The sequence below is a fragment of the Alligator mississippiensis genome, chromosome 8 (genome assembly GCF_030867095.1).
Source record: "Alligator mississippiensis isolate rAllMis1 chromosome 8, rAllMis1, whole genome shotgun sequence".
Classification (NCBI taxonomy): domain Eukaryota; kingdom Metazoa; phylum Chordata; order Crocodylia; family Alligatoridae; genus Alligator; species Alligator mississippiensis.
The window spans coordinates 42363887-42645649 of NC_081831.1; the positions used below are offsets into that span (position 1 = coordinate 42363887).

The window sequence follows — 281763 nt, forward strand, 5'->3', positions numbered from 1 at the left end:
AGGTGCTTGTAAGCTTTCAACTTGTGGAATCTAAAGGACCTAGTAGAATTTCAATAGATGAGAATTTTTCCTTCTGATTTGCCTGCTCCTGTGTTTGACATTTTCATTATGGTGGAGATATTTTCAGAGCTGTTTTGCCCTTTACACCATAGGCAGACTGAGATTTTCCAGGTACATGCTCACAATGTTCCAATGAGAAGTACAGGAATGCATGACTTTTGTGGTGAAGATATTGGACTGAGGGAGGAGATGGTCAAGAGAACTTCCTTCAATTCCTGTTTGTCTCCAGCATTCTGTATGGCCACAAGCAAGTCACTTTAATCCCCATGCCTCAGTTTGCCATCTGGAAGATGTAGAAGGTTGCACATTTTCCTCTATTCTCCCTGCTCTCTGACATGTCTATTTAGAGCCTGGACTTTCTGGGTCAGGAACTTCCCCTTGCTCTGTGTTTGTCCAATGCTAAGCACAGGGAGGCTCCAAATCCCCACTTGGAACTTGTAGCAGTACAGCCATGTAAACAATAGCAGTTACAAGAGACTCACCCGTATAAAGAGTGTGGGTCAACCAGGATAAGAAGCTAAGCATCCTGCCTCTCAGTCAAGTGCTCCTTCCCAAAGACCCATGCTATACACTGTGGGTAGCAGATCACTGGTGAGTCACAAAGAGATGGCACATGATCCACAAAGCACACTGGCCCCAAGGCACCTTGGTAGTGCTTTCGGTTGAGAGTTTGGTGACAAGTGTGCAGGGGGGGGTCTGTGGAGAATTTTGAGAGTTGACACTGATCCATTGGCCTAAAATGTTTGAGAGCCACCAAGCTATGTGTTCACCATTAAAAAAACCCTCACAGGGGGCTGCACACTAAGCTCTCTTCCTCACTTTCATCATCATTCCATAGCCCATGGAATGGGGTGGGCCATGATCATTAAATGATCATTAATGGGGTATTAATTTAGCTAGCTATGCAGTTAAAAAAATAGTTATACAGTTTTAACTGGAATGACAATTGAGCATTTGTAGGTTATATAAATTAACACACTAAAAGTTGGCCAGGCCATGGCCTGGGTGGCCCACCCCTTTCCACGGCCTATGTATCATCTCTTTTCCTCATTAAAATAGACTTTGTGCAGAGTTTTCAAAATCCCTGGTTTGGCTTTTTTCATCTTTTTTAAGGAGAAGTCAATATGGACACAGCAAAGTGCTTCTGAAATCATTGATTATCTCTACTCCTGGGAAACTGCCATTCTCCAGGGAAGGTGCTCAGCAAGCGCTACAGGTGTGTCCTGAGGCCCAGTCAGGGCAAGGGAAATACTTCCTTCCATCAACTTCAAAGACTTTGCCCCAGGCCCTGTGTGATCTTGGCATTCACTTCTCTAGGACCAGAGCAGATTTGCACAATTACTTTTTAATCTGAAGGTCTGTTGTATTCCCCACCAAACTGCTATTAGATAGCAAACAACAGGAACTAGATAGATATGGCAGGTGAACTACAGAGTGGAGCAAAAATATCTATCAGTTGTTTCTTCTGCAAATCTACCTTTCAGATCAGTCAAATGATCTAGGAACAGGCTCAGTCTACTCGCTCATATTCTTTGCAGCCTAGTGCAGAGGTGGGGGTAGTGGGGGGCAAATAAGTGTGGGTCTCTGTCACGGATCCACTGGATCACTTCAGGCAAGTCACTTCATCTCACCTGCCTGTTGCTCCTTCCACTTGCAGGCTGCTCTGTGCATCCCAAGCTGCATAGGGCAGCGAGGGCCTCTCAGCATGTGGAGACAGAGGGGCAGGGATTCAAAGGATGACATCCCCACTCAGACCCGGGGTTTCCAAGGAACCTGCCCCCAAGTTGCTGGCCGGGCACTTGGCTGCCATGAAGAAGGCCTTGGCTCTGCAGGCGAGCCCGGGGCTGAGCCCGCGCACAAAACGCACAGCCTGCGGGACTCCGCTCGGGCTGGCGGCTCAGGATGAAGCAGGCCGAGCTGTTTTATTGCCGATGCTTGCAGCTCCTCCAGCGGATCGAGGAATACCTGGGACTGCAGGAGGAGCGCGGCCGCCTCCCGGCGACCTCCTCGGCCCGGCCCGGCCCGGCTCCGCGAGCAAAGCAAATGGGAGCGGGACGAGCCCCCTGGAGCCCCACAAGGCGTGCGGGACACCCCCCGCCCCTCACCGCCCTCCAGCCTGCCGCTCTCTCCCAGCGCTCCGCGGGCGCGGACACAACCTGGCGCCTCTCAGCGGTCCCGGCGGGCGGAGCTCGGAGGCTGCGAGGGGGAAACTCAAGTGCGGCGCAGCGAGGTCCCCCCCGGCCCGAGGGCCACGCGCTGCCCAGCCCCGAGGTGCGGCGCTGGAGGACAGGGGCTGCGGAGCGGCGCGGGGAGGCTGCCCCGCCCCTCCAAGCCCCGCGCGGCGGCTGGAGCCCGGCAGCCGCTTGAAGCCCCGCAGCCGGCCGGGCCGGGGAGCGCGGCGCGCAGGACATGCGGGCGCGGCCCGGGCGGGGCGGGGCGGGGCGGGGCGCGGCGGCGGCGGCTCCTCGGGGCGGGCTCGGGCTCGGGCTCGGGCTCGGGCAGGGGCTGGGGTTGGGGCTCGGCGGCGGTCGCGGGATGCGCGCGCTCGGCCCCGGCGCCCTGTCGCTGCTCGTGCTGTGGGTGCTGCAGGGGCGCGGGCCCCCCAGGTGAGCGGCGCGGCCGGGTGCGGCTCTGCCACGTGCGGCTGCCGCCGGCTGCTCTGGGCGCGGGGGCTGGGCGCAGGCTCCGCCGGGCGGGGGGCGCAGCCGCTGGGGGCAGAGGAGCCCGGGCCGCTCCTGCTGCTCCCGCGCCCCCGCCGCCCGCGGCCAGGGCTGGGGAGCAGGAGGGACCGGCAGGGGGGAAGGGCCGGGCGGGCCCCAGCGCGGGGCTCGGCTGCCCCGGGACAGCCCCGCCCCGCCCCGGAGCCGGGGGCCGGCCACGACCCTGGGGCTGGAGGCGGCTCCGCAGCTCCCCCTCGCCGGGGCCTCGGGGAAGGTGCCGAGTCCGGTGTCGCCCGGTGTCCTGCTGCTCCCGCTGCCCCTGCGCTGGTCCGGGGGCGCAGGGGCCGCTCCCGGCGGTGCCGGAGGGCGACGCGTCCCTCCCTCGGGAGCCCGGGGCTGTTCCGGTCTCGGAGCCGCGCGGGGCGTCCTCGGGGGAAGTCCTTCCCCGCGCGACAGCGCGGCGGGCTCCTGCTCCTGCCGCTGCCGTGTCGGGCATCTTCCACCCGGCCCTGAAGTGAAGCCGTGGTTCACTGGCTTGTCAGGCCTGACTTGGCTCCCTCAGCCTGCTCCCGGGACATGGTGATGGGTTTCCTAAGGCCGAGCTGTCTACTCCCATCTTTTGAGAAGCAGATTTCTGCCATCAGCCCTTTGGTCTGCCCCAGCTTGTTCCTGCCATCCAGCAGGCAAGGGAGGCTGTCATGTGCATGTCTTAATTAAGCAGTAAAACTAGATTCTCAAAGTCCTCCCTGATGACTGTAATTCTGGCTGGTCTTTTCAGGTAACTTTAATGATCTTTTGTGGATGACAAGAGAACAGTCAAAGGCCCTTTGAAAGGGTTTACACTTGCCTCAGGTGATGCTATGAAGTAATTGCCTGACTTACAATTCTCCCTCAGACCCAGGAGGGCCTGAATCCCCTCCAAAACACACAGCATAGAGTTGACTGCTCTAATTAGGTGGCATCAGCAGATACAAGTAGGGACAGCAGTGCCACATATGCACAGACCTGGCATGATCACAAGCCAGGATACAGCATCAGTAAAGCCTGACTTGAAAGCTCCCTCTGTGCCTAGAGTTCTAATGTTATTTCCTAGGTATGTCAACATGCCCTGGAATGTGATTAGTCAATGTCTTTTCCATTGTTTCTTCAAATGATCATTATAGCCTGACAGAGAAAGAGCTGTCAGGCAAATATATATACACTGGAGCATGCCCTCTGAGATCAGATTAAATAAGTCTCCATCATCTCTAAAATCAGTCCAGGGTATAATTCATGTCAGATTCCCTTAAACTCTCAGTTCTGAGGAACATTCCTCTGCTGTTGCACTTCTTCAACCCTGTGAAGCCTTGCCACTGTATTTCTTTCCTGTACAACTGTCCTAGGTACCCCAGGAACCACCATGCCAGTCTGCAAATCCTCCTCACTCTTGTCCCACAGAATATTTAAATCCCAAATCTGTACACAGGCAGTCTATTCCTGCCATCCAGAATCCCTGAGGTACTCCAGCAATGAGACATCACCCAGCTGCATCCTACCATAAACCCCCATCATCCCAGAATGCTGGTCCTTAAACTCACAGAGCAGTGCAGCTCTTTCCAAGCCTGCACCAGCCCTCCTGTGCCAAAACTGAGGCATTCTTCAGCTCAGTAGGCAGTGCCCTGTAGGGGGATGAGATATGTAGAGGGCAGGAGCATGAATTTGTCTTCCACCAGGCAGCAGGCACTTAGAAAACTGGACTGGAAACCTGAGAGGTCAGAATGGAATTGTCTTCTCTTTGTCAAAGCTGAGACAAGCCCTATCTGATCACCCTCAAAACTGAGGGGTGCTTGGATCTGTGATTTGGGTTTTGACTACCTTTCATTTTCCTGGAAACTGGAATTAGTATTAGTGGCTTACGGGGAAGAGACCCTCTCACCCCCAACAAAAGCTCCCAAGAGTGACACATTGTCTCCATAGGACCTACTGCCACAAACTCAGCTTAACTCTAGCTGAGCAGGCACCAACTTTAGCCTCCCTCAGGACACTACCCCACGCCTACAGCAATGGTGAGAAGGATTCTGAGACACTTCCCGCCATCCTGCTATAGGTTTGTGGCTGGGAAGGGCATCCTCCTGGATCTATAGGTACATACTTCACCATTGGGCTGGTACGTGGACAACCTAGGAGAGAGATATGGGATATGCTTGTGTGTTGATGCAGCCTTGCAAAACAATCAGAACAACCATTCTGTTGGTGCAGCCTTGCGAAACAATCAGAACAACCACCAAGGTCAGACACATGATCCTTTCTCTTATTATTATTATTATTATTATTAATAATAATAATAATAATAATAATGTGATGATGATGATGATGGTGATGGTGACTATGGGAAAAGTTTGCTTTACTGGCTCATCATGAAAAAAGGCTAACCTGAGGCAGGAAGCAAAGAGCTGCTGAGGCTGTCTGAGTGCCTGGGCAGATCAAAAACTACCAGCTAAGAGTTAACCACCTGAACTCTGCCTTGCTCCTAGACATGGGGGCAGCACTCTTCCTTCTCAGGGAAAAGCAATGCTGATTAAGAAAAGGGAAAAGGGGGACAGGCAGCAAGCTCGCCATCTGCCCCACCCCAACTGCACAGGGCAGTGCCTTCTGCTCTGTGCCTACCCCATCACGTGAATGAGTGTGCTTTGTCATTCTTGCCTTACCAAGCCCCTTGCCCACAGCCTGTTGCTGGGGCAGCTCCCCCAACAATCAGGGAGGCAGGAGGCAGAAGACTAGTCTGAGCTGGCCTGTAACTCTCTCTCCTTTGGTGAAAGAACACCCTAGCAGCAGCAGCAGCAAAGCCCATCCTGCTAATAAGTATGTTTACAAGCTGGTGTCTGATTGACCGGGGGATAAATTGGAGATGACATCTCTATTCATCACCCTCCTATCCTCCTGTATTCCTCAGCCCCTAATCACTTGAAATGGCCCTGATGGGCAGTCTTCAAAACCAGCCCCTCACCCTTCCCCATAACAAACCTGAAAGGGGAGCTTCCTGACCAAAATCAGTGCGGTGTCACTGAGCAGGACCACTCAGCTATTAGGAGGGTTAATAAGACTTTGGGGACAATGGGCATTCTCCAGTACTACATGCGTGAGGACACTCTGCACAAGACCCCAGGGAAGTTAAAATTAGAGGGTCCAGCTGCTATCAGTTTGCATGGACATCAGGGGAAATGCTCACATATTCCAGGGGACATTAATGCCTATTGGGGAGGGAAGAAAATGGCTTCAATTACAGGTGGTAATTGGAGGAGCCTTTGTGCTTTCAGTGCTCGGGGAAAACACTGAGTGGTTAGTGCTCATGTCCCTCATGAGGCAGGTAAATATGGTACAGAGTGGAATTGCTGAGTATAGGTGACTAGGAGAAATGAGACACAGGGTGAAATTCTGGTCCTGCTGAAGTCAGTGAGAGTTTTGCTGTTGAGCCTTGTGGAGGCAGGATTCCACTCAGTGAGGCTCAGGGATTTGTTTGGTATCTTGAGGTGAGTGTCAGCAGGAAGAAGCTCTTGGCTGGGACCAGCTCTCAGGCTGCTGCTTGCACCATTGTGAGTATTATTGCAATGGCACCTGCCACTGGGCAGGTAGTGCTCAGATATACAATCGCAAGGCAGCTCTGCTCTTGAGATCTGACACCGGGGGTCAACATCAGATACGGTGGTAGCCTCAGGTCCCCGCTCCATCCCAAACCCACAAGCCTGTTAGCATGATCAAGCCACAGGACTGAGGCATATGTTGAAAAGCATCTGTTCTGGATGAGGCCAGGCAGTGTGGTGCCCCTGGTTCATTCCATACCTGCTGCAAAACTTCTGCTTCACCATCCAGCATCTGCTCTACCCCCAGGGCAGATGCTTCTTGCAAAATGATTAGTGGGAAGAGGAGAAATAAGTGCCAGCCCCCTGGTCTGAACACCTCCATGCTGCAGCACTGGGTACTTCAGCAGCTGCCTGTTACTGTCCAACACTCTCCAAGTCATTAGCAAGACATAGCAGATTAGAGATATGGGGATACATCTACCTGTCCAATTCCTCGGTATTTGTAGTCCTGACACTGACAGGGACTATGCTGGTAGGCTGTGAGCTTCCACCAAGCAGTGCCCTGGCATTGACAGGCTGAGACAACAGCAGTGGAAGGTTCTTCAAATCAGTGCCTTTGTCCATTCTAGAGATGTCTAGCTCTGAGAACACCAGCCCTTCAATGCCCCAGAAAGCCTTACTCTCTGCCCCACCTTGTGCAACCCAAAGGCACATGCTATGGCAGTCCTGGGTGTCAGGGAAACAGTTATAGCCTGCTAACCTCCCTCCTCTCCCCAGGTTGGTTTCAGGGAAGGAGGAGATCAAGTCAGCCTCCAGGGGTGTTGCCCAGCCCATGTCCCCCTCGGATTTTCTGGACAAGCTTATGGGCCGAACATCGGGGTATGATGCCCGGATTCGACCTAACTTCAAAGGTAACAAGAGCCTCCAAGCTTGAAAACCTCAGAGGGACCCAAACCCAGGGCTCTCAGAGGTGCTGTCTGCAAGAAGGGTAGAAGGGCAAGTGAAGACAATGCTCCTCTCCCTGCCCCACAGGCCCCACTGCTCCAGCCTGGGGATCCTCTATACGCAATACTGCCAGGGCCCTCCCACTCCAGGCTTGCAGCCTTCAGCTACTCCAGCCTGGGCATGCCCTATGTCCCTGGTCCTATTAATGTAGTTAATATCACACTAGTGTCTAGTGGCCTCCACTAAGATCAAGACTTGATCGCGATACAGGCTGGGCAGACACAGGGTCAAACCATCCTTCCCCATAATGCCCATGAGCTAAGACGACAGAACAGACAAAAGAACATGGGAAGGCAGAGGCACAAGAGAAAGGAAGTGACTTGTAACTTGAGTGCTGATTTTGTGGCCAGTTCCATGTTCCATGCAGAAACACAGAGCTCAAGTACCTGCAATTTTAAATGGACCAATGGGTGGGACAGAAACCCACATTCCCATAGGTATATCTGTTAATGCAAGGGGGGAGGATCCAGCACATGTACAAGCATATGCATGTATGTATCCATCTATACAAGTGAATGTATGTGTGTGTATGAAAGTATAACAGGGTGTCTGAACATGCATTTACCCCTGTGAGTAGATATGGTCTTGGCATGTCTACATGTGTAATTGGTTACTTTGTGCACGAATGACTGTGTGTGCCTGGGTGCAGATGGGACAGCAGTAGCCTAGCTTTCATCTTGTCACCAGCTGCTGTAGGGAGGTTTTGTGTTGTCTGGTTGTTTCCCAGGCCCACCCGTCAATGTGACATGCAACATCTTCATCAACAGTTTTGGCTCCGTCACAGAAACCACAATGGTAAGAGCTGCACCGTTGGTGCCTCCTTCCTTTCCCAGCCCCTTCCCGTCCCCCTGGAGCTTCAGAGGAGGTTGGCAGGCTGAGCACTGTGCACTGAGCATTGTTCTTCCTTGCTCTTGGGATGTGAAAACTCCAGCGGCCTCATCAGCGGTCCTGGGTGGCAGACCCATCCTAGTTTGAACCAGAGGGTTCCCTCAAACCCACCTCTAGTGTTAATCCTGTGGTTGTTGTGGAGACCCAATGCCTGCGGCACTGAAAGACTCATAGGGAAGATGTGGGGTGCTTGTGGGGCAAGAGGCCTGAGCAATGCAGGGTGGTTGGGGGTGGGGTGGAGGAATGGCAGGAGCCTCATAGGGTCAGGAGAGTTGAATGGACAAGGAATCTTGTAAGGAAGGAAACAAGTGACAAGTGAAGGAGGCACTGAATGATGGCAAAAAGTGAAAGCAGGAGCCCCCTTGAAAGGGGAAGCCCTTGTGGAAGATGGGCAGGAGAAGGGCAGAACAAAAATCAGTGTCAGCCCCTTCCACAGACAGGTCTTGCTGCTCTGACTTGGCTCCTATAGAAATGTCTTATCCCTTATGTGGCAGAGCAACCCAGCTGACTCCATGGGCACTACACATCCATCCTGATATGCGGTATGGAGGCCAGCCACCTGCACTTGCTGGCTCCCACCCCAGGGCTCACCCCAAGGACCTCAGCTCCCTGAGATATGCCAACCAGCAGGAGCCCAAGAGCCTTGTCATTTGGTTAGATCTGCTGGCTGGCTTTCAAATTAGACCTGAATGTGAGACCTGGCTGACTCCTGGTCACTGAAGGTCCTGTGGTCCTTTGTAAGTGCAGGAGGATTCTCCTTTTTGCAGTGAGGCCAACTCCAGAGTGTTCAGCCTCATAGAACAGGCACCAGAAAAATCACAAAACCAATCCTCAAATCTTTGGTCTGTCTTTAAATGTTTTGCTATATTTTTGGCCTGGTTTTTGATTGCTGAAGCCCTCTGCTAGGCCCATGTGACACTGGAAGGAGCATGAGGCATAGCAGCTGCTTTGGGAGGATGCTACATGCTGTGTCCCAGGGAGGGTAACCTGCCACAAGTCTGAATGCTGGCATGTGTCCCACCCACAGAATGAGTGATGTAGTGATGACATGGAATGCAGAAGGAAGAGGGCAGGTTGCAGGAGGCAGGGAAGTGGGGCAGGCAGCCAGTCAGAAGGGCAGGGCTGGAAACTGTGTGAGGGCTAATGTCATTGCTAGACCGATGCCGGTATGGGCCAAAGTCCCCTAATGGTGAAACCCAGAAACACTGCCCATGTCCCAGCCAGAGGCCCCTGTGCAGTCCCTAGTACTTGGTTTCCCAGTCACATAATACTCCATGTTTTGCTAGCCAAATGGGACATGGCAGCAGTCAGGGCTGCAGGACAGAGATCTGCGCTGAGCAAGTCAAGACCAGCATTACATTCCTAGACACCCGTGTTTGTCCAACAGCAGCCACCAGCCCAAGGGGTCACACCACCCCCCATCTCTTTGGCTGCCTCTTCCCCAGCCCCACTCATCCTGCTGCCCCTCAGGTCTCCAGTCATGGAGGGCACCTGCAGCAGGAAACATCCCCACTCCCTCACTAGCTATGATGGGTGCCCCTCTTTCCCTAGGATTACCGAGTGAATGTCTTCCTGCGCCAGCAGTGGAACGACCCCCGCCTGGCCTACAGGGAGTACCCAGATGACTCGCTGGACCTGGATCCCTCCATGCTGGACTCAATCTGGAAGCCAGATTTATTTTTTGCCAATGAGAAGGGAGCCAACTTCCATGAGGTCACCACCGACAACAAGTTGCTGCGCATCTTCAAGAATGGCAACGTGCTCTACAGCATCCGGTACCAGCTGGGGGTCCCCAAGGGTGGTGGGTAATGCAAGTGCCCTTCAGGGAAAAGTGGGAGGGGGTTGAGAACAACTCCAGCTATTCCTGACACAAAATGTGTAACCTGCAGGCTCCATGCATGTCTTCCCAGTGGCTAGTATCCTACTAATGCTACCACCAATAGAATTGCTTCTGTAGCACAAGTGATGCAGACCTGTGTTTGGATTGGTGAAGGTCCCCATAGACTGCTCATGGTGAGGGAGTCACCACACCTAGATTTAGTAAGGAAGTCTGTGCCTGCTGTTAGCCCTGGGCTACCAGCCCAGCCCTTCTTTCCCCTCACATCATGGTGCTGCTCTTGAAGACAGCAGGGAGACTCCCCAGAATATCAGGCTCCAACAAACCTACTCCTTTCTGTCTGCTTCTCCCAGGCTGACATTGATCCTCTCCTGCCCCATGGATCTCAAGAACTTCCCCATGGACATCCAGACGTGCACAATGCAGCTAGAGAGCTGTGAGTACCTGAAAGTACAGGGCCACAGTTGACAGGGCATCACTTATGTGAGGCAGGTGTAAGGGCATGTCCCTTCAGCCCTCCAAGAGCCCCCTCCTCCCCCCTCCCATTTGCTTATCTGTTCCCAGCAGCAGAAGGGGAAGCCAGCAACATGGGTGTCTCGTGCCTCTTGAGTCAATGGAGGAGGGGTCCCCCAGCAGTTGATCCCACCGGCCATGGGGGAGCCGATCTCACTCACCGTAAAAGTGGTCGTGCCGCTTCCGGAGCTCCACAGCCACTTCCGGAAGCAGCGCAGCTGCTTTTGCTGGCAGCCCTGCTCCCTAGCCAGCACTTGCAGGGGGGGCACTGGTGCTCCTGCCTGCCCCACTGTCCGCTGGCTAAATGGGGAGTGTGGCCTGACAGGGCGTGCACCAGTGCTCTCAGGGGGTGCACGTGCACCCCCGTGCACCCTCTATATGTCACCCCTGCCAGCAGATCTGGCTTTCCCACAGCCTTGCTTAATGTGGGGCTGAGGAGCTCAGGCAGCAGGAGTGAGGGGTACTTTCTCAGTGCCCTGGGGTTGTCATAAGGGCACAGCAGGCCCACTTTGCCCATGCACACTGCCACCCATCCCATTCCCCTCCCTTGTGCCTGTGGAGGCTGCCAGGTGCCCGGGAGAGAAGGAAGCAGGGGTGACAATGGAGGGAGGAGGGAAAAGAGATGAATGGGGACAGCAGAAAGAGAAGTGGAAAGAAGGGATGAATGGTGGTAACAATGGAAGGGGAGGGGGCATGTGGAGATGCAGCAAGGGGAACAGCAAGTAAGGAAAGGGAAAGGGGAAACTGATCAGTGATCACCCATGGGGTACTGGGAGCTTGACCCTGTAGTCAAAGCATCCCACACTTGGGGAGGGGGCCTTTCACATAACAGCCATGGGAGGCTGAGAGGACAGGGAGGGGATGTGATAGATAGGCCCTGCACTGTGTACAAGCCCCTGGTAAGAGACCACAGCTGGTAGAAAAACCTGTGTGTGTGAATCCAGTGCTGTGCATGCCAGAGCAACTGTGAGCACCAGTGTGTGTCACTGGTGCAGTATCTAGAGGCTCTGTGAGCACATAACTCCCAATGTGCACAGTGCATGGGGGCAGGTTTGCTTGCCAGCACATCTGCCACTGTAGGAATCCCTGTGGCTGTCGCCTCTCTGGGCACAGTGTGCACTCAGCTATGACTGCTGCTGCATGTGTGTGCAGGAGCCTGCTGGTGCCTAGGGCAGGGTGGGCTCGTGGACACACATTTTTATTTCCTCACCAGACCTTCACCTGGAGCTTCTGAGACATGAATGCCTGGACATCACAGACTAGCTTGCAGACAGCATTCCAGCACCCCTGGCTAGGCAGGGCAGATCCCACCTCCATGCAGGTAGCCTGCAGGAGAGATCAGAAGTTGCCCACTGTGCCAAGTCCTTTGCTGCTACATGGGCTAAATATCAGTGGGGAAGTCCTGTGACAGCACCCTGTAGTGTAGAGACTCAGAGACAGCAGTACAGAGCAGCCTCAGACCTGCTTCTCCAGCACCCTCCCTTTTTAGAGCCACCCAGAGGTTTCCTTTCATTCCCTCACTGCAGCCATCCTGTCTCATCTCTTGCTTGTACCCCAGTTGGCTACACCATGAATGACCTGATATTTGAGTGGCTAGAGGACCAAGAAGCTGTCCAAGTGGCAGAAGGCTTGACACTCCCCCAGTTCATTCTGAGGGATGAAAAGGATCTGGGATACTGCACCAAATACTACAACACAGGTGAGCGCCCAGCAGGGCCATGCCCCTGCAGCATCGGAGCACAGATGAATTGCACCTCACCGCTGGCAACAGAGGGGACTTAGAGGAAGTTCCAGCTGGGAGCAAGAGAATAATTCTGAGTTGTAAAACAGCTTCAATAGGGAGAATGTGAGGGGGGAAAGAGCAGGGGGCACATCCCTGAGTTATAACTTGTCCAGGACAGCAGGGCTCACACACTGGGCCCTTTAAGGATCACGCCCAGTCCAGGCCTTGGGGTAACATCTTTCCAGAGTGTCAGAATGTGTGCCAGGTTCTCAAGAGTCTTGAAAGCTTCTTGATGATGGTCAGGTCATCATAAGCTTTCTAAGGTGTTGCCCAGCCCTTGGGATTGTTTTTGCTGATGTGCTCTAGGCCTTTCCTCACAGGCAAGTTCACCTGCATCGAGGTGAAGTTCCACCTAGAGAGGCAGATGGGCTACTACCTGATCCAGATGTACATTCCCAGCCTGTTGATCGTCATCCTCTCCTGGGTCTCTTTCTGGATCAATATGGATGCCGCGCCTGCCCGGGTAGGGCTGGGGATCACAACTGTGCTGACTATGACCACTCAGAGTGCAGGCTCCCGGGCCTCCCTCCCAAAGGTCAGTGGCTGGGGGGTTGTTTTCTTTTCTGTGATGTGGCAAACTGCAAAATTGCTGACAGCTGCAGACAGAGAAACTGCCACTGGAATGGGGGTGAACTGCAAGTCACGATAGAGGGGAACCAGCAGACTGCATGTGGAGCCCAATCCTGAGGCTGCAGGTTAGCTGGGAGGGGCACTTGTACAAAACTGTACAAAACTGAGGTACTTCAGCCCTAAAAGAACAGGTTGGTTTGCAGCTAAGGATCAAGGAACCTGGACAGGGCTGAGCATGAGATGGTCCCTCTCCCCCAACAGTACAATGCCCTGTGCAGCCTGTGGTCATGTGCTCCTTGCTGTATTGTGCAGTTGAAGGTGCTTCAATTTTTGCCTTCCTCCTGCCATGAAACCTCCCTTTTGACCAGGCCTGCAGCTGCCAACACACACAGCCCATCTGCTCATAGGAACTATTTATAGTTTCCTAATTCAGGAGAAGGATTCTTCATCCTGCATCCAGTGTGTCTGGAAAATGACACTATGGCTTCTCCATGGTCTTGTTAGCCACATAACCACATGCACAGAGAAAAAACAAATGCCAGTAAATTGAGGATTTCTCTGAAACTGCCTAAGTGAAGGAACTGAAAGTTGCCTCACCCAGGTACAGAGAGGGGCAATAAGCAGTAGGAGCTGGCAGGTCACAATTGTCCAAAGAACCTAAGGTATAAGTAGAACATGTGGATTCCTGGGCCTGTGTGTTCTAACCCCTTAGAAATTGTTGCCTTTAAAGCAAATAAGCAGCCTCATGGTTGCACTTGTAACCCTGGCACTGAACCACTGAGAGTGAAATTGGTAATAAACTTCTGAGACTCGCTTCCTTGATCACAAGCATCCAAGTGGAAAGACATGCAAAGAGGGCACAGACAGGCAGAAAAACAGACAGGCTGGGAAGGAGGTTCCTACTCCTTCCTATTTGAGTAATTAAAGGGCAGTTAGCAACTTAAGAAAGGAAAAAACTTTGCTTAAACTCCAGGCAGGATTTATAATGAACTCAGCCTTGTGGGTGCTGGTTTGCTGGGATGTTCAAAATCTGGCTCCCTGTTATTTTAAAGCTGATGGCATGGAGGTTTTGTAAGGGATTAAAATGGGTGTCTGTCTTTCAGTTGGGGACAGGGTTATTCTGAAGGCTCTTCTTCTCCCTGCTCTTATGTGACGATGAGAACCAGCTGTGGTTTATTTAACACTGGAGGGGCTGTGTTGCCCTCACTGAGATTGGAGCTCTGTTGGCTTGATGCTGCACAGGCACACAACAAGGGGGGCACTGCCCCACAGAGCAGGAATAGGCTTCGGAGGACACCACTAGCTAATCAGTCCTGCCAGATGGAGGCTTCTGCCTTGAGTAGAAGTTAAATGTGCTAGAAGTCCTAGCTATCGCAAAGACCTACAAGACTAGTGGTCTCTGCTCAGTGGTGTTCAAGAGTGGAATAGCAGCAGGTGCTGTGGGTCAGGATGAAGGGGTGTTGGCAGAACTCTTTGGGAAGCCCAGGACTTCAGATCTCCAGAAGCTGGACAGAGGTGCAAAGGCAAAGTTCACTTGGCCCCTGCCTGGGTATAAAGGGGATGAACAGCCCTTCTTCTTAACCAGCCCTAGAACTCACTCTTCAGCCTTAAGCAAAGGAATGAACCAGAGTACTTACACCCCAGGAGTGAGCGGGGTCTTGGTGCAGTTAATGCAAGGGAGACTGCTCATCCAGCAGCACAGGGCAGCAGGGAGCTAGAACTGGCCAAGCCTTGCAGCAATCAGCACTGATGGGGAGCGAGACCTTCCTTATCCCTGGCAGCTCAGTGGCTCAGAACAAGCATCACACGGTGGAGGGCTGAGAGAACAGAGCCCTGCTGCCCTTCTCCTTCTTGGCAGGGCTTCAGGGGGCTCAGGGAAGCGGGGAGAGCAAGGACAGGAGTTGAAAGCTGCTCTATATTAATAAAAGCAGGAGCTAGGAGAAGGCAGAGGGGTGGAAAATGTGTAAAGTGCTGCCTAATTGATTTTCTCTTTCCCTCTTGTCATGACCCATTGCTGGTAAAGAAGCTCCTGAGCAAGACATGGCTGGCACAAATCAGTGACAGGTGCCCTTCCCCATCTCTCACAGGGCCACCACACTAGGGCAGCTCCTAAAAAGGGCAGGACAGCACTGCCTTCCCTTCCTGAGTATAGTCCTCCCTGTGGGGCAGAAGAGAGAAGTTAGCATGAGGGGAGGGAATGGAGTGAGAACAGGGGCTGAAAAAGCAGAAGGGAGAGGCTCTGGATGAGTAATCACTTTGGGAGGTCTGGCATCAGGGGCTGCCCTCATCCCTGCCAGCTGGGCATTGCTGCCATGTGTTGCCTGATGCCTCGCAACCCCCCTAACCCCTGGATTCTGCAGGTCTCATATGTGAAGGCCATAGATATCTGGATGGCTGTGTGCCTGGTCTTTGTCTTTGCTGCCCTGCTGGAGTATGCGGCTGTCAACTTTGTCTCACGCCAGCACAAGGAGTTCATGCGACTGCGCAGGAGGCAGCGGCGCCAGAGGATGGTGAGTCCCCTGCTCCGGCACAGGCTTCAGGGAGGCGTGCCGTCTGGCCCCACTACAGAGCTGACCATAGGGTAGGGACACACACAAGCTGGGGTCTCCATTCCCAAGTGCATGTCATTAACCAGGCAGACAAGGTTCCTTGAGTGAATTTGATATCTTTTATTAGACCAACCCAAACAGTTGGAGAAAAGTTATTAAGCAAGCTTTCGGGTTCAAAAACCCTTCATCAGGCTAAGGAAGTTTCAGCAGTTGGTGTATGCTCTGTCATTAACCAGGGCCTTCCTGGGTTCTAAGCAGAGCCACCCAGAGCTTCTGCTCCAGGGAGCTGTGAGCCCAGGACAGCTCAGTGAACTGTGTCCTGTCTCTGGTGACCTAACAGGATGAAGCTTGGGAGGCTCAGCAATCCTGTAGCCCAGTGCCAGGCCCAGCCATAGCCCTGCTTGGAGCAGATGCCTGCCTTCAAAAGAAGACTCTGGTGTGGCATCAGACTGGACCTTGGAGCAGGCCTAAGCCCCAGTAACTGGGTCCATTTGAAGCCTTTCCTTTGACATGAAATCATGGGAGATGGTGGGATGCCTGGGACCTGATAGAATCTCATTCCTGCCAACAGTGGCCCACGTGCTCCCAGGTCTGGAAAGAGGGCTCCGTGTGCTCATGCACTGACCAAGTCGAGCCAGGGCCGGGAACCAGCAGCTCAGTCATGCACGTAGCATCCCTCAGCCCTGAATGCCTCACTGCTCTTCACAAGGGCTCTGTGGGGTCTAATCCAGCTTGCACAAAGGCCAAGGAAAGATTTACCTTTGGCTGAGGTAGGGCCAGGTTCATGTGGAGAGGAAGCCCAAAGTAGCAGTAGCCCTGGCCTAGGTGCTAGACATGATGCCTACCCTGCCCCTAGACACTGGTACAAATGGGAGGATAACACCTCTGCCAGGGCTTTGAATGGGCTGGGTGTATAGTCCTCTGAGCTCTCCTGTGGGGACCCCAGGCCAGGGCCAGCGGACACCAGGCAGCCTCCCTCCTCCAGCAGGAAACCCCATTGTTCTCGCTGCTGGAAGGGGGCTGGAAAATGTCCCTTCTCACTGCTGCATGCAGTCCCAAGCCCACAATTACTGGTCCATTGTCATGGCAACAGAGGGTACACTGCTGATCAAAAGTCAGGGCAGCAAGTGTGCTCTCAGAAAGTGCAGCAGCATCTGCACTTTGGTTGCCTAGTGACAGGGCCCAGACAGGGTCTGCTTGTTTGTATTGGGAGTTGTAATCTGAAGTGAAGGGTCCCCCGGCTGTGCACACCTGAGGCTGGGGAACATCCATATATTAGACCCATATACTGCCTCTCACAACAGAGGCTAGGAACCCCAGCCAGACCAGAGCACCAGCCTCACCACGTCTGTGCCAAATGGAGCTGTGCCAGCTCTGACACCAGCCCTCACCTCTGCTGCTGATTCCACAGAGCCAGCTCTGACCTTGCTCTGCCTACCCAGGCAGGGGCTGAGCCCATGCCCCTTCCTAGCAGTGAGAGCAGCCCCTGCCTGTAGTCTGCCAGGTCAAGCTCTGAATCTGGGCAGGGAGCATAAACAGGTAGAAGGAAGGGACACAACATCATGTCAGAGGAAGCTGCATCCAGCAAGCAAGGTGGGGAGCCTGGAGGGCAGGGCTCCAGGGCAGGTGCTTTGCAGTCCTTCTGTTCAGTTTATCACTGAGGTCCTTCCCCCTGCAGCTCTAATTCCAGCTCAGTCACTGTCATTGTCTGCCCATGGGCAAAACACCACTCGTTAGGGGCTCAGCTCTGCTTTCTGAAAAGGGAGAGTAATGATACCCTCCTCACAAAGCAGCATTACTTAGAAGATGTGTCAATGATTCAAAGAGTGAGATGGCCCGTCTGCAACACTGGCGTTACGTTTATTGGCTGTCATTTATTGCAGCGCTCTGTTGGGGGTCTCCAAGCATTTCATCAGGGGAACTCAGGCTGTGTTTCTGCCGCAATGAAGGGTGTTCTTGATTCAGATCAGAACACCAGGAGGCCAGCCATGGGCACTTGAACCTAGATGGGAGCCTGGAGTTGTGCTCAAGCTTTCTCTCTGGGTTTACAACCCATGCTGCCTTGTCTTAGCTGCTCTTTAAACAAAAGTTAATTAATGTGGGTTGGCCATGTTAGATGTGGCAGACATAGCCCAAGAAGTCAAGGTTCTTACACAAAACCATGCAGTGAGACGGTGACAGAGCCAGTTATAGTCAGGAGGGAAACTCCTTGTGTTGACTGCCTGCCACTGAGTGCTTTGGGGTCAGAGGAGGATTTGAGGTAACAAGATGAAGGTAGCTTCTCAGTGCCCAGAAGAGCTGGGAGACTCCCTGCAGCAATGCATTCATTCCCTGTTGTCAAAGGGACACAGCTCAGCACAGTAATGATACGTGCGTTGTGTGGAGAACTCCCAGCAGGTGAAGCCAGGTAGGACAGGTGGATGCAGGTAAATAGTGCTCTAGCCCAACTGTTGGACCCAGTACAAAAGCAACAAACCTGCTGCGTGGGACAGCAGGGCAGCACAGGTGGTATCTCTGGGGCTGGCATCAAGGTTATACTCTGGCAGGTCAGAGCAGAAGGGGGCTTTTCTGGGTGGGGTCAGGACTGTTGCCTATGCATTTGTAAGAGCTGCTCTAGGGCTCACGGGGGCTCTCAGAGGCACTGTTCCAGGAGTTTTACTGTCAGGTAGAGTCGAGCAGCTTTCTTTGCTGCTGATGACAAGCATTTTAGCCCAGGACACTGCTCTGTTGCTTCCCCTTGGGGAGCTATTCCAAGTCCTCTCTGCAGGGCTCTTGGCATCTGCAGCCATGGAAAGCCACACTCTTTCAGCTCACCCCTGGCTGCCTGCCAGCTGCCTCGCTGTGCTCAGCTTCCCCAGCCCTCCCTGGACCTGAGCCTTCCAACCACTTACTGAGCTCAGAATCCAGGGCTCCATAATTCAAAAGAGGTCATGACAGCAGTCGCGTGCTGGACACTTATGGCTTCCGTTCTGCATAATCCTTCATCAGCATAATTTTTGCAGCCTCCAAGTAGGTGCAGTCCTTTAAGTGAAAGGCAAGCTAGGAATTCTGTGGTCTCTGTTGATGTTACTGAAGATTCAAGCCAGTGTTGCTGAGGGCAGAATTAGGTCCAGATGGCCACTCCTAATGGCCTGTCTGCGCTGTTGGAAGGGCTCATTATAGCGTTGTTCCTAGGTCGCCTGAGAGGATTAAGTTAGGTGCCAGCTCCTAACTGAAGCCAAAGCGCAGCTCCACTCTGAGAAGTATCTGTGCAAAGCTGGCACCTCCTTACTCAGCAGATCTCTACTCCTCAGCTGCTGGAAAGGCAGAGGTGCTGATGGAGCAACTGAAGTCTGCATACTGCTTTTTGCTTCTGTTGGCCCTGCTGAGTCAGCAGAGCAAAGTCCTAATGCCCTGGGGCTGGCTCCTGGGTTCAGGCATTGTGGGCCAGGATAAAGCACCAGGACCTGCCATTTCCAGGGGCGGGGGCATCACAGCCCGGTTTCCAACTCCACTGCCTTTGCCTGTCAAAATTTGCAGTGATGCAGATGGGCTGGTGACCAGACATCAGTAGCCAGAAGTAGGGCAAAGGATTGAGTTGGAGTCTGTTACTCCTCGTGCCTCCCCCCCCCCCCTTCTAATATATAACATCAAAGGAGGAATTCTCCCCCTGCCACAGTTCCTATGTGTCACTGAAACGGCAACCCACAGCCATAAAAGCCCCTTGGCTGGTCAGGGGTAAGGAGGAGAATGACCTCATTTCACCACTGAAGAGGAAGAGGACACTGCCTAGGTAGGCCCTCTTTGTCTTGCTTCCCCCTTTGCCTTCTTGATGATGCAACACACAGGTCTCACCCTGGGCTTCTAGCCCTTATGACTAAAAAACGTATCCAGCTGTAAGGCAACTGTAACCAACACAGCATGGTCTGTCTGAATCTGCAGGCAGCCTGAAAGAACACTGCTGAGAGGGGTTAACTGCTGAGAGGGGTTAACTGCTGTGGCCATCCCAAGAGGACTAGACAGTTGAAGTCTGGTGGACGGTGCACATGTGACGAACAGCAGTTTCCCTGATGAGTGTTCCCCTGGCAGCTCCAAATGCCTCTTCAATGCAAAAGTCACCACCACACTTAAGAGTCCTAATGTGAGGTCAGCCAAAAGCAAAGAGTAAATAGCAAACACAGGAGTGAACAGGAAAAAGGACTCTGGCTGCTGTGTTATTTGTGGTGTCTAAGGGCTCATCCACACATGCATTTTACACCAATGGAAGCCCAGTTGTGTTGACGTAACAAGTCAGTGCCAGTGTGCTACAGCTCCTTTCTTTGCTGTAACTGGTTTATCACTGTGGAGAGTTTTACCCCTGTTGGGATCAGGAATACTTTTGCACTGGAGTGACTTACAGGGTAGTGATGCTCCTGAGTTCCAGTGGAGATCCTCCAGCTGCCTTCCCACACTGCTTTGGGCCACAACCCACCCACCTCTGCTGCTCTGGAGTCACAGTGAATCCAGACCTCACTCTATTAACCTGCAGCTGCCACCAGCTTTCCAATACCCTGAACCAGAAAGTCATGGATGGCAGGGACCTGGCTGCAGAATTTTAGTTCATTCTTGCTGACACAGCGGAGCCACAGCCCGGAAGAAAGAACTTTCTTTCTAGCTACAAAGCCTAAAGTCTCTTGGTTGCAGCAGCCCTTCCCAGTAACAAGCCAAGCCTCTGTAGATGACACTCTCATTCAGGGACTAAGGCCACATCCAAACTAAGCCCCAATCCTAGTGGTATAGACCTCAGCATACACAGGCAAAACTCCTATCATCCATGCCTTTTACTGGTTCAACTTACCCTGTTTTCCAGCAGCTCCACAGGTGCTTAAAGCAGCTCTGCACATCTGCATTAGCCCCCTGCACAGCTGCCAATCAATAGCTGTAACTGGGATACAGCCTTAATGTACATGAGGCCTAAATAGAAATGCAAGTTCCAGGTTTGGCCTCAGGGTTTGCTGATCCTCTTCCTGAAAGTGCAGGCTCTGTCAGTGAAGAAGGGAGTCAAACTTCATTCACCTCTGGAGCTCTAGGGAAAGCTGAGACTATGGTTTTAAAGGGCACAGGCTCTGTGTCTGGCTGTATAGTGGCCCTGCAACATATAATATTGTTCCCAGTCACCCCCCTCCCCTGGGACTTGCAGCCTACACTAAACCTAAAGAATGGCATAAATAAATCTCTGTAACAAAGGGGAGCTAATATCACTAATGTAACAGCTGTCTCCTTTTCCCACTGGGAGGAACTTATCTAGCAGACAGGTTAACCCTGTTAAATAAAGATCCCAGGCAGTAGGCCTGTGCGAATAGGGAAGTATTTGATTCGGGTTTGGAGTCCACTGATTCGGAGGACAGTGATTCAGTTCAGAGATTTGGATCACTGTCCCAAATCAATTCGGCTGAATTGGCTTCGGAAAATTTAGCACTGATTCAGAGAGATTCAGTGATTCAGCCATAGACTATAATGGGGAATCACTGAAATACCCATAACTGTGTCAATTTTTGGCGGATTTGGATGAAAACAGCAGGGATGGTAGGCCCTTCTAAGGGCACAAGGCCTGCCAAGTTTCAAGAAAATAGGTGCAGAGGTTTCTGGAAAACTGCACCTGGAACTGCTGAAAGCAAAACTCGTGACATGTGACTTTGTGTGTGTGTTAAGGCACAGTGGGATGAAAATTTGCAGGGATGGTAGTTGTTTCTATGTTCCTCCCCCAGAGCACTGTGATTGGAAGAGGACCCCAGGAGACCCCAGTCCTTCCCTCCACGGCAGGGGCATGGATGACCCCATTCGCCTCCTTTCCCTTCCCTTCTTCTCCCCATCGCCAGCCTTGCCGCCATGGTGGTTGCTTCCTAGCAATAGCTCCAAGCCCCACTTCCTGTGGGCAGCAGCACCAAGATGAGGTTGGGGGGTGGTTCTCGACTGGCCCAGGGCCGATGAGTTTGTTTGCATAGGGCCCACTAAAGGGTTAATCCAGCCTTGTCTACTATCTCAGGACACAGACGAGTCCTTAAAGCACTGATGCCAAGGGCCTGTGCAGCACCCATGTAACACTGGCCTTCCAGTCCTCTCCCCAGATGGATATAGACCCAGCAGTTGTTGGTGGGGTAAGGCAAAGAAGGTAGAAGTCACAGCTCCAAGTTGCCAGGGTGGGGCAAGCACTTGTATCATTCGTTTTCCTGGTGGTGTTGAGGTTGCGGTCTTATGCATTTGAGCAGTATACCTGTGCTTTAATCTAGTTTTGTAGGGAAATAGAATACATAGGGAAAGTGAGCTTGGATGCACACACGCATATGTGTACACACAGTGTAGGCTGCAAGTCCCAGGGGAGGGGGGTGGCTGGGAACAATATTATATGTTGCAGGGCCACTATACAACTAGACAGAGAGCCTGTGCCCTTTAAAACCATAGTCTTAGCTTTCCCTAGAGCACCACAGGCGACGACTTGGTACAGGGTCTGCGGGTGCTTGACCACCTAGGCGATAGCAATCGTCTGCTGGAATTCACCATCGAGCGCAAGGTGGCAAAAGCCTCTAGCAAGGCAGCAGCCCTTGACTTCAGGAGGGCGGACTTTAATGAGGTAAGAAAACTAGTGGGGGACGCACTGAGGTCCCAGAGCTGGAGGGAGTTGAGTGTCCAGGAGGGACTAGCGACCCAGATCAAGGACAACAAGAAGTCCTTTTTCAAATACATAGTGGGGCAAAAGAAGGTGCCAAGCAATGTGGGGCCTCTGCAGGACACACTAGGAAATCTGGTCATCTCACCTGATGGTAAAGCTGACATATTCAACAATTTCTTTGCCTCCGTATTTCTGAGGAGGGACCCGGATATCTCCCCCACTGCCCCCCTCCCCCGAGGGCCCTGTGGGTGGCACACCCAGGCCTAGGGTTAATGAGGACCTTGTCAGGGAACTTCTGGAGGGACTAGATGTATTTAAATCCACAGGTCCTGATGATCTCCACCCCAGAGTGCTGAAGGAACTAGCAGGGGTCATTGCGGGACCTCTGGCACAGCTCTACGAGCACTCATGGCACTCGGGCGATGTGCTGGAGGACTGGAAAAGGGCCAATGTGGTCCCCATCTTCAAAAAAGAGAGGAAGGAGGATCCAGGAAACTATAGGCCCGTGAGTCTTACCTCGGTCCTGGGGAAGCTTTTCGAAAGAATTATCCTGCCACATGTCCAGGAACGGCCAGCAGGGGAGGTTATGCTCAGGGGCAACCAGCATGGGTTCATTAGAGGCAGGTCCTGTCAGACCAAACTGGTGGCCTTCTATGACCAGGTCACCAAGTCCTTGGATGCAGGTGTCACAGTGGATATAGTCTTTCTGGACTTCAGGAAGGCCTTCAACACTGTCTCTCACCCCATTCTCAGTAAGAAACTAGGAGACAGTGGTGTTGGTGCCTACACAGTCAAATGGGTCACTAACTGGCTGGAGGGCCGCACCCAGGGGGTGGTGGTGGACGGGTCTTATTCGACCTGGAGGGATGTGGGCAGTGGGGTTCCCCAGGGCTCGGTCCTTGGGCCCGCACTATTCAACATCTTCATCAGTGACTTGGGCGAGGGGGTAGAAAGCACCCTGTTCAAGTTCGCAGATGACACTAACATGTGGGGTGAAGTGGGTACACTAGTAGGAAGGATCAGGCTGCAAGCAGATCTAGACAGGTTACAGGGGTGGGCCGAAGAGAACAGGATGGGTTTCAACACTGACAAGTGCAGGGTAATGCACCTGGGGAGGAAGAACCAGCAGCATACCTACAGGCTCTCTTCTCGCCAGTGTTGAGACAGAAAAGGATCTTGGAGTCATCATTGATGCCACAATGAACATGGGCCGACAAAGTGGGGATGCGGTCAGGAAGGCCAACCATACCTTGTCGTGCATCCACAGATGCATCTCAAGCAGGGCCAAGGAGGTGAGCCTCCCCCTCTATGCAACACTGGTCAGGCCGCAGATGGAGTACTGCATCCAGTTCTGGGCGCCGCACTTCAGGAGGGATGTGGCCAATATGGAGAGGGTCCAAAGGAGAGTCACCTGCATGATCAGGGGTCAGCAGGGCAGGCCCTATGAGGAGAGGCTGAGGGACCTGAACCTGTTCAGCCTCCAAAAGAGAAGGCTGAGAGGGGATCTAGTGGCAGTCTACAAACTAGCCAAGGGGGACCAGCAGGCATTGGGAGAGTCCCTGTTCCCCCGAGCAATCCCGGGAGTTACAAGAAACAACGGACACAAGCTAGCGGAGGGAAGTTTCAGGCTAGACATTAGGAAGCGCTATTTCACTGTCAGGGCAGCTAGGATCTGGAACCAACTTCCAAAAGAAGTGGTGCTGGCTCCTACCCTGGGGGTCTTTAAAAGGAGGCTGGACGAACATCTGGCCGGGGTCATTTGACCCCAGTACTCTTTCCTGCCACGGCAGGGGGTCGGACTAAGTGATCTCCTCAGGTCCCTTCCAACCCTACCAACTATGAAACGATGAAACTATAAAACCTGTCCATCTCTGCCTGTGGGATGCACATATAGAAGCCACAGCTCTGAATCTTCAAAAGGATCTATCAGCTCTGATCCTTCAGTGGGATCCATAGGCCCAGAAACAATGCTGGTGGCTAAAAAAGGGCTCCCTGCAGCCAGATTTGTTAGCTTGACCCTTGTATTGTGCAAACCAGGCTTATCAACATGTATGATTATATTTGGTAGTTATATGTTACGTGCCTGCACTAGTACCTGGAACATACAGACACAGAAATATACACACACCTGTCTCCCTATGGTGTTTAGATGGAGCGTGAGTCATTGGTCACCTGATGTACCATGCTCATGCCTCACTCTTTGATGCCTCTCTCTGGGCAGTGACTGAACTCAAGCGCTGTTTCCCTTTTTCTCTTGCCTTCATCTCTCCAGGAGGAGGAGATTGTCCGCGAGAGCCGTTTTTACTTCCGTGGCTATGGCCTCGGCCACTGTCTACAAGTGAAGGATGGAGGTGCCATGGAGGGTCCCAGCATCTACAGCCCTCCTCCCCCAACCCCACTCCTGAGGGAGGGAGAGACAATCCATAGGCGCTACATTGACAGGGCCAAGCGGATCGATACTATCTCCCGGGCTGTCTTCCCCTTTGCCTTCCTGGTGTTTAACATCTTCTACTGGATCATCTACAAAGTGCTGCGGTCTGAGGACATCCACCAGGCACCCTGATGATGGAGGAGGAAAGACACTAGACATGGAAGCTGCTCCCTCTTTTTTGTCTTGCGCTCACATTGCTGTGTGGGCTGACCCCTTTCCCCCAGCGCCTGTCAGGACTCAAATAGCTTTGCCTGCACCTTGGTTTTCTCTGACCCAGAACTCCCAGGACCAGCTGAGAAACTTGGTCTGCCCTTCCAGCCTGGACATACCACATCTACCACCACCCCAGCATGGTGTTAGGAGTCACTGCACTGCTAGAAGCAATGGCCTGTATAATCTAGACATGCTGTATCCCCACCAGCCAGCATGGAATTGTGTGGGCTCTACGCTGCAGTCATTCATAACCGGGACATGCTTCATCCTTCTCTGCAGTGCAGTGTCATGGGGGCCATGCTACTGCCTTCCATCGCCGAGACATGTTCAATCAACCAACACTTATTCAGCATGGTGCAATAATGGGGGATGCTTCACTGCAGGCAGCACTGTCATTCTTACATCCAACATCTTCCATCTATCCAGTGCCTCGGCATGGCATGGGAGCTGCTTTGCTTCTGTGCTGCACAACCTGAAAGTGTGCCATCTCATGATACCACCCAAGTGAAGAGACAGAGCCACTGTCCTCCGTAACCCAAACGTGTCCCAGCCTCTAAAGCTCCACCTGGGTGAAGGGGAGATACTGTGATGCCAGACGTGCCATACCATGCACATGGCACTTCTGCCAGGGGCCTAGCATGGTGCAAGTGGGCCCTGTGTTGCTGGAAGCATTGTGCCCTATATGCCTTCCACCTTCTCCACCTGGCAGCAACCTAGCATGGCAGTTGGGGGTACTGTATTGCTACGAGTATTAAAGAGATCTTGAGCACTTCTTACCCAACTGGCAAATACCATCATCCATTTGCGCTTGTAAATCAGAGCAAACAGCAGTGTAGCAATGAACACAAAGGGGTCAGACAACCTTTCCTCAAGTATTTTTTACCCAGAACTGTCTATCATTTAAAGAACTTTCTCCTATTAATATAATAATCTCTTCTAAAGTCCTTGGCAATCTTGTCTCCTTGCTGTTTCCCTTGGTTCTGCATGGCCATGGGACAGAGGCATTCACTGGGTTGAACCCCTTGATAGCATTTCCAGCTTGAGGGCAAAACACATGGCCTTCCCCAGAAGGGTTGAGGAGATGAAGTCAGAAGGTAGAATGGCTGCTAGGCTGAGAACACTGAATCTCAGCCTGCTCTGGAGAAGGTTCATTGTAAAGAAGAAGGCATCACTGGCCTTTCCCAGGGGCCATTTTTTTATTCTTTCCTTATTCCATGAGGTCTCCTCATTCTCTAGCCAATTCATTCCTCTCCTTCCCCAGACACTCTCTCCCAATGATAAAGCAAGCATCAAGGCTTGTACCTTATATTGAGCCCATACATTGACCAGGTGCAAAGTGGAGAAGGTTAAAAGAGTAGGAATAGATAATGGCCCAGTCCTGTAACTGGGGAACACTCACTGGCTGCAGTGAGAATTAGTGGTGCTCACTGCCATAAGGGATGTGCGATAAGTGTCTGCTACTAGCTCTGAAGGGGTAATGGGGCTTCTTGTCAAATTCCAGAGGGAAATGGGTCTCTGGACAGTGGCACCTATGGTCTCTTTTGAGGAGCTGCCATGAATCGTGGTGAGTTTAGGACAGATCCTTCTGGGGTTGGAATAGGTGAAGGCATTTTTCCACCCTAAAGGGAGCAGGAAGGATAGGAGAAGGAAGGATTGGCATTGCCCATCACCTCTCATTCCCCATCTGCTTTTCCCTCTTCAACCCCACTCAAATACCTGGATGATTTTTCATAGAGCCAAATTCAGCCCTGGGATTTCCCTACTCCACTCTAAGAAGTAACATTAGGGGTGAATTTGAGCTGCTTTACCAAGTAAATTGGGTTTTAAACCTTAACCTTTAGGATTCTAATCACTTGGTGGAGAACAGGCCCAAAGTAGCTTGGAAAAATCCACTCCTCGCCCTGAGAAATAAAAGCAACAGGTAACATTCAGTATAGCTGGGTCCTATAAAAAGTGAAAAGCTGTGTTTCTGCTCTCACTCTCCCTCTGGTGTTTTGGGTTGTCTTGCTCCCTCTAGCCCAGACAGAGCACAGCACCTGCAGAGTGCAGGAGAGGGAACAGGGAATTGCCCAATGGATAAAGGAAAACTGGCAGATGAAGAAATGGTCCCAGAAGCCTGTTACAAAAAAGTGAAAGTCACAGCTCAGCAAGGGGCTGATGTCCCTTTAAATCTTGGCATGCCAGGGACAGACCACCTGGCCCTGCAAAGGGGGCAGGGCCTTGGCACACTGCACAGTGCCTTTCTTGTTGTTGATCTGGTCCAGATGGGCAAGCAGCACAAACCCGCCCTGTTGAGGGACTTCAAGAACAATGCCCCAGGGACAGTAACAGAGCCGAACAAGGGAGTCTGTCTGACTGGAGCAAGGCTGGTGCCAGCACACTACCCTGGCCACCACTGATACAGAATCAGAACGACCCACCAGGAACACAGGAGGGCAGCATTGCTGGTCAGGAAGACAAGGGGCATAAAGCAGGTCTCTTTGCTATAGTCAGAAGCTCCAGCTCCCTACTGAAGTCTGATGCTGACCATTAGGTACTCAAGCTTTCATGGTGATGAGCAGCATCATAAAAACCACAGTAAAGAGAGAGAGAGAGACACAGAGAGAGAGTTCTCTCATATCTTACCCACTAAGTTTAGTTGCCTAAATAATAACAAAATAAAGACCTTAGGGTTTAACCTGGGGAATCTGCTCAGCACTTCACAGGATTGGGCTGAAAACAGAGTACAGTACTTTGTTTTAACATCCCATACAAATACCTGGTAGTGAATTCAACCTCATACCCATCCTTTGGCTTCAGTTGGTAGACAAAAATTACTGTCCCCATGTTATAGACAGAGAAACCAAGGCAGAAATTATTTGTTCAAGGGAGTTGTGGCTGGATCTAAGGTTCCTTGATGACGGACCAATCTGTGTCAGAACTTCATTTGGCTACAAGATGAGTCAAACTCTGTCCTGTCCTTTTCCACATGCCACTTAGGTTTACTGTATATTTTCTCCTCCCATCTTGTCTTGCTGTCCATCCTGAATCCTAGTAGATACGCTTGGCTTGACCACATTCTCACATTTCTTTCTTGCCCAACGGAAAAGGGCAAAACTGGAAGAGAAAGAAATGGGGTGTTTGCTGTCCTGAAAACCTGTTACAAAACAGGCTTTGAGGTCATAGGAGGTGATAAACCAGCTGGTGTGGCATCACTTTCTCTGTACTACAAAACTGCTAACTTTTTTTCATGGTACCGATGACGTTAGAGGCACCAGTGGTAAATAAATGGTATGGCCGCTATAGATACTTCAAGTTTTAAAATGACGGATTTTTAAACAGCCTTGATCTTCCTATACAAATAAAATATTTCTGGGTTTTTGTTAATATTTATAGTGTTATTTTTAGTGAACAGGCTTTATTTTAACATCTACTCAACCTTGCCCATGTACCTGCTCCTCTTTTCAAAATGAGACAATGACAGAAAAAAAGTCTTCTTCAGCATCTCTGGTCCCCAGTGCAGATCTGAGAGCCACAAAAGCATCTCCTAGAACATATCCTTTCTATCCTACCAAAGGACTCCAGGACCTGCCATAGAGAAACCAACCTTTCTTGTGGTCAGAGAATTTGCTGTCCTTCTTTCAAACCTTGATGCCCTCATTCACTCTTCCATCCAAACTCCAGCAGTGCCGTGATGGGAACTCTCTCCTTTGACATGGGAGAAAAGTCAACCAAAATGATCCTTCAGTTTTCCACTGTCTGCTGCATAGCCTTGTCCCTTTACTGCTCACAGATAATGACATCCTCCCTTTAGCTCAGATAGTAGAGGAGTTGGCTTTTGGAAGCTCTTCATTCCGCTGGGACCGTGATGCCCCTGTTCAGCACAACAAGAACCTAGGGGCTCTAAGTGGTAACAAAACAGTTACAAGATGCATCATATTCTTAGTCTGAAGGTATCAGACAGACTCTCCTCCAAGACCATTAGGAAACAGAGGGTTCACTAAGAGCTGTCCAGAATCAGACCCTCAGGAATGCAGCATGGTCTTGGATTTTAGGTAGGATCTCACTCTGATGAGGTTCCTCCTATACTGGCCAACACAGGCAAACATGCTATTCATAGCCTGGCAAGGAGGTCTGCTGTAATTGTCTAAACTAAATGAACAGAGCTCAGCCATTTCTAAAAGGGAAACTTCTTTACGCAGGCTCTTCCTGTTCTGAAGACAGAATGCTGTCTGAGAAATGCATCACACATTACTGCCATTTTAGCATTGTGCAGTGTTGCATTACAGAGGCTGTTCTGAAGGGTTCATTTTCAGTAGCCTTTGTTTAGATGAAAGTGTAGCAAATCTCCATAGAATCAGGGAGAGGTAGGCCTGGAAGGGACCTCTAGAGGTCATCTAATCCAAACCCCTGCCCTCATGAGGTAGGATCATCCCAATCCAAACCAACCCAAGAGAACGCTTACCTAACCTATTTCTAAAATTACACAGGCACCCCTGCCACACAATCACAAAGCACAGCATGCTAACCTGTCACAGGAGGACAATGACAGCCAATGTCCTGCTGCTGCAAGGATTGTTAAAATACATGGCACACCCCCTGCTACAGAGGCAATTGTGATGCCATCAGCAGTGATGACAAGACAGCCCAATACCAGTACTGCAGGACAGAGGAAGAGGACCTTGCAATGTGGGACCTTATAAGTTAAACCTTCTGAATGCCGTGCCAAATAGATCTAAGCCCTGCCAGACCTCTGAACTGTACATTAGGTAGTGCTGCCCCCTGCTGGTGTTTTACTGGTTTCTGAAAGAACCGTCTTTCCCTTGAGGGCTGGACGGCTCTGAGGATGGGTAAGGGAGATTTCTCAGAGCCCCCCTCCATTGTTCTAGCATTGTTGTGGCCCCGCAATAGAAGCAGGAGAGAAGATAGGCTTCTGCTGTGTCACCCACTCCTGCCTGGATCAGTGGTGCAGCTCTCAGCCCTGCACTCCTGCAACTCCCACCACTGATAGAGGCATATCTGCATTGGATCTGCAAGGGGAGGGAGGTCACCTGGAAAAGCTCAGTGTAGACCAGGAGCTGGCCAGCAGCCTCATGTTCAGACCCTGCTCAAGTGACATCAGTGACAAAGCCCTTGCCCTCTTCATGTTTGCTCTGTGTCTTGTGTGAACGGACTTAGGAAGATGGGACTGGAAAGAATTTCTTGTCACAGAGCCACAGGAATCACAGGCAACCACATCATGAACCAATCAAGCCCTATAGTTTGTGACTTCATGGCTATATGTCTCCATTGCTATGCAGCCCCTTGTCAGCAATCAGCAGAGGGGCCTGCACTGAGTTCCCCTCACACACTAAAGGTGGCCTCTCCAGATCAGAGCTGAGACCCAGTGGAAGACCTGACACTTTGTCCTCTGCCATCACCTCCCATCAGTGCTAAATTCCCCCTTAGTCATGCAGTTCGGACACACTCCAACTCTGCCTTCTCCATTCTCACCTCCTGAACAACTTCAAAGGGGACAGGGCAGGTCAGGAGACCGGATGTTGCTCCTGTCAACCTGGGCAGATAACACAGGCTGAGTGCACCCCAGCTCTGCTACACTCTCTGTGGATACTTGCTCCATCCCACTCATGTCTTTCTCTCTCTTGCCAAGGGTGATCCTAACCTGAAGTGCCTTGAGCAATAAAGTGCCTGTAGAATGTGTAAAAGTCTGGGTCTCTGCAAAAATGCAGGCTACTGCTGCCTAATATAAAAGGAGAACCTCGATAAAGCACTGCAGGGTCTATGGCACAGCTGAAGGAGGTCTGATTGTACCTGTGAGATCAAGTCAAATGCATTCAGCTCTCCCAGGGACCACTGAACTGTCAGTGCAATAGATGACTGGGTGGGCAAGGAAGGCACATAGAAACAGTATATGCATAGCCTTACTAGATGGTAACAAATGCTTTTTGTGTGTTTCAGTCCATTTCAGCCTAAGCTCATGGGTGCATAGCAAAGCCTGCGCTCAGGACTATGTTGTTTCCATACAGGGATGTCATCCCCAGTCAACTGGAAACAGTGCTTCTGGCTTCCCCTGCTCCAAGGTTGTTAAAGCAGTGCGAGCAGCAGCCTGGACTGAGCTAGGAGCAGCCGGAGGGAGGAGGAGGGCTGGCAGGGAACTGCATTTAGATGTCGTTATCTCCATTGGTGATTTTTCTGACATAATTGGCAGCAATTGTCACGTTGCATTAGAAATTCTATGGCACAGGCAATGAGTACTGCTGCCCAGCGCACAGGGCCCTAGAAGGGAAGCCTCCTGCATTTGCTGACAGTGGGGCTGCATTTATCATTCCCTTTGGGTTTAAGACCCCCCCAGCCAGTCTCTATCCCCTGTCCTCAGGCTCCTCTGTGAAGCTCCAGTCACCCTGTTTGTAAGCAGAATCTCCAGGCTGGGCCTAAAGCCTTTTTGAAAGGTTAGGCTGGTGTTTTCTCTTTACCTACCTCTCCTGCCTGACAATCTTACTTCTGCCCTCTCCCCATGTCTCTCAGGCAGGCTATAACCTTACCATGGACCTTCAGCGGAGGGTTTGACTTCATTACAAGGTAGCCTGTGCTATTACTCAGGTGTTACCCCTCCCACCTCTGCCATTTATATACAAAACCCTCTCACCTGAGGTTAGTCATGTTTCCAACCTGGGCCAGCTGGCTTGGCTGAGAGTTGTGATGATACTTTGCCCCATTTACAGTGGGTAAGTACTATAAGTGCAGAAAGTCCTGCAATGCCTTCCCAATTTCCCGCCATGGTCCCCTGAAGGACAGACAAGTTCTCCCATAGCATACTGGGAGAGAATCCTGGAGCAGTTCAGCTTACTGCAGTGCAAAGGGTAATTGCATATGCCCACATGATAGAGTGCAGCATTAAGGGGGACACAGTATTTTAGGTGTGACTTTGCAGTGTATCTGCTCACCCATGTTAGGCTAACCAGAGTGTCAAACACCTGAGTTAACTCTGCAGTGGAAACATTCCTGAAGAGGCAGTGAGGCACAGCCCCTCTGAATGGCCACTGACCTCAGTCCCATAAATGGTCACCTCAGTAACATCCTTTCCAAGTCTCCTTCAGGTACCTACGACTGCAGGAGTTCCAACATCCCTGTGCAGATGCCACTGGTGATCGTTTTACTAATGAGTTGTTAGGGCAAGTAAGAAACCCCCTATGACTGAATCCCCATGGAGTTTTCCCACATCTCCTTTGCTGACCCCAGTAACTTCTAAGAGTGGAGTCACAACAGATTATGGCTGTCTCAGTAAAAGCTTGTAGACATCCTGTCTGCCACCAAGTCTCTTGTGCGTCTTCTCTGTGGTCAGCCCCTGCCATCTCACAGCCATACTTGTTGGCTTGTTTCAAACTAATTTCAACTGTGCAACAAAGATTTTTACAGCTTTCACACTGAAAACCTCCCTACTGCAGGCCTGACAGATGCTTGTATACAGATCACTAAAAGAATCTAGTCTGATGAGCCTCAGCCTCTGGTCCATCAGTGGGTGGAGGGAACAACCCTCTACCAGCAGCAGACAAAACCTTCCCAGCAGCAGGCAACATCTAGAGGATTTTCAAAAGCTCCAACTATTCTAAGAAATGAGCAGTCTAAAATCTGTGGCCCTTAACTGAATTGCCAGCCAGGCCTTCCCCTTCCCACAGTATGCTCCAGAGGAGACAAGAGGAGAGACTTTATAACAAAAGAGAGCACCACACGTTGCAGTGTCCTGGCAGCAGCAGCAGGCAGTTATGGCCTAGCCTCCCAGATAGGCTTATTCATAAGTAAGTGACATGTACTATATGGACTCAGTTCCCTCAGTCACATCAGAGTAAATCTGGAGGAACTACATAGAAGTCAGTGGGATTTCACTTGTGCAAGATACCAGAATCAGGACTTTTGCACTGATGAGTGTTCATCAGTGCAGGCCTACACTTTTCCCTATGAGCCAGCAAGGCCAGAGGTGTACACACATCCTCTCTCTCTCCTTATAACCCCTCAGGGTGGTAAGATACCTTTCCTCTTCTCTCCAGTAAACCTAGGAAAACCTATTATACTTCTTTCTCCTCCTTTTCTCCTCCCTCCCCCCCACCCATTCTTCTGCAGGCTTGGCCACACACACATATGGACCTATAGGGACCTAATGGAGTTGACCCCTGGGATGAAATTAACAGCTTCATTAATGTCTCCCCAGGCTCCCACTTAGCCCTTTAGTGAGATTGCAGAACCATGGCTGCTAAACTGAAGTCACAGTTAAGTACATCAACCTGGATCTACCCCCTCCTTTCTGATCCCTGCTGCAGTGCTTGTTTTCTCTGGCTGTCTAGGCAGCATGCCCACCATTCTCCAGCTTAGAGTCTCCTAAGCATATGTATACTGAAAGTGTGCTCACATATTTCTAAGCCTGACTGCTCACACCTGCTGCAGAGAACTGCCCCCCTTAGTGGCTCTCAGGGAATTGATGAGAATGACCAAGTCTCTAGAGAGTCGTAGAAAGAGGTTGATTCTCAGGTAATGTCTCCAGGATATGGGACATGGGGCATACAGGCCATTTTATCTCAGAGATCCTACATTAGTTTGGAAGGGCCATAACAAACTGGAAAAAACAGAACCCGTGTTCCAGGCTCAGAGCATCCACATGGGGCTTTACCCTGATGTAGCCATAGTGGTATACATTTAGGGGTGCAAGAATCCAGGTTGGTGTCCCCATGTAGAAAAGCCATTACTGTCTGCACTGAATTCTTCTCTCACTCACATGGACCTCATGCTCTTCTGGAGTCAGTGGAGTTGCTCTGGGCACGTGCTGGTGTAACTGAGAATAGAATCAGGCTCTGTCTTTCTCCAGTGGCATACGGCAGTATGACAGCATGTGGGATCTCAGAGGGTGAAAGGACCTGACATGTAGGGTCTTGGATAGGGGAGAGTGTGTGATCTCAAAGGTGTGTGGGCCTGGACTTTGGGGTCTCTTGGGTCATGAGGACTGCAGTGGTTGGAGGGGGGAGGGCTGTCCTTAGGGTTGTCCTTAGGACCTGACCTCAGGTCATACCAACTGGACTAATTTCTGCCAAATCTCCCATCTGGGAGACAAAGGGTGAGATTTACTTGGTCATCTCTGCCACAGCAACCCTAGGACCCAGGAACTGAGAGTAACAGCTCCTCCCCTTCTGTGACCCTTTCTCCTCCCACACTTTTACCCCAGTCTTTGCCCTCGCCTCCCCTCCCTGGTCAGAAGCCAGTATTAGAGAATCGCCAGCTGTCCTCAGTGACTTACGCCAGCCTGGACAGTTCTGCAGTGCCATGAAGGGCCAGCGCTTTTGTTGACAGCTGGCATTAGGGTTGATGCAGAGATCACAGCTGATAGCTCCACTCTGGAGCAAACATCAATTTCCTTCTGTCCTCATAGCCAAGTTTCACAGATAAGCTCTATTTAGTGCCAGCCCAACCCCAGTCTCTTGCTAATGACCTGCAGGGCAAAGCGCTGGCTCGTACCTTTTAGAGCCTCAGCTGTCCTAACCTCACCGTGCCCTTTTTTTTTTAGCACTGAGAGACCCTTTCCTTTGTCTTTGCTCTCAATGAGATTCCATGCACTAAGTGGGCTTAGAAGTCAATTTGCTTCATAATCTGAGGGCCAAACAAATTAAACAAGCTAGCAAACAGCCTTTATCACTCCAACTGCTCTTATGCAGACCCACCCAAGCAACAGAAACACAAACTGTCAAGTGAAGTCAATCAAGTGAGTTACTGTCAGTGAACTCAACCATTATGTGGCTGGCCTTTCTGGATCAGTCTAGCCCTCCAAGGTGCCAGCCAGGTCCATTCACACCTGCTCCTACTGAAGCTGTCCTTTACCCACTTCCACTTGGCTCTTCTGTCTACTTGGGTCCAGTCTGGACCATCCACCATGCTTCATCCTGGCCTCCAACCCCACCTCTCTGCCTCATCCCATCCTGCCCAGACCTATCTGATCTGCCATGATTTACCCAGCCATTCCAGTTGCTGACAACGATTCTCTCTACAAGCCCCCCCACCTCCCCCTGCTTTGTCTAATTAACCCTTTCTAACATCATCCAATAGAATTCAGTTGCAAATTCAGTGGCTGTCTCTTACAAAGCACCTTCCCTTCAAATCAAGGTGCTGCTGGAACATGTGACCAGACTATTAAACAGAAAGGGGCTAAAGCAAAGCTTTCAAATGAGTTTACACAGGAGAAATCACTCATACAGTCCTTTCATGGAGGAGACTTTTATCAGCTTGCTGCTGCAGAGACCCAGCCTCACAGACTGCCAGTAGATGCCAGGGTATGTAGATTTTCTCTTTAGATCTAGTTTGGAAGGCTGGGGACAGGTTCACAGCAAGGGGAGAGAGCAGCTTTGGGATAAGAGTGTGCTTTTCCCTGTTTTTTGCATCTTCTAAGGGGGGCAGTATAACTGATCCCAGCTGAAGTCTGAGGCAAAGGTTAGAAACCCCTCTGTCTGGCTACACTAGCACAATGTAGCTAACCCTAAACTCTCAAATATCATGAGTTAAGCCATAAAATAAATCAAAACACAATTGCATCAGGTTCCATTTCTTTGCCTTTTGATTTCTGTGCTTTTAGGTTGCACTCATTTCAGGTTTCATGAGCTTCTCTTTACAATCACCAGAGTCTGAAGCATGGTTATTATGAAAGTGAAAGCTTTCCAGAGCCATCTACCTCCACAAGCTGAGACTTTAAGAAAAACCCCAGGTATCCCAAGCCTCAGAATAAAAGGACAAGAACTGGCACCCCTGCCACCATTGCTCCCACTGCTGGAAATGGGTGGGGAGCAGAAAAGATGGAAAATGTTAGGAAACTAAGCTGCATGTGAGCAAGTGTCAGAGACACTAAAGATTAAATGGGTTGTGGAAACCAAATGCCCTCTTCCCCCTTAGACAACCTTGCTCATGTGCACAACAGTGACTGAACTGAATCATGAGATACAGTATGTGGCTGCCCCGGCCCCCTATTCTCATTCATGCCTCTTTTAGATAATTTTGGGGCCTTTATGAGGGTGTCTTCAGCTTCAGACATTTTGGCGGAACCAAGGGCAAAATTTTGTAGCCCTTTTTCACCCCTCTGCCTGGAGCCAATTTTTTTAAATTAAAATTAATTTTCTGTCTCAGGCCAAATTAACCAAATCAGTTTCAAATTCTATCGACTGAGCAGCGCTCAATCATTCAAAGTCTGTGTGGTATTACCACTGCCCAGACTCTATACCCTGGGCTTCAGAAAACTCCCAAATCCATGGAAGGCATCCTGTGTGCAAACCCTAAAGCCCAGAGGCCCTGGGGTTCAGAAGTCCCCTAGTTTCACTTGCCCCCAGCCAAAAGGCCATAGGAGCAAGCTAGAGGGAGAGCCTGAGAGCATTCCCCCAACACCACCAATTGGGTAACTGAGTTCCTCTCATTGGGAGGCTATAGTAGACTCACACAGGGGTGCCCACCTGCAGTGCAATGGACAGGTCTCCACCCTCAACTACACTAAGTCATTCAAGGCCAGGAAGAATGGGATCTCCCCTGGCATGTACATAAAACCACCTGGGCTGAAACCACCATCATGGTATAGCCCACAAAAGGCCAAGAGCTCTGCCTGAGTAATGATGACTGGACTGAGTTCAAGTGCTCCATCATCTCTGTGGTCTGCAGTACAGTTCCTGAGTCAGGAAAGTCAAGAGATTCATGGTCTCACTCCCTAGACTAGAACATCTCACAAAGCAAGCATGGGCTTTCCCACAGGGAATAAAGGAGAAGCCAGGGCACTCCCTCTCTCATGCATGCCCCTGCCAGGCTTCCCAAGGACCATTTCCCTCCCTCCGGAGCCAGTGGCTTCCTTCCTGAGTTATTATTTTAAACTCCCCTGTTTCTGACTGATGTGGTAACCATGGTAACCTGCATGCTGCCTGCAAGAGAGGCAGCAATGAAAGAAGGCACTTGGGCTTCTGCCCTTTGGGCACACAGATGGGGATCTCTTCTCAGCACAGCTGTGTCAGAGGGTGAATGGCGATGGGTGCTCTTAATTCTCCTACAGTGACCTCCACAGGCTTCAAAGGCCTTGGCATATGGTCCTGCCCCTCTGTTTCCTGGCTGCTCTGTTTGAGCTTAAACAGAAATCCTGGTGGTTATCAGCCTCTCCCAGAGGCACTGAACCAACACCCAGGGCCAAATTAGTTGCTGGTATAAACTGAAGTTAATGGTATTACATCAGGGGCTAATCTGGCTCCCAGACAATGAGATGAGTTTAATCAGCATTAACATTTTCTAGACTGAAGGCAGGGGAGATTTGCACCTTATGGAATAAATAAATCAGAGATATGGTACATAAGCTTTTGTAAGAGTGGGCTTACTTCACCAAATACTGTGAAGGGACTATAGGAAGCAGAGTTTCTAAACAGAAAGAAGTGATGGATGGTTAGGGACATATAGATACCAGTAGACAAAGTGCTATCACAGGAAGGCTGGCAATACTGCTTATTTAATATTAAAGCTGCTGCTTAGCTCCCATTTTAGGACTTATTTTCAGTTGCCTTTAACTCCACCAAAGTTGGGCAGAAACCTACATGCTGGGCAGCTGCCTGAATTTTGGAAAGAAAGCTTCAGCCAAAATGGTTCTGACTTTTCGGAAAACAAGATGGGGAAAATACAGAGTTCTGACCATGTTAGAAAACTCCAGGGACTTTTCCATGGAGCATGCTGCCTTGTCTCTCTGTTCCTCTTCTTGCACAAAATATCTGTGAAACCTTCTGGCCAAGTATCCCATCCCCCCACTACTGCTGGCCAGCCGAGAAGATAACAACTGTGGTGTATTATCAGTTACTTAATTAGCAGCAGAGCTCCGCGAGACAAACTTAAAGTTTCCCACCCTACAGATGACCCATATGACTGCCATTTAAAGGGTGAGAGTTGGTCTGCATTTCTTTTTTTTCCCAAGATAGGAATTTGGAAAGCCCATCCAAAGCACATGAGGGTTTTTGAAGTCAAGCACTCATTTAGGAAGTGCCAGCACTGCTGCTGCCCCTACAACCATGGGTCAGCTCCCTTGTGCAGTTATTATATAATCGCACACTCATTTTCCACAGGAGTCCTGCCTAACTCAGCACACAGGGCTGACCTGCACTAGGGATAAGCTGGGGCTACAGTCAGGAAGCTGTTGTCTGCAGGCTGTTTGCTGCAGACATTGCAAGGTGTATATTTAGTGAAGTAAGGCAAGAAGGCAAGGACTGGTATCATGATAAGGCAACTGAAAAGGTATTTGGGGAACTGGACTCTGTGCCTGCCTTTGCCACAGAGTTGCCTTGTGATGCTGGGCCAGTCATTTAAACCAGCCTCGTCACAGATGGTTATCAGATGTATGTGCGTGATGCTCATTTTCTGGATGCCTGACTTGAGATCGTGGGGCTGTTCTGTAGAAGTGCTGAACCCTTCAGCTGCAACTGAAACCAGTGAGAGCTGCACTCTGAATACATTAACTGCTACATAATGCAACATGCTCCCAAAACACTCAAAATAGGCTCTGCTCCATCACCATGTACCCTGCAGTGCCTGGCCAGGTCACAAGAGGCACTTTCTGGCTCCATGCTCCCACCGCACTGTAAATCAGTCCCCTCAAGCCTTTATGTATTAAACATCACCCCAGGAGGATTCTGATTGCTAACTGAAGGCTCAGCAAAAAGGCAGGGCTCACCCAGCCATCTCTTCCCTCTCCTCCTTCTCCTATATTTTTCTTTAAGTGTCTTCCAGGGTGGGAATATTCAGGAAACGATGTTCCCCCTGAGGTTTTTCAACCCCACATGCAGGTCCTATATCCACAATATTCCCTAGAGACCAGAACTTTAGCCTCTACAGAACCTCCTACCCACTGCAGCCCTGCCCCAGACAGCACACAGCTTCCCAAGCTGAGCATCCTACAGTCAGGTAGGAGATTCCTTCCCAAGTACCTTTCCCTGTAAATGAGCTGCTCTGTTCACAGAGTGCCCTTCTCCCTAACAGTCTGTTCTCTTTCTAACATCAAACCAGAATTAGTAAGCTGGGAGCCTTTTATCAGGACCAGGTTCTGGTTAGCTCAGTAGCAGCTTGAATGATTGGTGGGATGCTAATTAACAGCAGGTGAGCTAAGATGGGCTCATTCTTCTTAAAGAAGACCATGGTGTTAGTCATGAGTCACTTTAAAGGAGCCAACTCTTCTGGGACAACACCCAAAATCAGTGGCCTCCTTTGGCAATAATTTCTCAGTGCTTAGGTTCCTTGTGTTTGAAATGGCATAATACCCTTCTTCAGAGATGTTGTGAAAGTGCCTGTGGAGCATTTAGTTACAACAGTGAGGAGCTCAGTAAGAAAAGCTCATGTGGAGCTGAACAACTCTTTCTGCAGTACCAGTGGGAAATAAATGAGGCCTGGGAATACATACTGGACAAAAGAGAAGAAGCAAAGTATTGAACATCTCCTCACTAAAGGAGCTTGCTCTGTTCTGTGCCTTGGAGGGGGCAGCATCCTGTTGAGAAAATAGCATGTGGTCCTGTAATTAAAAATTGCCTTGTGATACACATGCACAAGGAGCCAAATTCACCTGCAAACAAAACCCAAATTCTGGTATTACCCAACTTCAGACTGCCTGACTTTGAACCTGAATAATCTGCTTTTAACAAAGTTTTCTGCGAATCATATAGCCCCCTGGTGCAGTGTCTGCTCTGTAGATATCTATAGCAGCGACCCACAGTCTCAGTTCTGAAGGGTTAATACAGCGTTGGGAATACACAGGTAGAGTGCTTGTACATGTGACAGGAGTTTAGTCCTCAGGGTTTCATTCTATGCCCCCTAAACTGAAACAGTAGGTTTTCATTTTTCCATCACTCTGTACACATGACCAGTCAAAAATTTCATAAAATCCTCAATGTGCTATTCACGGTAAATTACTGCAAAAGGGCACCGCATAATAACCCATCCCCTGATCTCTGTACTAAATTACAGCAGGGAGTGTCTATAGCTCACAGCATGCTGATATGTACAGATCACCAAAAGTTGTGATGTTTCATTAACTTAGATAACTTAATTGTCACTTCATTACTTTAATTAATTTAATTAATTTTGTACACATTTTTACACTGATTTTTTTCTTTTTTTACAAATATTTTTAAAATGTATTCTTATTTTATTTTTATTCTTTTCATTCTGATTTTTATCTTTATTCTCACCTTATTTTTCAGTTTACCATGTCATTAAGTAAACTTTATTTTGTGTGTAAATCCACCCTTTTGTTTTTTATTTCACTCAAACAGTGCACAACATTAATTAACAGTGCATTAACAGTGGACACAGAAATCTAGCACCCCGTTCATTATATATATTTTTCCGCACATATTGGTTTGAACTTCACACATATTGGGAAGGCTTCCCACGGATATTGGAGTGTTGTGGTGTGCTCCCTGCATTATCTTACAGGGGATCCCAATCTCTGCACAGGGGACCAGGGGTCTGAGCCAAAAAAGCCCCTGTATGTGATGGCCACACAGCAGTGCTAGTATACGGGGAGGAAGAAAAAATTATTTGGGGGGGCTGAGTATGCGCGTGCATGCATGCTCACATGCACACCTCAGCAGGTAAGTCTCCAGGGGAAGAGGTGAGGGGAGGGGAAAGGGCTGGGGTTGGGGGGTGGAAATCAAGGCCGCAGAGGTGAGGGAGGGAGCAGGGCACAGACAGGAGCATGGGCTGGGGTGAGTAGGGACACTCAGCCCGGCTGGGGCCCCACTCACCCGAGCCCCTGCCCTGCCCTGCCCCTGCCCCTGCCCCTGCTGGTGCCCTACTCCCTCCCTCACTGCTGGGGCCTCAATCTGCCCCTCCCATGGCAGTGAGGAAGGGAGTGGGGCTGGGGCTGGGGCTGGGGCAGGGCCAGGGCATGGGACAGAGCTGTGAGCGGCTTGTCTGGGGGGGGCACCTGGCACAGGGAGGGGGTGGCAGCTCCCACCCTGTATGCATCCCAGGAGGCATGGGGGGCATGTGCCCTGGAGCTGCGCGGGGCACAGTGGGCTGCCACTGCGGGCTGGGGCTGGGGCTGTGCTGGGCTCTTCCCAGTAGGGGTGCTGGGCCAAGCTGCTCTCTGCAGGCGGCAGCAGTACTGGGAGGAGGGGTTGGGGGAGCTATGGTGAATTTTGGGGCGGGCTGCAGCCTCCACTCCCCATAAGCCTCCCTCCCAGTGCCGCCGCCTGCCCCGAGTGCAGCCTGGCCCAACCCCCACCGGGAAGAGCCCAGCACAGCCCCGGCCCCAGCCCGCAGCTGCAGCCCGCCCCTCCCCACACAGATCCAGGGGCACACACCCCCATGTCTCCCGGGGTGCATGTGGCAGCAGGAGCCATGCCCCTCAGATGAGCTGCTCACGGCACAGTCCTACGTCCTGACCTGCCTGTGCAGTGCCTGCCTCAGCCCCACTCCCTCCCTCACCGCTGTACACATGCACCTCCCCACCCTTGCTACAGCTGCTGGAAGCCCACAGCTGGTCTGCCTTTTGACCCTACTGCTGCCCCACGTTTCAGGGAGCTCAGCTCTGTTAGCCCCCTCACCCTTCCGCTGCCTGCGAGTGCTGGGCTGTGCTTGGGACAGCCAGTGGGAGGGAGGGGAAGTGAACGGGGGTCCAAGCTGAGACAGCCCCTGTATGCGGCTCTTCTGCTCTCCTGCCCCACAGCATGGGGCTGGTTGGCAGCATCTGGGCTCCTGGCAGCCTGCAGGAAAGAGACAGAGGGCCATCCGGGACTGCAACCCACCGCCAAGGATGTGTAGCCCCTTGGCCAAACCCGACCTTCCCCGCACCTGGGGGCCACGCAAGGCTTGTGGCCTGCCCTGAGACAGGGCACAGGGAGGGGAATGGGTCCCAGAGCACCCCATGTGGTGCCAGCTCCCAGGGTCCCTCACTTGCAGCCCACATGACTGTGTCCCCCCTAGCCTTGCCAGGGACCCTCACACCTTACCTGCAGCCCCCAGCACCCCCTAGCCCTGCCGTGGCCTCTCACTCCCAACCTTCTGCCCCTTGCTCCCCCCACATCCCTGCCAGTGCCCCAACCCCCACCCACAACCCACTGCCCCCCCTGCCCTGCCAATGCCCCTCACTTCCAACCTCCAACCACCTGTCCCCAAAGCCCTGTTGGTGTCCCTCGTTCCTGACCCACATCCCCCTGTGCTTCCCAGCCCTGCCAGTGCTCCTCACTCTCAACCCACAGCCCCCTGCCCCCCACCAGCTCTGCCAGTGCCCCTCATTTCCAACCTTCAGCCCCTTACTCCCAAACCCTGCCAGTGCCCCTCACTCCCAACCCGCAGACCCCTGGCTTCCCCAGCCCTGCCAGTACTCATCACTCCTGACCTGCAGCACTCTGCCCCCCCTACTGTCAGTGCCCCTCACTCCCAACCTGTAGCCCCCTGGCTCTACAGCAAGCAAATGTTCAGCCCCTTAACATGGGGTGGGACAGGTCCTCCAGCAGGAGGGGAGCCATCAAGCCTAGGTCTTGCATGCACAGCAAAAATACCCAAACTTTTCCTGCCAAGAACTGTGAGAAAACCCTTTGCCCCCCACCCCACCAGCAAAGTTCTGTGAACCCAATCATGAGCCTAAAGGAGCGGAGCCATGCAAACAGTGCCCTGAGGTGTGCCCCCCCACCACCACCACAAAGCAAAGGAAAACCTTTTCAGCGATCTCTGGCTTCCCACCCTGCCATTGCAGACCTGAGGGCTGGCTCCTCCCTGTCCCCCCCACCACCATAAAGCAAAGGAAAACCTTTAGAATTCAGCCGTCTCTGGCTTCCCACCCCCATCCCTACTGTTACAGCAGACCAACCCCCGCACTAAAGACAAAGTACTTATGAGACATACAGAGGTATTACAATGATTTTTAAAATTTTATTTATAGAAACACTCAATGGTAACTGTTAACTGCTGAACATTTTTTTAGCATTCAGTGCTGACCAATTAGTGGCTTACAGAGCACCTGCTCCCTCTGCAGCAGTCAGAATGTGTATGGCCAGGCAATTCTACACAATAGCTCCCTGACCACCATGTGCTTGCTGATCTAAGGGGGCACTGTGCCCTGCCTGCCCAGTTCTGTGTCTGGCCACTGCCTCCCTCACTTCCTACACTTTCTCAAACCTTGAGTCACTGAAAACCTCCCTCTGATCTCACAAATACTGTGGAGCACGCAGGCTGCCACAATGAAAGTGGTAATGTTTTCTGGCTGCACCTCGAATCTGTAGTTCAGTGATCTCCACTGTGCTTTCAGATAGCAAAAGGCGCATTCAACAGTCATACGGCATTCGCTGAGGTGGTAGTTGAATAAGGACTTTTGCCAATCAGTAACTTGTCCTCCATATGGCTTCATAAACCAGGGCAGAAGCAGGTAATCCGCATCTGATATGATAAGCAGGGGCATGACAACATTCCCAACAACTCATACAGAAAGTGTCGAACCACTGCTGATCATCCCAAGATGAGAGTGCGATGTGTTCCCACCTGTCATTGCTGCTCCCATGTGCCCAGACCTTGCAATCGTTGCTCTGCAGGTTGATCCACAGAACCCTGTCAGTCTTGAGCTCCACAGCTACCTCTCAGTTCTCCGACTCCAGCTGGTATGTAAAGCTGCTACCCTGCATTGGTGCCTCTGTACAAGGGCCATCATAGTATGCATTGCATTCAGTAGCTGCATGCCTGCATTATCGAGTGCCTCCATTCTCCAATTGGACATCTCCAGGACATCCAAAAGCATCTGGTTCTCATCGCTGATTCCATCAGGAGTCAGAGAAGCCATTTTGTTATGAAGAGAACAACTGCTTCCTCAGAGCACCACTTGCTTGAGCTAAGGGGGTTGACTAGGTAGGGCTTTTGAATAGGGTCATTAGCATTATAACAGTCATGCTCTTTAAATTTCAATCCCTAGCCTACACAGTTCCAGTTCCTGTAAATAACCCTCCTGTAAAAACTTGGGGTATATGATGACCCCAGAAACTCATCATCCTTCCAGGGGTGCAGAACATAATGCCTAGCAGAACAATGACCGTACCTGCCATGAATTTTCACCTCAGCAAACCCCACAAACCCAGAAGCCAGGGGAAGGAAGGTTGCTGTGAGATACCCCTGCCCTTTTTTTGAACAGGTCCCATTTGCACATCAAAAGCTATGCCTTGAGGCACCAGGAACAGGAAACCAAATTACAGTCCCAATTGTCCGAAGTCTGCAAACACCCTGTTTTTCCATGACGCGTTCAGTAGGGAAAAAAGGGGTGCTGAGCAGAATGCTGTAATGGCTGATCCCTGGATTAAGGGCTAGGGTGGCAAGTAGCAGGTGATTGTCCTTAATGGCATTACCATCCCTGCTCTTTGCATTTCAATTCCTACTCATCCCTGTCTTCGCTCCTCCTGTAAAAACTTGGGGAATCTAGTGACCCCAGAAACCCGTCATCAATCTAGGGGCACAGAACATAGCACATAGCGGAACACTTACCATACCTGCCATGAATTTTCACCGGGGAGGGGGAAAGAAAGGTGGCTGTGAGGTCCCTATGCCCTTTCTTTGAATAGGTCCTATTAGCACATTGAGAGCTATGCCAGCCCTCGAGGCACCAGAAGCAGCAAGTCCCTGCTCTTTGCATTTCAATTCCTAAGCATCCCTATCACCTCCCCTCCTGTAAAAATTTGGGGAGTCTGATGACCCCAGAAACCCATCATCTGCAGAAATCCAACAAGCGCTCAAGCACCCAGTGGTAAAAAGGTGGGCACAGAGGAGAAGACAAACTGGAAGAACCCTGATTCCCACCCCCGGGCATGACCTAGTATACCCCCAGGAACACAGTTCAGAGACTGATAGGCCGGACATTGTAGAAGAGGGGAGGGGGAGCATGCTTGAAGGCAGCAAGCCATTAAGAACAATCATTCTGGACAATGGTTGCATCTAGGGGACAATTTGGGGCAGACTACAGATTTCAATGATATTCTGTTAGGAAAGGTCACTTGAGCAGATTGGCAGAACTGCCAATACTAAGGCAAAGTTCACACCTGTATAGGTATGCATATACTGTAAGTCAGACCTACACGAAAAGGTTCCATACAAATGTCTATATAACTGCTCTCAGCCATGAGCAGAAAGCATCTGGTGATTCTGATCAAAGCATAGCAAGCCCCCTCTCAGTGACTCACTTTGGTCCCAAAAATATATTTGATGGAGGCACAAAATAAGAAGCAATCTCTGCCGGTCTTGGAGGAGCAGCCAGATACATCTCAAATCCATGGCCCCAGCTGGGCCCACAATGAACTGGAGGCTTCGATTGATATTTGCGAGGAATGAAAGGTTCTGGTGCAGCTGGAAAATCAACAAAATAAGCTAGTCTGTGCATCCGTTGCCAAGCAAATGAAGGAGCGTGGCCACAACCATGACCGGGTCCAGCGCCGCAGCAAAATGAAGGCCCTGAAATGTGCTTTCTATCAGGCCAAGGACCAGAATTCTCATTCAGAGCCGGACTCACAATAGCCCCATTCTATGATAAGCTGTCCTGCATTCTCACGAAGGACGCAGGAGACATTTGCCTCCAATCCTTCGGCACAACAGGGGTGCAGAAGGTCACAGCCTCACCGAGCCCGCAAGAGTCCACAGACTGTCCTGCCACTGGAGCGGGCAGTGCGATAGGCATCATGCAGCCTTCAGGCCACCAGCTGGAGCCAGGGGACAAGTGCTCATGACAGCTTCAGGACACAGAGAAGCAAGATGGAGCTGTCTTGACAGTGACCCCACTCTCACCGGGGTCTTTCCTTAATATCCCAGGGGAGGAGGAGGACACATTGGACTCCATGATCATACTGACCCTGGAATTGTTCTGCACACCAGAAATTCTTGAGACACAAAGATCAGTGTCAGTGCTGGAGATGCCCGAGGTTCTGTGCACGGGGACTTGTAAGTTACAGGGAAGGGGCATTAGATCAGCTTGGGTGACTAGGGCTTCATGGACCTAGTCCCACTTTTGGGCTAGGGCCAAGCATGGTGTGGCGGGAGGGAGGACTTCCATGTTGGAAGCAGCAAATCTGTCCACAATGTTTCACATTCATGGGGGTGAACATGCTGGGCCCTCTCTTTAAGTTGCTTGGAAGAGGGGGAGCATTAATTCATTTACTGGTAGAAATTTTTGCTGCTGAAAAATGTACAATGATCTCCTTAGCAGACTGTGGAGACATCTGGGTTCCTGCATAATCATCCTTTGCAGGTGGCTGTCTTAATTTGCCAAGTGGCAGGGATAATGCCTCACAATCGCCAACAGTCAGCTTGGTACAAGGAGTGGGGATGAGATCTTTGACCATCAACACTTTTTTTCCCAATTCCTGTTACAAGCTACTGCATCTGCTGGAATTTTGGGATGTGCGCCTGAAGCGCAGACACCAGCACGAACTGGAGCTGAGCGAATGCGTGAGCACTGCCACAGGCAGCAATGGTCAAGAGAAGGCATGATGGGGGCTTTGGTGGTGGCCTCTGAATCATGAGTATGGGCCATGGATGATTGGCGGGACAAAATCCGCGAGGCGTTCCGAAAGATTGACAAGCAAGAGACAGCAGTTCACAGAGACATCACGGCCAGCACAATAAAATTCCTTGAGCTGGCTGATAAGTTCTGTCAGACTGCCAAGCAGAGCTGGCGACAGGCAGGAGGGAAAATTTAGACAGGAGCTCCTTAAACTAATGACCCCAGCCCCCATTCATGAGCAGCTCCCTCCCCCCCAAGAGCTCCAGAGTCCCCTGTCCGTGTTCAGCCCCAAACCACAGGGACAAGCACTGTGCCTGTGAGCAAGGGGCTCCCTTCCTCTAGCCGAATGAGGAGAGCACCAGCCTGCTTTAGGGGCCAAGAGGAGGGTGAGACAGAGGGGGCACTGGGAGTGAAAAAGAGCCAATGACGAGTGATGGGTTCTTAGCTGTTCATAGATTTATAGACGTTAGGGTTGGAAGGGACCTCAATAGATCATCAAGTCCGACTCCCTGCATAAGCAGGAAAGAGTGCTGGGTCTAGATGACCCCAGCTAGATACTCATCTAACCTCCTCTTGAAGACCCCCAGGGTAGGGGAGAGCACCACCTCCCTTGGGAGCCTGTTCCAGACCTTGGCCACTCGAACTGTGAAGAAGTTCTTCCTAATGTCCAGTCTAAATCTGCTCTCTGCTAGCTTGTGGCCATTGTTTCTTGTAACCCCCGGGGGCGCCTTGGTGAATAAATACTCACCAATTCCCTTCTGTGCCCCCGTGATGAACTTAAAGGCAGCCACAAGGTCACCTCTCAACCTTCTCTTGCGGAGGCTGAAAAGGTCCAGTTTCTCTAGTCTCTCCTCGTAGGGCTTGGTCTGCAGGCCCTTGACCATACGAGTTGCCCTTCGCTGTACCCTCTCCAGGTTATCCGCATCCTTCTTGAAGTGTGGCGCCCAGAATTGCACGCAGTACTCCAACTGCGGTCTGACCAACGCCCTATAGAGGGGAAGTATCACCTCCCTGGACCTATTCGTCATGCATCTGCTGATGCACGATAAAGTGCCATTGGCTTTTCTGATGGCTTTGTCACACTGCCGGCTCATGTTCATCTTGGAGTCCACTAGGACTCCAAGATCCCTTTCCACCTCTGTGCCACCCAGCAGGTCATTCCCTAGGCTGTAGGTGTGCTGGACATTTTTCCTCCCTAGGTGCAGCACTTTGCATTTCTCCTTGTTGAACTGCATCCTGTTGTTTTCTACCCACTTGTGCAACCTATCCAGGTCTGCCTGCAGCTGTTCCCTGCCCTCCGGCGTGTCCACTTCTCCCCATAGCTTCGTGTCATCTGCAAACTTGGACAGAGTACATTTGACTCCCTCGTCCAAGTCGCTGATGAAGACATTAAAGAGTATCGGTCCAAGGACCGAGCCCTGCGGGACCCCACTGCCCACATCCTTCCAGGTCGAGACCGACCCATCCACCATGACTCTTTGGGTGCGACCCTCTAGCCAATTCGCCACCCACCGGACTGTGCAGTCATCCACATCACAGCCTCTTAGCTTGTTCACCAGTATGGGGTGGGATACCATATCGAAGGCCTTCCTGAAGTCTAAGTATATGACATCCACCCCTCCTCCTGTGTCCAGGCGTTTCGTAACCTGGTCATAGAAAGAGACTAGATTGGTCAGGCACTATCTGCCCGCCACAAACCCGTGCTGGTTTCCCCTCAGCATAATTTGCCCTGCCGGGCTCTCACAAATGTGAGCCTTGATAATTTTTTCAAAGACTTTACCAAGGATGGAGGTGAGACTGACTGGCCTATACTTGCCCGGGTCCTCCTTCCTCCCCTTTTTGAAAATGGGGACCATGTTAGCCCTTTTCCAGTCCTCCGGGACTTGGCCCGTGCGCCACGAGCGTTCGAATATTCCAGCCAGTGGCTCTGCAATGATGTCGGCCAGTGCCTTCAGCACCCTCAGATGGAGCCCATCCTGTTAGTAAGCACTGCTATGCTTTAGGAACAAGGGGGGTGGGGCAGAGACACCAGGTGAACCCCAAGAGTGGGCAGTCATCCCTTCTGGCCAAAAGCACCCCATCACACCTAAACCACACCAGCACCCCATCCAGGGAGCCATCCACCACCTCCACAGCAACCTCCACCCACAAGACTGATGCCCCACAGATCTCTAAAGCACTAAGTGTACCCAGATTGAAAAAACAAAAACATCCAAAAGTAAAACTTGAATTCAAATACAAATTAATATAAATGGAAGAAAATTGAGAGCATGTAACAACTGCAAAGAAATAAATAAAAACAAAGTTTAGTAAAGCCCCCCCAAAAGTCTTTTTCCTCTTAAAGAGTGGTTTCCTTGTATTCCTGCTGCACCCTGAGTCCCAGCAGAGCAGTGGTATCCCTCTTCCAATAGATGGGAGTGATTACTGCTTGATTCAGCTAGCAAACAATGGCTGTGCTATAGGGGAAGAAAGAAGATGGGGGGAGTTGCCCCATACTCCCAAACTCACTTTCTTCGCCTCCCCTTACAAGCTATGAAATCTCCTGTGGGAGATTTCTCAAAGCCTTCTCTGGGCATACATATGCACTCAGTGCAGCTGAATGTTTAGGGGTCTGGGTGGATATGTCCACAGTCCTCCAGCGACGAACAGTTGGAGGACAATTGGAAGAGAGATGACAGTTAGCCTGACATGTTCCAACATAGCTCACCTTACCTACCCTATACTTTTATGCTCTCCCCTATTACCATATGCCCAAGCCCCTTCTTCCCCACTCTGCCTCGCAATGGCAAACTTACCACCGGCTGCACTTCTGCCTCTGGCTCTGGTTCCTGACATTGAAGCAGCTGGGTGGAGGGCTGGGGTGGAAAACTGGGGTGGGAGGGGTGGATGGAAGTGGCAGAGGGTGGTGAAAAGAGGTTAGGAAGGAGCTGCAGGGCTGGAGCAGGGGGAGCATTTGTGGTTGGTCATGGGATCAACACCACTGTCACAATCCAAACAAGAGTGGGGAAGGGCACAAAGACAAGTGGGAGGACAGTGTGGGGGGAGAAGTGGAGAGGAAGGGGGAATGGGAAGAATCTTGCATCTCTTTGCTGGAGCTGAACTCCTTCTGGATCCCCTGGAATCCATCTCTGGGGTGGGTGGCTGGATGTCCACAGTGTGCTGTCTGCATCGGAGAACTCCTGCTCTGAGAGAGGCTTTCAAAGTAGAACATTAAAGTAACCCAGTGAACTTTGGGAAACTATTAAACTCCTATTAGGTGTTAATTGCACAGAACAGAGCACACCCAATGGGGCCAGAGCTCACCTCCCCTGTTATTGAAAAAGACTGACTACAAAAAATACCTATCCATGCATGACACAACAGCAGGCTAAACAGTGATGCTAAACAGTGACCCATGCGTGAAGACACTGCTCCTGATGGCCTCTGGCCAACACATTGACAGGCTGCCCAGAAGCCCGTCTGCCCCCTCCCCAGCGTGGGGCTGCCACAAGCCTTGAGTCACTAGGATGAACCAGGAAAAGTGCCCACCCTCCTGGAATTGCCAGTCAGCTTCGGGGGAGGGGAGAAGGACACAGGGGCTGCCTGCACACCTGAGCCATTTGGGGTCCAGGCAGGGTCAAGCCAGGGAAGGAAGCTTGGGCTGTACCTGTAGCAAGTCTGTATATCTTATAGGTAAACTTACCCCACTCCAACCTTGTAGTGTCTGTGCAAAGTTTGGACAGCAGACATGCTCCACAAGTGTTGCAACTTTTGGCACCAGACAGAGGGGTTCATAGTTTCATAGTTTCATAGTAGGTAGGGTAGGAAGGGACCTGGCAGATCATCAAGTCTGACCCCCTGCCACCTGGGATGTTTGGGGACCAGGCAGAGTCAAGCCAGGGAGTGGGGCTTGGGGCACCCATAGCAAATCTGTATTTGAGAAATAGCAGGGGAGGTAATGAATGGTGACAGACGTCACTCGCTATTCATAAAGCGGCCATGCTGTAGGTTAGTGACGGGGTTCCCGGAACACTGCTTCTCAGGTTCACATAAAAGCAGTGAGAGAATTAATGGCATTATGGGGGACAATCATGCTGCAGACAGCTGAAAAGGCATGTTTTAGAGGTGCAGGATGGTGGGCCACAGAGGTCCCACTCCCAGCAGTATGTATTTCCTGTAACCACCCCTCCTCTGGCTGGAGCAGAACACACCCAACAGGGCCAGAGATGAATTGTTGTTGCAAAGACTGACAGCTGCCCGGACTTCAAGGGAACTTTGTGGCCCCATAAACCTCCTATTAGATGTTAAATGCTCAGAGCAGAAGTCTTCAATAGCATGTTTCACTGTGCAGGACTTTTATAATAGCGTTGAAGGGATCAGGGGACACCATGTACCGCATTATCCCCAATAACAGAGAAGAGAGCACATACACAGCAGACACTGATCAATCTCTAAAAGAGGGTGGGATCACCCCAATCTTCCACCACCCAACACACCCTAGGACACCCACTCACCCACCACACCAAGCAAAATAGGAGATGACAAAAAATAAAATGTTTGTTTGACGTATTTATTTAACGAAGTAAGAAAAAGAGGTGAATCATGGAATCAAAAGACTGGAAGGGACCTACCAGATCATCAAGTCCAGTCCCCTGCCATGGGCAGGAAGTTATTGAGCTCAGACGAGCTCAACAAGGGGCTTGTCCAGCCTCATCTTGAACACCTCCAAGGATGGTGACTGTACCACCTCTGCTGGGAGTGTGTTTCAGATTCTGTAACCCTTACAGAGAAAAAGTTATTTCTTATGTCCAGCCTGAATTTACTCTATTAGCTTATGCCCACTGGTCCTTGTCCTCCCTTGAGGTGCCTTTCTGAAGAGTTGCTCCCCTAGATCTTGATGCTCACCCCTGGCGTACTTGTAGGTGGCTATTAAGTCACCTGTCAGTCTTCTCTTACTCAGATTGAACAGGCCCAGTTCCCAGAGTCTCTCCTCATAGGGCCTATCCTCCATTCCCCTAATCATATGGGTGACCCTTCTTTGTACCCTCTCAAGCTTATCCAGATCCTTCTTGAAGTGCAGTGCCCAGAGCTGGACACAGTACTCCAGCTGCGGCCTCACCAACGCCGAATAGAGAGGGAGGAGCACCTCCCTGGATCTACTAGCAACACATCAGCTGATGCACACCAGAGTTCTATTTGCCCTGCTGGCAACCTAATTGCACTGTTTGTTTGGTTTTACTTTTTTTTGAAAAAAAAAATTATATATATTAAGAAACCCGTGCACCCGTTACAAAGAGCACACCCACTCCCCTGTACCTCTGTGCACCCACCCATTGCCCTTCCCTAACCCAATCACAGTTCCTTAGTCCAGGCCCTAGTTGGGGTTTACAGTCTCAGTTCATTCAGTCCTTGTCGCTGTCAATGTCGCTGTCACTTTTGCTGCTGTTGATCCTGTTTTTTGTCCTTCTCACTGTCTCCAGGTCCAGTTGCATCGCTGTCCTCTCCATTTTCCTTTTCCACTTCCCCTCCCCAGGAGTCTTTGAACAGCATGTGCCACGTGTGCCTTTTCCAGGTACAGTTGGTTACATTTTCTCCATCCTCTCCCATCGATTTCCAGTAGTAGGAGTGGAGTTCATTTTAACACAGTCTGTTTCCTTGAGCTCAGTGTGTCTGTACAACAGAAGGCTTCTGCATTGCCACAGGGCACTCCTGACGCAGGACACAAACTGGTGGAAACAGGTTGTCTGGGACCCCTGATGTTTAGTCAGGTGTCTGTACAGTGCCGCCTCCCTTGTCATCAGTCTGACTCCTGTCACTTCCTCCAGGAGCCGGCTTACTTTTTCCCATGCTCTTTTGGCATAAGGATAGAGCCACAGGAGGTGGTCAATGGTCTCATTCTCACCTCAGCAGCTTGCCTTGGGGCAGCTGGGTCTAGCCTCTCACCTCACTCTGTGCCTCCACACCTTCACTGGGAGTGTACAGTGAGCTATGAGCCAGTTCAGGTCACTGTGGTCTTTATGGAGGTCCTTGTGGAAGATCCAATCCCAGATGACCTGGCAGTTGTCATCTACAATTTTGTTCTACAGCTGTTACTCTATGGGATAAGAAGGTGTCAGAAATTATTATAAAAGGTTACTGTCTAAACTTGGACTCACTCAATAAGCAAATCACACTACATCACTTTGGGATTTGCTGGGAGGGGCGTTACACAAATCATGTCGGGGGGATTATTGGGCCACCCCCTCCATAAAGTTTTCAAGCCTATTAAAATACTATTCACAGGGTACACTGGGGATTGAGCTAAATACTTGGGGCCTTCTGGGTTTACAATTTTTCAAATGGGATGATGTAAGTCTCAGTCTCACATACATCCACCCCCCAGTCTTGTTGTTAAGAGATGGGCAGTGGACCATGTGTCGTTTGCTACCCCATGCACAACAAAAAAGCATTTTGTATTGTTACACCCCTCCCATCATGTGTTTATTGTGTCTCAGTAAACTAACCGTTGGGCTAAAGATGGGTTGGTAGCTCATGGGGCTCTAAGTTGATAGGCTATTCTTTGTGTTTGAGATCACTCATTACCTGGGAGAAATGAAGGTTAAGTGAAAGCTGTACTTGGGCGCAAGCAGTGCTCCAGGTTTGATTGGTGTTGGCCTGGAAGGCTGCATGCATTAGAAGGTGATTTATTTTTGCTACTTTTCAGCTAATGGTTGCCACTAACTCATCAGTGTATTCTAGGGCCATGTTACCAATTATACCCCCTTTAGTGAGAAAACTTATGGCTTACTGTATATTTATGATTTCTTGAGTGTTTTTTTAGATTTATTTATGTTTCAAATTCTCATGGCTGAATTGAGCTCATTTTACACATGGTCTAGGGCATCTCTTTTTTCCCGGGCAATTGGAGGTTGGACTGCAGGTTGGAAAACAGCTGGCTAGGCTCACCGTAGCATGTTTTCTGCCAACTGAGCACTCGTAGAGCAGTTGGGAAATGCTGCTTTGACAAATTATTGCTCAGGGTTAAATGTGATGCAAGCATTAAGCAAGAAGGCATTAAGGAGGACTGGAGCTTTGGTTTGGGACTTCTACCATGGGGTGATATTAGACAAATGGGGTAGTGGATACATCTGTGGTGGCTCCTTCTGAATTAACAACATGCATCTCTGGTTAACAGAAAAAACAGCTAGGGGTTTTCTCTGTCGCGTGCTTACTCATCTCCCTTTTCCCCTGGATTGGTAAACTTCTCAGTCAGGTTAATCTATTGGTTTGGGTGAGTCCCCGTTTGTGTACTTAACTTTACATTGCCCAGGCATGACTATGGCTTTGGTATCTTGCAAAAATGATTCTGGCATGGTGCCCCCTAACGGCTCAGCCAGGTGTTCTGGGCTGACCAGGGCTGTGCCCTGCAGATTTTCCCAAACTGCTTGGTGATGTGCGGCTACTGTGTATTCAAGTCTGTGATCATGCCCCCCTTCATTTATACAGCGGGACTACAAAAGGCTCAAAATGTAGGATGTGTTGGCTTCTCATTTCATGGACTACTACTTGACAGCACAGGTGTTATTTTTAAACTACTACAGTACTTTACTGTATCTGGAGGATTGGTGTATTTGGTGAGCCGCACACCATTGTGCCAAAGTATTATTGGGCAGGGGAACTAATGGAGCTATTGTTTTTCATGGAAACAGGGTTGAAGGGTTCAGCTGTTTTCTTGGGCTTTGGGAGGGTGCAGAAATTTGAGCTACAGGCGTGGTAGTGGTAGCAGTTACATCAGGACCCAGAGTGGGCAGGGTATTTGCAGGCAGAAAGTAACAGCACCAGGGTTATTGTTAGAAACTATAACAATTCCTTCCTGTTTTACACTTGTTTTTCCCGAGCTTGGCATAGGGGAGAAAACTAAGTAACTACTTTGTTCTACAATAACATTTACAGGTTTCTCCTTGCTAGTCTACAATTTACTGTCCGTGACTTTCAGGCCAGTTCCGCACTTCTGCAATTGTAGCAGGGCTCTCCCAGTATCCCAGCTTGACTGAGGCTTTGGCAGTGGGTGCAACCCATGGCGTGGGAGCATGTGAATGTCTCACATTAGTCAAACAGTGACAGACAAGCAGCAGTTTTGTTATGATGGTACTTTACTTTTTCATTGTTAGATGAGGGTGGCGGCATCGCTCTGGAGTAGGGTTGTGACTCCAGGCTGCCTCCGACACTGCTACGGCTATGCCCGCGGGTGGACCCAATCTGCAGGAACAAGGAAAAACAGAGTCTGGCTTCCATTAGATGGATTAGACTTCGACACTCACTATGAATTGTGTGTGTCTCGTGCCATTAACACCCCTTTTCACTTGTCCCCCTGCCAGTGCTTAACTACTACTTGGTGTCCCTTTCTTCAGCCACTCCTTGGTTGTTCTACTTACTGCAGGCTCATAGCCCCCCCCCCTTGCTAAATGCTTGCTGCATGGGGCTTCCTCTGGGGTGGGGCCGATTGTTGGCTTAGTTAATTGAGCGACTCAGGTGTAAGTCTCAGTCTTTGAGGGCCAGGCCAGCAGCCATTTGCAGGTTGCACTTTAAGATACTGTTGGCCCGTTCTACTAGTCTATTAGATTGAGTGTGATAGGGAATGTGATAGGTTCACAGCACATGATGTCTCACCGTCTATTCATAGACAAGGTGGTTGCGAAAATGTGAACTGTTGTTACTTTGCAGTTCTATGGGAGGCGGGTAGATAGCTAACAGGTTTTCCAGTGCTTTGGCATAGGCCCGGGCGAACATTATTCTGGTGACCACTTCCACTGCTATAAACACATACTGTCGCTTTTTGGGGGTGCGGGGGAGTGGGCTTATAAAGTCACATTGCTAAACCTGCCATATTACTTTTTCATCGCATAACGACAAAGGGGTAGTCAAGGCAGGGGTCAGTTGAGCTTTGACTTCCTGAGAGGTAATGCAGGAGTTGACCAATTCCTGAGCTTTCCTTTTAGTTAGGTGAATGCCCCAGGTGGCTGCTAGGCGAGCAGTGCCATCGCAGCCAGGGTGCCTATGCTGCCGACGCAGCCATTCTGCGGCTAGCACTCCAGGGGTCTGCTGGAGGGAGGGGCTGGGCGGCTTCTCTGGGGGTGACTGAACTTTTACTTTAGCAGCAAGGGCTTCTGTGCTGCTTTTGGCTAGCTTATTTACTTGCCTGTTCTACTTTGCCTCAAGCTCTTCAGCTTTTCTGTTTTCATGTGCTGCACTAACATGTCGTATATGTAAGGGGAGGCTTCTCTGTGCCATTTTCCACAAGGCTTCCCACTTTTCATGGCTTTAGATGTCTCTTCTCTGCTTTTTGAAGTTTTCTTTTTTCCACAGGGGTAGCCACTTGGTGCAACCCTCCACTACTATTCACGAATCACAGTAGATATAAATGGGCTTTGTAGGGCGGCTTGGTCCCTCTACAAGTTTATACTCAGCTACTCCAACTACAGTGGCTAGCTCAGCATATTGTGCACTTTGACTATTTCTCTCTAGTGTGAGTTGTTTACTATCTCGAATTTGTATGGCAGCCTCCCTCCAGGTGCAACTTTTGTCTGAGCTGTCAGTAAACTAGACTTCTATGTCTTCTGGCGTTTCTATGTCGGGTGAAAAGGGAGGTGCTTCTTTAATGGGAGACGGCTCATCAGAGCTGGCTGTGTCTGGGTATATGTTAATTGTGCTTTCTGTAACTTTTTTTACTAGCGCCGGACACTTCTTTGGGGTAATGCGCTGAGCTTGACTTAAAATATAATAGATTCATTTTTGCACTGTTGTTTCTTGGGCTCGCCCTCCTGGCGGGAGGTGTTGGTCAAACAATGCCGTTCTCAGGATGGGCACTGGGGTGGTTGTGACGGGGTAACTCCCTTCTCAGGGCTTCTGTGGTTTTTAAAGCTGCGGCTGCCGCACACAGCATTTGTTCTAGCAGGGTGTATCGGGCTTTAGCCCCTTTTCAGCCTCGGCTCCAAAACCCAAGGGGTTTTCTCTCTGCCTCAGGTGTATCCCTTTGCACAAGCTTCAATGGGGCCTCCCGTCGGACACATTTACATGGAGCCAGAGCTCCCCTTCTGGGTGCCGTGCTGCTAGGGAGGCGTGGGTAGTTACTGCTTCCTTGAGGGCTCGAATGTCATGTTGGTGCTCAGGGCTCTATTTCTACTGTGTCTTCTTCTTATACAAATTATACAGAGGCCAAGCCAACACGCTAAACTCGGGGACATGCAGGCACCAGAAGTTAAGCGCTCCCAGCTGGGCTTGCAGTTTATTTATGTTGTTCGCGCAGGGGTATCTACCAGACTCTGCAGCTCTCTAGCCAGTATGGTGGGTTTACCTTGCTGCCATTGGATTCTCAGGAATTCATATTGGGGCTCAACTTCTTGGATTTTTTTGTTGGACAGCATGAACCCAAACACCTGCACCTCCTCCTTTAGGGACTCAAAAGCACAAGCAGTTTAATTCCTGGTCTTGGCTTCTCACTGTGACGTCGTCGACATACTGCCAGACATGTACTTCCGGATGATTTAATTAGACTTCATGGACTACCGCAGCTAGCACTTCGTGGGCTAAGGTGGGGCTGTGCACCCAACCCTGGGGCAGGACTGTGTAGGTGTACTGCTGTCTTAGCCATGTGAAGGCAAACAAAGGCCAGTGATCTTCATGGGTGGGGACAGCAAAGAACATGTCTTTAATGTCTATGGATCCCATCCACTGGGGTCCATAACACTTAACGCTTTCTGTTAGTGCAGGCATGGATGGGACCGCAGCTGTCAGATGGTCGGTGTTGGCATTCAAAGCCTTAAAATCAACAGTTAATCACCAATTCTTATTTGGTTTACGTACTGGCCACACCGGGTTGTTGTATGGAGAATGAGTTCGAATGATGGTTCCATCCTCCAGCTGCTGGTTGATAATGTCCTGGATGGGTTGCATTGCTTCGCGGGGTGTGCGGTATTGAGGTCGGTGTACCCCCTTCATGGCCGGCAGGGTGAGCGGGATCATGGAACATCAGGCTACTGCCATCATTACGTCCTCCTGCTCACCTTCCTGAACTATGGCACAGCTAAACTGCCAGGTTTCCTGCTTAAGGATAAACCGCTGCCCCTGCAACATGTTTAGTCTCAGTAGGTTTCGCCCTCCCCAGAGCATTACAGAGGCTGCTGTTACTATGGAGCCATTAGGCAAGGTGAACGTAGGCCGGACCAGATGTCCCGGTTGTTTGGCGCCTCCAACTCCTGCTACCTGGTAGGGGGTTTCCAGTGCCCCTTTTTATTTTGCACAGTCCAAAACACACAGCTGGTGCCAGTGTCTAGTAGCATGTTGATTGACCTTTTTCTTCTATTTAAACAAATTTTTATAGGCACTGGGATTAAAGGGGCCAATATTATTCCATGTTACTGGTCCCCGATCTTCTACTGCCCCCACAATGGCCCCTTGCCTGGGGGGCTGAGTCGGCCGGGCTTCCTACCGCTGGGGGCCAGGGGGTGCTGAGGGTTCTGTCTTCTCCTCTTTCCCGTCTTTGCAGTGTTTGGCTCACAACCCTTGCATGACTGTGGTGGGCAGCCCGTCAAGTTGCTCTTTACTAAACTTTGCCACCAGTAAATCCTTCCACATCCAGGCATGCAGGGTCTCAGATTTTTCACCCCCAACTTTCCCGGATTTAGGGGGCCCCGCTGGCTCGCCCCCTCTTTCAGCTGCAACCATGGCCTTGGCCTGGTGCAAGGGTTTAGTTACCCCATGCTTCGATAGGAGGGGAAAGAGTTCCACTAATTCCTGAATCACTTCTCTTACCGGGTTTCTTATCATTGCCTGCTCCTTGGCCAGCATAGCGGAGGTGAAATCAGTGGGCACTCGTCGACAGAACTTTTTCCACATTGCTTCTGTTATTAGTGTGGCATCAAGGTGAATTGCCCACTGTTGGTGGTCTATGTTTCTTTCCAGTGCCAGCTGATATAAACGAAATACAGCCTCTTCCACATTAGACCACCCCCGACTGCTAGGGCAGAGCTCTCCTTCCGTGTTGCCATAGCAGCCAGTGGCTGCCTGCACCGCAGCACAAAACAACGTCATGCTCTCTGTTGTTGCTACGAACTGCGTTAAGGGAAAGCTGGGTCTCAGTACAAGCTGGGATGCTTCAGCGCAGTTAAGCCTTACTCCCGCTGCCCCTTCTATATACATTTGTACTAAACAATCCATTACTGGTTCCCCAGGCTTGGACTGGTACTGTTCCTGCAGGCCTTGGATTTCCATCCTTGTGAAGGAGTGCTGCTCTATCTGGGTGGGTTGTCCCTGACGAGCACAGGTCACTTGCACTGGGAAGGTTTGGGCCAGCTCTCTCTCTAAATTCTCTTGGGCTGGTGAGGCATAGGGAGGTGGGACCATGTGGGCCTCTTCTGCAAGTTTCACATACTCGCCTTCTGGGTCATCTCACAGCTCAGTCTCTAGTATCTCACCATACAGACACTGCTGCACCCTTTCTTGGGTTGGGAGGGCTCGACTGACTGCACCACTTGTACCTTTCTCTCGAGGGAGGTGATTGCCTGTGCATCTAGTATTTTCCTCTCTCGATGCTCTAGTATCTCCAGGTGGTTTTCCACTGCTCTGGCCGCTGCGCAAGCCACACTACTAGAATCCTTTTCTTCTCTCAATTCCCTCTCAAGCTGGGTTATTCACTCTTTTTAGGGATTGGTTCTCCTGATGAAACTGAGTGGCCTCCTCCGCCCCCAGTCTTAAGCAAGTTGCCAGCAGCCAAGACAAGCGTCTTTTCTTGGGTCTGCCCTTCTGCACGGCAATGAACACGGCCCACTGACAGGGTACCGTGGAAGGATCACTCCAGGAGGGTCTCAACCTCTCTTTATCCCACCCCGGATTCCTAGTACCCGTAACTTCTTCTATCAAAGCAATCAGCGGGGCCCACCCCTCTGTACCATTCTTCCCCTCCGAACTCTCCATCCTTGATCCTGTTCATGATGCCAATTTTGTTACAGGCCAGCTAGGCACTGTGAGTGTATCAGCCGTTAGGCTGCTAGGTTTGAGATCAAGAAGGCAAGTAGGGAGTGAAGCAAAGGCAAATTTACTGATAGCTCACGCATACAACAGTTAACAGAAAAATTACTAGGACAAACAGATAGTATAATAATAAAAAGCTAATAGTAAATAATAACAACAGATAGACAAAATGACAAAGAGATCCCACATGGGGTTGGCAACTTATCAGCAGTCCCTCTATGCCAGGTGCACGCCAAGTTGTTCCAGCGAAGTCAGGCGTCCCCAATCAATGCTGTCCAAGAGGTCAATGGGAAGGTCCCTAGCTCAGGATCCAGTCCTCGCTCACACTGGGAGTCCAGGGTCCAGGCTTGGTACAGCAATGATCCTTCTGTTCCATCCTTAACGCTGGTCACTTGACATACATGCTACTTTATACTTTTTTTTATGCTAATCTGTTAGTTTAGAGCTACTCACAATCTTGCCCTACAGCTGTTACCCTATGGGATTAGAAGGTGTCAGAAATTATCATAAAAGGTTACTGCCTAAACTTGGACTCACCCAATAAACAAATCACACCATATCACTTTGGGGTTTGAGATTAGCATTTACTGCGCCTAAATTCAACCCTTTGGTTTCTTCCTCTTTTTTCAGCTCTTCCTCAGATTTTCGAAAGATGTTAATTATATTTTGTGGTCAGGGTTTGTCGTTATGGCCGAACCTTAAGTAAGAACCGTGAGACTAGTTGATGTTTGCAGTTTTATTTTTGGGGCCCAGTTAATCCCATGATCAGTGCAGATAGTTAGTTTCAACACTCTGGTTAAACTTAGGACAGACAAGTTACATTTGCGGGTTACAAACTTGCAAGTTTTGCATTAGCTAATATTAACTGCCAGACAATTACCAGATGTCTCCAAGAGCATATTTATTGATTTAACCCCTATGATTCTGGCTGTCGGGGGGGGGGGGGGGGGGATTTCAGGTACCTCCTTTCTTGTCTCAATTTCAAGTTTGGCTTTCTTTTCCTCACTCTCTGGGACTTGCTGTTTTACCTGACTGGGCCTTCCCTTGTATTCCCTTGTAGAGCTCATCTTGTTGGCCTCTGTTTGCTTTTTCTTCCTACTCTTGTGCTTTTTGCTCTTTTGCTGAGTCCACTCGTACCCCTCTAGGGGTTCAAAACAATGGGAAGAGGTTTCTTGGGTTTCTTCTTTCTTCCCTTCCAGCTCCTTCCTTTTCTGGGGTTGCTTTATACTGGGGCATAGGTCTTCCTCTCTTTTCTCTTTTGATTTTTTCTTCTCCCTCTTTCCCTCATTCTCTTGTTCCATGGCTGAGCCTGTTGCATTCCTATTCAGTTCCATTAACATCTCAATGCTCCTTATGACTGACTCAGAGACAGGAGTCTCCTCTAGCCCTGGGGACAGGGTTCCTCCTTCTTTTTCCACAGAGTTCCCATCCTGCTCCATCTCCTTCTCACTCTCCTCTTCTGAACTATCCTGCATTTCTGACTTGGAGGTGAAGGACTTTAAATCCTCCTCCTCTTGTTTCCCTGTGTACTCACTTGCCCGCAGGTATTTCCTGAAGAGGAGGCCCTTCTCCTCACAGAGGTTGCACTGTTTCTCTTTGTTGCACTCTTTGGATTTGTGCAGTCTGATTGCAGATAGCAAAGAGCTCTATTTTGCACTCTCCTCTCAGATGCCCCTCCTGTCCACATTTGTGGCACAGTTTGGGTTGGCCTCTATAGTAAATCAGGCTTTTGTGGTGCCCCAGGTACAAACCACCTCCCCCTCTCCCCCATGCATGCATGGGAGAAAGAATAGGGGGCCCCCCGGAAAATCTTTAGTAAAAGGCAAAAGATTTGTATGGTTTGAAGAGAAAACCCAAGCAACCCTGGCAACCTAATCGCACTGTGTAGGAAGAACCCTCACCATAACTACATGAAGAGTGGTGGTCCACTGGCTGGCACAGCATCTGAATGAGACCTGGGGGTCACAATCAACTGGAAGACTGTCCTGACTTGACGAGGCAATACACAAGTTGCCCTTGCCAGGCCAGAGAGAGTGGGCACCAAGGTGGCACAAAGCTGATGGAAGCATCCTTTATTTAAATTTCTTTTGTTTCTCAAAGCCAATCTATTCATCCTTGTGAGTGGAGTCATCTCTCTATCAAACATTGCTCTCATTTCCCTCACGTGTTGCTGGCTTAGCTGAGTTTCTGCACAATCTGGCAAAGAGTCCTGGCAAAACCTGCAGGTTCTGAGCACTGAAGTATGGGCAGTGCTCCTCCAACATCCCCCCTCCAAACCATGGGAGGGAGCCCTTTCCCCCTGAAGGACAGTTAGGTCCAGGATGAATCAAATTAGTCACTGCAAACAATAAGAAAATCCTCCTTGGCACACCTCCCACTCCTTAGTGCCCTTTGCACATTGCTGAGGCACATGCTGGGAATTACACCCCCTCTCCTCTGTGATTTTATTACATATTTTTAAAGAGAATGTAATACTCAAAGGAAAGTCACCTGAAACAAGCCTGGATGCTGAAAAACAAATACAACCAGATAGGCACCAATATCGTCATTTGTTATTATATGATGGACTCACCATGGGCCCATAAAATGAAATTCAGGCTCTCACACCGCAAGGGTGAAGGCAGTTTGAATGTAGGCATATTGCTCCAATCCAGTACAAAATAGGATTCACAGGCAAAATTTGGGTCTAGATCCAAATTTGGATTTAGATTTGGATTTCACACATTATTTCTCAGGAGCTTGGAGCTGAGTTTTGGATCCACCCATCTCTGTTACTATATATTTATATCCTGCCAGATGGAAACCTCTGCCACACTCTTACTCATAGCACAACTAATTATTTATCTAAGCATCAGGCACAGCTGAGCATAGAAGTTAAGGTCATTGCTTATAACTAGAGGTGCACCGATACATCAGTCCCATATCGGGTCAGCACTGATATAAGGAAAATTGACAGTACTGGCAATCAGTTTTTTTTTTGGCTGATAATGTCACCGATAAATGCCCCTGTACATGCATGCAGCTGCAGCACAGCATGCAGGTGGCCAAGAGCACAGCCTGGTAGCATCCAGCTGGTAAGTCTGTTGTGGGGGAAAGGGCAGGGGTAGAGAAGGGCAGATCGAGGCCCCCATGGTGAGGGAGGGAGTGGGGCTGGGGCTGGGGCAGGGACAGGCACTGTCCAGCCAGGGTGGGGTGGGGCATGGGACGAAGTTGCGAATGGCTTGTCCAGGGGGCACAGGAGGGGAGGGGCTGGTTCCCGCCATTGCACACATTTCGCAAGGGCATGGAGGGCATGTGGCCCCAGATCTGCACATGGGGTGAGGGTGGGTTGTCGCTGTGGACTGGGACCTGGGCTGCACTGGGCTCTGGGCTCTTCCCGGCAAGGGGACCAGGCCAGGCTGCACTCAGGGTGGGTGATGGTGGGAACCCAGGGTGGGCCCTGGCAGCTCCAGGGGTGTGTACAGCAGTGGGAGCCACTCCCTGAGCCCCCTGGACAAGCTGCTCATGGCTCCTTCCCATGCCCTGTCCCTGCTGGGCAATGCCAGCCCCTGCCCCAGCCCCACTCCCTCCCTCACCATGGGGGTCTCAATCTACCCCCTTCTTACCCCTTTCCTCTCCTCACACTCCTTCCCCCACAACAGACTTACCAGCTGGATGCTGCTCTCCAAGCTGCCGGGCCGCATATTGGCAATCGGATTGGTATCGGCCGATATGGCTCCTTAAAAATCAGCCATCTGTATCAGCCCAAAAAATTCTGTCAGTGCACCCCTACTTATAACTATTCATCACTCACTATGCAAGTGCATAGGAGCAGCCCAAAGGGGTGAGGAGCAGGAGCAGGTAACCTCACAGACTTCTCATTCTCTGGCCTCTCTGACCTCCAGCCAACACAAAGTAACATAGATGGCTGCCTCTCCCTGGTTACCTGCTTCATTGCTTTGAATTCCCACAGCAATGAAGGCAATTGCACTAAAGCCACGGGTGGCTCAGCCCTGCCAGAAACAGAAAACAAGCAGCTTTTCATTTCACCTCAGCTGACTGGGCTGCTCTCTGCCACTCAGAGAGGGATCCCATTAAACACATCAATACAATCCCATTGAACAACTATGAATAGCCAAAGAGCTCCTGAGCTGTGTCCTTCTTGCCCTACCTGCCCCTCTCCTTTCCTCCAACACACATGCACAGTCTCCTTCTGCAGTATTCATTGTAGTTAACACCTCTCTAGTTAATAGGGCCACACTCCAGCTGCAGAGACAGGGTGTGTTAACAGCTGACTGGTTGTGCTAGCTCATGCTGAAGTCTGTACCTATCTCAAGCCAAAAGAACCACCACACCCAGTTAGAGGTTTTGTGTATGGACAAGACTTTAATAAAAGCAGCATTTCAATTATAACTCAAGTTAGCATTGCAGTGAGGATAAGCCCTCCGTCCTGGGAATTTGGAGGCCTTACTGCTAAAGCCCTGGGAAACCCCAAGCCTCTGGCCAAATTTCTCAGGCTTGGGAGTTGATCACTCACAACTGCCCAGCACAGTGGACGAAGGGTCAAAAGAGTCCAGAGGCAGCTTAAAGGACTTGAATGGAAGAGGGCTAGAAGACTTCAACATGTAGAAGTGGATCCTTTCCCCAGTACCTTTGACTTTGGGGCCCAAGATAAATGGGACACATTTGCCAGACATCAGTCCTTGGATCTGTACAAGAAGAAAAAAAAACCTGGTGAAGGTTTCCAAGTGCCATACTAACTTGTTTTGCCCAACTCTAAGAAGCTGCTGGTCTTCAGACCCTGTGGAGGATGGGGGAGGGGGCATAGCTCCTTAAACAAGAAGCAATTATTGAACTTGCAGCTCAAAGAAGCTTTTGTTCCCTTCCAGTGCCACTGCTGCTTCCCTCTAGCCCCAGGAGCTGGGATAGGAGGACACCTAGTGGGGATCAGATGCTCCAGTACTCCAGCAGGCTTCTTGCCACAGAAACTGAAAGGCTGCAATGGCCAGAACCTAGAGCTGCTTTCAAAGGGCAGATCCAGAAGGATCTACTGGCATTAGCACAGCTAATGCAAGCTGCAAACCTCAGTCTTATTCCAGGAATCAGTGCTCTAAGGGGATGTCGGTGCTGTACTGGGGACCCAGGGATTGGTGCTACTATGTGGAAATTGTCCCCTGGTGAGAGGTCAGGACCCAGGGTGATGGTTTTGTTCAGTATGGAGCGCTCAGTTGCCAAAAGGGAGCTGGGCTCCGCTGTAAAAGGAAGTCAGATCCTCTGCCAGGGGCCTGTGCTGTGAATGGGGCCCAATCCCCCTGGGAAATCCAGGAGGAGGGGTTCAGTCTAGAATGTCCAGAGTAAAGTGTGAATTACTGTGATGCAGGGGCTTAGGTTATAGCTGTGTTGGTCTAAGGACATAGGCAGACAAGATTCCTTGGGTGAATTTGATATCTTTTATTAGACCAACTGAAATAGTTGGAGAAAACTTATTAAGCAAGCTTTCGGGTTCAAAAACCCTTCGTCAAGCTAAGGGATTACTGTGATGAGAATTTCAGTTCCATCCTCCAGTACACAGGGAGAAGTTCCTGGACATACAGGAGGGTATGACAATGATAACGCTTTTATTTCCTTTCCTTAATTTTTAGAAGACATGATCTGCCTGGTTTGGTTGGGGAGAGGAACAGAGGGCTGTATTAGCTTATGGAACAGCTTGGGCTTACACATAGGCAGATAGATATTGCTTTTACAAGCTCTAGAATTTGCTTAGCACACAAGCTAGCCGTTACACAAGAGGTCTCTGGCCTAGAGCAGACCCCCCCAGTGAGCATGGAGCTGAAAGTCAGATGCAGCCAAATGTCACGGACAGGTGCCTCCTGAGTCACACAATTTGTGGGCAGGCCCCAGGGCAGGCCCAAAGTCCTATATCCACTTTCATACTTCTGTGCTGCAACATGCTGCCAGCCTGCATGGCAAAAAACCTGCCCTGTCTTGAGCGGTGCTGAGTCATGGGCCAAGCTCAGGTGGGGCATGTACACCCCCGCCCCCCGTGTCCTCCCTACCAGTTGTCTGTGGTCATGGACACTGGGACCTACTGGCAGAAGAGCTGCCTGAAAGGTCTTGTGGTACCACACATACTTCTGCATCCTTCTTCCTCAAAGCATCTAAGCGCTAGCACATCCAGCTGCAGTGTCACAGCTCCCCAGCAGCTAAGGAGGTGCAGGCTTCAGGAGAAGTTCATTTCCCTATCAAGAAGGTATGTTATATCCTGTGCAGTCACCCTTAGCTGGGGGGTAAATACCCAAAGCAAAGTGCTGTTCATCATGCACTAGGCCAATGGTTTACAACCCCTCAGAAAATGCCAGCTCATAGTTTTCAGTCATTTTTGGCTACAGAAAAACTCTAAAGCAATTCTTCTGCTGCAAAGAACTCAAAAAGACAACAACAGGTCCAGATGTTTCTAACAGTATATATTCCTATTCTTAAATCTCTGGGTTTATCCTGCAAATCATGTTTGCATATCAAACAGTACTAACTTTGTGTGGCACCCTCTGGCACAACTGAAAGGATCTCAAGATACCCAAAAGTGCCATGCCACGCTGCTGAAGAATCACTGCACTAGATTCTCAAGAGCAGCTGTCTTCTACATTCTAGCCAGACTTATTCTCCCCTCCTGAGATATCTATCAAAACAGGCTTCTAATTTCTCAGGGGCTCCCATTCCTAAAACCCTTGGCTGTTTTGTAACAGGAGAAACTGCCTAGAACCAAAGATAACATGCCTTCTTCACAAAAGGCACAGTGTCAGCTCAGCAACTCTAGAAATCAGAGCTGGGTATCTCTCCCTGGGCCCCCAGAAACAGAGATCCCTTCCCAAACTATTTAGCTGTAGGAGACTTTATTGTCTGTGATATATCATCTCTGCCCAGACAACAGACACATCATCACAAATCTGCTAAGCCACTGCTGCCCCCTACACCAAACGGTGCTCCTCCAGCAATTCTGTCCAAAAGCCCTTGCCCTGCACAGGATACAGCTTCCCTTGCTCAGCTGCTCACCTGTGTTAAACAGCAGCCCCCACCCCCCTCTGCCCTGGTTAACAACCCTCTGTGGGACAAATGCTTGCCCCATTGACATTTTGTCAATGACTTCCATAAGAAGAAAATTCCATAAAAAGAAAAGCCACCGGGGGCTCTGCTTGTCCACACTCACCCTAGCCCATGCGTAAACGGCCCTAGGAGCAGCCATCACCAACTGCCTGCACCAGGGCAAGGTGCAGCCCAGCGGCTGCAAGCAACTGGCACTGGCTGCTCCCAGGGCTGCTGCACCAGGAGCTGGGGTGAATGGGAACAGGCAGAGCCCCGGGGGGTTTGGGACACGGTGCAGCCCAGTGGCTACAGGCAGCTGGTGTCAGCCACTCCCCAGGCCGCTGCAGCCGGGGCTGGGGTGAGTGCTCCACCCCACACCACCTGGGGCTCCACTTGTCCGCACTCACCCCAGCCCGTGCTGGAGAGGCCCTAGGAGCAGCCAACATCAGCTGCCTACACCAAGGAATTGCACAGCCCAGAAGCAGAGGTGAGTACAGAGAAGCAGAGCCCAGACGTGGAGGGACAGGCGGCTCATGGTGCAGCCCAGCAGCTGCAGGCAGCTGGCACGCAGCCGTGGCTGGGGTGAGTGCCTCTCTGTTCCCTCTGCTTTACTGCTTTGTGCAGCCCTGGAAACAACATCCCTCCCCCTGCCCCTTCCCTAGTCCCAGCTCACTCTCTCCCTCACCACCATGGGAACCTATCCCTATTTGTTACATTGTAAAGTGGGTTCACTTTATGTGAATTCGATTTATGCGCCATTCTCCCGGAACACATGTACTGCATAAATTGAGGGAAACCTGTACTTGAAAAGACCTCTTCTTTTGCCACCAATATTTCCCTGTCTCCATTTCCATGACAGCAATTTGTGGGGCTAATTCTAAACTGAGCTCAACTGTTTCAGCACTAGAGAGGGCTCTGTTCCCTGTTGCATCAAGCATTCCCCATAGCTAATGTGTGTACACTTATGCCTTGGTATATGTCCCAAGGGTAGGTACCTCAAAGGCAGAGAGGCAGGAGAAGTCAGCATTATGCCCACATGCCACCCTCTACAGCAGTGTTCAACCCAACTTTACCTTCATCCATAAGGCTGGTTCTTATTCTCAAACCTCTACAAGAGGTAGTACCAGGCTATGGCAGAGATACTTCAGATCCCATGGCCCACTATCGCATGGTGGAATAGAGATAGACAAAATCAGGATCAAACCTTGGAGTTGGTAGCAGGGTGTTCTCTGCAGAGAGTACTTGATTATTTGAAATATAATCAAGCATTACTACATATAGGGCTCACTCCTGGACTCATCTCTTTCAGTACACTGTCTCCTTGGAAGTGAGCTGGGAAATACTGCAGCTAGGGCTTTAGGTCATAAACAAACTAGGTACAATTATTTTTAAATAAGCAGCTTTTATCTGTTACAGATAAGATGGATTCTTCGCTCTTCTTCCTGAAGAGAAGGAATGTTTTCTGTCTAGTTCTAAACATAAGTAAGTCTCATCAGCTCTGGGATTTGAAACAACTAACATGGCCACATTAAAATATACACAAAAGTAAAATACTGCTAAATGAACAACCAGGCCCCTCATCCTTCTCAGCTGCGGTTTCTGCCTATTTACCTTGGTTTTCAAGGTGCCAGATTGTAGGCCAGCAAGGACTGGTTTTAGCCTAGGACCTGCATAGCATTGCTAAAGAAAGCAATGCTATGCAGCTGAGCTTGCAAAAGAATTACTGTACTTCTTAATATTTCAGATATGTGTAGTTCCTGTTATTTTAACAAGAGTAATGGCTTTTGTGGTGATGCATAGCAACAACTGAGTTCTTGTATGTGTAAAAGAGTTATCATTTGGAAATGCAGGCTGGGCAGGGTTTGGATTTATTTTAACTTCTGAGAAAAAGGAGAAGCTATAATACCCAGAAGACGGAACCGCCAGCTGACTGATAGGGTTGGGGATTGATCAGGGTAATCAGCTAGATAACGTGATTTTAGTTATCTGAATCCTGTTCTTGCTCTGTCAATACATTTTCTGCTTTAATAGGCTGTGGTTTTGTTTCTCTATAACCAAAGGGTTAAGCTGGGGTTACAAGATGTTATCAACTCTGATGCACCTCTGACCTGAAACACTGCAGAAAGCTAAAGCAGGATAGCTGCAGTAGAGGTGGAAGAAGGGCTATAAAAGACAGACATGAAAGAGAAAGCAAATGATGAGAAGGTAAAGTTATTTGGGGGGGAAGAGGTGGGGAAGAAGAAAGAAAGGTTACTTGGGAGAGTTGGAAGGAAAATCCAGTAGGAAAACACATAGACATGCCATCATTTTTCACTAACTGCATGTGACCACTCCTGAAAGCAAAGCATTAACTTCTAGGAAATAATAGAATTCTGTGAACAAGGTTTGTTACTTCACTTCTTCAGAGCCAGCACAAAGCATTGTGCTTGGACAGATCCTACACAAATAAATGGTAGAGCTTAAAACAAAATCACTATCATTTAAAGAATTTTTTGTCCCTAAGCTCAGAAAGATTTTATGATATAGGTTAAAATTTGAACGTAGAATCACCCTGTTCCTAAATGCAGCTATACAGAGGGAGCTCACCAGCAGGGTTCACTGCCATCCTGCTGGAGCCAGTTCCTGCAATACTCCCTGCAGTGCTAAGGGTTCTGCTAGCTGAGCCCAAATATAGCAGCAAGGTTTCAAATACGCAATAGAAAAGCATACCGTGAGTGCAACTGGGCAGGAGCTGCAGACCCTAGAAGGTGAAAGGTGGGGTGGGGAGGGGAGGACGAACTTGTAAAGTTTTCTGATAGAAATTCCTGGAACTGAAATCTTGTGCATGAAACCCACAATAAAGCTGAGCCACTCCTCAGATCACCTTGGGTCCTGACAGTCAGGACTTGATGCCTCTGTAATGGCTCCCTCCTCTCTACTTTATCAATTCCACATATCCCTTGCTGCGTTTCTCTTCCATAAAACAACCATGGCCAGGGCTGGCTCTGAGTAACTGCTGACTGTGAGGCTGAGAACCCAAGCAGCTCTGCAGACCCTTGTGTTGCATATGCAGCGCCCACAGAGGCAGCAGAAAGATAGATATTATATAGATGCAAGTGAATATGGTTTGCTCCCTTCAACCATTCTGTCCAGCCAAGGGGTTGGACCAAGGTGGTCAAGGGCCCCAAGGCCCGCCGCACCAAGGTCCCCTGGAGCTTTGCAACTGGTACAAACCTCTTGCAGCCCCAGCAGAGCCTGCCAAGCTGCCAGCTCCTGCAGGCAACACAGGCTCAACTGTAGCTACTGTCCTGACTCTCCCTAAAACAAAACGGAAGTGTTTGTCGTGGGAGACTCCATCCTGAGGGGGACTGAGGGGGCAATCTGCCACCCTGACCCCTTAGCCCGGGAAGTCTACTGCTTCCTGGAAGCCAGAATCTGAGACATTGAGGAGAAGATCCCTAAACTCATCCAGCCCACTGACCACTACCCTATGCTCCTTATCCATGTGGGCACAAATTACATGGCTCAGAGCACTCCCAACCGGGTCATGAAGCGCTACAGGGATTTGGGAGCAGGGCTAAAGGGGTTGGGGGCGCAGGTGATGTTTTAATCAATCCTCCCAGTCTCGGGCTATGGGCTGAGGAGGGAGAGGAGGATAGATGTAGCGAACCAAAGACTGTGGCGCTGGTGTCATCAGGAAGGCTTTGGCTTCCATGACCACAGTCTGCTTTTTGGTGAGAGAGGCAGTGAGCTGCTGGGAAGGGACAGCCTCCACCTCTCTCTACTGGGGAGGAGGCTCTTCTCAGCTAGACTGGCTGACCTGCTTCACCAGGCTTTAAACTAAGTCGGCCGGGGGATGAGGGGACTACCGCCACTGCTGGCCCACTGAGCAACCCTTGCAAAGCCAGCAGACCAAGGCACTTAAGGGAGCTCACCCCTGCCCCAGCCCTGGAGCAAGCTGTAGGCAAGGCAAAGGCCCCCAAAAGGACACTTGCCTGCCTGTACACAGATGCCAGGAGCTTGGGAAATAAACAGGAGGAACTTGTTCTCCTACTTAACACAAATAACTATGATGTCACTGGGATAACGGAGACCTGGTGGGATTCCACCCATGACTGGGCCACAGGTATAGACGGATATACCCTGTACAGGAGAGATCAAGTGGACAAAAGGGGCAGGCAGGGGTGTAGCTCTCTCTGTCAAGGAAAACTATGCGTCCCTGCAAGCCAACATTGACACCCAGGGTGGACAGCTGGAGACATTCTGGGTTAAAATCTGTGGGGAACACGGCACAGGGGACACTATGGTGGGAGTCTACTACAGATCTCCTGCCCAGGATCAAGAGCTTGACCAGGAGTTCACCAGGGAACTGGCTGAGGCTGTACGTTCCCAGTGCATGGTTGTCATGGCAGACTTCAACTACCTAGACATCTCATGGGAAGAGCGCTCAGCCAAATCTGAGCGGTCGCAAAGCTTTCTCTCGTGCGTGGATGAGCTCTATCTGATGCAAGAAGTCTACGGGCCGAGAGATAAATCGCTGCTTGACCTGGTTCTGGCAATGAGGAACAACCTAATCAGTGACCTAACAATAGAAGGGAAGCTGGGAGACAGTGACCACGAGCTGATCACCTTCACCATCCGCTGTAAAGCTGGCAAGTCAGTCAGTAATACAGAAGTCCTCGACTTCAGGAAAGCTGACTTTGACAAACTCAGGAGGCTTGTCAGGGAGGCCCTAAAGGGCCACAACCCAAAGAGGAGGGGAGTTCAGGATGAGTGGTTGCTCCTCAAAGGAGCAATCCTGGATACACAAGCAAAGTCTATCCCATCTCAGAGGAAAGGCAGCAAAAGGGCACAGCAGCCCCCTTGGTTCTCCAGGGGACTAGTGGACCTCCTACGTCTAAAAAGAAAGACCTACAAAGGATGGAGGACTGGAACCACCACCAAGGAGGAATATTCTGCACTGGTCCGGTCCTGCAGGGAGCGAACCAGGAAAGCCAAAGCTGCAACGGAACTCCAGCTAGCTACAAGTATCAAGGACAATAAAAAGTCCTTTTTTAGATATGTGGGGAGCAAGAGGAAAAGCAAGGGCAATACTGGACCCCTCCTAAACCAGATGGAACAACTGACAACCGATGCCCAGAAAAAAGCCAACTTGCTAAATGGATGCTTTGTGTCAGTCTTTCACCAGTCCCATAGGACACCCCTGCCCATTATGGGACAGGGAGGCCCAGATGAGGGAGATTCCTTACCCTCCATCAATGCTGACCTTGTGAAGCAACACCTTGAGAAGCTGGATAACTTAAAGTCAGCCAGCTCTGACAGTACCCCAGGGTACTGAAGGAGCTGACTAGCATCATAGCTCAGCCCCTGGCATGGATCTTCAAGAACTCTTGGTGCTCTGGTGTAGTGCCGAAGATTGGAAGAAGGCCAGTGTGGTGCTTATCTTCAAGAAAGGGAGGCAAGTGGATCCGGCAAACTATAGGCCCATCAGCCTGACCTCTATCCTGGGGAAGATCTTAGAAAAGATTATCAAAGAGGCCATTCTTAACAGACTGGCTGATGGCAACATCCTGAGGAATAGCCCACGTGGGTTTGTTGCAGGTAGGTCTTGGTTGACCAATCTTATTTCCTTCTACGACCAGGTGACCTATCACCTGGACAAGGGAGAAGAGATGGATGTTGTATATCTTGACTTTAAAAAAGCCTTTGATCTGGTATCCCATGATCACCTCTTAGCAAAACTGGCTAACTGCGGCCTCGGCCTCACCGCAATCCATTGGCTGGGGAACTGGCTCCATGGTAGGACCCAGAGGGTGGTGGTTGATGGAAGTCAATTGTCCTGGTGCACTATGACCAGTGGGGTCTCTCCAGGCTCTATCCTTGGGCCTATATTATTCAACATCTTCATTAATGATGTGGACATTGGCATCAGAAGTGGATTGGCCAAGTTCACCGACGACACCAAACTCTGGGGTAAAGTGTCCACACCTGAGGACAGGAGGGTGCCCTTGACAGGCTCAGGAACTGGGCGGACGAGAACCTGATGGTGTTTAACACTGAAAAATGCGAGGTTCTCCACCTTGGGAAGAAAAACCTGCAGCATCCTTATAGGCTTGGCAGCGCTATGCTGGCTAGCACTATGGATGAAAGGGACTTGGGGGTCATGATTGACCACAAGATGAACATGAGCCTTCAATGTGATACTGCTGCTAGTAAAGCAAGCAAAACACTGGTTTGCATCCATAAATGCTTCTCAAGCAAATTCCAAGATGTCATTCTCCCATTGTACTCAGCCTTAGTGAGACCGCAGCTGGAGTACTGAGTCCAGTTTTGGGCTCCACAATTCAAAAAGGATGTGGAGAAGCTTGGGAGAGTCACGCACATGATCAAGTCAGGAAAACAGACCTTATGAAGAGCGGCTGAGAGCCATGGGGCTCTTCAGCATGGAAAAGCGTAGGCTCAGGGGTGATCTGGTGGCCACCAATAAGTATATCAGGGTGCTCACCAGGATCTGGGGGAACGTCTGTTCACCAGAGCACCCCAAGGGATGACAAGGTCGAACGGTCACAAACTCCTCCATGACTGTTTCAGGCTGGACATAAGGAAGAACTTCTTTACTGTCCGAGCCCCCAAGATTTGGAATAGACTGCCGCTGGAGGGGGTTCAAGCCACCTACTTTGAACGCCTTCAAGAGACATCTGGATGTCTGTCTTGCTGGGATCCTATGATCCCTGCTGACTTCCTGCCTCTGGGGCAGGGGGCTGGACTCGATGATCTTCTGAGGTCCCTTCCAGCTATCTATGAAATCTATGAAAAACCAATCCCTTTGGAAACAGCTAATATCCAGTGTTACTGGTATGTGCAGGGAGAATGAGGGAAAGTGAGAGTACTCAGCTTCATCCCAGTCCTGCTGCACTAGAGAAATGCCTCCCCAGTGGGCCACAAGGAAAGAGTAATCTCTAAACTTCTTAGATGCTTACACCTGCAGAAGGACTTTATATCAAAGAGGGAAGAAGTGGCTTCAGGGACTGGCAACATCCTAGGTCAGTGGTTTTCAAACTGTGTTCCACAGAACCGTGGGGTTCCACAATACGTCATCAGGGGTTCTCCAATGAGACTGGGAGTAATGGTAGCATAGGCTGGCGGGTGGTGCATCACCATTGCCAGGCATCAGCTCACATGGCTTGTGGAGCCAGACACAGGGGTTCAACAGCAGAAAAAGTTATATGAAAGGGTTCTGTGACTTTAGTAAGTCTGACAACCACTGTCCTAGGCAACTTCCTATGGCTAGCTTACCAGTTTGAATCAGCTCAGGCTGATAGGATGTATAGCTTTTCCCAGAACTGATCAAATAGTGGTTGTCAAGTCATAGTATTTCCATAACTGAATTAGCCTATTTTTATGGTATTACTACTAGTTCTACAGTTCTGATTATTAGCATCACCCTCTTGAGAAGCAGTCTTGTCCCAGTCCTCATTGCAACAGCCACAACCACAAGCAGCCCTAATTAAGTGTATTTTCTCTGATGGCATGCATAGGTCTGACAATGATTCCCCCCACTAAAAGGATGTTATATGATTATTATTGTTACTTTCCATCTAAGGAAATTGCAGAGTAGAGGTTGTTGACATGTCCCAAAGCAGGATGCTAATAGAGGCCGTGGTAGAACCTAAGCTTTTTTATTGCAAAGCTGGTGATTTCATTCTAACTAGTTCTGAAAGTCTTGTGATATTTGTTATTTAATTTTAAAGAACCACTTTCCCAAGGAGATATATAGTTTCTAAATAGTTTCTAACCCTCAGGCTTATGAAGAAATATTTGAAAAATTGAAGCAGGGGAACCCTAAAGTCTCAGAAATGAGAAGGGGAGGAGAAAGAACCAACCTTCTTTTGAAGGAGGCAAGAAATAAATTACAGACTGTGCCATTTGGAACAGTATCCCATGCAGGAAGCTACAGATATTCAAAAAGCACAAGCCTGGTAGAAATCATGAGAGTCATTAAAAAATAATTGAGGGCAGGCTCCTTTTGTTTTCTGGGCCCTTGGGTTATGGTTACAGCTTGTTTCATGCTTGTTTCAGGCACTTGGAGCGTTATAAATTTTTGGTTTTGGTAATCAAAGGCCAAGATTCTGGTGCTAAAACTTAATTCCAGGAGCAGCCAGGCTTGAAGGACAACTCCAACTGCTGTGCAACCTGCAATGTAATCCCAAGAGTGGGAGATACTGCAGGCATGCTGTTGACCCCTAGAGTAGATTAGGGTGTCTAAGGGTTTCTTTAGATAGCCCCTGTTCTCATGCAAAATGAATCCTTCAGTGGAATGACTGCAGAAATAAATTTTATCAAAATCTCCAATTATGAATATGCTAGCAAATAAAGAACACAATGCATATCTAGATATACTTTTATGATCCAAGCAGAAATATGCAATCTAAAAATGAAGGCTCTTTACATCTCTAAATCTTGCAGACAGGTGGCCAGCCCTCTAGGGGGATCTTATCCAAATTCAGGGACTAAGCCCTAAGATGCGCTGAATGTTTGTTATGTCAGCAGTCGGGAACCTCAGCAAAGGAGGCCAGAGAACTCATCTCAGAGCATCGAGCCCCTTCTGATCCCCTTCCTCAGACAAAGGCTGACATTACTTGATAGAAGCTTTGACAAGTACAGTAACAAGATGTCACCAGCCGCTGGCCGAGGTGGGGAGGGGGCTCTTGAGCAGCTCTGCAGTGTGTGAGCAGATTCCAGAGCTGCTGGGTCAGCACCACATTGGTTTCCATAAGGGGGCAACTGCATGGGAGGTACCAGCTATGAGAAGAGGCTGAAGGAGCTGGGTCTGAGCCTGGAGCAGAGAAACCCGAGAGGAGATTTGATAAAGGTCCTCACATGCCTGCGAGGCCATTACAGAGGGGAGCCTTTTCTCTGTGGCTGTAGGGACAGGACCAAGCTGTAGCAGGGCAAACTGAGGCCGGGGGTGAAGAGCTCTCTGGCGGGGCCAGGCACTGGCACAGACGTTGTGCGATCTCCGCTCTGGGAAGCTCTCCAGGCAGGCAGGACACGCACGCACGCGCACTCCCGCTCCGAGTAGGAGGTTGCACTAGAGAGGCCCCGGCGGTGCCGGCACGGACAGCCCTGGCCGGGGCCACGAGAAGACGCTAACGCTAGCGCCACCGCCCCGCCTCACGTCCGGCCTCCCCGTCACGTGACGCGCGAAGTTTGATCAGGTGACCCGCCCCCAACCACGTGACAGGCCTCCGCGCTTCCTTGTTTAGGTCGCAGCTTGCTGGCTGGGTGGACGGGACCCTGACAATACCGCGCACCTATTGGCTGAGACGAGAGAGCGGCAGGCAGGGATTGGTCCGCGGGTCGCTGCGAGCCGTGGCGATGGCGGCGGCGTTGGTCTGGGCCATGGCGGTGCTGGCGCTAGCGCTGGCCGAGGGGGCGGGCGCGCTAGACAACGGGCTGGCCCAAACGCCCCCCATGGGCTGGCTGCACTGGGAGCGGTTCTTGTGCACCACGGACTGCGCCAGCGCCCCGCACGCATGCGTCAGGTATGGGGGTTGGGGGGAGAGAGGGGACCCGGAAGGGGCGTGTGCGACCCCCTCCGACCCTGCCCGGCGGCCGGACCCCGCACCACGCATGCGCCAGGCCGCCCCCATCGCCCCTCGAGCCCCGCCCCCTGCGCGGCCTAGGCCTGCTGCCGCACGACAACAACCGTATTTGTCCTACAAGTTCAGCCTCGGCATGGGGCAGTCAATAGTAAGTGTTCAAAACGCACGGTGGGGCGCACTCGGGCAGGCTCTTCCCGAGCCCGTCACTGCCAGCAGGGGCAGGCTCGGCCCTGCCACAGTACCCAGCCGCAGCAGCCAGTGCCCCAGAAACCATGTCAGCAGCTGCTACCTCAGCTTGCCACATCCCTGGGGTACCTCAGGCTCACATGACCCACTTCTTTTCCCCGCGCCCCAGCGAGCAGCTGTTCATGCAGATGGCGGACTTGCTGGCAGCAGAGGGCTGGAGGGACGCAGGGTACGAATACGTCTGCATCGACGACTGCTGGATGGCACCGAGCCGGGATGGTGGGGACAGGCTCCAGCCCGACCCGCAGCGCTTCCCCCACGGCATCCGCCAGCTGGCAGACTACGTGAGTGCAGGGAAGTTAAGACGTGGTCCCTCCCCCAGGCCTTCATCTTTCCTCTGGACCCCGACTAGTGCACAGAGAGCTGCGTGAGGATGCAGGGAACTTACCCTGACCTCTTACAACTGACTGGTTTGCTTGATGTATTGTAATCGCCTTTGTGGTGGTTCCCCCTCAGTGCAGCTGCTGACACGTTCTGTATCAGGCCTGCGGGGACCTCCCAACCACCCTCTGGCTTCTGTGGTGGGAGGGACGTGCTGGTCCCTATTCACACACTTTCCCCTACAATTGCAAACTGTGATGGGGATCCCAGAGGTATCCTGGGAGAAATTCGCTTGAATTGGACTGCTCTTGGGCTGCCAGAAATATTCACCAGTTAATTCACTTCACAGGGCAGGCCCAGCCTACTTTAAGGGTCTTCATTTCTCCTGTTTCTCTCAGGTCCATTCTAAAGGGCTGAAACTGGGGATTTATGGGGATGTTGGAAACAAAACCTGTGCTGGCTACCCTGGCAGTTATGGCCACTATGACCTTGATGCCCAAACCTTTGCTGACTGGGGTGTAGACCTGCTGAAGTTTGATGGCTGTTACCATGGCACACTGGACCTACTGGCAGAAGGTACACGCCAACTTGAGAAGGTTCCACGTGGGAATGCTTCCCCCATTAGTTCTAGCCTGGAACTGAGGCACAAGTTGCAAAGAGCTGCTCTTTGCTAAATGCATTTGCCCTACTTGTTTACCTAGAAAAGGGACAGAAGATTTTTATGCATAGTGAAAAGTGTAGGAGAGGTAGGAACTTACTGAAACTCAGAGGACGCACATGGCTGAGGGGCCAGGAATGCACGTTGCCAATTACCCCTTTAACTTGCCAATGATAAAGCAGGGGGACAAGGGCATTGTCAGTACCCTGCCACAAAGGTGGTTTGTTAAAGTATGCTTAAGAGATTCAAAGAAGAGGTCCCCCCAAACAATGTGTGGTAATCTAATACAAGAGTAAAATTCCTGATCCCCAAGTACAACCGTTTTGGCCCTCATCAAAAGAGCAAATGTACCTCTGGGTCAGGAACCTCTGGGGTTTTATGCCCATGAACACTGCATGCCCCTGGAGGCTGAGGGGGCACAGTGACCACCTGCAGGCAACAGCAGGGGTGTGGTGGCAGCAAGCAGGGAGCTCCTGCAGGCAGCCACGCGGTGTCAGTGGCTGTGGGGGTGGGGTGGCAAGCACCAACAGACGCCAGCAGCGTTGGCCAGTGGCAATCGAGGATTGCCCGCAGATGCTGTCCAGGGGAGGGGCTGAGCGGCGACTGCCCACAGGTGCCACCAGCAGCATCAGTGATGCTTTTTGCAGGGGGTGCACTGCCAAGCTCAGGGGGTGCATATGCACCCGTGTGCACCCCCTACATGTTGCCAATGTTTATGCCCCAACCAAAGCCTCAGCACATCCCAGTTAAAATCCCCAGCCTTGGCTAAGGCCAACACTCAGTACTTTTGAGGAAGGCAAAAACCAGATACCAGTAACAGGAAGAGAAAAAGGCTTCACTCTTCTAGAGAACCTTTCAGCCAAGAGTCTCAAAGCATGTTACACAATTTCAGCCCCATCACCCCCATAAGGGAGTGCCATAATGGGGCTATTTATACCTAGCATAAAAGTGCAACTACTGTGGCTTTTAGGAGCAAGAAGATTTGAGAGCTCTGGGAAGGAAAGCAATGAAGTAGTTCTGTTTAAAGCACATGACTTCAGGGCTCAAAAGCAGGCTGACAAACCAAACTACCAATCCACAGTGATCAAGTGTGTCAGTCTGGCAGGGCTGGAGTCTGGTGCATTTCAGCACACACAGGTCATGCACTTCTTCACCACTGAGACAGAGTAGCAGATACCTTTCAGAGGGAACAGTGCACCCAAGATAACTTGATCTGCATTTGTTCATTATCAGAAGGGTGACTAGTGTTGCTGTGCTGTTTGGCAACAGACAAGCTGGAAAGGGGACTATTCTCCACTGCTGATTGGTCTAATACATACAGTCTACAGTTCCTGTTGGGGGAAAAGGCACAGCTCAGAAAGTACCTGAGGCAGCAGAGGGTAAAGCTAAAAGATTTTGGCAGCTTATAGCTCTGACCCCAGCAGGCAGAGAAGCAAAGAATCATGTTCTCTCTCTCTCTACCAATGTTCTCTCATGTCAAAGAAGACACATAGGACAGGACTCTTCTGGATACAAAACTAATAGAATCTCTCCAATGAGTTATCTTCTACATTCCCTCACAATCCAAGTGGCTTTTTCCCTAGGAAAGGAAAGGGGGTGCGCTGAGACGTTAGCCGCAGGCAGCTATACTCAAAACAGCCCTCTGTACAGAGAAAGGCTTCTGACACTAAAATACCAGCTCTCTGTAAAACAAATGGGTCTGCTCAATACAAACTCTAAAGTCCTACAGTAAGGCAGAGAAAGCTGCTTTACACAGCAGTATGTACATACCAAGGGATGAGTCTCAGCACAAAGGTCATGCTCAGAATCACATAGCAACATGGTGGCTTTGACAGGGATTACAGATGAGTACATCTTCCCAGTCCTCTTCTGTAACCAGCAGCCCGTATTTTCTCCATAACTTGTGAATTTGCCCTATTGCTCCAGTGTCCTAAAGCAGGTGATTGTCCTATGCAGATTTTGGCCTGTGCAGACTTCAGCTGGGACTAGGGCAACCCCTCCCTTCTTCCCTGGCCTTCCTGTAATCTCACTACCTGTAATCCGTCCTGTTTTTCAGGAGTTTATAGTTTGATCCACTGGTGGTAATAAGTTACCCCAACCTTCTGCCTTCCTTTAGGTTATAAAAACATGTCTCTGGCCCTGAATAAGACTGGCAGAAGCATTGTATACTCCTGTGAATGGCCTTTCTACATGTTGCCTGTGCAAAAGGTGAGGAGACCTTCAACCAGACATTGTCTTTAGATGTGTCCAGTGGGAAGATACTGGGGATATTCACTGTACTAAGAATCAAATTAACTTGTAGAGCTAACTCCAGGGCCTGCAAGTTAAATGCACACTGAATGTTCAAATAGTGGCTGAAGGGAAATGCTGAATGAAGGAGCACTGAGAAGTGGGAGAAAGTGAGTGTAAGCCAAGAATGGTATCTAGACTCTTATGGCAGAGAACTTATGCATCCGAAGAGCCTTTGACTGCTGCCCAGATCTCCTGGGTCATCCTCTTTATTACGGGATTAGAAGGGCCAGTTTTGTCTTGCTGCTCAACTGGAGCATTCCTGCATTGGGCTTCAGCAATTCTGCTACAGCGTGAAGAAGGGGATCTAAGCCACTGCTGAACTGCATATTGTCATGTCCCCTTATTTACTTTATCTAATTCCCCTTTGAGGAGTCTTAACTATAGGAACTAAATACTCAAGGCACCAACTTGCTGGTGCTGCAGTGCTTTCTCACAGAATTGCCGTTCCCAGTGTTGCTAAGTCACTTCATTAAATTTATCTACCTCTAGGACAGGAAGGCATTTTGAAGTGCCTGGGTGCAATACGTCAATGGAAATAATGGGGTATGTCACAGACAGGGCATTACATTAACCAGTACTCAAGGAGTTTACAACACAAAAAGTGGGAGTAATTATTTAGGATGGTACTAAGTGTAATGGAGTGTGATGGGGAAAACCATCAGGCTGATTAGTAAGGAGAAAAATGTTTTGACAGAGTTGAGTGGCCAAGGAATGTTTTCCTAGGGGAAGGAATGGTTGAAATGTCATTGCCTGGTGCATCTGAAACTAAACTAGCAATCACTAACCAAAGACCACCCTCTCTGAATAGCCGTGTACAGGCCCTTACAGAGTGACAAAACCTGTCGGGCTGTCCACTGCCTCCAGCTATTAAATTCTTCCTGGTGAACGCATGACAACCCACCTCACTGTGTGCCTCCTTACCCTCAAGCCAGCCCATGCTCACTAAGAGGCACCCTCTTTTTCTGACAGCCCAATTATACAGAGGTCAAGCAGTACTGCAATCATTGGAGGAACTTTGCTGATGTCTTCGATGCCTGGATTAGCATCAAAAGTATCTTAGATTGGACAGCTTCTCACCAAGACATTATTGTGGATGTTGCTGGACCAGGAGGCTGGAATGACCCTGACATGGTGAGAACAAAGTTCACATAGCAATGCAACCTGAGTTGGCTATAGGATTAGACCTAGCTACAGGATTAGACAGGGAGAGATATCCCTAAGAAGCTGATGTTGGAGATGTGTTGGGGTAGTTGCCAGTAATGTTTCTTTCATCAGCAGGGAACCTGGTTTTCTCTGATCACAAATCAGATCACAAATCACAAATTCTCTGACAAAAACCCCAAAATCCATTATTAAAATTAAAAGCCCCCTGCAGCCTCCCCCAGCCCTGCTGGTGCCCCTCACTCACCTCTACAACAGCCCCCCCATCCTACTCATGCTTCTTGCACCCTACCCACAGCCCCTGCCCCCCAGCTGCCAGGACTACGGGGCCAGGGACCCAAGTCTGCAGCTCCCTGCCCCTAACAGCAGGCAGCTGTAGCAGAAGCAGCATGGAGTCAGCTCCCCCACTGCTGCTGCCTGTTTGAGCAGGGGCAGGACCAGCACCAGCTCCCTCCACAGCCCTGCCGGTGCCCCCAGCCATGACCTGCATCCCCCAGCCCTGCCAGAGGGGCCCCTACCCCCTGCAAGCCCCACTTACCTCACAGGCTCCAGGAGCAAAGATTGAGGTTGAGCTGAGCAGCCATGTTTGACTGAGAACCTCAGGCCCTGCCCTTCCCCCTCCCCCTCTAGGTAGGGCTGAAAGTTTGCCACCCTGTTTGCTAACAGCTCTTGCAGGCTGGAGCTCAACCAACCTGCAGAGCTATTTGCAAAAGCAGGGAATCCGCAGGTTTCTCTGCTAAAAGGAGAAATCCACATTTTCTCCCCAAAAGTCCCCAAATTACTGCCTGAACTAGGATCTTGCCCCCACCTCTCTGCCAGCTGTTGCTGCCTAGTCCAGAGTTGTTACCAGAATTAGGATGTCTTAGCATGACATATTCTGCGCACTAGAGATGGTGCATCCATCCTGTCACTTAACCAGTGCTGTTATTTGTCTTCCCAATTTCAACCCAAAGAAGCACTGAGCAAGAAACCCCACCTCTAGATACTAACATTCTTGTTCTCCATTTATCCAAGCTGGTGATTGGGAACTTTGGACTGAGCTGGGACCAGCAGGTGACTCAGATGGCACTGTGGGCTATCATGGCAGCTCCACTGTTCATGTCCAATGACCTGCGTCAGATTAGTCCACAAGCCAAGAGGCTGCTTCAGAACAAGGAGGTTATTGCCATCAATCAGGACCCACTAGGCAAGCAAGGATACCGCATCACCAAGGTATGCTGGAAATGGAGATAGTGGCATGGGGGAGAGGGTCTTCCCCAATACAGGCAAGTGGGTTGCTGAAGGTTCAGTGGCAGAGCCTTCAGAGTTCATTGGCAGAGCAAAGTTTTGGAAGACAAACCCACAGAGAACTCATTTCTTGCTGATGCTGCTGCCTGCTAAGGGAGAAAGCAGCTATTACCCACTCTGCCCAATCATAAACCTGTTTGTTTTCCTCTTGGCAGGATAACAACTTTGAGCTGTGGGAGCGGCCTTTGACAGGTAGAGCTTATGCTGTGGCTGTGGTGAACCGGCAAGAGATTGGAGGGCCACAGCTCTTCGCTTTTGCTACCTCATTCCTTGGCAATGGACTGGCATGCAACCCCGCATGCTCCATTCAGCAGATCCTCCCTACCAGTGAGGACTATGGACTGCACAACTGGGTCTCCTTCTTGAAAGTTAAGGTGAACCCAACGGGCACTGTACTGCTGAAAGCAGCAGTGATAGAGGAGTTCCCTGAAGAGAAGCTGGCCCCAAATAGCAAGAAACCCTCTCTAGATACCTTGTAATATGACAGCCTCCTCCCTGGTCCTCAGAGGCTTTGTTCTCTCCTCAACCCACCTGGAGAAGGTCAAGGGAGTGTGCAAGATCCTGATACTGACAAATCTTAAATCTACTTCAGTACCCTTGGTGGATTTAACATAAGTGCACCCACTCAACTTTGGTATGCCAATTACAAAGAAAGGGCCCATCTTTTCCAGAGCTATTCAGTCCACTTTACAGCATATGATTTAATTTAGCTATGAAAAGGGAGGTCAAGAGACTGAGCAGGACTGGAGCAAGACTCATAAGATACAGCAGCCCTGGTTGCATAGAAAATGCAAAGCAAGCACACAGCACTTTACTGAGGCTCTTAAATCTTGCAAGGACTCTGAGAAATGCTCCACCCATGCACTGTCACAACTTCCTTCAGGCCAGCATGATTCTTGATTACACCAGATGCATGAAAAACAAGCTCCATCCAGCCTCATCAAAGAACGTTCCCCTCTGTATGATCTCCCACTCCTAGAGTCACCTTAGAGCCAACACACTTCAAAGGCTATAGCTTTCTTCCTGGCCGTCTTCCCTTTGCTCTAGATATGGGTGAAAGCTACCACGCTCCTGTGAAATTACGTCTCCTACTCTCCCAGAAGTAAACTGCCTTGCCCACATGCTGACTTTGCTGTAGCCCAAACATTAAGTGGGACTACGCTGTTTTAGGATTCATCTGCTTTTCTTAATGGAAGAGGAGTAGGAGCAGTCCCCAGCTACTTTCAAGCAGGTCTATCTGATGCTATTACCTCCATGCCCTCTGCTGCAGGCACTGGAGTCAGTCTTAAACGATTTTATTCTTGGTGCTAACCCTGTGAACTATGATGTGCAAGTTGCAGTTGTGTGTTGGTGGAACTGAGACTGCCTTCAGCTTCCTGGATCGCTGGGAAACTCAAGTTTCCTAGCTCTTGTGAAACTAATACAATCACATATCAACCACTTGTATATACATTGTTGGTATATATTGGTGGTACCTCCTTCCAGGACTTGTAGTCATTTGTCTTCAGACTTTCAAGAAAAAAACAATGCATGTACTCTTCCCACCTGTCTAAATGAGGTAAGAAGTATTTTACCAATAGACGGTGCTGTTGAATCCTACTAAACACACTGTAAGATGCATCCAGCACCCTAAGCTGCTAAGTACTCCAAGAGGCCTCAAGTTGGTAGCTAGCATAGGTACAATAAAAGGTATCATTTTGGAACCAGGAGTTCTAGATTTTTGCATTTCTTTTCATCTCAGACCAACGCAGCTACCACATACATCCCTGAAGCATAGGTACGTTACTTCAAATACTTTTAATTTAACTAGTTTCAATATAAAACTCAGTCAACCTAAAAGATCATAGATATGGTTACCTATATATCTGTGGGAATGGGCTAGTTACGATGTCCCTTCCAGTCCATGTTTATCATCTGCAAGTTTAAGTGAGATGCTATTATGCATATCCACAGCTCAGAACAGCTTATCTGTAAAACTCCGCCTTTTGAACATTAAGCTGGCTAGAACAGGGGTGACCAACCTGTAGTGCAAGTGACACAGGCAGCCTACATGGCACATGACAGGCTGGGGAGGAGATGGATAACACAGTGGCAGACTGGGCAGGAGAAGAAAATTGGAGTGGCACTCAGGAAATGTGCAGGGCTAGTTTGTGGCATGCCTGCCAAAAAGATTGGCCGCCACCAGGCTAGACGTACCCACTAAACAAAAACTATCCTACTTACAGTTCAACAGTTGTCACTTTTTAATGGACTTTGACGGATGGAGAAATGTCTTTTGACAACACCCAAAAAGGCAATTTTTCTCATTCTATCCCCTTTCACTGACAGAATAACCTTCTTGCTCAGAAAATACCTGTAGCCTTAGGGTAGTAAATTTATTCTCCCCAACTTTAGGTTTAATGCCAAGCAGAGCTTCACAGAGATGCTATAAAATGCTCTTATAGCACATCTCTTCCCCTCCAGTGCTTAAGGATTTTTGTTTCATTTTGCTTTGATTGTTGGCAACTGCTTCTCGGACATCAGCAGCACAGGAACGTGTGCTATGCTTAACAGGTTTTTTTGTGTGTTTTTTTTTAAAGATATGGATATTTTCTAATGTCAGTGTGGAACCACAAGCCAGGTATAGGCTTGCTACCAGGACAGTCCAGGCTCTGCCCCACAACAATTGGTTAAACATACATTTTAAGCCTCTGGACAAATCATATTCCCTTTCCCCAAAAGGAGAATAAAAATCACAGCCAGCTACAGGAAACATGACCACATGCTCTGCTCCTCCAAGCCCCACACACACTATTCACATTTACCAGCTGCACTAAATGACAGTTGCTGACTAACCAGGAATCCAGGTTTTCTATTCACCACAGAAAATGTGGTAAAACACGGATTTTCTCCTTTAAAGAAAAATGTTGGAAACAGTGGGTTTCCAATGTGGGTAAGGTGTGGGGAGAGGAAGGAGGGCGATCAGCAGGGATCCAGGTTTTCTGTTTGCCACAGAAAAAACACAGTAAAACACAGATTCTCTCCTTTAAAGGAGAAAATGTGAGAAAGTGGGTTTCCCCTTGCAAGGTGGCAGAGTTCCAGCCTGCAAGAGGTTGGGGAGAGTGGGAGGAGGGCAATCAAGCACAGGGTGCCACACATGCACCTGGCAGCCAAGCATGGAGAGCAGCTCCCTCCCTGCAAATAAGTCCGGGGGGGGGGGGGGGGGAGGATGGTAGGGGGAAAGAGTACTGAGGCCCCCCATAGCAAGGGTGGGGGGAATTAGGCAGTGCTGGGGACAGTGCATGGGGCCCAGGGCAGGAATGCGTGGGGGAGTGAGCTAGAGCCACGGACAAGGGCAGAGCACCAGCACATTCAGGCTGTTCAGTGCCACAAACCAATGGGCAGCCAAAGCTGGACCTGTGTCCTGGTGAGCAAAGAGGGCAGGGGGAGCTCTGATTTTCCATGATAAAATAACCAAAATCAAATGTCAAAATATATAGGTATTTAGAATTTATTTCATTACTAGCCAATTCCCTGTCAAGAATGACAAGGGGGGGGGAGGGGAACCCCATGTCCCACCCCCAGGCCCACTCCCCACTTCCCTCCTGCCACTTCGGGTCTAGGCCCGCTCCCCCCTTCCCCGTTGCCGCACAGAAGAGGAGTGGATCCAGAACTGATGCAAGGGGTCGAGGGGGAGGACCAGGCCTGAGGGTGGCCCGCCGTGGTGGTGCAGGGGGGAACAGCAGGCCCAGGCTGACGCGGTGAGAGGGGGACAGGAGAAGCGGGCTCAGGGCCAACATGGAGGCGGCGGCCTGCTCCTCCCTCCCCACACTGCTTCCACATTGGGCCTGGCCGCTCGCTCGCTCGCTCTCTCTCTCTGTGTGTGTGTGGTCGTCCTCCTCCTCCCCCACCATAGCGGGCCAACTTCCCCCCTGCCCCCCACCATCAGGCCCAGGCCTGCTCTTCCGCTCCCCCCACCACCACGTTGGCCCTACAAGCAGTGATGACAGAGTTGGGGAGGGGCACCCCCCCTTCCTGTGGCATCCCAATGCTCCCCCCCCCCCAGGAGCAAGGGGAGGGGGCAAGGCTAGGTCTGGTGGCCTCGCCCCCATTCTCCACTCAATTGTCGATGCAGGGAACATAGCGGGGGGGGTGAGGCCAACTGTGCTGGCCTCACCCCCCTTCCCCCTGACCCCTCATGTCCCTGTCATCATGGCGGCATTCTGCCACGCCACCACCTCCTGTCCCAATGCTGTATTCACACTCAGATTAGTTCTTTTCAGTCAGCCACAGTGCAAATAAAGCATTACGGACAAAAAGACAGACAGACTAAGGCTTTTATATTAGTGATTGAAGCACTGGTAGATTTCCAAATTTCTTTAAAATTATAAATATATCAATGAAACATTGTGTTCAACTGATACCTATCTATCTATTTAGTGGCATTTCATTTTAATCAGGGAAAAACATGGAGTCTGCGTTTTTTTTAAATCAGAGAATATGTGATTTTTAAACAGAGAAAACCAGGACCCCTGCTAATAATGGTACTGAAAACAGGAGACATATATGATGAAAGTTCTTGTATTATCATCATAGCTAGTCCCTGCCTCTGGAGCCTTTGCACATTCACTCCCTGTGTTTTCAGGGCAGCAGGGTTGCTTCCTGTGCTTCTCACAGGAACCTAAAACACATCCATCTATTTAGTAGGGCTAGCAAGCAAAGTTTCCAGCATGCAACAGGACCACCACTGAAGGATACAGCCTGTGAAAGAACTCCATTCCAGCCTCCTCTTTTTTCAGGGTTTTTTTTTTTCCCTTTGTCCTCTCACCTGTCAACTTGGTTGCCCCGGGTTACCATGTGCATGACTGACTACAAGTACAAGGGAGGGAACTTGACCCCCCAACCACCATGGCTTGAGCTCTGACCCCATGACTGGGGACAGTGGCTTAACAGTGATGCTTCTTGGTCAAGATGTGATGCTGTTCAGATTGGTTGATCAACATTAAAACAACACCTGGCCTTGATTGGATCAAGCAGGTGAGGTCAGAGAGGGCTATTTTAAGTGAGGGGCTCTCCAGGAGGAGGGGAGAGCCATGTTGCAACTTATATACAGCAACTCAAACCTCTACAATCCTCACCCACTTCTGGGATGCTGTGAGTAAATTAATAGAAACTTGACTAGAAAGGTAGCTTATCATAATTTAGAAACCTTTTAAACGGCTATCCGGCCGGTTCTGTTTGCTCTGGGTATTCTTTTGATACTTCTGACTCGTACCCCTCCCCAAGCCTACCCTCTTCTCTACCCAATAAAACTATCTGCTATAACCAGTTTGGTGATGCATGTTTGAGGGGGAACGGGCATGCCTTTGCATTCCCTTGGCTCAGTTGATTAAGGGACAGTGTTCCCTCTAAGGTGCGCACAATTAAAAATCTTGCCGTGCACAAACGTTTTCATGCTGCGCACCCGCCCGGAGAGGAGCTGGGCATGGAATGCGGCAGAGGCACTGGGGCCAGCGTGGGACACTTAAGTAAGCTCCTCACTTTAGGGCAGGCAGCAGCTCCTCCCCAAGACGGGGATGGGCGTGGGCTCCGATGGCTCCAGGGAACTGCTCTGCACCCCTGCATCGCCTCAGAGAGCAAGGAGGCACATGCCACCAGGGCTGGAGAGCACAGCAGTTCCCTGGAGCCAGCAAAGCCTGCAGAGCACTGCTCACTAGCTACTAATGGAAAAATTTTGAGCTCTGCAGCAAGCTGGTAGGGAAACAGAAGCCCTTAATCTAAAAGTTCTACACTAGGTCCTAGAATTGCTTTTTATATTTAAAAAAAAAAAAAATCTGTAGTTAAATTCTGAACTGAAATGAGTCCAAGTAGAATATTGAAAACAACACTTAGTATTTTTTCCTCTTATAAACAGAACAAAAATAGTTCTCTTATCATTTGCACTGCAGAGCACTGTAAATCAGCAAGTATGTTGGACAGCGATTAAAAATAAATCAGACAGCTAAATGGAACAGGTAAAATTTGGCTGTTCGTTATATTTTTAGTCTTGACAGAATACTTCTCTTCAAAATCATTGTCTGTTCCTCCAATCAGATTCTCTTCGGCACTTTACCCCATTATAGGGGGAGGAAGGGAGAGGGAAGACACTGTGCCGTATCAAGGTGGGGCAAGCAGGACAACTGCCCTGGGTGCTGAAGCGAAGGGGCGCTAACAGGTGCTGCCCAGCCAGTGTGGGGCATGGGATGGAGCCATGAGCATCTCATTTTGGGGGCACAGGGATGCAGGGAGGGCGGCTCCCGCCACTGCATGCACTGGCAAGCATGGGGGGGAAACTGCTCCGCGGGCTCCACTGGCTGTGAAGCAGCGCGCTTATGGACCGAAGCAACATGCTCACAGACCACTACTCCTTAGAGCGAACATTGCTAAGGGAAGCTACTTTCTGTGCTTTAAGCTAAAGATTCTCACAGTGGATCAAGCACACTCAAGGTCTACAAGGCCTGTGTACCCCAGGGGGCACAGGGCCCAAATACAGACCAGACCCCTGGGTGGAAGCCTGGGGTAACTACTGCTAGTGGGTGTGCTCCAGGAAGGGGGTCGGCAAGGCATGAGGTGCCCCAGGGGAGGCACTGAGAGCCTGGTAGGTAGGGGCACAGTGAGGTGGGTGGCTCAGCGCAGGAGTGCCTCCTACTGGTCTGCCACACAGCCCACCTTACACGTTTTCTCTAAAGGTCCTTAGTCCGAGATGAGGCCTGGTCACCATGCTGCACCAACAAAATCCTACTGTCATTATACCCAACCCTTAGCATTTAAACAGCTGCAACTGTACATAGACAGCAGCTTGCATCTGCTCTAGTGTGGTTTAGCTCCTGTAAAACAAAACCACAGTCGGCCGGCTTAAACCAAAAAAATCTGCATACAAAGCTGCACTGGTTGTAAATGAAACAATTTCTATGGGGATCTTATTCACGTAGCTAAAGGATCTGTAAGGTCCCTTCCAGCCCCTAGCTATGAAACTGGGAGGAGAGCAGCAGCACAGCACTCCCACATAGGAGTCTCTGGGACAACAGGCTGACAGGACTGCAGGAGCCTCCAGAGTGCAAGCACTATACTCCTCACCCAAACCCTTGTATATAAGCGCATCTCTCTCTAGCTGTAGACAAATTTATTTTACAGCTTCTGTGAGCAACAGCCTCACCCCACACGGTAATTTTCAGCCACTTGTCAGATCTCCAGGAACAGCTCCCACTGGATTTGCTATAGCCAAGTCCCCACCTCTAGCAGTAAGGATGAAGTACGAGAGGAGCAGACTGTTTCAACGTATTTTAATGTTCCATAGCAGGTGGAGCTTAGAACTGGATAACCTGGCCCTGTTAGAAAAAGAAAGAACAGACTAAGCATGTACAGCACTGAACATCCCAACCTCTAGCCAGCCTCCTCAGTGTCACTTCTGCAGCAGTGTTCGATAGCACCTTACGCAGCCATTCCTCGACAAAATCCACTGATACACATTACTGTATCCTCCCTCCCAAAAACTCCATTTGCAGCCTCATTATTTCATCCAGGGGACAGTAGATTCATTACTTCACCAGCTCTTACCAACTAGAAAACAGCAGGGTATTTCCAGTAATGGAAGAGTGGCCAAGATCTAGTCAGCTCTAGAAATGTAGCTCTGACCACTGTGAAGAAGCTCAAGTGGACATACAAGTCACAGTTTAACTTTCACCAGCAACCAACAACCCTTCTCAATGCATAACACCAACCTTTCTCTTCTTGTCTCCTCCCAGTTCAAAGTGTTTGCATCTCTTAATGGCCAGCATCCTCTTAGACCTGCAGTTGGGCTCCACACACTCAAGCCTCAGCACAATCTTCTTTGTGGTCTTGGCCTGGGGGGTGAAGGGAAGGGCAGAAATGGGGAACAAGAAAATGAAGGTGAATATACCATTTCCAGCAGTAGGCGGAATTAGCAATTATTTAGCCATGAAAAGGAGCAGCACCTCATAAGGTGGAAACCTCATAAGCAAGCACAAAAAAAACCCAACTAGAAGCCTGGGAAAAAAAATGCCATCCTGTGTGAGACACCTTTCTGGGGCAGAAAGTTTAGTGTTCCTAAAAGAGAGGACTAGGAACCCTGAACAGACCTGGAGAGGCCCATTTCCTACCTCATGCCAATCCCAGCTTGCAGCACACTCATCTTAGGTCCTGCACATTCCTGGTCAGGATGCTGCTGGTTCCGATTGTCACAAACTACTCAGGTAACAGTCTCCAAAACTCAAAAACACCTACTTCTTTCATACTTCACAGTTTTGAGAGAGAACCATGCTGAGTACATTTGTGCCCCATCTGTAACCCAAGATCTTCAAAGAAAATCTGTTCCATCACCAAGTGTGCTACAAGCAAACAAGTTAAAGTGGTGACTAGTTGCATCTGAAGGAACCCAAACACCACTGGGAAGTATTTTTTTCAAAAGGCAAAAAGCAATAAGCCCCATAGATATCTAGGATAGCATAAGGAGAAAAATACATTCAATCCTCTCTCCACAAACACTACACTGCCTCTCTAGACATCTTTTTTTCATGAACCACTAGAAGGTGCTTCATTTCCCTCCCCCAGGATACCCTTAATGGACCATCTTTGACCTAATCTACACAGCTTTCAGGACTCAGAAAAATCACTTCTTTAAGCAAAATAGTGACAGAATGGAAACTCCTAGAGTGGGAGGTTTTACAACCTAAATGTGTTTCAGTCATGATACTGTAATATAAGAAGTCATCAATATGGATAAGGAAACAGGTAATACTTTGCCCAGATTGCACTGATTCTCTCACCACAGATCATGAGAACGTTGCTTTTGTTTGAGACATTTTTAAATAGGTGCCTTGCTTGCCTACAGCATGTCCTGCTCAAAGACATACATGTCAACCCACCATAAAGGAAAGGATTTATCTATGTATTTATTATAGATTTGGACAAGAAACAGAAAAAAAACACCACACACTTCAAAATAAGCTGTCACGGTTCAGGAACTCAAGTTACACTCAAAATGCAAGATGCAGCTTCAGGCCACCACACACCAAGATCCCCAACACAAAGCCACTTGCAGTCAGCCCCAGGGAGATGTCCCATATTATGTGCAAGAGCCCTTTCAAATTTCCTCACTTCATCCTGCACACTGTATAACCAGTGTTTCAGAGACCACTCGCCAGTAGTCAGTGCTCACCTTCTTACGGAAGATTGGCTTGGTCTGACCGCCATAGCCACTTTGCTTCCGATCGTAGCGCCTCTTTCCTATGAGGGAAGAGACAGGTCCATTTGAATTAGCAGTTAAAAGGCAACCTGAAGCAGAAGGTGGAGGCTCCAAGCACTGCTGGTGAACAAGCCTGGTCCACACAAGGTTACGAAAACTAAAAAGCTCCCTCCTCTCCTCTTCTGCAGAGCCTTGTCCAGCGCCCCCATCGTGCACAAAATATGCTACATGAAACTAGGCACTGAAGACCCTGGACTCCCGCTGCCCACGCTCCCCCTACAGCTCATACCGAGCCAGGCCCGTCAGACCTCAGCCCCGCACCCCCACCTTACCCTGGGCGTACAGGGAGTCCTTGCCCTTCTTATACTGGGTCACCTTGTGGGGCTGGTGCTTGCCGCACTTCTTGCAGTAGGTCCGGCGGGTCTTGGGGACGTTCACCTGGCGGAAACAGGCGCGGCGCTTGGAGCCTGCGGCCACTGCCCGGGGTAGCCCCCCTATCCTCCCCCACGCCACCGCCCGCAGTAACCACGCCACCGCGGAGCCCAAGGAGAGGACACGCCCGCCCCGCGCCCCAAGGACTCCCGCTCCCCCCGGCCTCCTTCCCCCACAGCGGCCCCCAACCCGCGCGGGCCCAGGGCTGATAGCCGCGTGGGGCAGATGCCGGCGGATGCCGCGGGCCACCCCGCTCACCATCTTCCCGGCAGGAGCGGCGACCGCCAAGAGGAGCGCACGCCCCGGAAGCGGAAACAAAGAGACTGCAGCAAAAGCCAGAACCACAGAGAAACGAAGAGCGGGCTAGAGCGCCGCCTGTTGCCGGAGCCGCCTGGCAAGAAAGACCTCGGCGCTCCGCTGCCAGATACGTCATCATGTGCGTCACGCGGGACGACACTGCCCCCCCGCCGGCCAGGCTACGTGTTCCAGCGCGTGGGCACAGCGGCTGCGCGACGTGCCTGAAGTGGCTGTCCGCTGCCCGCCCCCGCCCCGACTCGACCCGCGGGTCTCCGTGCCACTGCTCCGGCGGGGCGGTTCCTTGAGCTGCTTTGATGGGCTCCGCTCGGGGGGCCACGCCGCCTAGAAGCACGTGGGGGCGCCCGGGTGTGGCTGGGCCAAGAAAAGATACCACCACCAATCCCCGCCGCTGCTCTGCTCCACCTCGTGTCTCTTCTGGTGCCTGCCCTGTGCGGCGCTGCCCCGGAGTCGTGGCCACAGGCCTGTGCTGGCGCATTCACGGACACCTGCTCTTTCTGCCAGCAGAGTGGGGCCCTGGTGCACTCCACTGAGTGCACCGAGCTGCAGCCACTGCCTCAGGAGCCTCTGGCTGCCTTTGCCCTGTGTGGTTTGGTTTATGCATCCCCCATCTGTGGTCCCACCAAGACCCAGGACCTCCTAGTCAACCTCCTCTTGGCTCTAGCTAAGCTGTCCACTAACCTGCCCAGGATAGGGGCTCTGGCCAGGGGACCACTGGTGACCATGGGGCCATCTTCCTGTCCCTCATCAGCTCGTCTCCAGGCAGAGTTTCACTGGGTGATGTCCAGTGGATTGTTGGACTCATTCAAGGGCCAGAGGTCTGGTGCACACTTGGAGCAGTGCCCCCGTTGGAGCACTTAGACCCCTGCTCTTGTCTGTTTCCACATTAGTTGTCCCCAGAACTCTGGCCACACGTGTAGCAGGCCTAACAATTTCCATGTGGGCCCAGGCCCATGTTCCCTATGTGCACCAAATAGGTCTGTCTGTCCCATGTCTCTCCAGCCCCCACCGCTCCTCTATCCTGACTCTGCAGACACATGGCCTGGTACTGTGACCCTGTCTGCACAGGACTCATGGTGGCACTGTGAGGACTGCCTGTAGGATCAGGAAGAAACGGTCACTGGTTTATGTAAGAAACTAAAAAGGGGAACTGAAAGGGTGGGGTTAGCTCTCTGTGCTCTTCCTGCCTCCGAGCTCTCTGAGAGAATGTGTCTCCTGCTGCCATTCCTGCTGCGAGCTGATTACATCTTTGTTTAAAACAAGCCGCCCACGGGGCGTTCCTTTGTCCTGATACTGCTGGGAAAGCATCCTCAGTGAGCAGAGTTAGCTCCAAGGCATGTGCATGGAGGAGGAGTGACAGAAGTTCATCAGTAAGTGTTTTTCCTTTTGGACATTTGGAGACCCCTGGGGCCAACATAACTGGTGTGTGTGGAAGGGGAAGCAATGGGAATGAACAGAATGAACACCTTGCCACTGCCGTGGCATCCAGTGTGTCTGTGACGTACCTCAGGATTCACAATGGGCTTTGTTGCAAAGTCTACCATGGGCATAGGAGCTGGAAAGGAATAGCTGAGAGGAGGAATGGAGAGAAAAAAGCAGCCATCGATTCATAACTAGTGTGCTAGATGAGTGATGAGGCTGTGAATGGCGTCTGGATGGTTTGCTGCATCCAGCAGCATGGGGTTCAGAATTGGAAGGTGTCTGGAGGCCCCATTGACCAGGCAGAGGGATGTCACAAGGAAAGCATGACAGGACAGGAAGCACCTGCAGGGCACTGCAGTGAAGTAGTACCTGTCCAGGGGCTCGCAGTGTCAGGATACAGGAGTTCTGGAAACAGCCCTTTGAGAGGACGGCAGGATGTGTGTCTGGGTGGTAGGACGCCCAAAAGCAAAGTTTCTCCCCAGACAGCGCTGGTGCAAGAGGGAGGATGCCCCTTCTTTATGGTTGGCAGATAGTCTGGTTATTCCTACCTACATCTCAGCCTTTTTTGGATCCTCCTCAGTTTGTGGCCTCAGGAATCACTTGTAGCAGTAAGTCCCTCGGGTATGAACCTCATCTGGTCAGGAGTGGTGTGGAGTTCACACCAGCTGAGAAGCCCCATGAGTTTCACACCCCTGAGGTTCTTGCATGTTACTGACGTGGCCACTGCTGTGCACAAATGGCTACAGGGAGAGTTTGTGAGTAGAACAGTAGACTCTGTGTAAAAGCTCCTGAGTTCTTCTCCCATCTCTGCCACTGATTTCCTGTGTAACCTGTGCTGGTCGTTTCTTGCCATGCCTGCATCACGGTGTTCATGATGTGTAAAGCATTTTGAGTTGCATGTGTTGGCAAAGCATGATCAAATCTCACTGGTCTGCCTGCCTGGATAACAATGCACTGGAGCCGAGACAAGCAGTGCCACCTGGAAGAAACAGAAATGCTGCCAGGAGTCCAGGCTGGAGATGGTGCCAAGGGTGGCTGAGCTGGACTGTGCCTGGCAATACACAGCATCTGCATGGCTAGCAGGAAGGAGAGGGGCACAGGAGTCTGTGTGGGGCCTGGGGGCAAGAGGTCTTTCCTGGAAAGACTTACACCCCCTGTGTCACCCCTAGAGTTTTCTGTAACACCTCCTTTCGCTGGTCCTCTTTCTCTTCCTCAGTCATTGCCCCTTTACTTCCCCACCAGTCCGTCCCCTCTCCCAACTCATACCCTCCCCCTGCCCCCCAATCCCTTGGCTGTCTCTAGCCACCAAAAGATCATGGCTTCTAGACTTCAGTCCCCCGCAGGTCATCTTCTCTCCTTGACTGACAAGGGATGCCGCCTTGTACCTGCCTTAGCTCCTACAGCAGGTAAGACGGGGATCTGCCACAGCTGACTAATGGGTAGAAAGGGCAGCTGCTTCTGCTGAATGATTGTGCCGGTTGGTCAGAGCTTGTGGCCTCCAGCCAGGAATGATGCACTGCTTCTCTAGTGCCAGGACATGTTTCTGGACTGCAGGCTGAGCACTGAGGTAGTTTGAACATTATTGTGCCGGGACACAGTGGGATTCCCAGTGCTCTGTTCACTAGTCATGATGCAGTTGAATCATACCAGTTAAGGGTCCACAGAACAGCAGAGAGGATGGAGTCACAGCTCAGTGCTGGGGGTCTCGGTCAGGACTGCGATACAGCAGAGGAGAAGCAATTGCATCTCAGTTGTGGAAGCCCTTGGATGCTGTAGCAGAACTGATACTGTCTTTGCCTTCCCCTTATTTCTTGGTCACTTTGACACAGATCAGACCCCTGAATGTAAAAACTGCTTGTTCATCTGCAAGCCTGTCTTGTGTGACTGGGCTGAATTAGCTGGGGCATAGCGCCCAGCATGTGTCTCTCTCCATAGAGACAAAGCTAGGGGAACAGGCAGGAGTACCCTTAGGACTGACCAGTGGGCAGGTACCATGTGAAGAAAAACCCTGCTAAAAGAAACTGCAGGAGGTCCAGGCATGTGCCTTCCAAGACAGTCTGCCTGACACCCCTTCCAGAGCTCTTCATTCAGCAGTTCTCAGTGTTACATCGCTGAGTGTCTCTCTGTCTTAAGCCCCCTTGGCATCTCCACACTGGAATTGCTTCCCACATGCCTTGTCCTTGTCTTATTCCATTGTTAGTCACTGACCAAGCTATCTGTAGTGCTGTGGCTCTGCCTGGGGCTCAGGGGTAGCAAACTGCCCCTGGGGAATAGCCTCTGTGCAAGGCTGAGCTGGCAGCTAGGTAAGGAAAGGGTTGCATTTCAGCTCTTGCCTGCTTCTCACGGTCTCTAGGGGCTGTGAACAGCCCTGCCGTAAGTTGAAGCAGCTCCAAAGTTGCTCTAAACTACACGGGGCAGAGAAGCCCCAGCTGAGGCAAGACTATGGGAAGCTCGCAAAAGTGGTTTTGTCTCCTGCCCCTTCCCTGGTCCCATGTTGAGTGCAAAATATGGAGCAACTGAGACCTGGGGCAGACCTGTTCCACTCCACTCCTTCCTGGGCACTGCCTGCTGCAGCCCCTTTCCTGGAGTGTGAACCCAGCCAGGCTGGGTCTCTGGCCCCACACCCCCCATGGTTGATGTGTGCTGAATTTCATGACTGCTCAGAGCTCTACGATTAGATCTTGCATTCGTTCTTGCAGACAACCTCCAAACAGAGCAGGGATTTGCACGTGGGTCCAGTTAACATCTTTGTGCATGCTGCAATCACTTTCCATGAGTCAGCGCTCATTGAGAGCAAGCCCAGCTCAGAGCAGAGCGGCAGGCTGGACTACATGGCCTGGCTTGCTGGGCTATGCAAATCTACCCACTGGCATGGATGAGTGAGCTCTGCAGGTTTTCTGGGGGAGGGGAGTGAGGCTGGAGCCCAGCTTGGCCACATGAGCCTTACCCAAGCTTGCCCGATATCAGAGGGAGACAAAAATAGATTTGCAGGAACAAAGGATCCAAAATGCAGCCTCAGTAGTTTAGTAACTGCCACATTTCCCTACTGTCAGCCACTTTGAAACCTCTGTCCTGCACAGCTGGGACTGCATACTAATTACTTGTAGCCAGATGCAAGCTAGAGCATTGACTGGAATTATGTTTGAGGGCAGATGCTGCTCTGCAGCTCCCTCTGCTTCCACAGAATGTGTTGCTTGGGTCCTCCTAGGCAAGGGGAAGGCAGGTATCCACCCAGACTCCACTTTGGCAAAGCCTATGAAGATGCTCCCTTTTAGCTGCTGGGTTGTGGAGTTCACATGAACTGGGCACCTGCTGTCACATACTCTGAGAGCCACCATGGCCCATTCAGTTGGAAGACAGCCTTGCTGAGATACACATTTACACCCCTGTCTTTGCCCATTAATCCACCCATGAGAGCATCTGCTGAGGATAGTAGAAGGCAGTGACAGAGAAAGGATTGATCTCTGAACCTGTGTCCTGGCTGGCCAGGGCTCAGGGCACAACAAAGGCCCCAGATCCATCTGCTTGGAATAATGGGCACTCTCAGGCGAAGGAGCAGGTGAATCGCTGTGAGGGTGGGTGGAGGCTGACCCCAATGCCTGCCCCAAGATGAATGTGGAGGCAGCCTCTCAGCACTGTACAGCAGTGCTGCATGCATCCTGTAGGGTGTGCACATGATAGATCAGGCAATAAGGCAGCTGCATCCCTCCAAGAAATGCACCCCAATACTGACAGAGCCACTTTCACCCCCTCTTGCCATAGGATCAACTAATCCCAAGTCCTTGGGGCTTTTGATGGACAGAGGTCCCCAGAGTCATCACTGCCCAGACCACCCTCAGATGTCCTCCTCCACCATACCCCTTCCCCCCAGCCTGATGCTAGTGGTTTATCTCAGCAGCACTATGCAGGCTCTCCTACCCAGGTTTTGACACTTTGTGCTCGCAAATGCAGCTGTCCCATATTTATCAGAGTACAGTTGACCAAAGTGAGATACTAGCAGGAAGTAACATGAGCCAGAGAGGGGGAACTACCGTGTCACCCCAACCCCCACACTCTCAGTCTGATACAGATGGACAACTTCTGCAGAGGTACGTGGCAGACACCCTGAAGGATTCACTGAGTATAGATGGGATCAGTGCTGCTGGAAAAAGAGTAGGGAGCTAAGCCTAGTCAGTGGTCAGTGGAAAGAGTCTCCAGCATGGCAACCTGGAGCCTGGGCTCCATGGCCAGCTGATAGCAAGAAGAATAGGAGCCAGGGGTCTGGCTTACTATGACAATGATTCATTAGACACATTACAGAAGGGCTCAGAGAGCCTGCTCAGGATTGGGCCCCTTTTTGCTGGGCGCTGCCCAAACCCATCCTAAACAATGCCTGCCTATTGGAGAAGCTAGGTATCTATGCCAGGCTAAACAAGGCTGCATTGTGTGTAAGGAGTCATAGCAATGGGACATAAGGGCCTGGTCCTCCCTCGGTATTTATCTTCCTTTCGTCTCTCATCGGGCTGTTCCTGGAAGACACAACAGTGAGATGTCCTGCCCCTCCTATGATTCTGGCCATTACTCAGTGGCTGCACCTCAAGGTAAAGACTTTATCATGCTTGTCAATAGAACTGGGTAAGTAGTTTGGGAGACAAGAGGTGAACTCAGCCTGGTGCATTCCTGGGGTCAGAGCACTGGCCATTTGTGAAAGTTTGGATTGCTATCACACCTCTGAGAAAACGGCCACTCTTCCATGGGTTGGAGCACAAATAGAACTTCCTATGATAGGCCAGGCTGGAGCTGCAGTGTTCAGCAGTCGTGACTTTTTGTATTTTTTTTCAGCAGTCACAATTTTTTATTTGCTCCTTAGTTTAGTATATTTTTTAAATCAACACTGTACATCGAAAGAATTGTTCAGCTAAGACATTTTCAGGTTGCTGCTGAGGAAATATGTCATGTTAAGGCATATGTAAAATGTTAAATGTACATACATATAAAGGATGTATACAGGGATGGATGGATCATGTACGGAGATAAACAGTCAGTCAGTCAGTCAATAAGTACAATATCTGGGCTCATTTACTCCTCCCCATTGGTTTGCTAACAATACCTTGTATAAAACTGGTTGGCTGTAAGTTCAGATACTTTAGTAATAGAGTATTTGACAGAGAAACAGACATTTTGAAGTGAGGATCAGGATCATTTATCAGAACTAAGAGGCATCTTAGCATGTGCCTGACCACAGGAAAAAAAATATCAATTACTTTGACTTTCAGTCTGAAAATGATTCATCCACACATTTATTTCATGAATCCTTATGAATAATGAAATCCAGATAACTTTGAAAATGATTCTTTAGCCAAGAAAAGGGGAGGGTTATGGTGATAAAATGTGACCAGCTGTAACTTTTAATAACAGAAATTATAAAAACTGCCTGAGCAGATCAGTTGATTTAGTCTGGATCTGAGTCTTGCGTCTGGCAGCGTACCCCATCCACTATGTTTCAGGTGAAGGTGACCCAGCCTCCTTGAATGTATTTCTGTAGAAGTTGTGCTGCATGTAGAGTTAAAATTCCTTCCAACTAACATCTGATCATGTGGTTCACTGGGACTCAATTCTATACCACTGCATGGGAGTCCTGCCATTAACTTCACTGGAGGAAGGAGCGATGACCATTCAGTCTCTTCTAACTGCAAATGCTGCTCTTGTGCATCACCAGTCAGCTAACTCAGTCTTACTAAACTCACTGCATACTACCTGGCAGCATATGTTCACTCTACTTTTTGCAGAGGAACCTGCTTCTTTATCCATATGGAATACATATGTTTTCCTGTTCCATACAGGTGGGGAAAGCAAGTTCTCCACTGCCCTTCACACCATTCATTCTTATCTAGTTCCCCAGCAGATCCTCTCTCATTCCCCTTCTGAATTAGACCAAGTCTATAATAGGGGTGCTTGTGACACTCACATTTTCTTTCTGTTGCCCTTAGCATCTCTCATTTCCCTTTCTCCTTTCAGTCCTAGTTCTGTAAATTGCATTGTCCAGCCTTGCAGAGCTCTGGGATACAGTGAGTTCTGTGTGCAAGGCATTACACCAAATACAGTTGTAGTCTTGATACATGTGGGATTATTTAGACCCCCTATTAGGACTGTCAGTTTGGAGCTTTCTGCACGAGGGAAACAAGTGCTTTTAACAAAGTGAAAGTGATGCTGCATGTGGTTCTCAGGCATCCAGTGCTAACAATGCTCAAAGGGCTACAGCTTGTGTAGGGAAGTGGGTGTATCCAAGCAGCTGCACAGAGTAACCAAATGAAATTTCTATATGTAACTGTCTGGGTCCTCAGCTTGACTTAGCCTGATTTGTGGAACAATACAGCCTTATACACTCAGGCTGAAGTCTGTCTAATGTCAGAGTGTCTAGGCTGCAGACTGCTGTACCTGTGGGAAGTGCATACACTAAACATTTTTATTTTACTATCTACTAATATGCACAATATAGGTGACAAGCCTGGAGAACAAGAGTAATAGATGTCACCTAGAGATGCCACCAAGCTGCAGAATTCAGGTCCATGTTTGGATTTCTAGTTCTTATGGCTCTGTAGTGGGGAATGGATCCAGCTCTATCTAGATTGCTTATGAACACATTAAAGAGGACTGATCTGCCCCCAGCAGGGATGAACTTGATGAAGTAAAATAAATCTGAGCACTTCTCTGAATTGAAGCCCTGTGCTCAGAGCAGGACCTGGGCTGGGCCAACAGTAGAGAAGACTTTACAAGGGAGAGAGAGGCTGCGAATAGATTTAGACAGACTACAAAAGTGGGCAGATGAGAACAGGATGGGGTTCAACATAGACAAATGCAGGTTGCTGCACCTTGGGAGAAGGAATCCACAGCATACATACAGGCTGGGGAGTTCCCTTCTTGAAAGCACAGAGGCGGAAAGGGATCTCAGAGTCATTATTGACTCCAAGATAAACATGAGCCGCCAATGCCAGACCGCAGCCAGCAAGGCCAGCCATACCTTGTCATGTACGCAAAGGTGCATCTCAAGCCTGTCCAGAGAAGTGATACTCCCCCTCTATGCGACTTTGGTCAGGCTGCAGTTGGAGTACTGCGTCCAGTACTGGGCGCCGCACTTCAAAAGGGATGTGGCCAGCCTGGAGAGGGTTCAGAGGACGGCCACCCGCTTGGTGAGAGGGCAGGACAGGCCCTACGAGGAGAGACTGAAGGACCTGAATCTGTTCAGCCTCAGCAAGAGGAGGCTGAAGGGAGATGTAGTGGCTGCCTACAAGCTCATCAGGGGAGATCAACAGCAAATAGGCAGAGCCCTTTTCTCCCCAGCACCACCTGGGGTGACAAGGAACAATGGTAATAAGCTGATGGAGAACAGGTTTAGGTTAGAGATCAGAAGGCAATATTTTACAGTTAGGGTGGCCAAAATCTGGAACCAACTTCCCAGGGAAGTGGTCCTCGCCCCTACCTTGGGCAAACTCAAGAGGAGGTGGGATGATCACCTGTCTGGGGTCTTGTGAACCCAGCATTCATTCCTGCCTGTGGCAGGAGGTCAGGCTAGATGATCTGTTCAGGTCCCTCCTGACCCTAGCTACTATGAAACTATGAACCAACACATGTACAATGCCACAGTTCTCAGGGGGGAGTGCTTCTGTTGTAAACTGCAGTAGTCCCAGACCCGCTACAACATATGCCTGATTGCTGATAAAGCCACTGGGAATCCCCACAGCACTTATGCCATGTCCACCACCCATGCCCTACACTGAGGCTACTGGGAGCATTTAGAGTAGAGGAATACAGAACAGCTGTATCAGAGCCAGGATCTACCCACAAGCCTCAAGAATCTTACTGTTACCAGCTACTGCTTCCACAGTGCAGAGTCATCACTTAACTCTGCATAAATGGTGCAAGCATTTGCAGGTTAGTACCACTGGATTCCACCTCCCCCACAACACACACACGCATACTGGGGATTCTTCGACATCATTGATAAGAATCAGCTATAGTCCTATAGTTGCATGTCTCTTTCTTTCCCTCCTCTGCCACCCCTCCTGGAGGCTCCTTCCAGAGTCATAGCTGTGTTGGCCTGAAGAAGTCACTAGGGTTTGCATTATGCATCTGACTGGAACTGCAGTCTGCTTAGATATTGTCATCTCCCTCTTGGGGACTGTTGGGACTTGGCAAAAAACACAACCCACAACTTGTAAAAAAAAAAAAAAAAGGAACTGAAAGCTGAAGGTTGAGTTTGTAAATGGCTCCCCTTCCCCTTGCATGTCTGTGAACATTTTTCTACCCAGCAGGCCCCAGTCAGGTGGGCTCACAATGCCTGTCAGTCTGGGTTCTCCCTCTGCCTGTCCTAGGAGAACGGGGTGAGTACAGAGAAAGTTTGATCTAGCTCCCCTAGAAGTCTCGTGGCAGCTGTTGTGAGATTTGTGGGCAACAGTGTCAAACAGCACATGGTTTTCTACTAGGGTGCCTATACACGTGTTTGTGGGGGAGGGGTGTTCCCAAAGAGCCACTCTAATTAAAATGCCTCAGCATCATTTGTATTAAGCCCCCTCACATTTAAAAATGGCCGTGGGACACTTTAACTAAAGCTTATTTGACGAGCTTCAGTTGAAGCACCCCAGTGGCCTATTTTAAACCCACAAGGTTTATATACATGATGCTGCAGCAATACTAGAGTGTTCTACTTAGAACATGGAGCAGACTCAATTAATCTAATTAGAACGTGTTGGAGCATGTGTATAGGTTAGCAGCCGTTTAAGCACTGTAGGGTCTGTTAGGCTGCTTGTTGGCTGACTGCTCTCTCCATTGCCTGGTCAGCGGCAGGCCAGCAAGTGCAGCACAGAGGACGAGGCAGAGGGCAACATGGCAGCTATTCTGGAGAGTATCTTCCTGAAACGTTCACAACAGAAGAAGAAAACGTCTCCTCTCAACTTCAAGAAGCGCCTCTTCCTCCTGACAGAAAGCAAGCTCTCCTACTACGAGTACGACTTCGAGCGTGGAGTGAGTTGGTGGCTCAGCAAATAGCTGGGGGCTTGACAAATGGGGCTGGGGGGAGGCACTGCTTAAGGGTAAGCTCCTTTTGGGGATCTGCTGCTTAGCTAGAGGACACTGAAACACAGCTGGTTACAGTAACACAGTATGACTGACAATGGGCAAATAGCAGAGGGCCTTGTCAGCAGAGCTGAGCAGGGTGGAAGGGAAGCATATGGATGGAGGCCTGACCTCCATGCTTTCTGACCTACAGGCTGCACAAGCTCAGCTGTGTCAGTCTGTCGTGGTCAAGCAGAAATGGACCTGGAAGTTGACAACCCAGGCAGAGATGACCTTGGCACCAAAATCTGGAGAAGCTTGGGCCTAGATCAGGATCCAAACTCAGTGGCCAGCCCAATTCTCTGGCCACCTCCCCAGGCCCAGCAACCCCAGAATTTGGGGAAAGCTTGGCTCTAGATTCTGATCCACTCCAGACAACACAGCTCATATCTTTGTGTGGCATCAATGGGTTGCGACAGAAATCAAGCAGCTGACATCTGTGCTCTGCAGGGCTTGGAACTTCCCAAGCCTTCATTTGTGTTCTTATGGCAGTTCCTTAGGAGACTGCCATTACAGCACAGAGCCCAGTATCCGTGGGCCTCCAGGGGAAGCTGCAGGTACCTTACCACCATAAGCGCCTCTTGGCCCCAGAGGCTGGGGGGGCACAGCAACCACCTGCAGGTGGCAGTGTCCGCAGCAAGCAGGGAGCTCCTGCAGGCAGCTGCAGCAGTGTCATCAGCCGGGGGGGGGAGTGTGTGCGCGTGCGGTGGCGGCAAGTGCCAACCAGCGGTCAGCGACCACCCGCAGACCCTGCCAGTAGTGTCAGCAGTGGCCAGCGGCAATCAGGGACTGGCCACAGACGCTGCTGGCAGTGTCGGGGGGGAGGGGCCAGCCTGGCGCTGGCAGCATTGGCAGTGCTTTTTGCAGGGGGTGCACCGCCAAGCTCAGGGGGTACACGTGCACCCGCATGCACCCCCTACACGTTGCCAATGCTCACCACAGTTCCAAGTGCAGGGAAGATGGGTCTCTGTCACCCTGCTATCAAACACCCTCTGTGCCCTAATGTCAGCAGGAGCTGGGCATCAGTGTTTAGAAGCAGTGTCTGTGCTAAACTGTGCCCATGAAGACTAATGTCCCTCTGTTTCCCTCCCTCCCGTTCTCCCCCTTTCTCCCCGTTTCCTGCCCTGTTCCCTTCTGTAGCGGCGAGGCAGTAAGAAGGGGTCAGTGGACATTGAGAAAATCACCTGTGTGGAGACGGTGGTTCCAGAGAACAACCCACCCCCGGAGCGGCAGATCCCGGTGAGGAAGGGGCTGGCAGTGCCCCCCATCACATCCCCAAAGCATCCTTCCAGCCCCAGTGTCCTTCTCAGGGGTACAGGAAGACAGCCCCATTCCCCATTCACTGCTGACTTTGGCAGGCCCAAGGGAATTAAAGGAGACTTTGGCCCATTTCTTCAGGGAGAGTGGATGGATTCCTACTGCAGTGGCCCATAACTTAAGAAACTTCCTTCAGGAGAAGTACTCCAAATGCTGTTGGGGATTCTGGCCACACGCATAACGCTCCTGAGGGAATCCTAGGGTTACATTTGCCTGTGGTTTAATCCTCTAAAGACTGAAGGACTCAATCTGGGAGTGTAACACAGGTCCCCAAGGAATTAGGAAGTGTCTCCGCCCCAGACCCTGCAGGCACTGGCAGCGGCTTTCTGATCCAATTTCAGAGAGCATAAGATTTCAGAGAGCATGAGAGATCCGTTTCCCCTTGGCCATGGGCACTTGGGAGTTGTCACTGGCATCCAAGCCCATCCCCAAGGCCATCACTCCCTGTCATGAACCTCAGTGTGGTAGAAGCTGGGAAATTTGCTGTCTGGTGCTAGCTTCCCACCTGATATGCCAGAGGTGGGGGAAGGTCCCACCTCCCCAGAAGAGGAGGCATCTGTATTAGAAAGCACCAATATATAGAACCCCAGAGGCCTGCACCCAGTTCATTATCCAGAGCCCCTGTGTAGCTCCAACAAAGCACCTTGAACTGCTGACTCCTGGGCTACTGCTAGTGCTAGGGAGAGTTGCAGTAGCCAAGTTCCAGGATAGAAACCCACATTCCTGCTTTATTTTACAGAGAAAGGGAGAAGATTCCAATGAGATGGAGCAGATCTCGATCATAGAGAGGTTCCCATATCCCTTCCAGGTAAGTCTCCTTTGCCCCCAGCTCCTGCTGTACCTGACTCACTTTGCAGGAAAGGAGGCAATGAGGATAGTCAGTTTGCTATCCTGGGATCACACCACCAAAGGTTGTCATGTTTGGGTCCACTGATTGGACATGCATGGTGGTGTGATGTTCCTCCTTTCCCAGTGCTTGGGTAGGACAGGGGATGACACAGGCCAGATGCCTGAGGCTCCATCCAGACGAGATGGGGATGATGCCCAGAGAGTACAGAGTACTGTTGAAAGGCTCACAGTCTGGAGTACTGTTGGTTCCATTGTGACTGTTTCCTACATGGATCAACACTGAACCAGGTTTTAGCGGTGTCCAGTGCAACTCACTGTCACTATTGTGCACAGAACTGTCCTGCAAGAACCATTAGAAACAATCACCAGGGCAGAACATAGCTGCCTGAGTGGTAGCAGTAGCTGCTGGGAGTCTGTGACACTGATGCCAGTGGTAGCACTGGCTTCCTGCTTGCTTCTAGGTGCAGGTCACACCTGGACACTGACCTGTGAAGTCTTTTAAGGCTCATCCAAGCAAGACCATCTCACTTCCTGCAGGCAGCTGGTCTGTTCTCACTCCCACCCCTGAGGCTGGAAGAGTAGATGGGTGATGGAAGCACATCCAACAGGGGCTGGCACTAGACTCATCTCGTCACAGGCTGTTGCCTAGCATGAGCCCCAGTGAGGAGCAATGGGAAGCTGTTTTTGCTCCCACCAGGCAGGATCCTGTCATGTTTATGGGGAGGAGGTAGAAATATTTCTATGTTAAATATTTTCTGATTACAATATGCAAAAGAAAACCTACCCTTATGGTGCTGTCAGCATGAACCCCATAGTTAAAGCACCAGTCAGGGATCTGGCTTCAGGTCTGGGCTTGGCTTCTTGCTCCAACACTGACTGGCTCTGCGACCTTTGGGTAAGTCACACAGCAGCTCCCTCCACCACCTATAAGAAAGCAAGCAACCAAGAAAGAAAGAAAAGATAAGCAGCTCTTGCTCTGACACACTGGTTAAGGCTGCCTATGTGTTTCCATTCTGCAGGGTTGCAGACACAGTTTCTCAAAGCTTTTGGGCTCTGTCTGCAATCTCTGAGCCAGAGCCCAAGCAACACCATGTAAGTCCAGATCTGAGCTCCCCTCAGGTTCAAAGTCAAAGTTCTGGTTCTGCCCTTATGGGCTGAGGGGACAGCAACAATGTCTGAATCTCGAACCTCCTCCAAAGCATGGGATGCTCAGATCTGGGGGTGAGCTGCAGGCCCACCTTTGCTATTTGGCTATCTGGCCACCTACCTGCATACAGTGTTATCCTGTTGCTAGTTCTAGACACCTGAAGACATTTTGATCTTCATAAGCCTGATCTCTGTCTGAACTTCCCCATCCACTGCCACCTTAGCCCACCTCTGATCCAGTCATAAACTGGAACTGAGCACTTTGGGCTCCCTACCTACTCTGCTTGCCTGGGCCCCATATGGTGAACAAATCAGCCCCCAAACTATTGAAAGTCAGAGAAGGAAGTGGAAAGTCTCAGGGGAGGGGGCTTATTTATAACCTTTTAGTCACAGTCTCATAAGCACAGTAAAGGGGCTGGAACAAAATTAAAAGAGTTATGCTCTGCAATCAGAAGTTAAAGGTGTCCAGCAGTCCCCACCTATCTCCCATACAGAAATCCCAGGCCCTACTGTAGAGAGGTTCAGTCTGTCTGTCCCTCAGGTGGTGTATGATGAAGGACCCCTCTATATCTTCTCACCAACAGAGGAGTTACGCAAGCGCTGGATCCACCAGCTGAAGAGTGGTGAGTCTCTGATTTTTGAAGTTAACCCTTTTTAAAGCTCAACTAGAACAAGGCAGGAGCTGTAATTCAAGCCAAATCCTCTTTGCAACAGCTGGAGCAATGACATCAACTTCAGGCTATAATAATTTGATTAGAGCTGGAAACATATTGCCATGACTCAGTGTAGAAGGACTGCAGCTCTTACGGCTTATTTAAATCTGATGGATCTGTTGGGGTGTGTGTCTCAGTGTGCTTGTGTGTATATATATCTGTGGCTTCATATGCATGTGGAGAGATTAGCTAGTTGAATTGACACAGGGAAGTCTCCTTATGCAGGCAGGAAGGATGGCAACCTGATAACGGGGAAGTCAGTTGTTGCATGACAACCCCTATCTTCTTAAACAAGACATTCAAGCAACTTTGTCTTTGTCTTCACTGCTAGAAGAGCTGTCTATACAGCAGATTTACTGACCTCACTAGCTGCCTCCCTTTGAAATACTTAAAGGAGGCAAAGCACAGTGTTTTTACCCTGAGTAAATGAGAAAAAGTCAACCACAGGAAATGGTGTGGTGCTGACCTGGTCTACCCACTTCATGGCGGGCACCTCTGGTGTTTTCCCATCTTAAATCCCCTGAGATTTTATGGCAAGAGAAATATTTCCTCAGTGTAAAATAGTCTCACCTTCTTGACAGTGAAGACCAAGCCAAGGCTTGTGGCTCAGGTGATGCTATTCTGTGTTCACACTGCGCTTGTCCTTTATCCTAAGCCTGTTCCCTCATGGAGCCAGCATGAAATGCTGCAGTGACTGTAACTTCAGTTCACCGCCATATTTAATCCCTTCCTCAGCAGCCTCCACCTGAGTTTAGTCCAAAATAAGGCAACTCTGGTTGCTTATCAAGTGCCACACACTGTTCTGTTGTTCAGCAACATGTGTATCCTGATTCCATCCAGCTGAGGAAATGTCTCCTGTTAGGGGAGATTCCCTGCACATTATTGGGAGCTCCATGTGATATTTTGCTGTGCCACTAACACATCTGTGGTGACAGCAGTACACCTTAAATCTAGTAATAAGAATAGAAAGTGGCTTGGTATCTCTCCAGGGTTCCTGGCTGGACAGATCAAGAGAGAAATGTGGTTGGTAAGCAAGACACTCAGGGGCCCCAGGGATGAGTACAAGATACTCTCATGTTACTGAGAGTCAAGACAGGAGTGTAGATTGAAGAACTCAGGTGAACTACTGAGAATCCCTTCTTAGTGCTCCCAAAGCACAAGTGATAAGTATGGGGTGGGGGGAGCTCTTGCCCCTTGGATTGGTGGCAGTTCCCATGGGACAAATAGTCTCTCTCTTTCCTGCTGCAGTGATCCGCTACAACAGCGACCTGGTACAAAAGTACCACCCCTGCTTCTGGATTGATGGACAATACCTGTGCTGCTCTCAGACGGCCAAGAATGCCATGGGCTGCCAGGTCCTGGAGAGCAGGAATGGAAGTAAGAAACCAAGTGATACCTTGTCTTGGTTCCATTTCTCTGCATGTTGACTCCCCCTTCCATCTCTGGAATGAAGGCTCCAGCTCATCTTCCCAGCATCTCATCACTCATCAGTGTCTCATGCCAATAACATTTTTGTTTCATACTTTAAAGGTTTAAAAACTGGACGGTCTCATCGCAAGACAAAGAAGCCTCTTCCTCCAACGCCCGAGGAGGATCAGGTATGCAGAGAGCAGCTGGGACTTGCCTTTGGGCCAGGATGGCCTTTCCTCTTTAATGGCTGTGAGGCACTCAGGGCCAACTTACCCTATTCCAAAGCATTTAAGAACAGGTAATCCAGGGAAGGAGCAACAGATTTGCCCACCTACTGAGCATTAGTGAGGGTTGCTCTTATCTCAGACCCAGGAGAGACCTGCAGGGACACTGTCCTTTCACAGGACCCTGAAGCTCATTGGCCAAAGGGAAGTTGTGGAGAGCCTATCCCAAGGAGAGAATGAGTTTGAACCAAGGGACTTCCTTCGCTTCCTGTCACCTCAGCAATAACAATGGGCAGAGTGAAGTCCTACCTCTCATTCCATTTCTATAGTCTAGAGAATTTATCAAGTGTCCTACCACAGCTAGCCTTGGATCTACAACATCTGAGATCCCAAGGGAACTCCCATTCAAGGACTAGCCAGGCCCAGTCCCAGGCCCATATCTGGAAGAAGGTCTCGCCAGGAAATTCAGAGGCCAGAGTGGGGCTGACAGACCTTCTCTGTTCAGTGGGAGCTAGGATTTGGGACAAAGCTGAAGCCTGAAGTCCTGAGATAAGGGTAAATGGAAAGAGAAAGAAGGGGCTGTGCCTAGAAGAGCCACAGGGGATTGGTATTTATTCCGTGAGAAGTCTGAGGGAGGAAAGATCTCTTAAAAGCTTCTGGGAGCATGTAAGTGCAATGAAGAAACAGGGAGGTAGGAACTGAAGCAAGAGGGATACTGTACCATATCATGAATTGGCCTGGCTTGAGAATGCACCTGGCCACAGAACTCTGTAACCTACTCAGCTTCAGAGGGTGATGCTCAGGGTCTTACTGTTTGATGCTTTTCCCCCTGGAAGATGATGATGAAGCCACTACCCCCTGAGCCAGCTCCCAGCATGCCAGGTGAAATGAAGAAGGTTGTGGCACTTTATGACTATGTGCCAATGAATGCACAGGACTTGCAGCTGCAGAAGGGGGAAGAGTACTTCATTCTGGAAGAAAGCGATATACCTTGGTGGAGAGCCCGGGATAGGAATGGGTAAGAACTCTGGCCTGGATTGTGACTGAGCCCCAGGCCAGCCAGGGTGTGCATACATGAGCAGAGTCCCAGAGCACAAATACTCAAGCATACCCTTGGACACAACTATATTTCCCACACATGGATGCACTCCTCTTCTGTGTGAATGTACCTCTCTCAGTTGCCACAGAACCAATGGGGAACTGTGTCCTCTCCCAACATCCCACTTACTGGGAACTTAACTGAAGCAGCTTTTAAACCCAGCTGACCAGGGCCAGTGCTGGAGTTGGGGCTTTCAGGCCACAATGGCTCTGTGCTAGTTCTGGGAAGGATCAGCAGATTTGACAGCCTACTGAGCATTAGCGAGAGGAGCAGGGAAGGGAAGGGCTGATAATGTACTTATCATGGTGTGAGAAGGAAGAGGCCCTCACTGGGATATCTGTGTAGGCCTTTATGCAGGCATTCTTCAAAGCCCATCACCATTACTGCAGAGAGGCTCACTAGTGTCTGCTGGATTTGAGCAAGTTCCCTAGTGCACATCTTCCACCTGGCACAGGACTCCTCTTTCTTTCCTGAGCTCCTGCTCCTCCTGGACTGTTTAATAGGGTCTCTCTTCTCCTGCAGGAAAGAAGGTTACATCCCTAGCAATTATGTCACAGAGACCAGGGACTCTCTGGAAATGTTTGAGTGAGTATGAGAAGCTGTGGGATTAGCTGCTGGGGCTTGTTTAAACCTAGATTATTTTTTTTAACTTCTGAGCTCCTATGCCCCACACTGGGACAGGCTGGATCTGCCCATTTCTCCCTCACAGCCATTCATACATGAAGAAAGAGAGCCCAGACACTATGTAGAGGTGAAGATGACAGTCTTCCCCACACAGGCTCTCTCCACTCCCAGTGACTGTCATGCCTGCCCCACAATGGCCCCTACTCTGAGATCTCTCCCTGATTGCTACCATATTCTCACCTTCCAGGTGGTACTCGAAAAACATAACCCGGAGCCAAGCAGAGCAACTGCTGAAGCAAGAGGTGAGCTTGGGACATTAAGTGACTTAGTTCTGCAGGCCAGTCTGGGCTGTTATTGTATCCCTCTTGGCAGTACTGGGCTCCTGGAAGGGAACCAATGAGAGTATCTGCATAGTGACCTCCCTCTGCTTCTCCTCCTCCAACCTTGTCAGGTCCAGGCAAAGCTGTCATATGCTCATAAATGCAGTGAAGGGCCTTTACAGCTGGAAAGGCTCTAAGAGAAGGCCTGGGGTTGTCCTTAGTGACTGGTACAAATTCTGTAGTCATTAAAAGCATCCTGAGGCTTAACAGACCAGATCCTCATCTGGTGTAGATTGATGTTGCTCCATGGAAGTCACTGGAGTTACATCAGTTTTCACCAGTAGAAGATCTGGTCTAAGTTTTTTAAACAGCTGTATATAGCGGCAGCAGCTTTCCTTTGCAGCTGGCAGGAATATGGTTGAGTGCAAGAGAGTAGAAGCAGATGGATACTGAAAGGAAATGGTGGGAAAAGAGGGATGAACCCAGAAATTTGCATGAAAGGGATACTGAAGGAAATGGTGGGAAAAGAGGGATCAACCCAGAAATTTGCATGAAAGGGTCTTATGACTGTGAAAGGCTCAGAGCACTGTGACCACGACCAAGCATTCAATCCAAAGGCAAAGCAAAACTAACTCTCAAAATTCATCCCAACTTGACTGACATGGGATTGCCAGCACCTGGAAGAGCTGCCGTGCCCTGCCCACTAGCATTCTGATCAGCCATAGAGACACTTCCAGGAAATGCCTCAATGGCAAGGACTTTGCTCCCTGTGGGATAGTGGTGATTCTGCTATCTCATCACACCTCATACTGGCAACCTATCCCCTTAATTCCACTCTGCAGGTCCCCACTTACTTTAACCCTTGCTCATGTCTCCACTGGCTATGCACAGGGGAGATGATCCCTACTGGATGCGCATTATTGGATTCTTTGAGTCCATCCCTGTGCTCCTCACAGACATCCAGCCTCATGCTCTGTTCTGCATCTCACTGTTGTATATTTCAGGGGAAAGAAGGAGGTTTCATAGTGCGAGATTCCACCAGCAAGACAGGAAAATACACAGTTTCAGTATATACCAAGTCCTCTGGGTAAGTCATGTCTGAAGCTGCTTTCTTTTTGTTAGGCATAAAATAGCAGTCATGGTTTCTGTCTTGTTGCTATCCCCTCACTCCAGTGGCATTTCCAGACCGGTCTTACTCACTGGCTGTCACACTCTCTAGGCCCCTCCTAGAACCACTGACAGTACATATTGATTCTGCAGGGACCTGCAGGGAACAATCCGCCATTACGTGGTATGCTCCACACCCCAGAACCAGTATTACCTGGCAGAAAAGCACCTCTTCAACACCATTCCGGAGCTCATCACATACCATCAGCACAACTCTGCCGGTGAGTGACAGAGCCAGATCAAAGACAACCAACAGCTAAATACTAGTGCAAGTAGGCAACAAGAAAATACACAAGCAAAGCACACTTCAGTCAGGATCCCATACCTGACACACACCCTCCAATACACACACTGCTTCTATCTTCTCCTATAGAAGGAATCAAAGGGGGAGGAACTCTCTTCTGTCAAGGTGACTTCTGCCAACAGAACGAGATGGAAAGTTGTCATGGTCTACTGGTTTATGGGGGGCCCTTCTGATGCCTTTCTCCAATCACTTCAGCCCAGCCCTTTCAAGATTTCTGAGTTACTCCCCCCACCCTGCATTATTGGTCAAGTCACCAAGCAGGACCACTGGCTCCACACCAGCAGAATGACACCTGCATGTTGTCCTACCCATGCTTGGCATCCCTCACTAGACCTGGTACCCTTCACTCTCCCTCAGCACCATAAGCCTTGCATGTTGTGGACCTCAACATCTGTCAGTCTACATTTCTATGTCATCCTCATAACATTTCCCCCTCCCTCTCCAGAGCGCAGACCTTTGGGAGACCACTGTCTTTTGATCTCCAGATTCTCTCCTTAGGCAAAAAGCCCAAACCCCAGCATTAGGACTCACTGCTATAGTGCTGCAGGGAACTCCTTACCTAGGCCATGATTTCCTTTACTGCCTTGTTTAAACCCCCAGCCCCAGTGGCTGCATCCAGATGAGCACAGCCGTGCAATATGTGGCACTGCAGACATCTCTATGGCACCACATACCACATGTTCAGTTGTTTTCTACACTGTGGGGGAGCAGCACAGAGGGGGTTTTGACCCCTGGATAAGGGGTAAAAAAAACATGGAGAAAAAAGGTGGAGTGGTGCACATACAGGCAGCACACATCGCTCAAAAGCGGAGCTGGGCTGCCTGGAGCCGCACTGCAGCAGAATCACCACTGCTGCAGCCCCAGGAGGCTCCCAGAACCCCAGGTAAGGGTGCTGGGGCCAGCATTATCACTAATTGTCCCCAGGAAACCAAATGTCCACAACACATGTGAAGAACTTTGAATTCAAGCAGGCAGCAATTCAAAACTGAACAACAAACTCAAGTGATATGTGACAGTCATGAAAGATAAGTACAGGCACTTCCTCTGTTTGACATAGAAGCAGCTTATGGTATGTTTCCCCTCTCCTTGCAAATTAGGTCCCTACTTCTCAAGAACCCCGCAGGCACAAGATACTCCCTTTCAAATAGACCACAGCAATTCAGAGGAGGTAGAACAAGCCAGATAAACTCAGGATGAAATTCTGCATCTACAGTACATGGAACAAATGTTGGGTCAAAAGCCCAAGCCTTTTGGAGGCTATGACAGGCCAGATGCCAGGAGACATGAGAGGACAGACAGAGCTGGGACACAAAGCAAGGACTGTAGCATTTTGCTGATGCAGGAATATTTGTGTCTTGTTCTGTTGATGTTCTTTTCCAAAGTGTTGGGGGCAGCTGTGGTATGATGCAGCTGACCATGTTACCTTCTCTTCTGTTTCAGGGCTTATATCCAGACTGAAATACCCAGTGTCTCAATACCGAAAAAATGCTCCTTCCACAGCTGGACTGGGCTATGGTAATGATTGCTCTTCCCCATTAACAGTGTGGGCTGATACTGTGTCTCCCTGTATCACTCCTGCACCTTTCCCTGAAGTGTTTTACTGGGACTGGGATACAAGGACTGTTCTGCTGCCACAGCTTAACATCCCCTGAGGCAAGCCCTTGTGAACAGTAGGACTGGCCTCAGCAGGCACCTGCCTGCAGTCTTCCTTCAGCCTTTCTTCTGATGCATGAGCCTGTCTCTTTGTTGTAGGGTCATGGGAGGTTGATCCAAAGGATCTGACTTTTCTGAAAGAGCTGGGGACTGGGCAATTTGGAGTGGTAAAGTATGGGAAATGGAGAGGCCAATACGATGTGGCCATCAAGATGATCCGAGAAGGATCCATGTCAGAGGATGAGTTTATTGATGAAGCCAAAGTTATGATGTAAGTGGCAACAAATCATCTTTCTTTCCTGTCTTTTCTATAAACATACTTCATTTGGAATAGTTGTATCTGCAGAATTTCCTGGAGGGGGGTGGAATGGTGGGATTTAATCCTCTAAGTTCATTCACTTCTAGACATTCCCAGTACTGCCACCTCTATTAATACCTCTCCTGCCCTGGAGGGATCACTTGTCTTGAGGGGAAAGGGCATTGCCATTACTATCACTGAATTCCCACCCAACTTTGCCAGCATGGAATATCTGTCCTTGTCAGGTGTCCATCTCCATGTTGCAAGCTTTTCTGTACCCATTTGCTTTTTCTGCAGTATACATTTCCTCTGATTTCCCCATGCAGGGACTTGTCTCACGAGAAGCTGGTGCAGCTGTATGGGGTCTGTACCAAGCAACGACCCATCTTTATCATCACAGAATACATGGCCAACGGCTGCCTCTTGACCTACTTGCGGGAAAGCAGACAGAGGTTCCAGCCCTCTGAGTTGCTGGAGATGTGCAAGGACATCTGTGAGGCCATGGAGTATCTGGAGTCCAAGCAGTTCCTGCACCGAGATCTGGTAGGTCCTTAAAGAATATGAATGAGTGGCCTACATGTAATTTCATGAATGTCATAATGTCCTGGCCTCATCCCTTAGATCCAGTGCTAAAAAGATACGTTCTCACTGAGAAATTAATGGTCAGTCTTTGAGAACAACAGGAAATGTTTGCTCCTGTTATCTGGGTATAGCAAGGTTTTGCACTGCTCTGATGTGGGAAGTCAGTTTCTGTGGCTGGGTTAGTTGATGTATGATCATATTTATAGTTACACAGATTAAAGATGGGGAAATCAGCTTTAAATCTCATGTGATGGAATTAGTTTATTGCTACAGTGGCCAGCAAGGAAATTCCTCTTAGTTATAGGTAAGTGTATGACTATGGTGTCTTCACCTGAAGAGCTCAGGGGATTGCAAACTAACAGACTGAATCAATATATCAAGTCCTATATATTACTTAAAATTGATTTGGTTCTTATGATTTGGGTCCAGGTTATCATGGGCTTTTGAAAAGGGAATCACGTAGTCTTCGCTGCAAACTCTCTCCATAACCTCCCTTTCCCTCCCAGAATATGTGAAACAAGTACCAAGCACCATACACAGAGACACTGAAGAAAGTACAAGATTTTGCAACCCGATTTTGCCCAGTTAGGTGTCCAGCATGAAGGCAGGCTCTGATTTCAGCCAAACAGTGAACACTGTCATTTCAACAAAATGGTGGAACGTGGGCTGTATTATCTCTGTGTCAACGCAGTAGAAAATGGAAGGGATTCAAGACCTCATTTCTAAAGATGAATATCCTGCTTTGTTTGCAGTTTGTAGACACAATTCTTATGTAGCACATCTGCAGACAGACCCTTTTTAAGTCTTAGCTTGGAAGTAATGCCGTCCAAGGTGCTTGATCTGTTCTTGTTATAGTATTGCTGTTCAGTCCATTGAACAGACTGAACTATGCCAGTGCTTTGAGATTGTTAGTGGCTTGGTAGCTCTTGTTAAAGACCGTGCTCTAGAAAATAGTTCCTCCAGGAACAGAGGACAACAGAGGGGCAAGTAGGTAGCATAGCCAGTGCTGATCCTGTCTCCATCTCTCTGCCCACAGGCTGCTCGCAACTGTTTGGTGAATGACCAGGGGATTGTGAAAGTCTCTGATTTTGGCCTTTCCAGGTCAGTTTGCATACAAATGCCTGTCTCCTTCCCCTTCAAACTTCCTTTCCAACTTTTACCTTCCCATCTCTTCTCTACCCATCTCTCTTCCTCCTTTTTCTCAGTCTTCTCCCTGGTTCTCTATCTCCTACTTTGGTCTCTCCAACCCATTCATCTGTCATATGTATTTTGCTCTTCCTTTACCTTGGCTCCTCAATCCCCTTTTCTGCTCTTATTTCCTAGATGGTCATATTTCTCCCTCTCATCCCCCCTTCTGTTTTGCCCTCTCCAATCCAAATCTCCCTATACTCCCTCCCATGTCTCCAGTCTGTCCCTTCTTCCCTTCTTTCCCTCCTTGGCCTACCCCATTGCTTTTCAGACAGGATTGGGAAAGGCTGATATGGCAGAGTAAGTGAATGAGAAAATAACAAGGCAACATCCCATAAGGTTTATCTATTGTAGGTATGTCCTAGATGATGAGTATACAAGCTCAGTGGGGTCCAAGTTTCCAGTGCGGTGGTCCCCCCCTGAAGTCCTGATGTACAGCAAGTTCAGCAGCAAGTCCGATGTCTGGTCTTTTGGTGAGTTCAGAGGAAGACTGTGGTAATTCCAAGAGCTGTTGTTGAGGGGAGTGTTGAATGGGGCTGGGATGAGAGCTAAGACTGCCAGCAACAGTTCCAGCTGTGATCCTTTCTGCCCTGTGAACCAGCCAAACCCACTTCTGTTTGACAGGCGTTCTGATGTGGGAGGTTTACTCCCTGGGGAAGATGCCGTATGAGAGGTTCAACAACACTGAGACAACGGAACACGTCATCCAGGGGCTGCGCCTCTATCGGCCTCAGCAGGCCTCGGAAAGGGTCTATGCCATCATGTACAGCTGCTGGCATGAGGTAGGCTTCCTCCCAGCACTGTGCGTCCCAGGGACTGGTGCCTATTGCAGGACGCCTCCCTCACGCTCTGCCCAACCTCTAGCACCACTGCTGCTTGGGCTCGGTCTGCCTTTAGGTCCCACCTCAACTGCCACAACAGCGAGGGCTGGGGACAGGCATCTGCCACCGCAGCGAGCACTGCTAGAGACTCCGTGTAGGGACGCTCACTCATGCGTGCCTGATGTGGTGGCTCCTCCTTTCGTTGCAGAAAGCAGAGGAGCGCCCAACCTTCCGTGTCCTCTTGGGAAACATCCTGGACCTCAGGGACGAGGAGCCCTGAGACACTGCCCTCGCACCTCTGCCACCGCCCGACAGACGCTGGAGCTTCTCGAAGGGGCCAAGAAGGAGCCGCGGCGCTCGCTGGGACGCCTTTGCCAGGAGCTTCCTTAGGGGTGGCGGGCCGCTCCGCGCGGTCGGACAGGGCGGTGCTGCCCCGCGGGTGCACGGGGCCTGGCACGACGGGGCAGCCGGGGCCCCGCGGGGCGGGGAAGGGCGGGGCTCGAGAGCTTTGTAATAAAACAATCTGCAAGGAGAGGAACCGCTGCTGCCTGCACCGCGCCTGCCCCTGCCCCCGCCCCCGCGGCCCGGACGCAGCAGCCTCCCAGCCCAGCTGCGGGGACACCAGCCGCTGCAGTTCTCGCCGCGCCGCAGGCACCCATACGCACGCGCACTCACACCCAGCCCGCGGCCGGCTTCAAACCACAGGCCGCCACTCTCCTCCCCTCCCCCCCCCCGCAGCCCCGCCCCGCCCCGCCCCTACCTGACACTTCCCCGGCGCGAGGCAGAGGCAGAGTGGCTATTGGCTGCCCGTTGGCTACGCCCTAGGGGCGGAGCCTGGAAGACCGGGGGCAATTCGGCAAAGGCGAATTGAAAGCCGGATGGGCGGGGCCAAGAGCTTCGTGTGGCGTCAGAGGTGGGATGGCTCGGCGCGTGCGCAATTCCGCAGCGTGATAGCTGCTGCGCATGCGCCCTTCTTGGCGGGGCTGCTTCGGCCAGACACGTGAAGGTCGCTCGCGGCCGGAGCTGGGATGGAGGCGTCGTCTCCCACGGATTTGAGTGTCAGCGACCCACAGCTGCAGCACTTCATCGAGGTAGAGACGCAGAAGCAGCGCTTCCAGCAGCTGGTGCATCAGATGACCGAGTTGTGCTGGGTGAGCGCCGCGCTGGGCCCGAGGGGAGTTCCGGGGCAAGGGGAGGGAAGCCGGGCAAGAGCGCTCTGGGTCCCCTGGCGCCGGTGTAGCGCAGACCCATCCGGGGACGTCTGACCTTTGCCCTGGCGCACCGGGGGAACGAGGTACCTGGAGCCGCTGCTCCTTCGCGGGAAGGCCCAGAGCCAGACGCCGGGTCTGGCCCAGGCTCGCGGGCGTTGCCTCGGTGGATTTAGTACCGCCTTAAATGGTGCCGGTCCCTAGACAGGGAGGCAGTGGAAGGGTTGGTGGGAGAGAACCAGATATTTCTCCCTCTTCCCCAGGCCTCCCCACAGCACCCCCAAGAGCAAGTTTGTTCCTCTGGGAAGTGCATGCTTTGGGCTCTTGTAATCTCCCCTGACTGGCTCTTTGTGTCTCGAGCAGGAGAAATGCATGGACAAGCCGGGGCCCAAGCTGGACAGCCGGGCAGAGACCTGCTTTGTTAACTGTGTTGAACGTTTCATAGACACCAGTCAGTTCATTCTGAACCGGCTAGAGCAGACGCAGAAATCCAAGTCGGCCTTCTCCGAGAGCCTGACTGATTGACTCGGCACCGGCTCCTCCAGCCCCTCAACGAGGAGAACTGCACGTCAGTGGGGAGAGCAGCTGATGGGACACCTGTAGAACACAAGCTCTGGGGAGGCTGACCCCCTCCTTTGCATCAGACTAGAGCATTGTCACCTGCCTCAGCTCTGACCAGCTACTCAGTTTTACTTAAATGCAAGTTGTGACAATTACAGCCAGATGAGGCTGTAACAGATGCACGTTTACTACTCCCGGTGGCACTGTACTGTTCCCATTCCCACCTGTTGCCTTCCATGTACAGGCTTTGTGCTGAGGCTAGTATGTTGAGCACAATAGCTCCAAAATGTCCAACTCTGCAAACCGTTTTGTGCATCTCGGAGGGAGTGCTCCTGTATTGATACAAAGTGGAGGTAATGGGAATACTAATGTGAATCCCAAGTCCAGGGTTGGGACCATTCCTTTTAATGGTACTAAGTTCACATTCAGCTTCCTAATTAACCCTCTCCTTGCACCACTCTTCAGACTGCGCAGCCATACTGACATTTGCTCTCCAGACCCATGGGGAATGGCGTTGAGCAGAAGACAGCCTGGGTCACAGGTCTGCACCAGTATAGCTGTGTCAACAACCCTGAAAAGAGCTTGCTTGGCAGTGAGAACTTTCCCAGTAATTTAAGATTATGGGAAATAATTTTAAAGCTTGTGAAGGTGAAGTCAGTCATGTGGCTCAGTAACAACTGTTTTAAAGCAGAACTGCAACATTTACTATTGGCTTGCTCCACTAAGTGCATTCTCCCAAACATTAGAATAAATATGAATTGGATCAGTTTTTAAAATAAGCATGTCTTGTGTCTAGGGGTGGGCTGGCAGGACTCTCTGACCCACCCTTTACCTTGTGTCACTACTGTTCAGTTTATTATCAAATAACTGAAGTAGAAATAGACTTGCTAATTTCTAATGTTAAATACAAATCCTCTGGTTCCTACTAGGCAGTCTGATTACGGATTCTGATTTTTCTGCTCGCTGTAAAGTGGTTTAATGCATTGGTTTCCTGGACTAGATTTGTTTATCTAGTTACTAAAACAAATAGTCTATGCCCAGATAATTAAAACAGTAAATTTTTAACAGAATGGGTTCAGGCATCCTAAGTAGTGCAAACTCTTCTGGAAAAAAATTAACAGGTAACTTGTTCTGTGACCCTTTCATCCCTCTGAGCTACTAACCACAGGTCTGTTTGCATCTGTGCCTTTCAATCATTTTCCCATAGGAACTGGACTGGAAGTTCTGCCTCATTCCACAAACCACTCAAACACTCATTGAATAGCCTGATCCTACTATTAATTTAGTCTTTTTGGAAACCCCAAATAAATGCTGTTGAAATTTGTGTGGTTCAGCCTCTTTCCATGAAGTATGGTGTGACATGGCAGTAAACTACACTTCAGTAGAAGGAAACAGTGCTGCTAGTTGACCATACCAAGTCATGTGACAGTCTAAACACAAGTACAAGTGTGCACCTTTCATCAGAAGGAAGAAATGGATTTACAACTGTAACACTATCCTCTACTTGTCTGAAAGAGGATAGTGACCAACTGATGTCTTCCACCTTGGATGATTTTTTTCCAAGTCCTTATTCAACTATATTAGCTTGCCTAAGTCTCACTCTGGTTTCCAAAATTACAAATTACACTCAGGTCTCTCTTCATGCAAGAGTTGCGTGCCAAAAAACCCTTGCATAAAGCAAATCCATTATTACAGGTAATTAATAGGGATATGTACCAAGTTCCCTGCCATCCTGCTTCCTTCCCCTGCAACCCAGTGCATCAGGGAGCAGAGGAGCCATGTGGAGAACTTCCCACCTGCAGCTGCTTGTCCTGTACTGCCCTGGCAACGTGCCTCTTGCACGCAGAGCTCACAGCTTCTCCACAGGGCCCCAATAATCCCAACCAAGCTGGGTCACCCACCAGGCTGCAGACGTCCGGGGGAGGGAAGCAGCAGCATGGTTTCCTGCCACCCTGCTTCCCTCCCCCGGGCTCTGTAGCCCACCAGGCGCAACCCGGTGTGGCTGGGATCAGGAGGGCCGCACAGAAGCTGTGAGCTGGGGCCCTGCAGCTGCAGTGTGGCCCAGGCCCCAAGCACTGCCCAGCTGGGCGGCAGCAGCCCCAGCCCAGCCCCCTCCCTACAGGGGCCTCAATCCCCCTCTTGCCCACCACTTACCTGCTGGAGCTGCTCTCAAGGCTACTTGGGGGACCATGTGCATATACAGCAATGTATGTGGCCCCATCTCACTGTCTTCCTTCTGCTTTCTCCCAGCCCCCTGCAGGCTGGAACTCTGCCAGCTTCCCACAAAGCAATTTCTTCTTGCATACAATGAATTTCTGGTGTAAATAATGTCTCACATATAAGCAAATTCACACAAAACAAATTTGCATAAAGAGAGACCCAAGTGTAGTAGTATAATGACAATGGATGTAGGAGACAAATCTACCTTCTCTTTCTTAGAGGAAATCCCCTACTTGATACTACACAGCTGTTATATTCTACAAGTTGACTTTTGAACACATCCAGACATCCTTTTAGAATAACGGCACACTATCCCCAGTCAGTAGAGGTGCACCGATATAAAGAAAATTCATGTTCTTCATACCACTTTGTGTCATTTCAGTGGCTATTGGCATGAATATGTTGCAGGCCACACTGGCAATGGAGCAAATCTGTTTTAATCAATTATGGTAAATGGACATATTCCCTTCCCAGTGAAACATACCAGAAAGGAGTCACACTTCACAAAGGAACCAGATTCAAAGAGCCAGGATAGCACCACTGCAGAGTTTATCTAGTCCTGCTCTTGATTTTGAGTCAGTAAATAACCTCTTAAAGTGAGCAGAGAAGGCACTTTAAGGCTGTACAAATGAACTTCTGAAACATACTGAATACTTCCAACGTTAAAACACTTGAGTCACCTGTGTTGCTATAGGTGCAGCAATAACACTGTAAGGATCAGCCCTTCAGAATACTTTGCAAAAGTTAGACTTTCAATATAAAAAAAAATGTTTAAGGCCACCTAAAATGGTTTTTACATTCAAAAAGGGTTATTATAATTATTGCCAGGTTGCTTCATACATCCATAGACTTATGCCTCAGTAGTAGAGCAGCAACCACAGCACATTCTGATAGAGAGGAACACACTGAGAAGGAACCAGAATACACTGGTAGGTGTTTTGCCCAGGTCTGGTGTTCTGAGCACCTGGAAGCTAGTCAAGTCTCCTGGCACGATATTCAGGTCCATTACCAGTGGGAGATCACAGTTCACTGATAAACATGATGCTTGTTTACTCCCGGCAACAGTTGGAGCTGGTGATGTTCATTTGAGCTTGCTGCATCAGACCAAAGTGGAGATCAGTAGCAGGACTAAAAAACTACCAGTAGCAATTCAAGGCTTCTCAGGCATCTAGTAGTGGTTGTTAAAGTTTTGTTGTTTTGCAAGCATTCATACACTTCCTACTTCCTCGTCCTCTTCTACACTTTGAGAACCTTTATGGATGTCCTCTGGGACCAGAAGGGGCTGATGTAGACATAACTGGTGCCTTTCTGACCCCCTCCAAGATGAGGTATGCAGGTCTGCCCCTCCTTGCCTTAGGAAGAGGGGCAGCAGGTCTGGGGTAAAGGGCATGTCTCTGAAGGCATGTAGAAGGAAAATGCCAGAGACTATGGTGAGGAAGCCACTTATCGTGCCAATTATGTTGTCCAGGGCCATGTGTTGCCACTCCTTGAAAAGAATGGCTGAACACATCACGACAGCTGTGGTGAACAGGACATAGTAAACTGGCGTGACCACAGATGTATTGAAGATGTCCAAAGCCTTGTTCAGGTAATTGATCTGGACACTGACACAGACCCCCAGGCAAGCTGGTAGCACCCATATCAGTGGTTCTTTCAGCACTGGCTTGCCAGCAAACAGTTCTTTGAGTGCAATGCCCAGGCCCTTGACACAGGACACGGAGAGAGAGCCAATGGCAGAGCAGACCAAAACATATACTAAGACATTGCTCCTACCATAACGAGGCCCAGCCACGAAGATGAGGAGAATGGAGCTCACCAGCACACACATAGCGAAGACAATGAATCCTTAGATCAGAATGAGAATCATTAAGATTTGCAACATAGTGGGTAATGCTGTTATACATCTGTGCTGCATGTAATGTGTGCTGTGAACACTGACAGGAGAGAGAGAATGGGTAAGAATGGTAACTAGAACAGCAGAGGGCTGTAAGTCAGGACTGGAGATACTAGCAGAGCTCTGCAGGCTGGGATTAAGGCTCCTCTAGTCTTGCTACACGTTGCATCGGCAGGGCCCTGTGATAAGGGCCTGTGATGAGTTGTAGCTTGATCTGCTTGGTTTCTCTCCTCTGCAATTTCATTCGCTACCCTTAATACTACCACCCAAATCAATCCCTTGTTTCCAACTGCTACATCCCATGTTTTTATCGTAGGGGTATCTCTCTCTAAGTTCTCCTGTGCTTCCCTCACTCGCTTTCTTTTCTAACTAGTCTTCTCCTAGTCTTATGTTGCCTCTCATGTACTGACAATCCTCTCATCTACACCAGTGTTGCATTAAGATAAATTGTGGCTGCTGATTCTTGCTTCCTTTGTAACTCTTGCCTAGCAATTTCATATCAAAGGGGCCATATGAAAAACAAATATAGTGTGCACCTACACCATACATCTTGTGCCAAGCTTGACAATAACCACTGCTGTAGACTTTTTGCCAATTGCTTTTAATCTTACATATTTTCTTGAGTTTTGCATTGCCTTAAGAAACTCCATTTTGCATTGCTCTTCAGCTTGATATAAGTGCTCGACCTTTGTATGCTATATGTGTGAGAGAATGGGTGAGAGTGTGTCTGTGGAAAAGGAAAACATCAGCTGACGACTGGCTGTAAAATGCAGACAGATAAAAGACCAAAACAAGAAGAATCTGCCCCAGAACTGAGAGAGAACAGCAATCGACCTTCAAGAAAGAACATAGTGATAACACAGCAAAGCCCAGAGGACTGGATGAATTGACAAGGCTATAAAAGATGGGGCGAGACATTTCAAATTTGGGTCTTGTTCCATGTGTCATCCTGGAGCATTGGTTCATCTGATGAGATGGACCAGCAGGAGCCCGGCTCCTACTTGTGATCAACTTGACTGGTCACTAAATTGATCCGAGTACTGGGAAGACTGGTAATGTATACCAGCGCAGAACAGAAACTGGAGTATGAATGTGGTGTGTGTGCACGCGCACACTTAATAAACCAGGCATCTTGCCTTATCCTCTCTCATAAGGTCTCACTCTTGATTTGAGCAATTGGCAATTTGTGTAACACTGCCTCTCCACTTGGTGGCAGAAGCTTTTACACTCAGTCCCCAAAAACACGAACAATCCAATTTTTAAGCAACAAGAGTCCTACCAGCCATCACAGAGCATATTTCTTTTGACTGGGTATGGAACAAGCAGGAGGAACGGATTGCTGTTTAACCTCCCCAGTCTAGACAAGTAATTCTGCCTACTGCCATCTCTTATAAAGAGGTGAGATGAACACTGTATTTGGGGTACCTGGATCTTTAAGCTTCTCTGCCATTGATTCCAAGCTGGATACTTCCTCTTCTTGTGGAGCATGGATAACCATCACTGTAGAGCCCAGGATACTTAGGATGCAGCCAATCTTCCCATGGATGTTCAGTCGTTCGTTCAGAAAGGAGGATGACAAAACCGCGCTGTAGGATTGAAGTCAAAGGATGGAGTATTTGAAGAAGATAAGGTGAGGGTAGAGAATTGTTTTCACTGGGAAGAGCAAAGGCATGGGTGTTGCTTTTTCTGATGGTGCTCACCTAACTAGAACACTTAATGCGCCCAACGGTGTTACCACTGTTGCTGGGGCAAAGGCATATGCAGCAAAATTCACTGCTTCTCCAATTCCCACTGCAAGACAGAGGACAGTCAGTCACAGGAATGCAACTTAAAACGGAGCAAGTTCAACAGAATATGGGTTTGGTTACACATAGCGCACAATCAGTTACTGAATAGAGGTACAGTCATCACTACCCACCTGGATTTCACTATGACCCCACCATTTATTATCCACAGCTATGTAGTCAAACTGTCTGATACAGACAAGGATCAAACATATCAAAAACAAGCCTCTAATGTATATATGGGAACACTGCTAATCAACAACAGAGAAAGGAAAGATCAATAATATTTGAAGTTCAAAGGGGTTATGGCAAATTGTATTTGCCTAATTTGCCTTTGTGTAATAGGAATGGTTTTTACAGTTGATAGACATCCTACAGCATCTGTTAGCATCATATTAGTGAATTACCATAAGCAACATCAGAAATTGAGAAACTGGCTATGCACAGGTTTGACAGGATTCGATTTTTATTGATAGACAACCATTTCACCTGACACTGATAGATGGAAAAATATTTCCATCAGTAATTATAAAAAAATAAATAAATTCTGGCATGGAGGTACAGAAATGTGGGGCAGGGGGCACTTTACACATGCACAAACACACCAGCCACTGTGCTGTTAAGACTGTGTCAAAGGTGGCAGGGCTGCAGGGGCAGGGCTGGTAGCAGTAAGGAGCCCAGTACCAACAGCCCCTAACTGTGCCCAGCTGAGGAAAAGCAAAGTCCCAAGAGCCTGTTCCAGCCTGGCCTCTGTGGGAGTTTGGCCCCTGCCCTGATCACCCAGGGGTCAGGCCAGGCTCCGGAGGAGTTTGGCCCTTGCTTGGATCACACAAGGGCCAAACACCTGTGGAGAGCTGATCCAAAACACACCCCTAATTTGGCGCAATCCTGAAAGTTTCAAATCAATAAAAAAAATCAGAAAAAAAGCTTAAAAATAAACATGGATTTTAGCCATCCAAATAATAATAATAAAATTGAATTCTGCCAAGCCTGGCTACATAGGTACGGTGATTTCCATAATTACCTAACATACTATGCAGGGTGAGCAAGCCCTTTTGAAAGTTATTGTACCATCTGATTTACCCATGATTTCATTTACAACACTTAGAAACATGCAAGATTTTAACATGCAACACAGCTGTGCTTAGAAAGGCAACGTTACCACAGTGCTCAGGGATAAAGTCAAACAGCTGAACCTTGATTTGACAAAGGGAATGTGCCAATAAGGCAAACAAGAGCAATCAAAACTTTAACAACTGTGATCCTGACATCATTTGCTGACAGTAGCATCAAGACTGCTGAAATCTCCCAAAGCGCAGAGCCTGCTTGACCAGCAGGGATGTAAGACTGGAAGGGACCTCATGCAGCTGCCTGGTCCGGGCCCTGCTGGATCCATCCCCGCCAACTGCCTGTCTGACCTGCTTTGGGCAGCTTCCAGGAATGCAGAGGCCTGGCTTCTCTGGGAGCCTGTGCCAATGCTGAAACACCCTCAGTATTAGAAAGCTCCTAATCTCCAGTCTAAGCTTCCCCTGCCGTTGGTCCTCGGCCTGTCCCTGCAGTCCCAGAGAAGAGCCACCCCCATGGCCCCGCAGGCAGGTCAACATCGTTATCTCGGGCCTCCCCGCTCCAGCCTCCTCACAAGTCTCGTCTCCCCTCCCATCTCCTCCTCGGCCCCCGCGGCGCAGGGGAGACGTCCCCGAGCCGGCGGAGCGCGCGGCGCCGGAGCTGCCCGACTGGCGGGCGGTCGCACTTACTGCATAACAGCCCGGCCCACCACAGCCACTCGCGCAGGTAGGCGTGGCTTCCGTGCCCTGCAACACAGCGGGGGGGAGGTGTCAACGGCCGCCGAGCCCCGGGGAGCCCCGCCCCCATCCCATCTCAGCGCTTCGCTCGCACCCGGGCCGCTCCCGCCCCGCCCCGGTACCCGCGCGGGCGGCGCCGCGGGCGGCCAGGCGTAGCAGCCCCTTCTTCTTGAGGACGAAGCTGACGCCGATGAAGCCGCAGGAACCGAGCGCCAGCCCCAGCCCCAGGTAGAAGTCGCGGCGCCCCCGCGCGCCCTCCATCGCGACCCAGCCCGTGACGTCACTCCGGGGCGGGCGGGGCCGCACGTGCGCGGGCTCCACCAGTCCCCGGCGCCACAGGGGCGCTCGGCTCCGCCCCTCACCCCGGGAAGTGACGACACAAGCTGCTGCGCCCCCCCCAATACCAGAGCTGCGGCCGCGCTCGGGCCCATGTGGCCCCGCCCCCCTCCGCCTGATCCCGGCCCGCTTCCGTTTCCGGTGGGGTGGTTTTTCCGACCTGTTGTTAGGAACCGAACCGCCGAGGGTGGCGGGGCTGGGGACAGGGACAGGGACAGGGGGAGCAAGGGCCTGAGCCCAGCCCGGATCCTGAGAGCCCCCGCCCTGCCCTGCCCCAGGCGCTGCTGTGGGGCTCGTTTCTGAGCTGCGGGGACTGAGCTCGTTGGGGCAGTTCCTGCTGCCCGCGCGGGCCCTGCTGCTCAAACCTGGGGGGCTAACTAGGTTCTGGGAAGAACGGGCCCCTCGCTCAGAAACGCCCTTCCCAGCAGCGTCTGTTACCCGCTGCCTCCCTGCAACCAGGGGTTTCTTGGGGACTTACATTGCCCCAGGGAGGTGGGAGCTGAGCAGCCCTCGGGATGCACCTTAGTCTCATTGCTTTTTTCTGAACTCAAGAACAAAAGATGAGCAAGAGCAAGGATGACGCTCCCCATGAGCTGGAGAGCCAGTTTGTCCTGCGCCTGCCTCCGGTAAGAGATGCACAGGCTAGGGCTAAGTTAAAGAGGCCATGGTGGGAGAGGTCCCATGTGAGGCTGGCACCAAGCTCCTGAGAGCCCAGCTCAGCCCCAGTTTGCTGGAGTTTGGTGGGTGGAAAGTGCAGTTCGTGGGAAGAGTTTCAGGAGATTGAAACTGATGAGAATTCTGCAGACTGTGGGGCAGAAGGAGAGTGAATCCTCTGTATCATGTATCCCCTATACCTGGTGCTTCTGCAAGATGTATTTTGGTGCTCTGCTACTTAGATCTTGTGGAATAAATGCCCTACAAAGCATGCATAAGTGCTTGGTCACTGCTGCTGACCAGTCCTGTCAGTCCCTCTTGGTGCAAATAATCTTGTTCAATAAATGTCTTGTTTGGGGGGGGTGCAGGGGAAGCCTCTCAAAAGAGCTCACAGATGCATCCCCTTTGACTGTAACCTGAATCCTTATAGGTACAGCTCTTTAACTTTGCCTTGAGCTGTGATCCTGAGAAGGGCATTTCATGTTCCATGAAAGTCTGTTGTTTGGCTGCCTCATCCATGAAATGATGATCTGGTTTACCCCATCTGGTTTCTGTTTTCTAAGGGACTGTGTACCATTTTCAAAGTGTGTTAACTTATGGGCTTTGATGTGCTCTGGGAGCAATGCTGTTACCATTTATAGTGTGGCCTCTTGGTTGGGTTTCTGTATTAGGATGACAGCCTGGTTTAAAGGTGGGCATATTTGAGAGCAGCTGTGTTTCCCAGAGGGCATACACAAGTCTTGTCATGTCTCACTCATCTCTCTCAGGAATATGCCTCTACTGTGCGGAGGGCAGTTCAGTCTGGCAGCGTCAACCTCAAAGACAGACTCACCATTGAGTTACATCGTGAGTATGCAAGATGAGCTCCTCTAAGGAAGGAGCAGGAGTACTGGAGGCCTCAGAAGAAGGGGACTTAATGTGCAGAGTACAAAGGAAGAAGAGCCTTCAGGGTTTTGCTTATCACACAGGCAAAATGTTAGGGAGGGAGCACTCAGCTGTGCTGCTCTGTAGAATGGCCTTCCCAGCAGACTTCTGGTGAAGGTGTCTAGTCTCTAAGCAGGAACCTCAGACCTCCCCTTGGGAGCCCTGGAGGCAAAGCTGTACCTTACAGCATGTTAGACAGCTCGAGGCTCCATAGTGCAAGTAGCACAGGATAGATCTGGAACCAGCAGCAGTATGACTCTAGCACAGCACTGTGCCTCGGCTAACCAACACAAGCTTCTGTGCACTCCAGGAAACTTAACTTCCTGTCTGCCTTGTATACTGTTTCCCAGAGACACTGACATGGATATATGTGATCCTAAAGAGAAAATGGTGTTGGTTCAGGGTATGCATGATCGCATGGGTAAAGCTGATCTAAGGAGCAAGGTCTTGGCCTTTGATCCTGGAGGCTATACTGATATATTTTTTCACCATCACTGTATCAGCAAATTCCCAGATCTGCTGTGGAGAAACCAAAGGCAGAGAGAGCTCTAATTGGAGGATGTAACCCACAGCTATTTCTCTGCTTCAAGGTTAGGCCATGTCTTCTCATCTTGTTGCAAAGGATGTCTTAAATTTAACAAGAAAACCCAACAATTTGTTGCACCTCCAGTTTGCAAGAAAGTTTTAGGAGTTTCTAAGCAGTGGCCCAAGGACAGAGCATGCAGTCTACCCATCCAGCAGGGCTGCCCACACCATTCGTTTGTCCCTTGGCTTTTTGCAGCAGATGGACGTCATGGGATCGTCCGCGTGGACCGTGTCCCTCTGGCTGCCAAATTGGTAGACCTGCCCTGCATCATTGAGAGCTTAAAAACCATTGATAAGAAAACATTCTACAAGACAGCAGACATTTGTCAGGTATGTATGGCCAGTGCTTCTTGCAGCTCTCCTGTCCTCTTTGCTCACTCCCTCCTTTTGGATTCACCAGTACCACGTGGCATCAACCCTACGATTTCACCTTACAGTAAACTTATTTGTGTTTCGGGGGACTCTAGATGCTTGTGTGCACTGTGGATGGTGATCTCTACCCTCCTCTGGAAGAGCCAACTGTGAGTACTGACCCGAAGGCAAACAAAAAAAAGGACAAGGACAGAGAGAAGAAATTCATCTGGAACCATGGCAGTGAGTAGAGGAGCTGCAACTTTATCCTATCTCAGCCTACTCCCAGGCTCCTACTGGCCCTCCTGCCCACCCTTAGTAGTACAGGCAGAATCTGCCATGCCTTCTTACGCCTCTGGACAGGTGAGAAGCATTTCCTCATCTCATTTCTGAGAGAGCTGCTGCATCACTAAGACCCAGTCCATTCAGACTTACTGAATTTGCCATGCATGTGACCTTTCCCCTTGGTGTCCACTAGCATACACGAGCTGTTTCCTTTATTCCAGTTACTCTTCCACTGAAGAATGTAAGAAAGAGACGATTCAGGAAGACAGCCAAGAAAAAGGTGAGCTGTGTCGTCCATTGCAGTGCCATGTAGGTGCCAGCAACCATGCCCAGGAAAGGGGAAAGGGAGAATCACTCAGTGCTGGGTCACTAGTTTAGGACAGTGCTTTCCAGATTCTAAGTGGTAGGAGGCCACATACCCTAGAGTTGTATTAGTGCAAGCTGTAGGCCTCCAGACTGCATTGCTGCATCCTCTCAACACCACCACCCCCGCCCGCACTGCACACACAATATGCCCCAAAACATGCATCTCTTTGCACTGCACATACGGGTAGCACTCACATCTGCTGCCGCACTGCAGGCTGTCCCAGTGCCAGGGGCTGCACCACCCCTGCTTCTCGGAGGCGGGGGGAAGCAAGAAACAAAAGCTGAAGGAGAAGCAGGAGCCTAGAGCCTCTGGCTGCAGCAGCAGCCAGAGCAATAGAAGAAGCAGCAGCTGGGTAGCAGCCCAGGAGCTGCATGTTATCACCAGTTGGATGGCTCTGGCTTAGGAATTGGTTTTAGTTACAAATCCCTAAAATATGGGGCCAACTCAGGGGTAGGCAAAATATGGCCTGTGGGCCAGATCCAAACTGTGGCAGGTCCCTTGGCCCTGCTGAGCCCAGGTGTAGGCAGCAGCCTGGGCTATGGCACATGCAGATAATCCCACTGCCCCAGGTGCACAGCAGGCCTGGGGTGGCACAGCAGCTAAATTCACTTCCCTGCAGTCTTTGCCATTGTTGCTGAACCCTGTTCCTTCCACCCCACACCCACTTCTGGGGCGTTGGAGGGAGCGGGTGGGCAGGGTCTCCAAAGAGACCAGCCTGGGACCCACGTGGGCAGGGCATGTTCAGCTAAGCAGATGGACTAAGGCTGCAGGTGAGTGGGGAGTGGCTTCTGGGAGCAGTATGGGTGGCCTGGGCCAGGGCTGGGATCAGGGAGCTGTAACAGCATGGGGCTGGGGCCTGGAAAAGAGCTGCGATTTGCTCCCCATGTACCCTTGCCCGTGGAACTGGCAAATGGGGTAGAGCCACTTGAGGAGTTTTGGCGTGCTGTGGCCAGGGTTTGGGGGGAAGGAGTGCTGACCTGGCCCACAACAGCTCACCAAAACTTCCTAAGTAGCTTTCCAGCCCAAATAATTGCCCACCTCTGGGCTAACCAATTCTCTTCCACACCTCACTGAGCAGAGATCGGGGGGAAGAGAGCTGAGATGTTCTAAGGCTTCCTTGGCAAGAAGTCTGAAAGGAGTTCCTGGAGTAGGGGGAAATCCCATCATGCAGAGGGGAATGGACTCTGGCTCTCTGTCCTGCATTTCCTGCACAATGTCTCCTCCTTTTGTTTTACATGGAAATAGTCACATGGAGATGAAGAGTCCACTTGCTTTTGCCCTCTTCCACCTGAAATCCTAGTTCCTTGTGTATGCATTATTTCCACAGCTATATGCTGTGGTGCAGCATACAGGAGACTGACTTCTGATAGGGACCTGGGAGAAATTGAACCGTCAAGGTTGTAACTTTATGTAAATGCTCTTATTAATAAAGGTCTGTGGAGCAAAAAAAGAGCTCTGCAAAGTGGCTGATGATTGTATCACTAGGCTGGATGGATTCGTTTTTCTGCTTTGCATCTCTCAGACACATGATGGAGCAATGTTACATTTTGATGTTAGGGAAAACCAGTCTCTCAGAACCCCTGGTCTCACAGAACATTCTCGCTTTCCTGTAGGAAAAAGCCTAGTGATGCACTAGGGCTCGTGGACAGAGGTGGTATCTTTTATTAGACCAACAAGATTTTTGCAAAAAAATTCTTTAATTGCAAGCTTTCAGGCACAAACACCTTTTGTCAGGAATCTGAGAAAAGATTGTAAAAGTTCTCCTGGGTAGAAATTAAAGTTCATATTTCATAGGATTTCACACAGGGGTCAACAGATAGAAAAACCCTCTGGCTAATTTAATAATAAAAAGTGAAACCTTGTATGATTGTTTAGTTCACTTTAGAACTGAGAACAAAATGGAGGGGCCTTTCATGGACACCCTGGCCACAGCATGCCAAAAATCCCTAAGTGGCTGTACCCCATTTGCCAGTTCCATGGGCAGGGGTGCGTGGGGAGCAAATCGCAGCTCTGTTCCAGGCCCCAGCCCCATGGAGGGGCCTTTCATAAATGCATTCAGACTCAAGCACCTGACATGCCACATAGATTGGTTTCTTAAGAGGTGCTTGGGAGTGTTCTGAGGGGAGCTGAAGTCAGGCCAGTGAGGGTACTCAGCTCAACCCAGAAGCTTTGAGGAAGAGGAGAGGAAGATGGGATGCTGACCTGAGAGGCAGGTAGTATCATGGGAGAGCTTGTGAGGGGCAGGAATATGCTAATTGACAAGCAAAGAATAAGATGAGGTAAAGTATTGGGAGACAGCCAGAGAGCAAGAAACCCCTGAGCCAGAACTGTCTGCTCAAAGATGTCTGACAATATTTCTGCTCCATTCTCTCTCCCTTGCCCAGTACATTGAGTCTCCAGATGTGGAAAAGGAGGTGAAGCGGTTGCTGAGCACAGACGCTGAGGCTGTCAGTGTCCGTATCCTTTCTCAGGAGAAACCCTGCTGAACGTCAGCTTCTGAAGGAGGCTAGAAGGAGCCGCCAGACAGAAGTTCAGCCTGCTGCACACATGGGTAGTAAGAGCAAACAGAAGCTGAGCAGATGACAGACACTGAAGTTTAGAGTTTTACCTTTAGTCTGTTCAAAACCTGCTGCTTCTCAGCAACCTCCTCTTGGCATTTGTCACTGCACTTTGCGGGTAATGTCCATGCATTTGCAGCTGATGCTCCTGACAGTGCAATAACTTGCTGTAATATCTGCTGAGAAGAGGAAATATGAGATACTTGAATGGCCAGATTGGCCAAACCTAGGTATCTGTAACAACTATGCCCAGAATTAGAGGGGCTTGTTGAAATATATAGGCCGGAGTTACCTACCCCTGGTGTTGTTTTTTAACTGGAAAAGCCCTGGATGTGGCTGCAGGGGTCTCCCCACAGGCATTACCTTTTGTTGTTATCCCTTGACTCTTGCGCATCTGCCCTCAGGCTGGGAGGTCATTGCTGAAGATGAGACAAAGGAAGCAGACAACCATGGTTCACTCACCAGTCTGGACATCTCCTCTCCCGGCATGTCTGGACACAAGCAAGGCCACGGCTCATCAGGTACATTGGAAGAGATCAGTGCTTAATTTAGCAAAAGCATTTACCTGTCGGGTGGCAGGGTCACCATCTGCTCTTGCACACGAGGGTGGTCTCAAACTGGAGAGCTGACTTGATTGTATGAGCAGAGCTGAACACCAAGGCTGCATTCATTGGGGTGAGAGAACTGGCACAGTCCCCTAAGTTTCTGGAACAGATACGCATTTGCTATAACAGTATCTGTTTTATAAAAAGGGAAAAATAGATCTTCCTTGGTGTTGCATTCACCTACTTCTAGTCCATTGGACCTGGTTTAGAATTTCTTAAGGAATCAAAGCAAACTTAAGGAAGATAGAAGTGTATTTAGATAAGCATTCAGTACAGAGCACTGTTCCTGAAAGCCAAGGGCATATGTGGCATCTTAGGAGAGACTTATAGATCACTGTTGAATCCATTGCACCTTCTTCAACTATTTTCCTTTTGTGTCAAACCACAAGAACATGACGAACTGCGGGAGATCTTTAATGACATCAGCAGCAGCAGTGAAGATGAAGATGAGAGAGATCATCACGATGACGAAGATTTGAACATTATGGACACAGAGGAAGACTTGGAGAGGCAGTTGCAGGACAAGCTAAATGAATCCAACGGACAGCAGCAGGAGAGTGAGGGAACAAACCAGATTGGTGAGTCACAGGGCAGTCTGCAGCCAGGATGGGCTGTTTCTGGTGTGCTGAACCTGGGCTTTTCCCTTAGTTGAATCAGCACTGTGTCAGGGTGTGGAGGACTGCTATGTGATTCTGCTTGTGATACAGTTCAACTGTGCTTATGGGACTTATGGTATAAGTCCTGAGCTCTTTATGTTCTAGCCATGGGGATCCAGAAGCAGATTGATAACCTGAAAAGTAAACTCCAGGAGACTCAGGAGCGGAGAAAGCGCCAGGAAGATCTCATTATGAAAGTAGAGAACCTTGCTCTCAAGGTAAGTGCTGTCTGGTCCCTGGGGACCCTCTTTCCTATGTGAAACTTGTGTTCCTAAGGAGTCCCAGTCAGCTAAGTTGAGGCTGTGCAGGCTCCGACTCTTAACAGGCATCAACCATTGTCCTGGAGAAGCCAAAGGCCTTCTCTTTTGTGGAATTAAGATTCATGTGCCTATAAGGAAGTGTGCCAACCAGCTAGCCATGTGACTCAGCTGTGACTAATGCAGAATAAGCCATAGACCTGTGCAGAAGATAAAGGGTCTTGGGACCCAGGCTGCACTCTGCTCCCCATACAGCCTGTCAGATTGCACAGTGTTGTTTTGTTCCCATTGGCTAAGTGGTCCTTGGTGAGAGCTTTAGCAATCATATTCTGGTTTGTCACTTTCCAGACCCGTCTCCAGGCTGTGTTGGATGAGTTCAAACAGCAGGAAGAACGAGAAAAGCAGCAGGTAAGAAGACCTCTGTTATTGACCCTTTTGCATCCTTGTAGAAGAAAGTGACACGTGCCATGCTATGGGATAACACTGAGCCATACTTGCTTAGCAGAAAGTGACAAGTTGCCTGCTTTTCTAAGTATTTCACTGAAAGCACTTCAAGTCCTGCACTGTGCCACTTCAGGCTCTGATCTCACCAGAAGCAATGAGTGAAGCCAGGTTATATTTGATCAGGAATGACTAAGAGACCTCAGTTATCTGTAGGTGCCTTGATAGACCAGTAGTTTGGTGATGCAGTTGTCTGGGAAGTGCTGTACAGCTATGAGAATGTTGTTAGCCTTTTAGTCTGAGGAGGGAACATGCAAGGACTTGCAGCAGTGTAATATCCCTGTAATAGCTTGTGCCTTTCTCTCTGAACCCTCTCTTCACAGCTGGCCACTCTGCAGGAACAGCTTGAATCCCTGATGGAGAAATGAGGGCAGGAGCTCCCTGTACCTCTGGGCAAGCAGTGTGCTGAGTCAGAAGCTTCACCCATGAGTTTAGGAGTCACTCTTGGTGCCAAAGCCCTCAAGTTACTGGCTTGACCTTTCCAGACTTTGTTGATAAGTGACTCTTGTTCATTCTCCTGGAACAGTGTTTCTAGAGCTCCTGTCTCATTCTGGATAATGCAGCCAGCCCCCTAATGCTGAGTAAAGGAATTGACCTGGGGTTTGTTCCTTTACAACAGATATTCCTGGTAGTTTAGCTGTACTGACAAGGGCTTTCAAGAAAGTATTGTCTCATCCATTTTTTTTCTAATTGGAAGCTGTTGAAAACTCTGAAGCATTTTGTCAGAGGGTCTCTGCTCCTTTGGGGAGCTGCTGAGAGGGTGGCTGTGCCAGCCAAGCAATGGGCATGGACTTCCCAGCATTGTGTATGCCTGTAAGGACAGCCCAGACAGCTCGCTACAGAGTGGCTACCCTACCCTTGCCCTGAAAACCAGTGTTACCTGAGAAGTTTGCAGATGGGTTTAGTCTTTAGTGGGCTTTAGAAGTGGAGCTGTTCTGCTGGCATCTCGTTCCTGTGCTGGGGAGTGCTGACTTTAAGAAAAACAACCAATAAAGCATGTTTCCAACTTGGTGTGCCCCTTAATTCTCTTGTCTCCAGAGCTGTGCTATGGCTGGCAAGCTCCCAGTGTCAGCTGGAGCTGGCCTGTACATATTGCTCTCTGACGGTGCTCTGATGCCACTGCAGCATGGCCAGACTCATAATGCTGAGATTGCTCTTGCTTGGTTGGGGATGGAGAAGGAGACTGGCTAGAGAGGGAAAGCTCTGCATGGAAGAGCACATGGAAGCTGCTAGAAGATTAATGGGGAAAGGAGGGGGCAAGAACTGCAGAAAGAATGGAACCGTCTCTAATCCTGGCAGATCAGGGAGGCAAATCTGAGATTAACCTAGCAGGGTGGGAAGAGGATTAGAAAGGCAGCTCCCATCTGCAGCTGTCAGAATGCATCAGATGGTATTTGGGGATGAGGAGGGTGTGGCATGGGCTTTTCTGTACTGTAGAAAAGGCAGCAGTGAGGCAAAGATAGATGGGAAAGGAAGGATAACAGGTAACAGCCCCCACCATTCAGGGGGGAGGCTTACTGCATATAAAGACTTATGGTCCTGAAGAGCAGAAGAGCTTGGGACTCAGGGCAATGCTGCAGCCTTGAGCCAGCTAGGAGGTATTAAAGGCTGCTGAGATGAGAATGAGGGGGAGTAGGGAGCAAAACAGCTCCTGTAGGCAGGAGATGAAGGCACTGTGAGGAGAGCTGTAGAGAGATAGCACAGAACTGTGTGTCCAGTTCACTTCTTCAGGGGAAGACCTGCCTGCCTGATCATGGATGCAATGTACCTGCTTAACGTGCCAGGTGTCAAGAAGAAGATTTTGCACGGAGGCTGTGGGCAGCTGCCAACATTCCAAGATGGGAGCAAGGTAACTGCGCTCGAGGGGCATCTCTGCTAGCTAAGTGGTGCCAGAGCCGGGCAGGGATGTCCTTACCCCTACAGCAGTGGGCAGTGGGAATCCCTAGCAGCCCCTCCCTACTGCTCTGCTTTGAGTGGTGACCTAAGGTGCTTACTACAATCTACCTGCTCCAGGGCCTCCTTTAAAAGTGCACATCATTAAATCAGAAACAAACCCAACACAGGTGAATTCTTCCAGCCATTCAAGATGGAATTAGAGGTGTTTACCAGGCAGCAGGTATCTCACACTGCTCTCTCCATCTGAGCTCTGGTATTCCAACTGTATTCCATCTGCCTCCATCATCAACAGCTGCAAGAGGCCAAGCAGCTGGGATTCAGCTGACAGTTTTGTTGCTATAATTCATCTTGGTCTGGAGCTCCATGAATTCACCACTACAAACAGAGGGCATAAATGTGTTTGGCAGTGACATCACCCACACAAGTACTGTACATAGGGGGCTGACAATGGGTGTAATAGTGCCACTTTACTGCTCTCCAGCAGTGGGACTGGAGGAGTTACTTGGCTATTAGCTTTCAGCATCCCTGCTGGGAAGGTTGCACCAGACAGATGCTGACAGGGTACTGCTGAGGGAGCTCACGCTACTAGTCTAATTTGTGTTGGGCTAAAGGGGGCAGCCACAGATGGCAGCTGGGCATGGAACAAACAAGTTAGCATGGGGAGCATCTCACAGGCTCTAAGAAACAGGCAGGAGGTGCTCTGTTTTCACTATATGGAGGGGCATGGTGAGAGAATTTATGCTGATCTGGATGCTTGTGAGCCTGTCTCCTTGAGAGCTGGGTGGGTTCAGGGTGGGAGAGGGGGGGAAGGAACTACCTCAGTGCCCTGGGACTGACCCACTCTGCCCTGATCTCTCCCTGAGGCAGATCACGTTCCACTTCCAGACGCTGAAAGATGACTTTGAGCGCACGGTGATCGACGACAGCCGAGACTCTGGTATCCCCATGGAGATCATCGTGGGGAAGATGTTTAAGATGGAGGTGTGGGAGACCCTGCTGACCTCCATGCGCATCAGAGAGGTGGCAGAGTTTTGGTGTGATGCTGTTGTGAGTGACGTACCCAGGCTTCAATTCCTGAGACCCACCGCCCATGCCAAAATTCATACACGTGCATAGCATTGTGCTCCCTGACACAGACACACGCACACAAGCCCCATGATCCACACGGCTCTGTGCAGCCTGTATGTAGGCAGGTGCACATCCACCTCCCTTGGGTTGAGGGCCTGCTTGTTCCCAACAACCAGCTTTTCACCAAGCAGTGATAGTTAACCTGGGGACTTTAGGTGAGGAGCCCAGGTTAAGGCTGCTCAAGCCTAGCAGTCCACCAGGCTGGTATGGTCCAAGTGCACCAGTTCCTACTGCCAAAGGCACACAAGGAAGTGGTGTGGTCAGTACCATGTCTGCTTGCCCTCGACCCCTGAGAGTCCAAATGACCAAGTACCCACTGACAGCTGGATCATCTGGGAGAAACTTCCAAAGTGAGGCTTCAGGTCACCCCTGGATATGTATAGATGCATCATACTTGCTCTGCTAAGGCACCTGGCCCCCTCAGGGATTGTAACATAGGGCACAGTGGAGGCTACAGTTCAGCAGACTAGGAATTAGCTTGGAGAGGAGGGGATCTCCACAGCCATTTTCATAGTACCCCCATGCCTGTGCTAGACTCCAGGCCCCAGCCACAGATTGTGCCTCTCCCACTTGGCCAGCTGAGCAGGGGTTCCCCTTAAGCTCCCCAACTGAGAGCACCAGGCATACCCTGGTCATGACCTCCCCATGGCCGCAGCAAGGAGAGCAAGTTTTGTATATGTACCTGAACAGAGGCTTCTTCTTCAGCACACAGGCATGTATGCCTTGGTCTCCAAGGGCATGAGGAGAATTGCAGAGGGCAAGGACCCCTTAGAGGGACAAAGGCACCGCTGTGGGATGGGGAACATGTTTGACTACCACAGCACAGGCTATGAGGACCTGGATGAACTACAGAGGACACCGCAGCCCCTCATCTTCATCATGGAGCTTTTCAAAGTGAGGCTGGGAGGGGAGAGGTGGCTGGGGGGTGAGGGGGAAGGAGGGTAAAAGGTGTTGAGGGCAGTGATAGGGTGAAGCACAGCTCCTCATCTATGCGGTAGTGCTCAAAATGGCCCATGCAGGTAGCTCCTCTGGGGCTGAGGGGGAGGGGGGCAGGGAAGGGCAGGCAACAGTGCTCATAAGGAGACTTGAGGAGCACTCAGGGTGAGTGCATGCAGGGTTATCCCTCCCCCTCCCCAGGTAGACGATCCCTCTGCCTACAAGCGAGACACATGGGCCATGAGCAAAGAGGAGAAGCTGGCAGCAGTGCCTGTGTTGCATAGCGAGGGCAACCGGCTCGTCCTGCACAAGAAGTACCGCGAGGCAGCTGAGAAGTACCAGGAAGCTGTTGTCTGCCTCCGGAACCTCCAAGCCAAGGTGAGCACCCACAGGGTGACCAACACCTACGGGGGGGTAGCCCAGACAAGCCTGTAACACTTCCCTCCTCAGTTCCTCAACTGTGCTACCGCCACCTGCATGGGTCATGCCTGTGGTGCAGAGCTGTACCCACCAGCTTGCCTGTACCTGCAGGATGTCCTCCGCAGGACAGGGGAGCTAAGCAGTGCCTCTAAGCCAGAAAGATCTTCGTCAGCCATTGCTTTGCACACTGTGGTTGTTCCCTGAGTCTAGTACTTCTAGGCCTGTTTTAGGTCTTCCCTGGTACAAAATCCCTTAAATAAAATAAGCAGATGGAAAGGGTGAGGTGGGTGATCAGGGCTCACTGTGAGCACTCCAGTCCTGCCATTGAACCAGAGAGGTGCCTGAAGGGCATGCAAGTGGTAGGGTGTGGCTAGCAGAGGGTGTACTCAGGGCGTCTCGCCCCATAGGAGCCAGTGGACTCCACTTACCAAACTTGTCTGTTCACCTGCCTTGGAACATTGCTAGGATGCTCCCCAGCTATGTATGACACCTGCCTTGGAGAGTAGCATACCTTGACCTCCATGTTGCTGGCTTTGTGAGCAGGAGAAGCCCTGGGAGGAGGACTGGCTGAAGCTGCAGAATCTCATGACACCCCTCATGCTGAATTATTGCCAGTGCCAGCTGGAGCTGGGCGAGTACTATGAGGTCTTGGAGCACACTACTGAGATCCTTCAGAAAAGCCATGGTAAGGACACTAGAGCAGGCCTTTCCACCTGCCTCCCAGACTCTAATCCCTTCAGTCCTGGCAAGAAGTGGCCTCTGTCCTGCTTCTAATCCCCAGGACCTAATTTTCTTTAACTGCTGCCTCAGATGCTACCTCCTACTCTGCCTCTTTTACTTAGGAAACTTAGCATCCTGTGTTGAGCTTCTCCTGCCCACAAATTGCACTGCCTATGTGAGGTTTGGCCATAGAATTTAGTTGCAGCTGAAACTCCTCTTGATGAGGGCAGTGGCAGAGCTAGCAATATAAGCTAACCTACTGCAGAGCATCAGAGCTGTTCCCAGGCTGGGGAGGAGCTTGCACTCTGGCTGACAGATGGGGTAGGTCTCTCATCCACCAGTTTTCCCCTCTGAGAACTCTAGGTTGTAGCAAAAGGGAAACACTTTACACCAGGCATGATTTAGACTGTGGAACTCATCACCAGACAGAAGCTCAAAGCTTAGGAGGATTTTAGAAATTTGATATGGACTCTGAGAATATCTCATGCTTGGATATAAAGCCTTCATGGTCCAGTGCATGAATAAACCCCCCTGATTGAAAGGGGCTCCTAAGAAGCTTCCCCACTCAGCAGGCCATGCTATAATTGTCCATGCTGCAGTTTCATGCACTTTCCTGTGAAGTGGCTACTACTGGCCAAAGCTAGGATACTGGACCAGATGGAGCAGCTCCGGTTGATCTGCTTTTGCAGACTGGACTCCTTTTGGGTGTCAGGGGACAAGATGAGAGTAAAACTGTGGAGCAAGTGTGGGCTCCCATACCCTGCTGCTCTTGCTAGAGGAGTAAGCAGAGACTAAGTCTGCTCTTTCTTATCCACTTGGAAGGCTCAGAAGGGCTGTTGGGCTCCAGTGGGAGACCTGTATAGCCATCTTCTGTGGGCAGAGCCGCTGGATATGGGGCAGAGCCTGGGACAGGTGAACAGGTTGAGAGCTCACCTCAGTTTTTCTCCACTCTAATAGGAAACGCAAAGGCCTATTTCAAGCGTGCAAAGGCCCACGCTGCTGTCTGGAATGAAAAAGAGGCACGAAACGACTTCTTGCAGGCGGCTCAGCTGGATCCATCAATGGCAGCAGCTGCGAAAAAAGAGATGAAGATCTTGGGGGAAAGGATGAGGAAAAAACATGTTGAAGATCGCAAGAGATACCAGGGGCTCTTTCAGCAGCCTCAGCCTGAGGGAGCAGCAACAGGGGAGGAGCAGCAGGCAGGAGGTGGCTATGCTACAGCTGGTAATGAGGAGGGAGGCGGAGGTTGGGAAAAGTCAGAGACAGGATTGGGAACAGAGTGCTTCAGAGCAGAGGGGAAAGAAGCTGACCAAGAGAATTCCAGGGAAGAGCTGAGGATAGAAGCAGCAAGACTTAAAGAGAATAGGCAGAGGGAAGGACCTGGTCAGGTGAGTTCTAGGGCAGAGATAATGGAGGAAGAGGAGGAACATGGAGAGAACAGACAGAGGGAAGAACCACACCAGGGGAATTCTGGGACTGCAGAAGTCCCTGGCCAGACCAGACAAAGGAAAGAACCAGACCAAGGGAACTCTAAGGTCCCAGATGAAACCAAAGACAGGGAAAAACAGGAGCAGGAGAATTCTGTGCCAGAGGCAAGGATAGAAGAGGAAGGACATGGGGAGAGCTGGCAGAAGGAAGAAACAGAAAAGAGGAATACAGGGCTGGGAGACTCAGTGCCTGGGGAAGAGAACACCAAGATTCAAGAATTGGAGCAGGGCAAGTCAGGGGCAGGAAAGGTGGGACTTGGGGAGGGGAACTTAGAAGGAAAGAAGAAAGTCCAAGGCCACAGAAGCTTCAAAGCTGAGAGGGGAACTGAAGAGGCAGAACTTGGGGAAAAAAGCACTCCAAAGAAACACCCAGACCTAGGCAGCAGTGGGGCAGGGGAGACAGGACATGGAGATGGGACTGCAGAAACTTGGATGGAAGAACCAGACCAGAGGAACTGTGGTGAAGAGAGTAGGACAAGAGAGGAGGAGCTCAAAGAAGAGAGCACAAGAGGGGAAGAACCAGGGCAAGGCAGTTCTGGGGCAGAGACAGGCCTTGAGGAAGGATCAGACCAAGGGAATTTTGGGGACAGTGGAAGTGTGGGAGATACAGGTGATGCAGAAGAAACAAAGCAAGGGAGCTGCAGCAAAGGCAGAGCAGGGGAAGGCCAAAGGAAGTGTAGGACAGAGGGGAAGGCTGTGGAGCCAAGCCCTGGAAAAGGGGGCTGTGGTGAGGGGCCTGTGGCAGAAAGCCAAGAAGGGAGCCCAGAGTTGGATGGAGAATGGGAAGGGGGAGCTGAAGGGCACTGCTGCTCCAACACAGCAGAGCAGAGCTTAGAGGAGAGGACAGGGCAGGGGAGAAAGCATGGCAGGAAACTTCAAGAAGACTGCTGAGAAATATCAGACACTTCCTGGCCAACAAACTGGAATGAGGCCAGCACTGAAGGTGCATGCTGCTCGTCAAGTGGGGGAAGATGGGTGGGTGAAGCCTCCCTCACCCTATGCTGGACAGTGAGCAGGGGATGGGTATACCAGGATGGGCTGCACCATTTGGAGCTCCTCTGTCCTGAAAGAGCCTCTGGCCCCCTAAGGCTGAGCTTCCTGAAAGATGACTGAGCTCTTTGGTGCCTGCCAGGTCTGTGGTGTACATGGTGCTTCCCTTCCTGTCAGGGCTTCACTGCCTGATGAGATCTGAAGAATCACCACAGCCAGGGTGGCAGGAGCCAGTGCTATCGATGTCATCCCCTTCTCTCTACCTTCAGAGTATGACAGATGCCTCCTGTTCCCCAGTCTCTGTGCTCACGGCCTGAGCCAGGCCCCCTTGCCCCATGCTGAGTCGTCAGTGCTGGCTTCTCTGAAAGTCTTCCTCATGTCTCTGCTGTTGAGTTTGTTCCCTGAGAAATTAAGTGCTTTTCTGGCAAGGCTCTGGCTGAACTCTTTCCTGGATGTTGCCAGCATCTTTGAGGCAGCAGTCACATATGTTCACAGGCTGGTCCTGCAGGCCGAGTGCTTGTGTCAGCAGGAAAGCTTTGCTGTCCATGCACAACTCCCAAGCAGGGTCCTCCTGTACATGGTGGTCCTGCATCTTTGCCCAGTATTCAGGCAATCCCAATCCTGTGGGATGTGCAGGCTGAAGTCCAAGGGCAGAAACAGTTACTTTGCTCTATGAACCTTTCCCTTCCCCATTGACTTAGACTGCACTTTGCTCCTTGTTGATAGTGGGGAGAGGAGGTTTCAGGCACTCCAGAGGCCCAAGTGGATTCTCACCGGAGGCAATGGGTGGGCTGTCCAGATGGAAGAAACTGAATAGGGCCCTGAAAAAAAAATTATTTGCTCTCGACTGCAGAGACCTGGCTTCAGTCTATAAACAAGGGAAGCAGGGTAAATCTGAGTGTTAAGGCTCCTAGACTCTGTCTCTGATTTTAGGGCCAGTCCTTGGCTTTAGTGTCTCAGTTTCCCCACTAGCATTTTTTAGACCTGGCCAAAGAACATCTGCAAAGCACTTTGTGCTTCCAGATGAACAAGCCTAGTGCTGTTAGAGTGAAGGAAGGGCAGTGGTAACTGGGGACGCACCTGCTAGCTGAAAACAACCCTGGTAGAGCAAGTCACACCGGAAGAGTAACAGGGTGAGGAGTGTGGACATCTCTTTAGGCATCTAGTGGCCCCTGTTTGTTTGCCCATTTATGCTGCAACTGCACGGAAGAAAAGCTTTGCAAACAGGAGCATGTAACTTAAGACTACAAAGGCCAGGTGACACTTTGTAAACTGAGCAGCGACAGGAAGAAGAGAACAAATACCAGTCTGATCTGAGCAGAGGAGGGATCTGGGAAGTGGCACCTCCTTCCTGCACTATGGTTCCCCTAGTGTGCTTGAAGCCTCCTGCCTGCTTGCTGATAATGACAGACCGGTCACCGGACCAGCAGTGCTTGGGAAGGGGCTGGAGCATGCTGTGGGCTCACACTGTGACAGAACTGCTAAAGAGGGCCTTGCTGCAGAACCTTTAGTCCTGGTGATAGTGTAAGAACAGAAGCAGCAGCCTGCTCCATTTCCAAATGCACCCTGGAATCTGCAAATGCTGACCTGGGGGGTGGGGATGCATGTTATCTGAGCAAATCTGATCTAGAGCAGGTTTGCAGACACCACCATGGGGAACCACAGCACAGGGTGGCCAGGCACATGCCAGGAAGGGGAGTCAGGGATAGACAGTTCCACAGAGATGTGCCCACAGGGGAGGGTCCTTCAGTATCTGCCACTTGGCAGAAGGAATCTCTGAGACAACCAGGGAAGCCCACAGCAACCCTCCTCAAGAGGGAAGGGGAACCCCAGAGAAATAAGAGGCCGAAGTACCAGCCAGAATATCAATAGAAATACAAATTTATTCTCTTTCCAGAGCAGAAATGGAGAAGCCAGTGAGGACAGAACCAAACAAATGGTAACTCTAGTGTTAGCCACTTTGTTCCCCTCCCAGCTCCATCCCAGTGCAATAACAGAAATCCTGACTTTGCTCATGCACAGCACAACTCTGCATGTGCTGGAGTGTCCCAGAGGAAGGCATAGCCAGTCTAGGTCAACCCTTTACGCAGGCACAGGGCTTGCGGAGGGACAGAGATCTCTGATCCTCTACTGCTGCCCTTCCAGTAGAGGATGAGAGAAAGACTCTGAGGGGCAGAAGGAGGAAGCTCCAGATGGGCAGAAAATTGGAGTCTATCAACTTTAAACAGTGACTTTATAGTGAGTCCCCTGCTGTTACCTTTATCCAGCAGGAAGTCTGCATCAGGGCCTAGACTCGCACTCACAGCAAGGAGAAAACGTTTGAAAGTGGGGAACCAAATACGGGTTTGGCAGAAGGGAATTAAGAGTCCCTGGATGACACAGGGCAGGTTTGAGGGGGCGGAATGCCCTGAGTGGGATGGATAGACGGCAGAGTGCAGGGAGTGCCTGGGGCCAAAGCAGCAAGTACCAGGTGGCAGTGCTTTAGTAAAGCCACAGGAAGCACTGCTGGGCAGAGCATGCCAGCCCCTCACACCAGTTTTACTTCACTGTCTAGGCACCAACTTGCTCAGTGGAACAATAAAGAAACTCACTGTGGAGCTCAGCTCCTGCACATGCTAGTGCTGTCTTACTTCGAGCTCTTGCTCACATCCTGAGGAGGGAGGTCACAGCGGAAGCTGCTAACCCATTTTTGGAGGTATTTTTGCCCTTTTTCCTTCTGCAGCTCCACACCAGGGCCACCTCCAGCCAGCATCTCATTCAGATCTGCCTTTCTCCTCTCAGAACAACAAATAGGCCTGTTAGCACTTTCCAACAGACAGAAACATCTCCCAGCCCAGCCAGCTCCCCACAACGGGGTGATTCCAATTCAGCAGGCCACTCAGCCTGGACCTCCACAGCTTAGAGAGCCAAAGGACCCTGTGGGGATCCTCATGCCCTGGTCTGCTTTCAGTGCTCTAGGGCTCTGAGATTTGTGCTCTCCCAGCAGACAGAACACAGGGGAGCAGCCCTGGTTCTGCACTTGCTTCTCTTGCCTAGTGCCTGAGCCAGGCGAAGGAGGCAACATGGAAAATGTCCTCCTCCATCCCTGTCTAGATGAAGCACAGCCTGTTTCTTCTGCAGGCACTGGTTGACTAGAGCTTTGTAAGGGCACAATGCAGCTCCCCCTCAGTAAGCAGCAACCACTCGGTTCAGGGCTCCCAGGAGATAGAGACCAATCAGCAGGGTGTGAGCATATCTCAGGCCTCTGGAAGTGCAGAGCTCAGAGGAGCATTCTTCACAGCCTGCAGCAGTATCTCCCCTGCCCAAGCTTTCTGCAGTGGTTCCCAAGCAACCACCAGGTTGTCTCTGAAGCAAACTGTGGTCCTTGGCTACATGGAGGCATCCCCAGGCAGGAAGTGCTCTTGGGCTGCTGCTCAAAATGTTTTTGGCGGGGAACACGTCTGCACAGCCCTTCACAAATGCACCATGTGTTAGGAGTGACAAAAAAGCCTTTAACTCCCTGCAACAGCCATGTTAGCACACCACACAACCCTCTGAAGCTGGCCTAGTACAAGACAGTCCAGCACATTTTGCCACTCAATACACAGCAATAAGCTAAATATAAACATGCTACAGCAAGGCCAATACCAGAATCCACCCCCCCTCTAATACAAAACGTGCTACAGCAATCCTAACAACCTACAGTTCTTCCAGGGAGCAACATAGAAGAGCAAGCCACGGTGCTACTAATGGAGACCAAAAATCCACAAGACTGTCAGTGCACAATATCAGCACAAGTCACTGCAACTCCACTGCACTACAAAAAGCCATATACCACATAATCCACAACACATGGCACCAAACAATACCCACAGCATTACACCTCTACTACACAACACATCAAACTTAAGTGAACAAAGACCTTCCTACACACAGCACACTACTTCAAAGTGAACATAACAGTGCCTTCGATGCACCACAGTAAAGGAAGTCTACTAGTCTGCACCATACTTTGGCAATCCTAATGTCATCTACAGCACCTTTGCTACACAAGGTCAAACACCAGCAAAAGCCAGAACTTTTCCAAACACAAGTCCAAGAGTCATGCAAGGTCTCCATGATCTACACCATTTTGGCCATGGAATTCTGTTAGAAATGCCTTGTGACATAACTTTTTGGAGAAACAGCAGCCCTAACACAGCCTACATACAACATTCTACCCTGGTCTTCACAAACCTTTTCATCTGGCTAAAACAATTCAATCTTATTGCTTCACAGCCTACAACCTCCATTAGAGCAATAAAGAGAGAACATTTCACTCCTTTCCCAACTTGTTCCCACTGCAGAATACTTCTCAGCACCTGAACTCCACAGCCTTCTCAGACATAACACTTTTCCCTACACAAACAGCTTGCAGAACCTTCTAGATCCAAGAGCTTCCAAGGTATCCTTCTTGGATAACTTGCTGCTACACTACAAGACACCAGGGAATCTTGCATGCTTGCAAAACTTTTGCACTCCACCCTGGTACCAAATACTTCCCTCACTTAAGAAAGAGATCCCTGGATTATAGCAAATGATCTATGGTTCCAAAGTCCAGTGACAGGAGGCAAGATTTTAGAAGTACGGTGGAGGTCATCAGAGTTCAGTTCCATCTCCGTTCTCTAAGATAACATCAAAATACACCTCACTATATAAGGGATGACCCAATGCCATGATGACCACAAGGGTTCAATGGCACTTATAGTCCTCCCATCTCTCTTTTAACCCCTGGCGGAAAAGGAGCTGTCAGTTGTAGACTCTTACCTATCAGCCAGAGAAGCAGAGGAGTCCTTGCTAGATACAGTGGATGTGGAACTGCTAACAGCCACAACAATACTAGAGGGCCAGAAATTTCAAATGCCAACAGGGAGATAAACACAAGGAACCTGCTGTCACATCCCTCAGCCTGCTGGAAGTCCTCTGATGGAAGCAGGGCTGCCTGTTCCACTTAGCCTAATCTCCCTCATGGAAGGGATAGGGGGAAGTTGTAGAATAGGCCTGCGTGTTACAATAAGCAAACACAGCTCACAGAAGCAAGTCCTGGATCAACAGACCAGTGCCACTAGTCTGGTGCCACAAGAGTTTCTGCTCCAGAGGCAGCACAACCTGGGCATCTTGACAGGGAGCTGGGAGAGTATGAGATAGCGCACAAGGTGCCTGTCCCCACAGAAGCAAATGTTGGTCCAGACCAAAACAGCAAGGCGCAAATTAACACTTCACAAGGTATTAGAATTTAATGTGTGAGTGAGTCCACGATAGTATTTGAGTACAGAATATATATATATAAAATATATATATATATGCAAATTAAATGATAAGGTGCTCTGTTATAAAGCTTCTCTTGAGATAAGGCTACTTAGCTGGGCTGAAGCTGTAATATTGACTCCTCCCACCCACCCCCCTGTTCTCCCCAGTGCTGTTCCTATTGGGGTGGTACCTCTGAAAGTAGTGGGAGACACTGGGGTACCAGGCCATTGGAGAGAGCTCAGTTCCTGAGACTGGCAGCCTTGCATGGTTAAAAACTGAGTTTTAAAAAAAGATCCTTTGTGGTCAATGAGTGTTCAGTGGCTGTGGGAGTGTCTGGAGACTGGTACCCCACTGGAACTGGAAGCAGACCCACTTAGCTGAAGAAGGTGAGGCAGGGCTGGGCTTTGCCATCTGCTACAGGCATCATCCTTTCCTGACTCACAAGCAGGGTGAGAGTTTGTGACCAGTAAACAGAAGGAGCCTATACACCATGCTCAACACCATCTTAGCGTTGCATTCAGTCCCTGCTTTTCTCTGCCTCCTTTAGAGAGTTCCTTAAATCCAGCCCCCAGAGCATTAGGTCAGGGCTGGCTGACCCTCAGGACAGCTCCAAAGAGCCTGCAGTCACATTCCCATGTGGTCAATGAGTATTCCCCTGAGATCTTCTGAAGTTGGTGAGCATCATGGATGACCTTCCAGTGGGGTGCCCTAAGGAGGGTCCAAGTGAAGCCTGCCACAGGGGAGCACAATGGCATGAGTAGGGAGAGGAGAGCAGCCAAGCAGCTGGTTAGACAAAGCCTCTTACTCGTGGGAGATGTTAGATAAGGGAGGTCATACCTGAAAGAAAAACCAACAGGTCATGTAAGATGAAACTGGGGAGTGACCTGGTTAGTGCTAGAATGCTAATGACCTATGCAGAAGGTACAGGTCAGGGTCAGGAGAGCCTTGAAGGAAGCATTTCTCATTACCACAGTGTAGTGTTCTTAACCTGAATGAGTTCCCTGCTCCACCGTCAGCACAATGTATTTTGTGGTGGGACATGGAAGGAGGCTCACCTGAGGAAATGCAGACCCCGAACAAGCACATATATAAGAGGAAGAGCCATGTGTACTCAAAGGATTACCCGATACATTGCTGCAGCAGCAGCCTAGGATTAGATGTGTTAAGTGCCAACCCCTAGCAGAGGGCAAAGCAGGTGCTGTGAGAAGAGTGTAGGCCATTCAGATTAGCACTAGCTATCAAATATTCTCAGTGGAGCACAGGCTGTGGGAGCCTCTAAGACAGGGGTTCCCAAACTGTGGTATGCGTACCCCTGGGGGTATGCAAGACATCTCTGGGGGTACACAAGAGAAACTGTATAATGATGGATTTAATTTTCATTATAATTGGCATTTAAGGGGTTAAAACATAAAATGTATCCTGGTAGGGGTATGCGGGCAGCTAGTAAATCTGGAAAAGGCTATGCAAAAAGAAAAAAAAGTTTGGGAACCTCTGCTCTAGGAGACCTAGAGGAATTTTGTCAGCTAGGCCAAACCATCTGACCTAAGCCCACTCAGGAAGCAGAAGCACTGTGCTCTGGGCTGGGATGGATAAAGGAGCTGATAAGGGAGACTAAGACACTGGGAACCTGATGGGGTCATGCATGTTCATCTTCAAGAGACATGTAAACCCAGCAGAGCACCAGTCTGTTTAGCATAGAAGGCTCCCTTGTCTGGCTGGATTCACCTAGGAGAGATCTGAACCAGCTGCAGTTCTCAGCAGTTGTGGATCTCTTCCACAATCAGGGAGTATTCCCCCCCTGAGATCTATGGCACAGCAAGGAGTCTAAGCAGCACTTTGGCAGTCTGGCAGCAGTGTATGGCTGCAGGATTGGCTGGATTAGGGTTAGGGCTTCACATAAGCCAAGCAAGATACTGAACGATGACACTCATTTTAGCAAGGAATATGAAGCCAGCGAAGGGGATTTCAGTCGACTACCTCGAGAATTGGGGAAAGCATTTCTTAGTTTCTCCATGATGTCCTCCAAACACACACTGACATCCTGTGTCTTGGGCTCTACCTCATCTGGGAGAAGGGAAGAGAAGGGAGAGCTGTAGTTAGCAGTGCTGTCCAGAGATCACGACCCATACTGACACCAGCCAAGGTGACACATCTACAGTGCATGACAGTGCAATCAAGAGACTGATGCCCTATTCATTTGATGAACTAGGCAGCGCAGGGTCAGTTGTAAAGCCACTGGTTGTAGAGCCCTAGAAAATGCAGCTGTCTGATAGCAGAGTAGCATAGGTCTGACTACTGTAGCTCCTCATTACAGAGAATAGTCACAGGCCTCTCCACCAGCAAAACAGCTCAGTCCCATGGACAAGCAACCAATGTGTTCCATCAGACTGACCTAAGAGGAGGCCCAGACAGATAGCTGGGGGCTGTTACTTGGCACAAAAGGAGCTCAGCCCAGCTCCAGGCCCTCACCTGCAGCCTCAGTGTCAGGGGTGTTGTGCTCCTTGTCCTTGGGCTGACTGCTCTCTGACTGGTGGGGAGAGGAAGCCAAAGAGGAGGCCGCAGAGCCATTGCCATCTGACTCTGCTGGTGGCTGGAAAGAGAAAAGAAACTTTAGAAAAACCACCTCCTGGTCACATTCCTTCTTCCCTGGAACCTTCTGTTTCTACATTTGCAGCACCTGTCCTCATGTCAGGCTCCCCTCACTCCTGAAGACAACTACTTCTTTTCCTAACCCCTGATCATGCCAAAGATGCTGATCTGAGACCTTCTCTGCATCCTCCCCAGGAAGGTACCTGCAGTAGCAGCTCCCTCAGGCGGTGCAGCTGGGACTCCAGCTGCTTGTTGTGATCCTCCAGGATCTGCATTCTGGTCTCCAAACGGCTCTTGTGCTGCCGAAGGATCCTTGCCTCAGCCAGGAGCTCGTCACTGTGTGGATCTTGGACTGATTCAGGAGATCCCTCTGCCAGGGTTGGAGACTCTGCTGCTTCTTCGTGCTGCCATTTCAAACGCCTCAGCTCTCCTTGAAGGATCCTGGGAAGAGAAAGTCAAGATCATCCACCTGCTCCAGAAATAAAGCTGGAATCACCAAGTGGGCCCCCAGAAACACCTGTGTGCCTGGGCTTGGCAACCCACTGAAGAGCAGACATCCAGCCACAGGAGCCTTAGATGATCAGGTGCAGTTGAGGGCTTTGGTCTTTCCAAGTTCTCTGCCTTGCCCTGGTTCTACCCCAGTTTCAAGCAGTTTCCAGAAGGTGCACAAACACTTCAATAATGAACTAAAGCCTGAGGGAGAAGGAGGCTTCATCTTGGGGAAACAGTCTCTCTGTGAAGCCAGTTCTGTCTACAGCAGAGGGTTCATTGCCATGTGGCCAACAGTAGTACTACCACAGCTCAAGAGAAGAAGCAGGCACGACAACAAATCAGAGACACTAAAAAAGGCCTGCAATGGTAAGCTCAGCTAGGGCCATGCCCAGGGTAGGCACAAGTGTTCTGTTGGAAACCTTTTCCGGTTTGGATGTGAGTTTGGGGCTCGGGCAATGGGGTGCTGGACTTGGCTCCCCACCACTGGCCCCAGCCCTGGCCCCGCACTCCAGGCACCCTGGCCCATCCACCCCATAGGGCATGTGGCCGGGAGCATAGGATGGAGCTGCAGGAGGACAAGAAGATGCATCCAGGAGTGGGATGGGCAAGTGGGGCTGGGATCACAATGCAGTGACAATGAGGGCCCAGGGCAAAGCCATGATCCACTGCCCACATGTTCTTGCAACGGGTGTTGGTTCCACAGGCAGGGGCCTGCAGGGAGCGAATCACAGCTCTGCCCAAGCCCCATGCTGTCATCACCCCAAGATCCCAGACTCAGCACCGCCTAGCAGTCAGGGCTTGGGAGCAGAGTGGGTGCCCCTACCTACACGCAGCGGCGGCAGCAGAGTTGGCAGCTGATCCCACACAGGTAAGTGAGTAGGGTGAAGGGAGCTGGCACAGCTGCAGAGGATCTGGAAGGGGAGTCCCCTGGATCTCTCAAGTGAGCCGACAAGGAGCCACACTCCCGAGCCACGCATGGGCAACGCACGCAAACAGACACGCCCTGAAGCGTTTGTGCAAGGCAAACATGCAGCAGTAACCAGGACGGAGTCTCCAGCAAGAGAGAGAGGAAGACTCACAGCTCCACAGACATGGTAAGGACATGGGGAGCGACTGCTAGGGGCCCCGTCCCAGTGATGCCACCTACCCTGGGCTCTACTGAGGCCTCCACCCAGATGGAGCCCCTGGTGAGGTCGGCAGCCCCCTGCCCCATTCTGTGGAGGCTGCTTGGCAGGGACCTGGAGGCTGCAGGTGGGAGAGGGGTCTGGAGGCCCCCTTGCCTGTCCCTCTTGTGCCCGACTTTGGGGCCTGGAGGAGCAGGTGAGGGAACTCCAGGCTGAGGTGAGCAGGCTATGGGGGATCAGGCCTGCGGAGGACAAAATTGACACGTGTTTCCATTCTCTGCAGGATCAGTTTTCCAGTGGACAGACCTCCCAGGAGAGACACACAGCAGAGGAATGGCAGAAGGTACCCACTAGAACCAGAGGCTCTTGGGCTAGCGTGGTGGCAGCTCCCCAAGTACAACTGGGGAACAGATATGAGGCCCTGGCAGCCTTACAGGAGAAGGTGGAAGTGGATGCCTCTGGGGGGCAAAGTGTCACTCTACGCACAGCACGGCCTGAGCAAGGACGGAACACTATGAGGAAGAAACGTCGGGTCCTCGTCATCGGAGATTCCATCCTGAGGGGAACGGAGGGTCCCATCTGCCCACCTGACCCCATGGCATGTGAGGTCTGCTGCCTGCCTGGGGCAAGGATTCAGGATATTACAGAGATGATTCCGGACCTCATTCGATCCTTGGACCAGTACCCCATGGTCCTAATCCACGTGGGAATGAATGACACAGCTGGGAGCAGGCCAGACTGCATCATGAAGGACTACAAGCCCTTAAGGGCCAAGCTGAAGGAGACGGGAGCGCAGGTGGTATTCTTCTCTATTCTCCCGGCAAGTAGATGCGGACGGTGCCATGAGGCCTGCATTGGAGTGGTCAACTGGCAGCTTTGGAGTTGGTGCCACCAGGCAGGCCTCTGGTTCCTTGACAACGACCTGCATTTTCACGCAGGGGGCATGCTCGGGTGGGATGGGCTTCACTTCTCCCCTAAAGCCAAGCGTGCCATTTTTTCTAGGTTGGCTGATCTTGTAAGGTGTGCTTTAAACTAGCTTTGCCAGGGGATAGGGCCACAGGAGAACATGAGGACACTTTCCAGCCAAGACAGGTGATGAGCACAAGAAGTACCCAGGCAAGTGACAGAGGTCCGGATAGTCCTGGGATCAAGGGGGGGGAGGGGTAGTGCATGCACCCACAGGAGGCCTTAACTGCCTCTAAACTAATGCTCACAGTATGGCGAACAAGCAGGAGGAACTTACCCTCCTGCTAGCTAACACAAACGCAGACATAGTGGGGCTCACTGAAACCTGGTGGGACCCATGATTGGGTGGTAAACATTAAGGGCTACAGACTGTACAGGCAGGATAGAACTGGGATGGAAAGGTGGGGGCGTGGCACTCTACATCAAAGAGTAATACACGTCCTCAACTAACAGGACAGGGTCAGACGAGGGACAAACTAAAGTGCTCTGGGTAAGAACACAGGGGGCTCGCGGGGAAAGGGACTTAACGGTGGGGGTCTACTACAGACCACCCAACCAGAGAGAAGAGCTGGACCAGGAATTCTCGGGTCAGCTCATGGAGGCAGTTAAGTCAAGGGATGTGGTCATCATGGGTGACCTAAACTACCTGGACATCTGCTGGGAGGAGCAGTCAGCCAGGTCTGACCGCTCACGTAGGTTCCTAGCCGAGATACAGGACCTCCACCTAACTGTGCAGGAGGTGCACAGTCCCACCAGGGAAAATGCCTTGCTGGACGGACATGGTCCTGGCCACAGGCGATGACCTGGTGAAGGGACTGCGGGTTTTCAACCACCTGGGCGACAGCGATCATCGCCTACTGGAATTCACTACCCAGAGCAGGGTGTCAAAGGCCTGCAGCAAGGCAGTAGCCCTTGACTTCAGGAGGGCTGATTTCAATGACTTAAGGAGATTAGTCGAAGAGGCACTGAGGTCCCGGAGGACAGGGGAGTTGGCTGTTCCTGAAGGAGACGATCCTCCGAGCCCAAAGGGTGACAGTGCCAACGTGAATCAAATGGGGCAAGAGTGCTCAAAAGCCCCCATGGCTGACCAAAGGCATTCAAGAACGTCTGAAAGCTAAAAAGGAGGTGTACACCCGGTGGAAGAGAGGGGCTATCACCAAGGAGGATTATATCTCCATTGCTCAAGACTGTAGGGGGGCTGTTAGGAAGGCTAAGACAGAGACAGAACTAGGATGAGCGACCAGGATCAAAGATAACAAAAAGTCCTTTTTTAAATACATAGGGAGTAAAAAAGAAGGCACTGGGTAATGTGGGGCCCCTGCAGGACACGCTTGGAAATCTGGTGGTTGCACCAGATGATAAAGCCGACCTCCTTAAACAAATTCTTTGCCTCCATTTTTCTGAGCAGGGACCGGGACATCTCCCCCACCGGGATTCTGGAAGGACTCAGGAGAGGCACCACCAGGCCTAGGGTCAAGGAGGACCTAGTTAGGGAACTTCTGGTAGAGCTGGACATGTTCAAATCAGCAGGTCCAGATGATCTCCACTCCAAAGTGCTGAGGGAATTGGCAGCATCATTGCAGGACCCCTGGCACGGCTTTACGAGCACTCATGGTGCTCTGGCCAGGTGCCAGAGGACTGGAAAAGGGCCAATGTGGTCCCCATTTTCAAAAAGGGGAGGAAGGAGGACCCAGGTAACTATAGGCCTGTTAGTCTTACCTCGGTCCTGGGGAAGCTCTTTGAGAAAATTATCCGGGAGCACATATGTGAGCGACCAGCAGGGGAGATTATGCTCAGGGGCAACCAACATGGGTTCATTAGGGGAAGGTCCTGTCAGACCAACCAGGTTGCCTTTTATGACCAGGTCACAAAATCCTTGGACGCAGGTGTTGCGGTGGATGTAGTTTTTCTGGACTTTAGGAAGGCCTTCGACACTGTCTCTCACCCCATTCTCATTAAAAAATTAGGCATCTGTGGTGTCGACGCCTACACAGTCAGATGGGTTGCAAATTGGCTGGAGGGCTGCACCCAGACAGCGGTGATGGATGGATCATTTTCGACCTGGAGGGATGTGGGCAGTAGAGTCCCCCAGGGCTCAGTCCTCAGGCCCATACTGTTCAACATCTTTAGAAGCGACTTGGACGAGGGGGTGAAAAGCACATTGTTCAAATTTGTAGATGACACTAAGATGTGGGGAGAGGTGGGCAGGATAGAAGGGAGGGACAGGCTACAACTACATCTGGACAGGTTACAGGGATGGGCGGATGAGAATAGGATGGGATTCAATACTGATAAGTGTAGGGTACTGCACCTGGGGAGGAAGAACCAGCAGCATACCTACAGGCTGGGGAACTCCCTTTTCGTCAGTACAGAGGCAGAAAGGGATGTTGGAGTCATTATTGATTCCAAGATGAACATGAGCCGCCAATGTGAGGACACGGTCAGTAAGGCTAACCTGCACCTTGTCATGCATCCACAGATGCATCACGAGCAGGTCCAAGGAGGTGATCCTTCCCCTCTATGCGACACTGGTCAGGCAGCAGTTGGAGTACTGCATCCAGTTCTGGGTGCTGCACTTCAGGAGGGATGTGGACAACATGGAGAGGGTCCAGAGGAGGGCCACTCGCATGGTCAGGGGGCAGTAGGGCAGGCTACAGGACCTGAACCTGTTCAGCCTCCACAAGAGAAGGCTAGGAGGGGATCTGGTGGCCGTCTATAAACTTACCAGGGGGGACCTGCGGGGAACGGGAGAGTCCCTGTTCCTCCGAGCACTACCAGGAGTAACTAGGAATAACGGCCACAAGCTGATTGAGAATAGGTTCAGGCTAGACATCAGGAAGCACTACTTCACAGTCAGGGCAGCTAGTATCTGGAATCAACTTCCAAGGGAGGTGGCGCTCACTCCTACCCTGGGGGTCTTCAAAAGGAGGCTAGATAATCACCTAGCCGGGATCATTTGACCCCAGCATTCTTTCCTGCCCATGGCAGGGGGTCGGACTTGATGATCTGCCCAGGTCCCTTCCGACCCTACCAACTATGAAACTACTCCATTCCTGGACGCAGCTCCTTGCTCACCCACAGCCCCATTCCATCCACCTGGCCACATGCCCTGCCTGAGTGGGTCCCAGTCAGTCTCAATGGAAACACCGGGATTGCAGACAGTGACAGCATGGGTCCACAGCCTGGGGCAGAGGTGAAATCTGCTCCCCACCCACCTCTGCCTGTAGAACCAGCACCTGTTGCAGGAGCATGAAGGCAGTGAATTATGACTCTGCCCCAGGCCCTGGCCCTGTGCTGTCACTGCTTCATGTTCCTGATCCCAGCCCTGCCACCCTGCAACCCCATCCCAGCTGAGTGTGGAGAAGAGCTACTAAAGGAGTTTTGCTGATCTGTAGGGGGGCAGGATGGAGAAAGGGGGTGCTGACCTGTCCCACAGTAGCTCACCAAAACTCCCCAGGTGGCCTCCAGCTCAAATTATTGTCCACCCCTACTCTAGCACCTCATACACTGAAAAAGAAAGTCTCTAATATTCAGCCTAGATATCCCTTTCCCCAGCCCCCCAAACCCAAGCTGTACCAGTGGATTCTCTGATTATATGAGTTCCCCTTCCCAGTGCCTGAAGATGGGCCTCGTGTCTCCCCACCTATGTAAGCTACATAAGCTGGATACTTCAAATCCTTTCTTCTATGTCTTTTGCTCAAGACTCTGTCAGCATTTCCCTGGCCCTGCTCCAGGCTCCCAGTTGCTGGTCTGGCATGCTGTTCCTAGTTCCTTTGCCCTTTGACTCAACCTCACTTTCATATTCCAGCTTAGGCATTCACCCGCATACGTACCTGTTTTCATCCTCTAAATGGGCCAGGATTCTCTCCAGCTCCCCCTTATCATTGGTGTTGACACTGTCCTTGGCCTGCTGGCTGCCCACTGGTTCTCTGTCTGTGATTGGACTGGAGTGGCGCAACAGGTACTGATCCTCATCCCTGCCACAAACCCCAGGAGGAGAGGCATCAATGATGGAAAGCCAACCAGAGGGCTGTGTGGAAAACACAGCCATGGAATCATAGGGTTGGAAGGGAGGTCATCTAGTCCAACTTCCTGCTCAAAGCAGGATAATCAACCACCCCAGGCAAATGTTTGTCTAACCTGCCCTTAAAAACATACAATGATGTAGATTCCATAGCCTCTCCAGGCAATTTATTCCAATGCTTAACACCATGCTCTTGGTTAGAAAGTTCTCCCTAATAGCTACCTTAAATCTTCCCTGTGTATGTTTAAGCCTGTTATTTCTTGTCATGTCCTTTGTAGACCCAAAAACAATTATTTTCTTTAAAACTGCCCTTTTTGTACCAAAAAGACTGTTATTAATCCCTCTTAGTCTTTTCTTCTCTATACTATACAATTCCTCCAACCTTTCCTCATTTGTCATGTTTTTTAAACCACTAATCATTTGGTTGCTATCCTTTGAATGCTTGCCAATTTGTTCATACCTTGTCTAAAGTGTGATGTCCAAACTGGCCACAATACCCATGAGCCAGGCCACATGTACTGAAACATGTGGAAGAACCGCTTCCCACAACTTGCCTATGACTTTCCTTGTTAACACATCCCAGAATTCTATTAGCTTTTTTGTAGCACATGGACATGATTTGTACAGGAGGTTGTACAAGTTGGGTACTACACTGATCTATTCCTTAGAGCAAAGGATAAGACATCCTGGTTCCATTCCTGTGGAGAGATGGTTACTATGTACCACAGACAGGACAGGGATGGGTAAAGTGTGGCGGGAGGCAAGCACTCTTCTCAAAACCCCCTGGAGAGAGAGAACCTCAGCATCTCTCCATATGGACAAACACATTCCAAACACATAAAAGATGCACCACTCACAGGCTATCATCTGGGGACAAGCTGTCATTAAAGAAGGAACAGTTCTGACTTTCCATCTCCGCGAGCCTGAAGGAGACAAAACCAGATTGATACCTTCCCAGGAGAGTCATTGGGCCTGTATATCCATTCCGTGTACCTACACTTCTTTGGGTCCCTGTGCTAGAATCCTGCCCAGTTGTTCTGCTCCAGGGTGTCTTGTCACTCAACTTCTATTTAGATCCTAAGTAATTTTGTACTTTTTAGGAAGAAACTGTTCATCTAGACAATTCGTTTTGGGAGATGCACCCTTTATGCTGAGGCCATCCAGGCCTCACAACCAGCAGATCCTTTCACATTCACAAGTGCTGCAGTGCTATATGAAAGGTGGGTGCAGTGGTGATGGCACTATGCAGGTTCAATTCCTATTACCTTGCATAGTCTTCAGCAAGTCTGTCTGTGCCTCAGCTCCTCATGTACACAATGGGGATAAGCTCTGCCCCCCCATGGCACTGGGAGAATTAATTTACTGATGATTATGAGGGCACCATGCAAGAACCACAGAATGCTACATGGATCAGTCTGAAACAGGGCTGCTGGGAAAAGCCCCTGATAGGCCGAGGCATGAAGGACTCAATCACTTTCTTCTTCTTTCAAAAGAGCCCCTGCTAAACTTCAGCTACACGCTTATAAGTAGGAAGTTCTCAGTGAAAATAAAGATCTTGTATAAATATAACAGCTGCATCCCAGCCAAAAGCAACAGCAGTGCAGGTGGGATAAGACAGGTCATTCATTTGGGCATCCCACTCCGAAAGGGCTCCTTAAGTTTGGTCACTACCTCCCACCTCTCAGGAAGGTGGCACCACAGTCTGGAGCTGATCTAAGGCAATGTTAGCCATAACTCATACCTGTAAAGTGAATGTAGTGGAAGGTGGGGTGTGGGGGAGGGTGCTGGACTGCGCCTGCCCACTACTCTCCTTCACTCCTGACCTGGTGCCTAGAGCATAGTACCTGCTGGCAAAGTGCTCAATCCGGGAGTGGGTATCAGCATGTGGTAGCATCGGGGAGGAGGCTGGTCTGGAAGACACACACACACTGGTCAGCAAAACACTGCAGTCTTTACTCAAAGTTATGGCTCACAGGTACAGCCCTGATCTCATTTAGGACCAGAAGAACTAGGGGCTGGCTGGAGACTCACTGCTCCCATAAAGGTCAGGCAGGAAGATGGAAGCAGCATCTCAAACAAACCCTCCCTCTGTGCAAGCCAATGAAAATCTCTGTTCTTCCAAGATCAAGACTCTGTTCCAGCCATCACAGACACCCAAGCTGTCTTCTCTAACTGAACCCTTCATCCCCTGGCCTCTCCTATCTAGGGGACTACAATCCCGCACCTGCACCTCAGTGGGCAGGTCCTTCTGTGGGGTCTGTTTTAGGCAGGGCCAGGGTAGCACCAGTCTGCAGGCCAGCACTCACGTCTCTGAGAAGTCAGCTTCAAGCACAGACTGGACAGGCAGGTATCCCCTCTGCGGGTGCTTGCTGAAGTACTGCTTCGACCGGAACTTGTTTTTTAGGGTCGTAGCAAAGTCTCTCATGTTCTCACTAGACGTAGTCTGCAGAAAGACAGAGACTCTAATAAGTGAGGGATGGGGACATTCAAAAGAAAGCAGTCCTCCAAGTCTGGCCCTGAACTAGAAAGAGGGAGGCATTTTCCAGACTGTAAACATGTGCATCCATATAGCATGGAATGAGCACATGAGAGCCCATACACAGGGACTTAAATGAGTGTGACATGTTACATATAGGCATATGCACATACATCTAGTATCACTGCCTATTTCTAAATTGTTGCAGGGCAGGCAGCAGCTGAATTTACTGTTACAGCTTCGTAATCTGCAATATAGAACCATGTAGGTAGCTTCCACCAGGCTCATGTGGAGTCCAGCGAAGCATTCCTTGAGCTGCCCATGTGTAACGATGGTAGAAAAGATACCCAGTGCTGAATGAACAGTCACCTGAATAGCCCATGTTGACTGCTTCTGGCTCCCTGACTACACAAAGCAGGGAATGCTCAGCCACAGCTTCTTACCGGCGTATAGTACTCCATGATGGGATAGTGCAGCTTATTCCCTTTGCTGGCTCGCCCTGTCAGGAAGCAGGTCTGACAGATATCTACATTGAACTGCTTCAGGCTTCGATATCTGGGAAGATGAAGAGAAGCTGGGGAGATGGCAACAACCTGTGAGGAAACATCATCCGGGAGACCCCCAGGAAGACTGCCAGGTTGAGACCTCATTGTGGTTCAGTGCACCTGGCTCACATAGTACAAAGCTGTTTTTTTCTTGCATACAACTGATTCTAAAAACACTGAGTTCTCACTGCTCCCAATACAGCAGCAGGCTCCCTCAATTGCTGCTGGTGGGGAGAGGCTGATATGAAACCCTGCTATTGTAGGTGCTTAAATTATTTTGTTATCATAGTCACAGGCCAACCCCTGAATCTTCCACCAGCTCAGGGCAAAGAACTTTTTTCCATCACCTCTCCAGCTGCTGTCCAGCTGGAGCTGTCTGAGAGTACTCAGTTATATTAAAAACAACAACATATTATCAGGCTTCAGCTACCCCAGCACACACACTTCACTGTAACATTTTTGATGTCCCGGAGATCATCACACATGCTAGGTACAATGTGGACAAAGCAGGCTTTTCCCTTTAGTGCCTCAACCTGGACTGGCACTACACCAGGGAATTAGAAGGTCCACAGCTGCAGATTGTCTATGTGCAGGAAAATAAATGACTTTCCAGCTGCTCTTTCCCCAAGGAGGCAAGACAGAGGCTGTTTGTTCTCTGTGAAGTTTATTTGTATTATCCGCCCTAATAAGATTATATCTTAACTCGGTCTAAAGATGCATCTCTTTCTAAAGGTGGGAGAAGTCAGCTCAGTCACCTCATTCATCCTGGGTCACTGTTGAGGTTGCCAGCATGGGGCCCAGTTAGGACAAGCTGTAGTGGTGATTTCTGACAGGTATTTATGCACTGAGAATGCATTCATCTCATTTCACAGAGGACAGGTGGTGATACCAACTTCTCATTGATCCCAGCCCAAGCCAGGTTCCAGAACAACCAACTAGAGGCAGCAAGCCCCACAACCCCTCCCCATGCGCTGCACCAAGCAGCACCAGACACTTTTCACTGAGGCCCTGAAACAAAACCTCTGTCTGTGTATTACTTGGGCAGAATTCACCTCAGTGTAGCCCTACTATCACTGATTCCTATGTCATTCCCTAGTGACTGCAGGGACTGCAACTGTGGGTGTGCTGCCTACCTGAAGCCTTTGATAGGACACTGCCTGCAGACAGAACATTTTGTCTGGTGCTTCACTTGTTCAGCAATGGTCACTCTGTGCAGGACAGCCAGCCATACCATGGACTGTGGCTCCAGGTTGGCCCATTCCAGAAACTGGGAGACCTCTATCACGGGTTTCCCATTACTCTAGGGAAAGAGGAAGACAGGAGCTGAGCCCAGCACAAAATCACAACTCCAGTGACTAAGCAAGGGAGTGCGGCCAAGGCACCTGCTAGCCAGCATATTCCCCCATTCCCACTCCTACCCTTCCCAGAGAGGACACCAGAATGATAGCTGTGACTGGCATCTCCCTCTGAGCCAGCACAGCTGCTACCTCCTTGCCCACTGGGTAGAACCCCAGAAGTGAGAAGACAGGATAGAAATGTCCCCACCATGCTACTTACAAAGCGGAAGCAGCTGCGGACACTAGGCTCCACATTGCTGCCTCCAAACGCTGCCACCTCTCCCAGCTGGCGTGGAACCTGGATGGCCTCATGCAGCAGGATGCCAAGGTGCCGCTGGTCACACAAGCCACCAGGGTTTGCCACCTGGCTGAAGAGGTCTTTTGGGTGGAAGGGCGAGCCCACAGAGACCAGAACAGGGGCAAAAGAACAATAGCACAGACATATTACTATACATGTAGAAGCTGGGGAGAGAGCTCCCCCCTCAATGCCTGGGGGTATGGAGATGCAAGTTTCAGTGGTGGGTGAAAGGTATGAGGAAAGGAAGCAAAGCTGGGGGCTCTTCCCTGAAACAGGGCCCCTTTTTGCCTCAGCTAAGTTCAGAGTGTATGTGTGTGTATGTGCATGCAACCCAGCAGTAAAAACACAGTCCCCAGCCTACTAAATTAGGTGTGGGATTTAAAAAACGGGAAGTAGTGAGGCAAAGGGATTAGTCGTAGCAGGAAGGCTGCTTCTCTCTGCCCCCAACAGGCAGTCCTTCTTGCCCAGAAACTTCACAGATCCAGGAAACCTCCCCTGCTGGAACCCAGCTTTTCCACGGAACCCCCAGGGAGTGACTCACACTGGAATTTCTCCTTCACCTCCGTGCCACACATACATGCAACGCCAGTCTTGAAGGAGAGAGCTCGCATCTTCCCACTGCGACCACTGAAAGCAAAGGGCAAAACACTTAGCTCCCCTCAATTTTGTGAAGGTCATTTTCCTAACAGAGCTCAATTGGTGTCTGCTTAGAGCTCAGTAGTGAAGTTCCCTTGTGGCAATGCCTCTTTGATGCCAGCTGGCCACTTGCAAGGCGAGCTTCTTCACAGCAGTGCCCCGTTTCTGCCAGCTGGACCCCAGCCCCCAGCAGTGAGAACTGCCTCATAGCACTGCCCTAGGAATGCCTGCTAGAACTCCATCAGAAAGGTTTCCCTCAGCATGGTTCCTGGGCTGCATGCCAGCTCCCAGTTTCATGGTTCTGTAACAAGTCCCAGAGGCAGACAGCAGATACCTATCAAATACATTGAGGAGCCAGTTGAGACTCATGTCCACGCAGAGTGGAACATTGACCAGGATGCCCCTCTCTTCCTCCAGACGCTCGTAGAGAGCTGTCAGGCAGTGGATGACCTCAACCACGTCCATTACCCGGTCACTGGGCTGCAGCTCATGCTCATTGAAGATTTCCAAGGCTGTGGCCAAAGTCACCATGTCCACTGAGCAGGCAAGGGGCAGACAGAGCAGAAACCAGAGGAAAACATTGTAAGATAAAGAACAAAAACATAACTGGTCAGAGCTGAGAGGAGAGGGATCTAGAGGTATTTAGAGGAGCCCTTTCCTCTAAGAACGCTAGGGCAGAAGTGCCTTTGGGATTACACAAACACAGAGAGACAATCATCTTAAAACTCATGCTTCTGCCTGGTCTTCTCCTCACCTGCTGGTACAGCTAACACCCAAGTTCAATCACCAAAAGACTACAGGAAATACAACACTTCTCTAGTATCCCATTGTGCCCAGTCTGTGCATTGGTGAGCACTATCTGTGCCATTGGTCTCATTACATAGTGAGTCAGTTTCCCCTATTGCCTGTGTGGATCTTACACAGCAACAGAGGAGATGGAAGAAAAGACACATGATAGAGGAAAATGGGACTGAAAAGCCACAGAAGCCATAGAAGGAGTCAGGGCCAGGAAGCACCTGCACAATCCTTGAACACAACTGGTGAAACTGACTTGATCAAGCCAACACTAAACATTGCCTGCTTGTCCCTGCAACTGTTCCTGCCCAGTGCAGGGCAAAACGAGGTGCAGACATGCAGGGGGAACGTGAGTACTTACATCTCAGAGCCTTCTGGACACGGCGCAGCTTCATGGCCGTCCGATATGCAGAGAACTTGATGTTGTTCAAATCAGCTGCAAAACAAAGAGAAACCCAACTGTGCAATTTTTTTTCTTCAGGGGCAGGAAAAGGAATATTTGCCGATTACAGCTTTGCAGGGGAAATGCCATCTGAATTAACACAAGACCCAAGCAAGAGGGTTCAGTCTACAAAGGACAGAGACAAAACCCTCTGTCAGGGGCAGAACATGAGTTGAAGTGAGCATGTGGGAGTGAGAGGGCAAGCAGCACAGCATCACACCCGGGGCTGAGATGAGTCCTGTCCAGACTCTACCCCAAAGACATTGAGGAGAGCCAAACAGAAGGCATTTTTCCACTTAGCAGGGAGACTTGGGGGCTGTCCTGCATCCCACTGCACAAGCACCTGGATGGAAGCAGTGTTCTCCAGGGGGTCCTTACCCAGTGTCTGGTACAACTCTGTCATCTTGGGGTGGTCCCAGCACGTTGTCTGAGCCTGATGGCTGAAAAAACAGAAGGGAACCAAACAAACAGAGAACCAAACGTTCAAACATACCCACAGGCACAAGGATGCAGGTGGCCATTCTCCTTCTTTTCATCCCAAGGGTGCCAAAAGGATGTACTATATTTCCTGGCTAAGAAGCCCCCATCGTCACACAACAGACAGTTGAGACCCCCAGGACCTGCCTTCACTTAACTAAACCAGTCTCTCCACCTCAGGATACTGGTGCAGAGCAGTCCCACATGCTACTTTTCCCAGGACTGAACCTGTCCAGGCAGGGCAATCCCTAAGGGGGCGCAAATTGGGATGACCATCCCAGGCCCCGTGCTTTGGGGGGCCCCATGAAGCCGGACGGAGCAGTGGCTCTGTGTCCAGCCGCTCACTACCCCGCCACCCCCTCCCCTGCCAATGGTGGCGGCAGCTTCTTCAGGTCTGGGATCAGAGCAGGGGTGGGGATGGGGCCCCGCATGGGCTGATTTGCCCTGGGTCCCACACCCTGCTCAGGCGGCCTCTGTGTCCAGGGGATCCCCCAGCACATTCAGGCACTCTGGCAGGGGACTCCATCCCTGCAGGATCAGGAGCAACAAACCTTTCACATACCCAGCTTGTTCCTGGCTTCACTAGGAAATGCCCCTTCAGCCCCACCTCTGGAGTCTTTCCATCTACTGCACTCATCTCCCTGTCAGGAAGGCAAGTCCTGTTCTATGACATCTCCATACCTGCCATCAGCCACTTGGGGGTGTCTAACAGTAGTGCACAGGCCAAGCTCCTCCTCCCCACCTAGACCACGCACTCCACCCTATCCTAACAGTCTGTAAATGTCACCTCAGTAATGCCTCATGGCTACCTCAAATTTTCCCCAACTGGGGATCCTGCAAGGCTGCATGGCTCCGGCCCCTAGCATAGGGATCCAGCTAGATCTGGAATGGATAGGATTTGTGTCCACCCCATCAAGACTTATTGAACTTGAGGAGGTGGAGGGGAGGAGGGAAACCACACAAATGATGGAAAAAGAACAAAGAGCAAAGGAAAGTGAAACAGAAAACCACATGTAGGAAGAGATCAGGATCAGTCAATGCTCTAGCCTTTGACCGCACACTCACTTGATATAGTACGGCACTTTGTTGGGTGAAATTGCTCGTTCCCAGGGGATCTGGACAGAGGCTGCAAACAGAGACACAGACAAAAGTAATGCAGACAGTCTTCCAGGTAAAAATCCTCTCTGAAGAGAGACTGCAGTCTGTCAAGTGCTGGTCTCAGGAAAGACAGCAGAGATAGGGAAACTGGGGAGACTATGAAAGCAGAGGTCTCTGTGCCCCCAACATCCACTCCTCTGCATCTGGCTATAGGCAGAACCTGGGACACTGCCACTATCAGAGGCTGTAGTCACTGGTCAGTGTGACCCCTTGTTTAAAGAAGACTCCAGGGGTGCACAGTGATGTATTAGATATGAGTGCATATTTGCGAGCATGTGTACAATACTTCTCTGGATCTGGGAGGATGAGGCACCTGCCACTCCTAAGTCCCTGGCTGACATTAAAACAATGGCACAGCTGGGATTAGAGGAATTTTCTGGCACACGTGCCACAGCACAACAGGAGGCACAATGTTTGGGATGGATGATAAAATTCCTCCAATCCTAATTATGCTACCGCTGAGCAGCCTCCAGCCTAATTCTGCAGACAAGGCAGAGGGCAGCTCTGCCCCAGATGCAGGACTGCCCCCAAGCCCCCCCCCCCACAGGTTCCAGACCTGGGGTCCCAGTATCCTGTGACTTTTAAAAGTCAGGTGTGCTTTCAAACTAGAACCAGACCCAGGACTGTTGGGGACAAGTCTAATAATCAGCTGATTGTAAGCCCAGTCCTGGGACAGCCTAACTACATGCATGACTTTTAGAAGTCCTAAGGCTCTGAAACCCTGGGATCAGGGAGCCTCTCCCCCACCCCAGGGGGTCCCTATGCCATCTAAAAATATTGGGTTCAGCTCACCTCCACACAACCCAGCATTTTAGAGTGCCCTGCAGGGCAAGGCAGAAAAGGCTACGGGGTTTGGGAAATTTCTGGTTCCCAGAGGCTGCAGCCCCTTGACTCCCTCTGCCAGGGAACCTTACAACTCCATTTTCCCAGCCATCAGTATTCAGCATCAGGAGCAGAGTTGTCCCAGTCCTGATGCTAACCCCCCCTGTTCCCATGCCAAAGCTGGCAGTCAACTGATTGTCAGCACTGGCCTGGGGCTGCTACACGTTCAATTTATGGCACCATACAAACAAGCCACAGAGATGTTTTGTGTATTTTATGGAATCTTTGTGGTCAGTTTGCCACTTTATGGCACGTTATTTAATTATGGTGCATTACCACATTAATCACACCATAACTAATGTGTGCCAGGGCCCTAGTGTTATTAGACTCCTTGGTCCCTAGCATGCAAGTCCTGTGTATCTAGAAGGGAGAGATTAAGGTGGGCAGGATTTATAGTTATAGTTCTGGTTGCCTGCAGCACCCAGATTTAACACCTGGAGAAAGGGAACCTTTTTGCTACTATCACCCAGCACCTTGGCACAGACAGGGCTCATCAACTCCAAGGCTAACATTTTTCCTCTGAGCCCCGAAAGCAAGGCTCCCAGATCTGCATGTGAATAAGACCTAATTTGCAGAAGAGGTAAGCATCTATAAACCCCAAGACTACAAGTGACAGTGCAGGTTCTCCAAACTTCTGAGTCGGGCTGCATTTACAGAGGACTCTAAACATCAGCCTCCAGGCCTGGCAGCTCCATGTGAAGTATGTTCCACACAATTCTTGCTATGCTATCCAGAGCCTCTGGACAGAGCTCTAATGTGTGGGAATGGAATCCCTCCCACCTTACAGTGAAAAATGAAGGCCTCATTATCACACACATTCCTGTCCCCCAAACTAGCCACGTGGAATATGGGAGCTGTCTCTTTGCTGCCGTCTGTCTGCTTGCCCTTTGGCACCACAGGGCTGCTGAGTCTGGCATAGTCCCAAGTGTCACCTGGGCGCTGTCTCCTGGTAGTGTCACCCACTCCACGTTCTTAAGGTGACAAATGGTTACTCGATATGGTGCAGTCCCCCTCCATTTTCCCATCCACATGAATGTTAAGTGGATGGGAATGAGAGGTGCGTGACAATGAGAAGTGCCTTCTGCTCATGTTCCTGTACCTCAGGGTCACATAGCATTACCAAACTTGGATCATGCCATGTATCACTTAGGAGTGCCCACTTGATAATGCCTCTTCTAGGTGTCTGTAGTGTCACTTGGGTTGTCCTACCAGAGCAAGGCCAAGGAACACCAAGACATAGGGGAAATTCCTGTGTAGTGAGGCAGTAAGCAAGGAAGACCTACACTCTGGTCTCTCTGGACAACTGCAGCACACAGTGCTGAGCTGCTCCCACCTGGGGATTTTCCTCTACTAGGATTATTGGGATGACCTACTCACGTACAGGACAGGAAGTGTTGGGAGCCTGGTCCAAAGTCCCGGTGGGCATCCTGGAGCTGTTTCAGCCGTTCATTTACAGAGGTCTGCAAAGAGGGGAAGCTGGAATTTAAAGTGAACCTACCCTGTATCTCAGCATAAAGCACTGTTCTTGAGGCACTGTATATGGACTCAGACAGGCCACTGTAATGCTCTACCTGGGGATTATCCAGGGCAACCAACAAGCAAAGATGCATGTATCTGTATCCTCTGCCTTCCTAGGCAATCCTTGCATTCTTTCTCTCACAAGCAACCACTTTCTTTTCTCCTTGCATGCCATCTTTCTATGGCACAGCAGCTGTCCTGATTTACAATAGCTGAGAGGTTTCTAAACTCCTCCATGGCCCCCTTGATCTCCACCTATTCATCCCTGTCCCTGCAAGGTGGCCTCTGTTACCTTGACTTAATTCACCATCCTATGAATAGCCCCTTCCTTTAACATCTCCAACTACTGTTGGCTTCTCACAGGACACCCCGCTTCTCTACCTGAAGCTGTTTCCACCGGGTGTTGATCTGCTCCAAGGCTCGAGAGTTCTCCATGGATAGATGAACATCAGAGATAGCAAGCTGGTGTGCAAGGTCATTAACTAGCTTCACTCCATCCTTCATAGGGGAGAGCTCTTCCTTAAACAGCTAGAGCCCAGTCACCCAAAAACAGCAGAAACAGGAAGGAAAGAGAAAAAACACAGCAGGTCACTCAGTCAGCCACCCCATACCACTCAAGTGGCCTCAGCCAGCTGGGGCACACTAGCAGCTGGCACTGCATAGCAGAGGAGTATGGCATGACTAACACCCTTTTTCCTCATTGAACCTGCCAGAAAACTCAGCACATATAGCTCAGACAAAGCCTGCCTGCCAGGCTGGAGGTATGAACACTACTGCTACCTGGAATCAAGTCCACTTGCTTACAATGTTCATCCTGATGAACAAACCATTAGTAAAAGTGATTTTTGCTTGCCCCACCCAGACAGGCAACCTTATCAGGGTTTGAACAGACACCACGAAGGAACATTCTCCCTTAGAAAAGACCTCAGGAGGATCTATCAGTGTGAACAGCAAGAACCCAAATTATGTGCCAAAAGCAGTGGAGTCACACAAGGGATGAAGTGATGTCTGTGGTTTTATCAGAACCTGGATAAAATTTTGATACAGTCCAATCTGGGCAATACAAGCAGGTTGGATTGCATGGTAGGAGGAAGCAAAATTGTTGAGCTGAAGGCTGTTCCAGAGAGCAGCACTTTCTCTCCACAAGGACAGGGAAAGGGGATCCTGGCCAGAGGAGCTGTACCTTGGTTGCTTGGATGTGGTCTGGTAAGGAATCAATGAAGAGGTCCCCAATCGGTTCCCAGGTTTCCCGCACACTTTCTGCCTGGTCCAGTGTGGTGCTAAGTTCCTCCATGGCCCCCTTGATCTCCAGCAGTTGTTCCAGGGTCCGTTCAATGTGACGGTGCTGGTCCACACAACGAGCAGTGAGCTTCTCCCACAGCTCACTAGCCACATTTGCCTGCTTCCACACAAAGCGGCTGATGTTCTGGATCCGATGCCGGGGTGAGACATCTACCAGCAAAGCAGCAGAGACACAGAGAGCAACTGTGAAATTCCAATCCTAGTAAGAAAACCATGGAAGACATGAAGAGGGGAAGACATGCAGGGTGATGAGGAAAGACCCAAAAAACAGGAAGCAAGAGGGGAGAAGTCAGAGAGAACAGGGAAGAGGGGAAAATAAAGGACAGAGAGAAAGCAAAGAGGATGATTTCAGGACATGCTCAGGCTTACAGCTCTGGACTGCATGTTCCAGCCACCCCAGGTGCCAGAGTCACATACTGCCTGTCCACAAATGTCTGTATGAACATGCAGAGGCTTTGGCCCACAAGGCCAGGCTCCCTTCCACAAGTTTGCCTGACATTCTAACATGGTACAGCAGACATCTCACTGAATCCAACAACCAGAGCACTACAGCACACCCTGGTACTGCAGCTCTGACAAAGGACCAGAGGTGCCTGGGGTGACACGGTAAGTTAGGAGGGGAGCCATGCTGCACATCCACTGGAGGGCTAAGACAACCCTTGACCAGCCATCCGAACACCACTGCCCCTGGGAAAACAGCACCAGATGGCAATGGTCTGAGCATGAGCTTCAGAGCTTGGCCTATTAGTGAAACAGCCTCAATTTCCTTGCAAGGTAGGGGAGTATTATTCTGCTTGTACATAGGAGGAAGCTAGAGCAGAGACTCAGTGACTCCAAAGGTCACAACGCAAGTCATTGGGAGTCATGTACCAGTCAGAGCAGGGATCCCAGCACTCAGGCAAAGGGCCCTGTTGAGCATGCTGGATCCCCTCACACCTGTCAGTACAGGAATTGCCAGCAACACAGGCATCTCCTGAGGACAGCATGAATACATCTGCCTCCAAGCAGCAAAGCGAGAAACGGCAGACTGAGCCCTTCCTCCCTCCCAGCAGCCTGCGTTGGGATGGCAAAAAGACAAGAAACCTCCCACAGGAGCCAAGCCAGACCATTATCACAACTCTTTTGGGGTTCAAGTGGGGTTCAGGTCAGGGGCTGGAATGTAAGTTCTGTTTGCCAGAAAGTAGCACCTCATCAAATCCCATTCAGTGCCCTCACCTGCCTAGATAACACTGGTCACTCTCAGCATGTCACAGTGCTATATCACATCCTGTGGAGATTATGCCCCATCCCAACACAGGATGCACCAAGGTCATCATGATGTGGCAGAATGTGCTTGATACTGTACATTCTGCCACATCACATTCACTCATTCATGCCACATGGTAGTATATAATCATTACACCCCTTCCTAAATACACACTGTGAGCCATCTCCTCTCACAATTATACCAGGTGGGATTGAAAAACGATGGCACATGGACACAGGGACAAGGATGGGAGGTGTCACAGACCTTTGCTTTCAGAATTTGGTTCCTCTAATTCTTCAAACGGATGCTGGGAAAGGAAGGCCTGTGCTGACTCCAGGACTGAATAAATATAGGGACCCCGAGACTTCACCTCTTCCATGAAAGCCTGCAAATGTACAGCACAACAAAAGGAGATAGCAGTCTGTGTTAGAGAATGAGGAACCTGCCTACTCTCAGCCGAGAGCTGTGCATCAATCTACTCACTCTAGTGCACAAATGAGCTACCAGCACTGAGCTGTAACAGGCATGTTAAAGAACCTCTGCCTGAGAAAGTGGTACACAAGCTCCTTTAGTGCTATAAAAGGATAGTGAGCTGAGAAACATCCTTAGGATTCAAGAAAGACAGCAGTCCAGGAGGAGGAGATACACTGTGGGAAGGTCTGTAGATCAAAAGTCTGTCTGAAATGGCCAACTACTGGTGTGCCCTAGAGTGTAAACTATTAAAAAGTCCTTTGGATCATGCTTGAGATCAAGCAAACAGGATCGGACTTCAGAAGAATGTCAAGAATGTCAAGTTGCCTTGAGTGTGCCCAGACAAAAGCAGCTCTATCTTCCAGACAGCTAGGATGCTTACAGCACATTAGGGAACTGAATGTGGTAACTAAAGCTCAATACCCCATTGCAGGATCCTATATGGGTTTAAATCAATAAGGCAGATTTATTTTCTTTAACACGCATCCTACAGCTGATGACCTTCACTTGTTAGACACTGGGGGAAATATGGGCTGGAGCTTTCCTGGAAAGCACTGGCTCTGCCTTCCTGAGGCAAGCAGGGAAATATGTGATCAAGACCCTGTGCATGGACATGGAGAATGATTGCTACACCTATGGGCACAGACAGTCAAACAGGCTAAGAAACCCAAGCAAGGTCTGGTGCTTGGGATCCATACCAAGGAACCTGGGCATGTTCCAGCTGGTAAGAGAGGGCCGGGAAAATGCAAGAGCTGAGAGAAAGCCTGGAAACATACTGCGTGAGTCTCTTTCTCCTGCTGCACCAGGAGTACATCTCCTCGGAGCGGCAGCTGAGCTGACAGCTCCTCATCCTTCTGACTGAGCCAGTCGATGATTTCCTGCAGGGGGAGCTGCAGCTTCCCGCTGTGGTCTGAAAAGGCCTCTAGACGAGCCCTGGAGAAAAGAGGGGGGTCAGAGGACACAGTCACAGATAATGAGAGTTTACAGGGATCAGCCGCTTTTTACATCAGTAATGGTGGCCTATGCACTGGGTCTCTGCAGCCTGCCTCTCTAAGGGCAACTCTGAGCCTGCTCCAACAGAGGGCAGGGGACTGCCCCTAAGGAGAGGCAACAGGCAGGAGCGTGAAGACACTGAAGAGTGACTTTACCTTGCATTGCACTGGTGTTAGTCTGGGAGAGAAGGGCTGTTTCTGCTCAAGGGTGACAGTGGGGACCTGCACTGCCATCTCACGTAAAGAGAGCCCCCTTCAGTGTGGGATTATCAGTGCTGGCAGGCCTGGGAAGCTCCCAGACTCCTTCCAATCTTGAACTGAGGGTGGAGGGGGAGAGCAGAAGAACCTGCCCTGGATTCATGCATGCTTAACACCCTGAACTCTAGCTATGCCTGCATTGTCGGTGCTTAGCTGGAAGTTGTAGAAAGCTGGCCCATTTCCATGAGTCTGTGCATTAAGACAGTACACAATTAACATGCCCCAGTTAAACTCTCAACAATGCTGGCTGCAGATCTGCAACCTCAGAAAGCCACAACACAGCACATCCTGCAAGGGTCAGGGGAAGAGCCTGGTAAGAAAGGTCAGGCCAGGCAGAGGTGGAAAGACGGTAATGGACTCCTGAAACCTCTTCTCTTGTCCTAAAGGGAGATCATACACAGTGAAGGATTACAACAGAGGGGCAGAATGAGGCAGGTAGGAAAGAGAGAAGAGATGAGATATAAAGCGAATGCCAGGGGGAAAGGAGGAGCAAAAGCACAAGCACATGAAAATGAAAAGAAATACATTTCAAGCAGAGGATACATGTCAGTGACTCAGAGCATTCCTGGGTTTACAGGCCAGAAGGGAAATAGATCTGAGGTCACTGGGACCTTGGGTGGCCAGCTATGTGAGCAAGATCAAAAAGCTCATGTCCAACATCTCCAGCAAGCAAGACCCCCAAGCAGACACAGGCCAGTGAACATGCTCCATGCAGAATCCTACCGAAGGCTGTGGGATTTCTTTTTGATCTCGTTCCAGCACAGATTCATCTCCAGAGCAGTCTGGAGCTTGACAACACTCTGTGGAGTCTGCTGGGTTACGCTGGGCAGTCCTGCACCATCTTGAACAGCTTTAACCTAGGCAGAAACACACACACACATCTGACAGATCACCCTCAAAGAGAGCTCATAGGGCTAGTGCCATGCTGAGATCTACCACTGATTCACCGGGTCTTCTTAGGCCTGTCCATTAACCTTTGTGTGCTGTGCCCCAGCTTCCGTAAAAGGGGATAGAAACTATCTTACATCTCACAGGGGCTCAGGTTGTTAATAATGTTTAGAACATTATGAGGGCTTGGAAGAAGGATGCTATATCCATGTGACACAGCATACTTCAAGGTGTGCAGGGCCTTGTGTCTATACTCCCAGACATCATCAGACTGATATCCCAGCATCTCCTTGTTATGATGCAATAAACTGGCTGGTGTTTGCCACCAGTGCCTTCTACTAGACTGAATGAGAGCGGCTCGGCTGTGTGTCGCAGACCCCACACTGCTAACAGCTTGCGAAGACTCCCTTGTAGCCCTAGTGGCATGAGCCTGTGCTTTGGGGGTGGGAGGATCACCACCACCGTGCAGTCCTGTGTGACCCAGGTGTGAGGCAGTGACAGCTGGGAAATCCTAAGTGACCACAGATGTGTTACAACAAAGTCCCTGTTTTGTGCTGCCTTGGCAGACCACAAGCTTCCACCTCCACAGACAGGAGACAGCAGGGGAGGACACTCCCTGACTATTAGGAAGCCAAGACTATGCTCCCTCTCTGCACCCACCCCAGAATGAAGACTAGGCATGAATTCCAGTGAGACATGGTCACAATTAAGCCACATGAAAGAGAGATTGTTTCAGCACTTGTTCTCATTCAGAGTCCCTTTCACCAGAGGATCCCCAAGCACTTTATAGTCATTAATTCAGCCTGACAATCCCCCAGGATCTGAGGAAGCAATATCCCCAACATACAGGCAATGAAACTGGGGCATTGATCAAACAAGTGATTCTCACAGTGAATCAGCAGCAGTCAAGAAAGAAACCATGTCCCTTGCCTTCCCTCCTCAGTTATGACCATTAATTCCTTTCACGCCAACAACAAGGGAACAGTCCCTCCTCACTGGAGACACTGAAAAACCAATTCAGATGCAACCCAAAGTGTCACACAGACACACACACACCGTGTGTTGGGGTTCTGTGGGGAGAAGCCTGGTATTTCCTCACTAGTAGAACACCTTGTTGCCAAAAATGTACGAACCTTCAGGATTTTTCCAGGTGGGAAGTGGCTGTGGTTCTCAGGAGAAAAGGCAACATTTCTCTCCCATTCCAATTTGTTAGCCAGGCTCCCAAGTGGCAGTCAGTACCAGGAGCCCTCTTCACCATAGAGTACACGCTCCACAGACAGAAAGTGCTTCACAAAAGAAGTGTGGCCATGCCTAGGGGGAGTGGCAGTTATTGAAGAGAGCACTGAAGGAGGCAGCAGCTCATAGTTTGCCTTTGCAGTGGCTCATGCTACACATGCAAGGCCATTAATATCGTAACAAAACTCCAGTCACCCAGAACCATCCTGTTGCTGCTGCTGAAGTCATTCTGAACTTCATGGTGGGAGTGGGATGGGAGTTCTGCTCTCCCATGAGGATAAGGTCCCTTCACCCCTCAAAGCAGGGAAGGGAACCATATCCAACATGAACATCAGGCAGAACTGAGCTGCCTACATGACAGTGTAGCCAGGTCACTATGGTAACAGTCACAGCTTCCCAAAGAAGCACTGGGGATACTGAATGGTCACAGAAGGGGAAGGTGCACGATTTTATGTTTCATCAGAAAACATTTAATTTTATGGCTTCTCAGTCAGCCATGGTATTTCCAGGGACATCAAGCAAGCAGAGAGAAAACCATCAAACGCTATAGCACAGGAGGCTCAGGAAGAGACACAGAAATCATTCAAGCTAAAACTCACACCTGCATATAGGAAATAAATACACTTCACGTGCAAGTACACACAGCACCAGAAAAGAATGGAGGTTAGCCTTGCATGTCCCCCTGAGAACAGAGGACAGCCTCTGTCCCAGGGGAAAATGCAAAAGGATCAGGGCTGAGCTGGGGCAGCTGTGTAAATAATCCTTCAGGAAACATCATCCTCTCTTGCCTAATTTAGAAAAAAGTCCACAGCATCCGTGGCTCTTCAATACATCCTAGGGATGACCCACAATGACAGCAGCCAGAGAGTGGAGGGGAACAAAGCATTCCTACAGCAAGCACCAGTTCACAATGGCTGCAGCTGCAGCGGTGCCTGGATGGCTGGACCCTTCTCCCCTCGAAACTGAGACACATCTGAAGAGGTTTATTTTCAGACAACACATGCACGATCTTCCCCTACCTGTGCAGAGCCAGGGATCCATGGCATGGCTGCTTGGCAACACCACAGGAGAGAACATTGCACCTCAGCTCTTGCCGGGCCATCAGTTAGCTCCAGACAGACCACAGCAGGAGGCGGCAAACATCCCGTTCAAGGAAGAGACACAGTGTGCCAGGGCCAGGAGCGGGAGGGTGAGGAGCAGGGTGGGAAGGCTGAGAGGAGCTTGTGGCTGCTGCCCTGGTCACTGACCCCCCAGGAATCCAGAGGGGGGTGGCAACAGCAGCCGCTTTGCCGTGAATCACAGCTTTGTCCCGGTGGAATTCCACCTCCCTCCAACCTGCCTGTGCCCCCACGGGTGCAAGGACAGCGGTTTGCAAGGGCATGAGGAAAGGAAAGAGAGGCTGCAGCACACGGGTGTGAGAAAGAGACCTGACTGCACTGTGGAAGAACCTCTCCCCCCAGCACCAGCCCCATTCAGAGACAGCCCCATAGACAGAAGAAAAAACAGTGCTGGAGAAGGGGTGCCCACAGCACTAGTAAAGGCAAAGCTAAGTGAAGACAGGGCCCCTGGAGCAGCAGTGCAGGAGGTTTCCACCCCCTGCCAGGTTGTAGGAGTGCTGGGATGTCAGAGTTAGCTGTCAGATGAAAGATTCCCAGAGACAAAGCACACAAGCTTTGAGCTCCAGGATAGTAAAGGCATAGGGAGGAGCTGGGACATCCCAGAGCACACAGGCAGTGTGGAGGTAGCATGGTGGGACTGAAATAAAAGTTCCTTGGGTTCTATTATATGAGAATGAGAAAGGGTGGGAAAAAGACTGCCCTGGATGAGCTGCAGAAGTGTCCTACAGTCATCAGTGCCCTTGCTAATTATCAGTGGAGAAGTGTCTCATCTTGGCTCACTCCTCTAGGAGGGGAAGCAGAAACTACCATGAGTTCCCCAATGAGGTACCACCACATGTGCACCCTGCATGGGCAGCCAGGGCCTCCTTTAAGGACAGACATAACCCCCCAAGCCATATTCACTGCTCTCCGGGCAAGCTGCTGGGGCACCCCCATCCCAATGCCCACACATCAGTGTGAACATTCCTGGGCATGGTTCACACCCCTCTGAGCCAGGCAAAAACAGTTTGTTTTTGCCAGAAGGATTCTGTCCCTGTCCTCTTGAGTCTCCCACAGAGGTCTCAGGAGTTCCTGCAGCTTGGCATTGTTTCCATGCTCAGTTCCTCCTACAGGAATGCTATGAAAAGCTCCCTGTATCATTCCCTCTCCTCCCCTCCTTTCTCTGCCTGTGTGTCCCTGTCGGTCAGTGGAGCTGACTCTGCCACTGAGTCCTCTGCTCACTCTGCCTGCCTGCCCTCTCTACCTGTGCCTTCTCCCACCACCCCTCTCTATCTCTACCCATTTGTCTCACCCTCTCTCCATTGGGTTGCCCTGATTGATCCAGGGGCCTCTCATACTGACTGAATTGGCAGGTTGCACATGGGAGGTTCAGAGCTGAAAATCACAGCTCCCCATTGTGGTGGGAGCCCACTGTAAAGCAAGGACATGAGCATAACCAGCTCCCCTGATGGGCTATGCTGTGGCAGGGCAGACACCACATGCTTCTCAGCAGACAGAAGACAGAGAATTTACTCAAACCAGTGACTTGCAAGCAGAGAAAGCCAATTGCCTGGCATTACACACCCTGGCATCTGTGCAGCAGAGGGCTGGATTTGTTGTAGGAGCCAAAGTCAGGAGAGATCTGTGGCAAACAATACACAAGCCCAGAGTATTTTCCTATGAGTAGGCCTCAAACATCAGTGTCTCTACAGACTGCTACTTGTTTCAAGCATCTGTAAGACAAGGCTTGTACCTTTCCCTACTTAATTGTTCTCCCTCTCCTCTCCTTCCTACCCCCAAATCCACCCTGATAGAGGGTTAGATAGACTGTTTGGACCGATCTTCTGCCTGCCCATAGTGGGGGAAAGCCAGTTGAAGAGAGTCGCTTGCTTTTTGCCCTCCCTCCTTCTCACCTTCCCAGTTACTCCCTGTTGAATCTACTGGGTTGTTTGAGCTTGCTCACATGCACTTCCTAGTGCTAGCTATCGAACAGCCACCCCTAGTCGATAAGCAGTGAGTCAGAACAAGCCGGGCCCATCTGTGATCTTCACATTTACAGCCCAGCAACTGAGGGACTGGTTCACACAGATAGATGCCAGCTTCTCACATCTCCAAGTTCTCCTTCTGGAGTTGTGGCTCCCCCAGGTGAGGCAGGCCACACTTTAAAGGCAAATACACTGTGCAGCTAACACAAGTCCAGCTCTGGGCTCCAATCTCAGCTCCTGACTTTCTGAAGCCAGCAAGTCTGGTAATGCTGAGAAAAAAACTATTCAGGCCAAAGGGGCCTAGCATCTCTCTGAAGGCAGCATTGCCATTGTTGGGCACAGCCAAGTCCGGCAGCCTGTAGGTGACAGAAAAGGCTCAGTGACACTATATGAAGGGACAGTGAAAGGGAAATGAAGCTTTGTAGCAGACCAGCAATATGGAGATGCAGACAATTCTCTGCAATGGGGTAAAGCCCTGGCTCACTCAGCTTGGTTCTTTTTTACAGACAAATCACCAGCAAGCCTCAGACAGCTCAGCACAAGAAGTGCAAGGTAGATACACAGCTAGTGATTCTAGATACAGCCTATGGGAGGTGTGCACAGACCAGAGCCCCTCCATCAAGATGGCTTCCTCTTCCTGACAGACACAGCCAAGAAGAACACCTGTCTGCTCCAAAGCTCAAGGCTGGGATTTTCACAGGCTGAATCATGAAATCCCAACATCCAGTTTTGCCAATACCCCAAGTGTTCAAAAAATCAAGAATCTGGCCCCAATAATCTTGGTACTTAAAGACAGTGGGCACCTTCTTTGCCTTTGGATTCCAGGACCTTTACGCTATACCTTAGTCGCATTTGTTCACTCTGTGAGGGTTAGAAGCTTGCTTTTCAAACACCAACATAAGGAAACTTGAGATTCTCCTCAAGTCACACAATTCCAAGAGCTGGAGTTTCAAGGGAAACACCAGATATTGCAAGAAGTAGCAACACAACACAACCAACCCACTGCCCCTCTCCCAACACACACAAGATACAGCGAGGGAGGTTTGATATCCAGAATGGGAACCAGCCCTGCCTGCCTGCTGTCTCTAGCTGAGAAAACACTGTGCAGTTGGACGGTGTCATGTGGGTGCAAAGTGTTCTCATGAGGTGAAAGCTCAGGGTGGTGGCAGAGGAGCTAACAGCTGCCCTACAACCAAGACTGAGAGAGATGACCATTTGCTACAAATTAAGATATTTGGTGACTGAAATTAAACAAAGTGTTATTCCACAAGCTTGGCACCCTTACCTGAGACTGTGGGTGAGCAGTGCTGCTGTGATCTGACAGGTCTGCTGCGTGCCACTCATGACATCGTGGGAGAGCGTAGGGGCATTCCTGCCTGACCATCGGCTGCATCAGAACAGAAGTTCATGGGGATGGAGATAACTCTGGGCCCAGGCACCTGAAACACAATGTGAAAGCCATTGGACCAGCTCTCATATCCCATCATTCTGGGAGCCGGCTGGAGTTCAGCCAGAGAACTAGACATGCACAGTAGCCAGTTCCAGATGCTTCTGAGAACAATGCAATTCCTCCACAATGCACGCACATGCATTATACAGCATCCTGGGCCAAGACATGACTTCCTTACCCCTGCCGCTGACCAGCTTCCATCCTGATGCCTGAGGACTAAAAGGACTCATTGTTTTTATCCTAGAGCTAGTGTTACCAAAAATGCTATGTTCCTTTTCATAGCAAAATCTTATCCTTTCCTGAAACTTAAAAAGCAATTTGCTTTAACAAAATCCTGGGGTAGTGAGTTCCATGCTGTAAAACAGCTCTTTTTCTTAGACTACAAGTGAGAGAGTGCTGTAGTGCTTTAAAAATGGGAGGAGCCAAAAATTGCCAGGGGCACTAGGAGCACTGTCTGCATTTATGCTTAAGTGTTTCAAAGTGTATTATTCCTGCCCCTCAATAATTAGAAGGAAGATTAATTGTAGGACTAGTCTACAGCCCCAGACACATGCATGCACTACAGTGTAGCCAAGTGATCCATAATGAACCAGCAAGACAGGGCATTTTTTAAATGTATAAACAAAATAGCTTACACTGGTCTCTCACTCATTGCACTTACTCAATCTTTACTTCTGGTCATTACACTGCTTCTAAACTTCAGTTTACACAGCAAAGCACAATAAACTAGGAACCTTTCTTTGAATAAGGACAAAAATATTCTACAGACCCAAGTACTGCAATTTATGTTCCAAAGGGAAAAAGAACAAGATAGCAGCTTGAGCAGTGCATAGGTTGCATTATCATAATGTGTCCTTCCATGACACATTCACAGAAGAAGCTCACTGTGCTTTACAACCATAAATGAATGCTCACAGCAACCCATGAAATGGTGATCTTTACACTGTTCCAGTCTATGAAAAGCTAAGGTAAAGCTAATACACACACATTTTATGATTTGCCTAAGGTTGCAAAACACTGGACAAGCTGGGACACAATAATTGCAACTTTAAGCTCAGGCAGCACTAGTGCCAGGAAAGGAGCAGATCAATTGATTTATAACTAAAGGGGATTCATTTTGTACAGAATTAGCATACAAAGGATATGCATACCATATCAGCCGAACAGGTCTGGCACTCTAGGGGTTAAGGCCTTGGGAAACAAAGTAATATCTGAGCACTGCAGACAAGGGGTTAAGCCTGCCCACTGCAGCATCCAAGCATTCTTCTTTCTAAGGTTTGACCCACACCTCAAAGCTGTTCCCCCCTCCCTCAAGAAACAATATGGCTTCAGCCAGCAGCCATTACTTTCAAGTGATAATGGGACTGTTTCAAAGGTAGTCTGTGAGAGAAAAAGGAGAAGTAATACAGTTTGAAGAAGGTGCAGCTGCCTCCTTTGGGGCAGATGCCTGTCACACATGGCCCCATTCAGAACAAGTGAGGAACTTTCTGATGGAGTCTCAAAGAACAGAAACAGGTAGCATACTCTGCAAAGGCTCCAACAGAATTGGAGAGGTTGACAAGGAGAAAGTCACCAGGCCATAGCACTTTCTGGGTCTTTCCTTTCTCTATTCCTTTATTCAGTTTGCTTCCACTCTTGCAGTCTCCCTTGACCATTGCACATATTCAGAGTACAGCTCATCCTATTATACTTTCTTAAATTTGTTAGCAGTTACTGGACCCATAATTTCCTCCATGTCCAGTGAAACAACCAGTTTTGATCTGTCCAACATACCAATAACCCCAGTCTTGTCACCTAACTTCCTGCCCATCTACATGGGCACTGGATATATACTGAAGCTATCCTGTACTAGTCCTGGATTCTTCTAACTCTCCTCTTCAACCCTGGAGGGAGTTATATAGGTAACACATCTAGAGCTAGTGCTCCAGGCTCTTCAGAGTTTTCTGAACTCAGCAGTACCTTGTGTACTCCAGTGAAATGATCAATGACTTCTGCCTAATGCATTAGCACTGCTAGGATCTGGATTCTCCCACTTGTCCCACACTACCTCTTTGAAAGCTCCTGACAGAATAGGATATGTGCTACTCCTCCTGCTTTACATTTACCTCTGAATGGTACCAGCCAAGCAGGTCACTTAGTGGGACTGAAATTCAGAGGGCCTGGATATCTGGGCATTAGTCTATGTTGCACGCTATTGTACAGCTGGAAAAGCAGAGTCCTTGCACCAATAAGAAAGTCCACAGGGCAGTCATTGTGGCTGCAGTGCAAAGGGCTGCCTGTGTTTTCCTCAGTTTCCTAACGAAATAGCCTCTGTTGCACAGTACAATGGGGATACAGTGAGACATTCTGGAGCCAGTACTTAAGCAGCCACCCTGCAGGAAGCAATGCCCGCCACTCACTCTGGAACATGCAGTCAATACAGCTTCCCATTCCAGCCATACTGAGATGTAACACATGTGCAGCTTTAAGGATATAACCCTCACATTCCTGCACCTTCCTTTTGCCGCAACCCTTATGCAAGGGACAGACGCTGCTTTGAGGTGAGTTCACGGGGCTAATTCTGGGGCTGGTGGATATACTTTGGCTCCATGATCCCTAGGAGATATATTGACAGCAGAATGGCTAGGTCCACCCAACTCCTCATAGCTGCTGGATTCAGTCATGTACACCTCAGAGTCACGTGAATCAAGCACAGCTCCTCCTGGAGCCCTCTGCAACAGTATGTGGAACAAAAGCTTTTCCGACTCAGTGGCCACAGAACTAGATAGGGTTTGAAGTACAAACGATAGTCCTAACCATTTGATGCCTGCACCACAACCTCAACTGTGTCCTAGGAAAATCAGGCAGATTCACAGCAACACCTGTCCACACCATTTTAAGGCAAGGATTCAATAACTCTCAGCCCCTCTGAAGCATCAGTGACAGCATGCACATGGAACAGGAACATATTAGGAAAATAATCAAATGGATTTCCACCCAAGATAGAGAAACAGACATTCAGCGGAAGGGATTAGGCTGCCGTAAGGACTTAGGGGTGAAGTCAACAGGCAGGTAAAATCATTTGACTAGTCAGCTGTCCATTGAACACCAGCAAATGGACTTCTGGCACCTGTGAATACATGGACTATGGTGGTACTATTGAATTACAAGGGCACTTTAAAAAAAGATTTAACAGTGGACATGATAATAGCTTGGTTAAGAGGACACTCCAAGAAGAAAGGGCAACTTCAGATGTTCAAAGACTGTTCACATGAAGGAAGAAAAAAAGATAACACTTAGGGTGACAAGAGCAAAATGAGAAGCAAAGAGTGAAATTAAATAGGGGATACTTAAGTTGACTAATAGGATGAGAGCTAGTTCTAGGATGTTATAGAACTGCCTCCCATGGGAAGGGTGGCAGCCCCTTCAATCAAGCTATTTAAATGAGACTAGACAGGTTAAGCTACTGTATTGCAGAAACAGCCCCACACTGTAGGATGCTGCAGCTTTGCATCAGCTGAGAACCCTCCTATTTCTCCATGGCATGGTCCTGTAGGGAGAGTGCTTTATAGATCCACACCCAAGTGGAAGAGAATGAGAATGAACACTTTTTGTGAGGTTTGATAAGTGATCTCTACATTGGCCTTCTGTACACAGAGAATCACAGAAGCATTTTCTTGGTGACAGTTCCAGGGTCCTGCCCTCACTCTAAAGGCACATGGTAGAATGAGGCATGGGTAGCCACACCGCATTTGTGTAGCTGCTCATGCACTGGGGAGTGCTAAGAAGCCTACAGCTTTGCTATAAAATCCCCTTCCTCAGTCATTCCTAGGGATCTATAAAAATAGCCTACTAATACTGCCCAGAGCTACATTCACTAATTACTCTGTGGGTTCTCACCCTACCAGAAGGGTCTAGGAGCTGTCTGATGGTCATGCTACTAGCAAAGGTTAGAGGGAACAGGAGGAGATGCATACACTGTGAGCATGTGGACACACGTACAGCTTCCACCTCAGCTAAGTACAGACAGTCAAAAAGCCCGAGGCTGAATCAATTCAATCTTTGCAGGTTTGTCTAAGCTGCATAGATTGAACCAATAAGCAAGTGAACAGACAGTTACTTTTGATTCTGGAAATGCAGCCACATGCCTGCAGTGGCCCAAGCCAGAAGCCAGGAGGTGCTAGAACATAGTTCCCTGCTCAGGTGGAGAAGACAGCTTGGGCCATGGCTAGCCCACCCACCCTGCAAGGGTGGGGAAGAGGGCTTGCAGGGGAGCTGCAAAACATCTTGGGATGCTGGGGTACTGTGAGTTAACTTGAATCTGGAGGGGATCTGAAACAGAAGTGTAATAAACTGATTTCACCTAAATCAGTTCAGTCTGATACTACATCCATCCAGGTTTATCTTAAACCTGTTTTGGCCATTTTGAAAGCGGTTTATGTGCAGCGAACTTCTGTTGTTACAGATTTGAATTAATTTCTGATCACTTATCCTGGTTTGTGTGTAATTTCTGTCCTTCCTGGAACAAGATGCTATCCAAACAGTTCATCTGATCTGCATAGAGGGACTCAGGGAGTTTGTGGCCTGAGACAAAAATTGTGTGAGGACAGTTTTTCCCTTGGCTGCAATATTATACAGGAAAGGGAAGGCTGAAGGCCTTTGTGAACAGGAGTTTCTGAATTTAGAGACACACAAGTGCAGGGCAAAGCCTTTCCCCAGAGGTACATGCCCCCAGTAGTGACACAGGCCTCTCACGTGACACTAACTGGCCCTTTCCCTAGTGGCCAGTGCCCCAGCAGAAGTTGCTGGGCTTATTTCTCCAGGTCACAGTAAGTTTAAAATTACATGCAGACAGCAGTGATACCCATTTCAGGAAGCTGCTCTATGACTTCAAAACACATTTACAATTGAGCCACATTTATTATCAGTTAAAGCTGAGGCAAAAAAAATAGACCTGCTGAGAAATAAGGAAGACAAGAATCTTAGTATTACCAGGACACTTGGATGGTGCTGTGTTAAGGGAGTTTCTAAATAAACTGGATGCTCTTAACAGATTTTTTTTCTTCTTGTACAAGCTACACCAGTGACAAATCAGCAATGAAGGGACTAGCCCATTACACTGCTTTTCAGTTGGTCTGACAAAAGAAGCTATAATAGGCCTTGCCAAACCAGTTCTGGATCAGTCTCTGGAATATGGCTTAGTGCTTCACTCAGGAATCTATTTATTGCTTCTACTTACAACTCCATTGCAGCAGAATCTGTTGATTTGATCAAGTGGCATAATTTAAGCACACAAAATGTGCTGAATGGGGTAAGACCTTTGCACCATCGCCCACTCATTTCCAGCAGCAATCCATCTCTCACATCCATGAGGAAGATGACTGATCCCTGCCAAAATATGTGCTGAATAAAAAGCAATTGGTATTTCTGTGCTGATGCCTGTAGCCACTAGTTGGTACCCAGAAGCGTGAGAAGTGATTGCCTTTATTTTTAAATAAGGTCCTGAGTCAAAGCCAGGTTCAGACTCCCCTCAAATCAGTAAGGAAGCCATCTTGAGGTGAACTCTGCAGCAGATCCAGAGTGCTCTAACCAAACCCCCAGATTAAGCACCTGCAGCCTTTACAGAAGTTTGGATGTGGACGCTCTGTGTCTTTTTCAGTATATACTCCACACAGCAACTGTGAAGTGTACTTTACAAGCCAATGTATTTCTAACCCAAAACCTGTTTTCAGTCACAAGCATCCTCAAAAATCTTCCTTCTGGACTCAGACTTTCAATTTGGGGTCTTGGCCTACAGGAGACAATATGGCAAAAATTTGAGACAAGGCAGTTTGGCCATTATTTTTAGGTATGGAAATACAAACATATTGTCTACAGCCAAAAGCATTAATGACTTCTGCTTTCTAACTTACTGCACAACAGAAGGACTAATGCCTTTGCTCAGCATGCCTGGAGTCCCCAGAGGGGAAAGGTGGGAGGGTTTAGGACACGTGAAAGTTCATAGATTCATAGATGTTAGGGGTGGAAGGGACCTCAATAGATCATCGAGTCCGACCCCCTGCATAAGCAGGAAAGAGTGCTGGGTCTAGATGACCCCAGCTAGATACTCATCTAACCTCCTCTAGAAGACCCCCAGGGTAGGGGAGAGCACCACCTCCCTTGGGAGCCCGTTCCAGACCTTGGCCACTCGAACTGTGAAGAAGTTCTTCCTAATGTCCAATCTAAATCTGCTCTCTGCTAGCTTGTGGCCATTATTTCTTGTAACCCCCGGGGGCGCCTTGGTGAATAAATACTCACCAATTCCCTTCTGTGCCCCTGTGATGAACTTATAGGCAGCCACAAGGTCGCCTCTCAACCTTCTCTTGCGGAGGCTGAAAAGATCCAGTTTCTCTAGTCTCTCCCCGTAGGGCTTGGTCTGCAGGCCCTTGACCATACGAGTTGCCCTTCTCTGGACCCTCTCCAGGTTATCCGCATCCTTCTTGAAGTGTGGCGCCCAGAATTGCACGCAGTACTCCAACTGTGGTCTGACCAGCGCCCGATAGAGGGGAAGTATCACCTCCTTGGACCTATTCGTCATGCATCTGCTGATGCACGATACAGTGCCATTGGCTTTTCTGATGGCTTCGTCACACTGCCGGCTCATGTTCATCTTGGAGTCCACTAGGACTCCAAGATCCCTTTCCACCTCTGTGCCACCCAGCAGGTCATTCCCTAGGCTGTAGGTGTGCTGGACATTTTTCCTCCCTAGGTGCAGCACTTTGCATTTCTCCTTGTTGAACTGCATCCTGTTGTTTTCTGCCCACTTGTCCAACCTATCCAGGTCTGCCTGCAGCTGTTCCCTGCCCTCCGGTGTGTCCACTTCTCCCCATAGCTTTGTGTCATCTGCAAACTTGGACAGAGTACATTTCACTCCCTCGTCCAAGTCACTGATGAAGACATTAAAGAGTATCGGTCCAAGGACCGAGCCCTGCGGGACCCCACTGCCCACACCCTTCCAGGTCGAGACCAACCCATCCACCACGACTCTTTGGGTGCGACCCTCTAGCCAATTCGCCACCCGCCGGACTGTGTAGTCATCCACATCACAGCCTCTTAGCTTGTTCACCAGTATGGGGTGGGATACCGTATCGAAGGCCTTCCTGAAGTCTAAGTATACGACATCCACCCCTCCTCCTGTGTCCAGGCATTTCGTAACCTGGTCATAGAAAGAGACTAGATTGGTCAGGCACGATCTGCCCACCACAAACCTGTGCTGGTTTCCCCTCAGCATAATTTGACCTGCCGGGCTCTCACAAATGTGAGCCTTGATAATTTTTTCAAAGACTTTACCAAGGATGGAGGTGAGACTGACCGGCCTATAGTTGCCCGGGTCCTCCTTCCTCCCCTTTTTGAAAATGGGGACCACGTTAGCCCTTTTCCAGTCCTCCGGGACTTGGCCCGTGCGCCATGAGTGTTTGAATATTCCCGCCAGTGGCTCTGCAATGATGTCGGCCAGTGCCTTCAGCACCCTCGGATGGAGCCCATCCGGGCCTGCCGATTTAAAGGCATCCAGTTCTTCCAAATTAATCTGCACCACCTCAGGATTTACGTATGGAAGTCTGGCGCCTTGCTGCTGCCTCTCTACAACCCCAGTGAGAGACTTGTCGTGCCCCTCGCTTAGGAACACTGAGGCAAAGAACTCGTTGAGGAGTTCAGCCTTGTACCCCCTATCTGTCACCAATTGTTTCTGCCCATTTAGCAGTGGTCCTATTCCTCCCTGGGCCTTCCTTTTACTCCCAATATATCTAAAAAACAATTTCTTGTTGTCTTTTACTTGGGTTGCCATCCTCAGCTCCATGGTAGCTTTGGCCCGCCTAACTGCATCCCTACAAGCACGAGCAGAGGAGGTATATTCATCTTTAGTGATCTCACCTTGTTTCCACTTTTTATGTGCTCCCCTTTTGGCCCTTAGGCTGCCCTGGATTTCTCTGGTCAGCCATGGAAGCCTCCTGGCCCCTTTCCCTTTTTTGCCTCTCTCGGGGATCGTCTTGCTTTGTGCCCGAAGGATCGTTTCCTTTAGGCACAGCCACCCTTCTTGGGCTCCCATCCCTTCAAAACTCCTACTCTGCAGTGCTTCCTTGACTAATCGCCTGAGTGCATTGAGATCAGCTTTCCGAAAGTCTAGCACTTTCACCCTACTAGTTACCTTACCCACTCGACGTCTTATGTTGAATTCTATTATTAGATGATCACTGTCTCCCAAATGGCTACCGATCTGGAGGTCCCCTATCATGTCATCCCCTGTTGCCAATACCAGATCCAGTATGGCATTCCCCCTAGTGGGACCATGCACCTCCTGTGTCAGGTGGAGGTCCTGTACACAGGTTAGAAACCTGCGTGAGCGATGGGACCTTGCTGTCTGCGTCTCCCAGCAGATGTCCGGGTAGTTTAGGTCCCCCATGACTACCGCCTCTTTAGCTTTTATGGTCTCCGAGAGTTGCCTCAGGAGCCCCGCATCTATTTCTTCCCCTTGGTGTGGGGGTCTGTAGCAGACCCCTACCACCAAATCCCTTTCTCCTTGCCCCCCATGTAGCCTAACCCACAATCCTTCTACTTCCTCAACCTTGGATTCTGTCTTGATGAGGGTTGATGTATATTGCTCACTGACATAAAGTGCAACCCCCCCCCCCCCACTTTCTTCCCAGACCTGTCCTTTCTGTACAATCTATAGCCCTCAATATGTACTGCCCAGTCATGGGATGAATCCCACCAGGTCTCTGTTAGCCCCACTAAGTCATAGGTGTAGTTCAAGTTCCATGTTTATGCACAAGCAGTAGGAGCTTTTGTTTCAGTTTAGTTGCACGCTGCCAAAGGAAGCATTCCCAAGTCATCCAAGATCCTTGGCTTCCCTTGAGACTGCAATAGCACATCTTGTTCCAGAAGAAGTTGCCTGCTGCACATGCAATAAGTAATTTATGCCAGAAATCCAGAGCCAGGGGCTCCTTCTCATGACTTCACTGGGGCTAGGAACTAATGGCAGAAGAACAAGAAGGCACCGCTGCCTAGGAAGAGGGCCAACTAAACAGAAAACGAACATGAAATGAATGTCTTTCATCTTCTATCTTCTTGCATACTGGTCCTTCACTGTACACAGCCCTCTCCCTTTTTGCTCAACTCTGGGGAGGAAGAAAAAGACCACAAGCAACCCCCCACATGAGGTCTTTCCACTTTCCTCCATAAGTGCTGCCAATTGTCACACCTGGAATGTAACTGGTTTCAGTTCCAAAAATGGGACATCAACTGTATGGAACTTGTAGCTCCTGCCTCTTTCGCTTCAGTAGGGCCTGGCTCTTAAGGAAGAAGAAAACACCTATTTCCCAACTCAGCTAGGCATATTAGCATCTGAAGTACTGAAACACTAAATATGCATAGGTCACACCTGCTCTTTCAAAGTAAAACAAAAGCTCTGCTAGAACCGGGATCTCTGCTGGGCCACAGAAAATGTTTAGATTCACTTAAGAGAAACTTTTAGCCTGATCCAGTATCTAAGCGGATGTAGGGCCTGATATTAATAGAACTGATAGCACTCCATGTCTCCCTGAAGATCTACTCAGCATCTTACAGGGACATCTTATACCCCATGTCGGAGATGAGGGAAAGAGATAGGACTGCATAACTGGCATGGAAGGGAAGCATCTCATGGAGAAGTAGGAGATCTCTGCACTTCCCATAAACAACAGCAAGAAAGAGCACAGCCTAAGGTAAAGAACACTCAGGCAAAGAAAATGAACAAGCAAGAGACAGGCACTACCTAACTGAACACTTCCACAGTAGCCTAAGCAGGCAGGCTTGCAGGAAGCTGGGCCAAATGCTATTTACTATTCCTCTTTGCCCAATTAAAAAGTAACCTAGTATATTGTGTGGGAGGAGGGGGACATTATTTCACAACCCCTTCTAAGCTTAGAAATCTTCCACACTACTTTCTCCTTAACCCCCACTTATCTCTTCTTACCCTATTTTTTAGATTAGGAACAATTTTTATTGCAGAAGCACCTAGAAGGCCCAGCTGTGATCATGGCCCCTTGCAAGGGACCATGATCACAGCTGGGCCTTCTAGATATTACTGCAATAAAAATAGTTCCTAATTTAAACATGAAGATAGGTCTAGCTCAAAGACCTCACAACCAATGCAGCCAACAGGCATAAGGGTGGAAGGAGGACGTATTATCCCCATTATACAGATGAGGACAGAGGCACAGACTTAAGTGACTTGTCCAAGGTTAGGCTAGAAGTTTGGAGCAGAGTCAGGAACTGAAGCAAGTTCTCTTGAATGCACTTCTTACCTCAAGAACCTCCTTCCTCTTGCTATATAAATTAACTGCTATCCCCAGTCTTCCCTTTGTCCTATTTTTCATAATGTAAGCTCTTTGATCCCTGTTCTTTAAGGCAGGACATGTGTCTTTCTGCACTATGGAAAATACATCTTCTGTGTTCCATGCTCTACTGGTGTTTTCTAATCACTTGTGGTTTCCAAACTTCCTAAAGTCATGGAACCCTTTCACATCACCTCTTCTACCACAGAACTCCTACGTCTGGCTCTGCAGGCTGCACAAGCCAACACAGAGCCGGGAACCTTGCCCTTCAATGGTGGCATACTGCCTTCTGGTACAATCTACCGTTACCTCCTACCTTTTTGTGGAACCCCAGGGTCACAGGGAACATGGTTCAAAAACCTCTGGAACGCACTACCACACAACTTAATCAAATGAAGATTTTTCTACATTCTGGCCTCCTGCACACTTAATACTTCATTCTCAATGTAAGTTTAACATATGGTTTTGGGCACCAAGTAGTCTGGCCCCAAACCACTCCGCCCTTTTAAACATCTAGTAACAGCATTCAACTTTCCGACCTTGGAAAGCAATTAATTTTGTAGGCAGACTATCTGCTGCACAAAGTAGTATCATCTTTTCTTTCCCTAGGATGTATAAATGTTACCTTGTTCTTGTATTAAAGGATGTGGTAAAGGTAAGGGGACTGATCAGTTTTCATTCAACTCATCAGCACTCAGCTTGGTCTTTATACACACCTATGGAAATAAAGCTGTTTGAAAAGTGGATTCCTTCTCCTCTGCATGTCTCATTACACATGATTTACAAGTCTGCTTTCGCGCTTTTATCACTGGCACCCAGCTTGAAAGAGGCCTTGCATGCATCCTTCAAAATATCAGTCTAAAATCTGCTGGGCATTTTTTTTGACTTGAGCCTTCCATTCTATTTTAACCTAGTTATTTAACCTGTTGATCATGTTAACCTATTTTTAAAGAGGCATTTGAATTGATCAGCATTCATGGTCAGTCAGGTCTATTTTATGCAGCATTCAGTATATCTGGTTTATACGTTCCAGACAGCAACCTGGAGAAAGGAGGCCCTACTCTCACTTTTGATTAACAAAGAAAACCTGGACACAGTGTTATATTATGGTGAGCAATGCCTTGAAGCATCAATGTACACGTCACTAGAAAAGGAACATTTCAATATTATGTGCGCTTTAGGGCACTTGGCTCTTTCCTATTGGACCAATCACATGCTTGCTATCTCCAGGGACCTGAGGGTGTTGGCACAAACCACCGGAAATGGGAATATGCACCACTGGGAACTGTTAGATGTCAACATGCACCCATGCAAAATGGGAACCCCAGGACATGGCAGACATACACATGCAACAAGTCTGCCAGGGAATGGAAATCCTCGTGGCACTGCATATGAGTACTGGAAACTAGCAAGCACCTCAAGCCCCATCCTCTGCATATAGGGAAAGGTAAACCCTCACTTTCCAGGCAATACAGAAATTTTATACTAAAGACTCCCCAGAGAACAAACTCTGGCAGCTCAGGAGACAGAACAAGCAAAGGAAAGCACAAAGTGAAGGCCTCTGTCTTGTCTAGGGGAACATGGAAGTCTAAAGACCTGATGTGACTTAAGAAACACAAGGAAGGCACTGAGCATTGCATTCCTAGACAGTAAACACAACATGGAAAAACCTGAGGGCATATCAACGTGTTTACCCCTTTCTGGCAGCACTGAGCATGCTTCTTGACAAAGAGGCCAGAGCAATACCCTGCATTAGTAAACCCACTGCCAGAGCTACATGCTTGCCTGGCCATGGGAACAAGAGAAAGCTGCTTTGGGAGATATTAGAAATAGGGACTCATTTGAGAGACTAGTGATATTTACCAGTGCCAGACAGCTCCCAGTCTTACTCTTTTGTTGCCTAGGCTGCCAAGTCAGGGAAAGAAGTCAAGTCAAAGGTCTCAGCTTTGGAAAGAAGTATCCTAGGTCTTTCTCCACATGCTTCTGAAGCAGAGGTGATGGGTTCTGGAAATAATCTTGGCTAGTCCTCCATGAGCAGAATGGTACTAATTGTATTATGAGGTCTCACTGGAGGAGAAATAAAGTAAAAGGGTTGGGGGAGGGGATAGAATGGAAAAATGGAAACATTGTAGACTGAACAAGGAAGTGAATGAAAGGCCAGAGCTGGGGCTATGGTATTTTGCTTTTAGTCTGATCTCAGCTTTCTACTTGAGACATACTTCAGACTCTGCTTTGCCCTCCAGGCCGATATTGTAAGGAGAAGGCTAGAAGGCCACCGTACCTTGCTCCAAGCAGCCCTTCATCTCACTAGAGCATATCTACCTGGGTAAATAAGCCTCTAATTAAAAAAAAAAAAATCACTGTCTTTGGTTCAACTGTGATTTTTGGTACCACTGCTTGTCTCATGAATAGGCATCCACCTACCATTCCCTGTAGAATCAAAGTCTTGGCTCATTCCCCTGATCTCCCCACATCCTTTCCCCTCCCCTCTTCTTTTCAATGCAAGTTTCCCCACATGCACATATATGGACTATATGAACGGTGTTACCATGAACAGACACAGACACACACTCTCACAGCACATATCAGAGGCTAGCCCTGCCTTGCTATTTTTCCCTTTCCCTGCAGAGCCAGGATCTGGTTGGGAAGCAGTTTATATGTGGCCTACCTTCTGATTCCTCCAGGTCTGAAATGCAAGCAGCAGCTGGGCTTCAGAGGTAAGGATTGGGGTTGCCTCTGTGAATCAGCAAAGAAGTCCCTGTGACAGGGATGCATGCTGAGGCTCAGAGCTGCTGTGTGCACGCTCTCACTGTCTCTCCTCCTCCAGCACCCCGTGCTGCTGTGTTGCTATGCAATCATATCACCAGGAGTAACAGCATCTCTCCACCCTTAGGCAGAGATACCCTTGATTTGGCAAATGCAAGAGGAACAAGGACAGTTCTGCAAAGTGCCTGGACCTTTTCGAAATTAATCCCAGGGAAGGAAGAAAGAATAAAACAGGAGATGCAGAGGAAGAGACGTACACAGAAGGAGGAGGAGACAAAATACACATGGAGACAGAGAGGGAGACAGAAATACAAACATACACAAAGGCATGAAAGCCTGACCTCCGGAGACCTGATACAGGCTGCTGGATTCCCAATCTCTTGACAATGTCTTTTGACAACATTTCTGGGGCAGTCGGGGGGGAGAAGGGGGGGTCTCATGTTAGGCTGCTAATGTCCGTATTTTCAACCCTGGAAATTGCTACATGATTTTTCATTTAAGCAGCAGGAGGATTCGGATATTTGGGATGTTTATTTTACTTGTAATACAGGAAGTAAAGACTTAAATAAATATGTAGCTATGGTCAAGGGCCAAACAAAAAAAATCACTTATTTTAAAGCACATTTTTGTTTTTGCAAAAGAAAAATAGCTAGAGCCAGAATTGGGAGCTAGTTCTCCCCAAATGGGGGTATAAAATCCTGATCCGAACTTTGCCAAGTTCAGTGACGTTTGAATTCAGCCCACTGGAGACAGAGCTCAAGCTGCTGAATTGGCTGTGAACCCAAAGGAAGACAGAGGGGTTTGGATTTTAGTCTGTATGTCAAAGTTGCGGTTACATTTTGCACTTCTCTAATACCTTCCACTTGAGGGTCTGATAAAATACCCTGGTGCCAAAAATACTGTTCTCTAATTAGGATTAGGGAAAACAAAGCACTATACATTTGCAACCTGTGCCAAGCAGAGGTCGCAGCTAGACTGCAGAGTGGGCTCTAGTTGATCCACAAGACTCTCTCTGTCTCTCCCTAAAATAATTAATGCTCTGAAAATAGCAACCCAGTGCCCCCCAAGGAACAAAGTTTAAGTAGCCCTAGCTCTCCTCTCCCTTCCAAGAGCCTATTCAGGCCTAGCATGTTAAGTTTTCTAGGTATTAAGTCATGGGCCCATAGAAATAGTATTGCCTTCACAGCTCCTTCTGCTTACAAGGGCCACCCTTATGATATTCATCACAATTGGGATAACCTTACTGTAACTGAAAATGAAGGCCTGCTTCCCTAACAAATGGCCAGATCTGTCAGAATAAACATAACTTTGGCTATTCATGATTCCACAGTGAAATACTGTCCATTCCCAACTGAGACATCCCTCACCTGTAGAAATAAAAGATGCTACTGACAAATTACACCAAATCTGGGCTTCTTGTGGCGATCCAGCCTATAATCTGTAATCTGGACTGTTAATGTCAGTTATTTAGTATATGGTTACCTGATGGAATCACTAGTTGGCAGCTGCAGTAAGCATTATTTTTGGATTGAGGCCCCCCAATATGTGCACACAAGATGGTTTTACTTCCAAACCTAAGTGAATCAATACAAGTGTGATCAAAGGAGAGGACACCAATACAAAATGACCAGTGCTCACATTACTCACACCCTCCTGTGAAAGGGACCCAAAGCAAGGGAGGTAAGAGTGTCACCATTCTGAAGTTCTTTTCTTCGCAGATAGCCCTGTGATGGAAAGCATAATTTATAGGGTGTTACAGAATTATAGAAGCATAGAAAATTATGGTTGGAAGGGACCTCAGGGGGCCATCTAGTTCCCCCCCACCCCTGCTCAAAGCAGGACCATCCCCAATTAGATCATCCCAGCCAAGGCTAGCTGGGTCTAAAAAACTTCCAAGGATGGAGATTCCACAGCCTCTCTGGGTAAACTGTTCCTGTGTGTCGTGGAAACACACACAGCATACTTTTGGGTCAGGTCAGCAGAAGCTTTTATTCAAAAGAAACTACATCTGTAGGGGGGACTCCAAAGTGACATGGATCTCCCAAGCACTTGGAAGGAGATCCCCCCCAAGAGCAAAATCAGGAGGCTTATATACTTTTTAACAGTCGCTTACAACTCACGTGATCATATAGTGAAATTAGCTAGAAAAGCGGCTATAAACATTACTTCATTACTTCTTTGCTGTTATCAGGATGAGAACTATGGAGGAGACAAGGGAGAATTAACACTCCCTGCCTGCACCTGGAAATCAGAGTTGTACACTTTTTGCTATCTTCAAGGCTGCAGTGAGCGAAGCAGTTGCAGAGGAGTTACAAAGAACAAACACTTTCTCTTATCTGTTCTACTGTACAGAGCCAGCAATTCTCCACAAAGCGGTTATGTCATCTTATAACTCAAATGATCAAAGTTTAAGGCATTTATTTTTTCTGATTCCACATGTGCTTTACTACCCTCAGTGAGAAAATTCTTGCTAATATCCAACCTAACCTTCCCTTCTGCAACTAGAGACTGTTGCTCCTTGTTCTATCATCTTCCACCACTGAGAACAGTCTAGCTCCATCCTTTTTCAAATCCCCCTTCAGGTAGCTGAAGACTGCTATTAAATCCCCTCTCAGTCTTGTCTTGTCTAGGCTAAATAAGCCCAGTTCCTTCAGAACCTCCTCAGAAGTCATGTCCCTCACCACTTTTGTTGCCCTTTGCTGGACCCTCTCCAATTTGTCCACATCCTTTCTGTAGTGAGAGGCCCAAAACTGAACATAGTACTCCAGATGTGGCCTCACCAGTGCTAAATAGAGGGGAATAATCACTTCCCTTGACCTACTGGCAACACACCTACCAATGCAGCCCAGCATACCATTAACCTTGGTAACTAGGTCATTGTTGGCTCATATTCACCTTCTTGTCCACTGTAACCCCCAGGTCCTTTTCTGCAGAGCTGCTGCCTGCTAAGTCAGCCCCCAGCCTGTATTGGTCTATGGGATTGTTCCATCCTAAGTGCAGGACTTTGTACTTGTCCTTGTTGAACCTCATGAGATCCCTTTTGGCCTAATCCTCCAAGTAATACCCACAAAGTAATACCCATATCACTTTGTGCATATTTATAGTGGGGAGCATCCCCTTTTTTGACTGAGCATTTTAGAACATAGTTATTTTGGGGTGGCCACTTCCTATGGGTTAATTTCAAATTCTACCTTAAGCTTATTAGCATATTCAGTTACTTACTATAACACTACTTGTGGTTTATCCTGGTAGCTGCCTAGAACAGAGGTAGGCAAAATATGGCCAGCTGGCCAGATCCAGCCTTCCAAGGGATTTTATCTGGCCCACAGTGGGTCCCTCGGCTCTGTCCGACCTAGGTACAGCCATGACATGTGCAGCTGGTCCTGCCGCCCCCAAGTGCACAGTGGGGCTGGGGCAGCGTGGCAGCTGAACATGCTTCCTGGCAGCCCCCACACCAGCAGTTCCTTCCGTCTCCACTGCCACTGCTGGACCTGGCCCTGCTGCCCAGGCACTCTAGCCCATCTGCCCTGCACCCACCACTGGGAGTGCTGGATGGAGTGGGCAGGGTCACCAGAGACTGGCCCAGGAACCACACAAGCAGAGTGCGCTTGGCTGGGCAGAGGGATGTGACCACAGGCAAGGAACAGCATGTAGGAAGCAAGACAGGTGGATAGGGTTGGCGCGGTGACTGGGACCACAGGGTGGTGACAGTGCAGGGCCGGGGCTCAGAGCACAGCCATGATCCACTCCTTGCATGTCCTTGCAATGGGCACCAATTCAGCGGGCAGGGGGGGAAGCTATGAATAAAATACAGGGCGCATGCAAATAGCTAGAAAAGGGGAGAATTGTTTCAAAATAAACAGCATGTGACCTGTGCCACCTACACACAGGGAGAAATTTATACATGAAGCAACAAGTAACACTTTGACCATAGGGGCTTATAGCATAGTTCCCCACCCTGGAATTAATAAAATAATCAGTAAAGTAGGTGCATACAGGCCTCCCTCCTTTAGCTACCCTTCCAATAGCTTCCTGTAAACATTTCTGCTGTTGTTATGGAATTTATGAAGCAATATTGGGCAGTTTGGAAAATCGTACAGTATTCAGACCAGCACTGTCAACTTCTACACCAGGGGTCAGTAACCTACAGATCTGTGTGCTGGACCCAGCCCACAGAGCCATTTGATCCAGCCCACAAACATGGGGCTTTGGTGGCATTTAAGGGCAGGGGGCTTTGGTAGTAGTTGTTTTCTGTTGCTGCCGTGGGAGCTGCAGAGCCTTTTCCTGGTTGCTGTAAGGAAAAGCAGTTGTGGTGGTGGGGTCCGCCCCCACTAACTTTTTTACCTTGTCACTCTGGTCTGCAGCCTTTAAAGGCTGCTGACCACTGCTCTACACAGTCTTCTTTTCCATTTTACAAACCCTTTAGTTTCATGAATGTATAAAGAAACAATGTATTGTTTAGGAGGGGGGAGGTTTGGAAAAAATGCAGGGTGTAGAAAGGTCAACCAGCCACAGCATGCTGCAAATTAAACCATTCCACAACAAGATACTTCCATGTCGGGGAGCAGTCTTGTGCTCCATACTAAAACAAAGAAAATTAAAATGGAGCCATGACAACATGGATAAACGTGATGAGTACGCACCAATCTGCCCACTCCTAGTTATGGGTGCACACCAGATATACAACCATACAGAGAAAATTCTTTATACAGCATTCATCACCAAAGGGTTGCCAAAGCAAAGCAATGCAATACAACTGGCCTATATTATTGATAATCCAGGGACAGGTAAAAGCAGCCATAAACTTCTATTGCATCAATTTAGGTTGATATGTTGTAACAAACCAAGGATCTCAGATGAAAAGTAGGCTCCACAGCCAGGAGTCTAATTAGAATGCCCCATGGCACCTAGTGATAGGTCATAACGCGACATGTAGCGTAGCACTTCACAACTCAGGCAGCAGCAAAGGAGACAAGCTCAGAAAATGTCATAGGTACACCCTTTTATTTAAGCAGTAAATCTTTAAATTTGATGCAGAAGTTTATGGGAAGCTACCATAATATTTGCAAAAGATGAATGATGTGTTGAGACAACTGACTGTCTTGCAAGGATGTGAATTGCTGAATTCTGTATGAGCTGTGTTCTAAAGACAGCTTAATACAGGAAAACCCACAAAAAAATCCAGCTTCCAAAAAACAGTTTATTGTCTGTTCCAAATTGTTGTAGATTTACAAGGGTCTTGGCCTTTCCTTTCTCTGTATAGTAACAAAAAGCCTGGATAACAATATTAAGATACAAGTCCATTGACAAATGTGATGGCTGTATAGCAGTTAAGTATACAACACATACTCCATAAAAGATTAACATATTTCAGATCTGTGTTCCACCATAATGAAACCAACATGCAGGTAAAACTAGTACAAATTAAAGAAATATGCCAATGACCGTCAAACCACAGTCCATTCTGATCTTTATGTCAACATAACTGAACTGAATACAGGACAATCTCAAAACCCACGTCTGAGATGTACCTGACCATCCACAATATCAAGGCTAATATCTTACTAATCAATGAAGGCACCAACCAACACTCCACCACTCCTGTTTCCAACTCAAATTTTCAGCTCCTGATAGAATATATATTGAAAGTCTACTTAACTCAATTTTTCTCTTCTCATTTCTTCTAGTTGTTAATTTATTTCCTCCAAAACAGTTCTGTCTATACTTACCTTCTCCCAGGACAAAGAGGATCACATACACACTCTTTCACGGAACACATTGGTATCATCCTCTGGAATTTTCCCAGGCCTCCTTCCATTGAAGAATGCAAGGAATCTCCCTTCTAGACTCACCAGTCTCCCAGTTGAATGCGAATCTATTAATTTACAAGAATATGTAAAGTCCTGCTGATCTGAGTGCAGGGGAAATCAAAGAACCTAATTCCAACCAAAAAGACACTGATTCTGGCTAGCTGCTCAGGGTGAAAGGTGCAACCATATAATTCAGATATATAGGGAGTGCCCTCTCTGAGCACTTTCTAAAAACATCAGTAATTAGGCCCAGCACATGTGCAGAAAGGCAGCTAAGAAGGATTCACTTCTCTTACCTAAGAAGTTCAACCAGCATCACTGTTTTAGTGCATTAGATAGGCAGGCATGCTTGTAAATAGGAGCCCAGAGTCCCTTATTACAGGGCAAGGAAGGAAACTAAAAATGGCAGTCCTGACAGACTTTGGACCAAAAAGAATCTGACTCCTTGCTCAGACACCACACCATAATGAACTTAGTTTATCTAAGTAAGTGCTGTCAGATAAATTACTCTCCCTCCCCAGCACCCATAAGCAGCAGATTCTATCCTGTCAACACTTTACATTAATGCATTTAGAAAAGCACCTGAACCTTTCCTAAAGGTACTTTACCTGGGCAAAACAGATACAAGCTGACAGATGACACATGCTCAGGAACAGAGCTGCCTCCCTTTGTGCTTGCCCCTGTGTAACAACTGAAATGGCCCTGACTGAATAAGCAGAAATTAAAAAGACTACAGAGAGGAGGGAAAAATGTTTCAGAGCAGAGTGCATCAAAGAGCATGGGGTGGGGGTGGAGAAACATGTAAAGGGGGGCAGAGTCATAAAAAGGAAAGAAAACAAGCAGGGGAGAGGGAGAGAAAGACAATGATAGAAAGGGAAATAAAAGCAAGGGGAAATGAGTGGAAATGAGAGAGAGAGGGTGACAGCTGGCTTTCACTAGCTTTTTGTTCTTCAAAGGCTGTCAAGCATGTTTATGCTGCATCTCTCCATCCCCCTCCTTATTCACTAGGCTTTGTACAAGGAAGAGGAGGAGAGTGCTCACACAGGAGCTGCTGAAAATTCACTTAGACACAGAACAGAGGTGCCCTAGGAAAAAGGAAACTGCTCAGTGATCTGTATACAGTGAACCATGATGGAAATGTTGCGGACCCAGAAAGTCAAGAGAGGGCCACCAGCACATTTCCAGAGATCAAACTTTTCTTTGGAGAGATCACATCCAAGGCCTGCTAGAAACCTCACTGTTGAAACTGAGCAAGAACAGTTCATGTGCTAAAAACAAGACAAAGAAAATTCTAACTCTGCACATACACAATTCCTAATGGGAGAGTCATGTTTTCAAAAGAACCTACATACCTTTGGAATTTAAATCCATTGACTGCCATTTGTACTTAGGCATGTAAGTGAACAAAGACACTTCTGGAAATGGAACTTAGTCTTCTGAGTCACTTTTGCATCACTGCAAACTATTGTTAACCACTAAGACTCAATTCACTGACAAGGTAGGAAAGCACCACCACCACCAAGGCTGGAAACCACTACTCCAAATTTAGAAATAAAAACCAGGCACAGAGAAATTAAGTTTAGTCACAGGAAGTCTGAATCGTGTCTTGAGTCCCGGTTCTGTTTTGACCCCAACCCTGTAGTTACTTCTGTGCTTAACTTTGGAACACTAAGTAGCTTCAGTGAAGCGCACAGAAATTACATACTTCAACAAGTATAACTGGCTGCAAATCCGCACATTACCTGGAAGCTGTAACAGGGGTTTTCCATGGCTGAAAAAAGAAAACCTGCCACACCTCCCTCTCAGAAGCTGCTGCACCGTATTAACCAGCCTTCTCAAGTATTTTTTTATTAGTGACAGCCCATGGCTTTGCTGTGTGAAAGGTTTCCTGGTGGAAATTAAACTCTTGACCAGGTGGGTCTGACTGTATAATTAAGTCTCTCTTCTTCCCTCTCACTGTGTGCGCAAAGATTAGCCATACATCATTTTGTCAGAGCCTGGGAGGTGAATGTCCAGGACTGGGGTTTGGAACTGAGCTTTAATTCAGGGACAAAAGGGAGCTGAGAAAGGAGATGATGGTTAGAGTCAGTGGTAGAGCCTAAATTCTACTGATAAAAGGTACTGAAGTGAGCACTAATTATTTTCCTTTGGTACCAGTTAGATGCTATTAGAAGACATCACGAGCACACATATTGGCAGTTGTTAGAGCTGCAATCCAAGCCTCAGAGGTTCAATTTTCTGAGTGACTACAGCTGTACCACCTTCTAAATCCTTGGTCCTGATTTATTCATGGCATTAGGAATGCAAAATGCAAGCACAGGGAAGTAGGCCAACAAGAGAATAGAAAGCAGGAACAGAGGAACCAGTTTCTTCATTCCAGCAGAAAACAGGTTGAAATTGTTAACTCTTTCACAACATACTAACAGAATCTGAAGGAGCTATGCTAGCTGTGGGATAAGACCCCAATGAATAAGAAAAGCATAAATCAGCTCTCTGTATCTGCTAATTAAAATTTGATTGTGCTGGGAGAGGCTAAGGTGGCTTCAGAAAACAGTGCGGTTTAACTCTACCCAGAGGCATCTGCATTTTCAGATGCATTATTTTCAGGTCAGTTTGCCTGATGTTGGAGGGTTAATGACTTTTATCTTTGAACTGTGGATATACCAGATACTTAGCTGGTGTAAATTAACCTAGTTCACTGTTGCAATCAGTAAAATTGTGCTAGTTAACACCAGCTGAGGATATTCTAATACCTCCATAGTGATTTTCCTATAGGGAAAAGCCTGGTGGTTTGGGAGCTTCTATTCTTACCAGAAAAAAGCAGAATGAAGTTAAGAGCTAAACAATTATTATACTGTTCTGCTTCTGACAAAATGAACCCCTCAAATTAAAGTCCCAGGCAGATTCTTTCTAGTAAGAAAGACAATAGCAATGGTATCTGTACACTTAGATTTTAGAGCAGGTCAACATGTATTCCTGAGGGAGAGAAAAAGTAGGGACATAAAGGTCTCGTCAGGGGAGTCAGCTGGCAATTTAATCTCCAGGGTGCCTGGAATATGCTCCCCCTCCCACACACACACCATGCTGAGGCACACTCATGGAGTGAAATCACATACTTTGGTGCTTGACATGTGCACCAGAGCTCTGCCAAAGAAAGGTGAAGTCCAAAGACGACCTGAATTTCAACTATGGTTTCCAGATGTGTTTTGCAGTCCAAATCTGTATTTTGATATTTAAGTGTGCTGTTGTGTACAACTCCTCCAGAGCAGGCTGCTGGTCTAATATTGACTCATATATTCTGGGAACAGGCTGACAGATGCTATGAAACTGAAAAGAAGCAGCCACCTCCCAAACTTTGTTTTCCTTGGAAAATGGCACCCCAAAACAGTTAAAGCTGCTACTACTCTTTAGCCATAATGTGCATGTGTATTGGTCAGGTATACACCTTTCCAAGAGCAGCATGGGGATGGGTGGGCAAGTGGAGACAGAGGAAAGAGGCAAAGAAGTAATGGGGTGGATAATTAATTAATTAATTTATTTATTCTGCCACTTATCAGCAGGGATCCAAAATTTTCTGATTAACCCCCCTCCACAAAATCAATTTTTTCTATGTTTAAAACAAAACATTATCTATCTATCTTGGATAGTGGCATTTCATTTTAATCATGGAAAAATGTGGATGGGGGGTTAAATCAGAAAATTTGGGATTTTATTTTGTTTAATCAGTGAAAACCAGAATCCCTGCTTATCAGGAAGTATAAAGAAACAGAATTCATTTTTACCTGATGAACAGATGTCCTGATCAGCCAGGGTTTTCAGTTCATGCCTGTAACAGAACCAAAGGAATGGGTTGTGGCGTTTTCATGGCAACTAGACAGAAAAAAAGTAGGGAAAAAAAGACAGACACTGAGCACTGCACACTTCATCTCTCAATGGTCTCTTTTTCTCCAATGGAAAGTTTGGAGGAAATAGAGCAAAATGAGAGAAGAGCAGGTCAGGATGTGAAAAAGAGTTAAACAACAAGAACAGTAGAACCACCAAGGAGTACTGAGAAAAAGACTAGAACTCAGCTGAAAGAAGAGACATGGTCCTCATTGGTGCTGAGCACCTCACAGTGTGCAAAATTTGCCTTGGCAAAAAAAAGCTATATTATAAGGCACTTGTCCGTATAATATTAGTTCTGGACCTTTGGGCATCCAACCTGTGCACTACATGAGAACCAAGTATGTCCTGTAGTCTTTAAACTTATGTTTAGACTTGTGTATGTATGATTGCTGGGGAAGAATTAAGGACTGATGAGGTGGCAACAGCCCTGTGTTAGTGTCATCCTGCAGAAGGATATTGACTGTAATGTTGCCAGTGTGATTACTGATTACTGATTAGTTTTCACCAGGTATAAAGGCAGTTTGCTACAAGCCTGTTTCCAGCTCTTTCACAGATGACAGCCCAAACACATAACTGAAAGGCAAAAAGCTTATTCCCAGGATTGTTGAGGTCTCCTTGTTCAACAGGAAGATTACGTGGCTGTTACAGTCATTAATGCTGGCAGCATTATGAAAGTGCATAATGCTGGAAGTGTATCCTGTCCATGGCACCAACCACATAAGCTCATTTTTCCCTGCCCTCCTCCCTGTTATTCTTTGCATCATCCTCTCCTCCTTTCTAGACCTGACCTGCAGGCAGAGTCCAAGAGCAATGCTTTCTTATTTTACATTAACTGTTGTTTGTCAAGAGGTATTGTCCATGTGTTTTCCACTTCTGGAACACATGCTTGACCACTTTTTTTTTTTTGTTGCTCAGCAGCACCCATAGGCCCAGTCATAGGTGACTGGTGGGGGGGCACATGCCCCCCTGACAGGGCCATCCGTGCTGCCAATGGCTTCTGGGAGTGCTTGCCAGCCCCATCCCCACCACCAGTAGCTTCTGCAGGTGCTCACCAGCCCCATCCTTGCTGCCGCCGCTGCCAATGGTTTCCATGGGTGCTCGCGAGCCCTGTCCCCACCGCTGCTGGCAGCTTCTGGGGCTACTCTCCAGCCCCATCCCAGCAGTGGCAGGCAACTTCTGTGGGTGCTTGCCAGCCCTGGCCCTGCCACTGACTTCTTTGGGTGCCCTCCCCAGACTCAAGGAGGCACCAGTTGCCCATGGACCCAGCCAGATCTCTGTTCTTTTGCTAGTAGAAAATCCAGGTGTTCTAGGACTCCTTGGTAACAGCAGAGGGTGGGTCATAGAACATTTGCAGACTAGTAGATAAGGGCAAAGCATCAATTTGTTCTCATCTAATATGGCATACCATGATTGAACTGTCAGTGCCAGTATTGGTCCTACCCCATTATTACCTCAAAAAGAAGCTTTTAATGGACAAACAGAAAAGAGAGTACACAAATGGTTCAAAAACTAGGGCCATCCTGCTACCACTACTTCAGGATCTCAAGAGGATGATTCCTAACTATGGAAAAGTGTGTGCATAGAACTTAAGGGTCTAGCAGCTGTCAGATGGGAGACTACTACATAACTCCACGGTGAGGATTTTTACTTAAATGTTGCTGTGGTGGACTCTTTAAGAGTTGAGACAGCCTGAAGCTATTCAGTGATAATAGCTCAAAACAGCAGGCATCTAAGCCACCAAAGTAATAATTTGGGCCTATCACTACCAATTGTGAATCTTTCCATTTGGTCAAGTATGCACCTCTCCTAGAGTCTTTTCTACTGTTAATTAATACATTCTGTACTTCTGAAGAACAGTTTCTCTTGATAGCAGTTAGCCAGGCAGCATGCACACTGTCAGGTGTAATGAAGCTAAGCACAGAAAAAGCATGTTGATTGATACTTGCAAAGACAGAACTTATTTTAAGCACTCAGCCACTCTCTTACAAGGCAGGATGAAGCAATCTCTGCTGTTTCCTACATATGTGGGATATGTAGGAAACAGCAGATATGATATCCTACAGATGTAGCATACGGCAAACATAACCTAGAAGTATGCCCCACAGAACAGCAGTGCTCCCTTCATGTTTATGTTTCACTAGTCTCAGAGGACATTGCTGTAGGCACACAGGCCTTACAGCCATGGGTGAAAAGCTTGAGCTCACCAGAACATTTTAAGAAGAAGCTTAATCTGGTACGTTCTTTAGAACAGTTTATATCCATGGATCCTAAAATGTTTTACAAGTTAGGTTGCCATTATTATCCCCCCATTTTACACATGGGGGAACCTGAAGAGATTTTCACTGTCAGGTCTAGGAACTGAACCCAGGTGTTTTATCTCTCTCATCTGGTGCCTCAGGCTCCAAAAAGTAGAAAGTGGCTAACCTGAAACTGGCAGATGTATCAGAGATATGCCCCTGCTTGAAGCACATAAAAATATTGTGAATGTTGGTTAGCAATGGACATACAAAAAGACAGCCAGTTTTTAAGCCAAATGACTGGCTTAATCTTAAGGACTGAAATTTGTTATGGAAAAGTCTCAACCACAAAAAAAAATTAAAAAGAACAAAACTAACAATGAAATACCTGCTGTGTACAGAGGTGGTTTGACCTACTCTGCTCTCTAGGGCCTCAAGTGGGCACCAAGGTAACGTCTAGGAAGGTTGGGCATTTCTCAAGGGACTGAGCCTGCAGGCACAGAAAGGGACCATCCCAGTACACCTAAAGGGGGGCAAAAGAGCAAAGAAGCCCTCTTGGCTGAGCAGGGAAATCCAGGAGAACCTGGAGGGGAAGAGAGAGGCCTACAGGCTGTGGAGGCAGGGGGCAGCTACCAAGGATGAGTAATACCTACTTGGCTTGAGCTTGCAGGGAAGCAGCGAGTAAGGCCAAAGCAGGAATGGAGTTTAGGCTGGCATCAAAAGTTAAGGATAACAAAAAGTCATTTTTTAAATACATAAGCAGCAAAAAAAGTGCAGGGCCCCTTTGAGATAGACTAGGGCAATTGGTAACAAATAGGATGGCCAAAGCAGAGCTCCTAAATGATCTCTTTGCATCTGTGTTCCTGGACACAGATACAAGCATGCATTCCCAATGGGACTTTAGGCAAGTGCAAGATAGATACCAACCCACCAACTGTTAGCACTGACCATGTAAAGGGGCACTTGGAAGGGTTGGATGTATTTAAGTCAATAGGCCCTAATGATCTTCATCCTAGGGTACTACCTTAGGGAATTAGCTGGAGTCATAGCAGAACTACTGGCATGACTGTTTGAGCACTCATGGAACTCAGGACAGGTCCTGGAGGATTGGAAAAGAGCCAATGTGGTCCCTATTTTTAAGAAGGGGAGGAAGGAAGAACCAGGTAACTATAGGCCGGTTAGTCTCACCTCAATCCTTGGCAAGACCTTTGAGAAAATTGTTAAGGATCACATTTGTGGGGGACCAGCAGTTAAAATAATGCTAAGGGGCAACCAGCATAGGTTCATAGCAGGCAGATCCTGCCCGACTAACCAGGTTTCTTTTTACGATGGGTCACAAAATGCTTGGATGAAGGAACAGATGTACATGTTATTTACTTAGGTTTTAAAAAGCCTTTGACACAGCATTGTACAAAAAACTAGAACTCTTGGTTCCAAAATTATACCTTTTATTAGACCAACTGGAAAATGGCAAGAAAATTGTCCTTTTCTGCAAGCTTTCGGGATCAAAGTCCCTTCGTCAGGCTCTGGGAAAAGTGTAGATGGTACAAGATAGTAAAAAGTCCCCATAGGTAGGAAATGAATTTCATTTTTGCACAGAGAGAGCTGAAGATGGAAGTCTGTCCCTCTGGCTCCATGAGTGTCTTTGTGAGATGTACTGAGTAGCTTTTCAATGTGTTGATCAAGTAGGATTCCTGATCTGACACCTCCAGGGAAGGAATCCCCCAATGTTCTGTCCTGGGATTGGTACTGTTCAATATCTTCATTAGTGACTTGGATGAGGGAGTAGAAAGCACTCGGTCCAAGTTTGCAGATGACACCAAACTATGGGGAGAGGTAAACAAACTAGAGGGCAGGGATTAAATCCAGGCAGATTTGGACAGGCTGGGGAAGTGGGCAGAACAAAATAGGATGCAGTATGACAAAGGTAAGTGTCATGTGTTGTACCTAGGGAGGAAGAATCATCAACACTCCTATAGCGTGGGAGATACCATTCTAAGTAGCACAATTGTGGAAAGGGATTGCAGAGTCATAGTCGACTCCAAAATGAACATGAGTTGCCAACATGATGAACTGCACTCTTTCTTGCATAAGTAGGTGCATCACAAACAAGTCTAGGGAGCTGATACTTCCCCTCTATGCAGCATTGGTCAGGCTGCAGCTGGAGTACTGTGTCCAGTTTTGAGCACTGCACTTAGGAGGGATGTGGATAACTTGGAAAGGGTTCAGAGGAGGGCCACCCATCTGGTTAAAGGCCTACAGGAAAAACCATATGAGGACTGATTGAGGGACCTGAATCTCTTCAGCCTCCATAAGAGAAGGCTGAGAGGTGATCTTGTGGCTGCCTACAAGCTCATCGGGGGTGGGGGGGACAGCAGGAAATAGGGGATACAATACTTACCAAGGCACCCATTGTGGTAACTAGAAACAATGGTCACAAACTGAAGAACAAATTTAGACTGGACATCAGGCAAAAATTCTTTACAGTGAGGGCTGCCAAAATATGGAATACTCTTCCAAGGGAGGTGGTGCTGTCCCCTTCCTTGGAGGTATTTAAGAGGAGATTGGACAGGGGTCATCTGACCCCAGCACTCTTTCCTGCCCAGGGCAGAGGGTTGGACTCAGTGATCTTATAGGTCCGTTCCAACCCTAAAAATCTATGAAATCTAGGATATGGGCAGGGCCTCAACAGAAGTGGCTGGCAAAATTAGTCCAGTCAAGTGTATGGGGCAAATGAGCATCAGAAATTAAATGTATATGGACAAGGACAAGGGAGAACCACAGCCCTTGGTATCTGATGCAGAGAAAAAAGTTTAATCATAAAAACCATGATAAGCTAAGAGGGAAAAGGCCCTAAACACTACAAATTAACTTCTCAGAAGAAAAATGTTTATTTTGTCAAGATGTATTTCTCCATCTTATTGCTGAGGCCCATCTCTCTGTCTTACTCTCTGGAGAGATGGGTCTCAGCTGGCTGTCAGGAGTCACACTGAGGAACAAAAGGGTGCCTGGTGGACACAGCCACCGAAAATAAAAACACACATTTCTCAGACCTACTATTTGAGCTAAAGAATCTGCTAATGAAGATATTAGCTTAGGGTTGATGTAGTATTTGAGGAGATAAGGAACAAGTATGATTTATCATAGGCAAAGTGTCCTCAGAGGCTCAGGAGTCACCAGCTGCTGATAACCACCACTGAAAAAGAACACATTTCAAAGTTCATGAAGTGTCTCCTTTCCAGATTCACCAGGCTAGTGGGGGGGGAGGGGGCGCCACGGCAGGATACAGTTTGCAGCAGAATTCATGTAGTGCCACTATGGCAGCATTTTACATAAAATAAATATTTAATACAGTTATGTACATAGCTACAAGCACAAAAGAAAAAAAACATCCATTTAGACCTGTCAAAAGGAAGTGGCTGCTGGCAACACCCTTAGGTACTCAAAGCATCAATAAGACAAGAACAGCACCCAAGTGTTCCAGCTGCAAAATGTCCCAAACAATGTTGGGAGAAAGTTCCCATACTGAAAGCAAGAATTAAGAGAGTCAGTTCAGCCAGTTCATTATAGGCCTTTAGATCAAATATATACACAGCAAGAAAAGCAGCGCCTTGAGGTCATTTGATTTGGTATATACAACAACCTAGAAAAGGTTTAGTATTGCTCATTACCCTACTGCAGGTGGGGGCAGAGCAGGTCACAGAACAGGAATTGCTTATACTGAAGAAGCACTGCTCAGAACAGCATTAAAATGGAATAGTATTTGCTACTTTCAAGTAGACAGTCCAGTGATAGGAAAAGTAATGGTGAAAAAAAATCTGACAGTGCTCAGAATGTCAGTTCAGCAACTTCAGACCACAGCAGTTTGGCAGGGCCATCCAGACTTTGAATCAGTGAATAAGGACGGTTCAATCATTCCTTTCTTAAAGGAATGTCAGTATCAAAATGTGAAAGAGATTAACTGCTCTGTTACTTCTTCACATTGAGAATGGAAGAGTAAGACATACTGCTATATTCTCCTCTCCCCATCTGGATTTTCAACAGGTCCATGGAAAACACAATGTTATATATGTACACTCCCTTTCTTGGCTTTGGAGGTCTGGGAAACACGATTGATGCTGCTTTCAATGAAGAATTTCAGGCCTTCTAACCCTTGTGTGTAGAGATATTCCAGATACCAGTTCCATTTCTTCCCCTATAGAAACAGAAATGGGGTAGTTAAATGTCTGGGGCCAGAGACTCCCTTCTCTTGCCACAATCTGAAAATGAAGGCAAATTCAAACTGGAAAGTATCTTTGTCTTGCCACCTGATTATATACATGCACAAAGATTACATCCTGCCTCTGGGTGAATGTCATGATGGTCAAGAAGTAGAAATGCAAAGTCCCGCACTTAGAATGGAACAATCCCATGGCAACACTACAGGTTGAAGACCAACTAGCGATCTGGGGGTTACAGTGGACAATAAGCTAGCTATGAGCCAACAGTGTGCCTTCATTGTGAAGGTGGCTAACAGCCGCTAATGTGGGGCTGCATTAGTAGGAGCATTGCCAGGAAATTGAGAGAAGTAATTCTTCCCCTCTATTTGACACTGGTGTGGCCACATCTGGAGTACTGGGTACAGTTTTGGGCCCCCCACTACAGAAAGGATGTAGACAAATTGGAGAGAGTCCAGCAGAGAGCAACAAAAATGGTGAGGGGGCTGGGGGACATAACTTAGGAGGAGAAGTTGAGGAAACTGGGCTTATTTAGTCTGGAAAAGAGAAGACTGAATGGGGATTTAAGAGCAGCTTTCAGCTACCTGAAGGGTGGTTAAAGAGAGGATGGAGCTAGATCAGGGGTGGGCAAAGTCTGGCCCACAGCAGACTCCCTTTCTCAGCAGCCTTAGCCCATGTCATTGCGGCCAGTTTCCATGGAGACCCCAGAAGGGGTGGGGCCTTTCAAGGGGGAAGAAAAGAGAGAGAGAGGCAGGTGCAGGCTGGGGTTTCCACAGAGACTGGCCCAAGCAATGCTGGTAGGGCAAGCAGCTGGGTGTGGAGCTGCTCCAGGGCTGGGATCAGGATTGTGCAGCGGTGACAGCATGGTCCGGAGCCAGGGCAGAGCTGCAATCTGCTGTCTGCACGACACTGCTTGGGGCATGTGGGCAGTGGGGCAGAGGGAAGAGCATGCAGGCAGCAGATTGCGACTGCCCTGGCTCCAGACCACGCCACCACTGCTGCAAAATCCTGGCCCCAGCCCTGGAGCAGCTCCCCACACAGCTGTGTGTCTGGCCAGTGCTGCTTGGGCTGGTCTCCATGGAAACCCTGACCCTGTCTCCACGGAAACTGGCTGCAGGAGGAAGGCAGGGGCTGATGAAAAATGGAGTCTGGTTACCAGCTGGATCTGCCATTTGGCCCACCCCTGAGCTAGACTGTTCTCAGGGGTGGCAGATCACAGAACAAGGAGCAACGATCTCAAGCTGCAGCTAAGAAAGTTTAGGTTAGATATCGGAGGGAAAAAAAAAATCTTTCACCAGGAAGGCAGTAAAGCACTGTAACAGTTTACTAAGAGAGGTTGCAGAATCTCCATCCTTGGAGGTTTTTAAGACCCAGCTAGACAAAGCCTTGGCTGGGATATAGTTGGTGATAATCCTGCTTTGAGCAGGTAGTTGGACTAGATGACCTCCTGAGCTCCCTTCCAACCCTAATTTTTTATGATTCCATGACTAGGTGTCTTGCAGGATTGGACAGTAGTAGCACATCCAGACGTGCACGGATGTTTGTTTCCCTGGAGACAAGTAGCAGTGGCACACCTTCCGCTGCAGCTGCTTGTCCCCAGGTAACACCTATGCCACGTGTGCTCTGGCACATGGCAAGTTATCCTGGGGGCAGTAGGAGAGCCTGGGGCCAGCACTGTGCCAAAAGCACCCACAACCTTGGTTTATAACATGTTGGTATGCCAGGAGCAGATGGTGGGGAAGCTGCAAGGGACCCGATCCTTGCTGGGGCAGCACAGCCCTGGCCCCTTCCCTGCCGTCCTCCCAGAGGTGTGCATGCCAAGCGACATGTCTTTGTGCCACGCTCTGACACCCGTGCCAGGGATTGCCTACCTCTACCATAAACACTAAGCCTTCCCTCCCACCTCTAGAGCTAGGGACAGACATTCAAAAAGCCTGAGCCTGAATTGATTCCATCTTTGCAGGTTAGTTTAAGGCTAGGCTAAATCAGTTTTGTAACCAGACAGACATCCCAGAAATGTAGGCATATGCCCGCAGTGGCTCAGGCTAGAAGCTGGGGGGTGGGGGTGGGTGCTAGAGCAGCCCTCCCTTTCTTCCATGGAGCTCAGGGGCCAAGCCCCGGCAAGAGAATCGGATTAGGGACAGGTTCCCCTCCCTCCTGAACAGCCCAGCAGGGAATGTTTATCACTCCTAACTAACTCAGTGTTTATCACACCATTAAGAAAATAACAGGGCCATTATCAGCTATCTGTTGATTCTGCCTTTGTCTCCTGTGCCACAGCTGTGTAGTAGCCAGCATGTGGTCTGCTAGCTAATGCTGAGAGGTGTCTGTGAGGGCTGAGGGAATGCCTACTTAGCAGAGAGTGGGGATGGGAGGAGGGGAGCAGGCAGACTCTCCTGTGCCTGCAAGTCTCTGCCAAAGCTGCAGCCAGGGAGCAGAGGGGAGGGGCCAGCTGTGTTGTGGAGCAGAGAGCCCTGCCCAGCCCAGAGAGCATGCCGGGATGCTGGGGGAGTCTGGTTTAAACCAGCAAGGGGTCTAGGACAGACATTGCATAAACCAATTTGAGCCAAATCATTTAAGTCTGATACTACATTCAACCAGGTTTTTCCCTCAAACTGGTTTATGTGCACTGACCATCTGTTCTGTTACAGGTTTAAACCAGTTTCTGATCGCTTAAACCAGTTTGTGATGTCTGTCCCTAGCCTAGAAGTTATTCTTCTAAGTCAGGCAGAGCATCATTGGAATAAGCATACACCACCACTTGTCATGCTGCACCTGTTCAATGAGCAGTAACGAAAGAAAAGAATACACACCCACCTCAGAACTTAAATGGTTTAGACCGATACTAGAAACTGACAAGCTTAATCCATTTATATTAGGAGCTGAATTTTCTTTGGCACCAATTCTACAAGTAGCTAGAGCTTCTCTGCCCAGAGGCTGTATTGGTTTTACATCTGGGTGTGTAAAATCTCAGGCTCCTGGCTATAGGTGGCTGCTAAGCCATCCAATAGCACCAAATTTCAGTTTTCAGGTAATATGCCGTCTGGTTCTCGACACAAAGAGCTGGAGACGTGCAGTTGACAGAGGCTGCTTTTGGTCCACAACTGAATCTGCATCTTTTACTGAGTTCTCCAGAATGGAAGTCCTTTCAGACTTCTTGCAGGTACTTCTGCAGTTGGTAAATACTTTAGCACCTTATACCCATATTGCTAACCAAGTATTGAATACAACCTACTTTTAAAATAATTTAAAACAAAGGTCAGTTACCTTAATTAAACTGAAGTCCAGGGTTTTATCATGTGGCCAAGCCTTAGAGGAAAGAAAACAAAGAGCAGATCAGATCAAAGTCTGTGTCCTGAGCTGCCAGGCTTTAGTTCTGCCAAATCCCCTCTTAAAAGCATGGGATCAAGATGAGCAAGGAAGATGACATGTATCATGATGGATTTGTAGGACTCTCCTTAAACAAATCCATAAATGGTAAGGCACCATGGAGTCATCAACAATTTGTAGATCAGTACTTTGTTAATGCTTCTGGATGGAAATGGGAATGAGACTTAATAAACTGTTATGCCTTGGAAACTCAGAAGCCACCATTTCAGAAACATTAGGTAGTTCCAAAACTGAGACAGAACAAGAGCAGATAACATACTGATGCTGAAGTGATTGCCACTGTTCTCTCAGTCTGTTGCAAAGCAGCACCCCCTGGTGCTCTGGAAAGATATACTTAATGCTTTCCAGAAAAGCTGGCATTGCAGACAAGTACCCTTTTTTATTTAAAAGGTAGACTGTTTTTAGTACTCAAACTACATGCTTATCAGACAGTCCTAAGCTTTGATGCCTCATGTGGGAATAGTAAGAGCTGCCTAAACGAAAGGTAAGCTAATGCATTAATGAAGTTTTGAACCATTTAAATTCTCAGATATTTTACTTTAACCCACTCTGCAAAATAATGGCTGTACTATTACTACGTTAAGCACAAAACCATACCATATTGATAAGGTGTATTTTTATAATAGGCAAATAAAAAAAAAAAAAAAACAAAAAACTAAAAAACCGCCACCATGTTCATAATTGTGCTCCTAGGCTGAAATAAGTGCACAGAACATTTGTTTTGGGCCACAGAGCATAAAACCAACCCTATAAAGTACCACTGAGGCTAGCAGAAATGATTACTAAAGAAGTACATTAAGAGGCAGCTGTCTAGATACAATACTCAAGGTGGGGCAACAAATTTCAAGTGGGTGGCACAGGAAAGGGGCAAACTTTGCCCATATCCTTACCTGCTCCAGGAAAAGGATAGCATAGCCTGTTAGGGCTGGGTGGTAAACGATGTTGAAGCTGTTCCTGAATTCCTGCACTCTGGTTTTCTCCAGCACCTCAGTGTCCAGGCAAATGCCCTGAGGGTGGATATCCTTCTGGAAAGCACTGGATGTCCACAGGCAGCCCACCATAACCATTATGTACTGGTTGTACTCTTGGTAAGTTTGGCTACTAAACTTGAATTGCAGTATTGCCTGGTGGGATCAGAAAACAATTCAGAGAGAAACTTCCTTATAACAGCTGCATGCTATCATCTTTCCCCCACCTCAGCATGTTGTTCACAACCACTTTGTAACTATCCAGAGTAAAGTACTTATCCAGTCTGCTCAAAGTACCTTTTTAACCAGCTCACTTTCTTTTGCAGCTACCAAATTGGTTCGATACCTAAAGAAATAAATAGACAAAAAAAATGTTAGATGCCCTCTGCATTCAGGGAGAGAGATACCGGAGAAGGGCAGGAGGACTGCTTTCAGAGCAAGTTAAGGCAGCTTTTATCCTTCACTAGTAAGATTGCTACACTCTCTCTTCCAGCTATGAAAGCTGACAGAAGGAGGAGTTCAAAGGAACCTCACTGTTTGGCACAGATCCAGCCTTTACTCAGGGATTAGGGAGGAGGAAGACACTTGAACGAGTGTCTTGCATGAGCAATGTGTTCCAGGCAAACAAGGCAAAGTCACCTTCATACAGTTCAACATGCTATAATGCAATGAGTCTGCAGCACAAAAATGCAGTATATCTTTAAGAATGAGCCTTTCATTCAGTAAGTAGAGAAAATGGAAATCACTGGAAGTAATGAAACCTGACAGTTGTTCTATATAACAAGCACTAACTCCTCTCATCTCCCAGAGAGCATCCTGTCACATTAATGATCTTGTAGTCTCCCCAGAGAAAAAACCACATGGAGAGCCCTATGCCAGCTGTTGGCAATTGACTACTTTTCTTATCAGATGCAACCACTGGAACTAACAGCATCAAGAGTGGCAGCACTGTAGGTCCTGCAGAGAAATAGCCCATGTTTTCTCCAAGCACGCAGGTAGCGCTAGGCAGCCATCCCAGACTCAAAAGGTAGAAGTAATTTATGCTGTATGCCTTGGGTGACTGGTGCCTTCCGAGTAGGAGGGGCACCTGCTGCCCCGGTGGCCAGTCAGCAGCCGGGGGGCTGACTGCAGACCGGGAAGGGAGGGGAATTCCCTCAAGGCCAATCACGCCGACCTGGAAGTGCCAGCGACACGCCACTGGCACTTCCAGGTCAGCACAATTGACGGAGGGGGGATCACGGGGATCGCTTCTCCTGGCACCCCCATTTCCTGCCCAGCACTCTTGGGGGGGGCACCAGTGCTCTCACCTGCCTCCCCTGCCTGTCTCCTAAGCAGGGAACGCTGGCTGTCAGGGGGTGCACCAGCACTCTAAGGGGGTACACGTGCACCCCTATGCGTCGCCACTGCTCAGTGCGGCCATTATCAGCACTGCATAATGCTTCTTTCTGCAAATATGAGTTTATTGGTTAGAGCACAGGACTGAGGCTCAGAAACTCTAGGGTCAAAGCTTGACTGATACCATTTCTCTATATGAAGCAGGACAAGGTACTTAAACTCTCTCAAAGTATTATGGGAACACCTACCTCTCCCCTTATAGATGGCATGACAGGGAGGGAACAGGATGCTGAAACTATGTTCTATTCTTACCTGAGATATGAGTATGGAAAAAAATGTTGTGAAACAATGCTATTAGAGCAGGAATTGACCAGAACTGGCCCAAAAAGGGATTATAATCAGCCCAGAAAGTCAGGATTTGGTGGCAAAAGTGTTGGTGGCAGGGTATTTGTCAGCAAAGGAAGTGACAGCAGCAACACGCCTTCAGACTGAGTTCTGTTACTTTGGCCAGCTGCTCCTGCTAAAAGATTGCTGACCCCTGCTGTAGAACACTGTATGCCCGGCTCTGAGAATAACCCAAGCATGCCACCTTCTGCTCCTTGTTGGAGATTTTATGGACAGCCCATGATCTTGTCTGACATAACTAAAGGTGGCCTCTCTCCTCAAAATGGATGCGAGGAAGTTGAAAGCTCCCCATTTTGGTACCTGTATATAATGTAACAGAGCTGGTTCAGGATGATTGAATCCATGCTGAGCAGTGCTGGGTAGAAAACTCCAGCAGGAGGCAACACCAACAAAGGTAGATTATATTTCAGATATATGTCACACACCTGCAGGAACAAAACAGATCAGTCTCCACGGTGCTTACAGAGCCGGATGAACATTATATTACTTATCTGCTAACTGTTAACTCTGACATCTTTGCATGAAAAGCTGGTAAAGCAATCCCACGCGCTCCTTTCCCACCTCCACCAAATACTCATGCAGTGGCAGGTCTGCAAAGGTCAGGCCCAACCCTCAATGCTACGTTTGAATATTGTAACTGGGTGGGACAGACCTGCCCAGATCTCTATGGTAAACATGCAACACACTTCTCTCTGATCTCTCTAATACTTCTCTTGTACCTGCAATTTCAACTGGACCCAACCCAATCTAACTCTTAAATCAGATCTGCTGTTATTAGTGGACCACATAACAGAGTGATATTATGCCAGTTGGACAATAGAGTGTTTCCCAATTGGCCTGCTAGGATTCTATGGTCACACCAAAAACCCTTTGCTGTGAAGAGGAGCTGATATGGTGACCACAGGGAACTGTTCAGCTCTTGTTAACAATATTAAAAAAACAACTAACTCCACAAGTGAGGTTAGGGCACCAAGTGTCACACATTGAAATGTACAGTCCTCTTTATGATTTCACTGCTGTTGACAGCTTTCACCCTTATTCCAGCCCTGCAACAGCAGCACTGCTAAAACTGAACAAGAATTGCCAGTGTAGAGGAATGTCCATGAAAAGAAAAAGCAGGAGGCAAGGTTGGGGCTTTGATTAGACTCTCAGCCAAAAGAGGGAAGAAAAGCCTTTTTTTTTTTTTAAAGGCTCTTTAAAGATTGAATTTTCAAAGATCAGTATAAAAAGACTTGAAATGGTTGCAACCTTTTAGGTCACAAGTTATCAAACTCATCCACCTCTATGGGTTGCTGTGCTGGGCCTGCAGATGAGTCACTGGGCCAGTCTGCAGGTCACAGTGGGACCACCTCCATGCTATGTGCTGCATGCCAACTCTACTCCAGGACTGTGCTGCATGCAACTCATGGATTGGACCCAGCGCTGCGCATAGCACAGTGGGTCAGCCTGGGGTGCGCCCTGCTTGCTGGCTCCAGGGCTGGTCCAGATAGAGCCCCAGGACATCTGCAAGTAAAGCCAGTGCAAGAGACCAGTCTGGAGGTGCAACTCATGCTGCCCATACTTGGGATCCATTGTGCTGTATTCAGTGAGCTGCAGGGCCACCACATGCTGTATGCAGCACAGGGGGCCAGCGCAGAGCATGCACTGCATGAAGAGCCCTGCCAGACTAGCCCTATCCTCTTGTCTCTAGCACAGCCCGATCCAGACCAGCCACAGATCTAGCATGTAGAACCTGTCAGGTGCCACATATAGCACATGCACCTGCCCAACCCCCTGTACTGCATGAGGTGCCAGGTGCAACCCATGCACATGCACCACAAAGGGCTGGGGCCAATTCATGCTCCATACAGCACACTGGTTTAGTTCCAAGACCCACAGAATGAACTGTATGGCTTCATGGGCCGGATCCAGCCCATGGGCCGGATCCAGCCCATGGGCCATATGTTTGACACCCGTACTTCAGGGTCTTGCTGCTTCATGTTTTAGTGCGTGTATTATGCATGTCATTATCAACAGCACCCACATCCTCCCTGACTTAAATAAAAAATGAAAAAAAACCCAGACAACTGCCCTTATCCATACCTTGGAATGCAGCAGCTATCCTCTGTGCCAGAAAACTATCTAGCATCTAATCAGGGATAGCTTCTTTAAACTATTACGACAAAAGAAATTACATGTCCCACTACAAATAGAAACTGCTCTCAGGCAAATGCATCTTCTTGGAATGGCAACAGCAGTAAGATACTTACTGTTTCATAGAAGTCCAGAATAAAGTGAAGCAGGAAAGTAGCATTGCTTTCCAAGCGCAGTGCCACAGCACAGAGCTGCCCTACAAAATGGATTAGCTCAGCTACACAATTGACCAGTCCAGAAAGGGTGGTGTTCCTATAGCAGGATGAAGGACAGACAGACGGACAATGTTAACACACTTCTTTCCAGATTTTGAACAATGTTGAGGAGAAGCAAGCAAAATGATATGAAGGGAACTGTATGCAGGTAGCAATGTGAACTGAAATTCAGTATTTACTGGATGTATTCAACAAAACACTTACCCAAAATAATACCAACATAGGTAACTCATCACTACTGCAGGGATCTTGACTTTTCAATTCTAAGATTTTAGAACACTTAAATTCTCAGTTAACAGAGATTTTAGCATTTTTCATTCAATTATATGTTCCTGATGTCTAGCTTGGTAAGATAGAACAATCTACTTGCTTTGTATTTCTAAAGTATGTTGGAATATTTCTTACTCTGAGAAGTGAAGCAGCCTTAGGAGTCAAGAAGAAAGGTATGTGAATCCTACCTCAGAAGTACTTTGAACAACTTATACTACAATCTAGAGAGTATAGAAGTCTAGACAATTGTTTTTTTTCCCCTAAGTTTACAAAATATTATTTCCACATGGAGAATTTAGACTGAAAAAAGGTCTTTGGTGAGGGCTGCACTAAGCAGAATTGAGTAAAAAGGGATTTTTGAGCTCACAAAAAAGCACTATGCAGTAAAGCCCCAAAACACCAAATAATACCTATAAAACAATGCTCCAGATGTAGCTCATATATTGGTGTCTTCGTTTTAGTTTGGGGACTACAATACTGAACACATGCAAGAAATTGACATGACTAAATATGTGAGTGTACAGCAGGATACAAGCTATGAATAACATTTGGTGCAAAGAACAGAAATCTCAGTATTATTTATATGAATGCTGTGTGACATTTACTTGCCTATGTCTATACTGAATGCAGCATGAGCCCAGATTTACTTCCTGCCCAAAGCCCTCTGTGTAGGAGAATATTAAGAACAATGATTTGGACTAAATTAATGACCTAGTTCATAAACCATACCAAGTGAGAGAACCCTGCCTGTGACTTACTAGTTAACCTCTCTTTGGGGTAAGGGAAGGGGAGGAATTCTAGAGGAGAGCAAACTGGTACAGAAGGACTCGAAGTCTGGTGGGGATACAAGGTGGAAACCGCAAGCCAGCATAGTATCTCCTCCAACCAATTACTGTGTTCTGTTGACAAATGTTGTTTTGAAAAAGATTGTATTGTATCCCTGAATAAAAAACTCCTAAGAAGATAACCAGAATGATTAACTCCTCCAGGAAACCAAGGCAAGTTGCTGTAGCTTCTAGCCTAGAGTGGGAGAGTAATGGGATTCCCCTTTGGAGTTATTTAGAGGCTCAAGACCTATCACTAGAGAAAGTGCATTGGTGACACGTTGCAGAGGAGTAAAAAAGCATAACCCAGTGTTATCTGTGACACAAACAGAAATGCTTGTAAAGGAATTCAGAGGATTCACAACTGAGTTAACATTCAGTAAAGCAAGAGCAGTTCTAACTGTCCACCCAGCTTTATGCCACTTATAAGAAGTGGGATATTTTTATGCACCATGCATACAATCAGTGCATTGTATACATTTCAGATGAACTTACAAAGGACTTATTTCAGAATTAGACTCCATATCCAACTGCATCACATGCCAATTCAACCAGTTCTGCAACAGCTCCTTCAGGCTCTCAAGAACACTGCACTGGAGGAGGGAAAGAAAATGACAGATTAGCACACAGGGAGCAGTATTAAGCTAATTAAAATATTTCATCAGACCCAATGCTTACTGGACAGTTTCAGATGCAGTTTATCAGGACCTCAAGAAAGATTACAGAGACAACTGGCTGAAGCCCAGGTTGTCTGAGGAGGTTGGAGTATCACCAAGGGCACTCAACGTCCAGCCTGTAGACCAAGGTCAGAAGAATCTCCACAGAATCACCTCCCCAACACATTCTAATTTTCTAAAGCAGGCAACCCACAGCATGTCACATGAAGCCATTTTGCTCAGCATGCCACAGTTGGCCTGGACTCTGGGCAGGCCCCTGCTACCAGCCACGGAGCCCATGGCTGCTGCAGGTGGTAGGCAGGCAGCAAGCAAGCAGCTGCACTGGGATCTGTGGAGCCCTGGCCAGGTTCATTGGCAGCACCAGGCACCCAGGAAAAAGCCAACTTGCTAAATGGGTACTTTGCATCAGTTTTTCACCAGTCCCATGGGATGCCCCTGCCCATTTTTGGACAGGGAGGCCTGGGTGAGGGAGATTCCTTACCCTCCATTAATGCTGACCTTGTGAAGGAACACCTTGAGAGGCTGGATACCTTCAGGTTAGCCGGCCCTGACAATTTACATCCCAGGGTACTCAAGGAGCTGGCTAGCATCATAATTCAGCCCCGGCACAGATCTTTGAGAACTCCTGGTGCTCTGGTGAAAGGCCTGATGACTGGAAGAGGGCCAATGTGGTGCCTATCTTCAAGAAAGAGAGGAAAGTGGATCTGGCAAACTATAGGCCCATCAGCCTGACCTCTATCCTGGGGAAGGTCTGAGAAAAGATTATCAAAGAGGCCATTCTTAACAGACTGGCCGATGGCAACATCCTGAGGGATAGCCAGCGCGGGTTTGCTGCGGGTAGGTCTTGGCTAACCAATCTTATTTCCTTCTACGACCAGGTGACCTATCACCTGGACACAGGAGAAGAGACTGATGTCATATATCTTGACTTTAAAAAGCCTTTGATCTGGTACCCCATGATCACCTCTTAGCAAAACTGGCTAACTGCGGCCTCGGCCTCACCACAATCCGCTGGCTGGGGAATTGGCTCCATGGTAGAACCCAGAGGGTGGTGGTTGATGGAAGTCAATCATCATGGTTCACTGTAACCAGTGGGGTCCCTCAAGGCTCTATCCTTAGGCCTATACTATTTAACATCTTCATTAATAATGTGGACATTGGTGTCAGAATCGGATGGGCCAAGTTTGATGACGGCACCAAACTCTGGGGTAAAGTGTCCACACACAGCCAGGAGGATAATCCAGGCTGACCTTGACAGGCTCAGGAAATGGGCAGACAAGAACCTGATGGTGTTAACACCAAAAAATGCAAGGTTCTCCACCTTGGGGAAAAAAACCTGCAGCATGCTTATAGGCTTGGCAGTGGTATGTTGGCTAGCACTATGGATGAAAGGGACTTAGGGGTCATGATTGACCACAAGATGAACATGAGCCTTCAACATGATGCTGCAGCTAGTAAAGCGAGCAAAATGCTGGCTTGCATCCATAGATGTTTCTCAAGCAAATCCCAGGACAACATTCTCCTGTTGTACTTGGCCTTGGTGAGGCCGCAGCTGGAGTACTGTATCCAGTTTTGGGCTCCACAATTCAAAAAGGATGTGGAGAAGCTTGAGAGAGTACAGAGGAGAGCCACACACATGATCAAGTCAGGAAAACAGACCTTATGATGAGAGGCTGAGAGCCATTGGACTCTTCAGCCTAGAAAAGCGCAGGCTCAGGGGTGATCTGGTGGCCACCTTAAGTTTATCAGGGTGCTCACCAGGATCTGGGGGGGAATATCTGTTCACCAGAGCGCCCCAAGGGATGGCAAGGTAAAACTCCTCCATGACTGTTTCAGGCTGGACATAAGGAAGAACTTCTTTACTGTCCGAGCCCCCAAGGTGTGGAATAAACTGCCACTGGAGGTGGTTCAAGCACCTACTTTGAACACCTTCAAGAGACATTTGGATGTTTATCTTGCTGGGATCCTATTATCCCTGCTGACTTCCTGCCCCTGGGGAAGGGGGCTGGACTTGATCTTCCGAGGTCCCTTCCAACCCTAGTGTCTATGAATGTGCCTCGGGGCAGACAGCAAGTAAGGGGCCGGGGATGCAATGTCACAACAAGGATCGGGCCCCTTGTGGCTCCCCTGTCATCCACCCTGGCACACCAACATCTTACAAGTCAAAGTTGCAGGATTTTTTGGCACTCTGCTGAAAAACGTTGCCAACCCCTGCTCTAGACCCATGCCAAGACTTGAATCAGGAATATCCATTATGCTATCAATAGATTCAAATTAGTAAGGACAGAAATACAAACTAGAAACATGTGTTGCCAGCATAATGGCCTTAAATTACCTTAAAATATAGGGATGATGTGAAAAACAGCTGTGCCAAGGGCTCACAAAGGTATGGCTTCACTTCTGAAATGAAAGAGAAGTAAAAAGATATCTGTACAAGAATTCAAGCCACCCTGCCTAGATATAGCCTATGCTCATTCAGTCTGCCTCACACACCTGAAAAGCTATTGAGAGGGATCCAGCTCACCAGCCTGAGAACTTGTAATCGACAGCAGGAACCATCCCAGAGGGGAAGGCTTTTATATAGGAATTCTTCACAGGAAGAGATTCCCTCCTGCAAAGCACAAGATTAAAACATTAAAAAAGTTAATCTCAAAAGCCTGTCCCTTGTCCTCCTTCCTTCCATGGTTTACTTTAGAGAAGAACAGGGGCCACCCAGCTCACCAGGATGCTAGTTAACAAGTACACTTTCAAAATTATCATACATCCAGAAGAAGGGGTCAGTTTAGGAATCTTCACTTGCTCTTTGAACAGATTTTTACTCGTTTTGTCTCTCATGGATGCCACAGGAAATGGACAATCCCCAGTGCATCCTAAGGAAAAAAAATCAAGGAAGCTAAGGTTCTTCAATAGGCCGGTTACCTGCAAGAAACACTCTGCTTTGTAGACAGTATCCAGGAAGTCTTTGAAGTCTTCTTCATATAGCTGATTATCTACCTTGCACCAGATGCACTCTAAACCAAAGAGAATATTGTATTGGATCAGAACATAGAAGATTCACACAAACAGAAGCAGATTACAAAATCCTCTTCCCTGGATGGTTACCGTTAAACATCAACTGTATTTTTTCAGCTACATATGCATGTACAGTTAAGTACCATCACCAAAATAGGAAAAATACAGCTTCAGATACCCCTTTCCTCCCCACCAAGCCTGGTAATATTAAGTTTCTACCTTCTTGAAGAGCCTGGCCCATCCAGTAGTTAAGCCGCAGGTATATAGATTCATCTTTGATACAATTAATGTAATGAAGCAACAAAGGATTCCTTAGCACTGAACTCATTCGGGAAGGAAACTGAAAGAAACCAGGATAACCAGCTATTGAATCTTTATTTCTGAAATTGCCAACACAAAGCTGATGCTATCAGAATTGTCCAATCTCTCTGATCCAAAGTGCCCAAACACACAAGACAGTTGGAACCAAAGCTTTCATAACACTGTGCACTAAACCCTACATGTTTTGTTGGGGTTGAGCAACATATGCACTGCTCCCTATAAGGTCATGGGCACAATACATGGTTACATCTCACCTGCATATGCATGCCCATGCTGAGGCCTTCCTGCCACTCACCTCTAGGCAGTGGATGTTCTGTAGGAGTTGAGAGAATGTACAGAGTTTCTCCAATGGAAAGGATTCAGTGGGACTGAATATGTCAACATGGCTGACCTCCTTGCTCACAGTTGTGTTACTTGTACTGCTGCTACTTGCAGGCAAAATCAACGGAGTATTCCATTTCTAGACAGATTGGAAATCAAAATTAACAGCAGCAAGTAGGACTCCAACATAATCATTCAGATAAATGCAGGTATACCCCAAATTATTTTACTACCCTGCAAAATACAATACACTTATAATCCCAGGCATTTCAGGCAGTGCATTATCATCAGGGATCCTGGTTTTCTGTTTAAAATGTGAAATAGTCTGATAAAAAAAAAATCCCAAATTCTTTAGATTAACACCCCCCGCCCTCCAATCAGCATTTTTCTGCAATTAAAATGAAATACCACTATCTCTATATAGGTATCAGTTGAACACTATGTTTTATTGATACATTTACAATTTTAAGCAATTTGGAAGCCTACCAGTGCCTCAATCATTATAACAAAATAAATTTTAAATACCTATATATTTTGGTGTTTGATTTTTTATCATGGAAAATAAGAGCTCCCCCTGCCCCCTTTGCTCACCAAAATGTGGGTCCAGCTGCAGATGTTCATTACAGAGAAAGCTACTATTTTACCCCACTGTTCTGTGGTGATGAGCAGCCTTGATATGTTGGTGTCTTGCCCATGCTATTGCCCCACACACCCAAGCCACAGCCCTGCTAATGCCCCTCACTCCTGACCTACAGCCCTCCAGCCCTGCCGGAGCCTCTCACTCCAGACCTGCTGCCCTCCACCCCCAGGCCCTAACCCCCTAGAGGAAGGGGGTGAGTGTGTGGGGAAGGGGTGTGTGGTCCAGCCAGGCTGCAGCCCTGCAACCTTGCTGTGGGCACTGAAATCTGGGGAGGCAGGTGACCTCCCACCCTGGAACCCTGCCACATCACCTGTGCTCCCCAATGCATTGCCTTTGCTCCCTGCCTCCCCCTCACAAACTTACCTGGAGGGAGCTTCCCTCCACAACACTGCCTGGCTATCACATGCATGTGGCACCCTCTGCCCCCAGCCCCAAGCAGCCCCTTGCAGGCTAGAAGGTCTGCAAGGGGAAACCTACGTTTTCTTGGGTTTCCGTGTTCTTCTCCTTTAAAGGAGAAAATCCATATTTTTCTGCAGGAAATTGAAAACCCAGATCCCCGATTATTTATTATACCCCATTAAATTATACTGCCTTTCCCTATGCCCTAGTCAGATCCTGGTTCCTACCTTTTTCTAGGATTCAACATAGAACAGCTCTAGAAATTGTTTGACTTCCCATAACCTACCCTCTTCCGGGACTGAAGGCGAGTTGGACCTAGAATCAGTTGCTGAGATACTGGAGAAGTTCTCTGGTTTCTTTGCCTTACACCGTTGATTGCTGCTTTCCACAGGCTTTCTGAGTTCTTAAAGTAGGTCTGAAAAGCACAAGCCAGATACGTGTGAGGTTAAATTTAAAAAAGTGACAGAAAAATTAGTTTCTATTTTGATACATATCACTGTAATGACTTCTATGTGCTCTGTTGTAACAGCTGGGCTTGACAGTCCAGGAGGTGCTAGGTTTCTGACAGTGCAGCATTACTTTTATCACCGTGCAACTACAATCCACAAGAGATATTGACTTTTCTAAAGCTTTTGCCCTCTCTCAGACGTCAGAAAACAAGGTCACAAAGGTTTCAAACGCATGAGAACTTGCATCTGTTTAAAAATTCTCATACTGTTATTTTTATCTATTGATAGAGACAGGATCTAAACAATGCGTTAATTAAAACCTGCCCAAGCATTTGGGTGCATTTATAATGGAGCCCCCAAGACATTCAGGAACAGTGAGTCTACCAAATAATTGATCAGGACAATCAGAGCCCATTTAAAAATTAGTTAAATTTCTGGACATCATGGCTGCAAATAAAACTTGAAATAAAAATTTAAAACAGATTTTTTTCTTGACCAGTCTTCCACCATTTTTATTAAAATCAGTTCTAAACCCTAACCCAGTTCCAACCTTTACATTTAAACTCTTCAACTGGAAATATTTTCACTCGGTTTAGAAACACTATTTGTGAACTGGTGGCAAGTGTAGGTTCAGACAAGGCCCAACTCTGGAAATTAAATGTCAGACCATCTCCCATGCTTTGGTAGGTGACAAAACCTCTTACTTCTCCAATTAACAAAAACAATCTGCAGGATAATAAAAACTGCAAAAATAAGTAATGCAAACTGATATAAAAACAAACATTACCAGCAATATTCTAACTCCATTTTTAAATATACCCAGAGCTGCCTCAGCCTACCTGAGGTGCACAGAAACCAGGTACCTACAGAATATAGTCCTGTTTACTACAGAATACTTAAGAAACCTTGACTAAAGTATTTACATGTGCAGTGTAAGTGCACAGCATATCTTATATGCAACTGCATAATTGTGACCACAGCATAGACACAATTACAAAATACCACCACATATCCTGTTCCTTCCTTGGAACTCCTCCAAATCAACTCAGTTTTGCCACCATTACCTCTGTATAGCAAAAACTTAGAACTTAGAAAATTAGGCCCATAAACAAAATCTAAATTTTTATTCTATTCATTGTTTTTTGGCTGCCATTATCATCTGTACTGCAGTTTTTGCTATGTAGAGGTAATGGTGGCAAAACTAAGAGCATTTGGGCAATACTTAGCAAGCATAGGAAGACATTATTTCCCCAAAACAGAACATATCAAATGGGAAGGAAATAAACAAGGGAGGACGAAAGTAACAACAATAAGAATGCAGTTCCATAGGCTAGCTGTCTGCCCTTCAGTTCCAAATCATTTACATTTGCTCTTGCTTCAGTATGGTGAAATGCTAGCAATCCCTATGTAATATTCCTTTTTTGGTGGAAAGAAGAGCCAGAATTATTCTTTCACCATTGTATCACACAGCAAAGCTGCTTACGTAGAAAGCACAGTACAAATTTGACACTCAACCCTGCCACTTGTAAGATCGACTCCATTGCTCACCTTCATCTTTGCAGGCAAAGTTATGGACACCAACGCAGGGTAGAAGAGCTTGTAAAGCGATAGCAAAGCCTGTAGATGAGGCTGCATTCCCTAGAATAAGTGAAAGACAGTTAAAATATGCACCAGAGGACTAAATACAGCAGCCAAAGAATAGAAAGAAAAACCCAACTGAAAGTCAAAGACTTCCTTTCATACCTCATTAACCAGCCCCACAGTCCTATGTGCAGTTGAGGATGGAAGGAGAACAAGGAAGAAACAGTAATGGAGGTGAGCGGGGAAAAGGAATTTAAGTCCCAGTCCTAATGATGTAAAGACACTAAACAATCAGAGATACTATATGATGACCTCTATTTGGCTAAAATGTGCATGGGAATGATTCTACTCTTAAAGCCAATTACATTCTATTAAAGAATGAAAATAGCATCATACAGTTAAACTTTCTAGAGTGTTACTGATTTGTTATCAAGTATAAAGAGAATGGAACAGGGTTCTCCAAGTGATATCCTAAAAAAATTGCAAATGTTTGGAGTTGTTAAAACTTCTTAAAGGCTAGCTGTTATGCGACTGTAACAAATTGTGTATGTTATGGTGGTATGATACTGCATTGACCCTCAACTCCAAGCCTCTTTCTGATTTAGGGAATGCTCCTTGTCAAGAAATCTCTAGTCTGATAGAGGTTCTACTGGGACCAGACTAGAATCTGCTTTTGAGATAACTCCTTAGAAATAATCTGCTTTTGAGATAACTCCCAGCAAACTTTAGTCTTACCCACCCCAGTCCAGACTCTGCAATTACAGCAGAGGACATTTGCTATCTTATGAGATATCTCCCTTTGGTTTTTAAAATATCATAGGTCCCCGTCTCCATGGAAGGGAACACCTGTACTTATCAACTGCCCTGAAATCCCACTGACCACAGATATGCAATACATTATATAAAACAAAAAACAAAGGCTGTATAATAAATAAAGAGAAGAATAATTATATGTGAAAAAAAATATTTTTGGAAGACAGAACAAAAATCATAAAACTAACAGCAAAAAAAAATTTAAAAAATCATACCCTGCTTCCCTAATCAAGAAACAGCTCCTCAAAGATTTCTTCAGTTATATTTCTCAGCCAGCCATCCCTGCCAGATGTCAGATCATTGACCCAGCCTTTTCCCAACTGGGGACTGCAAGACCAGGAACTTTTTTGACAAGGAGCCTTCTCTAAAGATATCACACTTACATAACTCATTGTTCTGTTCCAGGGGGTTAACAATCTATGGCCTGCAACAGGCCCGATTCAGCACATGGCACTGTTTCTCCCAGCTGGCAGGGCAGCTGGGGGCTTGTGGGGGTTGGATTCCAGTAGTCCAAGTCTCTCATCAGTCTCAAACCCCCTCCTCCTTCTGAGTCACCACTACTGCAGGAGGAGGTGTTGGTGCAGCTAGCAGACTAGGGGGTGACATAGCAGCCACCAGGGACAGGAACCTCCAACATCCCTCTAGTGCAGCTGCTGCCTCTCTTACTGCCAAATTAGCAGTGGTAAATTGCAACTGTAAGCAATGATAAAACTGAACATAGCTTAACATTAGTTTGAAATAGAGACCAAACACCATAGTTAATTCAGTTTGGGAAAATATCTATGCAGGATATATAGTGAACCCCAAAAATCAATCCTGTATTTGGGTGAATCTTTGACGCATACCAAGTTAAATATTCAGCTGATACTAAGTCTATTGGGGTTTTAAATCACAAATGTATAAAGCAAAACGTTTAAGGAGTTGAACTGACATTCATGGAGCACTTAAAATTACCATTCTTCTGAGCCAGACATTTCCAGCTAGGTTAAAGCCACTGGCCCCACTGTATAGCCCACTCTTTCTTGCATACAATCTCTCCATCCACTAAGTTTCACAAGCACCCACTCCGAGCAACCCATTTGAAAGGTTTCACAGCAAAGTCCAAAGTCATTCCTTCTGGAAATTGTTAAACTGTTATAGGCACCATAGTTCAGTGATTCTCAGCTAGGGTGCCTTAAAAATCCTTTCAAGGGTGCCACAGAGAACCACACAATATTTGTCCCCCCGAGGACAAGAAGCTGCAGGACACCTTGTGCCACTGCTAGGTGTCCCTGAGGAACACCTGTGCCACACGCCTTGTGGCACATGACCCCAGGTGGGGTAGGAGAGGCTGGTGTCAACACTGGGCTGGCCCCAGCAGCCTTACCTGGGGTTCTGTTGGTCTCCTGGGGATGCAGCAGTGGCGAAAGTGCCACTCAGAGCCTGGCTGGCAGCTGGAGTGTGGCTCTGGCTGGCCAGGCTCTGGTTCTGGGCAATGTGTGCTGTCCCTGTGTGTGGTATCCTGCTTTTTTTTTTGCCCAAGTTTGACCCTGGGATCTCCTGGGGTCTACCCCCCACCCCCAGTGCTGCTACCTTGCAGCAGAGAACACCTGAATGTGCAGTATGTGGCAACACAAATGTATCTGCGGTGCTATATACTGCATACTATATACTCGTCTGGATGTGGCCAGAGATTTCAAATAGGAATTCATTGTGTTCAAAACATTCTAACTTGTTATGGACTGTCTAAATGATTTGTAACAGGAGAATAATGCTATTTTTCTGTAGTCAAAAAAAAAGAAGTGAAAACTAAGAGTTGGCATTGTCGAAGGGGGGCCTGAGTCTAAGACGACTGAGAACCACTGCCATAATTACTAGAAGATATTGAGGCTTTAAAAAAAACCCTGAATTTTTCTTCAAATGTTTACACCCTGAGAATCCAGTACAAACATTACGACAACTATTTTTATGGCAACAGATTTAGTGAGTGGAAGATGAAGTCTTCATCATCCAAACACTGAGAATCGCACGCAATTTTGCAGTTTTCTAACATCGAAGTCTCAAGTCACAGTTACCAACCTTCTAGCTGCCTTGCATATTTTGCAGCCCCGTGTGTCTATCTATGGACATTTCATTCTTTGTGTCAGTGGATCTTGTCAGTGACAACCTTGCCAGACTCCACACATCCCACATTAGCCCTGAAGGCACCCCTTGGAAAATGTCAGCCCTTAGCTTTCATTAATTTCTTGACTACAGAAAAATAATAATGAACTCTCTTGTTCCAAAGAACTCAGCAGGCCTCCAACAGGTCAGAGAGGAATCCATAGTGTCAAAACCAATCTCAAATCTCTGGATTAATCATGTGAATCATACATAGGCATTAGCACTGTTAGATGTGCAAACACTGTGCAGCACCAGTGGGCACCTTAAAAGCATCTTGTGGCACTCTGGTTGAGAATCGCCATCCTATGTACTTCTCATCAGCCATCAGTGTGAGTACCTTATCACTTAGATGGTAGATTTAAAAAAGAAAAACAAAAAAGTCAGTGTATTTCAGGAAGGCAGGAGAAGAACAATGGCTGCTTCTCCTCTGGATTCAGAATCCCACTCTCCTTTCCCTAGTCAGGCAAAGGAGAAAGACTGGGGTTGATTAAGTATCAGCTGTCATCCCAAATGTAGTTAGCAAGGGATAAAAGTTGTAAAGGGAAGTAAGTGGTGGCCTAGATTCATTACTGATACTAGAGCAGGGCTAGCCAACAGGAAACCTAGAAAAGGGCAGGGACCCTAACATCTATGAATCTATGAAAACAGGGTTGATAGTCAAAAGAGAGAACATAATCAGGGAGAAACTATAGAGGTGAATAGAGGTGGGATTAGAATGTAGCAGTTCAGTGGTTAAGATAGAGGGCCTGATGCAAATACATAAGGTTCAATTCCTGGTTCTGGTATTAATGTAGGTATCCTTAAATAGGTCACCACCTCTGTCCAATTTTGATAGTCTCTGATAATACTGTAAAAGCAAAGAGGCAAGTGGAAAATGAAAGAGTAAGGAAATGGAAAGGGAGAGTCAAGAGCCTGCTACCAAGTAGGCTTGTTTTGCTGTTTCTAGTTGAAAATGTTTGCATTGCCATCCTGAGTGCTCGGAAGGGACACTAAATACAAGGCAGAAATACAGGTTAACACAAGGTACAGACTCTTGGGCTAAATATAAATAACAAGATCCATAGTCAGTCCTTAGTATTACAGAGAAAAAAGCTACTATTCTAAGGTCTAATAACTCCATCCTAGTAGTCATGTCTGCCTCTCTTCTGGGCTCTATTAAGAAAGTACAGGGGTTGCAAGCTCAACTAGTTAGGTTATTTCTTCTTTTCAGGATTTTCAGTAACTCACCATCTTTGCCTGTAGATCTAACAGTTTCCTCACGCGAAAAGGTTTTACTGCAGAAAGAGGAAAAGCTAAGAATATTATGGGTACAAAACATCATATCAGACAATTGCATATTTATGCATTGTATAGCCTAATACATTGAACCAGTAGGAACAATCCAGGAAGCTGAGTGGCTGGACTCACCGCTCTCTCTCCTGGTCAGCAGATACAGTATATGGCAGATATAAGGACACTGCAGAAAAAACAAAACCCCACCAGTGAGCAAGTTGATTCAGCAGGATACTTATTAGACTAAAGAGACCCCTATATAAACCCATTTCACAGGTCATTACTGTTTTAATAAATTAGTCTCCTCAAGAACTGGCTGTCACACTGAAGTGCTTCAGTCCTCTTACTATATAGAACATGCACCAAACCGCTCAGAAAAATCAGCACACACCACAGAACTGATATAACTCATTAAAACCAACTGCCAGTATGCCCATTTCATTTGAGGCTATTCTCTATATTAGGCAAATTCTTTGATGAAGTCAGTTCTTGCCCATTAGAATAAGGGCTGAACACTTCAGGAGTCAGAGAATAAGAGGATAATGTATAACAATTGGCTTGTTTTGTATCAAAACACTTTCATTTATTGCAGTCCTTTCCCTTTCCATATCTTTGTGACAAGGTATTTAGCAGAATTTGCAGATTTTATTGGTATCTGACAGGCTGCACTATGAGCTCTTCTGCTATGGCCTTGAACTTGCAACCTCTGGGTTGTCAACTATGTGCCTTAGTGCCCCATTTACAGCAGTTTATGAGTTCAACATGTATAATGTCTTTGTGTCAAACCTCAAGTACTCTGAAAGTATCAGAGACTTGTTAATTTCTCTGTTCTCTTACAGAAAGTACCTTATGGATAGGAATCTGTGTTAAGCAGGCTGGAAGTGCCTGCCTGCAGCATCTCCTTTAATGTTTTTCATTTTGCTGCTTGCCTTCCCCCTGCCCACATTCCCACCCTGATTGGTAGAGGAATTCCCCACCAGCTGGGCTATTTGCTGCTGACTGCCAGGAAAGTGAAAAACATGGAATATTTAAAACTTTGGTTTTTGCTTCCCCAGAGATCAACAGCAAATGCCCTGGCTGGCGGGGCCCCTCTGCCAATTAGGGTTAGGCAGGCAAGTAGTGAAATGAAAATTAAAGAAGCTGCTACAGGGACACTTCCAGTGCAATTTACAGAGATCCCTACTTATGGGATGCAATAGAAAATATCTTTGTGGTAACATTTTTAAAAACCTGGAGGAATAATATCTCATCTGCACTGCTTTATCATATAATTTAACATGGTCTCATTCTCTCAAATTATCTTAGTGCCTGGAGTAATCTCTACAGAATTCCATTTAACTTTTTTGTTTAATTCAATATTAAGTTTTATGGAAAACAGCTCCAGCAAGCAACTTAGGTTAGGTATAAGGTACACTTCTAAATTTAGAGTATCTTTGAACTTTCCTAATGTACCTGCCTACATTACAAATCTGAACAGTTAAATCTTTCGTTCTCTAGAAGTTTTGTAGCTGCCATACAAAACAGGTCACTTGGCTACCATTTAAGATGCACTTTAACTCAAATGGAAAAACACCAGCAAGGCTGGGCAGGAGGGTGGGGGGAGCAGGGGGCTGTCACTTGGGTGTGAGGGGAAGGGCACAGGCACATCACCCCCCTCTCCCACCAACCATATTAGTCCCCCCACCTCCCTGACAGGTATCCTCTTTTTTGAAACTGGGAATATGATAACCCTAACAATAGGCCTATGCTACTGTATTTCTATGCTATTTGATCTTGGTTCAACAGCAACCATGGAACCATTAAAGGACTGCAAAGTGGAAGGGAGAGTCATACTACTATAAACAAATACTCCAGCAATAGAAGAACAGACACCAAACTAAAGTACCACAGATCAGTGTCAACAATGACATATAGCAAACATGAACATTGTAGGTTTGTTCTTTCAGTTTATGAATTCTCCAGTTCTCCTTACCAGCTTCTCATCTTGCAGGAAGAAGAAAAAGAAGCCATAGAGTGCATAAAGCTGCTCCTTGTGATCAATGAAGTCAAACATTGCAATCAGCCATCTTAAGAAGAGCAGCTGCAGAAATATAAAATTAACCTTACAGTAAGTGAGGGAAGAGAACTTGAAAAATCCAATAGCCTGTTCAATAGGACATATTAAAAAATTCACATGCCCCCTTCTTGAGACCAGCAAGGCCACCATGGATGCACCAAACTATTCAATCTCCTTGTTATGGAGCTAAGCTTGGTGAGAACAGTTAACACCAAAGTACAATAAAGACAATGTCCTGATTTTAAGCACGTACGAACTCTAGGAAATTGATTAGTAAGTTTAAACTGCTTTGACTACCTTTCTGGTTGACCAGCAGGACACTGACAATTCCAAGACACAGACTTAAGTCTTTATTCATTCGAAGTGATATTTTATTTAGCTCATGAACTCTGCTACCTTAGCTGAGGAATACAACTGTGAGGTAAAATATTGTACTGCATTTGGAGGAATACTTGACACCACAGAGGCATATTTTAGACCTGGGAAATTCAGAAGTATAAACTGAGCAAGACTGCGTAATTCCCACATGACCCTGCCTTTATTCCTCAGAGTGGAAATGCTGATACAGTATTAGGCTCTTCTGAAAATCATGAAAAATGGCATGAGCTTGTGCGATGACTACACAAAACTGCAAATTTCTTTTTCCTACAAGCAATGTGCCCTTGTCATCACCCTTTAGAAAACATTACTACTACAAGAATTTGTAGTTACCTCGGTGCTACTCGAACACTTGCCCACACACAGCCAGGACACAGCTGAAACCACAGAACATCCTGGTACTACAGATGCTGGGATTAGGCACTTCAAGAGCCGAGTGTTCACTGCATCAGCTGGAAAACAGACAGTTGAAAGTGAGAGAGAACTGTATGTTCCAGGTTCTTTGGTCCATGCTTGCAGGTCAGACTAACTATCACCATAGTTCTACCTGGAAGAGATTGCACATACGTATTCCTAGCTATTATATGCACTAGGAAAAATCTAAACAAAAGGTTGATCTTTACTAAAAAAAATTTAGGAGGAAAAGCAGCCCCCAAATTTAAACAAAGGTTTAAAACCAGTTAAATCAAAGACTAGTACCCAGTTCTTTTTGCACCAGTTTTAAACAATTTAACTCCCGTGGCTTCAAATGTAGTTACTTTGGATTTATAGCAGTGCAACTGAAGAGGAAAAAATACCTCCAGCCTGTTGACAGGTATTGCTTAGATGCTTGAGATTTTATGAAATTATGGACTGGAGGAAAAAAAGGAATTTCTTTAGAACTGGTATGAGATAAGAAGAATATCTGAAAACAGATCAGTATATCAGACTCTTATAGCTATTTCAGGCTATATGACCAAGTGGTCTAAAGACTACCATCGCTACTCTTCCATTCTAGTTAATAGTCAGCTATTACATCCACTGCCAAATTTGACCTCATAGGCTTTGCCTAAGGAAAAAATAAATTAGACCATCTTGGCATATAAGTACAGAAATAGTTTTAAGTCTTTAGCTAGTAACAAGCAAAAGCAACAAGATTTTTGGATGACTAATATCCAACAGAGAAACAAGCAACTTAATGTACAAGATAATACCATATTATATGTTTGACCACATGTGTTTCTATAACGTCCAAGCCATTACCTTAACAAGGCTGTACCCGCCTCCGTTCGATTAGGAGCTCGCGCGCCGCCTTAGCCCGGGCTCGGGATCTTGTGCCCCCGAGCTTCGTTGGTACGCCCCAGGGTTTACCCTGGCTGGTATTAAGGGGGACCCCAGAACTCGCCTGCCACGACTTCGATGACTCTCTCAGTGGGGGGTCTTCCCTTGGGGTATCCCCTGGTGCAGGCACGCCTCTTCGCAGGTACTCTCGGGGCTCCGTCCTCCCCTACACCCCGGCCATACGCCACCTCAGGTCTTCCTGTCCTGGCCTCTCACCCGTCCTCGTCTAGTCCTCTCTCTCGGCTCGGGCACCCTAGCCCCTACAGGCTGTCTTCGGGCCAGGTATGCCTCACCCAGTTGGAGGGTGCTGCCCTGATCCCTCCTTCCTTGGGAGGCAGCCGTCCTCTCTGCCTCCCCCAATAGTCTTGGCCGCCGTTACCCACTCCGGCGGCTCCGCAATACCAGCTACAGCTGGCCCCGCTCTCAGGGTAGCTGCTACGCCTCACGCTGCCTCGGGTGTTGGGTTCCCCGCTGGCTGCTGCCCTGCCTCTGGGGGTGACTTCTCCCTCTGTCTCTTCCCTTCTGGGTTCTCCGCTGCGCTGCTCGCAGCCTGCTCCGCAACACCGGCTACAGCTGGCCCCGCTCTCGGGGTAGCTGCTACGCCTCCCGCTGCCTCGGGTGGCGAGTTCCCCGCCGGCTGCTGCCCCGCCTCTGGGGCTGACTTCTCCCCCTGTCTCTGCCCCTCTGGGCTCTCCGCTGCGCTGCTCGCAGCCTGCTCCGCCTCTATCCGGCGGTGTCCCACACTCCGTGGGTGGCGGCTGATCCCCTGCTCGCTGGAGCTCCGCGCTCCTGCTCTCTCCCTCCAGCCGCCCTGCTGCTTCGGCGGGGCCGCCTTTTGTTCCTCCCGGCCGGCGTGCCCCGCCCCCGCCGCTCAGCCGCAGCCGGATAAACGCCCGGCTGATGGCCCGCGCCGGCAGCGCCGGCGCGTGGAGTTTCTTCGGGTCTTCCGGCCCTGCGGGAGGTAAGCAGACCCCTTGGCCGCCGCGGGGGTCTCCCGGTGCCCCCGCTCCCCTGGGACAAAGGCCTTTCCTTGTAGAAGGTTTAAGATTAACAGATATTATTCAACATTAACATATAAAAAACACTAACACACTTGCTTTAAAAAATATGCCAACTAAAAAAAAAAAAAATTGTCAAATTAAATATGGTTAAATTTAGATTTTGTAAACAATTTTCCAGACTATAAAACCAATGGAAATGGTTTTGTGATTCTTTTAAAAACTTCAAATAAAATGCAATTCAGTATATTCTAACAGAGTACCTACATAGCATAGAGAAACTGGTCAGTGAGAAGTAGATAACATTTGTAGAGCTTCATTCTTAAGATGGAAGCTTCTTTATTAAGAAAGAGCATAAGCTTCTTATGAGCTTCTTTCTTAAGAAAGAAGGAAGAGATTTACAGGCAATGAAAGGTAGGGACTATACAGCAATGGCCCTCACTTGTAGGGATCAGATTAGAAAAGCTAAGGTAGCAACTGAACTAGAATTAGCAACAGGAATCAAGGACAAGAAGGTGTGTAGGGAACAGGAGGAAAACAAATGGGAGTGTGGGGCCATTGCTCAACAACTCAGGACAGCTAGTTACCGGCACTCAGGAGAAAACTGAACTCCTGAATGACTACTTTGCTTCGGTCTTTCACTGGGTCACAGGGAAAATCACGCCAGCTAGGGTACAGAATGAGCAGGGTTCAAACGATTGCCTTCCTACTATTGCCATAGAACTGGTGTGTGATCAATTAAAGAAGCTGCATGTATGCAAGTCAGTAGGACCAGATGAACTTCATCCAAGTGCTGAAGGAGCTGGCTGAAATAATCATGGAACCCCTAGCAAATTTCTTCCAAAATTCGTGGTGCTCCAGGGAGGTCCCCGAGAACTGGAAGAGGGTCAATGTTGTGCCCATCTTCAAGAAGGGGAGGAGGGAGGACCCAGGTAACTACAGGCCAATTAGCCTAACTTCTATCCCAGGGAAAATCCTGGAAAAATTCATTAACGAGTCTATGTACAATAGGCCTGCAGAAGGTAGGATTCTGAGCGACAGCCAGCGTGGCTTCATCGCGGGCAGGTCTTGTCTAACCAATCTCGTCTCCTTTTATGATCAGGTGACTTGCCACCTGGATAAGAGAGAGGAGGTTGACATTATATACCTCGACTTCCAAAAAGCTTTCCATCTGGTATCCCACGATGTTCTCATGAGAAAATTGGAACACTGTGGGCTTAACTGCGAGACAGTCAGGTGGGTAGGAAGCTGGCTGCAGGGTAGGACCCAGAGAGTTCTAATGGATGGATCTGTGTCATCTTTCCAGGAAGTGGCCAGTGGTGTCCTCCAGTGCTATTTGACATCTTCATCAATGATTTGAATGTGGGGGTGAAGAGCTCACTGTCCAAGTTTGCAGACAACACCAAGTTATGAGGAAGTGTGGTCATGCTTGAAGATAGGCTGCAGATACAGGCAGACCTAGACAGTCTGCAAGTTGGACTGTCTAGGCAGACCGGAACCAGATGAAGTTCAATGTCGAAAAATGTAAAGTGCTCCACCTGGGGACGAACAATCCCCAACACACATACAGGCTTGGCAACGCCAACCTGACCAGCACTATGAATGAAAGGAAACTGGGAGTAATAATAGACCACAATATGAACATGATTTGACAGTGCGACGCTGTAGCATTATGTAGCCATAACAATACTCTGTTATGCATCAATCGATGCATCTCAAGCAAAACCAAATAAGTGATTCTTCTGCTCTACTTGGCATTGGTGAGACTGCAGCTGGAATACTGCATCCAGTTCTGGGCACCACACTTTAACAAGGACATGGTAAAGGTTGAGAGAGTCCAGAGAAGGGCCACCTGTATGATCAGAGACTTGCGCAGCAAGCCATACGAGGAAAGGCTGAGCGGATCTGGGACTCTTCAGCCTGAAAAAAAGAAGGCTGAGAGGGGACTTGGTAGCAGCTTACCACTACATCAGAGGCGTACATCAAGGGCTCAGTGAACAACTGTTCACCAGTGCACCCTTGGGGAAAACTAGGAGTAATGGTCACAAACACCTGGAAGACCATTTCAGGCTTAACGTTAGGAAAAACTACTTCACAACTAGGCTGTCAAGACTATGGAATAAGCACCCTCCAGAGGTGGTACAATTACCTACCCTGGGAACCTACAAGAGGAGGCTGGACAGTTACCTTGCTGGGTCACCTGACCCCAGTTGTCTTTCTGCTTGGTGCAGAGGTATGGACCTGATCATCTTCTGAGGTCCCTTCCAGCCTTACAATCTATGAATTCATGGTTTTTATTCCAATACTTTATAGCAGGGGTGTCAAACTCCCTTAGCTCCCATGGCTGGATCCAAACTGTAGACCTCTTCACAGGCCAGATCCAAACCCACATCTATCAATGGGATGAGCAGCAGCAGTATTAACTGCATGGGCTCCTGAGCTGCTGTCAGCTATCACTTGCCCTACTGCCCCTGAAACATGCCCCCAAGGGCTCTGTACCCCCAAATTCAACAGTGGGGCTCTATTCTTGCTTGCCCTGCCCCCAAATTCCCAAACCCTCCAAGAGCTCTGAAGGCTAGACAATAGCTCTGTGGGCTGGATGTAGCTGATAGCCCATATCTTTGATACTCAGGCTTTATAGGTAACATGTAAAGAAAGATCTGGTTTAAAAAGAATACATAATCGCTAGCTTAATGTCAGCAATTAAGAGAGACATCAATGATTTTAAGTCCAAAATTGAGTTGATGAACTGATATTTATTTTGGATTAATAAATTCTTCACATTTTTAAATGCAAAACAGTAGCCAATATTTTAAAGACAAACCTATTGGGCACACCCACACATGCAGGCATGTGCGCTTACAGTAGCTCAAATAGGAGCAGCACAAATTTGAGTCCAGGATTTTTGCCTCAGTGCACATACCTGGACGTATACTTTGGTGTGGGGCAAGTTCAGCCACTTGGGGTAAAATAACCCTGCCCAGCTCCTCCCGGATCTGCAGCCAGGGGGAGCTAGAGCCCAGGGCCAACACCTGTGCTGGCCCCGGCAGCATAAAAACCTGCCCTGTGCTGGCCCCAGCAATATAAAAACCTGCCCTGTGCTGGCAGCTCAGGTCTACTTGCCCTCAGGAGCTTCTGAGGCCCAGCCACTTGGTATCTGGGGACACTACCTCTTGTACCAGCTGGACTGCTGAAGCAGCCCTAAGCTGGAGTGGCTGCTACACCCCCTTACCTACTGCAGCAGTCTGGCAGTGGGGGATGCTGCCTGGCTGTGACCTCCTGCCACCTGAAACAGCATCTGCCCCCTTGGACCTGCAGTCCCAAGGCTGCGCCCCTGCTCTGCCATCTGGGCATCCATCTCCCAGAAGATGTGCTCCTTGTGCCGGCCTGCTTTGAAATGTCAACGCATGTACTCTTGGCCCTAAATGGCCAAGGTCAGCCACCTCATCTGCCCTCTGGCTGGGTCACCAGTACTGACCCTGGACAGGCTCCTCTGCATGGGTCTTGCCACTTGTGTCACCAGCAGAGATCCTGGTGTTCCCCGTTACCAGCTGCAAATACTCTGATAAGAAACGCAAACTCTCTCATTAAAGTATACAAAGTAGTGTTCTTCCACTATTAAAATGAAACTCCACTATATATAGAGAGATCAACTGAGCAATGCTTTATTGATATATTTACACATGTAAAGCAATTGGGGGGAGGGATTGGGGGAGTTTGTGGGTAAGGGGTTTGTGGGGGTAGCTTGGGAATGTGAGTGGATTGTGGGGGGACTGCTCAGGAGGGATGGGTCCCCAGCTGCCCCCCCACCCTGGCACAGCATAGACTGCCTCCCCCACAGGGCCCACAGCCCCCCCTTACAGGGCCACAACATCCACCCCACAGGGCACATGCCCTCCTCCCCCCTTGACACGGTCCTCACGAGCCCCTCCCCGCAGCAGCAGTGGCTGTGGGGCGCTTAGGGCCTGCTGCTGTCAGAGCCCCCAGCAGCGCAGTGCAGCACAGTCCCAAATTTCTCAGAGCCAGTGCCGCCTGTTGCAGTGCTGGCCCAGCTCGGCATAGGGCCATGTGGCTTCAGGCAGCACCTGAGGCCTGCCCCTGCTCACAGGGACCACAGGTGACAGCTCAAAGGAGCAGCGTTGCACTGGGCTGGGTCCCACTTCCATAGAACCAGCTCGGCCCGACAGCACGCAGGGCCTGTGGAGACAGGACCTATCCCAGCGTAACATGCGGTCCCTGTTAGCAGGGGCAGGCCCTGGGTGACAGCCTGAGTGGCTCTACTGCTGCCTGAAGCCACATGGCCCCATGCCAGGCTGCACTGAGCCGGCCCCGCAACAGGCAGCACAGGTGGCATCAGCTCTGAGGCAATCAGGGCCACACCGCACCATGGGGGGCTCTGGCCGCAGCGGGCCCCAAGTGCTCCATGGCCGCTGCTGCTGCAGGGGGGCTGTGCGCCCTGCAGGGGACCCATGCACCCTGACCATCCCCATCGCCCCCACCCCCATTCCCGACTTACCAGGGACAGTGCCCAGGTCACAGCCTTGCACCACTCCCACTTGCCTCGCACATGAATGCAGCATCCTAGAGCAGCAAGGGGCACCATAGAGCCACATGCCAGAATCTCTGGAGGCCTGAGCCATGATCTGATGCCAGAGCGTCTCTGGATGCCTGAGTCCCAGCTTGCCTCAGGGCACAGTGGGGAACCGTACTCTGTGCCGCTTTTTTCCAAGGTGCTTATTTCATACCTGGAAAACCAGGTGTAACAGAAAGCCCCCTTTTCCTCTTGCCTGCATTTTCTCTCCCCTCTTTGAATATGTTTTTCCGTTTCTACCTTTTCTTCCTTCCTCTTTCTTTCACTTTAAGATAAGGAATTGTGTTTTAAAATTTGTATGTTTGCATTTTGTCTCTCCCTGTGTATTTTGGTATTTTTATCTATTTGTGTGCCATGGCATTTGTAGCTTATATTTTATACTCCTCACCTTTCAACTGTAAATGTTTTTAGTAACAATGTTAACAAGGGCAGGAGTCAAACTGCCGCCTCCCTATATCAGGCTAGCCCCTGAGTGAATCAACGATTGAATGTGTAACACAGTAGCAAACAACAATTAACACCTAAAGAAACTGCAGATCAACCAACTGAAGAAATCAATAGAAGACAATGTAGCAAGTCACTGATCAAGGGCTAGAAGCCCTGGCCTGAGTTAATCAACGCGGGGGACCAACTTTTGGGTTGAATATCTCCAGATCGACCGCTCCCAGAGCCCTATTCAAAATTCACCAACGGACTCCCAAACCTGCACGTACATGCAGATGACCCCTGGGGCTGACAGATACCATCCAGTAGCCACCGAGGGGGGAAGTCCCACAAGGGTCAACGACCCCTGGATTGGGCAAACCTGAAAACTGGGGAGTCACCAAAGTCTGCCAAGGACAGATAAAAGGCAGTGAAAAGTGACCTTCAGTGGCGCCCTCTTGATCTCCAACTTGACCACCACCCGACCTGTCCAGCCAGAAGGACCAGCCGGCGACCCCCTTCTGGAAGATAACACCACGCTGGAAGAAACCTCAACGGCAGACTCCAGCGCCTGTGGGATAGGTATTCCCGACTCTTGTAGCTTGCTACTGTGTGTGTGTGTGTGTGTGTGTGTGTGTGTGTGTGTGTGTGCGTGCGTGCGTGCGTGCGTACACCAGTTCCAAGGTTTATGATTTAACTTCATTACAGTGCTTCAATCCGCCTAATAAACCAGAATTTTAAGGATCCTGAGTTGGACATTTGTAGCCAACACAGGTATCAAATTTTGAGCCCATGCTGCAAACATGCAGTGCGGGGAACACATTTTTTCATTCTCAGTGTGCCTTCTGTGGCATCTCAAACTGGTTTGAGATGCTGCAAGAGGCACGTGTGTGCTCGTCTGGATGCACTCATTAAGTCCGCACTGACAATTGCAGGACGTCCAGGAAGGGTGGTTGTTCTCCAAGGAAGCAATCCTTCGAGCACAGGAGGAGGCAATCCCACTGTGTAGAAATGGGGGCAAAGGGGCTAAGAAACCCTCCTGGCGAAGCAGGGAAATCCAGGAAAGCCTTAAGGCAAAAAAGGGGCATACAGGCTGTGGAGGCAGGGGGCAGCTACCAAGGAGGAGTACACCTCTTTGGCTCACGCTTGCAGGGAATCAGTTAGGAAGACCAAAACAGCATTAGAACTGAAGCTGGCAACAAAAATTAAGGATAACAAAAAGTCCTTCTTCAGATATATACAGAGCAAAAAGAAGGTGCAGGGCAGCATAGGACCCCTACAGGATTAGGTGGGACAAAGCAGAGCTCTTCAATACGTTTTTTGCCTCTGTATTCTTGAACTCGGAATAGACAAATCTCCCAAATGCACTGCTGACAGAGGCAGGAGAAACACCAGCCCACCGACTGTCAGCGCCAACCTAGTAAAGAGATGCTTGGAGGGGCTGGATGTGTTTAAATCAGCAGGACCGGATGAGCTCCACCCAAGGGTACTGAAAGAATTAGCTAATGTCATAGCAGAGCCACTGGCATGACTGAGCACTTGTGGGGCTCAGGTGATGTCCCTGAGGACTGGAAAAGGGCCAATGGGGTCCCTATTTTCAAGAAGGGTGGAAGGAGGATTCGGATAACTATAGACCAGTAGTCTCACCTATATCTTTGGGAAAACCCTTGAAAATTTTTTTTATCAAGGATCACATTTGTAGGAGTCCAGTGGGTAATATAATGCTGAAGGGCAACCAGCACAGGTTCATAGCAGGTAGATCTGCCTAACTAACCTTGTTTCTTTCTATGACTAGGTCAGTAAAAGCTTAGGTGCAGGTGTCAAGGTAGATATCATCTACTTGTACTTTAAGAAGGCCTTTGACATGGTATCCCATCCTATTCTTATAAACAAATTGAGCGGCTGTGCCATAGATGATTATACAGTCATGTGGGTGGCAAATTGGCTTAAGGGTCATACCCAGAGAGTTGTGGTGGACAGGTTGGTATTGACCTCGAAAGATGTGGGCAGTGGAGTCCCCCAAGGCTTGGTCCTTGGACCGATGCTGTTCAATATCTTCATCAGCGACCTGGATGAGGGCGTGGAAAGCACTCTGTTCAAATTCGCAGATGACACCAAACTATAGGACGAAGCAAACACTCTGATGGGAAGAAACCGAATCCAGGCAGAACTGGATGAAGCAATTAGCAGAGCTAACTGCACTTTGTCATGTATTAGCAGGTGCATCACGAACAGGTCCAGGGAGGTGATGCTCCCCCTCTATGCAGCACTGGTCAGGCCACAGCTAGAGTACTGCATTCAATTCTGGGCGCCACAATTCAAGAAGGATGTGGACAACCTTGAGAGGCTCCAGAGGAGGTCCACTTGGATGGTTAGAGGCCTTCAGGGAAGGCCTTATGAGGAAAGGCTGAGGGACCTGGACCTTTTCAGCATCTGCAAGAGAAGGCTGAGGGGGATCGTGTGGCAGTATACAAATTCACCAGGGTGAGGCAGGAGGGAATAGGAGAGGCTCCGTTTACCAGAGCACCCCATGGAATAACCAGAAACAATGGCCACAAGCTGATGGAGAGTAGGTTTAGGTTGGACATCAGAAAGAACTTCTTCAGTTAGGGTTGCCAGAATCTGGAACAGGCTTCCAAGGGAGGTGGTGCTGTCCCCTACTTTGGGGGTCTTCAAGAGGAGGCTAGACAAGCACCTGGCTGTTTTTTCCTGCCACTGGCAGGGGGTCGGACTTGATGATCCTTTAAGGTCCCTTCCAACCCTAGAATCTGTGAATTTATGACACTGCTAAACCAGCATTTCCCAACTTTTTTCGCCCAACAGCACACTTACCCAAATAAAAAAGCACTGGGCACCAACGGGACAGGCAGGAAATGCACGCCCCCTGCCTGGCTGGAGCCATGCTCCCCTTCTGTCTGTAGCAGCAGCAGACATAGGGCATGGCTCCAGCCCAAAATGCTGCAGCACACTGCATGGGAAACGTTGTGCTAAACAACACTGATACACATGTGTGATGAGACTGTTAAAAAGACAAAAAGCAGCCATGTCCATTTGTCTTTAAATATTTAAAAGACCTTTTGCTACTTTTCCTATGTTATTAACAAACATTACTCACTTAGCTTTTAGTTACAATTTTTATCTGAAATATTTCTAGCCCCACCCACTTTGTTAAAACTAATAATTCATATTCAAAAACAGGGATGGGCAATTATTTGGGCTGGAGGACCACTTAAGAAGTTTTGGTGAACTGACATGGGCTGGGTCAGCAGCACCTCCTTCCCCACCACTGCAACAACAACTCACCAAAATTCCTTAAGTAGCTCTGTCCCACGTTCAGCCAGGCAGATGGGATGCCATAGGTGGGTGGGCAGGCAGGAAGCAGGACCAGGACTGCAGGCCCATGACAGTATGGGACTGGGGCCCAGAGCAGAGCAATGGTCCAACCTTTTTGAATGTGGGGCCGGATCACAAACTTTTTATCACCAAGTTTTATCGCCATATTAAAAGACGTCACAGGAAGTGGTATCGTATTAGGAAGTGATGTCACGTGACCTTTGACACCAATGAAGTTGCAGGGGTTGACATTGTCCTGGCTGACACGGCATGCACGCCCAGGTTGACATGGTGCTGCAGGAGCCGTTTGGCTACAACCGGGTTGACCTGGTGCTGGGGCCAGGCCGGGGTTAACCTGGGGCCCACCCGGCCTGCCGGTGCCATGCCCGGGTTGACATGGTGCTGCAGGACCCGCCTGGGCAGAACCGAGTTGGCACCGGCCAGGAAAAGCAGCATGCAGCTGAAGCCGGCTTCCCATGTGCTGCTGGGGACGGGCGGAGGCCGGCCAGGTCTGCACCGGCCAACAGAAGTGGTGGCGGAGCCGTGTGCTGCTCGGAACTGACCAGTGCAGGCTCGTCCCGTCCCGAGCGGCACACGGCTCTGCCGCTGCTTCTGCTGGCCGGTGCAGACCCAGCCGGGCTCCTCCTCCCATCCCCAGCAGCACATGAGAAGCGGCCCCTCTGGGCCTCACGACCGGGCCCAGAGAGCCGCAGCGCCCTGGGGGAGCAGACGCCACCTTGCTATGGGGCCGGGCAGGGCAGTGGGGCTGCCCTGAAGCAGGCGGGTGATGAGGCAGGCACGGGCTGGCAGTGCCAGCGGCTGCTGCTTGCCCTCCTGCGCGGGGCCACTCCCCCGGGACCCGCAGGGGTAAGCAGCTCCCCTCCCTGCCAGCTGGGGCCTATAGGCTGGCCCTGCCTGCCTTGCTGTGGCTGCCGCACCACTGCTGCCCGCCGCACCACCGCTGCTGCTGCGCGCCGCACCACCATTGCCACGGCCCCGCGCTCCGCAGCGGTGGCTCTGCACTCTGCAGCCCCGCCGCAGCCCTGCGCTGGTGGTACTGCCGCGGGCCAGATAAAATGGATTGGCGGGCCACATGGTGGCCCACGGGCTGTATGTTGGACAAGCCTGATCTACTCCCTGCATGCCAGTTTCATGGCCAGGAGCTTGCGGGGAGTGGGTCACAGCTCTGTCCCAGGCCCCGGCCCTGCACTATCACCATCCAGAGATCCCCAGGTCTCCATGGAGATTGATCCAGAACCTGTACAGGTAGGGTACATTTGGATGGGTGGAGGGGATGTGGCCATGGAAGGGCAGGGAGCTGTGTCTGGGAGTGGGATGGGTGGGACCAGGGCCAGGATTGGGATCACAGGGCAGCATAAGCAGTAGAAGGTCAGGGCTAACAGGGCTTACCCCCTTCCAAGGCAGGACAGCAGGGCAGCCTAGGTATAGGCTCCAGGTGGCTGCAGCTGCGGGGGAGGAGGTAGTGGGGAGAACAGACTCAAGACACTCACAGCTGGGCATGTGTATTACTGCCCAGCATGGCAGGCAAGTCTCAGTCTGTGAAGGGGAAGGGACACTTGCCGGGGGGGGGCAGTGCACACAGATCAAGACCCCCACAGTAAGGGACTGAGTGGGGCAGGGCCAGAGTGAACAGGGCCCTGGGGCAGGTTGTGGGACTATTGGAGCCCCGGGCAGCTTGTTCAGGGATGCAGAGGGCTCCTGTCACTGCGTGCACCCTGGGGGAGGTATGGCAGGACATGTGCCACCCAGATTTGTGCATGGGGCGGAGGCGGGCTGCCACTACAGGCTGGGCTCTGCGCCTCTCTGCCTTTGCTGCAGGAGCTGTGTGACCAGTGCTCTGTGCCCTGCCAGGTGGGCAAGGGATATGGTGCAGGCTGAGGGCGTCAGGCACATGGTATCACACAGCTCTGAGGCAGCAGGAATAGGGCACAGAGGGAAGCCCGCCTCCACCTTGTGCTCAAATCCAGGGGGCATGTGCCCCTGTACCTCCCCTGGGGTGCATGCAGTGGCAGGAGCCTCCCCGCACCCATGGACAACCCGCTTCAACCCTGAGGCCCCATTCACCCCAGCCCCTGCCCCACTCCGTCCCTCACTATGGCACGCTCAGCCCCCCCAAATATTTTCTCCCTCTATCTACGCAGAGCCGGTGACAGTGCAGAGCTGGGGCCTGGGGCAGAGCTGCATTCTGCTCCCCATGTGCTCCTGCTCATGGAACCACTACCTGTTGCAGGGACGTGGGCAGCGGATCATGGCTCTGCCCAGACCCTGGCCCCACCCCATGATTCCAATCCCAGCCCAAGCCCTGTCCACCCATGCTGCTCCCCAATGCCTCTCCCTACCCACATGCATCTCCATCCCATCTGCCCAGCTGAGCATGTCCTACTTGTGGGGGTCCCAGGCTGGTCTCGATAGAGACCCTGCCCATCCGCTCTGTCTGGCACTCCTGGCGGTGGGTACAGGGCAGATGGGCCAGGGTGCCTGAAAGCAGAAACTGGTAGCAGCACCTGGAAGGAGCTGCCACCGTGCAGACTACTGGGAAGCAAGTCCGGCTGCTGCACCACCCCAGTCCTGCTGTGCGCCAGGAGGCAGTGGGACTAGCTGCATGTGCCATGGCCCAGGTTACCCAAGCCTGACCCAAGCAGGGCTGAAAGACCTGCCACAGGCCTCCCCCACTTCCAAGATCTTTAAAGAGTCTAGATATTTATATTAAGAGCCAAACTATGACAATGCAGCTGTAGCCAAACAGCTGAGACACATGACAATTCTGAGTTTAGTCATGGTGACTGCTGTATCAGCAAAACAGGTTACCATGCAAACATTATGGTTACAGATATCTGAATGTACACCAGTCATGAGTTGATCACAAGTTGCGTACAACAAAGTGAAGATGGGGAAACATCTTAAGTAGGGGTGCACCAATAGAGATTTTGGGGTCCGATACTGGCAGCCAATTCTTAAGGAGGCATATCGACTGATACTGATCCGATTTCTGATACAGCTGCATGCAGCTGATAAGTCTGTTGTGGTGGAAGGGGAGAGGGGAGGGAAGGAGCATGTGGGGGGTGGTGGGGGACAGATCAACACCCCTCGCAGTGAGGGAGGGAGGGGGCAGGCACTGCCCAGCCAGGGTGGGGCAGGGCACGGGACTGAGACGCAGCTCATTGAGGAGGGAAGGGGAGGAGGGGCTCCCATCGCTGTGCACACCCCAAAAGGGCATCGGGGGAGGGAGCACGTGCCCTGGGATCTGTGCGGGGCAGGCAGACTGCAGCTGTGGGCTGGAACCAGGCCTGCGCCAGGCTCTTCTCAGGTTGGGCGCTGGGGCTGGAAGGGGCCTATGGAGGGGGCTGCACCCACCCCAAGTTTCACCATAGCCTCCCCACAGCCCTCCTCCCAGCACTGGCACAGCCACAGCTCTTCCCAGCACATGGGTGGACGCAGGGCATTGAGCTGGGGCTGGGCTTGGGGCAGGCGGCAGTGGCACTGGGAGGGTGCTATGGGGAGGTTATGGCAAATTTGGGGTAGCTGCAGTCCCCTCCCAGCATCGCCGCCCACCCTGAACCCAGCCCCCTCCAAGAAGAGCAGCTGCAGTCCACCCAATCTGAACAGATCTAGGGGCATGTGTGTGTGCATCTGTCCACAGTGGTGCGCACAGTGGTGGGAGCCACCCCCTCCCCGCATGAGCTGTGGCTCCGTCCCATGCCCCGCTCCAGCTGGGCAGCACCTGCCTCAGCCCCTGCTTCCTCCCTCATTGTGGCGGTCCTTGATCTGCGTCCCCTCCGCCCATTCCTTCCTCCCTCCCCTTCCATCACACCAGTCTTACCACCTGTACGTAGCTCTCCAAGTTGTCAGGCTGCGCCCCTCACTGCCTGTGCGCTGCGCTGCAGCTGCTTGCAGGCACAGTTATTTATCGGCCAGATCAGGCCTATTTCTGATGCAGCCAATTTTCTTTGTATCGGTACTGATCTGATAACGGACCGGTGTATCAACGTACCTCTAGTCCTAAGTGAAGTTGGACACAAAGGAAAAGGAAAAGTACTTCAGAAGCACAAACAGAAAACAGGCCTGTATATGTATGGAAAGAAAGTATGAAGACAAGACACCAGCTGGACTTGCTGCTTAGATGACAACTTGGTGTGTGTGTGTGTGTGTGTGTGTGTGCGCGTGTGTGTCTCTCAACCTCAGAGCCTGATCAATTCTCAGGACCTGCTCCAACATCAAGGCTACATAAGCATGATGTCTTTAGTACATTGTATCGCCTACTCATACATGCCAACTGAGTGTCCGTGCCTGTATTGTGATTCTCCTTCACCCGCTACCTACAAAATTTTAGGCAACAGCCACTCTAATTGTCTCAAAGAGGCACATACAGCAAGAAGGGAGGGAGTCGCATTCACAGGGCACAACAGCAGCATATAAACGTCTTACCATGTTTGCCACTGAGTGCCACATTCAGCAGTTGGCCGAGTGCATCTGGGGGTAATCCGCTCTGCAGGGCAACACTCTCCGCAGTAGCCAAGTGCTTCTGCAGCGCCCGATTCCTTCTGAGTGGGACGCGGTCTTGAACTACAAAGACAGCAAATGCATAGGGATTAACACGGCCAAAGGGCCACCAGTCACCAGCCCAGCGTCCCTGGGGTCGGTTTCTCAAAGGTGCTACTGGTGCCCAGCCCGTTAGCTGCTTTCCTGCCCCAGCCACACCTTTGCCACAGTGAGGGGGGGAGAAGGGACATATTTAAGTCACGGCTATAAACAACACTGAGGGGCTGGCGGCAGAGGGCAGTGCTGGGGGCCACGGCCCCGAGCTGCAACACAGGGAAGCAGGTTGGAGCAGAGGAGAGCGGCCGGGCGCTGGCACTGTGGAGCCCCCCGGCTCTCTCGCAGCCCGACGAGCCCGGGAACCGCCGACAGGGAGCGGCCCGCAGGCGGGCGGGCGGGAGGAAGGGAGGGGCGGCCGCGCTCTCACCTCCCTGCAGGTAGCGCAGCGCCTGCCGCAGCTCCTCGGGGCCCGGCGGGGCCTGTGCGGGGGCCGCAGTCTGAGCCAAGCTGTCGTCGCTGCAGGCACTCTGCCCTCGCCGCACCCCGTCAGGAGCGGGCGGGCGGGGCGCGGCCGCCCTCATCCGCCAGCAAGGAGCCGCGGCGCTGGGACTAGCGGCCCGACACCGCTATTTCTCGGCTCCTAACCGCCCGGCAGTTCAAACCTCCGCGCCACGCCCCGCGCATGCGCGCCACGCTCTCGGGGATTGGTCGGGACCATGACAAAGGGCTTCCAGCATCACGGTTGGTTGTGAGCATGCGCCGTCCTTCCCTGGGCCAGGGACGACAGTCGGGGGACCGTGTGACGCTTCTACGTATGAGCACTGGGACGGTTGAGGGCTGTTTCTGAGCCCCGCGCATGCTCAGTTCTGTGGCAAGGCTGGTCGGTTTGGGCGTCGGGGAGGGGAGAGAGGCTGGCATATCCGGCTCAGGCCGCGGGCTCCCACTGGCGGGCGGAGGCCGGCAGGAGGCTGAACCTGCTTCGCCGGGGCCCGCGCTCGGCCCGCCCCGTAGACCCCGGGGTCCCGCCGCGCCCTGTGCTGGCCTGCCGTCGGGCAGAGCCGTGGGGTTTGTACGTGCAGGGCAGGGCAAGAGACCCGGACCACCCTCAGCAGCGGGCAGCGCTTTGGGCGACTCCGAGGGCCGCGGGGTTGGCATCCTGCCCGGAGCCCGTCTGCAGGGCAAAGGGCCCCTGCCGCGTGGGGGATGCTCCACCCCGCCAGGCTCGGACAAGGGCCCAGGCCGTGCTGCTGGAGGACGGGCGCGAACTGGCGCGGGGTTGCGGGCGTCCGTGTCTGCCCGATGGTGGAGGTGCTGCCAACCTTGCCTTCCTGACTACCGGCGCGGGGCCCTCGCAACAAAAGCTCCGCTGCTGTCGCTCCGGGCCCGGTGATGCTGCTGGGTGGTTTATTCTCCGTCAGACACTACCTGATACGTTTGAGGACTGAATTTCCCCAGCCACAATCCTGCCTGCATGGGAGAGTCCTGGGCAGAGTAGATGTGTCCTTGAGTCAAGAGAAGAATTAGCCTCTGCCACAACGTTTTCCTCCAAATTTCAAAAAGTTTATTTTCATGAATAATTAAGAAAACCAAAGGGGAAACGTGGACAAGCAGCAAAAACCACAACAGAATTAAAAGATAAAATGCTCTCCCGTGCTGCCATTCATAGTGTTTTCAGTATAACACAGAGAATCGGGCTCCTGAGACAGGTCTGCTCCCCTAGCTCACTGCAGCCCAGGGTGGAATGGGGAATAAGGCTTCTGAACAGCTTCGGGCCCCGTGCCCCATTACAACAGTGGATGATTCTGTCAAATCTCTCTAACTAGTTGGAAGAAAGGGGATTTTATTTTTGAAGGAAGAGGTTACCACAGTTTGAGGGCAACAGGCACGTCTTGGGAACACCAGGGTTTATTACTGGGCACAAACAATTCTTTGAACAATGCTAACCCATGCCCCCTCAACAGGAATCCTTATTCTTCGCTGAGAGGGGGAAGGCATACAACTATGCTAAGTGGGAAAAATAGTTTTATTCCCAAATTCATTCACACATTTTTAGACCCTGTACAAAATGTGGACAAAGAATGGGGTCAGAGACCCTTTTTTCCCTCCAAGACCAGTCTGCTGCAAGACTGTCACAGGCAGTTCAGAGTAGGGGTCCCTCCTTGAAGATAACACAAGACTTAATATGGTACATTTCTCCCCTCAACTAATTAAAAGAAAACTCTGTATTTGGGAATAGGAGAGAGGGCAGTTCTCCAAGCTAGTGTTTAGCCTACTGTCTCTGGGTATGTCTACATTGTGGTCCCAGAAATAGCCGCAGTGTAGGGTAGACATAACCGGTGTCTCAGCCCCGAAAGTTATCTTTTAAACAACAAATAAAATCAAATACATAATAGGAAAAAACTGAAATCTTTCTGGGTGTTTTTGGGGACAGCTGCCTCATGGGTCCTCAAATGCACTCTACTAGGACACCTTCACTTTGCCTTTCTCAGGACCTGCCTCATGGGCAACAGGCTGCTCATCACCATTCACTGACAGGATCCTCTTCTCAGGTGGCTGCTCCTCAGGCTGGCGGGCTATCAGTAGGCGGCAAGTCAGCAGGATCCCAAAGACTAGTGCATGGGCATAGCGCTTGAGTGGGTCACCTACTAATTGGTGGAAAAAGAGCACAGCCAGGACAAGCAGCAGCAGGAGGAAGTTGGCCACATCCTTGGGCCGACCAGGCACCAGTGTCATGACAATGCCACATGCCACTTCCAGGGCACCAATACTCTTGCGGAGAAGGATAGAGCTGATTCCCATCTTCTTTAGCATGGGGAGAGCCCGGACGTAGCTTTTGTAGGCTCGTTTCTGGAATCAAACGGTAATAGTATAGCATGGCTTATATGGGACAGTAGAAGGTAGAAAGGTAAAATACACCTGACATTTCATCCCATAGGATCACAAAGGATCTTACTAAGTTAGATTGATACGCTAACTGTCCATGATCTGGAATGATATATGTGGTAGATGTTTAACATCATCAGGAGGGGACCTAGTTTCATAGTAGCTAGGGTCAGGAGGGACCTGAACAGATCATCTAGCCTGACCCCCTGCCACAGGCAGGAATGAATGCTGGGTTCACACCTGTTGGAATGATGTTCCTATTCACTGCAGTTCTCCAGATCCATTTTCATAGTCTCCTTTTTCCTAACTGGGAAACAATTATTTGAAAAAGGAACACAAGGCAGCAACTGTTCATCAAGGTCAGAGCTGGCTGAGAGAATGCACTGCATATAGTCTAAGGAAAGGAATTACTGAGCTCTGAAGATGCTACTCCTAATATTGCCAGAGCTGGGTTGTTAGAAAAATATATCTTCAAACTTGACATGCCCTTTATAATTAAAGAACAGCTCCTGAATAATGCAACCTTGTCCCTGGGGAGCTAAGGGGCAAAGTCAAAACAAAGATGCCTCATGAGTCTCAAACCCAGAAACTCCCAGGATTTTAGTTTCATACACAGTGCACACTTAGTATAGTTAAGGTAGATTAGCCAGACCAAAATCTTTCCAGCTATACCCTCCTTTATGATTTATTTTCTCCAAAAAAATGGTATTTTTTATCCTTGTTCTGTGACTTATGCTGGACTTAAAAACAATACAGTTGCCAGAATCAACATTCTTGGAAAGACGCATTTAAGAGCCATTTACCCTTCCTCTCTACAAACAATCAAGCATGACCATTCCAACCTGGATACACTGGGAATATTTCCTTCATAAGTATATTTCAATTATTTTTTGAGTTTCAATGAGACCCATGGATTATTAATCACACCTAAAACTACTTTCAGTTTCACAAGAACAGCAACCACATATATTCCTGCCACACATAACTCATATTGTCTTCCACTTTCTGAGGGGTAAGAAAATGGCAGCCTCAGATCAGATAATCCAGCTCATTCAGATCTAATATGAGCTCACCAAAATGGCCAGTACAAATCAGTGACTAAACCAATTTGTTAATATACATGTTCAATGGTATTTGAGAAACAGGACAATAAACACGACAATAAAATCCGGTTAGGGAGGCAGTAACTTTCCCCTTTGCAAAGTTTGCTACTTCCTTCTAAGAGCAGTGGTGATAGGTTTCACATTTTCCTGAAAGCTAGAAAAATGCCACTCTGTTTTTTATTCTTTCTGTTCTTTACATATATTAGTATTTCTGCTCTGAATCAACATTGTAAGGATGTTTAATGTAGGTTTCAAATGAAAGCTTTGCTAATGAAACCTCTTTCCAAAGCAGCATTAAAATATTGGTTGTAAATTAAATTGGTTGAAATGAGAATTGGTTGAAAATGAAACATATTAGTAGTATGCTCTACTCACTTGCTATTTTGAATGCCACAATACATTAGTGTTTATATTCTTTACTGGATTAAATGAGAAGTGCCTATTTCAGCATTGTAAATAGCTAACATTGATTCTCCATTAGTTAGGATTAGGGAGCAGGGGTCTATATTCATCAAGCATCAGGATCTATGTTGTCTCCAAACAGAGAACATCATAGTGTACAGCACGGTAATAACTATTAAGGCTTAGTGAATCACTGGCACATTATTTACCACATTATGTTACTTACAAGCTTTTTGGTGTCTAGTGCTTAAGAGCCTCAGTTTCCTCTCTTGTAAAATGGAGATAATTCCTACCCAGGGATATTTTGGCACCTAATTAAATTATTGTAATGCAGGGAAGGCACTGAAGTAGAACAAAGTATTTTTATAACAATCAAGGATTTTGCAGTTAGTTTAAACTCTCTTTTTTTTTCCTGACTGTTACTTAAGGACATCATCCCAGCTTGAGAACCCTGGCACCTGGATGTGTTCTCCTTCCTGTCACCAAGCCATCTTTTCATACCCTTTCTCTCAAGACAATCATTGTGTGGGTACAGGCAAGGCCATGGGGATGCAGATGTTATGCGAGAGCTAGGGGAAGGCACTGGGCAGGTGTACAGAAGGGAGAGCATAGAATGTGCTAGAAGCTTCCACCATTGTTTCTCAGGGATCCTAAGAATCCTAGCAATCCCTTCTAGCCGTTTCAACCAAGAGAGAGTGAGTGGAACGTAAAGACATGGTAGATGAAGTTAAACATGGGGGACAATTACACTGACTGCCTGTAGCTCCTGGCAGGTGAATTCTGCAGCAGCTTTGGCCCTGGGCAGAAGAGGGAAGGGAACTCACTGACAAGACAGATCGTGAAGTGCTTTATCTCTGCTTTCCTCTTGCAGACCCTTCCCCATGCCACGCAAAGACAGCCAGCCTCACTCCCTAAGCTAATGGGAATAACAATAATAAGAATTTGTCCTACAAAGGCCCAAGCGCTTTATAGGCGCTCATTAATCCTTGGGCAGCCCAGGGTGGCAGGCACATCCTATATCATTATCCCCCTTCTTGAGGCACAGATCATTTAAGGACTCTGTCTAGCTTTCCAAGTAGTCACATTCCTCCCCCAGCCCAAGCCCATTTATATCTTGTCAGGGGAGCAGAAATACTCCTCCCTGTGCCAGGCCAGGCAGGCAGTCCTTTCAGCTCCTGCAGTTCAGGGAGCAGCATCTCCCCTTTGCAGAGGGGCGGCTGCTCTCCCATCCCCGTTGCTCTGTCCTTCCTCCACTGTCTCCCTTGTTATTTACCACAGGCTACTCTAGAAATGAGCTCTAATAGAATATGGACCAAGGACTGGCAGGATTTACCTCAGCAGCTGAGATTTGCCTGTTTCTTTGTGCCCACCAAATAAGGAGCACCGGGAGCTAGCTTCATGCTGCCCTCTCCCCTCCCTTCTCCCGTCCTCCAGAGCAGCTGCTGCCTGCAGAACCCCGGCAGGTGCTTCCCTGCATGGCTGCTCCTGCTGCAAGGTTGTGGGGAAGAGAAATGCAGCCCGCTGAGAGCCTGTGTCCCTTCATTGCTGCAGCTGCTGTACTCACCATCTCGTTGTAGGCATCTTTACTGAGCCTTGGGGTCAATTTGATGGTTCCCATGAAGACAAAAAAGAGCCCCAGAGCCACAGAGAGAGCAACAATGGTTATCGTCCTGGGAGATGCCATCGATTCACTCGGTAACAAGGCCTTCTCTCTGCGGCGCTCTGTCCGCACAGGAGGTGGTCAGTCACCATTGAAGGAGATGAGGAGTAAGGCTGCAGCAGCAGGGAGAGTGACAGAGCGAGAGAGAGAGAGAGAGATTTGGCCTCTTCCACTCAGCAACCCCTGGGTCCTAATGCCTGAAATTGAAGCTTGTTCACTAGATGTGTTGTGTGGCCACCTGCCATATAATAATGCATATATATTTCTACAGCACTTTACAGTCCCAGATATCCCAAGGGGCTTTTCAAAGTGTACATGGAAACCTGACACAAAGCCAGCTGAAGGGTGGAAGGAGGCAGCAAAACTTGTAGCCCAGTGCATACCACTAAAAACAAGGCCATGTTGGCAAAGGGTGCTAGAACAGACCCTGGCTATTAGGAAAGACGCTTTATAATCTTTAACCCTGAGTCAGATCAGTCAGCACCACTGCTTTTTAAGTTTGTTTACAGTAATTAAACACAGAAAACAACATAGCTTGATTTATTTCCCCCGAAAGATAGAAGGCATGGCCTTGCTATTTGAGTCAGTACTTCCAGCGGTATCTAATTTTTGCCAGATCACTTAGTCACACCCACTAACCATGGACCAAACACATAACTCCTTGCTTAGTGTTTAATATGAGAGATCAATATATTAATGCAGAGTCTTTCTAAATCCTTTTTACCCATTAATTTATAGTCATCATCTGTTCTCCTCCAGTTTGCCATACAGGCCACATTTTCTTTTGACAAAAATATAGCCTGTTTGAACAGAAACCCATTCAACTCTTACAATAACCCAAGCAGCCGTTATGTGAACCCCACCATCTGGGGAACTAAATCTTCTAACATGAGCTGTGCACAGGAGTCTCCACAAGGGTGGTAAATAGGAGAATCTTTTATCAGTGGCTTAGTAGCAGGTGGAAGAGGGATTCTGACTATCTCTTAAAACCTTGTCCTGTCTCTTTGACTGGGCTGGAACCAGTCTGCTGGAGACAGACCCAACTCTTAAACCACATTTAAACCTCTGAGCATCCAGGTACTGACTGTTCACTATTAGCTCCAGGTTGCTCAGGCAACTCCAGGGACAAGACTATACATTTGACACCTCTGAGGCAGCAAGACCACACTGCCTGGCCACCTCAAATCCCAGCCCCCTTCAGCTCATGATTTAGACACTTTCTTCCTGGAATTCACATAACTGAAAAAGCTAGTTAAACCTTTTGGAGACAACTTGGCAAGATAGCAGGTAACATAGGCTCAGCAAAGAAATTTCTTAGCAGCTGACACTGTGCTGTTAAACAACACTACTATGAAAAGCAACACATTTCTAAATGCAGTTCCCGTCTTTCTCATGAATCCTGGTTTGGTCAGTATCCTTCGGCTAGGTAGTAGCCCTTTCTGATTTCATGTATGTCATTGCCCCTTGCTAGCATTTCTCTTATAAAGCATTTCTTGTATAAAAGCCTGCCCCCACCTTTTCAGTAGTTGCTCTTTCCTGTCAGATTCTGTGTGGACGGTCATAGTCAATGGCCCTACTGAAGAAGATCCATCTTCCTAAAGTGAAGAACCATTCAATGTTGACAGCTCTGCTATTGTTTCTTAGCTACTCCTTCCATAAGGCATTAAGCTCCCCTGCTACAAAAATGGATGCTCAACTCTACAAATTCTCAAAATAACAAAATAATACTCCAAAATATAAAAGGAAGTCTGAGACAAAGCGAGCTTCACAAAACAAAATGGAGTTTTCAGCTGACAAACACCCCTTTAGTCTTTGATAGCATCCTCCTTTGAAGAACTGGATACATTCTTTGAAGAACTACTGAACCACCAGCACTGGAGCACAGGCACAAGACAGACCCGATTTCTCAATGGATATTGTTTATCACTTTATATTGAGTGCAGTAAGGAACTGGCCACTTGTCACTAACCGTCTGAAAGGTACTTCACATTTCAGCGATCAGCAATGAACAGGCAAGGAAATGTGTGTAAAGGACCTGGAATATGGGAGATACTCCAAACTTAGTTTTCCTCACATTTTAGCCCAAAAGAACACTCATTTCCAAACAGAATAATGGTCCCCCTAGTTGGCTGTCCTGTCTCCAAAAATGGGTGATGCTGGATGGTTTATTTTGTAGTTAGGCTGTGTGAGCGGTCACTTTCAGAAGGATTAACAGCACCTCTGGTTTTCTTCTCCCAGCCATTCCCATAAACTTTTAAAAAATCTTAATTATCTACTTGCTTCACTGACATGACATGAGAGTAGAGTAGATAAAGGACTAAATTCATTTTAGTCCTTTATAGTTGTGTGTTGGGAGTTATCATGTTATCTAATCTTGCTCATGAAAACCCAGAACATTAGCATTAAGAGGCTTGTAGACCACTTTCGCTGCCTGTCATGGAGAAAAGGAAATGGCTATAGAGGGTCAGTTCATACAAGAAATCTCATTGTGAATCTCATTGTCTTCTAGTTTGCCACCTCATGGGATATACAAGGAACACCACAGTGTGGCATGCTGAAAAGAAATACTGTCCAAAAGAGATTAAATTTTAATTCAATAATTTTAACATTTTTTTCCAGAGAATAACAAGTCACAGCCACCTCATTCCAGCTTTCTGGACTCTTTTTTTCTTATTTTTCCTACACTATTATGGTTCTAAGTCCTGACTCGTGTGAGGGTGGATCAGTGGGAGAGGAGCAGTACCACCTCACAGTCTTTGATATGAGGAAACATGCCAACTGGTACAGCCAACGGAGGGGCAAATGGCTTTCCTACCAACTTCTTTTCAGCATTCAGTGGACAGCAAAACCTTCAGAAGAACTCAAAAGGCATCAGTTTCCCCATTAGTCCTGAATCACAGAGCCGCTTCTTTTAGTAGCATCTGAATCTCTCCCATTGTCATTAGCAGCATACAAACCATCAGAGGGTGTATTAAACAGACACCTATTAGCAGTATTTGACAAAGATCCACCATTCAGAGACTGAGCAGTGGGTGACATGGTATCTAGAATTTTCTACGCTTAATCCGGAGCCAGTTACAAACATATACCTGGCTAATCTGGAGGATCAGTGACAGATTTAGGATCTTGTTTCTCACAAACTAACAAAGCTAAAAGAGGCTTTATGCTATTAGAAAGTAATCCTAGATTTTGTGTTATTTAACCATCTTATCTTCTTTGTTCTTTGTTGACCTTTTCATTATCTGCTATATAGTTCTGACCCAGAAAAACACCTAAGCACATGACTAACCTGAAGTAGGTGACTGGTCCCCTTGATTTCACTTTGCTGAGTAGGGACATAGGCTTCTTACAGCGAATCAGTTGCTCATAGTAAACCAGATGAAGGCATACTTTTTTCCAGTGTCATCATGTGTTCTGCATTATTTATCCATCTTTTTTTTAATGTGTTCAAATATCTCACTTGTCTAGGGCAACTACATTTTGAGCCTGTGTTCTTACCAACTACATAAAATGAATGTGTAGCCTTTTACTGGTGAGCACCTTCTCAATAGAAACAAAAGCAAGCACAGAAGTGTAACCACCTCTGGCCACAGGCTGGGAGAGATGGCTTAACTCCTACATAAATTACTCCAAACACTCAGTCAAAATTAAAACTTCCCCAGGTAGTTTCATCCCTTTGTTGTCTTTTCCCTCTGGGCATGACATTTGTTACTTACACAACAGACACAAATGGAAAAGGCTCCTCCTTACTCAAGGAAGTTCTTCATGACTTCTCCATCTGGCTTGCAGGAGACATAGATCAGTGTCTGGATGGCCTCACAGTTTTGAACGGCCCTCACTACACTGTAATCTGAGATGGCAAAAGAAACACCACACAAATACCAAGAGAAACAACTCCAGAAAGAGATTTCCGAATTAAGCACTCAATATCATATTATTAGGAAAAAGGAAATCTCTTTCTAGAGTTGTTTCTCTTGGTAATTGTGTGGTGTTTCTTTTGCCATCTGATTACAGTGTAGTGAGGGTCGTTCAAAACTGTGGGGCCATCCAGACAATGATCTGTTTCCTGCAAGCCAGATGGAGAAGCCATGAGGAACTTCCTTGAGTAAGGAGGAACCTTTTCCTTTTGTGTCTGTTGTGTAAGTAACAAATGTCATGCCCAGAGGGAAACTTCACTTGACTAATCAAAATGAATCACTCCAAAAAGAAAAAAAAAGATCAAGAGATGTAGGGAAGAAAACACACGCAGCTCGGCTGCAAGAGAATTTGTGATCCAAGGTAGAAAGCTACAGTAACTGTTGCAAGGCTACCTCCACTGCTACTTCCCCAGGTGCTTCAGGCAGGGTTCTGAGATAAGGGAGCTTCTCTTTGCAAGAACTCCCATTGCAACCATTTTTTCATAAAGAAAGCAAATTCAAGGTATATAAAATTGTGATTGACGTTAGGAAAGTAGTTGGGGAGTTGTCTTTCACTCTGTCATGAAACAAGAACAATGTAATGCTTGATGGCATTGAAAGGCATGATGGTTTAATCCCATTAAAGGAAATACACTTTCATACTTATTGGTACAATGTAACATGGAGACCAAGCTAATTCTGTAATTGTCTGTTGAAGAGTTTCTTGTAGGTTTCTCTAAAACAGCTGGTACTGGCCACTGCCAATGGCAGGATACTGAACTAGATGAGCCAAAGGTCCAGATGCTATCATTCCAAATTAAATTTTGCATTGAAGTTTTTAGAAAAGCAAAAAGTGTCCCCACTTCCACAATTAAAAAAAAAAGAAAGAATTCACTGTCTTACGGAATCCAGCCCAGGAGGGGTTCACCACAGCAAGAAGGGACTAGGCATCATCCCATGACATCAGGATCTGTGGTAGCACTGTCTCTGCCTTTCCACTGTGAAACTTATGATTTGCGATTCCTGTGCAGAGAAAACACTCAGTCAAGTATTCACCTCACAAATGGTCAACCCCACTGAACAGAGGAGAGAAGGACCCCTTTAGGCACAGCAAGTCCTAGAGCATCCCATCCTAAGAAGTGCATCCATGAGCACATCTGTGGGGGGCCTGCAGGGGAGATCATGCTCAGAGGCAATCAGCATGGGTTCATCAAAGGCAGGTCCTGCCAGACCAACCTGATTGCCTTTTATGACCAAGTAACTAAATCCTTGGATGATGGTGTCGCTGTGGACATAGTCTTTCTAGACTTTAAGAAGGCCTTTGACACTGTCTCTCACCCCATCCTCATCAATAAATTAAGTGACTGTGACATTGATGCCTGCACAGTTGGATGGGTAAAAAATTGGCTGATGGGGCTCACCCAGAGAGTAGTGGTGGACAGGTTGTACTCAACCTGGCGAGATGTGAGCAGTGGGGTACCCCAGGGCTCAGTCCTCGGGCTTGCACTGTTTAACATCTTCATCAGCGACTTGGATGAGGGGGTGGAAAGCAGGCTGTCCAAGTTTGCTGATGACATTAAAATGTGGGGCGAGGTGGACACACTTGAAGGGAGAGAGAGGCTGCAACTAGATTTAGACAGACTACAAAAGTGAGCAGATGAGAATAGGATGGGGTTCAGCGTAGACAAATGCAGGGTGCTGCACCTTGGGAGAAGGAATCCACAGCATACATACAGGCTGGGGAGTTCCCTTCTTGAAAGCGCAGAGGAGGAAAGGGATCTTGGAGTCATTATTGACTCCAAGATGAACATGAGCCGCCAATGCCAGACTGCAGCCAGCAAGGCCAGCCATACCTTGTCATACATCCAAAGGTGCATCTCAAGCCTGTCCAGAGAAGTGATACTCCCCCTCTATGCGACTTTGGTCAGGCTGCAGTTGGAGTACTGCGTCCAGTACTGGGTGCCACACTTCAAAAGGGATGTGGCCAGCCTGGAGAGGGTTCAGAGGAGGACCACCCACTTGGTGAGAGGGCAGCAGGACAGGCCCTACGAGGAGAGACTGAAGGACCTGAACCTGTTCAGCCTCAGCAAGAGGAGGCTGAGGGGGGACCTGGTGGCTGCCTACAAGCTCATCAGGGGAGATCAACAGAAAATAGGCAGAGCCCTTTTCTCCCTAGCACCACCTGGGTGACAAGGAACAATGGTAATAAGCTGATGGAGAATAGGTTTAGGTTAGAGATCAGAAGGTAATATTTTACAGTTAGGGTGGCCAAAATCTAGAACCAACTTCCCAGGGAGGTGGTCCTCGCCCCCACCTTGGGCAAATTCAAGAAGAGGTTGAGGTCTTGTGAAGCCAGCATTCATTCCTGCCTGTGGCAGGGGGTCAGGCTAGATGATCTGTTCAGGTCCCTCCTGACCCTAGCTACTATGAAACTATGCATACAGCTTGAGGCTACTCTCCATGTGAGCACAGAATCTCTTACCTATTCTTCCCCAGTGCTCCATTCCTGATGCCTCTTTCCCCAGCCACTTTCCCCCATTCTGCTTCCACTTTCTTTAGCCACCAGGTCAATTTCATGCCCCTTTCACATAAAGTTTAACTACAAAAGTAGAGAGTGGGGTGCTTGTAGCAAAAAGCTCCTCCCTTTTATTGGAACAGAGCACAGTCCATAAATACACAGACACTGCTAGAAGCCTAAGGGCCACTGCCTTCCACCTAAGGGTCACTGCATTTTGTAGCAATTAAACTTCCAGCCAAAAGTGAGTTTCACACCATTCAATACTGCATTCCATCTGGCATCCTCTACAGCCTTCTCCACTATCTCAGTACCAAGGACCCTGGATACTTGGCGAACAAGAGAAAGACCAATCACACTTGGAAAAATGAGAGACAAAGGACTTATTCTCAGCTGTGGGAATGGAGATCTAGATAATGGGAATAGTGGAGGAAACACATTCTTCTAGGGACAGGAGAAAAAAACAAAACCTGGTTGAACTGAAGCTAACATTTGCCCATTGCACTATAGTGCTCACTAGTTTCACAACAGACATCATGAAGGATGGTGTTTTCATCAGGCTGACTTAACTCCCTGACTGTCTGGTAGAGAATATCAGCCCCAACTGTGTTGATCTGGAAGAAGACATCTGGGGAGATGTGGAACTGCAAAACCAGGATTTCCTTAAAGATGTGTGGTTCTCCATAGAGAACCTGGTAGGGAGACTGCTCATGGGAACAGTAAATCATTGTGCCTAAGCAGGATATAAAATAAACCATTAGAGAACAGCATTTTCAGAAGAGGTACTTTACTTAATTTCTTTTTATTAGGGTGATTATGAGCAGAGGGAGAACAGCTCCCTCCTCCCATTCACATGCCCTGACCTAATTTCTATCCATTTGTATTACTTTGCTAACAATTTCTTCTCTAATGTAGAACACCATCTCATAGGTGTTCTTTTCTGTGAAGAGCAAGTTCAGACAATCATTTACAAGAATCCAGTCACTTTCAAATCCTGAATTTAATCAGTATGGTCAAAGCAGAAGACTGAGAGTCAAACCTCTGATCTGCTGGTTCACTGAAATGCAGCTTTAGGAAGGGAACTTAAGTTTTGTGCTGCAGTTTCCCAATCAGTAAAACAGTGGCAAGAATATTTATTTGCCTGCCTCACAGCAGCTACAAGAGACAATTTATTGTTTGAGAAGTGCCTGAGGTCCTCAGAAGAAAGACTCAACTTTCCCAACACTGCACCTGCAGAAGAGAATACCCAGTTATTTGTAATTTGTTACAAGCATCATCCTGAAGAAACAATACTTAGGTTACTTGTTTGAGGACATTAGGAAGCAGCACTGAACTTTCAATTTCCAATGTTCCTGTTGCCTTTTTCTCTACATTCTGACATGCTCTAAGTTTTACCAGGTGTCACCACATTTACCTTTCTTGGAAATAAAAGTGAAGTCAAGGCACAGGCTGCCCCAGGCCCACAAGTTAAAAATACCTTCAGTGATGCTTTCTGAGAACACAGTTTCTCCTGACAAAAGCAAGAGAAAAAAATAAAGGCATCTGAATACGCTAGTTTTGCCCATCCTCAGGTAACTAATTTAGGAGAAGCAGCAGGTCTGATGTTACCATGCTTATGTCTCTTGAGTAGAACAGACTTTGTGCTGACAACTACCATAAACCTCCATTAACTTGGTGCCTGGCATTAGCACTGCCAGAACCTTCATAAGCACATACTGTAGTTGTAATATAATCTCTGAGACACTCCTGTGGAATAAGTAGTTTGTGTACTGATCCTGTGATTACTCCTTTTAGTTTTTTAAGCCTTATCACTAGATGATAGTGGTATTTGCACTACTCTGCTTCATTTCACTTGACAGTGGCATTGTTTACGAGCCCCAGATCAATGACAAGGAGAAGCACCCTATCAGATCTGACCAAACTAGTGGAGCTTCTAATAAAGTACATTCTGCTTAATTTTACAGCAGAGAATCAGTACATAACTGTCGCAGGGCGCTAAGGTGCATGGTCCTATTAGAGCAGAGATTGCCCGGGGAGGGAACACAAAGGGCCAGATAAGAGCCCAGGTGCAGGTTGCCATGGCAACTGACTAATGAGGGAATTGGCCACACCTGCACCTGGTCATCTGGTTGGAAGAGGCAGGGCCTGAGGCCTATATAAACCCTATGCCTGGGACCAGGCAGTTCAGTTCCCTGCCAGCAGTTGAAGGGGAGGTAGCCTCCAGGAAGAAAGGGCCCAGAGATGCTATAGCCCCATTGGATATGTTACCCTTAGGGCTAATGGGGTACTAGGAGCCCATGGGGTACCCTTGCCTATAGGCACCCAGTATTAGAGAAGGAGTTTTACTCTTTTAAAGGGGCACAGCATGCCTTGCACTTCATTATGTTATAGTCCAGGGGCTTCTGTTTGATTGCTGTTGCTTGTTTGCTGTCTGATAACACTGGTGGTTTGGGTGAAGCTATTTGGGGAAGGAGGAGGCCTCACTGGGGGCCCACTGCAGTGTGGGGACCCCAGTGCCAGAAAGGGCGCAGATTTGGGGGGCATGGATCCTGGTGCCGGAGAGGGCACAGTGATAAGGGCTGTGGAGAGCCCAACACTGAGGGGCGCAGAGACAGGTCTGCAGAGAGCCCAATGAAGACAAGGGGCTGAATTATAATGAGGCCTAGGCAAGACAATGCTAGTACCATCTGTGAGGCTTGGGGCATGGTAAAGGGGCAGTTGGAGCCATGCATATAGCCCATAGTGCTGAGAAGCCTCGGGTACCATACATCATAACATGGTATGCCAAGGGGTCTGTGAACCACAGGGTTCAGTAAGATCGAGCCAGATCATGTCTAAAGCTAAAGATCAAGGGCAGCCTCCCTATATCAATTATACCAACAAGACATGATGGGTGAGATAGAGTGCCTGTAGGGCAAGACTGGCACAGTTAAGGAGCCTAGGGGTAACACTGCCATTCCCAGGGACCCCACCCTGATACAATAACTCAAGATGGTCGCAAGTTACAACACAATACAGAGGGCTTCTTATCTCCTTTCTTTCCATGGCAGAACACTGTTCTAGCTCTGGCTAGCAAGGTTGCCTTTTTCTTACCGGTTGTGTCCAATTAGACAGTTGGACTGTTTTCTCTGTTCTGCTGTCCAAGCCAACCACAGCATCTGCAAATATTCACATTATGGTACATCACTCAAAGACAAGCTTCAGGCCTGCTGTTGCTTCTGAGCCATAGGCCCTCTGAAAAGCCTCTCCATGGCACGCGTGGCTTCCCCAGTTCCCCTGCACCCTCTTCCAGCACCATCAGCTTCCCCGGTTCCCCTGCAGCCTCTCCCCGGCACCTGAGGCTTTTCCCCAGCTCCCCAACCGGGTCTCCAGCTTCCCTGGCACCTGCAGCTTTCCTGGTTCCCCTGCAGCCTCTCCCAGCACCCACAGCTTCCTCCAACCTGATGCCCAGCTCCCCTGGCCCCAGCATCCCTCTCCCCATACCTTCCAGTTCCCCTGCAGCCTCTCCCCGACTCCCTGCATCCTCTCCCAGCACCCGCATTTTCCCCAGTTCCCCCGCAGCCTCTCCCGGCACCCACAGCTTCCCCTGACCCAGGTCCTGGCTCCCCCCCAGTCTCTCTGTTCCAGCTTTGGCCCTGGCTTCTGTGCAGCTTTTCCCTGGCATTGCTCCTCTGCTCTACCACCTTTCGGCTTTTCCTTCGATCAATTACCGCAAGTTACCCCTAGTGTTAACACAAAGCCACAAAAGTGTGTGTTTGTGCGTTTGTATATGTGCATATAGTTTTGTATGAACCTATAGAGCGTTTATGTAGTTTGTGTGTGTGTGTAATTTAGTATCACACCCTCCTGTCTAACAGCATAATGTTGAGATCCCAAGCATTGATACGGCTTGTGTTAAGTCAACAATACCACTACAGAATTCAAGGACCTTGATGTAAGAATTAGGTCCAAATTACCAGAGTACAAAGTCTTGGCCCTGCTTAAGACCTGACACAATCTTGGTCACTTTCTACCTTGTTCTTACACTGACCTCCTCTACAAGCACCCAGATAGAGCCCCACAGTCTTTGGGTTCCCATCAGGTCTTCAGTTCACAGAGAAAGTGGATTTGTTTTGGTAGTCATTAATGATAGGCTGAGAAATGAGGGTAAAGCCCAGATGCAAGAAATGACAGAACCCTTTATCCTTCCCCACTCATTCTAGTGATTTTATGGGCAGCCTGGGAAGACATATGATTGTCACAATACAGGAGAGCAGGGTGTATCAGTACCCACACTGTTTGAGTTTATAAGCCACTCTGTCTTCCAGAGGTGGCCTTTTTTGGAACTACAGGGGTTTGTGACACACTGGATTCCTGAGATATTGAAGAGGTGACATGAACTAGAATCCACTCGGGGTATTTATGCAAGAGGCCAGGCTTGTGTCCAAGGCCAAGGGTTCCTAATAGAACTGAACCACCCACCACCTGTGGTACTTGCTGCCTGTAGAGAAGAGAGCATTAGGAGCTGGAGTCACTATTGATCTCATGCTTATCAGCAGGTTGTTCTATACCTGTTATCAATTTCAATCTCATAGTTGTCAGCAGAAGCAGGGTAGGAGGCCTGTCAGGGCCTTAGAGCTGGTGTCATTCCCATGAAAAAATTCTCTCACTGAGGGACAACAGGACGGAGGGAACAAAGGAGTCCATCTGGTATCAGCATGGTTTCCAGTTTGTCCATGCCAAGCTTCTTGAGACAAGATACCAGTGTCTGCAAAATTTTCTTTTGACTTTCAGACTTTATCTGCAGAGAAGTTCTAAATCAGAAAGTACCTCTCAGAAACACAGGAGAGCACCAGATTGCTCATTAGAAAGGTAATGCACACAACTGGGCAGGTGAAGATGCTGTAACCAAGTCATAGCCATGTAGGAGCATCATCATTTTCAGTCTGCTGTACCCCATACTCCCTCAGAGCTTCGTAGCAAAAACAGGGGCAGATCATGGGTTCCCTTGTTCCTAAATGGTCTGTCTCTATGAGTTGATCTAATGGAGAATTTCTGCAGGTTCCATATGGTTTATGACATACTGGTGTGGTAATTTGGACAGTAATTCTACCTGGTAGAGGATAGTGGTATAAGCATACCCATTATCTACTTCACTGTATTACAGGTCCATCCATTCAGTTGCTTTAAAATATTTAAACCAGCAGTAAATAGGATCTGAGTAAACTACTGAATTAGCAATGGTGAAAGATTCAAAGGGTCTTCCCTAGAAAAGGGGAGAATTGAGTGGTTGGTAAAATGTGACAGGGGAAACCCCTGTGAGCACATCTTACCTTCAGCTGTTCTTAAAAGGGGAGCCACCACATTGGATAGTCTGAAAAGCACAGAACAGCTGTAAAACACAGACCCAGGTGTACCCCAAATACAAGTAGTCTCAGGTCCATGCAACCTATGGAGGAGCTGCACATAGACAATTCCTGAACAAACCGCATGCTAGTTGCTCTGTGGACAGAGCTCACATGCACTTTGGAAATCTTCAAGACCAGCTCAGCCTTAAACATAACCCCCCAGTGGTTGCCTTGACTATGGTGACTTGTATGTCAAAATAGAGTCATTTAATGATTGCCCCCAGGAAGACTAACCTAGCCTTTTGCATTGAGACCGGATGGTGTAGGTCACACTGTTGGATTAGTGTTGGATTAGAACAATTCATCAAAGACTTGAATGGTGATACACACAGAGGGGTAAAGTGACATCGCCCAGTCAATGGAGGAAGCCGTAAGATTGGCAGAAGACTTTATGATGGTGGAGCAAGGAGCTGAACCTGTAAAGAAAGATAGAAGTGGGAGCTCTGTGTCAAATGGGAGGCAAGACACCATGAGTCGGGGACATAAAGCTGGAAGTTTAAAAACAGCTAGCCATGAGATTAGAAATTGGGAATCAAAGGAAATATTATGCTTCAGATGTGGGGAAAAGGGGCACATTGCTAGATTTTTGTCCCCAAAGGGGAGCAAGGGACCAAATGCAGGATTTTCCACATGAGGAAGAAATGGACTGCAGTTTTGGCAGGCACAAAGGCCCCAGGTGAAAGTCCAGTCCTATAGTAGAGATTAAAGTAGGGAATTTGATAATCCCTACAATTGTAGACACAGGATGCACTCAAACTATGGTCAGAGCAGATCCGATTCCCCCACAGACAGGCCAACCTAGACACCTGTGAGCATGATGTGTATTCAGGGGGTTTCATATACTCATGAGAGGAAGAGATTACAATTGAGTCATGGGGCATATAGAAGAGATGGCTGTTGGATTCGCAGACACCCTGCTATGTCCCATGCTATTAGGTATGGATTGGCCTCATTTGAAGGAAGTAGTGGGGCATGGGGAATCTCAAGGAAGAAAGATGTAAGGATCAACAAGACAGAGGATGTATAGGGGTAGATGCAAGAGAAGACAACCAAGAAGAAAATCTTGATGCTGAGATGGATTTAGAGGAAATTATAGGAGATGGGCAATTCAGAGAAAGGCAAAGGCAGGAACCTCTGTTTCAGAATATTTACAAGGAGAATTTGACTAAGCAAGAGGATGAAGTCGCAAATTCAGGGTTGGTGAAAGCGACTCCTGGGTTTGAGGTAAGGGTATCCTGTATCGGGTGGACTAGGGAAGGGGGGGGGGTAAGAGGTCCTCCAAATCTTAACACCCCGCCAATACTGGTCCATGATGTTAAAGGTGGCCCATACATTCCCCATGGGGGGACATCTGGGGAGGGATAAGATGGAGGCGTGCCTCAAACAGAGAATGTTCTGGCCTGGTTTGTATAAGTTAGTAGAGAGGTATTGCTGGGATTGTCCAGAATGTCACAAAGTTTCCGATATTCAACCTGCGCATTTACCTTTGGTGCCATTACCCTTATTTGACTGGCCATTTGATCCTATAGCATTGGACATTGCAGGACCATGTCCCAAGAGCAACACAGGTTACCAATTTGTCTTGGTGATAATAGATTATGCTACTAGGTTCCCTGAGGCTATACACATGAAATCAGTTACAGCGACAAAAATAGCAGAGGAGCTTATGAAGTGGGTATCATGTGTGGGTATACCTCAAGAAATTCTTACATACTAGGGAAAAAATTTAATGTCTAATGTGTTGAGGGGGATTTGTAGTATACTGAAAGTCAAGCAATTAAGGACTTCTATGTATCATCCACAGACAAGCTTTTTAACCGTACCCTAAAAAGCATGATTCGTGTGTATATTCAGGGTGATCCTAGAAAGTGGGAAGCCATAATTCCTCCATTATTGTTTTTGGTTGGGGAGGCACCGCAAGTATCCACTGGCTGCATTCCATTTGAATTAGTTTATGAGCATAAATCTCAAGGGCTACTGGATATAATCTGTGAAGGGCGGTTAGAAAAAGTCCCTGGAGAGATATGTCAACCTCACCCAGTGCAAGAGTTCCAGGAAAGATTAGGAAGAGTAAGGAACCTTCTACAAGAAAACCTGGGTAAAAGTCAAGTAAGACAGAAGCAATGGTATGATGAACATGCCAGAAACAGAAAATTCAAAGAGGGGTATTGGGTGCTATTAATGTTGCCTGAAAACAATCATAAATTGTTATCTAGATGGCAAGGACCATTTCATCTTACTCATAGACTAGGCCCAGTGAACAATGAGGTACAATGGACAGAACCTGTGAAGAGAAGACAAAACGGTCATGTTAATTTGTTGAAAAAATGGCACAATTAAGAAGGATGGCTTATGCAGGGAGTGGTTGAATCACAAGATTTGGATGTGATAGGAGACCCCATATTGTGCGAGTTAAAAGAGGACGATCTGAAAAAGTGGGGCAGAATGTATTAGTGAAACAGAAGAAAGAGCTGGAGCAATGGTGAGAGAATTTTGAGATGTTTTCAGTGAGAAACCAGGAGAAGTGACAGCAATAGAACATCATATAAAAACTCCCACTGGGTGTATAGTGAGAAATCATTGGAGATGTTTACCTTGTCACCTCTGGCAGCCTGTTAAGGCAAGAGATCAGTCAAATGAAATGGCTGGGCATTATAGAGGAGTCTCATAGCCCATAGAGAACTCCATTAGTTATAGTACCAAAGTCCAATGGTTCAATGAGCATTTGTGTAGATTATAGGAAACTTAATGAAGTGGCAACTTTCGATGCTTTTCCAATGCCACAGGTTGATGATGTGGTGGAAAAGATAAGACAAGAAAAGTACATTTTGACACTTGATTTAACAAAGGGATATTGGCAGATCCCTATGGCTATACAGCATAGAGAAAAAAAGGCAGTTGGTATGCCCTGGGGCTTATTCCAGTTTAGGAGAATGCCTTTCAGATTGCATGGGGCAGCCGCTTTGTTTCAGAGGTTGATGGATAGGATCTTAGCACCACATCAAAGTTATACCTCAGCATATATATATTATATTATAATTTTTTCTGAAGACTGGGTACAGCCCTGTCACCACCTGAGGGCAGTATTACAAGAGTTAAGGCATGCTGGATTAACTGCTAACTCCAAAAAGTGTGCACTTGGTAGGGAGGAAAATCACTATTTAAGTTTCCAGGTTGGACAGGGTTGAATACAACCTGTAGCCGATAAAGTTGCTGCTATTAGAGATTATAAATTACCTAGAAATCAAAAACAGCTTAGGTCCTTCTTAGGGTTTGCTAATTACTACTGAAGGTTTATCTAACTTTTCTCCGAATTAGTGGCCCCATTGACAGACATGACAAGAGGGTGGGTAAGTCAGTTATGATGGTCTGAGCAGGCTATAAAAGGCCTTCAATGAGGTCAAGCAGGCTCTTTGTAAAAAAACCAAACAAACAAAGAAACAAACAAACCCAAAAAACAGTACGCTACACGCCCAATTTCCAAGAAGTATTTTATTTACAAACAGATGCTTCAGGAAGTGCTCTGGGAGCGGTCTTATTCCAAAGAGTACAAGGAGAAGAAAGATCCATAGCTTATGCCAGCAAGCAATTTTCAAGAGCTGAGGTTAGGTATTTTACCACAGAGAGGGAGTGTTTGGCCATCAGGTGGGGGGTGGAGATTTTTAGATATTATTTGCTAGGGAGAACATTTATATTAATCACGGACCATGCACCATTAAGATGGCTACAGTCAGCAAAAACTGACAAGGCATGTATAATTCATTGGTCACTGGCGTTACAGCCTTTTTGTTTCTCAGTAGAGCATCAACCCAGAAACAAGAATATGATTGCTGACTTCCTGTGTCATTCCATACCTGCAGAATAGATACCATCACAGAAGATAAATGCTGCATCAGAACAAAAAAGTGATTAAAAAAAAGATAACGATTTAAAAGAATTTATTAGTTACATACCTCTCCTCTTAGTTCCTGTATCAGGGAGCCCTTGGACCCTGTTACTAACAATGGAAAGTTAAATTTACCAAGAGCTGAAAACATGGACTGGAGGTGATGACATCATCATCCAGCATCTCATGGCGGGAGATTCTAACACCTGTAAGAAATTATAAACCATGAACCAGAAATAAGAAGGGGAAGGTCTTGAAAAGGACACTTCCTCAATAAACAACCCCCAGAAGGGGACGAGGAATGCAAATTCAACCCAGAGGGCTGGGAGAACCTGTGCGGAGGCACAGGAGCCATATAGTGCTACCTGATTTGTGAGAACGTCATGCAGCATAGAGCCACTTTACCTGAATTGAGAAAGAGGTGAGACACTTGCAGGAGGCAGGGAAACACGGAGCCTTCAGCAACCAGAGGCAGGAGCTGAAAGAGATTGACAGAAGTACCACTGAGGGTGAGCTCAGCCAGGAGCCACTCACCAGACAAAGACTGTAAGATTAGACTTTGTTGACCTTGCGGTGATGCTATCACTTTAGGAGACCTTTTGTGAGAAGTAACAAGTTAACTCATAAAGATTGACGTTAAGACCTGCAATTATCTTTTGTTTGTTTAGTTATTACATTTATTTTCCCATCAAAGTTGTGGCAGGCAAATGAACATGTGGGACTAATTGCAAGAATATACTCATGATAACAGCTATGATGCATCTCACCATCTGCACCCCACCATTTGAAAATTCTAGATCTGCCAATGACTGTATGCACTAGAGGTTTTTGTGTGGGATCTACAGAGCCTGCTTCCTTTTGTTGCATGTAAAACAGCTTTCCAAATGCAGCACAAAATTTGGGTCTATGCTGCCTTCCACATTTGCTGCATGTCTACCTGGAAGCTCTCTCTCCCTTTGAGAGCTCCTTAACTATGGAAAATTCCACTGTGTAAGATTCCCTCTTCAGGCCATATTCTTTCATGTCTACTGTATATACAACTCCTTTTCATGCACTGAGCTCTACTGCCTGGCACATTTGGATAGTCCTTTCTAGGGAGAAATCTCCCTGACACAGTAGCTTTTCTTTTAATACACTGTTTCCAGTGCAACAAATAATCCTATCACTAATTGGAGATTCTGTCAAGTTCCCAAAAGCACAGTTCTTACTCAGTCTCTATAGTTCAGAAACTTACTGGCCTATACTTTCTCCTGTTGTGTGGGGTGTTTTGTTTTGTTGTTTTTTTTTTGGGGGGGGGGAGGTTGCACATAAAAAAATCTGTCTCTTTCAAGAGTCCCATTCTTTTTTGGCATGCAGTACTCCTCAAATTTGGATAGTACTTTACTTAATTTCAGATGTGGACCTTTTTGAAGGTAAAAGTATTATAAACAGCCAAGGATTCCTCCCCCACATCATACAAGAAGACTGAGAACTTGACTTGATCATTTTTTTTTCTTCTGCCCCTGGGGCTACTAGCAACCACTCAAGCCTTTGTCTGAATGCCCTCCAGTTCTCTGATATATTGTCCAACAGCAGAAGGGCACATGGAATTTGCAACACTTCCATGACTAACTGTCCTTGGACTATTACTAGGCAGGCAAAGCCTGCTGCACGTCCACCTGGAAGCTCTCTCTCCCTTTGAGGGCTCCTTACCAATGGAAAATTCCACTGTGTGAGATTACTGTGCATTACTGTTCTTGCACTGTTTCCAACTTTATTTTTTAGTTTGGATCTCAAATTCCTTCTCATTTGCCTCACCTGCCACCACATAGTGATCACCAGTTTCAGTGGACGTAGGCACATATAAATGAGAAGAACTACATAACAGGTTTTATACCAGAGCAGTAAGCAACTCCCACAAACACTGTCTGCCTCTGACTGACTGGCTAGCTCTTAACTGAGGGACTCTCTCCCAATTACCAGCTCTTCTAAATTAGGGAGTGTCTCCCCTAATTATAACTGCCACTATACATAGAATATATTTTCTGTATTTTAGTGGAACAATTTAAATTTTCTAACATAATTACCCATTTCGGAGTAATTACCCATTTCAGAGTAATTTCCCATTGGGTAACTATCAGTACAGTAATTACCAAAAGGCTGATAAATTGAAGACTCAGATGCCAGTTATTCCCTCACACCAAAATCTTTTGTTTAGGTAAAATTCATACCTGATATAACTGCTAAAAGCAGGAAATAATCCAAACCATTCATGTTTGAGAAGGCTGCCCAATGTCTTTAAGGAACTGTGAAATGTCTTTATCTCTTCAGCAGTCATTTAATGTTCTCTCATACCTTTGCATGTATGTTTTTACAGCTTTATCAAGTTCTGGGTAGTTTCAATCTTGGGGATCCTTATAATCACTTAATGAAAACAAAGTACAGAAGTCTACATAATCCCCACCTACTATATATGCAAAGATAACCTATGGAGATTGAAAAAAGGAGGTTACATCACCCATAACAAAGTAGGTTTAATAATATAGTGCTTTAGATCTATGTATGTAAAATGTGTTGTCGAAGCAGTCAGTGTAATCCAGGGGTGGGCAATTATTTGGGATGCAGGACCCCTTCAAGGTTTTTTGTGAGCTGTTGCTGGCTCGGGGGGAGGGGGGAAATGGCAATTGATCCTATGCTGGATGGCGTGGGCAAGCAGCAGTGTGCCCTTGTTGCCAAGACGGCTAACGGTTTACTGGGCTGCATTGATAGGTGTGTTGCCAGTAGGTCAAGGGAAGTGATTATTCTCTATTCAGCACTGACGCCACATCTTGTGTACTGTGTTCAGTTTTGGGCCTCCCACTAGAGAAAGGATGTGGGCAAATTGGAGAGAGTCCAGTAGGGGAAACAAAAATGGTGAGGGGGGCTGGAGGACATGACTTATGAGGAAAAACTGAGAGAACTGGGTTTATTTAGTCTAGAGAAGAGAAGATTGGGAGGGGATTTAATAACAGCCTTCAACTACCTGAAGGGGGGCTTGAAAGAGGATGGAACTAAACTGTTCTCAGTGGTGGTAGACAACAGAACAAGGAGCAATGGTCTCAAGTTGCAGCAAGGGAAGTTTAGGTTAGATATTAGGAAGAATTTTCTCACTAGGAGGGTAGTAAAACACTGGAACAGGTTACCCAGAGAGGTGGTGAAATTCCCATCCTTGGAGGTGTTTAAGGCCCAGCTAGACAAAGCTTTGGCTGGGATAATCTAGTTGAGGATGGTCCTGCTTTGGGCAGGGGGTTGGACTAGATGACCTCCTGAGGTCCCTTCCAACCCTAACTTTATGATTCTATGGGCAGCCAGGGCCAGAGCCAAGGCCAAGGCTGAGATTGCAGGGCAGTGACAGCACGGGCCTGAGGCCCCAGGCAGAGCCATGATCTGCTCCCTACATGCCCCTGTGATGGGTGCCAGTTCCACAGGCAGGAACCAGGCATTTCCTGCCCACCTGTGGCCCCAGCCATTCATCCGGCTGAGCACGCCCTGCCCACGGGGGTGCCAGACTAGTCTCCATGGAGAACCTGCCTGCCTGCCTGCTCTGTCTGGTGGGTGTGGCATGGATGGGCCTGAGCACCTGGGAAGCAGGGCCAGGTCTGGCATTAGTGGTGGAGACACTGGCAGCAGCAGCTGGGCAGAGTTAGATAGCACCACAGGGGCTGCTGGGAAGTGAGTCCCACTGCTGTGCTGCCCCACCCCACCCCAAAAGTAAGTGTGTGTTCTCTTCTAGGTTGGTGGATCTCCTCCAGCGGGCTTTAAACTAGGCTTGTCGGGGGGAGGGGAAGACGAGGGCGGGGGAAGCCGTGGACCACCAAACCATGCGGCACCCACAAGGACAGTCCAGCCTGAAGGAGAACATCAGGAAACTGCAATCCATGGGGCAGCCAGCAGTACAGCACAGGTAAGCAATAAGCAGGTAAGCAATAAGGGGCCCTTTGGGCATCAGAGCCGGGGGGCAACAAAGGCGCCAGTCACAGGGCTCAAGTGCCTACACACTAATGCTAGGAGCATGGGGAGCAAGCAGGATGAACTAGCACTCCTGCTTGCAGAAAACACCTACGACTTAGTAGGACTAACAGAAACGTGGTGGGATCCTTCCCACAACTGGGCGGTACACATTGAGGGTTATAAGCTGTACAGAAAGGCTAGAGTGGAAAAGAGAGGGGGAGGACATATCGCTATGTCAATGAGCGATATACATCAACCCTTATCAAAATGGAATCGGAGGAGGAGAAAGTAGAAGGATTGTGAGTTAGGTTACATGGTGGTCAAGGGGGAAGGGATTTGGTGGTAGGGGTCTGCTACAGACCCCCACACCTAGGGGAAGAACTAGATTCGGGGCTCCTGAGGCAGCTCTCGGAGACCATAAAAACGAGGGAGGCGGTAGTCATGGTAGACATCTGCTGGGAGACGCAGACAGCAAAGTCCCACCGTTCACGCAGGTTCCTATCCTGTGTACAGGACCTCCATCTGATGCAGGAGGTACATGGTCCCACTAGGGGGAATGCCTTACTGGACCTGGTATTGGCAATGGGGGATGACATAGCAGGAGACCTACAGATCGGTGGTCACCTGGGGGACAGTGATCACCAAATAATAGAATTCTTCATAAGACGTAGAGTGGGTAAGGTAACTAGTAGGGTGAAAGTGCTAGACTTTAGGAAAGCTGATTTCAATGAACTTAGGCGTTTAGTCAAGGATGCACTGCAGAGTAAGAGTTTTAAAGAGTTGGGAGCCCAGGAAGGGTGGCTGCGCCTTAAGGAAATGATCTTTCAGGCACAGAAGGAGACAATCCCGATGTGGGAAAAAAAGGGCCAAGAGGCTTCCTTGGCTGACCAGAGAAATCTAGAGCACCCTACAGGCTAAAAGGGGGGCATATAAAAAGTGGAAACGGGGAGAGACTACTAAAGAGAAGTATACCTCCTCTGCTCGCGCTTGTAGGGAGGCAGTTAGACAGGCCAAAGCTACCATGGAGCTGAGGATGGCATCCCAAGTTAAGGATAACAAAAAAAATGTTTTTTAGATATATAAGGAGTAAAAGGAAGGCCCAGGGTGGAATAGGACCTCTACTAAATGGACATAAGCAATTGGTGACGGACGGTGGGGACAAGGCTGAAGTCCTCAATGAGTTCTTTGCCTCAGTGTTTCTAAGAGAGGGGCAAGACAAGGCTCTCACTGGGATTGTAGAGAGGCAGCAGCAGGGCACCAGACTACCAAGCGTAGACCCTGAGATGGTGAAGAGTCACTTGGAGGAACTGGATGCGTTTAAGTCGGCAGGCCCGGATGAGCTCAATCCGAGGGTACTGAAGGTACTGGCTGATGTCATTGCACAGCCACTGGCGGGAATATTTGAACGCTCATGGCGCACAGGCCAGGTCCCGGAGGATTGGAAAAGGGCCAATGTGGTCCCCATTTTCAAGAAGGGGAGGAAGGAGGACCCAGGCAACTATAGGCCAGTCAGTCTCACCTCCAAGCTTGGCAAAGTCTTTGAAAAAATTATCAAGGCTCACATTTGCGAGAGCTCGGCAGGAAAAATTATGCTGAGGGGAAACCAGCACAGGTTTGTAGCAGGTATATCATGCCTGACTAATCTAGTCTCTTTTTATGACCAGGTTACAAAACACCTGGATGCAGGAGGAGGGGTGGATGTCGTATACTTAGACTTCAGGAAGGCCTTCGATACGGTATCCCACCCCATACTGGTGAACAAGTTAAGAGGCTGTGACTTGGATGACAACACAGTCTGGTGGGTGGCAAATTGGCTAGAGGGTCGCACCCAAAGAGTCGTGGTGGACGGGTCGGTTTCGACCTGGAAGAGTGTGGGCAGTGGGGTCCCGCAGGGCTCGGTCCTTGGACCGATACTCTTTAATGTCTTCATCAGCGACTTGGACGAGGGAGTGAAATGTACTCTGTCCAAGTCTGCAGATGGCACAAAGCTATGGGGAGAAGTGGACATGCCGGAGGGCAGGGAACAGCTGCAAGCAGACCTGGACAGGTTGGACAAGTGGGCAGAAAACAACAGAATTCAATTCAACAAGGAGAAATGCAAAGTGCTGCACCTAGGGAGGAAAAATGTTCAGCATACCTACTGCCTAGGAAATGACTTGCTTGGAAGCATGGAAGAGGAAAGGGATCTTGGAGTCCTAGCGGACTCCAAGATGAACGTGAGTCATCAGTGTGGCCAAGTCATCAGAAAAGCTAATGGCACTTTATCATGCATCAGCAGATGCATGACGAACAGAACCAAGGAGGTGATACTTCCCCTCTATCGGGCGCTGGTCAGACTGCAGTTGGAATACTGCATGCAATTTTGGGCACCGCACTTCAGGAGGGATGTGGATAACCTGGAGAGGATCCAGAGAAGGGCCACTCATATGGTTAAGGGCTTGCAGGCCAAGCCCCATGAGGAAAGACTAGGGCACCTGGACCTCTTCAGCCTCCGCAAGAGAAGGAGGAGAGGTGACTTTGTGGCTGCCTATAAGTTCATCATGGGGGCACAGAAGGGAATTGGTGAGGCTTTACTCACCAAGGCGCCCCTGGGGGTCACAAGAAATAATGGCTATAAGCTAGCAGAGAGCAGATTTAGACTGGACATCAGGAAGAACTTCTTCACAGTTAAGAGTAGTCTGGAATGGGCTCCCAAAGGAGGTGGTGTTCTCCCCTACTCTGGGGGTCTTCAAGAGGAGGTTAGATAGGCATCTGGCTGGGGTCATCTAAACCCAGCAGTCTTTCCTGCCTATGCAGGGGGTCAGACTTGATGTTCTATTGAGGTCCCTTCTGACCTTAACATCTATGAATCATGCTCCTGGGGGTGGTGGGACTGGCTGCACATGCCATGGACCAGGCTGCCCCCTGTGCCTGGGCCAGGTGGAGCTGAGGGACCCACTGCAGGCTAAATAGAATCCCTTGATGGTCTGAATCCGGCCTGAGCCATACTTTGCCCGCTCTTGGTGTAATACAATTCTGCTTGCACCAAAGTCACTGATTTCCATTGGGAAACAATTAGGAGACAGGGTAGATTTGCATCTAGACTAACTAAAGTAGAGATATATAGAGTTTGCATGGGCTAGAGCTCATTTCATCAGACGCTATGTAAGGATGTGCAGGGAGTGGTGTAAAAGAAGTATATAAAAAAAAAATATAAAAAAATTACGTACAGCATATGCAAAAATAAGGCAACAAAATAAGGCTCTGGATATTCTCACTCGTATTCCAGTGTGTAATGTCCTATAAGAGCCTTTCATGAACAGGATAAACATTGCCAACAGATGCATTTGTCATGGCAGCATCTTGATATAGCTTTCCTTGTAAGAACTATAAAGATAAAAAGTTAGCAAGGACATTTACCTTAATCCTGTGGTGAAAGAGGGCTTGGGTGCTATGGCAGCACCAACTAGGAGAAAGAAGGGAAAACAGGGATGGCTGGGGGTGGAGCAAAGGGTTTCATACTCTTGTTCTAGATGGCTAAGTCCAAAAAACCTGCATGAGTGACCTCTCACAGGTCTTTCCTTTGAAGGGTTCTGTGACTTGCAGGGCTGTGGCTCCTACCCTGGGGATAAGGAGCTACAGTTTACTCGAGGAACTATGGCATTAATATTGTAATTGTACAGGACTATCTGCAGTGGACAGACATTCCTAGTCACCATTTTTTTTTATTGTTCAGGTGATGTGCACACTAAAAGAATTCAGTGAGTACAGACAGTATCTGACCACCCTCAAAATAGAGTCTGAAAAAAAGTTATATCAGAGAACAAGTAAGTAATTACATTGTTTTGTACCAAAGACATGCCTAAAATAGCAGCCAGCTAAACAAATTGTAATTACTACAGAGCTTCCCTTTGAGGCTTACCCACAAGCTAATCTTGAATTACAAATTTGCTGGGGAGTTTACCAAGGAACTGAGAATGAGCTCCCTTGTGCCTACAGGATTGTATGGTTTATGGAGATAACGCCTGAATGTGGCAAGCCAGGTCACTGTTACCACCATAAAAAGGGAGGGTTCTTGGAAGCTTGGTGACAGACAACAGTCTTGCAGTTGATTGGACATTGGAAAGAAAAATGCAAGTCCCTACAATGAAGTGCAGAAGGCTGTGGACTAGACTAGACAGTGTCAGAACTGTGGGAGGTGTGGATTTACTGTCTCAGAGGGGTCCGCGGAAGCACAGAGCTTTCTAATGCATCTGAGGGTACATACTTTCACACTCCATGTGCCCAACTCACTGCACACCCAGAACTTAGCCCAGTGTATCAAGACAGTTTGTTATCCTATGTGTAACACCACCAATATAAACATGACAACAAAGAAAAGAGCAAGTCATTGTCAATCCACAGCCAGGAGAAATCTTATACATTCTGCACGGCCACCACGAAGCATGTCTTCCTGAACAAACCAGATGCTGCAACCAACAGAAATACATCCTACGTATTGACTGGACAAGACTGAAGAATGACCTAAGCGCCTCATCAGAAACCATAGCTACAACACCCTATAATGGCTTGATTGATTCAGAGCATACTTTCTTGAAAGGCAAACTTTTCAATGTCATTAGTGACAATATTGAATGGGTGTGAATATTTGGCTGTCTAAGAACTATACTTCTAGACAGTAATAGCTAAAGGAGGCCTCCAAACAATTATAACTGCTGGACAAAAAAAACAACCTTAAGGGCTTGTTTTCAAGCAATTTGATCTTTTAATAGTGTCAAGTATTTACTTGTAAGCACTCAGAAAACCCAAGCTGTGCTCCTGGATTCTGTGTTGTGTTCTGTTAGGGTAGGTTTCATTCTGAACAAGAGGCAAGATCCTGAACTTTATGTACATGCCCAAATTCAGCTTTAATTGTGGGGCTGCAATGGTACCTCTCTAAAGGCTGTCACTTTGTTTTATTGTGTTAGTCATTTTTGATCGTTGTAATTTAAACCACCTCCAACATGTTTTATTTTTAGCAGATGAATTTGTGCCAAGAGGATTATTTTTATCATTTTTTTTTTCAACGTGTATCTGACATAGGGGCGAAAATGGCATTTTCCATGCCTTGGAATGATTTCACCACCAGGTGCCTCTCGGGTTCACTCGGAAATCTATGGAATTTCTGTTGCAATGCTTCAACAAGACACCAGGTGCTAATCTTGCAACTTTTTACTGGTGATTTAGTTCAAGGTTTAGATTAATGAAAAATACAACTCTTTTGGATTCCAAAAAAAATTATTCCTTGCGTTTGCATACACTTCACTGCTGGCTGCCCTTGCTGTGAATTTTGGGGCTCTCCCCTTCCCCACCTCCGTCAGGCAGGCAAAGCCCACGTTTTCCCTCCTGCTGCTTCTTAGAGCCAGCAAGCCTCTTCCATTCCAGTGCCTCAACTTTTATCCTGCTCCTGCCTTGCATGGTTTGCCTTGCTGCCCCCCACCCCAAGTCTCTTCTATGGAAGGAAGGAAGGACGGACTTGACTTTTGACTTTTAACTACGTTATTCAGGGGTTCAGGGATACGAAAAGGTTGGCCGCTTACAAAGCAAAAAACAAACAAATTACCATCAAGCCAAGAGCAACAGGTCATTACATTCATAACATCATACCGTGACAGACACCTGCGCTACATTCCACGTCATGTCTTACATGCTAGTTATGCGGTTGGCGTGCTGGCCACACAGTCATAACTATATATAAACAATTCCTACCCTGCTCTATCCAGTCATACACGTGACAACACATTCAACCTCCCAGACAAAAAGAAAGCAAAAAAGCAGCCTGATGAGGGCCCAGGGCGCGGCACGAGCTGCAAGTCATAGGCTGACACCAAGCCAGCCCAGTCACCCAGACCAGTCATGACATCAGAGCACGTATTTGAGACAGCCGTCCTCCACATGGCACAGCGCTCCCTCAAGGGCCCAGCATATCTCAAAGGCGGGCACCTCCCACCGGAGCACAGCATACTCAAACTCCAGTGAGAGGCCTGCCTGCACCAGGAGGATGAAAAACCTCAGGGCATCATGTGAGCCGATCCTGGCAAGCTGGTTTCGGTGGCTCTTGAGGACGGTCATCTTGGCCTGACCCAGTAAAAAGTTGGCTGGGCAGACGGGGCCCTTCTCAGCCGCCTGGTATGGGTAGGAGCACACGTAGGTGGTCTCTGAGGGGCTCCTGCCCAGCGCTCGCAGCAGCAGCTCGAGGGTGACAAAGAGTGGCTACAGGTGGGGTCAGTCGAGGAAGGCATGAAAGAGGGTCTCCTCAACACCCCCTGGGAAGAAGGGGCACCACACTTCAGGAGGGATGTGGACAACATGGAGAGGGTCCAGAGGAGGGCCACTCACAGACGCTACGAGAAGAGGCTAAGGGACCTGAACCTGTTCAGCCTCCACAAGAGAAGGCTGAGAGGGGACCTAGCGGCCATTTACAAACTAGTCAGAGGGGACCAGCAGGCATTGGGGGAGTCCCTGTTCCCCCAAGCACTCCCAGGAGTGACAAGAAATAACTATCACAAGCTGGCAGAGGGTAGATTTAGACTAGATATCAGGAGGTGCTACTTCACTGTCAGGGCAGGTAGGATCTGAAACCAACTTCCAAGAGAAGTGGTGCTGGCTCCTACCCTGGGGTGCAGGGCTCGCCAGATGTCAATGAGGCCTGCAGTCTCCAAGACAGACTGAGGCTTATGGGCTGAAGGCAGGTGAGGCTCAGGTCTTGTACAGTTGAACAGGGTGTCAGTGGTACAATTAAAGTCCCCACCTATGAGGAGCAGGTCATCATCCTCACTAGTATCACGCAAGAGGGCAGCCGTGTCTCAGAGAAAGTGACCCTCTCCTGGCCATCAGTAGGTGCGTAAACATTGACAAGTAGCAAATGGTGTTGTGCTAGGGTGACGCAGACAGTCAGCAGGTGGCCAGGGACAATCTCCCACGCCACTGCTGTATTATGCTATAGTTGTGATGATAGGAGACTCGCAACCCTGGCGCTAAGGTTGGTGCCATGACTCAGTAACAAGTGGCCTCACTAGGCAGCATGCCAAGCCAACTGGTTGAGCCTGTCGGAATGTGTCTCCTCGAGGTGACAGCCAGCCACTTCTGGTGCAGGAGCTCCAGGATGGCCTCTTATTTCACTGGATCTTGTCAGCCGTTGATGTTAAAAGTGCCAATGGTTGTGGCTGCCATGGGTGTGGGTATGGGAAAGGAATAGTGAGGTATGGTGTAGGTAGAAGAGTGAGCCCCTGAGAGCAGAGCAAAAAGACAGGTTGGAAAAGACCTATCATGTCCTACTGTACTCCAGGGACCCTGCCAGGCCCCACTCGTCTCTCACTCACTGTGCGAGCTTCTCCAGACAGTAAACCATCTGCCAAGTGCCTAGATCTTGTTGCATAAGTTTGGCCGCAGATCTGGCATCCTTGATAAAAACTTTAGGATCTGTGCACCATTGGGTGATGCGCCCCGCTACGTTCTTCTGTCCTTTAGTCTGTTTCAAAAAGGTCAGGAGCCCCCCATAGTCGGGCCTGACCCAAGGGAGGTCTGCCAACATGGGCTGCACATTTCTGGCAGATGCACGGTGAGGCTGCACCCTAGTTGGGAGCTCACCCACAAATGCAGCATCGACACCCTCAATATCTAAATCCATCAGCCTCCTGTGATCGTCCAGGTCAAGGACTGGCTCTTAAAGAGAAATTCCCACCTTCTTGCGGGGAGAGAGGTCATCTTGCTCTCGAGGTAGCTTGCGACACTCAGGAAGCTGGATCTCCATCTCACTAGCCACCTCATCTAATTCAGTAGCCTGGGACCAAGAGGTCAGCAGACTCCTCTGCCACCCCCTGGGTCAGATCTCCAGAAGAGAGGCACTGTGCATAGCTTTTACTGCCACCCACCTCTGAAAACTGGGAGACAGGCGAGGGGTTGGTGACCCTTGCCTTTGTCTCCCCCACCTGCAACCTGCCCCCATCCCCAGTCAACAGGGTCATGACATGACAGCCAGAGCAGGGCCAGGCTCTCCAGCAGGGCCTCCCCCAGCACCAGCTGAAGAAGATCTCAGCAGGGATGAGGTGCTCTGAGTGGTCCCTTTCACTTACTTCTCTTTGTTCTTCTTCATGGCAGGTGGCCCACCCTTCATAGAGGATGGGCCAGACTGCTTCTGGCCTGCCTCCCCAGGGCCATCCATGCCTCCTCAGACAAGGCTGCGGTGGAGGGCAGCTGGGAGGAGGCCTGAGCCCCATCATCCGACAGGGCCTTGGTGCCACAATCACCGACTACCCCAGCTGCCTAAATCGGGGCAGTCAGGGGGCAAGTGGAGGCATCAGCCTCTCCACCTGGTGTGTGTTTAAAGGGAGCAGTTTTCTTGGGAACTGCCTCCCAAGAAAAATAAAACATATAAGGCATAGCAGACGAGTAGGAGCAGCAACTAAACCACGTAGGTGGTGCCAAATCCGGATCTCAACTTGACATTGCTGGGGGCAAGGCACCAGTCAAGAAGGGGCCAAAGCCCGACAACACCTACCAGTGACACCCTAAATTGAAATTTTGGATGAAATCGTTTATGGTGACAGGTATGGATATCAATAAAAATGCCATGAAAAAGGGAATCTGAGTACTAGGTTTGTGTGGCAGCAAGAAGCCCCCACAGGCACTGAGGATGCTGGGGACAGGCCTGGGCTTTCCCAGCGGAAGTAAGCAAGCCTCCTGTACCCCGGCAAACTTACCGCCGGGATGAGCAGAAGCAGAGCAGGAGCCGTGTGAGCCTGCATTACGCCGGCTATTCAAGCAGCTGCTCCCAGGTGGGGTGGTGACTGGCTGATTGCAGCAGCTGATGCCGCTGCTGCAGGAAATTTAAACACCCCGCCAGAAGCTGGTGGGGAGGGAGAGGGAGAGAGCTAGCTAGGAGCACACCGGGCAGGCGGAGGCTCTGGAGGATGGTAGTAGCAGCCCTGCAAACACTGCTCCCATATCAAAGGCAGGGGTAGCAGTGTCCCCCAGCATTAGGCTGGGGACGTACAATCCCCAGCCCTTTCAATTCCTAAGTTCGTAGAAATGTCCCTCTCCCTCGGACTGGGGAGGATGCCAAACACTGGGCGCTCAGCCCTTTGGGATCAGGGACTGAGGCTCCAGATGCATTAACATCTAGGCAACCGGCCGGTTTACCAAAGCTGATGCCAGACCCCCATAGTAAAGGGACTTACAGAGATTGACGGAACAATGAGTGGAACACCCGAGTGGTTGGTGAGTGGATGGGAAGGTGGAGCCCTGAGGAACACCATGGCACTTCTGTGAGTACCCTGTCTTTGGGCCGATAGGGGAAGAACACCACTGAACCCGCTCCTTCTCTTCAGGTAAGAAGTCATGGCAGGTAAGTTGGGGGACCCCAACCAAGGGGACGGTGCTGTACTCACAGCATCCGCTAGAGATGTCACAGATTGTGATTCATTACTTGATTGTTTATTAGATTTATTATTTGCTCAAGTATTTGATTTTTATTGATTTTAATTTATTTCTGATTATTAGATTATTTGATTGATTTTGTAATTGAAAATGTATTTGATTTTTGATTGATTTTTCAATAATTTGATTGATTACCTGATTGATTGTTTGATTGATTGATGGCTTACTCGATAATTTTATCCACCATGCAGCAGCAGTGAACAGGGAGGGAAGAAAGACCCTTCATGTTCTTGGAAAAACTGCACTGTAGCAAAAATTATTTTTAAAGGCACACATGCTGCAGTGTACAGATTTACCAGGTTGGAGAAAAGCACTTTTCTCTGAGGAAAGCACTTCTTGCAGTGCAGGAAATTCAGAAAAAATGACTGCTCACTCCAAAGCTTCTTCCCCCCTCTGGAAGTGTGCATACCAAGTATGGCTTTTTAGGTGAAATCCATGATTATTGATTAATTAGATTGATTATTTGCTTACTTGATTTTTGATTTTAAATTATTTTTTATTTCTGATTATTAGATTAATTATTAGCTTGATTGTTAGATTATTTGATTTTGTAATTGAATATTTGACTTCTTTTTGGATTGATTTTTTTGATAATTTCATTGCTTGTTTGATTGCTTGTTTTACTTATTATTTGATTGCCTATTTGAGGGAGTGAGGGAGGTCCTTTACCCAAGGCCTCCACTGGGAGCACTGCAGTCCAGGCTATAATGACAGGCTGAACGTTGCAGTACCATCTGGATCTGCATTCAAAGTGAGCAAATCTTCCAGTGTTGAGGTCTTGTTCATTGGATGGGACGCTGCCAGTAACCATGAAGGAGGTGCTTCACACACCACCCAGGGTGCTAAGAGCCAAGCCCTCAGTCCTGGGGCAAGAGAGAGGGAGGGAAGAAGGACCTTGAGGGCCTTTGACCAAGTCCCACTGACAGTGGTAAGAGCAGCCAGATTTACCTGGTTTCAGACCTGAGGAAAGACTTCCTTGCAGTAAAGGAAATTCAGAGAAAATGACTACTAGCTCCAATGCTCCTTCCCCCTGTGGAAGTGTGCAGACCAAGAATTGCTTTTTAGCTGAAACCCATGGTACACTAGTAGAACTTACCTAAGTCAACTGGAAGGTGCAAGAAAATTACTTAAGCCTGCTGCCTTTAGTTGGGGTACATACTAGTGGAAGAGCTGAGTGCTAAGAGGCAGCAGTGTCACAGGCGGGGTCCTATAGGAGGGCCGTGATCTCCTTAAGGCCTCTTCCCATGCCAAGTTGGCCTAAGAGCATCCTTGGTTTGTCGCCCACCACGTCTTTGATGTTAAAATATGTTAGGGAGGCTGCCCTCTTGGTCACTTCTGGTTGTAGTCTCTGCCTGTGGACTCCTGGGCCCCTCGTGGGTCCTGCTCTACAAATGGGTGCTTCCGGGGCACCCTAGCCTTAGGGGCTATGCGTGGCTCCTACCACCTCTTATACCACACCCCAAGCCTCGCGGCTGTACTGGACGTTA

General features: G+C 48.9%; 12 protein-coding genes and 1 non-coding gene across 23 annotated transcripts in view; 6 read left to right on the plus strand and 7 right to left on the minus strand.

The window, feature by feature from the left end:
- Window positions 1-2571: 2571 nt before the first annotated feature.
- LOC102563109 (glycine receptor subunit alpha-4) lies at window positions 2572-25473 on the plus strand. Its single transcript, XM_059732713.1, has 9 exons — window positions 2572-2666; window positions 7058-7191; window positions 8013-8080; window positions 9725-9948; window positions 10364-10446; window positions 12082-12222; window positions 12627-12841; window positions 15237-15386; window positions 24326-25473. The coding sequence occupies exons 1-9, from the start codon at window positions 2596-2598 to the stop codon at window positions 24614-24616; spliced, it is 1377 nt and encodes a 458-aa protein (XP_059588696.1). The 5' UTR covers window positions 2572-2595; the 3' UTR covers window positions 24617-25473.
- Window positions 25474-75457: 49984 nt separating this feature from the next.
- On the plus strand, window positions 75458-83485 carry GLA (galactosidase alpha). Of its 2 annotated transcripts, XM_006266019.4 has the most exons (7): window positions 75458-75751; window positions 76167-76341; window positions 76777-76954; window positions 79153-79244; window positions 80298-80459; window positions 81504-81701; window positions 81932-83485. In XM_006266019.4, exons 1-7 carry the CDS (start codon window positions 75585-75587, stop codon window positions 82253-82255), a joined length of 1296 nt encoding a protein of 431 aa, XP_006266081.3. In that variant the 5' UTR covers window positions 75458-75584; the 3' UTR covers window positions 82256-83485. The 2 variants fall into 2 exon arrangements, with proteins under 2 accessions (XP_006266081.3, XP_019343528.2); XM_019487983.2 differs by lacking the exons at window positions 75458-75751; window positions 76777-76954 and adding an exon at window positions 75808-75959.
- A 5575-nt stretch (window positions 83486-89060) lies between these two features.
- On the minus strand, window positions 89061-91771 carry RPL36A (ribosomal protein L36a). Its single transcript, XM_014599244.3, has 5 exons — window positions 91690-91771; window positions 91332-91437; window positions 90973-91040; window positions 89516-89638; window positions 89061-89122 (listed from the first exon to the last, which is right to left on the minus strand). The coding sequence occupies exons 1-5, from the start codon at window positions 91690-91692 to the stop codon at window positions 89102-89104; spliced, it is 321 nt and encodes a 106-aa protein (XP_014454730.1). The 5' UTR covers window positions 91693-91771; the 3' UTR covers window positions 89061-89101.
- Window positions 91772-91885: 114 nt separating this feature from the next.
- Window positions 91886-116665, plus strand: BTK (Bruton tyrosine kinase). The gene is made up of 19 exons (XM_059732715.1): window positions 91886-93116; window positions 101986-102168; window positions 103399-103497; window positions 104315-104383; window positions 106112-106193; window positions 107532-107660; window positions 107814-107881; window positions 108754-108935; window positions 109539-109601; window positions 109888-109942; window positions 110965-111047; window positions 111221-111348; window positions 112872-112946; window positions 113184-113355; window positions 113709-113925; window positions 115001-115065; window positions 115507-115625; window positions 115777-115934; window positions 116182-116665. The coding sequence occupies exons 2-19, from the start codon at window positions 102031-102033 to the stop codon at window positions 116251-116253; spliced, it is 1974 nt and encodes a 657-aa protein (XP_059588698.1). The 5' UTR covers window positions 91886-93116; window positions 101986-102030; the 3' UTR covers window positions 116254-116665.
- Window positions 116666-116925: 260 nt separating this feature from the next.
- Window positions 116926-119066, plus strand: TIMM8A (translocase of inner mitochondrial membrane 8A). 2 transcript variants are annotated; one of them, XM_059732717.1, is made up of 2 exons: window positions 116926-117124; window positions 117542-119066. In XM_059732717.1, exons 1-2 carry the CDS (start codon window positions 117002-117004, stop codon window positions 117704-117706), a joined length of 288 nt encoding a protein of 95 aa, XP_059588700.1. In that variant the 5' UTR covers window positions 116926-117001; the 3' UTR covers window positions 117707-119066. The 2 variants fall into 2 exon arrangements, with proteins under 2 accessions (XP_059588700.1, XP_006266071.1); XM_006266009.4 differs by having other exon boundaries at window positions 116929-117124; window positions 117545-119066.
- A 1317-nt stretch (window positions 119067-120383) lies between these two features.
- Window positions 120384-125737, minus strand: LOC102573137 (magnesium transporter NIPA2). Its single transcript, XM_006266007.4, has 5 exons — window positions 125565-125737; window positions 125395-125451; window positions 123557-123647; window positions 123282-123442; window positions 120384-121807 (listed from the first exon to the last, which is right to left on the minus strand). Exons 1-5 carry the CDS (start codon window positions 125701-125703, stop codon window positions 121170-121172), a joined length of 1086 nt encoding a protein of 361 aa, XP_006266069.2. The 5' UTR covers window positions 125704-125737; the 3' UTR covers window positions 120384-121169.
- On the plus strand, window positions 125581-134530 carry TAF7L (TATA-box binding protein associated factor 7 like). 2 transcript variants are annotated; one of them, XM_014599221.2, is made up of 12 exons: window positions 125581-125670; window positions 126331-126404; window positions 127200-127278; window positions 128138-128271; window positions 128409-128535; window positions 128799-128857; window positions 131329-131401; window positions 131907-132023; window positions 132497-132685; window positions 132869-132981; window positions 133369-133428; window positions 133845-134530. In XM_014599221.2, exons 2-12 carry the CDS (start codon window positions 126339-126341, stop codon window positions 133887-133889), a joined length of 1062 nt encoding a protein of 353 aa, XP_014454707.1. In that variant the 5' UTR covers window positions 125581-125670; window positions 126331-126338; the 3' UTR covers window positions 133890-134530. The 2 variants fall into 2 exon arrangements, with proteins under 2 accessions (XP_014454707.1, XP_006266068.2); XM_006266006.3 differs by lacking the exon at window positions 125581-125670 and adding an exon at window positions 125901-125919.
- A 100-nt stretch (window positions 134531-134630) lies between these two features.
- On the plus strand, window positions 134631-143709 carry LOC102564741 (uncharacterized). Its single transcript, XM_019487992.1, has 6 exons — window positions 134631-135370; window positions 136285-136464; window positions 137251-137439; window positions 137683-137859; window positions 138445-138586; window positions 139579-143709. The coding sequence occupies exons 1-6, from the start codon at window positions 135275-135277 to the stop codon at window positions 140997-140999; spliced, it is 2205 nt and encodes a 734-aa protein (XP_019343537.1). The 5' UTR covers window positions 134631-135274; the 3' UTR covers window positions 141000-143709.
- Window positions 142964-196864, minus strand: DRP2 (dystrophin related protein 2). Of its 6 annotated transcripts, XM_019487989.2 has the most exons (25): window positions 196566-196863; window positions 195877-196022; window positions 176886-177039; window positions 171118-171251; window positions 169921-170077; window positions 168938-169058; window positions 167309-167577; window positions 166507-166653; window positions 165989-166067; window positions 163633-163693; window positions 162469-162530; window positions 162010-162084; window positions 161188-161389; window positions 160759-160844; window positions 160140-160297; window positions 159716-159882; window positions 158481-158592; window positions 157868-158004; window positions 157406-157471; window positions 156419-156484; window positions 155371-155514; window positions 149159-149396; window positions 148836-148956; window positions 148344-148430; window positions 142964-147203 (listed from the first exon to the last, which is right to left on the minus strand). In XM_019487989.2, the coding sequence occupies exons 3-25, from the start codon at window positions 176991-176993 to the stop codon at window positions 147184-147186; spliced, it is 2817 nt and encodes a 938-aa protein (XP_019343534.1). In that variant the 5' UTR covers window positions 176994-177039; window positions 195877-196022; window positions 196566-196863; the 3' UTR covers window positions 142964-147183. The 6 variants fall into 6 exon arrangements, with proteins under 6 accessions (XP_019343534.1, XP_014454719.1, XP_014454720.1 ...); XM_014599233.3 differs by having other exon boundaries at window positions 142964-148430; window positions 196566-196864; XM_014599234.3 differs by lacking the exons at window positions 195877-196022; window positions 196566-196863 and adding an exon at window positions 190050-190396 and having other exon boundaries at window positions 142964-148430.
- Window positions 196865-205405: 8541 nt separating this feature from the next.
- Window positions 205406-245939, minus strand: CENPI (centromere protein I). 2 transcript variants are annotated; one of them, XM_006266016.4, is made up of 20 exons: window positions 245547-245922; window positions 245009-245146; window positions 230231-230349; window positions 229436-229543; window positions 227599-227647; window positions 227419-227465; window positions 223204-223293; window positions 221493-221621; window positions 220142-220306; window positions 219745-219865; window positions 219433-219524; window positions 219007-219124; window positions 218849-218913; window positions 216332-216429; window positions 214644-214779; window positions 212695-212819; window positions 210952-211000; window positions 210577-210810; window positions 209564-209605; window positions 205406-206274 (listed from the first exon to the last, which is right to left on the minus strand). In XM_006266016.4, exons 1-20 carry the CDS (start codon window positions 245698-245700, stop codon window positions 206143-206145), a joined length of 2211 nt encoding a protein of 736 aa, XP_006266078.1. In that variant the 5' UTR covers window positions 245701-245922; the 3' UTR covers window positions 205406-206142. The 2 variants fall into 2 exon arrangements, 1 of the variants encoding a protein (XP_006266078.1); XR_009463943.1 differs by lacking the exons at window positions 205406-206274; window positions 209564-209605; window positions 210577-210810 and adding an exon at window positions 211962-212099 and having other exon boundaries at window positions 245547-245939.
- Window positions 245940-246657: 718 nt separating this feature from the next.
- Window positions 246658-251315, minus strand: TMEM35A (transmembrane protein 35A). Its single transcript, XM_019487995.2, has 2 exons — window positions 251072-251315; window positions 246658-247966 (listed from the first exon to the last, which is right to left on the minus strand). Exons 1-2 carry the CDS (start codon window positions 251189-251191, stop codon window positions 247580-247582), a joined length of 507 nt encoding a protein of 168 aa, XP_019343540.1. The 5' UTR covers window positions 251192-251315; the 3' UTR covers window positions 246658-247579.
- A 2574-nt stretch (window positions 251316-253889) lies between these two features.
- Window positions 253890-261119, minus strand: TRMT2B (tRNA methyltransferase 2 homolog B). Its single transcript, XM_059733005.1, is given in 7 exon segments — window positions 253890-254016; window positions 254918-255017; window positions 255967-256086; window positions 257836-257936; window positions 258092-258311; window positions 258995-259129; window positions 261062-261119. Coding segments are annotated over 7 exon segments (861 nt in total).
- Window positions 261120-266442: 5323 nt separating this feature from the next.
- The window catches only part of LOC102561544 (uncharacterized), a 23754-nt gene continuing 8433 nt past the window's right edge, over window positions 266443-281763 (minus strand). For both annotated transcript variants that reach the window (XR_009463944.1, XR_002090409.2), the window contains exons 4-6: window positions 267257-267329; window positions 266919-267057; window positions 266443-266819 (exon numbers count right to left, since the gene is read on the minus strand). This is a non-coding gene — a transcript (uncharacterized LOC102561544). The remainder of the gene's footprint in view (window positions 266820-266918; window positions 267058-267256; window positions 267330-281763) is intronic.

Excerpts from the sequence above, each read along its gene's own strand:
- LOC102564741 (XM_019487992.1), top strand. The coding sequence starts at position 135,275 with ATGGATGCAATGTACCTGCTTAACGTGCCAGGTGTCAAGAAGAAGATT. Across the intron at positions 135,371-136,284 it reads CATTCCAAGATGGGAGCAAG|ATCACGTTCCACTTCCAGAC; the intron begins GTAACTGCGCTC and ends TCCCTGAGGCAG. Across the intron at positions 136,465-137,250 it reads AGTTTTGGTGTGATGCTGTT|CACACAGGCATGTATGCCTT; the intron begins GTGAGTGACGTA and ends CTTCTTCTTCAG.
- TAF7L (XM_014599221.2), top strand. The coding sequence starts at position 126,339 with ATGAGCAAGAGCAAGGATGACGCTCCCCATGAGCTGGAGAGCCAGTTT. Across the intron at positions 127,279-128,137 it reads ACTCACCATTGAGTTACATC|CAGATGGACGTCATGGGATC; the intron begins GTGAGTATGCAA and ends GGCTTTTTGCAG. Across the intron at positions 132,982-133,368 it reads TAGAGAACCTTGCTCTCAAG|ACCCGTCTCCAGGCTGTGTT; the intron begins GTAAGTGCTGTC and ends GTCACTTTCCAG.
- CENPI (XM_006266016.4), bottom strand. The coding sequence starts at position 245,700 with ATGAGGGCGGCCGCGCCCCGCCCGCCCGCTCCTGACGGGGTGCGGCGA. Across the intron at positions 212,820-214,643 it reads TTCTGGACTTCTATGAAACA|GTGTGTGACATATATCTGAA; the intron begins GTAAGTATCTTA and ends TTGTTCCTGCAG. Across the intron at positions 210,811-210,951 it reads AAAGTGAGCTGGTTAAAAAG|GCAATACTGCAATTCAAGTT; the intron begins GTACTTTGAGCA and ends TGATCCCACCAG.
- TMEM35A (XM_019487995.2), bottom strand. The coding sequence starts at position 251,191 with ATGGCATCTCCCAGGACGATAACCATTGTTGCTCTCTCTGTGGCTCTG. Across the intron at positions 247,967-251,071 it reads AAGATGCCTACAACGAGATG|AAACGAGCCTACAAAAGCTA; the intron begins GTGAGTACAGCA and ends GTTTGATTCCAG.
- DRP2 (XM_014599233.3), bottom strand. The coding sequence starts at position 176,993 with ATGCAGCCGATGGTCAGGCAGGAATGCCCCTACGCTCTCCCACGATGT. Across the intron at positions 161,390-162,009 it reads TGTCCAGAAGGCTCTGAGAT|TGGACATGGTGACTTTGGCC; the intron begins GTAAGTACTCAC and ends TTGCCTGCTCAG. Across the intron at positions 149,397-155,370 it reads CATTTAGAGGATGAAAACAG|GATCCTTCAAGGAGAGCTGA; the intron begins GTACGTATGCGG and ends TTCTCTTCCCAG.
- LOC102573137 (XM_006266007.4), bottom strand. The coding sequence starts at position 125,703 with ATGGAGGGCGCGCGGGGGCGCCGCGACTTCTACCTGGGGCTGGGGCTG. Across the intron at positions 125,452-125,564 it reads CCGCGGCGCCGCCCGCGCGG|GGCACGGAAGCCACGCCTAC; the intron begins GTACCGGGGCGG and ends GCTGTGTTGCAG. Across the intron at positions 123,648-125,394 it reads GTGGGCCGGGCTGTTATGCA|TGGGAATTGGAGAAGCAGTG; the intron begins GTAAGTGCGACC and ends TCTGTCTTGCAG.
- RPL36A (XM_014599244.3), bottom strand. Across the intron at positions 91,041-91,331 it reads GGACTCCCTGTACGCCCAGG|GAAAGAGGCGCTACGATCGG; the intron begins GTAAGGTGGGGG and ends CTTCCCTCATAG. Across the intron at positions 89,639-90,972 it reads AGCCAATCTTCCGTAAGAAG|GCCAAGACCACAAAGAAGAT; the intron begins GTGAGCACTGAC and ends TTCACCCCCCAG.
- GLA (XM_006266019.4), top strand. The coding sequence starts at position 75,585 with ATGGCGGCGGCGTTGGTCTGGGCCATGGCGGTGCTGGCGCTAGCGCTG. Across the intron at positions 75,752-76,166 it reads GCCCCGCACGCATGCGTCAG|CGAGCAGCTGTTCATGCAGA; the intron begins GTATGGGGGTTG and ends CCCGCGCCCCAG. Across the intron at positions 76,342-76,776 it reads TCCGCCAGCTGGCAGACTAC|GTCCATTCTAAAGGGCTGAA; the intron begins GTGAGTGCAGGG and ends TGTTTCTCTCAG.
- LOC102563109 (XM_059732713.1), top strand. The coding sequence starts at position 2,596 with ATGCGCGCGCTCGGCCCCGGCGCCCTGTCGCTGCTCGTGCTGTGGGTG. Across the intron at positions 8,081-9,724 it reads CCGTCACAGAAACCACAATG|GATTACCGAGTGAATGTCTT; the intron begins GTAAGAGCTGCA and ends CTCTTTCCCTAG. Across the intron at positions 10,447-12,081 it reads CACAATGCAGCTAGAGAGCT|TTGGCTACACCATGAATGAC; the intron begins GTGAGTACCTGA and ends CTTGTACCCCAG.
- TIMM8A (XM_059732717.1), top strand. The coding sequence starts at position 117,002 with ATGGAGGCGTCGTCTCCCACGGATTTGAGTGTCAGCGACCCACAGCTG. Across the intron at positions 117,125-117,541 it reads AGATGACCGAGTTGTGCTGG|CAGGAGAAATGCATGGACAA; the intron begins GTGAGCGCCGCG and ends TTGTGTCTCGAG.
- BTK (XM_059732715.1), top strand. The coding sequence starts at position 102,031 with ATGGCAGCTATTCTGGAGAGTATCTTCCTGAAACGTTCACAACAGAAG. Across the intron at positions 111,048-111,220 it reads GTATATACCAAGTCCTCTGG|GGACCTGCAGGGAACAATCC; the intron begins GTAAGTCATGTC and ends TTGATTCTGCAG. Across the intron at positions 115,066-115,506 it reads TCTGATTTTGGCCTTTCCAG|GTATGTCCTAGATGATGAGT; the intron begins GTCAGTTTGCAT and ends TATCTATTGTAG.